This window comes from Paramisgurnus dabryanus, chromosome 13 (assembly GCF_030506205.2).
Source record: "Paramisgurnus dabryanus chromosome 13, PD_genome_1.1, whole genome shotgun sequence".
Taxonomy (NCBI): Eukaryota; Metazoa; Chordata; class Actinopteri; order Cypriniformes; family Cobitidae; genus Paramisgurnus; species Paramisgurnus dabryanus.
Genome location: NC_133349.1, coordinates 32,409,715 through 32,679,171, shown reverse-complemented (window position 1 = coordinate 32,679,171; position 269,457 = coordinate 32,409,715). Strand labels below are relative to the sequence as shown.

The 269,457-nt window shown below is 43.0% G+C and overlaps 3 protein-coding genes, 1 long non-coding RNA gene and 189 other non-coding genes across 194 annotated transcripts; 90 read left to right on the top strand and 103 right to left on the bottom strand.

Annotated features, from left to right (window-relative positions):
- The first annotated feature begins 17,768 nt into the window (after positions 1–17,768).
- On the top strand, positions 17,769–21,134 carry LOC135734390 (uncharacterized). The gene is made up of 3 exons (XM_065253262.2): positions 17,769–18,537; positions 18,780–18,989; positions 20,805–21,134. Exons 1-3 carry the CDS (start codon positions 18,109–18,111, stop codon positions 21,132–21,134), a joined length of 969 nt encoding a protein of 322 aa, XP_065109334.2. The 5' UTR covers positions 17,769–18,108.
- Positions 21,135–29,350: 8,216 nt separating this feature from the next.
- Positions 29,351–31,153, bottom strand: LOC135718005 (uncharacterized). Of its 2 annotated transcripts, XM_065240316.2 has the most exons (4): positions 30,964–31,153; positions 30,554–30,647; positions 30,347–30,434; positions 29,351–30,217 (listed from the first exon to the last, which is right to left on the bottom strand). In XM_065240316.2, the coding sequence occupies exons 1-4, from the start codon at positions 31,022–31,024 to the stop codon at positions 29,567–29,569; spliced, it is 894 nt and encodes a 297-aa protein (XP_065096388.2). In that variant the 5' UTR covers positions 31,025–31,153; the 3' UTR covers positions 29,351–29,566. The 2 variants fall into 2 exon arrangements, with proteins under 2 accessions (XP_065096388.2, XP_073667595.1); XM_073811494.1 differs by lacking the exon at positions 30,554–30,647.
- A 14,133-nt stretch (positions 31,154–45,286) lies between these two features.
- Positions 45,287–49,160, top strand: LOC135736192 (histone-lysine N-methyltransferase set-1-like). Its single transcript, XM_073811701.1, has 4 exons — positions 45,287–45,531; positions 48,176–48,332; positions 48,416–48,605; positions 49,035–49,160. The coding sequence occupies exons 1-4, from the start codon at positions 45,417–45,419 to the stop codon at positions 49,158–49,160; spliced, it is 588 nt and encodes a 195-aa protein (XP_073667802.1). The 5' UTR covers positions 45,287–45,416.
- Positions 49,161–49,284: 124 nt separating this feature from the next.
- Positions 49,285–50,122, top strand: LOC141280011 (uncharacterized). Its single transcript, XR_012334819.1, has 4 exons — positions 49,285–49,370; positions 49,530–49,613; positions 49,786–49,869; positions 50,043–50,122. It is a non-coding gene; the product is annotated as an uncharacterized lncRNA (long non-coding RNA).
- Positions 50,123–71,843: 21,721 nt separating this feature from the next.
- Positions 71,844–71,916, top strand: trnar-acg (transfer RNA arginine (anticodon ACG)). Its single transcript has one exon. It is a non-coding gene; the product is annotated as a tRNA-Arg (tRNA).
- A 363-nt stretch (positions 71,917–72,279) lies between these two features.
- Positions 72,280–72,353, bottom strand: trnam-cau (transfer RNA methionine (anticodon CAU)). Its single transcript has one exon. It is a non-coding gene; the product is annotated as a tRNA-Met (tRNA).
- An 857-nt stretch (positions 72,354–73,210) lies between these two features.
- Positions 73,211–73,283, top strand: trnar-acg (transfer RNA arginine (anticodon ACG)). The gene has a single exon. It is a non-coding gene; the product is annotated as a tRNA-Arg (tRNA).
- Positions 73,284–73,531: 248 nt separating this feature from the next.
- Positions 73,532–73,603, bottom strand: trnae-cuc (transfer RNA glutamic acid (anticodon CUC)). Its single transcript has one exon. It is a non-coding gene; the product is annotated as a tRNA-Glu (tRNA).
- A 92-nt stretch (positions 73,604–73,695) lies between these two features.
- trnam-cau (transfer RNA methionine (anticodon CAU)) lies at positions 73,696–73,769 on the bottom strand. Its single transcript has one exon. It is a non-coding gene; the product is annotated as a tRNA-Met (tRNA).
- A 1,111-nt stretch (positions 73,770–74,880) lies between these two features.
- trnal-cag (transfer RNA leucine (anticodon CAG)) lies at positions 74,881–74,963 on the top strand. The gene has a single exon. It is a non-coding gene; the product is annotated as a tRNA-Leu (tRNA).
- A 128-nt stretch (positions 74,964–75,091) lies between these two features.
- On the top strand, positions 75,092–75,164 carry trnar-acg (transfer RNA arginine (anticodon ACG)). Its single transcript has one exon. It is a non-coding gene; the product is annotated as a tRNA-Arg (tRNA).
- Positions 75,165–75,412: 248 nt separating this feature from the next.
- trnae-cuc (transfer RNA glutamic acid (anticodon CUC)) lies at positions 75,413–75,484 on the bottom strand. Its single transcript has one exon. It is a non-coding gene; the product is annotated as a tRNA-Glu (tRNA).
- Positions 75,485–75,576: 92 nt separating this feature from the next.
- trnam-cau (transfer RNA methionine (anticodon CAU)) lies at positions 75,577–75,650 on the bottom strand. The gene has a single exon. It is a non-coding gene; the product is annotated as a tRNA-Met (tRNA).
- An 857-nt stretch (positions 75,651–76,507) lies between these two features.
- On the top strand, positions 76,508–76,580 carry trnar-acg (transfer RNA arginine (anticodon ACG)). Its single transcript has one exon. It is a non-coding gene; the product is annotated as a tRNA-Arg (tRNA).
- Positions 76,581–76,828: 248 nt separating this feature from the next.
- On the bottom strand, positions 76,829–76,900 carry trnae-cuc (transfer RNA glutamic acid (anticodon CUC)). The gene has a single exon. It is a non-coding gene; the product is annotated as a tRNA-Glu (tRNA).
- A 91-nt stretch (positions 76,901–76,991) lies between these two features.
- trnam-cau (transfer RNA methionine (anticodon CAU)) lies at positions 76,992–77,066 on the bottom strand. The gene has a single exon. It is a non-coding gene; the product is annotated as a tRNA-Met (tRNA).
- Positions 77,067–78,176: 1,110 nt separating this feature from the next.
- trnal-cag (transfer RNA leucine (anticodon CAG)) lies at positions 78,177–78,259 on the top strand. The gene has a single exon. It is a non-coding gene; the product is annotated as a tRNA-Leu (tRNA).
- Positions 78,260–78,387: 128 nt separating this feature from the next.
- Positions 78,388–78,460, top strand: trnar-acg (transfer RNA arginine (anticodon ACG)). The gene has a single exon. It is a non-coding gene; the product is annotated as a tRNA-Arg (tRNA).
- Positions 78,461–78,708: 248 nt separating this feature from the next.
- Positions 78,709–78,780, bottom strand: trnae-cuc (transfer RNA glutamic acid (anticodon CUC)). The gene has a single exon. It is a non-coding gene; the product is annotated as a tRNA-Glu (tRNA).
- Positions 78,781–78,872: 92 nt separating this feature from the next.
- trnam-cau (transfer RNA methionine (anticodon CAU)) lies at positions 78,873–78,946 on the bottom strand. The gene has a single exon. It is a non-coding gene; the product is annotated as a tRNA-Met (tRNA).
- Positions 78,947–79,803: 857 nt separating this feature from the next.
- trnar-acg (transfer RNA arginine (anticodon ACG)) lies at positions 79,804–79,876 on the top strand. The gene has a single exon. It is a non-coding gene; the product is annotated as a tRNA-Arg (tRNA).
- A 412-nt stretch (positions 79,877–80,288) lies between these two features.
- On the bottom strand, positions 80,289–80,362 carry trnam-cau (transfer RNA methionine (anticodon CAU)). The gene has a single exon. It is a non-coding gene; the product is annotated as a tRNA-Met (tRNA).
- Positions 80,363–81,219: 857 nt separating this feature from the next.
- Positions 81,220–81,292, top strand: trnar-acg (transfer RNA arginine (anticodon ACG)). The gene has a single exon. It is a non-coding gene; the product is annotated as a tRNA-Arg (tRNA).
- A 248-nt stretch (positions 81,293–81,540) lies between these two features.
- On the bottom strand, positions 81,541–81,612 carry trnae-cuc (transfer RNA glutamic acid (anticodon CUC)). The gene has a single exon. It is a non-coding gene; the product is annotated as a tRNA-Glu (tRNA).
- Positions 81,613–81,704: 92 nt separating this feature from the next.
- On the bottom strand, positions 81,705–81,778 carry trnam-cau (transfer RNA methionine (anticodon CAU)). The gene has a single exon. It is a non-coding gene; the product is annotated as a tRNA-Met (tRNA).
- An 857-nt stretch (positions 81,779–82,635) lies between these two features.
- Positions 82,636–82,708, top strand: trnar-acg (transfer RNA arginine (anticodon ACG)). The gene has a single exon. It is a non-coding gene; the product is annotated as a tRNA-Arg (tRNA).
- A 248-nt stretch (positions 82,709–82,956) lies between these two features.
- On the bottom strand, positions 82,957–83,028 carry trnae-cuc (transfer RNA glutamic acid (anticodon CUC)). The gene has a single exon. It is a non-coding gene; the product is annotated as a tRNA-Glu (tRNA).
- Positions 83,029–83,120: 92 nt separating this feature from the next.
- Positions 83,121–83,194, bottom strand: trnam-cau (transfer RNA methionine (anticodon CAU)). Its single transcript has one exon. It is a non-coding gene; the product is annotated as a tRNA-Met (tRNA).
- An 857-nt stretch (positions 83,195–84,051) lies between these two features.
- On the top strand, positions 84,052–84,124 carry trnar-acg (transfer RNA arginine (anticodon ACG)). The gene has a single exon. It is a non-coding gene; the product is annotated as a tRNA-Arg (tRNA).
- A 248-nt stretch (positions 84,125–84,372) lies between these two features.
- trnae-cuc (transfer RNA glutamic acid (anticodon CUC)) lies at positions 84,373–84,444 on the bottom strand. The gene has a single exon. It is a non-coding gene; the product is annotated as a tRNA-Glu (tRNA).
- A 92-nt stretch (positions 84,445–84,536) lies between these two features.
- trnam-cau (transfer RNA methionine (anticodon CAU)) lies at positions 84,537–84,610 on the bottom strand. Its single transcript has one exon. It is a non-coding gene; the product is annotated as a tRNA-Met (tRNA).
- Positions 84,611–85,721: 1,111 nt separating this feature from the next.
- On the top strand, positions 85,722–85,804 carry trnal-cag (transfer RNA leucine (anticodon CAG)). Its single transcript has one exon. It is a non-coding gene; the product is annotated as a tRNA-Leu (tRNA).
- Positions 85,805–85,932: 128 nt separating this feature from the next.
- trnar-acg (transfer RNA arginine (anticodon ACG)) lies at positions 85,933–86,005 on the top strand. The gene has a single exon. It is a non-coding gene; the product is annotated as a tRNA-Arg (tRNA).
- A 246-nt stretch (positions 86,006–86,251) lies between these two features.
- Positions 86,252–86,323, bottom strand: trnae-cuc (transfer RNA glutamic acid (anticodon CUC)). The gene has a single exon. It is a non-coding gene; the product is annotated as a tRNA-Glu (tRNA).
- Positions 86,324–86,415: 92 nt separating this feature from the next.
- Positions 86,416–86,489, bottom strand: trnam-cau (transfer RNA methionine (anticodon CAU)). Its single transcript has one exon. It is a non-coding gene; the product is annotated as a tRNA-Met (tRNA).
- Positions 86,490–87,600: 1,111 nt separating this feature from the next.
- On the top strand, positions 87,601–87,683 carry trnal-cag (transfer RNA leucine (anticodon CAG)). The gene has a single exon. It is a non-coding gene; the product is annotated as a tRNA-Leu (tRNA).
- Positions 87,684–87,811: 128 nt separating this feature from the next.
- On the top strand, positions 87,812–87,884 carry trnar-acg (transfer RNA arginine (anticodon ACG)). The gene has a single exon. It is a non-coding gene; the product is annotated as a tRNA-Arg (tRNA).
- Positions 87,885–88,130: 246 nt separating this feature from the next.
- On the bottom strand, positions 88,131–88,202 carry trnae-cuc (transfer RNA glutamic acid (anticodon CUC)). The gene has a single exon. It is a non-coding gene; the product is annotated as a tRNA-Glu (tRNA).
- A 92-nt stretch (positions 88,203–88,294) lies between these two features.
- trnam-cau (transfer RNA methionine (anticodon CAU)) lies at positions 88,295–88,368 on the bottom strand. The gene has a single exon. It is a non-coding gene; the product is annotated as a tRNA-Met (tRNA).
- Positions 88,369–89,225: 857 nt separating this feature from the next.
- Positions 89,226–89,298, top strand: trnar-acg (transfer RNA arginine (anticodon ACG)). Its single transcript has one exon. It is a non-coding gene; the product is annotated as a tRNA-Arg (tRNA).
- A 248-nt stretch (positions 89,299–89,546) lies between these two features.
- Positions 89,547–89,618, bottom strand: trnae-cuc (transfer RNA glutamic acid (anticodon CUC)). Its single transcript has one exon. It is a non-coding gene; the product is annotated as a tRNA-Glu (tRNA).
- A 92-nt stretch (positions 89,619–89,710) lies between these two features.
- On the bottom strand, positions 89,711–89,784 carry trnam-cau (transfer RNA methionine (anticodon CAU)). The gene has a single exon. It is a non-coding gene; the product is annotated as a tRNA-Met (tRNA).
- An 857-nt stretch (positions 89,785–90,641) lies between these two features.
- trnar-acg (transfer RNA arginine (anticodon ACG)) lies at positions 90,642–90,714 on the top strand. The gene has a single exon. It is a non-coding gene; the product is annotated as a tRNA-Arg (tRNA).
- A 248-nt stretch (positions 90,715–90,962) lies between these two features.
- On the bottom strand, positions 90,963–91,034 carry trnae-cuc (transfer RNA glutamic acid (anticodon CUC)). The gene has a single exon. It is a non-coding gene; the product is annotated as a tRNA-Glu (tRNA).
- A 92-nt stretch (positions 91,035–91,126) lies between these two features.
- Positions 91,127–91,200, bottom strand: trnam-cau (transfer RNA methionine (anticodon CAU)). The gene has a single exon. It is a non-coding gene; the product is annotated as a tRNA-Met (tRNA).
- An 857-nt stretch (positions 91,201–92,057) lies between these two features.
- Positions 92,058–92,130, top strand: trnar-acg (transfer RNA arginine (anticodon ACG)). The gene has a single exon. It is a non-coding gene; the product is annotated as a tRNA-Arg (tRNA).
- Positions 92,131–92,378: 248 nt separating this feature from the next.
- trnae-cuc (transfer RNA glutamic acid (anticodon CUC)) lies at positions 92,379–92,450 on the bottom strand. The gene has a single exon. It is a non-coding gene; the product is annotated as a tRNA-Glu (tRNA).
- An 11,159-nt stretch (positions 92,451–103,609) lies between these two features.
- Positions 103,610–103,683, bottom strand: trnam-cau (transfer RNA methionine (anticodon CAU)). Its single transcript has one exon. It is a non-coding gene; the product is annotated as a tRNA-Met (tRNA).
- A 1,109-nt stretch (positions 103,684–104,792) lies between these two features.
- trnal-cag (transfer RNA leucine (anticodon CAG)) lies at positions 104,793–104,875 on the top strand. The gene has a single exon. It is a non-coding gene; the product is annotated as a tRNA-Leu (tRNA).
- Positions 104,876–105,003: 128 nt separating this feature from the next.
- On the top strand, positions 105,004–105,076 carry trnar-acg (transfer RNA arginine (anticodon ACG)). Its single transcript has one exon. It is a non-coding gene; the product is annotated as a tRNA-Arg (tRNA).
- Positions 105,077–105,322: 246 nt separating this feature from the next.
- trnae-cuc (transfer RNA glutamic acid (anticodon CUC)) lies at positions 105,323–105,394 on the bottom strand. Its single transcript has one exon. It is a non-coding gene; the product is annotated as a tRNA-Glu (tRNA).
- Positions 105,395–105,486: 92 nt separating this feature from the next.
- trnam-cau (transfer RNA methionine (anticodon CAU)) lies at positions 105,487–105,560 on the bottom strand. Its single transcript has one exon. It is a non-coding gene; the product is annotated as a tRNA-Met (tRNA).
- Positions 105,561–106,672: 1,112 nt separating this feature from the next.
- Positions 106,673–106,755, top strand: trnal-cag (transfer RNA leucine (anticodon CAG)). The gene has a single exon. It is a non-coding gene; the product is annotated as a tRNA-Leu (tRNA).
- A 128-nt stretch (positions 106,756–106,883) lies between these two features.
- trnar-acg (transfer RNA arginine (anticodon ACG)) lies at positions 106,884–106,956 on the top strand. The gene has a single exon. It is a non-coding gene; the product is annotated as a tRNA-Arg (tRNA).
- A 246-nt stretch (positions 106,957–107,202) lies between these two features.
- On the bottom strand, positions 107,203–107,274 carry trnae-cuc (transfer RNA glutamic acid (anticodon CUC)). Its single transcript has one exon. It is a non-coding gene; the product is annotated as a tRNA-Glu (tRNA).
- A 92-nt stretch (positions 107,275–107,366) lies between these two features.
- Positions 107,367–107,440, bottom strand: trnam-cau (transfer RNA methionine (anticodon CAU)). Its single transcript has one exon. It is a non-coding gene; the product is annotated as a tRNA-Met (tRNA).
- Positions 107,441–108,552: 1,112 nt separating this feature from the next.
- Positions 108,553–108,635, top strand: trnal-cag (transfer RNA leucine (anticodon CAG)). The gene has a single exon. It is a non-coding gene; the product is annotated as a tRNA-Leu (tRNA).
- Positions 108,636–108,763: 128 nt separating this feature from the next.
- On the top strand, positions 108,764–108,836 carry trnar-acg (transfer RNA arginine (anticodon ACG)). Its single transcript has one exon. It is a non-coding gene; the product is annotated as a tRNA-Arg (tRNA).
- Positions 108,837–109,082: 246 nt separating this feature from the next.
- trnae-cuc (transfer RNA glutamic acid (anticodon CUC)) lies at positions 109,083–109,154 on the bottom strand. The gene has a single exon. It is a non-coding gene; the product is annotated as a tRNA-Glu (tRNA).
- A 92-nt stretch (positions 109,155–109,246) lies between these two features.
- trnam-cau (transfer RNA methionine (anticodon CAU)) lies at positions 109,247–109,320 on the bottom strand. The gene has a single exon. It is a non-coding gene; the product is annotated as a tRNA-Met (tRNA).
- A 1,112-nt stretch (positions 109,321–110,432) lies between these two features.
- On the top strand, positions 110,433–110,515 carry trnal-cag (transfer RNA leucine (anticodon CAG)). The gene has a single exon. It is a non-coding gene; the product is annotated as a tRNA-Leu (tRNA).
- A 128-nt stretch (positions 110,516–110,643) lies between these two features.
- trnar-acg (transfer RNA arginine (anticodon ACG)) lies at positions 110,644–110,716 on the top strand. Its single transcript has one exon. It is a non-coding gene; the product is annotated as a tRNA-Arg (tRNA).
- Positions 110,717–110,962: 246 nt separating this feature from the next.
- Positions 110,963–111,034, bottom strand: trnae-cuc (transfer RNA glutamic acid (anticodon CUC)). The gene has a single exon. It is a non-coding gene; the product is annotated as a tRNA-Glu (tRNA).
- A 92-nt stretch (positions 111,035–111,126) lies between these two features.
- Positions 111,127–111,200, bottom strand: trnam-cau (transfer RNA methionine (anticodon CAU)). Its single transcript has one exon. It is a non-coding gene; the product is annotated as a tRNA-Met (tRNA).
- An 857-nt stretch (positions 111,201–112,057) lies between these two features.
- On the top strand, positions 112,058–112,130 carry trnar-acg (transfer RNA arginine (anticodon ACG)). The gene has a single exon. It is a non-coding gene; the product is annotated as a tRNA-Arg (tRNA).
- A 248-nt stretch (positions 112,131–112,378) lies between these two features.
- Positions 112,379–112,450, bottom strand: trnae-cuc (transfer RNA glutamic acid (anticodon CUC)). The gene has a single exon. It is a non-coding gene; the product is annotated as a tRNA-Glu (tRNA).
- A 92-nt stretch (positions 112,451–112,542) lies between these two features.
- trnam-cau (transfer RNA methionine (anticodon CAU)) lies at positions 112,543–112,616 on the bottom strand. The gene has a single exon. It is a non-coding gene; the product is annotated as a tRNA-Met (tRNA).
- An 857-nt stretch (positions 112,617–113,473) lies between these two features.
- Positions 113,474–113,546, top strand: trnar-acg (transfer RNA arginine (anticodon ACG)). The gene has a single exon. It is a non-coding gene; the product is annotated as a tRNA-Arg (tRNA).
- A 412-nt stretch (positions 113,547–113,958) lies between these two features.
- trnat-cgu (transfer RNA threonine (anticodon CGU)) lies at positions 113,959–114,032 on the bottom strand. Its single transcript has one exon. It is a non-coding gene; the product is annotated as a tRNA-Thr (tRNA).
- An 857-nt stretch (positions 114,033–114,889) lies between these two features.
- On the top strand, positions 114,890–114,962 carry trnar-acg (transfer RNA arginine (anticodon ACG)). Its single transcript has one exon. It is a non-coding gene; the product is annotated as a tRNA-Arg (tRNA).
- A 248-nt stretch (positions 114,963–115,210) lies between these two features.
- trnae-cuc (transfer RNA glutamic acid (anticodon CUC)) lies at positions 115,211–115,282 on the bottom strand. Its single transcript has one exon. It is a non-coding gene; the product is annotated as a tRNA-Glu (tRNA).
- Positions 115,283–115,374: 92 nt separating this feature from the next.
- Positions 115,375–115,448, bottom strand: trnam-cau (transfer RNA methionine (anticodon CAU)). Its single transcript has one exon. It is a non-coding gene; the product is annotated as a tRNA-Met (tRNA).
- Positions 115,449–116,544: 1,096 nt separating this feature from the next.
- On the top strand, positions 116,545–116,627 carry trnal-cag (transfer RNA leucine (anticodon CAG)). Its single transcript has one exon. It is a non-coding gene; the product is annotated as a tRNA-Leu (tRNA).
- A 203-nt stretch (positions 116,628–116,830) lies between these two features.
- Positions 116,831–116,903, top strand: trnac-aca (transfer RNA cysteine (anticodon ACA)). The gene has a single exon. It is a non-coding gene; the product is annotated as a tRNA-Cys (tRNA).
- A 246-nt stretch (positions 116,904–117,149) lies between these two features.
- Positions 117,150–117,221, bottom strand: trnae-cuc (transfer RNA glutamic acid (anticodon CUC)). The gene has a single exon. It is a non-coding gene; the product is annotated as a tRNA-Glu (tRNA).
- A 91-nt stretch (positions 117,222–117,312) lies between these two features.
- Positions 117,313–117,387, bottom strand: trnam-cau (transfer RNA methionine (anticodon CAU)). Its single transcript has one exon. It is a non-coding gene; the product is annotated as a tRNA-Met (tRNA).
- A 1,110-nt stretch (positions 117,388–118,497) lies between these two features.
- On the top strand, positions 118,498–118,580 carry trnal-cag (transfer RNA leucine (anticodon CAG)). The gene has a single exon. It is a non-coding gene; the product is annotated as a tRNA-Leu (tRNA).
- A 128-nt stretch (positions 118,581–118,708) lies between these two features.
- On the top strand, positions 118,709–118,781 carry trnar-acg (transfer RNA arginine (anticodon ACG)). The gene has a single exon. It is a non-coding gene; the product is annotated as a tRNA-Arg (tRNA).
- Positions 118,782–119,027: 246 nt separating this feature from the next.
- Positions 119,028–119,099, bottom strand: trnae-cuc (transfer RNA glutamic acid (anticodon CUC)). Its single transcript has one exon. It is a non-coding gene; the product is annotated as a tRNA-Glu (tRNA).
- A 92-nt stretch (positions 119,100–119,191) lies between these two features.
- Positions 119,192–119,265, bottom strand: trnam-cau (transfer RNA methionine (anticodon CAU)). Its single transcript has one exon. It is a non-coding gene; the product is annotated as a tRNA-Met (tRNA).
- Positions 119,266–120,122: 857 nt separating this feature from the next.
- On the top strand, positions 120,123–120,195 carry trnar-acg (transfer RNA arginine (anticodon ACG)). The gene has a single exon. It is a non-coding gene; the product is annotated as a tRNA-Arg (tRNA).
- Positions 120,196–120,607: 412 nt separating this feature from the next.
- trnam-cau (transfer RNA methionine (anticodon CAU)) lies at positions 120,608–120,681 on the bottom strand. Its single transcript has one exon. It is a non-coding gene; the product is annotated as a tRNA-Met (tRNA).
- A 1,111-nt stretch (positions 120,682–121,792) lies between these two features.
- trnal-cag (transfer RNA leucine (anticodon CAG)) lies at positions 121,793–121,875 on the top strand. Its single transcript has one exon. It is a non-coding gene; the product is annotated as a tRNA-Leu (tRNA).
- Positions 121,876–122,003: 128 nt separating this feature from the next.
- Positions 122,004–122,076, top strand: trnar-acg (transfer RNA arginine (anticodon ACG)). The gene has a single exon. It is a non-coding gene; the product is annotated as a tRNA-Arg (tRNA).
- A 246-nt stretch (positions 122,077–122,322) lies between these two features.
- Positions 122,323–122,394, bottom strand: trnae-cuc (transfer RNA glutamic acid (anticodon CUC)). The gene has a single exon. It is a non-coding gene; the product is annotated as a tRNA-Glu (tRNA).
- Positions 122,395–122,486: 92 nt separating this feature from the next.
- Positions 122,487–122,560, bottom strand: trnam-cau (transfer RNA methionine (anticodon CAU)). The gene has a single exon. It is a non-coding gene; the product is annotated as a tRNA-Met (tRNA).
- Positions 122,561–123,671: 1,111 nt separating this feature from the next.
- trnal-cag (transfer RNA leucine (anticodon CAG)) lies at positions 123,672–123,754 on the top strand. The gene has a single exon. It is a non-coding gene; the product is annotated as a tRNA-Leu (tRNA).
- A 128-nt stretch (positions 123,755–123,882) lies between these two features.
- trnar-acg (transfer RNA arginine (anticodon ACG)) lies at positions 123,883–123,955 on the top strand. Its single transcript has one exon. It is a non-coding gene; the product is annotated as a tRNA-Arg (tRNA).
- Positions 123,956–124,201: 246 nt separating this feature from the next.
- On the bottom strand, positions 124,202–124,273 carry trnae-cuc (transfer RNA glutamic acid (anticodon CUC)). Its single transcript has one exon. It is a non-coding gene; the product is annotated as a tRNA-Glu (tRNA).
- A 92-nt stretch (positions 124,274–124,365) lies between these two features.
- trnam-cau (transfer RNA methionine (anticodon CAU)) lies at positions 124,366–124,439 on the bottom strand. Its single transcript has one exon. It is a non-coding gene; the product is annotated as a tRNA-Met (tRNA).
- Positions 124,440–125,296: 857 nt separating this feature from the next.
- On the top strand, positions 125,297–125,369 carry trnar-acg (transfer RNA arginine (anticodon ACG)). Its single transcript has one exon. It is a non-coding gene; the product is annotated as a tRNA-Arg (tRNA).
- A 248-nt stretch (positions 125,370–125,617) lies between these two features.
- trnae-cuc (transfer RNA glutamic acid (anticodon CUC)) lies at positions 125,618–125,689 on the bottom strand. The gene has a single exon. It is a non-coding gene; the product is annotated as a tRNA-Glu (tRNA).
- Positions 125,690–125,781: 92 nt separating this feature from the next.
- Positions 125,782–125,855, bottom strand: trnam-cau (transfer RNA methionine (anticodon CAU)). The gene has a single exon. It is a non-coding gene; the product is annotated as a tRNA-Met (tRNA).
- An 857-nt stretch (positions 125,856–126,712) lies between these two features.
- trnar-acg (transfer RNA arginine (anticodon ACG)) lies at positions 126,713–126,785 on the top strand. Its single transcript has one exon. It is a non-coding gene; the product is annotated as a tRNA-Arg (tRNA).
- Positions 126,786–127,033: 248 nt separating this feature from the next.
- Positions 127,034–127,105, bottom strand: trnae-cuc (transfer RNA glutamic acid (anticodon CUC)). Its single transcript has one exon. It is a non-coding gene; the product is annotated as a tRNA-Glu (tRNA).
- A 92-nt stretch (positions 127,106–127,197) lies between these two features.
- trnam-cau (transfer RNA methionine (anticodon CAU)) lies at positions 127,198–127,271 on the bottom strand. Its single transcript has one exon. It is a non-coding gene; the product is annotated as a tRNA-Met (tRNA).
- Positions 127,272–128,128: 857 nt separating this feature from the next.
- trnar-acg (transfer RNA arginine (anticodon ACG)) lies at positions 128,129–128,201 on the top strand. Its single transcript has one exon. It is a non-coding gene; the product is annotated as a tRNA-Arg (tRNA).
- Positions 128,202–128,449: 248 nt separating this feature from the next.
- On the bottom strand, positions 128,450–128,521 carry trnae-cuc (transfer RNA glutamic acid (anticodon CUC)). The gene has a single exon. It is a non-coding gene; the product is annotated as a tRNA-Glu (tRNA).
- Positions 128,522–139,680: 11,159 nt separating this feature from the next.
- Positions 139,681–139,754, bottom strand: trnam-cau (transfer RNA methionine (anticodon CAU)). The gene has a single exon. It is a non-coding gene; the product is annotated as a tRNA-Met (tRNA).
- Positions 139,755–140,863: 1,109 nt separating this feature from the next.
- Positions 140,864–140,946, top strand: trnal-cag (transfer RNA leucine (anticodon CAG)). The gene has a single exon. It is a non-coding gene; the product is annotated as a tRNA-Leu (tRNA).
- Positions 140,947–141,074: 128 nt separating this feature from the next.
- On the top strand, positions 141,075–141,147 carry trnar-acg (transfer RNA arginine (anticodon ACG)). The gene has a single exon. It is a non-coding gene; the product is annotated as a tRNA-Arg (tRNA).
- Positions 141,148–141,393: 246 nt separating this feature from the next.
- On the bottom strand, positions 141,394–141,465 carry trnae-cuc (transfer RNA glutamic acid (anticodon CUC)). Its single transcript has one exon. It is a non-coding gene; the product is annotated as a tRNA-Glu (tRNA).
- A 92-nt stretch (positions 141,466–141,557) lies between these two features.
- Positions 141,558–141,631, bottom strand: trnam-cau (transfer RNA methionine (anticodon CAU)). The gene has a single exon. It is a non-coding gene; the product is annotated as a tRNA-Met (tRNA).
- A 1,112-nt stretch (positions 141,632–142,743) lies between these two features.
- trnal-cag (transfer RNA leucine (anticodon CAG)) lies at positions 142,744–142,826 on the top strand. Its single transcript has one exon. It is a non-coding gene; the product is annotated as a tRNA-Leu (tRNA).
- Positions 142,827–142,954: 128 nt separating this feature from the next.
- Positions 142,955–143,027, top strand: trnar-acg (transfer RNA arginine (anticodon ACG)). The gene has a single exon. It is a non-coding gene; the product is annotated as a tRNA-Arg (tRNA).
- Positions 143,028–143,273: 246 nt separating this feature from the next.
- trnae-cuc (transfer RNA glutamic acid (anticodon CUC)) lies at positions 143,274–143,345 on the bottom strand. The gene has a single exon. It is a non-coding gene; the product is annotated as a tRNA-Glu (tRNA).
- A 92-nt stretch (positions 143,346–143,437) lies between these two features.
- On the bottom strand, positions 143,438–143,511 carry trnam-cau (transfer RNA methionine (anticodon CAU)). Its single transcript has one exon. It is a non-coding gene; the product is annotated as a tRNA-Met (tRNA).
- Positions 143,512–144,623: 1,112 nt separating this feature from the next.
- On the top strand, positions 144,624–144,706 carry trnal-cag (transfer RNA leucine (anticodon CAG)). The gene has a single exon. It is a non-coding gene; the product is annotated as a tRNA-Leu (tRNA).
- A 128-nt stretch (positions 144,707–144,834) lies between these two features.
- On the top strand, positions 144,835–144,907 carry trnar-acg (transfer RNA arginine (anticodon ACG)). The gene has a single exon. It is a non-coding gene; the product is annotated as a tRNA-Arg (tRNA).
- Positions 144,908–145,153: 246 nt separating this feature from the next.
- Positions 145,154–145,225, bottom strand: trnae-cuc (transfer RNA glutamic acid (anticodon CUC)). Its single transcript has one exon. It is a non-coding gene; the product is annotated as a tRNA-Glu (tRNA).
- Positions 145,226–145,317: 92 nt separating this feature from the next.
- On the bottom strand, positions 145,318–145,391 carry trnam-cau (transfer RNA methionine (anticodon CAU)). Its single transcript has one exon. It is a non-coding gene; the product is annotated as a tRNA-Met (tRNA).
- Positions 145,392–146,503: 1,112 nt separating this feature from the next.
- trnal-cag (transfer RNA leucine (anticodon CAG)) lies at positions 146,504–146,586 on the top strand. Its single transcript has one exon. It is a non-coding gene; the product is annotated as a tRNA-Leu (tRNA).
- A 128-nt stretch (positions 146,587–146,714) lies between these two features.
- On the top strand, positions 146,715–146,787 carry trnar-acg (transfer RNA arginine (anticodon ACG)). The gene has a single exon. It is a non-coding gene; the product is annotated as a tRNA-Arg (tRNA).
- Positions 146,788–147,033: 246 nt separating this feature from the next.
- trnae-cuc (transfer RNA glutamic acid (anticodon CUC)) lies at positions 147,034–147,105 on the bottom strand. The gene has a single exon. It is a non-coding gene; the product is annotated as a tRNA-Glu (tRNA).
- Positions 147,106–147,197: 92 nt separating this feature from the next.
- trnam-cau (transfer RNA methionine (anticodon CAU)) lies at positions 147,198–147,271 on the bottom strand. The gene has a single exon. It is a non-coding gene; the product is annotated as a tRNA-Met (tRNA).
- An 857-nt stretch (positions 147,272–148,128) lies between these two features.
- Positions 148,129–148,201, top strand: trnar-acg (transfer RNA arginine (anticodon ACG)). Its single transcript has one exon. It is a non-coding gene; the product is annotated as a tRNA-Arg (tRNA).
- Positions 148,202–148,449: 248 nt separating this feature from the next.
- On the bottom strand, positions 148,450–148,521 carry trnae-cuc (transfer RNA glutamic acid (anticodon CUC)). The gene has a single exon. It is a non-coding gene; the product is annotated as a tRNA-Glu (tRNA).
- A 92-nt stretch (positions 148,522–148,613) lies between these two features.
- Positions 148,614–148,687, bottom strand: trnam-cau (transfer RNA methionine (anticodon CAU)). The gene has a single exon. It is a non-coding gene; the product is annotated as a tRNA-Met (tRNA).
- Positions 148,688–149,544: 857 nt separating this feature from the next.
- On the top strand, positions 149,545–149,617 carry trnar-acg (transfer RNA arginine (anticodon ACG)). The gene has a single exon. It is a non-coding gene; the product is annotated as a tRNA-Arg (tRNA).
- Positions 149,618–150,029: 412 nt separating this feature from the next.
- trnat-cgu (transfer RNA threonine (anticodon CGU)) lies at positions 150,030–150,103 on the bottom strand. The gene has a single exon. It is a non-coding gene; the product is annotated as a tRNA-Thr (tRNA).
- An 857-nt stretch (positions 150,104–150,960) lies between these two features.
- trnar-acg (transfer RNA arginine (anticodon ACG)) lies at positions 150,961–151,033 on the top strand. The gene has a single exon. It is a non-coding gene; the product is annotated as a tRNA-Arg (tRNA).
- A 248-nt stretch (positions 151,034–151,281) lies between these two features.
- On the bottom strand, positions 151,282–151,353 carry trnae-cuc (transfer RNA glutamic acid (anticodon CUC)). The gene has a single exon. It is a non-coding gene; the product is annotated as a tRNA-Glu (tRNA).
- A 92-nt stretch (positions 151,354–151,445) lies between these two features.
- On the bottom strand, positions 151,446–151,519 carry trnam-cau (transfer RNA methionine (anticodon CAU)). Its single transcript has one exon. It is a non-coding gene; the product is annotated as a tRNA-Met (tRNA).
- A 1,096-nt stretch (positions 151,520–152,615) lies between these two features.
- On the top strand, positions 152,616–152,698 carry trnal-cag (transfer RNA leucine (anticodon CAG)). Its single transcript has one exon. It is a non-coding gene; the product is annotated as a tRNA-Leu (tRNA).
- Positions 152,699–152,901: 203 nt separating this feature from the next.
- On the top strand, positions 152,902–152,974 carry trnac-aca (transfer RNA cysteine (anticodon ACA)). The gene has a single exon. It is a non-coding gene; the product is annotated as a tRNA-Cys (tRNA).
- A 246-nt stretch (positions 152,975–153,220) lies between these two features.
- Positions 153,221–153,292, bottom strand: trnae-cuc (transfer RNA glutamic acid (anticodon CUC)). Its single transcript has one exon. It is a non-coding gene; the product is annotated as a tRNA-Glu (tRNA).
- Positions 153,293–153,383: 91 nt separating this feature from the next.
- trnam-cau (transfer RNA methionine (anticodon CAU)) lies at positions 153,384–153,458 on the bottom strand. Its single transcript has one exon. It is a non-coding gene; the product is annotated as a tRNA-Met (tRNA).
- Positions 153,459–154,568: 1,110 nt separating this feature from the next.
- Positions 154,569–154,651, top strand: trnal-cag (transfer RNA leucine (anticodon CAG)). Its single transcript has one exon. It is a non-coding gene; the product is annotated as a tRNA-Leu (tRNA).
- A 128-nt stretch (positions 154,652–154,779) lies between these two features.
- trnar-acg (transfer RNA arginine (anticodon ACG)) lies at positions 154,780–154,852 on the top strand. The gene has a single exon. It is a non-coding gene; the product is annotated as a tRNA-Arg (tRNA).
- Positions 154,853–155,098: 246 nt separating this feature from the next.
- On the bottom strand, positions 155,099–155,170 carry trnae-cuc (transfer RNA glutamic acid (anticodon CUC)). The gene has a single exon. It is a non-coding gene; the product is annotated as a tRNA-Glu (tRNA).
- Positions 155,171–155,262: 92 nt separating this feature from the next.
- trnam-cau (transfer RNA methionine (anticodon CAU)) lies at positions 155,263–155,336 on the bottom strand. The gene has a single exon. It is a non-coding gene; the product is annotated as a tRNA-Met (tRNA).
- An 857-nt stretch (positions 155,337–156,193) lies between these two features.
- Positions 156,194–156,266, top strand: trnar-acg (transfer RNA arginine (anticodon ACG)). Its single transcript has one exon. It is a non-coding gene; the product is annotated as a tRNA-Arg (tRNA).
- A 412-nt stretch (positions 156,267–156,678) lies between these two features.
- On the bottom strand, positions 156,679–156,752 carry trnam-cau (transfer RNA methionine (anticodon CAU)). The gene has a single exon. It is a non-coding gene; the product is annotated as a tRNA-Met (tRNA).
- A 1,111-nt stretch (positions 156,753–157,863) lies between these two features.
- Positions 157,864–157,946, top strand: trnal-cag (transfer RNA leucine (anticodon CAG)). Its single transcript has one exon. It is a non-coding gene; the product is annotated as a tRNA-Leu (tRNA).
- A 128-nt stretch (positions 157,947–158,074) lies between these two features.
- Positions 158,075–158,147, top strand: trnar-acg (transfer RNA arginine (anticodon ACG)). Its single transcript has one exon. It is a non-coding gene; the product is annotated as a tRNA-Arg (tRNA).
- Positions 158,148–158,393: 246 nt separating this feature from the next.
- Positions 158,394–158,465, bottom strand: trnae-cuc (transfer RNA glutamic acid (anticodon CUC)). Its single transcript has one exon. It is a non-coding gene; the product is annotated as a tRNA-Glu (tRNA).
- A 92-nt stretch (positions 158,466–158,557) lies between these two features.
- trnam-cau (transfer RNA methionine (anticodon CAU)) lies at positions 158,558–158,631 on the bottom strand. Its single transcript has one exon. It is a non-coding gene; the product is annotated as a tRNA-Met (tRNA).
- A 1,096-nt stretch (positions 158,632–159,727) lies between these two features.
- Positions 159,728–159,810, top strand: trnal-cag (transfer RNA leucine (anticodon CAG)). Its single transcript has one exon. It is a non-coding gene; the product is annotated as a tRNA-Leu (tRNA).
- Positions 159,811–160,013: 203 nt separating this feature from the next.
- On the top strand, positions 160,014–160,086 carry trnar-acg (transfer RNA arginine (anticodon ACG)). The gene has a single exon. It is a non-coding gene; the product is annotated as a tRNA-Arg (tRNA).
- A 246-nt stretch (positions 160,087–160,332) lies between these two features.
- Positions 160,333–160,404, bottom strand: trnae-cuc (transfer RNA glutamic acid (anticodon CUC)). Its single transcript has one exon. It is a non-coding gene; the product is annotated as a tRNA-Glu (tRNA).
- A 92-nt stretch (positions 160,405–160,496) lies between these two features.
- trnam-cau (transfer RNA methionine (anticodon CAU)) lies at positions 160,497–160,570 on the bottom strand. Its single transcript has one exon. It is a non-coding gene; the product is annotated as a tRNA-Met (tRNA).
- Positions 160,571–161,427: 857 nt separating this feature from the next.
- Positions 161,428–161,500, top strand: trnar-acg (transfer RNA arginine (anticodon ACG)). Its single transcript has one exon. It is a non-coding gene; the product is annotated as a tRNA-Arg (tRNA).
- A 412-nt stretch (positions 161,501–161,912) lies between these two features.
- On the bottom strand, positions 161,913–161,986 carry trnam-cau (transfer RNA methionine (anticodon CAU)). The gene has a single exon. It is a non-coding gene; the product is annotated as a tRNA-Met (tRNA).
- Positions 161,987–163,097: 1,111 nt separating this feature from the next.
- trnal-cag (transfer RNA leucine (anticodon CAG)) lies at positions 163,098–163,180 on the top strand. The gene has a single exon. It is a non-coding gene; the product is annotated as a tRNA-Leu (tRNA).
- Positions 163,181–163,308: 128 nt separating this feature from the next.
- trnar-acg (transfer RNA arginine (anticodon ACG)) lies at positions 163,309–163,381 on the top strand. The gene has a single exon. It is a non-coding gene; the product is annotated as a tRNA-Arg (tRNA).
- Positions 163,382–163,630: 249 nt separating this feature from the next.
- trnae-cuc (transfer RNA glutamic acid (anticodon CUC)) lies at positions 163,631–163,702 on the bottom strand. Its single transcript has one exon. It is a non-coding gene; the product is annotated as a tRNA-Glu (tRNA).
- A 92-nt stretch (positions 163,703–163,794) lies between these two features.
- Positions 163,795–163,868, bottom strand: trnam-cau (transfer RNA methionine (anticodon CAU)). Its single transcript has one exon. It is a non-coding gene; the product is annotated as a tRNA-Met (tRNA).
- Positions 163,869–164,979: 1,111 nt separating this feature from the next.
- On the top strand, positions 164,980–165,062 carry trnal-cag (transfer RNA leucine (anticodon CAG)). The gene has a single exon. It is a non-coding gene; the product is annotated as a tRNA-Leu (tRNA).
- A 128-nt stretch (positions 165,063–165,190) lies between these two features.
- On the top strand, positions 165,191–165,263 carry trnar-acg (transfer RNA arginine (anticodon ACG)). The gene has a single exon. It is a non-coding gene; the product is annotated as a tRNA-Arg (tRNA).
- A 246-nt stretch (positions 165,264–165,509) lies between these two features.
- Positions 165,510–165,581, bottom strand: trnae-cuc (transfer RNA glutamic acid (anticodon CUC)). Its single transcript has one exon. It is a non-coding gene; the product is annotated as a tRNA-Glu (tRNA).
- Positions 165,582–165,673: 92 nt separating this feature from the next.
- On the bottom strand, positions 165,674–165,747 carry trnam-cau (transfer RNA methionine (anticodon CAU)). Its single transcript has one exon. It is a non-coding gene; the product is annotated as a tRNA-Met (tRNA).
- An 857-nt stretch (positions 165,748–166,604) lies between these two features.
- Positions 166,605–166,677, top strand: trnar-acg (transfer RNA arginine (anticodon ACG)). Its single transcript has one exon. It is a non-coding gene; the product is annotated as a tRNA-Arg (tRNA).
- Positions 166,678–167,089: 412 nt separating this feature from the next.
- On the bottom strand, positions 167,090–167,163 carry trnam-cau (transfer RNA methionine (anticodon CAU)). The gene has a single exon. It is a non-coding gene; the product is annotated as a tRNA-Met (tRNA).
- An 857-nt stretch (positions 167,164–168,020) lies between these two features.
- On the top strand, positions 168,021–168,093 carry trnar-acg (transfer RNA arginine (anticodon ACG)). The gene has a single exon. It is a non-coding gene; the product is annotated as a tRNA-Arg (tRNA).
- A 248-nt stretch (positions 168,094–168,341) lies between these two features.
- trnae-cuc (transfer RNA glutamic acid (anticodon CUC)) lies at positions 168,342–168,413 on the bottom strand. The gene has a single exon. It is a non-coding gene; the product is annotated as a tRNA-Glu (tRNA).
- A 92-nt stretch (positions 168,414–168,505) lies between these two features.
- On the bottom strand, positions 168,506–168,579 carry trnam-cau (transfer RNA methionine (anticodon CAU)). The gene has a single exon. It is a non-coding gene; the product is annotated as a tRNA-Met (tRNA).
- A 1,111-nt stretch (positions 168,580–169,690) lies between these two features.
- On the top strand, positions 169,691–169,773 carry trnal-cag (transfer RNA leucine (anticodon CAG)). The gene has a single exon. It is a non-coding gene; the product is annotated as a tRNA-Leu (tRNA).
- Positions 169,774–169,901: 128 nt separating this feature from the next.
- trnar-acg (transfer RNA arginine (anticodon ACG)) lies at positions 169,902–169,974 on the top strand. The gene has a single exon. It is a non-coding gene; the product is annotated as a tRNA-Arg (tRNA).
- Positions 169,975–170,220: 246 nt separating this feature from the next.
- trnae-cuc (transfer RNA glutamic acid (anticodon CUC)) lies at positions 170,221–170,292 on the bottom strand. Its single transcript has one exon. It is a non-coding gene; the product is annotated as a tRNA-Glu (tRNA).
- Positions 170,293–170,384: 92 nt separating this feature from the next.
- Positions 170,385–170,458, bottom strand: trnam-cau (transfer RNA methionine (anticodon CAU)). The gene has a single exon. It is a non-coding gene; the product is annotated as a tRNA-Met (tRNA).
- Positions 170,459–171,315: 857 nt separating this feature from the next.
- trnar-acg (transfer RNA arginine (anticodon ACG)) lies at positions 171,316–171,388 on the top strand. The gene has a single exon. It is a non-coding gene; the product is annotated as a tRNA-Arg (tRNA).
- A 248-nt stretch (positions 171,389–171,636) lies between these two features.
- Positions 171,637–171,708, bottom strand: trnae-cuc (transfer RNA glutamic acid (anticodon CUC)). Its single transcript has one exon. It is a non-coding gene; the product is annotated as a tRNA-Glu (tRNA).
- A 92-nt stretch (positions 171,709–171,800) lies between these two features.
- On the bottom strand, positions 171,801–171,874 carry trnam-cau (transfer RNA methionine (anticodon CAU)). Its single transcript has one exon. It is a non-coding gene; the product is annotated as a tRNA-Met (tRNA).
- A 1,111-nt stretch (positions 171,875–172,985) lies between these two features.
- Positions 172,986–173,068, top strand: trnal-cag (transfer RNA leucine (anticodon CAG)). Its single transcript has one exon. It is a non-coding gene; the product is annotated as a tRNA-Leu (tRNA).
- A 203-nt stretch (positions 173,069–173,271) lies between these two features.
- trnar-acg (transfer RNA arginine (anticodon ACG)) lies at positions 173,272–173,344 on the top strand. Its single transcript has one exon. It is a non-coding gene; the product is annotated as a tRNA-Arg (tRNA).
- Positions 173,345–173,754: 410 nt separating this feature from the next.
- trnam-cau (transfer RNA methionine (anticodon CAU)) lies at positions 173,755–173,828 on the bottom strand. Its single transcript has one exon. It is a non-coding gene; the product is annotated as a tRNA-Met (tRNA).
- Positions 173,829–175,170: 1,342 nt separating this feature from the next.
- trnam-cau (transfer RNA methionine (anticodon CAU)) lies at positions 175,171–175,244 on the bottom strand. The gene has a single exon. It is a non-coding gene; the product is annotated as a tRNA-Met (tRNA).
- Positions 175,245–176,355: 1,111 nt separating this feature from the next.
- trnal-cag (transfer RNA leucine (anticodon CAG)) lies at positions 176,356–176,438 on the top strand. Its single transcript has one exon. It is a non-coding gene; the product is annotated as a tRNA-Leu (tRNA).
- Positions 176,439–176,958: 520 nt separating this feature from the next.
- trnae-cuc (transfer RNA glutamic acid (anticodon CUC)) lies at positions 176,959–177,030 on the bottom strand. Its single transcript has one exon. It is a non-coding gene; the product is annotated as a tRNA-Glu (tRNA).
- Positions 177,031–177,122: 92 nt separating this feature from the next.
- On the bottom strand, positions 177,123–177,196 carry trnam-cau (transfer RNA methionine (anticodon CAU)). Its single transcript has one exon. It is a non-coding gene; the product is annotated as a tRNA-Met (tRNA).
- A 1,111-nt stretch (positions 177,197–178,307) lies between these two features.
- Positions 178,308–178,390, top strand: trnal-cag (transfer RNA leucine (anticodon CAG)). Its single transcript has one exon. It is a non-coding gene; the product is annotated as a tRNA-Leu (tRNA).
- Positions 178,391–178,593: 203 nt separating this feature from the next.
- Positions 178,594–178,666, top strand: trnah-aug (transfer RNA histidin (anticodon AUG)). Its single transcript has one exon. It is a non-coding gene; the product is annotated as a tRNA-His (tRNA).
- Positions 178,667–179,055: 389 nt separating this feature from the next.
- On the bottom strand, positions 179,056–179,129 carry trnam-cau (transfer RNA methionine (anticodon CAU)). The gene has a single exon. It is a non-coding gene; the product is annotated as a tRNA-Met (tRNA).
- A 1,110-nt stretch (positions 179,130–180,239) lies between these two features.
- On the top strand, positions 180,240–180,322 carry trnal-cag (transfer RNA leucine (anticodon CAG)). The gene has a single exon. It is a non-coding gene; the product is annotated as a tRNA-Leu (tRNA).
- Positions 180,323–180,450: 128 nt separating this feature from the next.
- Positions 180,451–180,523, top strand: trnar-acg (transfer RNA arginine (anticodon ACG)). Its single transcript has one exon. It is a non-coding gene; the product is annotated as a tRNA-Arg (tRNA).
- A 410-nt stretch (positions 180,524–180,933) lies between these two features.
- trnam-cau (transfer RNA methionine (anticodon CAU)) lies at positions 180,934–181,007 on the bottom strand. The gene has a single exon. It is a non-coding gene; the product is annotated as a tRNA-Met (tRNA).
- A 1,080-nt stretch (positions 181,008–182,087) lies between these two features.
- On the top strand, positions 182,088–182,170 carry trnal-cag (transfer RNA leucine (anticodon CAG)). Its single transcript has one exon. It is a non-coding gene; the product is annotated as a tRNA-Leu (tRNA).
- Positions 182,171–182,372: 202 nt separating this feature from the next.
- On the top strand, positions 182,373–182,445 carry trnar-acg (transfer RNA arginine (anticodon ACG)). Its single transcript has one exon. It is a non-coding gene; the product is annotated as a tRNA-Arg (tRNA).
- A 237-nt stretch (positions 182,446–182,682) lies between these two features.
- trnae-cuc (transfer RNA glutamic acid (anticodon CUC)) lies at positions 182,683–182,754 on the bottom strand. The gene has a single exon. It is a non-coding gene; the product is annotated as a tRNA-Glu (tRNA).
- A 92-nt stretch (positions 182,755–182,846) lies between these two features.
- trnam-cau (transfer RNA methionine (anticodon CAU)) lies at positions 182,847–182,920 on the bottom strand. The gene has a single exon. It is a non-coding gene; the product is annotated as a tRNA-Met (tRNA).
- A 1,111-nt stretch (positions 182,921–184,031) lies between these two features.
- trnal-cag (transfer RNA leucine (anticodon CAG)) lies at positions 184,032–184,114 on the top strand. Its single transcript has one exon. It is a non-coding gene; the product is annotated as a tRNA-Leu (tRNA).
- Positions 184,115–184,588: 474 nt separating this feature from the next.
- On the bottom strand, positions 184,589–184,660 carry trnae-cuc (transfer RNA glutamic acid (anticodon CUC)). Its single transcript has one exon. It is a non-coding gene; the product is annotated as a tRNA-Glu (tRNA).
- Positions 184,661–184,752: 92 nt separating this feature from the next.
- Positions 184,753–184,826, bottom strand: trnam-cau (transfer RNA methionine (anticodon CAU)). The gene has a single exon. It is a non-coding gene; the product is annotated as a tRNA-Met (tRNA).
- Positions 184,827–186,214: 1,388 nt separating this feature from the next.
- On the top strand, positions 186,215–186,287 carry trnar-acg (transfer RNA arginine (anticodon ACG)). The gene has a single exon. It is a non-coding gene; the product is annotated as a tRNA-Arg (tRNA).
- Positions 186,288–186,697: 410 nt separating this feature from the next.
- On the bottom strand, positions 186,698–186,771 carry trnam-cau (transfer RNA methionine (anticodon CAU)). Its single transcript has one exon. It is a non-coding gene; the product is annotated as a tRNA-Met (tRNA).
- Positions 186,772–187,851: 1,080 nt separating this feature from the next.
- trnal-cag (transfer RNA leucine (anticodon CAG)) lies at positions 187,852–187,934 on the top strand. Its single transcript has one exon. It is a non-coding gene; the product is annotated as a tRNA-Leu (tRNA).
- A 202-nt stretch (positions 187,935–188,136) lies between these two features.
- trnar-acg (transfer RNA arginine (anticodon ACG)) lies at positions 188,137–188,209 on the top strand. The gene has a single exon. It is a non-coding gene; the product is annotated as a tRNA-Arg (tRNA).
- Positions 188,210–188,610: 401 nt separating this feature from the next.
- trnam-cau (transfer RNA methionine (anticodon CAU)) lies at positions 188,611–188,684 on the bottom strand. Its single transcript has one exon. It is a non-coding gene; the product is annotated as a tRNA-Met (tRNA).
- Positions 188,685–189,795: 1,111 nt separating this feature from the next.
- trnal-cag (transfer RNA leucine (anticodon CAG)) lies at positions 189,796–189,878 on the top strand. The gene has a single exon. It is a non-coding gene; the product is annotated as a tRNA-Leu (tRNA).
- Positions 189,879–190,081: 203 nt separating this feature from the next.
- On the top strand, positions 190,082–190,154 carry trnar-acg (transfer RNA arginine (anticodon ACG)). Its single transcript has one exon. It is a non-coding gene; the product is annotated as a tRNA-Arg (tRNA).
- A 246-nt stretch (positions 190,155–190,400) lies between these two features.
- trnae-cuc (transfer RNA glutamic acid (anticodon CUC)) lies at positions 190,401–190,472 on the bottom strand. Its single transcript has one exon. It is a non-coding gene; the product is annotated as a tRNA-Glu (tRNA).
- Positions 190,473–190,564: 92 nt separating this feature from the next.
- trnam-cau (transfer RNA methionine (anticodon CAU)) lies at positions 190,565–190,638 on the bottom strand. The gene has a single exon. It is a non-coding gene; the product is annotated as a tRNA-Met (tRNA).
- Positions 190,639–191,749: 1,111 nt separating this feature from the next.
- On the top strand, positions 191,750–191,832 carry trnal-cag (transfer RNA leucine (anticodon CAG)). The gene has a single exon. It is a non-coding gene; the product is annotated as a tRNA-Leu (tRNA).
- Positions 191,833–269,457: the final 77,625 nt, after the last annotated feature.

Below are 269,457 nucleotides of genomic sequence, written 5' to 3'. Positions count from 1 at the left end.
AAGAAGAGTGTTGTTTTCTGTAGTCCCTGTGCTGATTAGTTGTGTGTATCCTTTTTCTTGAAACAAATGTTGAATAGGTTTGTTGCCATGGTACAGCTGATCTTCATTAAAGTCTCCACATACTATAACTGGCTTGAAATCTATGATCTCCAAAGATGTCAGAAGAGCATTTAGGTTAGTCAAAAATTCTGTTACATGATAACTCGGTGGTCTGTAGATTACTGCAAGAAGTGCTTGTTTGGGGGCTTCTATCTTCAAAACCAAATATTCCAGGTCTGTAACATTCTGTATGTACATTAGTGGATGTGCTTTAACACTACTCTTTACATACATGGCAACACCACCACCATTTTTGTTAGACAACTGTATGTGGTTTGAATAGGATGCATGCCTGTTGCGCTTGTGCATTCTATATCCATTCAACTGAAGATCCTCAGAAACAGCTGAGCCAGACAGGTGTGTTTCAGTGAGACACAAAACATCAGCCAGCAAGAGCTCATGGTGGCACTTTATATCATCCATATGACATTGCAGTCCCTCTGTGTTATGATGAATGATTTTAAGACCTGATTCCAATGGTAAATTCTGTACAATGTGTAGAAGTGGTTGGACATTGTGAAAATCAGCTTTTGCCATGTTCTCCAAGGAAGCACTTATTTGTGGATCACAAAAAAATTTCTTTTCATCAAAGTCAATGATGTGCAATCCACTGAGCGATGTGGTTCTGCTGAGTGCAACATATGCCATGCCTGGTTCAAAAATATGCTTCAGAGATACAACAGCACGGTCAGTTGTCATTCCTTGAACTTTATGAATAGTGCATGCAAAAGCAAGCTTAATAGGAAATTGCCTTCGAATTGTTCCTTTTCTTTTTAATGATTCCTCAGACCTCTCGATATACACAATGTTGTCATCACCATCTGGTGCTTTGTTGCGATGTTTCTGTCCAGCATTCACATTATCTAAATGGAGACCAATCAGTTGCACAAATATAAAACCATCTCTGGTCTGAGTTGATATTTTTGCGACTCTACCAAAAGTGCCATTAACCAATCCATCTTCCACGTCTATATTTCTGGTAATCATCACTCGTGCACCAACAGCTATCTGTAGCATGTAGAGGTCTACACGGGTCCAAAAATTCGTACCCGAACCCGAAGAGACCCGTAAACGTGCTACACTGAACCGACCCGGACCCGTCTATTATTTTGAAAGTTGGACCCGGAACCGACCCGGACCCGTCTTTTATTTTGAAAGTTGGGCCCGGAACCGATGCAGACCCGTATATTATTCAAAAGCTAGACCCGAACCCGTACGGGAAGACACAGACCCGACAGGCAAATATTCTTCATGCTATTAATAAGTCAAGTTAGCGAAAATTAAACTTTTTGTCTTACCCATTGAAGTCAGCATTCTCCCTCCTTGTACCTGACTGTGATGCATATTGCACAATCCTATTGCCAAGAAAGTTCCATCCATGTTATTTCTCTCTTGCCGATTGAAATGCTTAATCAACTCATTAGTCCAGCGTAAAAAGTCCACTTGCAGTCACGGTAATGGATGACGCAGTTTTGCATTTTTTGATTCTCGAGTCAACTTGCATGATAATTTATACTGTTTGCCCATTTAAATTATACTGACGATTGCTCGACTGCTCGTTCAGTGCCATGGCTGCTGGCGTTAGATGTACTTCTTTGCTGTCATCTCTGTGCTCTTTAAACAGAGTCTCCACGAAAACTTTAAATATAACAACAAGACTGTTAATTTATAATATTATTATAAAACTTGGAAAAAGTGCAACAACAGTGCCAAATGCGCGGTATGGCGGAATAAGTCCCGCCTTCTAAAGAAAATAGCCAATTGTAAAGTCATTGCGTCACTGCAGAAACTACTGTGACTGGTAGCCATAGAAACATTACAAGAGCACATGCGCATTAGCTGCCTGGCTGGAGCAACCAAATATAAACTTTTTAACGCAATTTGACCGTCATAGAAAAAATGTATGCGACAGTTCATCTAAAGTTTTGATGCTGTTTTTGGAATATTTTATTTAAATGTGAATGTGCAAGTCTGCAAGCAGTTTTTGAGATTTAAAGTTTGTTTGCATTAATTGTTGCACACAGTAAGAACACGAACTCAAAATTATACTTGCATAAATCAATTACTGCAAAGAACAGAGTCCAAGATAAATGAAAATAAAATATAGAAATACCATATATAGATACTAATTATCTGATTCCCTGCTGTACACAAAACCATTCATGTCAACAAAGCAGCATTTAATGATGGCTATCTTAACTTAATTAAACAAACAAACACAAAATACCATCTTTAAGTAAACAGAGTGCTGCGCTTCGGTATAATATAGGCTATAAAACCTTGCCTGCAAAAAAAACTTAGCAACCCAGATCTTTTTAGCTAGTAAACATTCAATTGCCCTTCTTTTGATTTTTGAAGCCTTTTCCTAGGTAGATGCTTGTGAAAACTGAACTAATGAATAGGAAAAGTAGAAAGAAAAAAAAACTTAAGCTCTCTCTCATGTAAAAACATGGTGCTTAGAGGTGTAGTAGTAGGGAGCTTTCATTGTCATGTTCACATGTTGCTGTTCAGAAACAGCAAAGCATTTACACTAGCAGTGCTGAGGCAGGTCCGACGATTCTCCAGTGTGCGACCAGAGATGCTGAAGGCTGACTCACAACTCACACTGGATGCAGGCACACAAAGTATTTTTCTTGCCAGTTGTGCCATTGATGGAAACATATTTTGGTTGTGTTTCCAAAACCCAAGGATGTCTCTATCATTTTCCATTGTGGGTTTGTGCTTCAAATATTGTTCTAGTTCATCAAGCCCTGTGTTCAATTCAGCATCCACAATATCAGCCCACTGACTAAAGAGCGGCACTGGTCCTGGTGGTGGTACTGGCCCAGCAATCTCCTTATCTTTCTCTTGTGTCTGCTGGGCATTCACCTCAGTTGTAGCATTTTTAGGAAAGCTGGCCAGCTCTCTTCGTGCCGCTTGATATATTTCCTCCCTCTCTTCTGTGGTGAACATCCGAAGCTGCTTGAATTTTGGCCAGAGCAGAACGGCAAGCTTTTCGTGGTGTCCCAAAACTATCCGTTCAGCCAAAAGTATCATGCACCTATAAATACAATACAATATAACAGAATCAACTGAATGATGCATTTAACAACACTTAATAGGTCTAACTCTACTCTTAAAATGAATGTGTTAAAAAATAACACATGTTGTGTCTAGTTAAGGACAACAAGTTTAATGTATAATTGAAACAACACACTTTGTGCTGTTTTAACACATCTTGTGTTGTCCCTTTCATTTATTTTAACACAAAACGACACATGATGTGTTAAAATAACACATGATGTGTTAAAATAACACATGATGTGTTAAATTAACACATGTTTTAAATTAACACATGATGTGTTAAATAGGATAACACAAAACAATGTGCAAAAAATAACACATCTTTTTTAAAGTGTATAGCATACAGTGAATAAATTAAATTAATAATAATAACAACTTTTTCATAGCACATTTACAATTACAGATAATGTGTTAGAAATTAGAAGATTAATTAGACTACATCTCACCTCTGTTTTAGTATCCTGAGTGGCACTGGATCAGCTTGGGAGAATTGGCAGTGGGTCATCAGCGTGGTTTTCCAGAGGGCCACTAAGTTAATCGTACAATACTTTGACCCACTGAGCTCTTCAGTTGCCTGCTTAAAAGGCTGCAGGAAGTGAACGAGCATCTGAAGAATGTCTTTGGATATGTGACTCATGCGATGCATCTCTCCTCGTTCAAGCAGAATGGACTGAATGTCTTCAAATGCATTAAGCACAGATTTGACCATCTCCAGTTTAGTATTCCACCTTGTCTCACATTCTTGTTTTAAAGACTGACTGAGTCGAAGTTGTAATCCAGAATGTTTAAAAAATGTGGTCAGTGTCTTGCATTGCTCAATGCAACTTCTTACATTTTGCAATTCTTCCTCATCTCCTTCATCCTCTTCATCACCTTCCTTAGACTTTTTGAAGGTGTGCTTTAGCACTGTATTCAGTACGTGTGCTACACAGCTTTTGTGCACCCATCGGGCGAGCGCTGCCTGCACATTTGCAGCTTGGTCACTGACAAACACCAGTCTGTCGATCTCATCTGAGGTCAGACCAAATTCACCCAGTTGTTTGAGGAGTTCTGTCTTCAAGTTTAAGGCAGTTTTCTTTGCCCCGATTGGAAATGCACATGTACATATGACTCTAGTGTTAAACTCCCAGTCATCATCAATATAATGCAGTGTAATACAGGTGTAACTGACCTTCCGATGGTCATCTGTCCACATGTCTGTGGATGCTCCACATGCCAGTGCCTCAGCTATGGCTTTCCTAACTGTTGGCAGGAGCTCTGCTCTCAGAGATTCAAATTTTTTCTGAGTGAACCGAGATACCATCACACCAGACGGAAGTAAGTCCTTCACATTACACCGGCCATGTGTTGCTCCCGTGTCTAATATCGCCTGTGCCAACTCAGTAAACGCGGGTGTTTCAAACATGCTAAAAGCCCTTAAATCCTTTGCGCAGACTTTTGTGCATTTTTCCAAAATAGCATCCTTTGCTTTTTTTGGAATTACGCCCAACCTAAGAAATGATGTCACTGAAGATTGAGTCAAGACATTTTTTCCGCACGACCTGGAATGCTTTAAAAGATGCGACGTGCCTGTTTTTGTCGAATCAAACTTTAACAGTGCATCACAGCCAGTACACTTAACGGCGCTTACTTTTTTCTCGTCTTTGTCCACAATTTGCACAAAGGAGGCCCAGACAGAAGAAGTGCCAGTTGGTTTAACCTCTTTATATTCATTTTCCTTTAGCTTTTTCCTCACATCACTCATGAAGGTATCCATTATCACCGTGTGCGTTCATTAACTCCGCCCACCCAAGGTCTCACGTTTTTTTCCTCAAAACAACACACGCACAGCGCTGACAGACTATTATAAGTATGAGGCTGATAATGGCGCGGTGTGTGTGTTCGTTCTCCGAGTCCAATCGACTCGGGTATTACCCATAATGCTAAACAGACCCGGGACCCGAAGTAAACGATTGGGACCCGACCCGGACCCGGCTGATCATGTAAAATATAGACCCGAACCCGTACGGGTCCCGGGTCGGGTCCCGGGTCCTCGGGTCTCGGGTCTTCCGTGTAGACCTCTAGTAGCATGTCACCAAGATCACATTTGTCTCCTTTAAATGGTACAGCTTGTCTTTTCATTTCACCTGTTCGAGGATCTTTTTTGTAATCATGTGCATCAATAGTAATAATATTTGTGAAGCAAGATGATATGGCATCATTGTTGTGATTGTCTACCTCTTTATTAGTTGCATAGATGTGTAATGCATCTGAGGGACACTCTTCAAAAGAAGATCTTATGGCAGCTTTTAATATGCACTCATCAGCATTAGTAAGTCTCTCATGCTTTTGTTTCACTCTCAGCCTGTTGAGCAGGTCAGCATATGTAAGATCATCTCTCTGTCTCATGATCTGTGTCAGTGTTATTATTTGAAATTGATCTTTCCAGAAATCAAGCACATGGTCCTCATATACACAAAGTGGTCTTGCCCTACCCAGGGGGGGCAACTGTTGAAAATCTCCCACAGCAAGAACAGACAATCCACCAAATGGTTTATGGTTACCTTTAATCTGTTGTAGTCTCCAGTTCACATAAGCAAACAACTGTTTTGACACCATAGATATTTCATCAATTATTAAAATGTGTGCGTTAGAAAGATCTGCCCTTATTTCATCTAAGCTGTTTCCAAGTCCTTGGTATGGAGGCTTTAAACTTCTTGGGAGTTTTAAAAGACAGTGCAGTGTTTTACCAGAGATGTTAAAGGCAGCAGTACCTGTGAAGGCTGTTAAAAGTACAGTTGGCTTAGAGATGTCGGTTTGCTCTCTTATGCATGGAAGCTTACGCAGTAATTTGGATGCCTCTGCATGAATAGATTTAATAACATGTGATTTACCAACTCCAGCTCCTCCATTTAAGAAATATAAAAACTGTTGTGGATTTTCACCAGAAACACATCTTTTGCACCAGTCTCGCACAGCATAAAATACAGAAGCTTGTGTTTGATTCAGACTTTGATACATTTTGCGAATCTGTGCAGAACTGAGCTGATCAGCTTCCTTGATTGGCATTGCTGTATTATTGACAGAAGAAGATGCTGTATATTCAGGAATATCATCTTGTTCATTTACATTATTAGCATCAGCTGGTTCACGTTCCAATATGCTTTCCAGTCGGATCTGTTCATTGGCTGGTGCCAGTGTTGTCCATGCATCTTCGAGTGGGCCATTCTGTTCAAAATCTTCAATTGCCTGTTCTATAGCCTCATTATGCTTCTCATATTTCTCACGGTTTGCATTTACAATCATGCATACGCGTTGGAGTTCATCAGTGCCTGGCAATTTTACAGAGGCAAATGTATAAAACGATTCATAAGTCGGAAATCTTCTAGACTTAAGCTGTTCATCTATGCGATGTGGCAAGTACAGTTTTAGTAGAGTGCCATAATATTTTTCTGGGTTTTTCTGTTGTGAAAAACGGGCAAATCTGATGACTGCAGGTTTTCCCTTTGTTCTTTTCTGTATGTGTCCCATTTTTTTTTTGAAGTGGCAAAACATTTTTACCCTTTGTCTGTCTACCATAAACAATGCGATATTCACTTACAAATTCAGCCATGCACATGTTCTCTAATTCAGGTCTGTTTGGTCTGGCCTTGTATTTGTCAGGCAATCCAGTCATCCATACATTCTCTAAGTCAGGGTCCATTGTTTGCAAGTACTTCATTGGTAAACTCATCTTCAATGCATTATCATCTGTAGGTATGAATATGACATTTCGTGAAGATGATTTCAGTTTTAGACTGCATGTGCGAGCGACTGCTTCCTGTGAGCTTACTTCTCTGGTCTTTGCATATGCATTCATGACCTGCTTCATGCTTTCACGGTCAGACAGATTATCATGAGTTGAGTCTTTTATTACTTTCTTTAGATACTCACTCATCTCATGTTCAGCTTTTGAAATGTATGAAAGAATATACATGATACAGCTGTAGGGGTTTAGAATAAACTGTATGTCTATGTTTGCATTCCAAGCTCTTAGCAGCTGTGGATTATAGCCATTAACCCAGCAATCCTGTGGTCGTCTCTCCATAGAAATTACATTTGATGTTGACAATGACTCAAAATAATTCCTATACTCTTCATAAGTCATGTTAACCTTTTGAAGCAGCTGTGCAGTAGTTTTAAAGATCTGAGTTGAATCATTCAGTAGATCCCACACTTTCTGAAGCTGTGCTTTTGCTTTCGTAACATTTATATCATCTCTGCCCTCTGTTGATTTATTTTCTTCATCAGACTCATCTACAGGAGGAGGTCTAGGACGGGTTATTGTGGTCGTATTAATGGGTGGTTTTGGAAATCCAAATCTGCAGTGCTTTTTGTTTTTCCTACAAGATCTGGAATGGTTACGACTATGCATTTGTACTTCAGTTACAATTCTATGCAGTTCTGGGTCTTTGTTTGGGTCTGGTAATTTGCATGAGATGTATTTATCAACAAAATTGCATACATCTTGATCTTGATCTTTTTCAAATTCTGGAGCATCTTTCACCCAGAATAAGCAATGAATGTGTGGAGAGCCACGTTGTTGAAACTCTACTCTGTAAAAAAAGTCAACTACCTGACCAATAGGTTGAGCAGGTGACATGATTAGATCTCTCATTAAGGCTTCAACTCTTTTTTCAAACATACGCATGGCTGTGACTGGATTACTTCTTAGGATTTCACATTTTTCTGTCCAGTCTAATTCTGAGAAGTTTATGGTTTTTCCTTGTTGTGCTTTAATAGCTGTTATCACTTCAGGCCATCTCATCTCAGCAGCACTAAATGTACAGAAAAATGTAGGAGTGCCCAACTGTCTTAGCATAGCAAACAAATCACGCAGAGTTTTCTCCCAGTATGCTGGAGTCCCACGCAGAGGTTGCATAAACCTTGTAGCATCTTTATTTTGAACAAGCTTTTGTAATTCATGATTGTCCTGCAGCATTGAACAATTTATTCTGCGACCATCACGTGTCATGGGTTTGGCTTTTCTAAGTTGGATGGACATGCTAGATGTGGCCATGTGCATTTCTGTCACAAATTGGGCAAAAAAAATGTAGTTTGTATCCTTGGCACAACGATTATCAACAGAGAATAGTCGTGTGTTAAAGTATCTGCTGGGGGAGACACGTTTCACTCTGTCAGGCTCATCTAACGTGTTCTTACCATCAGGAAATTGCACCGGAAATGCCATAGACTCAAGCTTGGGAATTTTAAAGATGCTTACAGGACTGTTTCTCTCTGCAGGGGCAATGCAAAAAATTCCATCATCATAAGACAAGAACTGTTGGCCAAGATCAGGGGGCTGTAGACATGTATCCAAAGCAAGTCCTTCTGAGTTCTGTTCTGCAGTACTGTCTTCACTTAAATCGTTGTGTTCATTATTATTGCTCTGTTCTTCAGTGATCTCAGTATCCATTTCCTCATCTGGCACAGTGGTGTCATTTGTAGACTGCTCATGTTCATTAAACAATTCATCAGCTGAGAGTGCTGAATTAATGACAACTGCTTTGTATTCAGAATGGATTTCTTTTAGTCTTCTTAAAGCAGATAAAACTTTGTGCATATTCATTGTTTGGAACTGATAGTGACCTTGGTAACAGAGACGTCTTTTCAGTTTCACTGTAAGCAGTTGTGATTCACTTCTTGGTCTAGGCAAACAATTTACAGTTGTTTCAACTTCAGATGCCACAGAAATTACAGCTCCTTTTATAGCTCTTTGTTGGCCTATAGGAAGTGTTAAAATTTTAGCAAACGGAATGTACTTTGCAATAACATGTCTTTCAAGAATATTTAAATCACATAGTTCTGGAGGAATAGGACTAAACTGAAGCTGATTGGCTACAGCAATGTCTGGCATCGCACCTCTCAAAAGCGTTGTGTGGCAGCAATGACAGATCCATTCTGTGTTCCTTTCTTCAAAAACACACTGGTTAGTACAATCAGAGCAAATGTGAATATAGTTGCCGGTCAAGCAAAGTAAAACAACTGTCGGATTTTTTTGATAGCGTTCACGAACACATTTACGCACTTGATTTGAGAAGAGCGCTCTTGCACAGCATGTGCAGACATATGTTGGTCCTTGTTTTATAATATCTCTAAAAATATTTAATGCCTTTAAAACCTCTGGTTTCTGTTTTTCACCAGGCTGCCTATTTTGCCACATTTCTACCTGCTGGCGCATATGATTATATTTTTTATATTTGTTTTGAATGCCTTGAGCACAATGTATCTTGTGAAGAACCTTAAGTGCAAATATTCTGTTTTGAGATTTAAATAAACAATACTCTTTCTGACGAGCATTAAACTGTTGATCATGATGATAAAGTTCTCTAAATATTTTCTTCTTTTGTTCATAAAAGGACACATCATTTTTGCACCTGTTTGAATAATAGTCCTTTTGCCTTCGCCTGAATTGATCATCCTTGTATTTTTCAATAATATAACCCTTTTGCCTTTGCCTGAATTTTTTATCATCCTTGTATTTTTCAATGATATAACCCTTTTGCCTTTGCCTGAATTTTTTATCATCCTTGTATTTTTCAATGATATAATCCTTTTGCCTTTGCCGGAATTGTTCATCATCCTTGTATTTTTCAATGATATAATCCTTTTGCCTTTGCCGGAATTGTTCATCATCCTTGTATTTTTCAATGATATAATCCTTTTGCCTTTGCCGGATTTGTTCATCATCCTTGTATTTTTCAATGATATAATCCTTTTGCCTTTGCCGGAATTGTTCATCATCCTTGTATTTTCTAATATTATACACCTTTTTTTTCTGTCTGAATTGTTCATCATTGTTGTATTTTCTAATTTCATAAATCTTTTGCCTCTGCCTAAGTTGTTCATCACTCCTGTAATTTTTCAGTTTTTTCCTTCTGCATTCTTCATTGCTTCTGTAATAGCTCTTTTTTCTCTCTCTATAAATCTCATCATTCCAATACCTGTTCTTCATGGCTTGTTTATGTCTTTGCCTGTATTCAATACTTTTTTTATAAGCATAGATTTTACGTAGAGACTCTTTTTTGTCATGAACATGTTGCTTTGAAGTCATTTCTTCCTGCCTTGTTTTACAGTAAGCTTTTCGCTTTCGAAACTTGTTCAGTTTTTTTGACTGCTGATTAGTTGAGTGGTGATTTGGAGATAACAATGTAATTTTATCCTGTGACTGTATAAGTGATAAAATTTTATATCCTTCATCATTCTGAGTGACGGTAGCTACAACTTCCATTTTATCTTTTTCATTCGAGCTGTTAATATTAGTCTCAGGTGGCTGTTGAAATTCCACATATTGTTCTAACATATCAGCAGACCTACATTGTTCAACATCTGACAGAGTTGTATTTTTACAAGAGACATCTGGTTCTACTTGAGTGTTTACACAACTTGCAGCTGTTGGGTTTATGAATGATACAGGCAGCAGATCAAATTGTTCCTGGTCACTTATTTGAAGACACCCTTGGAACAAAAGCAGCAGCCTCTCTATCAAGTCTTCTAAATGAAAAAAGGTCAACATCACTGCTGTACCTGTGCTGTCATCAGCAGTCATGCCTTCTGGTGTTCGGCAGTGAGAATCAAAATAACCAAACCTTCCTGAACGATCTCTGAACAGAGCAACACAGTATTCTCCACATAGGAACAGCATATCTCTAACACCACTTCTAAGACATTGCAGAGTATTCTCAAGATTTTCATACCCACTTAAAGCAGGTCTATCATTCAGAAATCCAAACCTCTGGGGATGTTTAATGATGTTATACCAGCACAAGTTTGTTTCAATTTGGTTTGGTAGCTCATCAAAATTTAAAAAACTATCCATAAAATGTCCTTTGCTCTGAAGTGATTGTTTGACACTAGTGTAGACTGCATCACCTTTCTGTAAAATACAATCTAGATCGAAACTGTGTAGATCATTACGCTCATTATGTGCTGCTAGGAACATTAAAGAGTTGCATGTACACTGGCGGCCTCTGGAGTAAATGTTGTACCTTGGATCGCTTTGACAATGAGATGCTACAACAGACAGAACATATGGGTTGACATCAATCATACCTGATACAGAGTTGGTACGGTTGTTGGTGCCAAATGAAACTTCTAGCTTTCTGCGCTGTTTCTGAGATTCACTTCTCTTTCCCTTCCTTGGCATGGTGAAGTTTCAATACTGGCAATTAAGCAAATATGTAGTTTAGTAATAGATACAACTATTATTATATTATATTTATTGATCCTTTATATATAGAACACACAGATTATGCGTATAAAATCAGATATATGGAAAACAATGTTAAATTAATTAATGTTACGTTAATCAAGAAGATGATTTAAAACAGTTGATATTCCAACCTGGTGAAATCCAGAAATTTTCCTTTCAGTCTATCTGAATCTGAAATCTGTGGAATCTGAAACTTTTCTTACCTGGGTCTGATGTTTAAGCTTTTTACAGTCAAGCTTTTTACAGTCAAGCTTTTTACAGTCAAGCTTTTTACAGTCAAGCTTTTCAGAATCAACTTTTTTCGAGTTTTTCAAATAGCTTTTGGGGTTTTAAGTATGTTTGGTGGTTCTGGCTCTTTAGTTTTAAGATGCGATAGCAAAGCAGTAAGTAGTGCAGCAAGCAGTGCAGCAAGCAGTGCAGCAGTGTTTGAGGATAGCAGCCAGTTTCTTTTTGGTTTAGGAAGAGAAAGAATAAAATAGGTGAGAGGTAGAGCAAAATTAAATGTTGAGCTAAAATGAATAGATAGGACAGGACAGTAAAAGACACTACAGAATGCACACACTCTCACACAGAGAGAGAGAGAGAGAGAGAGAGAGACAGACAGAGAGAGAGAGACAGAGAGAGAGAGAGAGAGAGAGAGAGAGAGAACACAAGTTAATTACATAAACTTTACTAATCAGTCAATTACACTAATATTACAAAAATACTAACACTATTAAAGATAATAATAGAAAAATATAGATATTTTTTAAAATGGTTACTTACTGTATAAAGGACAGTAGTGTAATAACAAATACAAAATACAGTTATTAACATATGAAGACTTCAGATGCAAAACCTGCTAATCCCAACATTAAAATCTGATTATAATATTGATGAAATGCTATCTGCACGCATGTTCATAAAACAAGTTTTTTGTCTGCTTAATTACAGCCTCAACCCATTTTAGAAATACCTGTTCTATGCAGTGCAATTATTCACATTTTCTCCAAAATAGCTATTACTGACAAATACTTTAATAATAAATTCACTCTAAGAAATAACTAAGAAATTAACTAAGAACTTAAAATGTGTAGTTTTGATTTCATTTTACAGGTACAATTGTCTGAATTCTGAATTTGCATTAAACTACAGTATATGAGTCTGTTGCACATGTCACTATATGCACAATTGATCAAACTTTCAGAATAGGAAGTAATGACATATATAATTACACAACCTTATTGACTAATTGTAGGCATAAAATACCCCAAAAGACTTAATTTACAACAAGAGGTACAACATATCAGCAAAATATAGATTTTTTTGTGTTGATTTAGAAGTTTTCTTGCAAGCTCTCTCTTTAATAAAAAACCTAAACAGTGTAAGTGTAAGAGCCTAATAAAAATCCTAATTTAAAAAAACGATGTCACACAGACTTAGGGGCCAGTCACACCAAAAGCGTTTATGGCAGTTGCAGGCGCCTTTTTTGAATGATATTCTATGGGCAGGGCGTGTTTGCGCGCTGTTTATGCGCGCCGAGCGCCTTGCGGTTTTTGCCGCCTGCCGCGCACGCGTTTTTGAAGGAGCGCTGAGAGCGGAGAAGCGCCCGATGTCATTTGCGTCTTTACATTGTCCATTCGAATGAGGGGAGAGGCGGGCCTTATGTTGTGGTGAGGGAAGTTTACAGTTGCTTTGAAGAACCAGACTCCACTCGCTCACTCTCTCCTGTGTGTTTGTGCACCTCTCACCCTCAAACAAGGTCAGAGCAAGTGTACTCTTTTTAAAGTTTCTGCTAATATGACAGTTAACAGCAAAAGAGCGCTCACGCTTCAATATTTGATTGACAAGACAGCTGACTCGGGGGTTGCTTAGCAATATGAAAAGCCGTGTCGCACTGCTCTTTTTTTTTTTTAAAGGCAGTGCGTCGCGCCTTGCGTTTGGAAGCGTTTAAAGCGCTTTTGGTGTGACTGGCCCCTTAAAGGTTTTTGCATCTGAAGACATGATATTTTCTGCATATAGCTATATAACATTGGTTTGAACTGCATTTTTGGGTGAAACACTATTGAATGTAAAAACAATTCTTACATAGATGGAGATAAAGATGTCCTCTACTGTAGGAAAAAGGCACATTTTGTTTTCTTGCACATTCCAGCTGTTAATTTAAGCTATGAAACTTTGTTTTCACAATGTAGTTATGTGTGAAAATCAAGAGAACGTGGATTTGATGATTTAAAACTACAACAATGTTGCAAAGATTTTACAATGTTTATGTACATAGGTCAAAATATATAACATTGTTCTAGTGTTTTTCTATATTTTATTCCATAAAGTTTACAAATTGTGCCTTTAATGAAGCGGAACACATACATTTACCTTGAACTGAAGATGCCAATGGCTACACGTTGCCCCACTGTAGGACAGGGTCAGTGGAGGATGAGGTGAAATCTGAAAGGCAAATGAAAAAAACAATCTTGATCTAACACTTAAAAACGTTATGGTAAGCAATTACCAAACGAGATTATTGTATGTTGTAAAAAGCTGCTATAGATTACTATTTTATATGTGCAAATACTGAGAATGTCAAAGACAGTTAAAAGAATATACTGCAAAGGATGCAGTCACCTGGCAAGTCCCTGGCAAGATTTTATACATAATTGCATGGGGGGGGGTAGTACATGAATCAAATATTACACTGGTCTGTATAATGAATGGGCATTTTACAATTTAACCCCTTTTGATGCTGTGTCCACTGCAATAGACATTACATGTTTTGTGGTTCAAACCAATAAAGATGCTGATCAACCAATCAAAATCAGGCACACTGATTAAATACTGGAAAAAGCTGGTCTGAAGGGGTTAAGTAAAGTGAATGACAAAAAACTACAATACAATATATTTGCATGTTCTTCATCTCATCTTTATGTGTTTTGGACTGAGGGTTTTTAGCATTATAACAATGCAAATACTAAAAATCTGTCAGGCTGTCAATCAAATACTTACAGAAGCAGCAGCAACAACCTGTTCACAAAGAAGCCTAAGGAAGAAAAGATTACATAATTAACAGGCATGTATAACATTCATTTGTTTCTATTATTAACTATTAAAAATGTTTTAAAAAATGTTTTAAAAAGTAACTACGTGGTATTAGTTTGTCTGCTGAGTAATTGGTTAATTTTGCAGTAAAAGCCATGAGCATCAACATATGACAATTGTTTTTTATTATAAGTGTTTGAAATAACTTTTGTTTGCAACCTGATGACACTTCTTATCACAGAACAAGGCAGATTAAAATAATTTAAAATTTTACCCTGTGGACAAAAGCAAAATATCTGAAGGCAAGCGGCCACTCAGGAAACAGCAGTAGCGACAGAAAAAAGTCACCTCTGCATCATAAAAGCATGTTTAATAAATCAATAAATAAACATGTTTTTCTTTTTTCCAGAACAAAAGTTTTGAATCATTGCAACTCTGTGTTCTCATCTATTTCTGAACTTGGGTGGCTATTTAAAGCTGTTCCGATTTGTTCATTTTGTTAAAGGAGCTAACTTTTGCAGAAAAGCTGAAGGTAAGAGCTGGGTCCAGATCAACCTGAACGTTACCAATGCTTATGGTTCTCTCCAAGGCCTGGTGGCCCATGGTCAGCGTGAGATGCTGAGGCCAGTAAACAGTATTGTCACTAAAATATATTTTCTACCTGTGGCTGTTTATCTGTATGTATTCTTATGAAATTTCAGAATTAGAGTATACATTTAAAATTGCCAATTGTCTTAACTAATGATAAATAAAATGTGTATACAATTAAATTTGACTTTTAAATTATTATTTTGAATATGTGACACTGAAATCTTTTTTTTTTTTGTGGGGCCAGTGAAAATGTTGGCAGGACACTTCGACACTTGGTCAGGTGGAACTGGGGATAAGATCACCAACCTTCTGATTTGTGGACAACCAAATAAAGACAAATATGAAAAATACTTGAATATTAATAATATTGTGTTTTATATACCGGTTCCGCATACACATTGTTCTGATAATTTATATAACTTTGTTTGCCTGCCTCTCTTGAATTTTCAGCAACTCATAACGTTTTAAATGAATTTCAAATACAAAATGACTACACTCTACTATTAGAGCCGGTCAACCTACCTCAGAGCGACACCCTCAGGCTAATTTGTGTAATGACACTAAACATCTGGCAAAATATTCAGATATGAACGTAAAACGTATACTTTATTGCCTCCCAGGAGAACACATGAATATTTTTCTTAATGTGCAAAGCTAGGGATTCCGATAGACATTGTATAGTCACATCCATACAGCCGAGACTCATACGGCATATTAAATTGTGCTTTTTGCTCCTGTTTATGCCAAAACAACGAATCATGTTTTCATCGAAAGAACCACCGTTACACACGTCTCCTGTACTTACAGATACAAATTGTGATACTGCTTAAACTGTTAATATTTTATTCATGTTTTGCCGTTTTTTAAAATTATAATCAAATAAATGAATTAACTGCATCTTATTTGTCAACTAACATGCATTTTAATTACTTAACTTAATAATTAACGTCAGACAGCTTAGACTACGCACCTGAAGCAATGAAGCGCGTCGGACCGGATGAATCCAGAATATTCCGGTCTGTCATTGGCCTCCTGTTTAAGCACTTTGGGTTCCAGTTTTTAATTTTTCTTACATATACTTTCATCTCTAATATATTTATTTGAAATGTTATTAATGTTTTGTTGCTTGTTTTTGTTCAAAAGTAGTGTTAAAAACTGAAAAAGGTGTTTGTTGTACTTCAAACTGGGCTGGGCATGCTTAACGTTGAAGGAATATTAAATATATATTATACATGTTATATAAAAATTATAAAAATAAAAAATACTGGTAACCTCTAACAGCGCGCGCACATCTAGAACAGCGCGCTCACATCTGGAGCCTGGAACAGCGCGTTCACAACTGTCAGTCAGAGCGCACGCACATCTCCAGTCTGCTGCCACCTACCGGACTTTTCAGAGGTAACGTTAACTTAAAACAATGAATAAATTACAATTAATTAAATAAATTATTCTGGGAAGTTAGTATAGCCACAAAACGAACTTTTCACCATTGTGTAATATGTTTTCTAATCATATTTAAGACATATAATGTCGTGTGTTTGACACGATAGTCCCTGACAGGAAAGTCTCTGACAGGAAAGTCTCTGACAGGAAACTTTTTAACGGTTATAAAGACTGTATGACAGTTGACAAGATACTGACGGGTTAAATTTTCATGAGATACTTTACAAATAACTGTTGAAGTAGTTATTAGTGACAATATATTTTATTATAGTCATTCAACCAGATTCACGTTAGTGCTTGGAGGCACCAATATGTCAATACTTAGGGACCCAGGGGCCCCCAGGAGCACATTAAATGAAAGCTTGACTTTTATTAAATATTTTATATATATCAGGGTTGCCAACTTTCAGGCATTTGGTGCAAGACTTGTTTAGTTGACTCTAAAATGTTTTGACAATCACTATCTACTTCTAATGCAAGGTTTTAGTGTGTTCTCAAGAAACCCTTAACACTGCTACAACTAAAATGCTTATAATGGGCCCGTTAGTGTAATTTAGTGTAAATAATCAAGCATGGACAATATTCAATTGTATTGGGGGAACCAAGGGTCTCTCAAATTAACTATACATTGGGGAGTGCCTCATAAAGCAGTTTTGTCCTATCATGGAGTGTCTTGTCATCTGTCATTACTACCATGACATCCTCAAATCCTTTTAACTCTTTCCCCACCAGTATTTTTTGATTTTCACAAAGTTTAATGGCTTCCAGAAAATTTTCTTCTATAAATATACAATATTAGCAAATGTAAGAATAGACCCTCTGCTTTTAAACAAACAAAAAAAACCACAATTCATCCTATTTTCATTTCATTCTCTTTTTAATCACCTCGAAATGTTTCTTTCTTTTGGGAAAAGAGATCAGATTCAGAAGAAATATCTCATTTTTAACACAAAGTTTTTAGTCTTTCTAAATGCATAAACACTTCATGTGTTTTATAAGTTTAAGAGCGCCACCTAGCGGATAATATCGGAAATATGGCTTGCCATTAAAGGGATAGTTCACCCAAAAATGAAAATTCTGTCATCATTTACTCTTTTGTCGTTACAAACCCATTTACATTTCTTTGTTCTGATGAACACGAAGGAAGATATTTTGAAGAATGTTTGTAACCAAACTTTTGGTTGACCCTATTTACTTCCATAGTGAGGAAAAAGAATACTATGCAAGTAAATGGGGTCCACAAACGGTTTGGTTTCTTCCTTTGTGTTCATCAGAACAAATTTATACAGGTTTGTAACAACACGACAGTGAGTAAATGATGACAGAATTTTCATTTTTGGGTGAACTATTCCTTTAAAGCTTGTCATTGACAGGGAAGCGCTTTCTCTTAATGATATAAATTGTAAATGGTATGGAAAGAGTTAACACTTATTGATACAAATTTAAATAAACCAGTTGGTCCATTTATAACTCCTGAAAACGCAATGTAGCTGTAAGTCTTTGCCATGTGCATTACCCTGTCAGAAATTAAAAACTATATCACTAGTGTCACACAAAAACCTTTTGAAAATCAGAGTTTTATTATTACAAACATTAAACGTTGAAACTATTTACAATTTATTTAAACAATAACTTTGTCTTTTTTTTCTTTTTAGATTTATCTAAGGATGGCTCCCTACAGTCGCCAAGCACCACTTCAAATTAAGTGTGTTGCAACACGCAGAAGTCAAAAAGCTTTGACTTTTGTTATAGAAGACAACAAAATTCATGTGGGAGCATATAAGATTAGTACAATGTGTGCACTAACTGATGGACTGACAGTTTATCTGTCAGTGAAAATCGGGAGTGACCCAGAGTTTAAAGAGGGTGTGTCCTATGTAGTGAAGGACTACGTCCTCTCTACCAAATTTGGGCGGGCATGCTTGTTTGTCAATCAAAAAACAACAATAAGCAGACGAATACCACTGGTCTTTCCGGAGGAGGTAGAAAACATGGCAAATCAGGCACTCCTTCCTCCTTCGGCGTGTATGACTGGTGAAGAGGAGGACATTTTCAAATGCACCAGCTATATGAGTCTGCTGGGAATAGTTGAAAAAGTAAGTCATTTCAAAAGCTTAATTGAATGTTAAGTACAATATCCTAATGTACCCAACCAAGACAACCAAGCCATTGTACTTGTGTTTCTCAATTACATTCCTAGTGTTCCCTAAAACACATTTTAGAGATCAAAATGCCCCTATAAGTAATACTTCAAAGATCAATGTTGGGAATTGTTGTACCAGTCTAAAAAGTACTTTAGCTTTGTCCTAATTTGTGACACTGGGCTGCCGTTTTTCAGGTGCAAGTAGTCAGGATGACTCGGGGCCAGATTCCCATTCTTGACCTCAGTCTAAGATGTGGCTCCAAACTCCATGAGGTCTCACTGTGGAGAGAAAACGCTTTGGAAGAGTTGTATGCAGGAGACAAGGTGGAGATCAGTCACCTAAGAGGAAATATAAGGCCAAATGGCACAGGAAAATTTGACTCCTCTAATTACACAACGGTCAAGGTACACAATATGATTCACAACTTCTTGTTGCTTTTTAGACACAGGCATCAAGCTCATTTAAAGATTTTTAAATCAAATGTTACCCAAACAGAGCAAAAACATACATCCTACATAATGTAAAGAACATCCTGTGAAAACATAACCTTGATTTGTTTGATAAATACAGCCATGCCAAAGATTGAAATCATCGAAAAATAACTGACTAAAATTAAACTGATGTTTATCTCAAAATAACCATGGCTAGCAGGATTTTTTTCAGTCGCTTCATACTGCAGTTGCATGTGGACAAATGGCCAAACTGCATAAAAAAAGTTATGGTTTTTAACATACCTGTGTAGGTGTGAACAGGGCCTTGGTTATTTAAATATAGCAACAGTTACACAAAAACTAATCAATTTAAATCTATATAAATTTACTCATCCTAGCCATTCACTGGGGTGTGGGCTCTGCTATTGTAGTAATCCAGAGAACCTTTAAGAGAAAAATTATACAAGAACATATAAATGTCCAGTTTCATTAATGTATATAGAATGTTATGTAAAAGTTCCTGCAGCACTCTTTTAAACATTCTAAGTCCTGCTCTTAACAAGCACTGTAAAAAGATAACACAAATTACTGACTTCCAGTCATAAATGATATTAACTAAAGATAAAAAACATTAAATCTCTCAGAATCTCAGTAAAAGAGGATTAAACCACAATTTAATGAGAGAAAGTCAATTTGGTTATTAATAAGTAAAGCTAGCGATGCTGTTTGTAAAGTTGTTGTAACCTTTAAGTTACATTCTATACTTAAGGAAACTGTAATGTTACAAATCAGTGTTAATAGAATGTTCAATTGTTTATTATTGTAATAAAAAAAATATTTTTAAGAACTTCATTATCTTTTGAAATATTTTCCTCTGTTATCTGGGCTAGTGCCCCTAAAAAAATACCAAGTATGAGACTCTCCATCTGATGTGTTATTTTAGTTATTTGGAGAACTATTATAAGAACTGTTGAGCCATGTCTAATTATTTGTCAAATCTGACAAATGGTACTGTAGTAAAACCATGGTCACCACAAAAGAACCATGGCTTTGCTAATAGTAATCACTATAAATTAGTATTAACGCTGGCAAAAAAAAAAAAAATTGCCTGCGAATTTCATGCGTGTCTCATCAGTAAAGCCAGTTCGGTGATTAGTAGTAGATCACCATCACCTGCTTTCAGATGGAGCAGCATATATTACACAGAGTTGTATTTCACCAAGAAGCTAGGCAAAATCGCGTTCATAATCAAAGAAAATCTTCCATGATTTTGAACGCGATTTTGAATAGCTTTCGGTGAAATACGGCTCTGTGCAGTAAATGCAGCTCCATCTGAAAGCAGATGATAGTGGTTTACTACTAACAGGCTTTACTGATGACACAAGCATGAGAATCGGAGAAGCCAGATTTTTTTTTGCCAGCTCTTATATATATTATGTCTGTCTGTGTCTGTCTGTCTGTCTGTCTGTCTGTCTGTGTGCGTGCGTGCGTGCCTGTCTGTGTGCGTGTCTGTCTGTGTGTGTGTCTGTCTGTCTGTCTGTGTGTGTGTCTGTCTGTGTGTGTCTGTGTCTGTCTGTGTCTGTCTGTGTCTGTCTGTGTGTCTGTCTGTGTGTCTGTCTGTCTGTCTGTGTGTACATACATATATACACACATACACACTACACTTTTACCACAAAAAAAACATGGTTAATATCCGTTAGGGTTTCTAACATGGCTTACAGAACATTTAAATATTTTTTTATGTTTGCAAGAATCTTACCTTAACATGAAGTGTAAATCTTTTTCCAGATTGTTGAGCGGCAGATCCTCAAGGCAGATCTGGAGATCATTGCCGTGTCAGAGGATAGCGGCAATATGATCACTCTGGTAGACAGTGAATTAGAGCATTACATTGTGCCAAGCCAATTTTACTCAGGCAACACCGATGACCTCTTCCAACAACTGCCAATAAAAATAAGAGTCACACATATTAACAACCGTGTGCTAAGTGTTGAGCCCCTAGGTCCAACTGTGTCAGCAGAAACGATGGATCCAATCGAGACCACTAAATCTGTGGATCCAGGCGATACAGCCGAATTCGTGGATCCATCCAAAAACAGTGAATCCCTAGAAAAGTAAAAATAAATAAGGCATTAATACAATTAACATGTTAAGTTTGTGTTATGTTATGTTTTTGACAATCATTTTGACTGTATTTTGTTTTGTGTTCTTGATGGTTCTTTTGGTTACATAGTATTTGCTGTTATATGCAGTCCCTTATAAGTTATTATTATCAACACACTATTTGTTCTCCTCAATTATTAATGATTTTTTTTTTTTTTTATTATTTAAAGCTATTTTTAGACTATGCATTTTTTATCAATAAGTAAATGAATTGTAATTGTTGCCTTTGATATTAAAATACATGATAAATGGTAATTATTAAAGTGAAATAAAACAGTAAAAGTGTGACATGTTTTTTCAGGTATGGTAACCCATACTCCAAATGTGAACACTCTCACTGCAAGTCATGAAAACAACATACCAGAGCAGAAAAACAATAAATAAAATGTAATCAATAAAAACTCAAAAATTACATGTAAATAAGCACTTAAACCATAGGTATAGAATAACTTGTATTCTGATGTACAAATGTAAATTTGTCTCCTGCACTTTTTTGAGGCAAGTGTGTTTACATAGAAGCACTAGCAGTGTCATGTAATTTCTGTTTCGTTTATAGTCAAAGCTGAAAAAAAAATACACATTTATGCCAATTAAAGGCATAAACGTGAAAAACACAGAATCATGCCAGTATTTGTATATAAATAATAATGCATTGGAACAGCCATTTTAATGTTTTGATTAAGTGTATTGTGCTTACTAAGGATGCATTTCATCAAAAACAATGCAGAAAAAAATTCTGTTTTTATGCGAATAATATTTTAAAATTTACAGCATTTATTCCAGTAATCATAGCTTAAGTTGCAGCATTAGTCTTCAGTGTCACAATACCCTTCCAAAATTCTAATATGCTAAAGCCATCAGGCTGCCTATATCCAGGCTTTGCATGGTAATGTTTGATTTTGGTTCATCATTTCACACCAAGGATTTTAAAAATGCACTACAACTATTAAAACACTTTGTACACGTCTTAAATCAGCTTAATCTTCAACACCAGTATTGTAATATGTATTGGTACTAGAGTGGTACCATAGGTTACAAATAAACTAATAAAAAAATATTAAGACAAACAAACTCTGTATCTAAAAAGTTTTTTGCACTTGACCTCATATCTTCTGTCCAGCTGTTCCACAACATTTCTGAATTCTGTTTTATCACAGTATAAATATGGATTTTAAGGATGAGCAAGTGAAGAATTTGATGTGTTGCCAGATGACTTGTAACATCGCAAACAGACTGGTGCCATTAGTTCTACTTTTACACAGGGATGCATCGAATTTTCGGCAACCGAAATTAATCCTCCAAAAAAAAATCGGCATCCGGCCAAAACAGTGAAAAGGCCGAATACATTTTACCGAATAATGAGGTATTTGATGACGTGATCAAATATCAACCAGCGGAGCATGAGAGATGCGCAAATGCAGCAATCACGTTGGTGAAAGTATTTTAAAACGGGAAAGACGCGAAAACATACAGCTCTACAACTTTCGTTTATAATCGAATTTTAAAACAACCTGACAACATACAGTATATAAGAAATACACTGCGGCAATCCCGGGTATTTGTGTGCTGAATGCACAAGCAAAGAGAAAGAAAGACTTTAACGTTAGGTCTTCATCTCATGTTAGGCGTCAGCAGTGCAAAATAAAAACTTCCTAAAATCAGCAAAGTCCTTCAATGACAAACAAGCTTACATTAACTGAGAAATGAAACATTTATTAATAATAAGCCTTTAGTTAGACTGCTAGACTCTGTCATCTGTCAATCTTACCGCAATCTCTCTTTCTGCTCGTAACAATAACTTAATCGTGCATGTGTGGGCACTGCTCAATATACAGTGCTGAAGTTATTTGCATTTTGCGCGGGAATAGAATTTCGGCTTAATATCTGTTTAACTAAGACTAATTTATGTGGTAGCATGTAATTAAAACAGTTTTTAACAATCTATCGATATTACCTAGTGACCAGGTTTAAATGCCCTACATCTGGAATGTTAACAATGTTAAATAATGTGAAATAAATATAGTAAAAATTACATTCTGAATGTAACTTGTGCAATGGCGAGAAAATGGGCATAATGGAAAAAACATATTCGGCCTTCGATTGAGTTTTTAATTTTATCCAGCTTCGGTCAAGAATTTTCCTTTCGGTGCATCCCTACTTTTACGTCACATAAATAAGAAAAGTAATGCAATATTTAACATCTACATACCTATTTGTTTGGTAGTTGCGGCCGTGCACGTGGTGCATGTGGTTTCATCATCTTCTTCTTCTTCTTCTTTCCGTTTAATGGCCGCTCACTCCTTATGAGTATTACTGCCACCTACTGTATACCTTGCGCATATGAGTAATGGATGGCTTCATCTTCTTCTTCTTTTGGTTTAATGGCGGGTTGCGAACCAACAAGGTGCATACCGTCACCTACTGTATGGAGTGTGAATAGAATGATCTACCTCTTCTATATCCTATTATATAACCCAGTGGTTCTCAAACTTTTTCAGGGTGCGGCCCCCCTTGTGTACAGTGCATTCTTTCGCGGCCCCCCAAAAGAAAATTTATGACAAAAACAGTTCTAAAATGTAATATTTTAATTAAACAAAACATTAAATTATACGTAGTAGTGCTGTTGGTTAGTTGGCTTATTATTTTTTAGGTTTAATTACACAGAATTCATTATAAATGAATGTATTTTATAAAATGTCATAAAACTGGGGTCCTCCTGGCACCATCTCGCGCCCCCCCTGCCCCGGCCCCCAGTTTGAGAACCACTGATATAACCCACTATTCTTTATAAATCTCAAAATTGCATACATTTGACTTCCTGATTTTGGACCGTTGTTTAAAAAGGTACATATATTGAATTCCTTAGATCCTATTGCTTGTAATTCTTCCTTTAGAATCCTTCTTTCTATTTCTTTACATATCTTCAAAACATGTTACAGTTTCTTCTGTTAAACACACATCACAATGGCCGGTATTGTGTTTCCCTATAATGTGTTATGTATGATTTAGTTATTTTTATTTTCTTTATGTTTTTTGATCCTTGTAATAGTGTCGTCCTGTTTGACATGAATCCCAAACCGTTTGCCATTTCTTATTACATGCTTCTAAAATAAAAAAATTCTTCTGATCAAATGAGTGTAGTTGGTTCTGCCATATTATTGATTCTTTGGCAATTTTGTCTGCTTCCTCATTACCCTGATTCCCACATGTGCAGGTACCCACATAAATTGAACTATTATATATTCATCTGTTGTAAACTGTATAACCTAATCATGATTTCAATTAAAATGTCAGTTCTATTTGTTTCCATTGATGGTAAACTCAAAATGACTGCCACTGAATCAGAACATACAAGTACTTTATTAGGTCTAAATTCATACACCCACTCTAGTACCATTATTATTTCATCCTACCTTACTTTTCTCGCGTCAATCTTTCCAGTCTCTGAATTTTTTGATCCATCTGTATAAATTCGAAAAAATTAATAATATGCATTTTTAATATAATCATCGACATATGTAATTAAACTGGTCACGTTATTCATTTCCCTTCTGTTCTCATGTAGTATGTCTATTTCTGGTTGGTCTTCTATCCAGGGTGGAATTGGAAATACTGCCACTACTGGTCCAGACGATATTGATTCTAGACCAAGTTCATTAACTCATTCTTATCTAGCCTTTTCCGGTTCCATTTAGAATTTCCCAACAGTCATTCAGGACTTCCTTAATGGGATGATTATCTTTTTGTCCCTGTAGATTTATCCAGTATGCCATTAAAATTTTCTGCCTTCTTAAATGAAGTGGTATTTCTGATGTTTTATTTGTAATGCCGCAATGGGTGTGGTCATGACTTACTCCTAAAGTGAGTCACAGGGTGCATCCCAATTCAGGGGCTTGATCCATTTAAGACCACGGCCTTTGAAGGCAAGGCTCGATATTTGAAGATGGCAGAAGGCCACAAGGTGAACTGAAATGAGACGTTCAAATCATTTGCTGTTCCCACCCACTATGCTTGTCAGCACGACACAACAGCTAAGACCTATCAGACTTTTAAAAATAAATATGGTGACAGATTTATAATTTTTTTATTTAAGAAAATATAACACATTGATGCAGAATAATCTATCCAACAGTATGTAAAATTCACCAACCTTAATATACAAAGCAAAAATATAAAAGCAAAATGCAACACACACAATATTGCCGCAATAATATTAATTCACATTACTAAAACATAATTTATAATAGTGATGTACACTTTTATTTAACCACAGTTTTGAATGTTTATTTCAAAATACCCAGACTTCATGGGTGCACAACACCAGTCTGTCGGGGTTAAACTGTGGATCATTTATCTTTATCTTTTTCTTATATCTCCTTTGGCACAACATACATATTGACTGCTGCTTTAAAATTTATTTTCTTATTTTGACACAAATGTCAAAATTCAAAAAGTCAGTACATAATTTAGCCTACTGTGTACTGCACTGCTATAGAGGACAATAAAGCTTCTTGACTATAGTGGCTATTGTTCAGCAGTGTATTTTATTTCTGACTGAATAAAAAGCGAGAAAATGTAAAATCATGCTAAATAACGTTAGCTTCATGTAAAATAATGCTAACAGCATCATTTGAGCTTCATGCTAATTCATGCTAGCTTCATGTTAAATAATAATAACTTCATGTTAAATCAACTTCATGCTTAGTTGTCAAACTCTACTCTCAGACTAGGCTTTCTCAAGCCAACATAAAGTTTGTTCCGACGAACTTTTCTATCTAGTTATTATTCTTTTTCTCCCCCCAAAATTATAAACACTAACTCGTCCTAGGGCTTTCAAGCTACATGCACCAAATTTTCCACAGACCTTCAGACTGGTCTGACTTAGTGTGCTATATCTTTTCTAACTGATGGGACCTTCCGAATTCCTAAACGGGGGTCTCGAACACCCCAAAATTTCCATTGACTTAACATTGAGACAAACTTTGACAGGTCATAGCTGTGAGTGAGAAACTTGTAGAAACTTGTGGCTTACCACATTTAAGGTGGCTGACAGGCTCTGTAAGAACATACATCACAATGGGGTGTAAGCTATACCCCTGGGGTGTAAGAGGCCCCCAAAATTTCCCATTGACTTATAATGGGGCAGGAAACATGCCCATATAAGGGAATAAAAGCATCCCAGATGGAATATCTTTACTTTAGAGTGTCCTAGAGACATGGGGGTTGGACCGTTTTACTTGTGGCTTGAAGGTTGATCATTATGGGATGCCATTTTTCTCCCTAGCAACCAAACTTAGTACCCTAGCAACGGAATAAACAAAGCCTTATATCTCCGCTTCAGAACATCATAGAGACACGGGGGTTGGACCGTTTTACTTGTGGCTTGAAGGTTGATCATTATGGGATGCCAATTTTCTCCCTAGCAACCAAACTTAGTACCCTAGCAACGGAATAAACAAAGCCTTATATCTCCGCTTCAGAACATCATAGAGACACGGGGGTTGGACCGTTTTACTTGTGGCTTGAAGGTTGATCATTATGGGATGCCAATTTTCTCCCTAGCAACCAAACTTAGTACCCTAGCAACGGAATAAACAAAGCCTTATATCTCCGCTTCAGAACATCATAGAGACACGGGGGTTGGACCGTTTTACTTGTGGCTTGAAGGTTGATCATTATGGGATGCCAATTTTCTCCCTAGCAACCAAACTTAGTACCCTAGCAACGGAATAAACAAAGCCTTATATCTCCGCTTCAGAACATCATAGAGACACGGGGGTTGGACCGTTTTACTTGTGGCTTGAAGGTTGATCATTATGGGATGCCAATTTTCTCCCTAGCAACCAAACTTAGTACCCTAGCAACGGAATAAACAAAAGGTGCGTTCCATTCGACAGGGTCCCTACGGAGTGTTCCCTGTTCCCTACTCCCTGAGCACGGTATATCAGTTGAAGTGGACTTCACTGACAATAACCGCTCATTTGGAACGCCCTGCAAACGTCATCAAAGAAAGTCAACGACGGGGTCGCGCAGATTGATATAACATAAATAAATATAGGACTACATTCATATTTTAATTTTTATTTACTATCACATTTAAAATATGTACACTATACAATAAAAAAACATTGAGTACTATGTCATGAAAAACGTATGTTTATAATTGTACACTTTAATTAACTATATTGCTGCTATTACTTGACTATTAACAGAAATGAACTGCTGTAACTGTCATGCAAATATGAAAATAAACTTTTATTTGGTTTATATGTATGTATGTGTTTTTATTACAAACTTTTTAATCAATGGTCATATAATTGCATAGTGCTCTCGTGCGCCTTCTTCCCGCGCACAGACAGTCTGTGGTAAATAAAGAAAAATGGCAGAGCCTCATCTGCTTCTCGTCGCTTTTGCTTTATCATACCTATTTATAATCCGTAATGAATATAAAAGAAGACAGCGAAGGCGACGACTACTTCGTAAGAGACTGCTTCTGGCCATAACTTTTGAACGGGTGAGTTAAGCAACTAGCGCGACCTTCTGGACAGATTTGTAACTGCTAGTTTAGCACAGTTAAAAAGGTATATGAATAAATTTGTTTTATTGCCAGAAACAATATAAGAAGTGGCTTTATGTTAAAGTAGTATTATTTAATTATTAATTGATAATAATTTAACAAATTCACTTTTTATATGGTTTCTAATTAATTGAAAATAATTTAACATAAACCCACTTTTTATATGGTTTCTGGCACTATATCTCTAATTTTTTTTTACACAATATAGCCAAGTTAATAAACATAAGCATATAACCATATACATTTATATCAGTAATTCTAAATAGAATGATGTCACAAGTTTATTACAATTGATTAATGTGTGGCCCTGCATCTAATTTTGTAGGATGTAAATCCTGCAGCCTACATTCAAATGAACCCTACTGTGCCAGTGCTTCGTTTGTTTTTTGATGAAGAAAATGACACCAGACCAGATTATCGCCTTAGTCGTGAATCCCTGAATGCACTCTTGAGCATGCTTCACGAGGATCGACACCATGGTTGGGGGCAAACCATAAAGGTGCTGATATTTATATTCTGGTTGGCTAGCGGTACCTCCTACAGAGTTGTCTGCCGGGCGTTCTCTATACCCAAAACCACAGTCTTCCGCTCAGTAAGAGAGGTACTTGGGTCCCTCCTGCACCACAGAGGCAATATAATAAAACTCCCATCCACAGAAGATGCAAGGATGGCAGTAAGTGAAGGGTTTGCCAGGTTGGCAAATCACAATGCTTTCCTGGGGGCTTTGGGTGCAATAGATGGTTGCCATATACGCATAAAAGCCCCGGTGAGAGATGCCAACTGCTATTTCAACAGGAAACTTTTTCATTCTGTTGTATTACAAGCAATCTGTGACCACACTGGCAGGTTTATTGATGTGTTCTGTGGATATCCTGGATCAACACATGATGCCCGAGTCCTGCGGTGCAGCCCCATTTACCAGCTTGCGGCATACCCACCCCGTGGACACTTTTTGTTAGGTGATGGTGGATATCCCTGCATTGACAATCCCATCAGAATCATAACACCTTACAGGGAACCACTCCAGGGACCAGTGCAGGCCCGGTTCAATAGACACCATTCCAGGGCAAGGTGCATTATTGAGACATCTTTTGGCAGGATGAAGTGTCGTTGGAGAGCCATCTTTCTTCAGGCTCTTCCTTTGGATCAGTTGGTTGTCCCAAAAGTGGTAGTTGCCTGTACAATGCTGCATAACATCTGCCTTGGAGTTGGAGATATTGTGGATGAGCTGATGGAGCCTACCAGACCATCACATCATGTGGCAGAAAGTAGAGGATCAGCCACAAGAGATCAGCTTGCAGCCTTGGTTTCAGCTCCTGTGCAAAGACACATTGCCCTGCAACACCATGACTATGACTAAGGGATGAGAATTATATTTACCTGTTTGAATTTACTTGTTTGAATAGCTTAAAAAAAGGTTTGAATATAGTTGGTTAATTTCTAATTCTGATAAATTCTGTTATTTAGTTCTCATAAACATCTTTTAGATAATATTAAATGTTGTTATGTTTTAATATAGAAGATTGGATGAATGAATGAATCTGTGAACCAATACATTTTTTATTTAATGTTAATTATTTGACATACTCTATCTTTATGTGAATTAATGTTATGCAGTTATATTTTAAACATGTCAGTAGATTTTCATAAACAAATATAAATGAACAGCTACATACAGTTCCCCATAAATAAATGAATGAATAAACATTTGTGCGTCTGTTTGTGTAAAAACCTCAATAAAAATCACATACAACGTAAACAAAATGTAAAAACAGATATAGAAAGAGAACAATGCCTTAAAGACAAGGACTTATTTTTTCAAAAAAGACTCAAAGAGAGTTAAAAACCTCTCATTAAAGTCAGTAAATTGTTTCTCTCGTTCCTCCTCCTTGGCAGATTCCTCCCGGAGGAAATCTAAAATTTCAGTTGCCACACGTTTTTTTCGCCTGGTAGGAGGAATGCTGGATCTGATGGATGGGCCAGCGACTGAAGTCATGGGAGAAGGACCAGCGACCGAAGTCATAGGAGAAAGGCTAGCGACCGAGGCCACAGGAGAAGGGCCAGCGACCGAGGCCACAGGAGAAGGGCCAGCGACCGAGGCCACAGGAGAAGGGCCAGCGACCGAGGCCACAGGAGAAGGGCCAGCGACCGAGGCCACAGGAGAAGGGCCAGCGACCGAGGCCACAGGAGAAGGGCCAGCGACCGAGGCCACAGGAGAAGGGCCAGTTAGTGAGGCCATAGGAGAAGGGCCAGTTAGTGAGGCCATAGGAGGTGGGCTGGTGAAAAAAGTGGGTGAACTGATGGTCAGGTCCTCATTTGAAAGTAGGGATGACATTATTATTGGTGGTGTTATGGATGCCTTCTGACCAATCGCCTCATCCATGGCATTATACCATGGCCACGAGGTTGCCGTTTCCTCTCCGTTTTCTCTTCCTGACCCAGTTGGTGGGTACTTCAATTCCTAGAATGAATGCATGTGTTTATAGTTATTTTTAATTAGTGTATATTATATATTAAAACACAGATTAAAAGAACTATTATATTGTACTCCGCATAGTTGGACGCACAAGCTAATATTATAATGTCTTACCTTGTACTTTTTTTTCATGTTCTCCCACTTCCTAGATGCCTGCTGGACAGATACCTTGCCCTCTAGTCCCATCTTTTGAATCACTGTTCTGTAACATATGGAAATGAGTACATTTATATGTAAACATGTCATAGTAGAAATGAAGAAAGGCACACATAAGTAGTTTTATATTCTATAATTATCAATAGCACTTATTATGTAACCTACTCCCATCCATATTTTGCTGCATTTCTCTTCCCTGTAAAGAGATGCTCGTGTCGGCTCCTTAATTGGATAAACTCCACAGTTTGTTCTTTAGACCCTAAGCACACAAACACACAAACACACACACACACACACACACACACACACACACACACACACACACACACACACACACACACACACACACACACGCGCGCACACACACACACACACACACACACACACACACACACACACACGTATCTAAGCACTATTTTACAACTACCTAAAATAAAATCAATTAACTTCACAAACTAGCTTAGCTGGCTGCATTCACTGAGGTAAATTATAATCATAAAAAGTATGTCATATTCATAACAATAACCGTTAAAAAAACCGATTTGTATAACAAAGACGAAATAAATAATACTTACACACATACGTAAACTCCTCCATAGTTCTTCTGACTGACCGTTCTGACTGCGATGACGTCATGCGCGCAAAGACAGTTGGGTGATTATCGCTCTCCACTTCCTGTTAAGTGATGTATCGATGTTCCCTGATTCCCTATGCCGTGCGCAGTGCCCTTCGAACTGAACATGTTCGCTCACTTCGGATTGGAATCTCACTTAAGATGGCGGAATACCCTGCGAAGTCCACTTCTCAGTCCACTTACGGTCGAATGGAACGCACCTAAAGCCTTATATCTCCGCTTCAGAACATCATAGAGACACGGGGGTTTGACCGTTTTACTTGTGGCTTGAAGGTTGATCATTATGGGATGCCAATTTTCTCCCTAGCAACCAAACTTAGTACCCTAGCAACGGAATAAACAAAGCCTTATATCTCCGCTTCAGAACATCATAGAGACACGGGGGTTGGACCGTTTTACTTGTGGCTTGAAGGTTGATCATTATGGGATGCCAATTTTCTCCCTAGCAACCAAACTTAGTACCCTAGCAACGGAATAAACAAAGCCTTATATCTCCGCTTCAGAACATCATAGAGACACGGGGGTTGGACCGTTTTACTTGTGGCTTGAAGGTTGATCATTATGGGATGCCAATTTTCTCCCTAGCAACCAAACTTAGTACCCTAGCAACGGAATAAACAAAGCCTTATATCTCCGCTTCAGAACATCATAGAGACACGGGGGTTGGACCGTTTTACTTGTGGCTTGAAGGTTGATCATTATGGGATGCCAATTTTCTCCCTAGCAACCAAACTTAGTACCCTAGCAACGGAATAAACAAAGCCTTATATCTCCGCTTCAGAACATCATAGAGACACGGGGGTTTGACCGTTTTACTTGTGGCTTGAAGGTTGATCATTATGGGATGCCAATTTTCTCCCTAGCAACCAAACTTAGTACCCTAGCAACGGAATAAACAAAGCCTTATATCTCCGCTTCAGAACATCATAGAGACACGGGGGTTGGACCGTTTTACTTGTGGCTTGAAGGTTGATCTTTATGGGATGCCAATTTTCTCCCTAGCAACCAAACTTAGTACCCTAGCAACGGAATAAACAAAGACTTATATCTCCGCTTCAGAACATCATAGAGACACGGGGGTTGGACCGTTTTACTTGTGGCTTGAAGGTTGATCATTATGGGATGCCAATTTTCTCCCTAGCAACCAAACTTAGTACCCTAGCAACGGAATAAACAAAGCCTTATATCTCCGCTTCAGAACATCATAGAGACATGGGGTTTGGACCGTTTTACTTGTGGCTTGAAGGTTGATCATTATGGGATGCCAATTTTCTCCCTAGCAACCAAACTTAGTACCCTAGCAACGGAATAAACAAAGCCTTTTATCTCCGCTTCAGAACATCTTAGAGACACAGGGGTTTGACCGCTTTACTTGTGGCTTGAAGGTTGATCATTATGGGATGCCAATTTTCTGCCTAGCAACCAAACTTAGTACCCTAGCAACGGAATAAACAAAGCCTTATATCTCCGCTTCAGAACATCATAGAGACACGGGGGTTGGACCGTTTTACTTGTGGCTTGAAGGTTGATCATTATGGGATGCCATTTTTCTCCCTAGCAACCAAACTTAGTACCCTAGCAACGGAATAAACAAAGCCTTATTTCTCCGCTTCAGAACATCTTAGAGACACGGGGGTTGGACCGTTTTACTTGTGGCTTGAAGGTTGATTATTATGGGATGCCAATTTCCTCCCTAGCAACCAAACTTAGTACCCTAGCAACGGAATAAACAAAGCCTTATATCTCAGCATCAGAACATTGTAGAGACACGGGGGTTGGACCGTTTTACTTGTGGCTTGAAGGTTGATCATTATGGGATGCCAATTTTCTCCATAGCAACCGAACTTAGTACCCTAGCAACGGAATAAACAAAGCCTTATATCTCCGCTTCAGAACATCATAGAGACATGGGGGTTGGACTGTTTTACTTGTGGCTTGAAGGTTGATCATTATGGGATGCCAATTTTCTCCCTAGCAACCAAACTTAGTACCCTAGCAACGGAATAAACAAAGCCTTTTATCTCTGCTTCAGAACATCTTAGAGACACGGGGGTTTGACCGTTTTACTTGTGGCTTGAAGGTTGATCATTATGGGATGCCAATTTTCTCCCTAGCAACCAAACTTAGTACCCTAGCAACGGAATAAACAAAGCCTTATATCTCCGCTTCAGAACATCATAGAGACACGGGGGTTGGACCGTTTTACTTGTGGCTTGAAGGTTGATCATTATGGGATGCCAATTGTCTCCCTAGCAACCAAACTTAGTACCCTAGCAACGGAATAAACAAAGCCTTATATCTCCGCTTCAGAACATCATAGAGACATGGGGGTTGGACCGTTTTACTTGTGGCTTGAAGGTTGATCATTATGGGATGCCAATTTTCTCCCTAGCAACCAAACTTAGTACCCTAGCAACGGAATAAACAAAGCCTTATATCTCCGCTTCAGAACATCATAGAGACACGGGGGTTGGACCGTTTTACTTGTGGCTTGAAGGTTGATCATTATGGGATGCCAATTTTCTCCCTAGCAACCAAACTTAGTACCCTAGCAACGGAATAAATGTTAGCTTCATTCTAGCTTCATGCTAATCATGTTAGCTTCATGCTAGCTTCATGCTAATCATGCTAGCATCATGCTAGCTTCATGCTAATCATGTTAGCTTCATGTTAGCTTCATGCTAATCATGTTAGCTTCATGCTAGCTTCATACTGATCATGCTAACATCATGCTACCTTCATGCTAATCATGCTAGCTTCATGCTAATCATGCTAACTTCATGCTAATCATGCTAACAGCCAGATAGCCTACTAAAATAAACTTCTGTCAAACCATTTTAAATGTTCAGGCTACGCTTTTTCAAGCCAACATAAAGTTTGTCCTCAAACTTTAATATCTAGTTATTATTATTCTTTTTCTGAGACTAAAATTTCTAACTCTAACTCGTCCTAGAGCTTTCAAGCTACAGCCATCAAACTTTGGACAGACCTTCGGTCTGATCTGACTCGAGTTGCTATATCTTTTCTAACTGATGGGACCTTCCGAATTCCTAAACGGGGCGCTGAAACACCCCAAAATTTCCATTGACTTAACATTGAGACAAACTTTGACGGGTCATAGCTGCGAGTGAGAAACTTGTAGAAACTTTTGGCTTACCACATTTAAGGAGGCTGACAGGCTGTGTAAGAGCATACCTCACAATGGGGTGTAAGCTGTACTGCTGGGGTGTAAGAGGCCCCCAAAATTTCCAATTGACTTATAATGGGGCAGGAAACATGCCCATAAAAGGGAATAAAAGCGTCCCAGATGGAATATCTTCACTTTAGAGTGTCTTAGAGACATGGGGGTGGGCTCATTTTACTCAAGCATCCAATCAGTCTCTTAGGATCACCCCAGAACTATTAAGCCACGCCCCTAGCAACAATTTTGGGTACCCTAGCAACATCTCCCATAGACTACCATTATAAAAAGCCCAGATGGATATCTTTGCACCAGAGTGTCATAGAGACATAGGGGTGGGCTCATTTTACTCAGGCATCCAATCAGTCTCTTAGGATTCTTATTGAGGTATTAAGCCACGCCCCTAGCAACAAAATATGAAGACCCTAGCAACATAATAAACAAAGCCTTATATCTCTGGATCTGAACATCGTAGAGACACAGGGGTTGGACCGTTTTACTTGTGGCTTGAAGTTTAATCATTATGGGATGGCAATTTTCTCCCTAGCAACCAAACTTAGTACCCTAGCAACGGAATAAACAAAGCCTTATATCTCCGCTTCAGAACATCATAGAGACACGGGGGTTGGACCGTTTTACTTGTGGCTTGAAGTGTGATCATTATGGGATGCCAATTTTCTTCCTAGCAACCAAACTTAGTACCCTAGCAACGGAATAAACAAAGCCTTATATCTCCGCATCAGAACATTGTAGAGACACGGGGGTTGGACCGTTTTACTTGTAGCTTGAAGGGTGATCATTATGGGATGCCAATTTTCTCCCTAGCAACCAAACTTAGTACCCTAGCAACGGAATAAACAAAGCCTTATATCTCCGCATCAGAACATTGTAGAGACACGGGGGTTGGACCGTTTTACTTGTGGCTTGAAGGGTGATCATTATGGGATTCCAATTTTCTCCCTAGCAACCAAACTTAGTACCCTAGCAACGCAATAAATGTTAGCTTCATGCTAGCTTCCTGCTAATCATGCTAGCTTCATGCTAGCTTCCTGCTAATCATGCTAGCTTCATGCTAATCATGCTAGCTTCATGCTAATCATGCTAACATCATGCTAGCTTCATGCTTATCATGCTAGCATCATGCTAGCTTCATGCTAATCATGCTAGCATCATGCTAGCTTCATGCTAATCATGCTAGCATCATGCTAGCTTCATGCTAATCATGCTACCATCATGCTAGCTTCATGCTAACTTCATGCTAATCATGCTAGCTTCATGCTAGCTTCATGCTAATCATGGTAGCATCATGCTAGCTTCATGTTAATCATGCTAACATCATGCTAGCTTCATGCTAATCATGCTAGCATCATGCTAGCTTCATGCTAACTTCATGCTAATCATGCTAGCTTCATGCTAGCTTCATGCTAATCATGCTAGCATCATGCTAGCTTCATGCTAATCATGTTAGCATCATGCTAGCTTCATGCTAATAATGCTAGCATCATGCTAGCTTCATGATAATCATGCTAGCATCATGTTAGCTTCATGCTAATCATGCTAACATCATGCTAGCTTCATGCTAATCATGCTAACATCATGCTAGCTTCATGCTAATCATGCTAGCATCATGCTAGCTTCATGCTAATCATGCTAGCATCATGCTAGCTTCATGCTAATCATGCTAGCATCATGCTAATCATGCTAGCATCATGCTAGCTTCATGCTAATCATGCTAGCTTCATGCTAATCATGCTAGCTTCATGTTAATCATGCTAGCATCAAGCTAGCTTCATGGTAATCATGCTAGCATCATGCTAGCTTCATGCTAATCATGCTAGCATCATGCTAGCTTCATGCAAATCATGCTAGCATCATGCTAGCTTCATGCTAATCATGCTAGCATCATGCTAGCTTCATGTTAATCATGCTAACTTCATGCTAATCATGCTAGCTTCATGCTAATCATGCTAGCTTCATGCTAATCATGCTAACTTCATGCTAGCTTCATGCTAATCATGCTAGCATCATGCTAGCTTCATGGTAAATCATGCTACCTTCATACTTAAACATACTAACAGCCAGATAGCCTACTAAACTAAACTTATGTCAAACCGTTTTAAACGTTCAGGCTACGCTTTCTCAAGCCAACATAAAGTTTGTCTTCAAACTTTACTATCTTTATTATTCTTTTTCTGAGACTAAAATTTCTAACTCTAACTTGTCCTAGAGCTTTCAAGCTACAGCCATCAAACTTTGGACAGACCTTCGGTCTGATCTGACTCGAGTTGCTATATCTTTTCTAACTGATGGGACCTTCCGAATTCCTAAACGGGGCGCTGAAACACCCCAAAATTTCCATTGACTTAACATTGAGACAAACTTTGACGGGTCATAGCTGCGAGTGAGAAACTTGTAGAAACTTTTGGCTTACCACATTTAAGGAGGCTGACAGGCTGTGTAAGAACATACCTCACAATGGGGTGTAAGCTGTACTGCTGGGGTGTAAGAGGCCCCCAAAATTTCCCATTGACTTATAATGGGGCAGGAAACATGCCCATAAAAGGGAATAAAAGCGTCCCAGATGGAATATCTTCACTTTAGAGTGTCTTAGAGACATGGGGGTGGGCTCATTTTACTCAAGCATCCAATCAGTCTCTTAGGATCACCCCAGAGCTATTAAGCCACGCCCCTAGCAACAATTTTGGGTACCCTAGCAACATCTCCCATAGACTACCATTATAAAAAGCCCAGATGGATATCTTTGCACCAGAGTGTCATAGAGACATAGGGGTGGGCTCATTTTACTCAGGCATCCAATCAGTCTCTTAGGATTCTTATTGAGGTATTAAGCCACGCCCCTAGCAACAAAATATGAAGACCCTAGCAACATAATAAACAAAGCCTTATATCTCTGGATCTGAACATCGTAGAGACACAGGGGTTGGACCGTTTTACTTGTGGCTTGAAGTTTAATCATTATGGGATGGCAATTTTCTCCCTAGCAACCAAACTTAGTACCCTAGCAACGGAATAAACAAAGCCTTATATCTCCGCTTCAGAACATCATAGAGACACGGGGGTTGGACCGTTTTACTTGTGGCTTGAAGTGTGATCATTATGGGATGCCAATTTTCTCCCTAGCAACCAAACTTAGTACCCTAGCAACGGAATAAACAAAGCCTTATATCTCCGCATCAGAACATTGTAGAGACACGGGGGTTGGACCGTTTTACTTGTGGCTTGAAGTGTGATCATTATGGGATGCCAATTTTCTCCCTAGCAACCAAACTTAGTACCCTAGCAACGGAATAAACAAAGCCTTATATCTCCGCATCAGAACATTGTAGAGACACGGGGGTTGGACCGTTTTACTTGTGGCTTGAAGTGTGATCATTATGGGATGCCAATTTTCTCCCTAGCAACCAAACTTAGTACCCTAGCAACGGAATAAACAAAGCCTTATATCTCCGCATCAGAACATTGTAGAGACACGGGGGTTGGACCGTTTTACTTGTGGCTTGAAGGGTGATCATTATGGGATTCCAATTTTCTCCCTAGCAACCAAACTTAGTACCCTAGCAACGCAATAAATGTTAGCTTCATGCTAGCTTCCTGCTAATCATGCTAGCTTCATGCTAGCTTCATGCTAATCATGCTAGCTTCATGCTAATCATGCTAGCTTCATGCTAATCATGCTAACTTCATGCTAGCTTCATGCTAATCATGCTAACTTCATGCTAGCTTCATGCTAATCATGCTAACTTCATGCTAGCTTCATGCTAATCATGCTAACATCATGCTAGCTTCATGCTAATCATGCTAGCATCATGCTAGCTTCATGCTAATCATGCTAGCATCATGCTAGCTTCATGCTAACTTCATGCTAATCATGCTAGCTTCATGCTAGCTTCATGGTAGCATCATGCTAGCTTCATGCTAATCATGCTAGCATCATGCTAGCTTCATGCTAATCATGCTAGCATCATGTTAGCTTCATGCTAATCATGCTAACATCATGCTAGCTTCATGCTAATCATGCTAACATCATGCTAGCTTCATGCTAATCATGCTAGCATCATGCTAGCTTCATGCTAATCATGCTAGCATCATGCTAGCTTCATGCTAATCATGCTAGCATCATGCTAGCTTCATGCTAATCATGCTAGCATCATGCTAGCTTCATGCTAATCATGCTAGCTTCATGCTAATCATGCTAGCTTCATGTTAATCATGCTAGCATCAAGCTAGCTTCATGGTAATCATGCTAGCATCATGCTAGCTTCATGCTAATCATGCTAGCATCATGCTAGCTTCATGCAAATCATGCTAGCATCATGCTAGCTTCATGCTAATCATGCTAGCATCATGCTAGCTTCATGTTAATCATGCTAACTTCATGCTAATCATGCTAGCTTCATGCTAATCATGCTAGCTTCATGCTAATCATGCTAACTTCATGCTAGCTTCATGCTAATCATGCTAGCATCATGCTAGCTTCATGGTAAATCATGCTACCTTCATACTTAAACATACTAACAGCCAGATAGCCTACTAAACTAAACTTATGTCAAACCGTTTTAAACGTTCAGGCTACGCTTTCTCAAGCCAACATAAAGTTTGTCTTCAAACTTTACTATCTTTATTATTCTTTTTCTGAGACTAAAATTTCTAACTCTAACTTGTCCTAGAGCTTTCAAGCTACAGCCATCAAACTTTGGACAGACCTTCGGTCTGATCTGACTCGAGTTGCTATATCTTTTCTAACTGATGGGACCTTCCGAATTCCTAAACGGGGCGCTGAAACACCCCAAAATTTCCATTGACTTAACATTGAGACAAACTTTGACGGGTCATAGCTGCGAGTGAGAAACTTGTAGAAACTTTTGGCTTACCACATTTAAGGAGGCTGACAGGCTGTGTAAGAACATACCTCACAATGGGGTGTAAGCTGTACTGCTGGGGTGTAAGAGGCCCCCAAAATTTCCCATTGACTTATAATGGGGCAGGAAACATGCCCATAAAAGGGAATAAAAGCGTCCCAGATGGAATATCTTCACTTTAGAGTGTCTTAGAGACATGGGGGTGGGCTCATTTTACTCAAGCATCCAATCAGTCTCTTAGGATCACCCCAGAGCTATTAAGCCACGCCCCTAGCAACAATTTTGGGTACCCTAGCAACATCTCCCATAGACTACCATTATAAAAAGCCCAGATGGATATCTTTGCACCAGAGTGTCATAGAGACATAGGGGTGGGCTCATTTTACTCAGGCATCCAATCAGTCTCTTAGGATTCTTATTGAGGTATTAAGCCACGCCCCTAGCAACAAAATATGAAGACCCTAGCAACATAATAAACAAAGCCTTATATCTCTGGATCTGAACATCGTAGAGACACAGGGGTTGGACCGTTTTACTTGTGGCTTGAAGTTTAATCATTATGGGATGGCAATTTTCTCCCTAGCAACCAAACTTAGTACCCTAGCAACGGAATAAACAAAGCCTTATATCTCCGCTTCAGAACATCATAGAGACACGGGGGTTGGACCGTTTTACTTGTGGCTTGAAGTGTGATCATTATGGGATGCCAATTTTCTCCCTAGCAACCAAACTTAGTACCCTAGCAACGGAATAAACAAAGCCTTATATCTCCGCATCAGAACATTGTAGAGACACGGGGGTTGGACCGTTTTACTTGTGGCTTGAAGTGTGATCATTATGGGATGCCAATTTTCTCCCTAGCAACCAAACTTAGTACCCTAGCAACGGAATAAACAAAGCCTTATATCTCCGCATCAGAACATTGTAGAGACACGGGGGTTGGACCGTTTTACTTGTGGCTTGAAGTGTGATCATTATGGGATGCCAATTTTCTCCCTAGCAACCAAACTTAGTACCCTAGCAACGGAATAAACAAAGCCTTATATCTCCGCATCAGAACATTGTAGAGACACGGGGGTTGGACCGTTTTACTTGTGGCTTGAAGGGTGATCATTATGGGATTCCAATTTTCTCCCTAGCAACCAAACTTAGTACCCTAGCAACGCAATAAATGTTAGCTTCATGCTAGCTTCCTGCTAATCATGCTAGCTTCATGCTAGCTTCATGCTAATCATGCTAGCTTCATGCTAATCATGCTAGCTTCATGCTAATCATGCTAACTTCATGCTAGCTTCATGCTAATCATGCTAACTTCATGCTAGCTTCATGCTAATCATGCTAACTTCATGCTAGCTTCATGCTAATCATGCTAACATCATGCTAGCTTCATGCTAATCATGCTAGCATCATGCTAGCTTCATGCTAATCATGCTAGCATCATGCTAGCTTCATGCTAACTTCATGCTAATCATGCTAGCTTCATGCTAGCTTCATGGTAGCATCATGCTAGCTTCATGCTAATCATGCTAACATCATGCTAGCTTCATGCTAATCATGCTAGCATCATGCTAGCTTCATGCTAATCATGCTAGCATCATGCTAGCTTCATGATAATCATGCTAGCATCATGCTAGCTTCATGCTAATCATGCTAGCATCATGCTAGCTTCATGCTAATCATGCTAGCTTCATGCTAATCATGCTAGCATCATGCTAGCTTCATGCTAATCATGCTAGCATCATGCTAGCTTCATGCTAATCATGCTAGCATCATGCTAGCTTCATGCTAATCATGCTAGCATCAAGCTAGCTTCATGCTAATCATGCTAGCATCATGCTAGCTTCATGCTAATCATGCTAGCATCATGCTAGCTTCATGCAAATCATGCTAGCATCATGCTAGCTTCATGCTAATCATGCTAGCATCATTCTAGCTTCATGTTAATCATGCTAACTTCATGCTAATCATGCTAGCTTCATGCTAATCATGCTAACTTCATGCTAATCATGCTAGCATCATGCTAGCTTCATGCTAATCATGCTAGCATCATGCTAGCTTCATGCTAATCATGCTAACATCATGCTAGCTTCATGGTAAATCATGCTACCTTCATACTTAAACATACTAACAGCCAGATAGCCTACTAAACTAAACTTATGTCAAACCGTTTTAAACGTTCAGGCTACGCTTTCTCAAGCCAACATAAAGTTTGTCTTCAAACTTTACTATCTAGTTTTAAATTGAAAGGCAATATTTTGCAATGGGTTAAGTTAAACCTTGAAAGGCTGAAAGCTCTCATCCTTTGACATTCAAGAAAGTGAATAAAAGCTGGCAAGAAACAGACAATGAAAAACTGTGTGTGACATCAAAGTGTTGGAGTTGCAAAGAGAGGAGTAACTCATAAACTGGACTGAGAACACATTCTATTTGAATGGGACTATACTTGAACTCAAGCAGTGAAGGGGGCACTGCATATGGTCAGAGACATTTACAAGGATGAAACACCAAAAAGACTGAGTGGAATCCAGAAAGACTCACAAAGACAATACTGTTTTTGGAGGCAAGAGAAACTGGACAATACTTCACTGGACACTGAACTTTTTCATCTTCATACGAGCCTTTGAGTGAAAAAGGGGAAAGAGTAAACAGCCGTTCAATGTTTAGTAAAGACCTTGTTACTATAGGGACACAGACAATCTTTATGAGAAAATCAGCTAGACAAATTTAAAGGCTGATCAAGAACTTTGTTGTTAGGTGTGACTACCTGTTCTGAAATCAAATCAGACTCCTATTAATATGACAGGAAGAAATGCATAATTGAATTTAGTATCTACAGAGGAAGTCAGAATTCCACTGATGGTACTGAGCTAAAAAGTAAATATATATGGCATAGAACAGCTATGGCAGAAAGGAAATTAAAATAGATAAAAGAAATAAATTGAAAATGAAAAAAGAACACCATAGAACACTATAAAAGGTAAACAAGAAAAGCTGTGAGAATAGAAAAATAACTGATTATTGTAACAAACTTTGTATTTAAGGAAATTGCCAGCCCAGACATCATATATGTGCATGAAGGTGTTCACATGGCAGATCTAATCACTGAGGGTGAGCCGCAGGATTGTATACCATTGACTGATATAAAAATTATTATTATTGTAATTAATTATAATTGTTATACCATTGACTGAAAAAGCAAATAAATTGAGAGATGGTTTGTTCGCGGTACCACTGACAACTACCCCACCGTTAATCACACTGTTTACAGATGGTTGTTGGTTCAGAGCAGCAGATGACACATTCAAGGCAGGCTTTGCTGTGGTTGAGCAAGTTGAAGGTGATTTTGTAACACGACTGAGTGGTAGATTGAAAGGTAAACGGTCAGCACAGAGAGCTGAAATGACAGCTGTTATCAAAGCCTTGCACTACACTGGTGAAGAGAGGGTGATTGTTTATAGTGAATCTGCATATGTGATTGGTGCAGTATATATGGAACTGCCATGGCAGATAGGTGGGTTTGAAACCAGGAAAGGCCGGCCTATAGTAAATGCTAGCAAAGCCTGACACATACTACAGGCTGTGAAGGTACCTAATGACGTGGCTGTTGTCAACTACCTAACACACCACTTATATCCCCAACCATGGTTTCCAAAGACAAAGTTAGATCTGACAAAATTGACAAAAACGGACTGGAATTGACATATAATTTCGGGCCTGCTTATCACCCCAATGTTAGAGCAAAGATGAAATAATGAACCTGACTTTGACATTACAACTTGACTTGACAAACTATGTGCACAGACAAAAATAACATGGCTTGACGCATTACCAATTGCATTAATGTCTATTCGCTCTTCTGTTAACAGGATTTCTGGTTTCACACCCTTTGAATTGCTTACAGGTCGACAGTTTCCAGGTCCAAGGCATGACGTGGTGCAGGATCCCATCCTGCCTATAACACATGACGTTTCATCTGACAAACTAACTGCTATGATTGAACATTTTTCCTGACAGGCTACCACACAACGAAATTGTGAGAACGACCCAGCTGTTAAAAATGATGATTGGGTTTCTAACAGACACAGGTGTGGACCTGAGGACTCAGGTCCAAGAGAGGGAAAGTGTTGAAAGTGAAAGTGAATCAGCTGGAATACAAAGAGGACAAACAGGAAGTGGTAACACATCAGGGGTAACACTCACACAACACCAACAACAAAGTCAACAAACACTCTGTAAAATTGTGCATAAAAAAGGTGACATTTTTTCTAGCCCAGCAACAGAACCCCTAGCACACTGTGTGAGTGCAGATTGTGCCTATGGAGCAGGTATAGCCGTACAATTCAAAGCGAAGTACGGTACACAAAAGGTTGTAAGACAGAACAAACACACAGGTGAATGTGCAGTTACCCACGAGGACGACGGCAGATTGATTTTTCATTTAATAACAAAACAAAATTGTACTGATTTACCAACATATGATAATTTTACCTACAGCCTCAGATGTATGAGAGAGTGGTGTGAGAAAGAAAACATAACAAGTGTATCCACTCCCCGGCTGGGGTGTGGCCTGGATAAATTGGATTTCCACAAAGTGCTGGAAATCCTGAAAGAAGTGTTTAGAGACCTGAATATCACAATTGCCATATATTCATTATAACCTAATTGACATTTTAATGCTTAAGAGTTTTAAGTTTTCTATAATTATTACATTTTACATTACTGTTGATTTTCTTAAAGTTTCGTATAATATTATAGTTTACGTTTCCTGTGTGGATTTGAGTCCACAAGAATGAAGTTGTACAGAACCTCGAGGAGCATGGAGAAGAAAATGTGTGACCTCTTTCAGAGGTCAAGAGAGGGAATTGTGGGATTTTTATGTTGTTTTATTAATCAGTATGTCATGTTATAATTGATATGTGCTATTATGCTTTCTGTGCTGAGATATGTGAGAGATTGTTTGTGTGAGTGGAAAAGCTGTTTCAGTTGGGGGTAGGAACAAACCCCTGAAGAGAAAACACACAGAACAGATGGTTTCAATAAACAAGTTGTTTGCTTTATAACTATGTTATATTTAGAGAAAGTGAAAATTAGTATGTTTAACTAATGAATGCATTTAACCAATTCATGAACAATGGAGTACTGTTGTGTTGTTGAATAATTATGTTTTACATATTTACTGCCTAGATTTCATGCTGAGTGCTAAAAGTGTTAAAGTTACAAAGATGTCCAAATAAGGACTGTGGAAATTGATTTTGTTCCATGTTATATTTCTTTAATTAATCATTTTATTCTATAAACATTGTGTGTTTCATATATGCACCGAGCTATAATGTAGAAATGAGGTGTTTATGTTTGAGAGTGGAGAGTTACCAGTTTTTGTGTGTGTGCTGTAAGGAGGATTAGCGAGGAATTTACGCCTGGTATAGATCAAGATAAGAGAGAGGCCTGAGGGGGAAAGCAAACAGGCAAATATGTCATTAACTAATGCTTTAATGTTCACAGGATAAAATATGCAATGTATTTCTTACTTAATCAGTATTAATCATTGAATAATTGATGTAATAAATATAAGATGTTGTCTTTGATAAATTTGTATTAACCAATGAAATGAAGGTTGTATATAGAATAACCTAATTGGGGCAGGGCAGCTCAACCTTGAAGAAACAGAATCTCCTGTGTGTATGTGTGTGTGTGTGTGTGTGTGTGTGTGTGTGTGTGTGTGTGTGTGTTTGTTTATATTACATGGTGGGGTCCTCAACCTGTAAACACACTCACAAAGTGGGGACCGAAAACAAAGTGGGGACCAAATCCTCGGTCCCCACAATGTTTAGCTTTAAATAGGCTCTAGAGGCGCTGCTGATATGCCTCGTGCAGTTTTTTTTTGAAGCCCCACCATGAGCAAATACCTGACTTAAGTGTGTGAGTGTGTGTTCAAGCGGTGCTCTTCAGCGCCCCTGCAGTTCAGTCTCAGAACTGCACCTGTAAGCACACCTATGACGTCACACGCAAAGATACACACTTTTGCAGCAGCAGCACATGCGGTTGGTCTTGCAGGTAAGTTAATTAATTTGTTTATAGTAAATCATAATCGAGTTATTCTTAAAATGCAGTGATCACGCAATGTAATGACATGTGGTCTCGATGTGATGTAATTGAAGCTGTTTTGTAAAGGAAAATGTGGAAAAAAGTTTTTAACTCCGTGTTGATATGTAAGAAAGCATTGCTGACTGCGGAGAAAAACACCATTAATAAACTTTTAGTTCGCGTCGATATTTAAGTTAAAGTTGAACAATAGTACTATTTTTTTCCAATTTCGTCACGGCGTAGCGGGTCATGGCCAAAATGAGACGGAGGAGGATAAACCCTATTAAAAATGCGGAGGAGCACGTGTTAAACGCCGTGGACAAAACTTATGCTCTGGAAACCAAGTTCATCAGTAATCATAAAGGTGAGTTTGAAGAAAATATTTAACTTACAAGTTTTTGGGAGTGTATGATACAGAAAATAAATCGTGGTTTTATTACTAACCGTAGTTTAACTCATTAGACAGTTTACCTCTAATTTACATTCGTTTTACAATACCAACCAATGTATAATGATACAGTATATGTGATTTTAATACAATTAAAATATAACCATGACTAAGACCAAGTCATAATCTGTCTGAAATAAACATACAGTATTGACCCATGCACGCTTACAGTATGTATGCAGGCAGGTTCCATAAACATAGAATTAACTCTCATCAGTAGCACTTAAATAGCAAAATTTAGTTATGTTTCTGTTGCTGTCTTTTTTATAATTTTCCTTCAGTGATTCAGCTTGTTAATAGAGACAGAAGTGTGTGATGTACCAGGATGCCTGTGTAACACCACTCGTTCAGCTATCAAAACACAGTAAATACATAATTTCCCAAATTTTCACAGGACAAAACTCTTTAATAACTTGGATTATTAAAATTGTCAGTGATGATTGCATTGTTTCAGTTTTGGATAATAACCTGTTGGTTAATCACTAACGTCTAATGTTGTAAACAAATGTACCTTTTTAAAAAACAAAACATGAATATAGTGCTACAGTATGATATTTTATGAAACAATATAGATTTGTATATATTACAAGGAACAAAAAAGTTACCAATACAAAGATGGTTATACATTACAAGCTTGTGTTACTCTGTGGATTTAGCTATATTTATAATTGTTGTTGTAAAATATATTGTAAAATCATGTCATATATACTTTTTACAACATTAGAAGTTAGCAGGGCCAGATTAACACTTTGTTATACCCTGGGCAACAATATTTAAGGGCCCCATCATCACGACCCCAGGATCACCATAATATGGTCATATACAGAATATATTACTGTAATATACAGTAAATATACTCAATACTTCAAATTCTAACTGTCATCAGGTGTATTTTTGATTTACAAATATTTAAATGCTCATACAAATGCACTACCATTGTCTAAAAATAAAAATAGGCTTTTACTTAATTATTATTACAAGACCATCATATAGCCTAATATTAGACACCCAAAACAAAGTGAAGAAAATGATCTTTAATTTGCAAGTCTGAACTGAACATCATCAACGCAGACATTCATTTCCTCACAGAAGTTTAAGATCATATCGGCTTCATCTTGAACGTAGATATATAAATGAACACAGAGAAAGGAAGTTTAACACTGTGAAGCACAAGCAAACATGCTGGAAGGCAGCTAAAAACCATCAGGACATAAACGCTGGCTTATTTTATTTTATAGGAACCTTACCTCCAGATAAAGTATTAAACTGGACTGATGATTTAAATGTTGTTTACTCACATGTGTGTTGTGAACTCTCCGGATTTTATGTTGTTCACTTCTCCACATGGTCGGTTTGTTTACAGTGTCGCGTGAGCAGCTACACTGCAGGTTCGACTTCATTTGGCGCTAAGCAGACCTCTTGGTGATATCAAAGTACCGCGAGAGCGATTCAAAGCAGATTTCTCCATGTGATAACGGCAATCGCTCTCGCCGTACTTTGCTGTCACTTGTCTGTGGGTTCTTGTGGGGCCACACCAGTCTGCTCCCCGGTCACTTTCGCACCGCTATAGTAATTTGATTTCATACGCCGATCGGATCGCGCAGATGCCTGCGTATCACGTAGACTACACCACTGTTTATACTTTACATTTTCTGCGTTTCTCATGTCATTTTCCTTTTTTAATTTCCGCTTCGCGCTCCCACTTAGCTTCTATATGTCTCGTTTTTTTCTGTTGTAGCAGTAGTAAGAACCTTTGACCCACCTCATGCGGACTGACCAATGAGGAGAGGGTCTTAACTTGAGGCCCTCTCTTCATTGGTCAGTCCGCATGAGACTGACTCTCAACCGCTCTCAACTCAGTTCAAAATCATAGGCAGCGCAGTGTCTCTCTTTGCAGCGCAAAAGTCGTGTTGACAGTTTGTTTAATATAAAGCGGCAAGTGGGAGATTACCAGATACAGTATTTTGCTCGTGCCCTTGCTGCCCTGGGCCCTTTGGAGATCTTGGGCCCCTGGGCAATTGCCCAGTTGCCCGTATGGTTAATCCGGCCCTGGAAGTTAGTGATTAGCTAACAGGTTATTATTCAGAACTGAAACAATGCAATATTCTTACATGATAATTACCCATTAAACTTATCATTTTAATAATCCATGTTTATCAAAATACTTTGGCCTGTTGAAGTTTATGAAATGGTGTGTACTTTGTGTTTTGGTGACTGAACGACCAACATCCTTAAACATCATAATAATGCACTATATCTATACTATATCTGTTAATCCCTTAAAGTCTTATTTTGAAATCAACATGTCAGCAAGCTGATTAAAGTCAGTATAATGCAACAATGTTTTAATGTCAATTTCTAGACTTTAGTGTACACTTATATAGCATGAACATTGTTAAATGTGAGTTTTTCTTGTCTAAAAGTCATGAGGCAATTAAAGTAATCTAGATACACCCAGATTTACACAGCAGAATTATAAATTGTTTATCGTGGGCTAAACATTACTGTAATTATTACATTAGATTGCAATGACAACTGTTTAATCTTTACTTTTTGTCAGGTCGTGGAGTGTTTGCCTTGTCCCCTTTTAATAAAGGAGATTTTGTTGTGGAATACCGAGGCGAATTGATTGACTTTAATGAAGCAGAAAAGAGAAGAGAGGTCACTCAAAGTCCTGTCTTTTTTTTTGACTTCATTTGGGAAAACAAGAAGTGGTGGTAGGCTTCAAATATACATGTTAAAATGTTAGTGTTTGTGACAAACATAAAAAATGTCATGTACTTTTTTCCTTAATTTGAAGCATTGATGCAACCGAGGAGAACGCCACCTTTGGAAGGCTAGTGAATGACGACCACTTGCACCCAAACTGTACAGTAAAAAAGATTGTTGTCCAAGGAAACCCCCATTTGTGCCTTTTTGCAGCGAGAGATATTATTCCTGGAGAGGAAATAACATATGATTATGGACCAAGTGACTGGCCTTGGAGAAAGGTTTGACTATTTTTGTCTTTTTGTCTTGTGTACCAGATACTTTTTTTTTAGTACCACTTTGGTCGTAGTTCCAAGCTACCTGAGCTGATACCAAATCGTGAAGTGAAAACACATAAGATCACCGAATTTTTTTAAGAGAATCATCACTACCAGCGTCATCGCTATAATTTAAAAGATTACCTTTACCTTTATGCTATCTTGCGCTGTCTCAATTGAACTTGTTGTCATTTGTGCTTTGGTGTAAGTTCCCAAACTCCCTTTTAACACATTTTTAACAATCTTAAATTTGTTCTTTACTTACTGGTTACAAGCATAAATGAATATATTTGCATAAAATGTCATTGTAGTGTTTTAAAAAGCTCATGTCAACTATTTGTACTGTATATACACACTTTAGGTTCATTTTTATTCATTTTTTTTTTATTCCAGTTTTCCTGTCGTGATAATGATGGCATAAGAGCTTCACAGGACCATACTAAGAGACCTATAGCTACTTCACAGCTTTCACAGCATACATCAGAGGTATTAAACAGCTTAAACTTGTTCTTAACTTAGTGGTTACAAGCATAAATAAATATATTTGCATAAAATGTCATTGTAGTGTTTTAAAAAGCTCATGTCAACTATTTGTACTGTATATACACACTTTAGGTTCATTTTTATTCATTTTTTTAATTCCAGTTTTCCTGCCGTGATAATGATGGCATAAGAGCTTCACAGGACCATACTAAGAGACCTATAGCTACTTCACAGCATACATCAGAGGTATTAAACAGCTTAAACTTGTTCTTTACTTACTGGTTACAAGCATAAATGAATATATTTGCATAAAATGTCATTGTAGTGTTTTAAAAAGCTCATGTCAACTATTTGTACTGTATATACACACTTTAGGTTCATTTTTATTCATTTTTTTAATTCCAGTTTTCCTGCCGTGATAATGATGGCATAAGAGCTTCACAGGACCATACTAAGAGACCTATAGCTACTTCACAGCATACATCAGAGGTATTAAACAGCTTAAACTTGTTCTTAACTTAGTGGTTACAAGCATAAATAAATATATTTGCTATTAATAATTGCATAAAATGTAATTGTAGTGTTTTAAAAAGTCATGTCAACTATTTGTACTGTATATACACACTTTAGGTTCATTTTTATTCATTTTTTTTAATTCCAGTTTTCCTGCCGTGATAATGATGGCATAAGAGCTTCACAGGACCATACTAAGAGACCTATAGCTACTTCACAGCATACATCAGAGGTATTAAACAGCTTAAACTTGTTCTTAACTTAGTGGTTACAAGCATAAATAAATATATTTGCTATTAATAATTGCATAAAATGTCATTGTAGTGTTTTAAAAAGCTCATGTCAACTATTTGTACTGTATATACAGACTTTAGGTTCATTTTTATTCATTTTTTTTAATTCCAGTTTTCCTGCCGTGATAATGATGGCATAAGAGCTTCACAGGACCATACTAAGAGACCTATAGCTACTTCACAGCATACATCAGAGGTATTAAACAGCTTAAACTTGTTCTTAACTTAGTGGTTACAAGCATAAATAAATATATTTGCTATTAATAATTGCATAAAATGTCATTGTAGTGTTTTAAAAAGCTCATGTCAACTATTTGTACTGTATATACAGACTTTAGGTTCATTTTTATTCATTTTTTTTAATTCCAGTTTTCCTGCCGTGATAATGATGGCATAAGAGCTTCACAGGACCATACTAAGAGACCTATAGCTACTTCACAGCATACATCAGAGGTATTAAACAGCTTAAACTTGTTCTTAACTTAGTGGTTACAAGCATAAATAAATATATTTGCTATTAATAATTGCATAAAATGTAATTGTAGTGTTTTAAAAAGTCATGTCAACTATTTGTACTGTATATACACACTTTAGGTTCATTTTTATTCATTTTTTTTAATTCCAGTTTTCCTGCCGTGATAATGATGGCATAAGAGCTTCACAGGACCATACTAAGAGACCTATAGCTACTTCACAGCATACATCAGAGGTATTAAACAGCTTAAACTTGTTCTTAACTTAGTGGTTACAAGCATAAATAAATATATTTGCTATTAATAATTGCATAAAATGTCATTGTAGTGTTTTAAAAAGCTCATGTCAACTATTTGTACTGTATATACAGACTTTAGGTTCATTTTTATTCATTTTTTTTAATTCCAGTTTTCCTGCCGTGATAATGATGGCATAAGAGCTTCACAGGACCATACTAAGAGACCTATAGCTACTTCACAGCATACATCAGAGGTATTAAACAGCTTAAACTTGTTCTTAACTTAGTGGTTACAAGCATAAATAAATATATTTGCTATTAATAATTGCATAAAATGTCATTGTAGTGTTTTAAAAAGCTCATGTCAACTATTTGTACTGTATATACAGACTTTAGGTTCATTTTTATTCATTTTTTTTAATTCCAGTTTTCCTGCCGTGATAATGATGGCATAAGAGCTTCACAGGACCATACTAAGAGACCTATAGCTACTTCACAGCATACATCAGAGGTATTAAACAGCTTAAACTTGTTCTTAACTTAGTGGTTACAAGCATAAATAAATATATTTGCTATTAATAATTGCATAAAATGTCATTGTAGTGTTTTAAAAAGCTCATGTCAACTATTTGTACTGTATATACAGACTTTAGGTTCATTTTTATTCATTTTTTTTAATTCCAGTTTTCCTGCCGTGATAATGATGGCATAAGAGCTTCACAGGACCATACTAAGAGACCTATAGCTACTTCACAGCATACATCAGAGGTATTAAACAGCTTAAACTTGTTCTTAACTTAGTGGTTACAAGCATAGATAAATATATTTGCTATTAATAATTGCATAAAATGTCATTGTAGTGTTTTAAAAAGCTCATGTCAACTATTTGTACTGTATATACACACTTTAGGTTCATTTTTATTCATTTTTTTTAATTCCAGTTTTCCTGCCGTGATAATGATGGCATAAGAGCTTCACAGGACCATACTAAGAGACCTATAGCTACTTCACAGCTTTCACAGCATACAGCAGAGGTATTAAACAGCTTAAACTTGTTCTTAACTTACTGGTTACAAGCATAAATCATTAAACTGAGCGTATTATTGTTTCTACGCAAGACTTGGCATTTATTAATATGGATGTAAGCGGTGGCTATGAATTTAGTTTTAGGTTTCAACTTGTGTAAGCAAGTTTTAAATTAGCGTTATGTATGATTAAAACGTTTTATATCATATCTAAAAAAATTATGAGAAAAAGTTAGAACTAGTGTTTTCGTTTAGTTTAACAAATGTAAAGTGAGATTACTGCTCAGTTTTTCCTTACAGAAAAAAATACATTGCTTTTAACTGTAACTTTTTACTGTAGTAAATACTTATTACAGTAGTTAGAGCTTTAAAGCTTAAACAACTTTCAACAGCCTTAAACAGCTATTTAACTGCTGCTCAGAAATAAGACTGCATTTGATTTACATGCAGCTGCCTGTGTGAGCGGGAGTTTGTTTTACAGTCCTTCTTAAGAGAAAGATAAGCGTATTTTATATAATTCGTGATTACTTTACCAATTCTACCTACAGTGTTATGTGCAAACCTGTAATGAAATTCACATATACAGCATCATATTGACATTTACTTATATTTTTCTGCATCAATGCAGAATATTTCTTCGTTAAAATTAATATAGCTACTATACGCAGTAGTGTTGTGCCGATAGACGATAGTATCTGCCACTATAGCATCGTCAACTTTCATGACGATAGTTGCCATTTTTTATTATTATTATCATCATCATAGTCTCACATTAACATGCGCATTGTGTGCTTTTCCTCGCATGATTGGGTTTGTGGGCTTCATTTCGCGTGAGAGAGCTTGTAATGTGCACGGATTTGTTCTCGCATGCACATGGACTCTTGCTCAGACCTGAATGCGCGTGGCATGGACTCATTCTAGCACCTTAACTTGTAATACGTGCAGATTTGACATTTCCTTGTAGGTTGTTAGGCATGCAGAGGGTTAAAACCAGGAAGTTTGTTTTTCTCACTCCCCGGCACGCAGGAAATTTTAGAACGCCTGGACATTTGATTCAGAGCTAATGTTACTGTATTAAATGTAAATTAATTAGTTAAATGTAAACTATACAAGCTATAAAATGTAATGCATACAATGGTAATTATGGATCAGCAGCCAACCTCCCTTCACCCCTTACGAAAATTAACCATGGTTTTACTACAGTTAAACAAAAAAACATGGTTACCCAAAATAACCATGGTTTTAACAACCATGGTTTTTAAAAAACCATAGTTACACCATGGTTACTGTAGTAAAACCATTAAACAAACAGAGACCGGAAGTTAAGTTCTACCCAGACGCGTAACCGTGACAATGCACCGGTGTCCGATGAAACAATTGATATATTTTCTTACATCAACATTTGATGTAAGAAAATATATAAATTGTTTCATCGGACACCGGTGTTGAGTGTTTGTCATTAGCTAATGTTTTGGCTCTGATGTACGGTGGTTTTTACGTTCGTTTGATAAATGAGGGCCAATGAGCTGACATGGGAGAAAATAAATGTACTTGGAAAATGTTACTTTGATTCATTTTATATGAATATTATATTATATTATGAATATATATTTTATAATTTTAAATATTACCTTGGTTAAAAAGCACAACATTTAGTTGTTATTAAGAGCATACACAATTAAAAGGAGCTTTAATAATAGCTTCAAGTCAATTGATTTCAAGTTGTTTTGTTAAATTTCAGAAAATTATTTCTTAAATTTGAAAATCAGATATTGAGAATAATTTGCAATAAACTTTTAAGACTTTTATTATTTTTATTTTTTGTTTTCTTAATACAGGCTTTGGTTGACTACATGGACAGTGAAGACGAGGTTTTCCCTTCAAAGGCTATGATGTCTAAGAAAAAGGTATGATGATATTGATTATTTTTTTTTGCCATTTTCAGTAATTGTCTTGTACTTAAAATGGTCTTATATCTAAAAAGCTGCATAGCTTAGAAACAGATTTGCATTATACAATAAAACATACAGTTGTATAAGCATACCTATTTCTGCATTTGTTGAACACTTATCATTCTGACATGAGTGTCCAAATTGTTTTTCTTAGATGAGGCCTGCAATTCATGATGACTCGGATGATCTTTTTAACTCTGAAAATTCCAGTGCAAGCAGTGAAGATGAAAATACAGACATCACCGAAAAACATCATAGACCTTGTGTCAGGGTAAGCATTTATTTTATTACGTCTTCATTATCTTTAAAGAATAACCTGTAAATAAGGACTAACTGAAATGAATGGTCATTGTCTTTAAGGCAAGAAGAAAGATTACCAAGCAGTCAGATGTTGTTTCAAGTGAAGATGAGTTATCTGATGTCAGTGTCAGTGAGGAAGAGTACATTCCTGACACATCCGGAGAGACTTCAGATAGCATAAGTAGCATAAGTCTAAGTGGTTCACCAAAACATAAAAGAAAGTTCCAGACTGTAATCCAGTGCAGTTCAGTTGACAAGAAAGGCAAACACTGTGATCCTCAGAGTAGTGGTGACCTAGGGAGTTTACAAAACCAAGATGCATCCTCACCTCCTGACAGAAAAAGATCAGTACTTATTCCAGCTATTATTAAAAAGAGGGATGGAGCAAGAATGTATAACAAGAAGCAACACTGCTTGTTTTGTGGCAGTGATTTTACAAAAATTTCTAGACACCTGGAACGCAAGCACAGCAACGAGGTAGAAGTAGCAAGGGCACTAAGTCATCAAAAGGGCTCCAGAGAAAGGCGAATGCAGCTCGAGTTTTTACGTAACAAAGGTAACTTTGCTCACAATGCAACTGTTATTAATGCAGGAGAAGGAGAGATGATTCCACGAAAACTGCCGAAAAAAAACCTGGATGGGGAACGTTTTATGCACTGTATATACTGCCAAGGGCTCTTCTTAAAGAAGACTTTGTGGAGACATTTGAAGATTTGCAAATTCAAGCGTTCCGATGTGAAGCCTAAACCTGGAAGAACTCGTGTGCAGACTCTTTGTGGCTTTGCACAGCCTCCACCACCAGGCGTAACTCATGGTGTTTGGAAGCTGTTAAATGCTATGAACCAAGATGAAGTGGCCCTGGCAGCTAGAAATGACTGGTCCATTTTAGAGCTGGGGAAACATCTTTATAACAAGTGTGGCTCAAGAATTAAAATGCATGAATACATTCGTCAAAAAATGAGAGAGCTTGGAAGACTTCTGATATGTGCAAGAAAGGTTTCACCCCTTACATCTATTAAAGAGCTCACCAACCCCGAGAACTTTCTGCATACTGTTGATGCAGTTAAAGAAACAGCTGGATATAATGAGAAGACAGGTCTCTATGAAAACCCCAGTATTGCAGTAAAACTCGGACAAAGTCTTAACAAAATTGCAATGCTTATTGAAAGTCAGTCTATCATTTCTGGAGACAAAGCAACAGCAAAAGCTGCGAACAGCTTCCAACAGTTGTATCAATCCAGATGGTCTGAGTACATTTCTGCTTCAGCCAGGCGAACACTGGAGGAAGCCAAATGGAACAAACCAACATTACTCCCATTCACCGAAGATGTTAAACTTCTCCATTTGTATCTAGATGAGCAAGAGAAAATTTACTACAAACTCTTGTCAGCACAGCCTTTGTCTCACCACTGGTCAAAGTTGGCCAAGGTTACATTAACTCAAGTTATGCTTTTTAATCGAAGACGAGAGGGGGAAGTTTCACAAATGCCTTTGTCTGCCTACACCTCCAGCATCCAATCAGATGCCCATCCAGATATTAGCATGGCCCTCTCAGAGTTGGAAAATAAACTGTGTCAGTACTTCAAGCGAATAGAGATCAGAGGCAAAAGAGGAAGAAAGGTTCCAGTACTTGTCACTCCTTCAATGCAAGAGTCAATTAACCTGCTGATTAAAAACCGGGATAGGTGTGGAGTACCGAATGAGAACTCTTTCCTCTTTGCACGTCCTTTTGCAATGACCTATTACAGAGGCTCTGACTGTATTCGTGAATTTGCACGCGAATGCAATATTGAAAAACCTGAAACTCTCACTACCACAAAGTTGAGGAAACAGATTGGTACCCTCTCTGAAGTTCTTAATCTGAGCAACACAGAACTGGATCTGCTGGCTGACTTTCTTGGCCACGATATTCGTGTACATCGTCAGTTTTACAGGTTACCTGAGGGCACTCTCCAGTTGGCCAAAATGAGCAAAATTTTTCTGGCTCTTGAAAAAGGACGCTTGGCTGATTTTAAAGGGAAAAGTCTTGATGAAATCAGCATAGATCCTGAAGGTACTCTCTCTCTCTCTATCTCTATCTCTATCTCTCTCTCTATCTCTCTATGTTTGTGTCTTTGCATAAACAAGGTGCTTCTGCGATTTCTGTGTTTAGAGAAAGTTACAGTGGACAGCGATTTAGAGGATACTCAATTAAAAGGTAACTTTTACTTACTTTTTGATTTTACAGTTGATTGACCAAAGCATAATTTTACTCGTGCATGTTTTTTTTTTTTTTTTTGCTTTATACTATTCTAAAAATTTACTATAAAGATGGATTTGTTAATAATCAGAACTGGCTAATATGTTTTACTTTCAGAGTGCACTCAGGTATCAGCACCACACACTGCATTTGAAGATTGTAATGACTCCTTGCTTCAAGCAGACAGAGGGCTCAAAAACAAAGGTATTATATATCTCCATATCATTCTTGCAATTACAACTGTGTGTAAAGCTTTAGAAATAAAAAAAACATGTTTTATCATGTTTGTATTAACGTTTTTTTTAAGCATCAGCACCACAAACTGCAAGTGAACATTGTGATGACTCCTTGGTTCCAGCAGACAAAGGGCTCAAAAAAAAGGTATTATATATCTCTATATCATTCTTGCAATTACAACTGAGTGTTTGTAATAACGTGTTTTTTAAAGCAGTTAGCCCAAGTATTGTCATGTCATACGTGTCTGTTGTGCAGTGAAATGGTAATGTTACAAAAAAATTATTATGCCAATTATTAGTACAATTGCATTTATGGCTATCGCTGTGTACTAACTTAGGGGTGTGTGATGGATCACAAAACTCATGGCTCGGATCACATTACAGTTTTTGAGGCACAGATCGGATTATTTTTCAGATCAGCAAAAAGGGGGTAGGAAAAATCTAATAACAAATAAAGTGCAAACATTTATAAAAAGAACAAAGTCCTACATAAGGTCTGAAATTAGCATTAGGTACAGAAATCAAATTAAATGAACCATAACACTCATAACCTTATTGTATAAATTAAATATATAATTAATTTAAGAGCTACAGAAGTGATTTTCTCTTTGTCTTAGGTTGTTTGATTAACATTAATGACACAGATTTAAGTAGGTTTATTGAGGTTACTGTCTCTTTAAGACCAAATAAGCACAGAATGGTTTCTGACTGTAATCTATACATATACTTAAGACATAAACAAATGTTTTTATTAGAAAAAGAATACTGTGGAGATAATTTTGTTTGTATGTGCCCTGTCAATAACAGAAAGATTTTATGTTCGCTTGTTTTTTTTAAACGCACTATTGAGGGCACTTAAACACTTTTTCCCCGCACACAGAGACCGAGGGCGAATCCCAAACAGCGCAGCATAAACAGTTGCTCCACATATAAATGTTACGTTGTTTTTCATTGCTTTATTTGCCAAATGTATGTTAATGGATTACAGTATGAGACACAGTAGCGCAACTCTCTCTAAAGTTTACACATCAAGAGTTCTGATCTTTGAAGGGCGTACTCACTGTAATGATCACGTCTGGACCAAACACATTCACAACCGCATGTGCCTCTGTGCGTACAGAAAACTGCTCCCTTTAGCACCTTTTTGTGGTTAAATACATCCACAACGCAGAAATGTTGCTTCAGACAAGCACGTGCAGGTCGCGGTTTCTGTTTGGGTCATCACAACATTTCGGCCGTATTGTTGCGGTGATAAAAGTCTTTCGGCTGAAAACCGAAAATGCTCTTTTGGGTTTTTTCCTTTGGTCTCTGATTTAAAGGTCAAGTATGTAATTTCTGTCACAAAATTGCAAATTAATTATTTTTAACCAACCTTATGAAGGCATGTCTCAACAGCTATAAGTAGGCTACTTTAAATAGAAGGTCCAACAGATAAGAAACACGGTTATCTTCATTCGCGGCAACCGGAATACTGTACGGTCATCTTCATTTGCTGCAACTAACCCTAGCCTTAAAGGGATAGTTCTGCCAAAAATGATATTAAACCCATGAGTTATTCACTCCCAAGCCGTCTGAGATGCATATGTCTATAATTTTTCAGATGAACACATTTTCAGTTATTTTTGAAAATGTCTTGGATCTTTTAGTTAATCAAATGTAAAGTTACCCGGTCCACTCCTTCAAGTCCAAAAAATGTGTGTTTATTCTTCCCTAAACAAATTCAAAAGGCTCCAGGATGATAAACAAAGGCCTTCTGGGGGTAATCCGCATGGTTTTGTTAAAGAAATATCCATAATTAAAACTATAAAAACGAAAATAACTAGCTTCCGGTAACGCCCGCATCTTAGACTCCTCTGTATTTAGTAGAGAGTGTCAGCATAGTGTGGGGGCCAGGGCCTGAAATTAACACCCGACCATGCGCCAAATGCAGGTGGATTTTGCAATTGGCGGGTAACACTGTCAATCTACCGGCCACATTGGCGGGTAGCCAATGCGAATCAGTGATGTGCGACCCAATGCGAATCAGTGATGCGCGGGTCAATGTATAAACAAACAACCCGCTCCTGACTGATGTTTTCAATTAACCCGCCCGCAATTGTTTAAAATAGTTAAAAGAACACACCCACATTTTGGGAATTTAGCTTATTCACCGTATCCCCTATAGTTAGATAAGTCCATACATACCTTTCTCATCTCTGTGCGTGCTGTAACTCTGTCTGACGCAGCCCCTGCTAGCTTAGCATAGCACAAAGACTAAGACCTATATTCTCAGAAGGCGAAGCACTGCTACATGGGAGGAGTGATTTGCAAAACTCTGACCGAACTCTCTGCTCCTCACCAGGGGCTTCACGGGTGCTGCGAGCAAATCACTCCGCCCAGTAGCAGTGCTTCACCTTCTGAGAATATAGTTCCCAGTATGTATACTGTTAAAAGATTGCTGTGTCTCATATGACCTTGTTATTTGTACACGGTGTGACTATACAAACCACAACACATAAATAGGAAAATGTTCACATTATTTTGTCAATTATTGGGAGCAGTTTGCTAGCTGGAGCCATTCACTTGCTGTCTTTGTGCTAAGCTAAGCTAGGCTCTGTCAGACTGAGTTACCTTATCTAACTCTGGGGGATATGGTGACTTGTGATTGTCATAACCATGGTTATTTTGTGGTTACCATGGTTTTACGACAGTAACCATGTTTTTTTGGTTTTAACTGTAGTAAAACCATGGTTAATTTTCATAAGGAAGGATGCGACTGCTGACTAGGTTGCAAACCTTTCTTTATGTCTTAAGTGTATGTATAGAGAGTCAAAAACCAGTCTGTGCTTATTTGGTCTTAAAGAGACAGTAACCTCAATTAACCTCCTTAAGTCTTTGTCATTAACCCTCTGGGGTCCGACCATTTTGGGACACTGTCAGAGGTTCTGACATGCTCTTACATTTGGTCTTTTTTCAGTTGCTTTAAACATATTAATGACAAGTGTCTCATAACACTGCGTTCACCACAAACTGGGCAAAAATATTATATGAGAAAAATGTTTATGGGTGGTTTTTGAAAAAGCTACATTTTTTAGTCACTGATTTAAGTCCACCAAACCCATACTAAACATGTTTTAACAAGACTTTTCTAAACAGGATCTAGTAGTCTAGAGTTTTTTTCTTTAAAATGATGTGAAAATCATCCTGCCTACTCATTCACATAAACCAATATATTGATTTAGAAATTGTAAGACACTTTTTGTTTAGAGGGGCTGTATGCGAGAAGGATTGATTGACAGCTAGCAAACAAAGGCTCGCATAATGAGCTGCATAATGAGGCAGGAGGGAACTACAGTAAAGAATGTGAGGACAAATAAATGTATACATGTTTGTTTGAGGTTTATTAAGAAGTTAACAATATAATCAAAATAGAAATAAAGGTCAGTAGGACATTTTCAGTTTATTTGGAAACAAATCCTATTCAAAAACTTTTATAAACTAAGAAACTGATAAACAACAGAGCTGTAAACTTCATGTGGCTCATGTTACCATATAACTTTATGTCCTAAAGTGTGATTGTTTTTCCACTTCATAGTTTTGTACTGATGAGAGGGATTCAAACCTGTAAGAGAGTTATGAACAGCTGTTAGCATAAATTGTCCACAGAAATACCACATACATACATAACTTATGGGTAAATTTCACTGATAGCACTACATTCAGATAAACTATCATGTACATAAACTAAATTCAGAACATCTTAGATAAACATCTGCAGTGATTAGTTTTATAAAGAGCTGTTTTCAGATGACTGTTTTCAGATGCCCATCCCCTTATCATCTAGCTTCTGTTGTAAACGCGTTTCTGTAAGCACGTATGAACTTTAAAAACATAGCATATGGCGTCCATGTGCGTGAGCTTGCGTCTCCGTGTAAACAACGCGTTGCTCATAAAAAACGGTGTCGCATGTAAAGCGCAATGTATGGATTTGCGTTGCATGTAAACAATATATTGAATCATATTACAGCAGATCCCGCAGTGCAGCATTACTTAAAGTTGCCATGAAGGATACGAAAGTGAATAACTGTGTCTAACACTGTACAACATGTAACAGATATCCGCCATTACGGGAGGTCACGTGTACTCGTTTCTAAATAAGCATGTAAACATGGAATCATATTACAGTACACACTTAAAAGATACAGCAGTGCAGCCTTACTCAAAGTTGCCATGAAGGATATAAGTGAATAACTGTGTTTAACACTGTACAGCATGTAACAGTTAAATCCGCCATTACGTGAGATCACACGTCCTCATTTGTAAACAATGCGAAAGTTTTTCAATCCAAAGCGTGCAGTCTGCTGAGGTCGCTTATGTAGGCTGAACTGCACAAGCCATAACATATTACATGATAGCAAATATAAATGAGGATAAATGACTTACAGTTTCTTCAGGAATTTATCCTCCTCCAGTGCGTCCTCCATTGTTCTTTTTCTTAGGTAACGTAAGAGATAAACGCTTCTCTTCCTCAATGTCCAGACATAAATGAAGATATTCCTCACGTGTGTTTATAAAGTTTATCATCCAAACATCCGGTAAAGTCTTTAAATCTGATAAAACTTTACACTTTGTTTGTTATTGTTTGAACTGCTCGTCTGTTCACTACCATGTCAACAGCGGGTACCGCCTGTGGGCATGACCGCATTAAAGAAAATGAAGTTAGCCAGGAAAAACGGTACTCTCTTTACTTCAATGCAGATTATATAAACAGGAAATATGTGTTTTTGATTATAATTAGCTTGTTTAAAAGCAGATATTTCAGGCTTTCTTTGGATATGTGTATCATGTTTGTGTGGCGAGTATTTGCAGAGTTTCAACTGATTGTTGTAACGTGTTTTGAGAGGCAGCTGGCGGAGACAGAAATGTCTGGAAGGCACCCTGTTTATTTTCTTTATTTGACAAAAACACAAAGATCTGTTGTTATTGTGAATGTACACATATTAAAGACCCTTTACAGTTTCAAATGATGTAAATCACGCAAGTGTATGATTATTAATGATGGAGTATTTTAAGTTGATTATGTCATGATAAGGACTCTGAGAAAATGCGTCAAAACGCGGCTCCGCGTTTTTGGACCCCAGGGGGTTACTGTTAATCAAACAAGACAAAGACAAAATCACTTTGTAGCTCTAAAATTTAATTATTTAATTCATACAATAAAGACAGTGTTATCATTCACTATTCGTGCAAAAAAGCTGGCTGGTAAAAAGTCACTGTGGCAGGTGGTCAAAAAAGTTAACTTCAGGCCCTGATGGGAGCATAGAGCAGCAGCAGAGAACCCTCTGCAAACTGAATACACACTCATCTTGAATGCGGAAGTGACTAAAGGCAAATTCTCACTGAGTCTGTTGGGTCAGTGTGAAACCTCTGTTGGCAGTTGTTGGATCAAAGTAAATGAGACTTTGGAATGTGTGTTTCTTTTGAAGTCTGTTGGTATCTGTTGGGGTTGGTAGTTGTTGGTCCAGTGTGAATTGGCCTTAATATGGCGGCATTACCGGAAGCTAGTTATTTTCGTTTTTAAAGTTAAAATATGGAAGCTTTTCGTTTCTTGGACCACTTCTGATAGGTAATGACCACTGCACACCAGTCAGTACCTATCAAAAATGGTCCAAGGAAGGAAAAGCAGTAAACCGGCAACAGGGTCATGGGTGGCCAAGGTGCGTTGATGCACGTGGAGAGCAAAGGCTGGCTCATGCGGTCCGATCCAACAGATGAGCTACTGTAGCTGAAATTGCTGAAAAGGTAAATGCTGGTTCTGATAGAAAGGTCTAGTGGAGTTCATGCCTTCACGGGTCAGGGCTGTTTTGGTGGCAAAAGGGTTCCTTCACAATATTAGGCAGGTGGTGTTATGGCTGATCATATGTGTATAAATATGTTTGTGTGTGTATGTATATATGAAGAGTTTAGTTGCAAAACGAGATAACTCAGTTTTAACATTTTTGTCAAACATGTTTATTATTATGCTATCATGTTATTTTGTTTTATGGTGCTACAATTTTTTTAAGTGATGAAGGTTTAAATAAAAAAAAACAACTGCAGTTAAATTGATATTAATAGGCTTTATGCCCAGCTGCACTACTTCCTGAACTTCAGCCAGCTCCTTGTTTCTTGTCTGCCATTATTGGACAAACTGATTAATCCAGGTGTGTCTGATTATTGTTGTTGTGACTACTGAGGTCAGGCACACCTGGATTAATCAGTTTGGCCAATAATGGCAGACAGGAAACAAGGAGCTGGCTAAAGTTCAGGAAGTAGTGCAGATGGGCATAAATCCAATTGAAATGCACAACCAAAAAAACGAGATTTCTGAAAAATTAAAAAAACGGAGTTATCTTGTTTTGCAACAAAACTTTTCATATGTATGTGTATATAATGTTTTTATTTTTGCCTCTCACAGGTGAGGTTAAGAGGACACCCTGGAACCAGCAGGAAGTTCATGCTGTGGAAAAGCATTTGATGAAATTTATTAAGAACCGGAATGTTCCAAGAAAGACGGACTGTGTAAGGTGCATAGAGGCTGAACCACAGGCTCTTAAAAACAGAGAGTGGTCAGCTCTGAAGTTTTACATCAAAAACCGCATCTCTGCTCTGCAAAGAAAAGATTTAGCGCATAAATTTAGCTGAATCTACCCACCATGTCCTCGGGTTTTGGTCAATTTAAATCGATTTAATTCTGTTTAATCGATTTAATTCCGTTCTTTTAAAGAATGTTTTAAAATGTTTCAGATATTTAATGGAATTAATTATTTTGTTTTACTGATTTGCTGTTTTGTTTTCCTGTTAGGAAGACACTGTTCTTTCTTTTAGAGCAGTTATTAGTATGCCATCCTCGGTTTACAAACTTGGTTATTTCTTTCTTGAAGGAAAACACCAGCGTTTTTCAATATTTTACTATGTTTTTGCCTTAACTTAGACAAATTAATACATACCTATATTTTTACAATGCGTGCAGATAATCTTTGTACAGCCCGTTGTGAATGTATTGGCATTTAGCTTAGCCCCATTCATTCATTAAGATCCAAACAGGGATGAATTTAGAAGCCACCAAACACTTCCATGTTTTTCCTATTTAAAGACTTTTACATGAGTAGTTACACGAGTAAGAATGGTGGCACAAAATAAATCATGGCGAACGAAAGAGCACTAAGATTGCAGCACCTGGACCTCAGGCGCAGTAATATTGATGGAAGTTTGAGTGAGAGGGAGAGTAGTCAGGAGTGATGATGATGTTACTGCGCGCAGAGGTCAAAGTGCTGCAAACTAAGTGCTCTTCTGCCATATAATATAGTTCTTATTTTTTATCCGCTTAAAAAAATCACAATTTTATTTTGTGCCACCATACTTACTCGTGTAACTACTCATGTAACTTTTAATAGAGAAAACAATGAAGTGTTTGGTGGCTTCTAAATTCATCCCTGTTTGGATCCTAAGGAATGAATGGGGCTAGACACATGCACATCCTAACACATGCACGACACGCTGTACAAAGATTAAGTTTACACATTGAAAAAAGATAGGTATGTATTAATTTCTCTAAGTTGAGGTAAGAACATGGTAAAATATTGAAAAACGCTGGAGTTTTTCTTAACATGTTAACTGTGAACACAGGCATGAACGAGTTTTATGCTGAAGTTATTTGTTTTACGATTTACTTAAAAGTTTCAAGCAGCCTTTTAGAATAGAAACAGTTTGTCATGAAGTGTTTTATAAGTGATTTACACTGAGCTCAGGTTTTAAACATGGGTTTTGGAATTTTGTCCACGAGCTGTTTTTTTAACTAAAGTAATGAGTTCGATTAATTTAGGTGACACATGACGTTTATGTCACAAGTTTTAATTATAAATGTGTTTTTGCTAAATGTGTTTTTTACTAAAGATTTAGCAGTCAAAGCACTTAATGATGTTCCTTTGTCATGAATTGAACATTTGTTGAACGTTTTAATAATAAAGCCTGAACCATTTTCAGTATGGAGCTCCAAATTTGTTAAAAGTAGGTTCTCTTGATAAACAGCTTCAAAAAAATGCACTTGTGATTTTGAAAATGGTGTTAAAGGGCACATATGCAAAATCCACTTTTACAAGGTGTTTGGACATAATTGTGTATTGGCAGTGTCTGAACAGAACCACCCTATAATAAAAAACCTCCTCTTTTAATCCCCATTAAACCAAAGCAGTCTCAATAGACGTGCTGCTTTGATTCTCTTGTTAGTGTGACAAGCTTTGCCTACAGCCACCGACTGACTGGTTAATTTTCCCAAAAAGTTTTTCTAAATATGTTTTTAGCACATTGTAACCCTAATGCAGCTAAAGATACTATTGTCTCAGACTGTATTCACAGGAATCAGATCTATTTTTAAATGAATGCTTTCACTTTCTGTTGGTAATGGAGTGAGGAGCTGTAGCTCATTTGCTTTTAAAGGTACAGACGAAAACTGCACTTTTTTTGCTCCTGCCCATATAAGGGCATTTTGGACATGTTATAAATTATCTGTGGAGTATTTTGAGCTGAAATTTCAGACACATACTAGGCACACCTGAGACTCCACATTTTGTAATAATAGGCATAATATTGGCCCATTAGGTTAAGCTGATCCACATGGGTAAATTGCTACCCGTATTTGTGGATTCTGGTCCCAAAACGCCTGTAAACCACTGCCCATCTGTGTTCTCCCGGGCCCCAGAATGCCTGCAAACCGCTGCCCGTGTGTGTTCATTCGAGCCCCAGAATGCCTATAAACCGTTGCCCGTGTGTGTTCTCCCGGACCCCAGAATGCCTGTAAACCGTTGCCCATGTGTTTTAATTCAGTCCCCAGAACGCCTGTAAACCGTTACCCGTGTATATTCTCCTGGGCCTCAGAACACCTGTAAACCGTAACCCGTGTGTGTTAATTCAGTCCCCAGAACGCCTGTAAATCGCTGCCCATGTGTGTTCTCCCGGGCCCCAGAATGCCTGTAAACCGTTGCCCGTGTGTGTTCATTCGGGCCCCAGAATGCCTGTAAACCGTTGCCCGCGTGTGTTCTCCCGGGCTCCAGAATGCCTGTAAACCGTTGCCTGTGTGTGTTCATTCGGGCCCCAGAATGCCTGTAAACCGTTGCCCGTGTGTGTTCATTCGGGCCCCAGAATGCCTGTGAACCGTTGCCCGTGTGTGTTCTCCCGGGCTCCAGAATGCCTGTAAACCGTTGCCTGTGTGTGTTCATTCGGGCCCCAGAATGCCTGTAAACCGTTGCCCGTGTGTGTTCATTCGGGCCCCAGAATGCCTGTGAACCGTTGCCCGTGTGTGTTCTCCCGGGCTCCAGAATGCCTGTAAACCGTTGCCTGTGTGTGTTCATTCGGGCCCCAGAATGCCTGTAAACCGTTGCCCGTGTGTGTTCATTCGGGCCCCAGAATGCCTGTGAACCGTTGCCCGTGTGTGTTCTCCCGGGCTCCAGAATGCCTGTAAACCGTTGCCTGTGTGTGTTCATTCGGGCCCCAGAATGCCTGTGAACCGTTGCCCGTGTGTGTTCTCCCAGGCCCCAGAACGCCTGTAAACCGTTGCCCGTGTGTGTTCTCCCGGGCCCCAGAATGCCTGTAAACCGCTGCCCGTGTGTTCATTCGGGCCCCAGAATGCCTGTAAACCGCTGCCCGTGTGTGTTCATTCGGGCCCCAGAATGCCTGTAAACCGTTGCCCGTGTGTGTTCTCCCGGGCCCCAGAATGCCTGTAAACCGCTGCCCGTGTGTGTTCATTCGGGCCCCAGAATGCCTGTAAACCGTTGCCCGTGTGTGTTCTCCCGGGCCCCAGAATGCCTGTAAACCGCTGCCCGTGTGTGTTCATTCGGGCCCCAGAATGCCTGTAAACCGCTGCCCGTGTGTGTTCTCCCGGGCCCCAGAATGCCTGTAAACCGCTGCCCGTGTGTGTTCATTCGGGCCCCAGAATGCCTGTAAACCGTTGCCCGTGTGTGTTCTCCCGGGCCCCAGAATGCCTGTAAACCACTGCCCGTGTGTGTTCTCCCGGGCCCCAGAATGCCTGTAAACCGTTGCCCGTGTGTGTTCATTCAGGCCCCAGAATGCCTGTAAATCGTTGCCCGTGTGTGTTCATTCGGGCCCCAGAATGCCTGTAAACCGTTGCCCGTGTGTGTTCATTCGGGCCCCAGAATGCCTGTGAATCGTTGCCCGTGTGTGTTCTCCCGGGCTCCAGAATGCCTGTAAACCGTTGCCTGTGTGTGTTCATTCGGGCCCCAGAATGCCTGTAAACCGTTGCCCGTGTGTGTTCATTCGGGCCCCAGAATGCCTGTGAACCGTTGCCCTTGTGTGTTCTCCCGGGCTCCAGAATGCCTGTAAACCGTTGCCTGTGTGTGTTCATTCGGGCCCCAGAATGCCTGTAAACCGTTGCCCGTGTGTGTTCTCCCGGGCCCCAGAATGCCTGTAAACCGCTGCCCGTGTGTGTTCATTCGGGCCCCAGAATGCCTGTAAACCGTTGCCCGTGTGTGTTCTCCCGGGCCCCAGAATGCCTGTAAACCGTTGCCCGTGTGTGTTCATTCGGGCCCCAGAATGCCTGTAAACCGTTGCCCGTGTGTGTTCATTCAGGCCCCAGAATGCCTGTAAACTGTTGCCCGTGTGTGTTCATTCGGGCCCCAGAATGCCTGTAAACTGTTGCCCGTGTGTGTTCTCCCGGGCCCCAGAATGCCTGTAAACCGTTGCCCGTGTGTGTTTATTCGGGCCCCAAAACACCTGTAAACCGGTTGTGTGTATTTTTGGTCCTCAGATTTACCTTAAACCTGAAGTGTCCCCACAAGTGATCTCTGTGTCAGGTTTGAAACTTTTATAGTGAAATACTTGTATTTTGAAGTGATATTCTTAAAAAGATATATTTTTTATTACTCAAAATATTTTTTTTAGTTCTTTAGGACCATGAGAAAGGGTGGTCCTCACAATGTAGCATATGGACAGGTGGCCCCCACAATGCAGAAAAACAAGTATGTGTGTGTGTGTGTGTGTGTGTGTGTGTGTGTATGTGTGTGTGTGTGTGTGTGTGTGTGTGTGTGTGTGTGTGTGTGTGTGTTTTCTTTCCTAACAGATGGTTTTTAATAATGATTAAAGTGTTTGCTTAGAAGTAGTATTGCAGTAAAAGATTTAATATGTGTTTATCTATCTAAAGAAGTTAATGTGTGCCTTATTCATATAACCAATTTTACAAATAATGAAATGATGTCATGATATTGAAATATGTTTTACATAATAATCACTTTCATCTTACAGCTTATGTTTTTTATAAATGAATGTTTTATTAATGATTTGTTTTTAAGAAAGCATTATAACATGCTATTCAAAGTGGAGGAGTACTGGAGAGGAACTGCAGGGCTCCCAGGGATGAGAGGAGAACAGTTTGTTTTTCTTTGTCTATGTGTGTCCATCTTTGCCTACAGGCTAAAATTGGGTGTGGTGATGGAGTCAGATGGACGAGGGGAACGGCCTTTGTGGGTGGAGATTTTCTGAAGAAAGATCGACGTCACATATTTTATAAATAAGCATGTTACTTCCTGAGCTGGTTGTTCGCTACTTGAGAGGACCCAGCGCTGTTAAACTTTTTCAATCTGATCAATAAATATTTGAACTTTGAAAGATATTTGTATCTTTTGCCTTTCCTCTAAATTATGAACACGCAATGGACGCCTTAGCCTCTTATGGAACGGCTGAAAATCCACAAGGGGGCGCATTTGTTCCTCAGACGTTGCACAATAAACATGACATCCGAATATATTCATTATAAATCGTGAATGAAAAGTGAGATTCGAACGAATGTCTGTTAGTGAACTTATTGTATACACTATTTATATCGTAATTCGGTCAGAAACGTCAAGATTGTGAGATGAACAAATCGTTTTGCATTAAAAGGCTTGGATATTCCATTTCCTTGGACTTTTGGGGATTTATGAACAATTTGTTTTGGACAATTTTACCGAAGCGGATAAAGGAAAGATTTTGAAGGTAAGTAAATATCCTAAATCGGCGCCGCCCGGTTCAGGTAACTAACAACTAGATTACAGCTTTATGACTGCTAAAAATCATATTATGCTTTCTGTGTGCGCTTATTGGAATCCCGAAAGTCTAAGCTTTACAACGATGTGCCGCATGACCGTATATTTTGAAGATTTAATGCTTCAAAGTTACAATGACGTAATGCAGCCTCACGTGCAAGGGAGGGGGTGTGCCGTGTACGGCACAGTGTTCCTTATCAGGTTAAAGTCCAACAGCTTCAACATGAAACACTTTTAAATCTAGATTAAAAACACATCTGTTTAACTCTGCATTTACTGAATGAGCACTGTGCTGCTTCACACTGACTGCACTTTTAACTCAAGTCACTTTTACTCCTGTTTTATTCTTTTTAACATTTTAAACTGTTTTTATTAAAATCACATTTATTTTCTTTAATTGATTTTAAATTCTCATGTATCTTTGTTTTTATTGTGATTTTATCGTGTGTTAAAATGCGTGCATTTTTTTTCTCTTTTATATATTGTTTTCTCATTTCTATGTTAAGCACTTTGAATGACCTCTGTGTATGAAATGTGCTATACAAATAAATTTGCCTTGCCTTGCCTACACTTTCATGGCTCACTTTAAACCAAAGAATAACAGTTACTTTAAGCACCATGATCTATAACACATTGACAATGAAAATGCCTATTTCTCTGTTTAATCAAAAACTGTAACGCTGTTCATAATCATAACACCAAAAAAGCAAATAATGGTCATATAGTGACCCCCCCACCCAAAAACTAATTTTTTGAAGAAAACTGTCCTGTATAGAGCTATTCTCATCTGGAATACCATTCCCATTGAAGTTTGTCACCTAAGCTGTCATTTAAACACATACGGTGTTATGTGTTGATGTAGGTTTTTATATGTCTTGATTAATGTAATCATAAATCATATCTTATTAATTGTCTAGTCCTGTTTTAAATTGAAACTAGATTTTAGGTATGAGTATGTGTATGTATGTATGTATATATGTGTAATGTTTATATGTGTATATTTATCAACTGGGATTATTGAAATGTTGGGATCCATATAAATAAACAAATAAAAACAACCCAGCATTAGGTAACTTTTAACTCAGCGGTATGTTCTATACAATATTTACACAGCGATGGGTTAAAAAAGCCCTGCCTTTTTTAGAGGGCAGGAACGATAGGGCATATAGGTTGCAAAGCAAGGGAACAATCATACCTTGACACAAGATATTTAAGCTGACCAATCAGCAGACGCCACAGTGTGTGTCAGTTGGCAGGCAAATGTGAAAACATCTCAGCCTTTACTTTCTATACTTTACCAAATTTCCAATCAATACAGACTTTGATACTTAAATGTATAGTTAGCATTGCAAGTCCTGTAAAAAATGTAATTAATCTACCTGTGACAAACTTGGCGAAATCCTTGATGGAGTACGCTGGGGTGGAGGCTGAGGGTGGACCTGAGGTTGAGGCTGGACCTGAGGTTTATGCTGGACCTGAAGTTGATGCTGGACCTGAAGTTGATGCTGGACCTGAGGTTGAGGCTGGACCTGCACCTGAGGTTGATGCTGGACCTGAGGTTGAGGCTGGACCTGGGGTTGATGCTGACTCTCCTCCTGTGGTGATTCAATAGCAGCAGCAGACTGTTGTTGCATGACCCTTGGTGTCTGTCCAGTAGACATAGGTGGCTGATAAAGACAACCAAAAATTACATACAATCATATTTGAAAGAAAAACATTGTTCTTTTTTACTTGCAACATATTGAAATGTATTTTACCTTTTGAGTGTGAAAACCACATGTGCACTTTAGGACACCTACAAACAATGTTGTCTGGCCACGAGAGTGCATCGGGCATTTTTCAATCTATAAACATTGTGGCAAATTCAATACACAGTACATGCATTTGTAATTTAAGAATAAAACTAAGGGAGTGACTTTTAAGGGAGTTATTCCCTTAAAAGATCATGTAAAGGAAAAACACAAGTCACACCTTGACTGAAACCCCCAACCATCCCTACCCCCCACTTTCTCAAATCTTTGTTTCAGGTAGCTTTTCTTTTACAGTAAAACTGTAGTCAGTAGTACATTAAATCATAAATAAATAAATAAATAAATAAATGCATATAAACAATTACACCATGTAAATCTCAAGTCACGTTACAATGTTGTAATGAATGAGACTAATGAATGAGATTACTAATCTCTTGCTTTATTATGTAAATACAGTAAACAAACAGTTCTACTTTTACTGTTTAATTATGCATGTCAACAAACACTAATGTACTTTCATTAGTTACTATAATGGAAATACAGTAAATGGACAGTTCTAATGTAAATGCTTAATTATGCAAGTCAACAAACACTTAGGTTCGTTAATTGTTTTCTTACACAAAAATAACAAAAAACACACACTTACCCTTTGATAAAGCTCGTGCCACTTTTTTTGCCTAGGAGCTGGTCTATTATCTTCTTCTGAAGGCCAAACACCTGTACTGGCAAACTTTCTTAGACGTGAAATCCATTCAGCGTCCGACATGCCTTTGTGCGATTTTTTTGCAGACATTTTCTTTTCCTAAACAGTTGTTAAAAACTATACTAATTAAAAATTAAACTCTAATTATCTCTCAGATTTAATTATGCTATTAAGTTATGCATTCTTACCGGTTATAGTCCGTAATAAAAGATACAAAATTTGTCCTCCGTTTAAAAATGTTGATGTCCGTGGCAATGATGCTCGTCGTAGGGCATGAACCTTCTACTGAACTTTTTTGACCCCTGACACTCCCAGTTAGGTCATCTTATCCCTCTCGTCAAAGACCGTAAACTTTCGGCCAATTTCGGCAACTTTATTGACATTTTTAGCCGACTCCCCCTACTGGCGAAGAGCGGCAACTCAAAAAAAAAAAATAGAAGAGCAGTAACACGTCATCGAGCATAACTCTTACTCCACCTACAGGTGAGGAGGGGAATCGTACCCGAAGACTTTCTCTTTCACTCTGATTGGTCAAATGTTGAAAATGTTGAAACTTCCGCTCTGTGATTGGCTGCAAATGTTGAAGCGCTTTGACTCGATTGGCTCTAAATATTGAAGTGCTTCGATTTGATTGGCTGTGCTTCAACATTTTTCAACATTATGTTGGACTATCCTTCGGCAGCTGGCGCCGAGGTCGCAGTCTCCTCTGGAGGCGTGGGTTCGAATCCCACTTCTGACATTCTATTGCCCTTGTTGGAGCCCCCCGTGCTGTGTATTGTGGTTTCTTTCGAGGGAGCGTACTTTTCAAAGAAGGCAAGAGACAGGCACGCGGGGGACCACCCGGTTTCCCATTTTGGTAGAGATGAGGTTTAGCAGCTGTGCATGCCGGCCTCCAGAATCCAGCTGTCTTCTGCAAGCATGACTGCCCATGACCCTGGCGTTGGGCCAGTGGCGCAATGGATAACGCGTCTGACTACGGATCAGAAGATTCTAGGTTCGACTCCTGGCTGGCTCGATGGTGCTTTTACTCCTTCCTCCCACACGTTGGGTGTCTGCTCTGATTGCTCAGATGGGGGAGCGCAGGACTGCAGGCAGGCAAATTAGCCCGGAGGCAGTGGAACTTTGCCTCTTGGAGGTGCTGCGAACCTTGCCTTCGAAGCCAGCTTTGCGCATAACCCGGCCGGTGAAAAAGGCAAGCGCACGTCAAAAGAGCGTTCCCTGACCGGGAATCGAACCCGGGCCGCAGCGGTGAGAGCGCCGAATCCTAGCCACTAGACCACCAGGGAGGGCACGCTGACTCTCAGACCGTGGATGCCTGGCACACTGTGCGGATGGGAAATGGGTCTTAAGTCTCAAAGTAGGCGACAAAAAGTCACCCTGCCCCGTGTGAGGCTCAAACTCACGACCTTCAGATTATGAGACTGACGCGCTGCCTAACTGCGCCAACGAGGCACGCCCAAACCGATGGTGCCTGGGTGGCCCCTTGCGTCTGGTTGCGTGGCATTTTGTGCGCCACCAGCGAGGAAACTCCTGCGAGGAGAGCACGACTGGGCTTCTTGCACTCTGGCTACCCACACTGAGGACCTTCTCATTCTTAATTGGTTACAAATACAGAAATAACTTCAATGAGACACAGAGGGGCTATGTCATGCCCAGGGTTCCTATCGTCTTTTAAATGGTGTCGAGAATGGCACGCCTGCCGTTGCTGGACGATCTTGGCGCACGTGCTCTCAGTCTAGATAAAACCCATGATAAATAAACACTTACATTAGACACATTTGACACAGCTGACAGATTAATGGAATAACGTTACATATCCACAATGCAAAGTCCCAGTTACTCAGTGATCACGTGTTTGGCTCGTCTTTAGCCACATTATCAAAGGGAAAACTTTAATTGTGCTACAGTTGAAAGACTGTCCAATGTAAGCTGGTGACGTGTTCCACGTATTAGAATCTGTTAAAGAACAAGCTCTGCTGCCATTGCCTGTGGCAGTAAACTGTACTTCGCACTCACCTCTTGAAGAATCCCTTGTTTGCCTTGTGTGCTCGAGACACAATACCACCGGTTCTTTTAAGGATGTCACCGCCGTATGGTTAAGAGTTGTCTACATTAGAAGGCAACTGTGAACCATAAAGCGGCAGTGAAACGTACAGAGATGGCGCTTTTTCGTTATATTGCAATGATGGCATCCATCCGCATTTGAGCAAGTATTTTCATTGCGGGTTCATGTAGAACGGGAATGGCTATTCCTTTTTGTGACCCAGTTCTAATACAGTATGAGAAAGGGGGAACGGATCGTTGGCGTTGGGCCAGTGGCGCAATGGATAACGCGTCTGACTACGGATCAGAAGATTCTAGGTTCGACTCCTGGCTGGCTCGATGGTGCTTTTACTCCTTCCTCCCACACGTTGGGTGTGCCTGCTGTCCTGCGTCAACATGCCTCAGTAGAGCAGAGGACGCACGCCAGGCTCTGATTGCTCAGATGGCGGAGCGCAGGACTGCAGGCAGACAAATTAGCCCGGAGGCAGTGGAGCTTTGCCTCTTGGAGGTGCTGCGAACCTTGCCTTCGAAGCCAGCTTTGCGCATAACCCGTCAAGTAAAAAAGGCAAGCGCACGTCAAAAGAGCATTCCCTGACCGGGAATCGAACCCGGGCCGCGGCGGTGAGAGCGCCGAATCCTAGCCACTAGACCACCAGGGAGGGCACGCTGACTCTCAGACCGTGGATGCCCGGCACACTGTGCGGATGGGAAATGGGTCTTAAGTCTCAAAGTAGGCGACAAAAAGTCACCCTGCCCCATGTGAGGCTCGAACTCACGACCTTCAGATTATGAGACTGACGCGCTGCCTAACTGCGCCAACGAGGCACGCCCAGACCGATGGTGCCTGGGTGGCCCCTTGCGTCTGGTTGCGTGGCATTTTGTGCGCCACCAGCGAGGAAACTCCTGCGAGGAGAGCACGACTGGGCTTCTTGCACTCTGGCTACCCACACTGAGGACCTTCTCATTCTTAATTGGTTACAAATACAGAAATAACTTCAATGAGACACAGAGGGGCTATGTCATGCCCAGGGTTCCTATCGTCTTTTAAATGGTGTCGAGAATGGCACGCCTGCCGTTGCTGGACGATCTTGGCGCACGTGCTCTCAGTCTAGATAAAACCCATGATAAATAAACACTTACATTAGACACATTTGACACAGCTGACAGATTAATGGAATAACGTTACATATCCACAATGCAAAGTCCCAGTTACTCAGTGATCACGTGTTTGGCTCGTCTTTAGCCACATTATCAAAGGGAAAACTTTAATTGTGCTACAGTTGAAAGACTGTCCAATGTAAGCTGGTGACGTGTTCCACGTATTAGAATCTGTTAAAGAACAAGCTCTGCTGCCATTGCCTGTGGCAGTAAACTGTACTTCGCACTCACCTCTTGAAGAATCCCTTGTTTGCCTTGTGTGCTCGAGACACAATACCACCGGTTCTTTTAAGGATGTCACCGCCGTATGGTTAAGAGTTGTCTACATTAGAAGGCAACTGTGAACCATAAAGCGGCAGTGAAACGTACAGAGATGGCGCTTTTTCGTTATATTGCAATGATGGCATCCATCCGCATTTGAGCAAGTATTTTCATTGCGGGTTCATGTAGAACGGGAATGGCTATTCCTTTTTGTGACCCAGTTCTAATACAGTATGAGAAAGGGGGAACGGATAGTTGTATGCAAAACCACTTTGACAGGCATCCGTTACAGGGCAAATGGAGACGGGCTGTGTGCTTTTGGCAAATGAAAGGATTCGGGCACATTGTTCCTCATTTTGAGAAATCCACATTCATCACCATTTCAAGGCGGTTGTGAAGAAATAAATAAGAATTAAAGATGAGCTACATGAAGGAAATAAAACCGTGAGTCGTTCCAAAAGTTATACCGACACATTCGCCGAGGAGCAAAAACGACTCGCTCGTGACCCCTGCGGTCGTCAGGATGGCCGAGCGGTCTAAGGCGCTGCGTTCAGGTCGCAGTCTCCTCTGGAGGCGTGGGTTCGAATCCCACTTCTGACATTCTATTGCCCTTGTTGGAGCCCCACCCGGTTTCCCATTTTGGTAGAGATGAGGTCTGGCAGCTGTGCATGCCGGCCTCCAGAATCCAGCTGTCTTCTGCAAGCATGACTGCCCAAGGCCCTGGCGTTGGGCCAGTGGCGCAATGGATAACGCGTCTGACTACGGATCAGAAGATTCTTGGTTCGACTCCTGGCTGGCTCGATGGTGCTTTTACTCCTTCCTCCCACACGTTGGGTGTGCCTGCTGTCCTGCGTCAACATGCCTCAGTAGAGCAGAGGACGCACGCCAGGCTCTGATTGCTCAGATGGCGGAGCGCAGGACTGCAGGCAGACAAATTAGCCCGGAGGCAGTGGAGCTTTGCCTCTTGGAGGTGCTGCGAACCTTGCCTTCGAAGCCAGCTTTGCGCATAACCCGGCTAGTGAAAAAGGCATGCGCACGTCAAAAGAGCATTCCCTGACCGGGAATCGAACCCGGGCCGCGGCGGTGAGAGCGCCGAATCCTAGCCACTAGACCACCAGGGAGGGCACGCTGACTCTCAGACCGTGGATGCCCGGCACACTGTGCGGATGGGAAATGGGTCTTAAGTCTCAAAGTAGGCGACAAAAAGTCACCCTGCCCCGTGTGAGGCTCGAACTCACGACCTTCAGATTATGAGACTGACGCGCTGCCTAACTGCGCCAACGAGGCACGCCCAGACCGATGGTGCCTGGGTGGCCCCTTGCGTCTGGTTGCGTGGCATTTTGTGCGCCACCAGCGAGGAAACTCCTGCGAGGAGAGCACGACTGGGCTTCTTGCACTCTGGCTACCCACACTGAGGACCTTCTCATTCTTAATTGGTTACAAATACAGAAATAACTTCAATGAGACACAGAGGGGCTATGTCATGCCCAGGGTTCCTATCGTCTTTTAAATGGTGTCGAGAATGGCACGCCTGCCGTTGCTGGACGATCTTGGCGCACGTGCTCTCAGTCTAGATAAAACCCATGATAAATAAACACTTACATTAGACACATTTGACACAGCTGACAGATTAATGGAATAACGTTACATATCCACAATGCAAAGTCCCAGTTACTCAGTGATCACGTGTTTGGCTCGTCTTTAGCCACATTATCAAAGGGAAAACTTTAATTGTGCTACAGTTGAAAGACTGTCCAATGTAAGCTGGTGACGTGTTCCACGTATTAGAATCTGTTAAAGAACAAGCTCTGCTGCCATTGCCTGTGGCAGTAAACTGTACTTCGCACTCACCTCTTGAAGAATCCCTTGTTTGCCTTGTGTGCTCGAGACACAATACCACCGGTTCTTTTAAGGATGTCACCGCCGTATGGTTAAGAGTTGTCTACATTAGAAGGCAACTGTGAACCATAAAGCGGCAGTGAAACGTACAGAGATGGCGCTTTTTCGTTATATTGCAATGATGGCATCCATCCGCATTTGAGCAAGTATTTTCATTGCGGGTTCATGTAGAACGGGAATGGCTATTCCTTTTTGTGACCCAGTTCTAATACAGTATGAGAAAGGGGGAACGGATCGTTGGCGTTGGGCCAGTGGCGCAATGGATAACGCGTCTGACTACGGATCAGAAGATTCTAGGTTCGACTCCTGGCTGGCTCGATGGTGCTTTTACTCCTTCCTCCCACACGTTGGGTGTGCCTGCTGTCCTGCGTCAACATGCCTCAGTAGAGCAGAGGACGCACGCCAGGCTCTGATTGCTCAGATGGCGGAGCGCAGGACTGCAGGCAGACAAATTAGCCCGGAGGCAGTGGAGCTTTGCCTCTTGGAGGTGCTGCGAACCTTGCCTTCGAAGCCAGCTTTGCGCATAACCCGGCTAGTGAAAAAGGCAAGCGCACGTCAAAAGAGCATTCCCTGACCGGGAATCGAACCCGGGCCGCGGCGGTGAGAGCGCCGAATCCTAGCCACTAGACCACCAGGGAGGGCACGCTGACTCTCAGACCGTGGATGCCCGGCACACTGTGCGGATGGGAAATGGGTCTTAAGTCTCAAAGTAGGCGACAAAAAGTCACCCTGCCCGTGTGAGACTCGAACTCACGACCTTCAGATTATGAGACTGACGCGCTGCCTAACTGCGCCAACGAGGCACGCCCAGACCGATGGTGCCTGGGTGGCCCCTTGCGTCTGGTTGCGTGGCATTTTGTGCGCCACCAGCGAGGAAACTCCTGCGAGGAGAGCACGACTGGGCTTCTTGCACTCTGGCTACCCACACTGAGGACCTTCTCATTCTTAATTGGTTACAAATACAGAAATAACTTCAATGAGACACAGAGGGGCTATGTCATGCCCAGGGTTCCTATCGTCTTTTAAATGGTGTCGAGAATGGCACGCCTGCCGTTGCTGGACGATCTTGGCGCACGTGCTCTCAGTCTAGATAAAACCCATGATAAATAAACACTTACATTAGACACATTTGACACAGCTGACAGATTAATGGAATAACGTTACATATCCACAATGCAAAGTCCCAGTTACTCAGTGATCACGTGTTTGGCTCGTCTTTAGCCACATTATCAAAGGGAAAACTTTAATTGTGCTACAGTTGAAAGACTGTCCAATGTAAGCTGGTGACGTGTTCCACGTATTAGAATCTGTTAAAGAACAAGCTCTGCTGCCATTGCCTGTGGCAGTAAACTGTACTTCGCACTCACCTCTTGAAGAATCCCTTGTTTGCCTTGTGTGCTCGAGACACAATACCACCGGTTCTTTTAAGGATGTCACCGCCGTATGGTTAAGAGTTGTCTACATTAGAAGGCAACTGTGAACCATAAAGCGGCAGTGAAACGTACAGAGATGGCGCTTTTTCGTTATATTGCAATGATGGCATCCATCCGCATTTGAGCAAGTATTTTCATTGCGGGTTCATGTAGAACGGGAATGGCTATTCCTTTTTGTGACCCAGTTCTAATACAGTATGAGAAAGGGGGAACGGATAGTTGTATGCAAAACCACTTTGACAGGCATCCGTTACAGGGCAAATGGAGACGGGCTGTGTGCTTTTGGCAAATGAAAGGATTCGGGCACATTGTTCCTCATTTTGAGAAATCCACATTCATCACCATTTCAAGGCGGTTGTGAAGAAATAAATAAGAATTAAAGATGAGCTACATGAAGGAAATAAAACCGTGAGTCGTTCCAAAAGTTATACCGACACATTCGCCGAGGAGCAAAAACGACTCGCTCGTGACCCCTGCGGTCGTCAGGATGGCCGAGCGGTCTAAGGCGCTGCGTTCAGGTCGCAGTCTCCTCTGGAGGCGTGGGTTCGAATCCCACTTCTGTCATTCTATTGCCCTTGTTGGAGCCCCACCCGGTTTCCCATTTTGGTAGAGATGAGGTCTGGCAGCTGTGCATGCCGGCCTCCAGAATCCAGCTGTCTTCTGCAAGCATGACTGCCCAAGGCCCTGGCGTTGGGCCAGTGGCGCAATGGATAACGCGTCTGACTACGGATCAGAAGATTCTAGGTTCGACTCCTGGCTGGCTCGATGGTGCTTTTACTCCTTCCTCCCACACGTTGGGTGTGCCTGCTGTCCTGCGTCAACATGCCTCAGTAGAGCAGAGGACGCACGCCAGGCTCTGATTGCTCAGATGGCGGAGCGCAGGACTGCAGGCAGACAAATTAGCCCGGAGGCAGTGGAGCTTTGCCTCTTGGAGGTGCTGCGAACCTTGCCTTCGAAGCCAGCTTTGCGCATAACCCGGCTAGTGAAAAAGGCAAGCGCACGTCAAAAGAGCATTCCCTGACCGGGAATCGAACCCGGGCCGCGGCGGTGAGAGCGCCGAATCCTAGCCACTAGACCACCAGGGAGGGCACGCTGACTCTCAGACCGTGGATGCCCGGCACACTGTGCGGATGGGAAATGGGTCTTAAGTCTCAAAGTAGGCGACAAAAAGTCACCCTGCCCCGTGTGAGGCTCGAACTCACGACCTTCAGATTATGAGACTGACGCGCTGCCTAACTGCGCCAACGAGGCACGCCCAGACCGATGGTGCCTGGGTGGCCCCTTGCGTCTGGTTGCGTGGCATTTTGTGCGCCACCAGCGAGGAAACTCCTGCGAGGAGAGCACGACTGGGCTTCTTGCACTCTGGCTACCCACACTGAGGACCTTCTCATTCTTAATTGGTTACAAATACAGAAATAACTTCAATGAGACACAGAGGGGCTATGTCATGCCCAGGGTTTCTATCGTCTTTTAATTGGTGTCGAGAATGGCACGCCTGCCGTTGCTGGACGATCTTGGCGCACGTGCTCTCAGTCTAGATAAAACCCATGATAAATAAACACTTACATTAGACACATTTGACACAGCTGACAGATTAATGGAATAACGTTACATATCCACAATGCAAAGTCCCAGTTACTCAGTGATCACGTGTTTGGCTCGTCTTTAGCCACATTATCAAAGGGAAAACTTTAATTGTGCTACAGTTGAAAGACTGTCCAATGTAAGCTGGTGACGTGTTCCACGTATTAGAATCTGTTAAAGAACAAGCTCTGCTGCCATTGCCTGTGGCAGTAAACTGTACTTCGCACTCACCTCTTGAAGAATCCCTTGTTTGCCTTGTGTGCTCGAGACACAATACCACCGGGTCTTTTAAGGATGTCACCGCCGTATGGTTAAGAGTTGTCTACATTAGAAGGCAACTGTGAACCATAAAGCGGCAGTGAAACGTACAGAGATGGCGCTTTTTCGTTATATTGCAATGATGGCATCCATCCGCATTTGAGCAAGTATTTTCATTGCGGGTTCATGTAGAACGGGAATGGCTATTCCTTTTTGTGACCCAGTTCTAATACAGTATGAGAAAGGGGGAACGGATCGTTGGCGTTGGGCCAGTGGCGCAATGGATAATGCGTCTGACTACGGATCAGAAGATTCTAGGTTCGACTCCTGGCTGGCTCGATGGTGCTTTTACTCCTTCCTCCCACACGTTGGGTGTGCCTGCTGTCCTGCGTCAACATGCCTCAGTAGAGCAGAGGACGCACGCCAGGCTCTGATTGCTCAGATGGCGGAGCGCAGGACTGCAGGCAGACAAATTAGCCCGGAGGCAGTGGAGCTTTGCCTCTTGGAGGTGCTGCGAACCTTGCCTTCGAAGCCAGCTTTGCGCATAACCCGGCAAGTGAAAAAGGCAAGCGCACGTCAAAAGAGCATTCCCTGACCGGGAATCCAACCCGTGCCGCGGCGGTGAGAGCGCCGAATCCTAGCCACTAGACCACCAGGGAGGGCACGCTGACTCTCAGACCGTGGATGCCCGGCACACTGTGCGGATGGGAAATGGGTCTTAAGTCTCAAAGTAGGCGACAAAAAGTCACCCTGCCCCGTGTGAGGCTCGAACTCACGACCTTCAGATTATGAGACTGACGCGCTGCCTAACTGCGCCAACGAGGCACGCCCAGACTGATGGTGCCTGGGTGGCCCCTTGCGTCTGGTTGCGTGGCATTTTGTGCGCCACCAGCGAGAAAACTCCTGCGAGGAGAGCACGACTCGGCTTCTTGCACTCTGGCTACCCACACTGAGGACCTTCTCATTCTTAATTGGTTACAAATACAGAAATAACTTCAATGAGACACAGAGGGGCTATGTCATGCCCAGGGTTTCTATCGTCTTTTAATTGGTGTCGAGAATGGCACGCCTGCCGTTGCTGGACGATCTTGGCGCACGTGCTCTCAGTCTAGATAAAACCCATGATAAATAAACACTTACATTAGACACATTTGACACAGCTGACAGATTAATGGAATAACGTTACATATCCACAATGCAAAGTCCCAGTTACTCAGTGATCACGTGTTTGGCTCGTCTTTAGCCACATTATCAAAGGGAAAACTTTAATTGTGCTACAGTTGAAAGACTGTCCAATGTAAGCTGGTGACGTGTTCCACGTATTAGAATCTGTTAAAGAACAAGCTCTGCTGCCATTGCCTGTGGCAGTAAACTGTACTTCGCACTCACCTCTTGAAGAATCCCTTGTTTGCCTTGTGTGCTCGAGACACAATACCACCGGGTCTTTTAAGGATGTCACCGCCGTATGGTTAAGAGTTGTCTACATTAGAAGGCAACTGTGAACCATAAAGCGGCAGTGAAACGTACAGAGATGGCGCTTTTTCGTTATATTGCAATGATGGCATCCATCCGCATTTGAGCAAGTATTTTCATTGCGGGTTCATGTAGAACGGGAATGGCTATTCCTTTTTGTGACCCAGTTCTAATACAGTATGAGAAAGGGGGAACGGATCGTTGGCGTTGGGCCAGTGGCGCAATGGATAACGCGTCTGACTACGGATCAGAAGATTCTAGGTTCGACTCCTGGCTGGCTCGATGGTGCTTTTACTCCTTCCTCCCACACGTTGGGTGTGCCTGCTGTCCTGCGTCAACATGCCTCAGTAGAGCAGAGGACGCACGCCAGGCTCTGATTGCTCAGATGGCGTAGCGCAGGACTGCAGGCAGACAAATTAGCCCGGAGGCAGTGGAGCTTTGCCTCTTGGAGGTGCTGCGAACCTTGCCTTCGAAGCCAGCTTTGCGCATAACCCGGCAAGTGAAAAAGGCAAGCGCACGTCAAAAGAGCATTCCCTGACCGGGAATCGAACCCGGGCCGCGGCGGTGAGAGCGCCGAATCCTAGCCACTAGACCACCAGGGAGGGCACGCTGACTCTCAGACCGTGGATGCCCGGCACACTGTGCGGATGGGAAATGGGTCTTAAGTCTCAAAGTAGGCGACAAAAAGTCACCCTGCCCCGTGTGAGGCTCGAACTCACGACCTTCAGATTATGAGACTGGCGCGCTGCCTAACTGCGCCAACGAGGCACGCCCAGACTGATGGTGCCTGGGTGGCCCCTTGCGTCTGGTTGCGTGGCATTTTGTGCGCCACCAGCGAGGAAACTCCTGCGAGGAGAGCACGACTGGGCTTGTTGCACTCTGGCTACCCACACTGAGGACCTTCTCATTCTTAATTGGTTACAAATACAGAAATAACTTCAATGAGACACAGAGGGGCTATGTCATGCCCAGGGTTCCTATCGTCTTTTAAATGGTGTCGAGAATGGCACGCCTGCCGTTGCTGGACGATCTTGGCGCACGTGCTCTCAGTCTAGATAAAACCCATGATAAATAAACACTTACATTAGACACATTTGACACAGCTGACAGATTAATGGAATAACGTTACATATCCACAATGCAAAGTCCCAGTTACTCAGTGATCACGTGTTTGGCTCGTCTTTAGCCACATTATCAAAGGGAAAACTTTAATTGTGCTACAGTTGAAAGACTGTCCAATGTAAGCTGGTGACGTGTTCCACGTATTAGAATCTGTTAAAGAACAAGCTCTGCTGCCATTGCCTGTGGCAGTAAACTGTACTTCGCACTCACCTCTTGAAGAATCCCTTGTTTGCCTTGTGTGCTCGAGACACAATACCACCGGTTCTTTTAAGGATGTCACCGCCGTATGGTTAAGAGTTGTCTACATTAGAAGGCAACTGTGAACCATAAAGCGGCAGTGAAACGTACAGAGATGGCGCTTTTTCGTTATATTGCAATGATGGCATCCATCCGCATTTGAGCAAGTATTTTCATTGCGGGTTCATGTAGAACGGGAATGGCTATTCCTTTTTGTGACCCAGTTCTAATACAGTATGAGAAAGGGGGAACGGATCGTTGGCGTTGGGCCAGTGGCGCAATGGATAACGCGTCTGACTACGGATCAGAAGATTCTAGGTTCGACTCCTGGCTGGCTCGATGGTGCTTTTACTCCTTACTCCCACACGTTGGGTGTGCCTGCTGTCCTGCGTCAACATGCCTCAGTAGAGCAGAGGACGCACGCCAGGCTCTGATTGCTCAGATGGCGGAGCGCAGGACTGCAGGCAGACAAATTAGCCCGGAGGCAGTGGAGCTTTGCCTCTTGGAGGTGCTGCGAACCTTGCCTTCGAAGCCAGCTTTGGGCATAACCCGGCAAGTGAAAAAGGCAAGCGCACGTCAAAAGAGCATTCCCTGACCGGGAATCGAACCCGGGCCGCGGCGGTGAGAGCGCCGAATCCTAGCCACTAGACCACCAGGGAGGGCACGCTGACTCTCAGACCGTGGATGCCCGGCACACTGTGCGGATGGGAAATGGGTCTTAAGTCTCAAAGTAGGCGACAAAAAGTCACCCTGCCCCGTGTTAGGCTCGAACTCACGACCTTCAGATTATGAGACTGACGCGCTGCCTAACTGCGCCAACGAGGCACGCCCAGACCGATGGTGCCTGGGTGGCCCCTTGCGTCTGGTTGCGTGGCATTTTGTGCGCCACCAGCGAGGAAACTCCTGCGAGGAGAGCACGACTCGGCTTCTTGCACTCTGGCTACCCACACTGAGGACCTTCTCATTCTTAATTGGTTACAAATACAGAAATAACTTCAATGAGACACAGAGGGGCTATGTCATGCCCAGGGTTCCTATCGTCTTTTAAATGGTGTCGAGAATGGCACGCCTGCCGTTGCTGGACGATCTTGGCGCACGTGCTCTCAGTCTAGATAAAACCCATGATAAATAAACACTTACATTAGACACATTTGACACAGCTGACAGATTAATGGAATAACGTTACATATCCACAATGCAAAGTCCCAGTTACTCAGTGATCACGTGTTTGGCTCGTCTTTAGCCACATTATCAAAGGGAAAACTTTAATTGTGCTACAGTTGAAAGACTGTCCAATGTAAGCTGGTGACGTGTTCCACGTATTAGAATCTGTTAAAGAACAAGCTCTGCTGCCATTGCCTGTGGCAGTAAACTGTACTTCGCACTCACCTCTTGAAGAATCCCTTGTTTGCCTTGTGTGCTCGAGACACAATACCACCGGGTCTTTTAAGGATGTCACCGCCGTATGGTTAAGAGTTGTCTACATTAGAAGGCAACTGTGAACCATAAAGCGGCAGTGAAACGTACAGAGATGGCGCTTTTTCGTTATATTGCAATGATGGCATCCATCCGCATTTGAGCAAGTATTTTCATTGCGGGTTCATGTAGAACGGGAATGGCTATTCCTTTTTGTGACCCAGTTCTAATACAGTATGAGAAAGGGGGAACGGATCGTTGGCGTTGGGCCAGTGGCGCAATGGATAACGCGTCTGACTACGGATCAGAAGATTCTAGGTTCGACTCCTGGCTGGCTCGATGGTGCTTTTACTCCTTCCTCCCACACGTTGGGTGTGCCTGCTGTCCTGCGTCAACATGCCTCAGTAGAGCAGAGGACGCACGCCAGGCTCTGATTGCTCAGATGGCGTAGCGCAGGACTGCAGGCAGACAAATTAGCCCGGAGGCAGTGGAGCTTTGCCTCTTGGAGGTGCTGCGAACCTTGCCTTCGAAGCCAGCTTTGCGCATAACCCGGCAAGTGAAAAAGGCAAGCGCACGTCAAAAGAGCATTCCCTGACCGGGAATCGAACCCGGGCCGCGGCGGTGAGAGCGCCGAATCCTAGCCACTAGACCACCAGGGAGGGCACGCTGACTCTCAGACCGTGGATGCCCGGCACACTGTGCGGATGGGAAATGGGTCTTAAGTCTCAAAGTAGGCGACAAAAAGTCACCCTGCCCCGTGTGAGGCTCGAACTCACGACCTTCAGATTATGAGACTGGCGCGCTGCCTAACTGCGCCAACGAGGCACGCCCAGACTGATGGTGCCTGGGTGGCCCCTTGCGTCTGGTTGCGTGGCATTTTGTGCGCCACCAGCGAGGAAACTCCTGCGAGGAGAGCACGACTCGGCTTCTTGCACTCTGGCTACCCACACTGAGGACCTTCTCATTCTTAATTGGTTACAAATACAGAAATAACTTCAATGAGACACAGAGGGGCTATGTCATGCCCAGGGTTCCTATCGTCTTTTAAATGGTGTCGAGAATGGCACGCCTGCTGTTGCTGGACGATCTTGGCGCACGTGCTCTCAGTCTAGATAAAACCCATGATAAATAAACACTTACATTAGACACATTTGACACAGCTGACAGATTAATGGAATAACGTTACATATCCACAATGCAAAGTCCCAGTTACTCAGTGATCACGTGTTTGGCTCGTCTTTTGCCACATTATCAAAGGGAAAACTTTAATTGTGCTACAGTTGAAAGACTGTCCAATGTAAGCTGGTGACGTGTTCCACGTATTAGAATCTGTTAAAGAACAAGCTCTGCTGCCATTGCCTGTGGCAGTAAACTGTACTTCGCACTCACCTCTTGAAGAATCCCTTGTTTGCCTTGTGTGCTCGAGACACAATACCACCGGTTCTTTTAAGGATGTCACCGCCGTATGGTTAAGAGTTGTCTACATTAGAAGGCAACTGTGAACCATAAAGCGGCAGTGAAACGTACAGAGATGGCGCTTTTTCGTTATATTGCAATGATGGCATCCATCCGCATTTGAGCAAGTATTTTCATTGCGGGTTCATGTAGAACGGGAATGGCTATTCCTTTTTGTGACCCAGTTCTAATACAGTATGAGAAAGGGGGAACGGATCGTTGTATGCAAAACCACTTTGACAGGCATCCGTTACAGGGCAAATGGAGACGGGCTGTGTGCTTTTGGCAAATGAAAGGCTTCGGGCACATTGTTCCTCATTTCGAGAAATCCACATTCATCACCATTTCAAGGCGGTTGTGAAGAAATAAATAAGAATTAAAGATGAGCTACATGAAGGAAATAAAACCGTGAGTCGTTCCAAAAGTTATACCGACACATTCCCCGAGGATCAAAAACGACTTGCTCGTGACCGCTGCGGTTGTCAGGATGGCCGAGCGGTCTAAGGCGCTGCGTTCAGGTCGCAGTCTCCTCTGGAGGCGTGGGTTCGAATCCCACTTCTGACATTCTATTGCCCTTGTTGGAGCCCCACCCGGTTTCCCATTTTGGTAGAGATGAGGTCTGGCAGCTGTGCATGCCGGCCTCCAGAATCCAGCTGTCTTCTGCAAGCATGACTGCCCAAGGCCCTGGCGTTGGGCCAGTGGCGCAATGGATAACGCGTCTGACTACGGATCAGAAGATTCTAGGTTCGACTCCTGGCTGGCTCGATGGTGCTTTTACTCCTTCCTCCCACACGTTGGGTGTCTGCTGTCCTGCGTCAACATGCCTCAGTAGAGCAGAGGACGCACGCCAGGCTCTGATTGCTCAGATGGCGGAGCGCAGGACTGCAGGCAGACAAATTAGCCCGGAGGCAGTGGAGCTTTGCCTCTTGGAGGTGCTGCGAACCTTGCCTTCGAAGCCAGCTTTGGGCATAACCCGGCAAGTGAAAAAGGCAAGCGCACGTCAAAAGAGCATTCCCTGACCGGGAATCGAACCCGGGCCGCGGCGGTGAGAGCGCCGAATCCTAGCCACTAGACCACCAGGGAGGGCACGCTGACTCTCAGACCGTGGATGCCCGGCACACTGTGCGGATGGGAAATGGGTCTTAAGTCTCAAAGTAGGCGACAAAAAGTCACCCTGCCCCGTGTGAGGCTCGAACTCACGACCTTCAGATTATGAGACTGACGCGCTGCCTAACTGCGCCAACGAGGCACGCCCAGACCGATGGTGCCTGGGTGGCCCCTTGAGTCTGGTTGCGTGGCATTTTGTGCGCCACCAGCGAGGAAACTCCTGCGAGGAGAGCACGACTGGGCTTGTTGCACTCTGGCTACCCACACTGAGGACCTTCTCATTCTTAATTGGTTACAAATACAGAAATAACTTCAATGAGACACAGAGGGGCTATGTCATGCCCAGGGTTCCTATCGTCTTTTAAATGGTGTCGAGAATGGCACGCCTGCCGTTGCTGGACGATCTTGGCGCACGTGCTCTCAGTCTAGATAAAACCCATGATAAATAAACACTTACATTAGACACATTTGACACAGCTGACAGATTAATGGAATAACGTTACATATCCACAATGCAAAGTCCCAGTTACTCAGTGATCACGTGTTTGGCTCGTCTTTAGCCACATTATCAAAGGGAAAACTTTAATTGTGCTACAGTTGAAAGACTGTCCAATGTAAGCTGGTGACGTGTTCCACGTATTAGAATCTGTTAAAGAACAAGCTCTGCTGCCATTGCCTGTGGCAGTAAACTGTACTTCGCACTCACCTCTTGAAGAATCCCTTGTTTGCCTTGTGTGCTCGAGACACAATACCACCGGTTCTTTTAAGGATGTCACCGCCGTATGGTTAAGAGTTGTCTACATTAGAAGGCAACTGTGAACCATAAAGCGGCAGTGAAACGTACAGAGATGGCGCTTTTTCGTTATATTGCAATGATGGCATCCATCCGCATTTGAGCAAGTATTTTCATTGCGGGTTCATGTAGAACGGGAATGGCTATTCCTTTTTGTGACCCAGTTCTAATACAGTATGAGAAAGGGGGAACGGATCGTTGTATGCAAAACCACTTTGACAGGCATCCGTTACAGGGCAAATGGAGACGGGCTGTGTGCTTTTGGCAAATGAAAGGCTTCGGGCACATTGTTCCTCATTTCGAGAAATCCACATTCATCACCATTTCAAGGCGGTTGTGAAGAAATAAATAAGAATTAAAGATGAGCTACATGAAGGAAATAAAACCGTGAGTCGTTCCAAAAGTTATACCGACACATTCCCCGAGGATCAAAAACGACTTGCTCGTGACCGCTGCGGTTGTCAGGATGGCCGAGCGGTCTAAGGCGCTGCGTTCAGGTCGCAGTCTCCTCTGGAGGCGTGGGTTCGAATCCCACTTCTGACATTCTATTGCCCTTGTTGGAGCCCCACCCGGTTTCCCATTTTGGTAGAGATGAGGTCTGGCAGCTGTGCATGCCGGCCTCCAGAATCCAGCTGTCTTCTGCAAGCATGACTGCCCAAGGCCCTGGCGTTGGGCCAGTGGCGCAATGGATAACGCGTCTGACTACGGATCAGAAGATTCTAGGTTCGACTCCTGGCTGGCTCGATGGTGCTTTTACTCCTTCCTCCCACACGTTGGGTGTCTGCTGTCCTGCGTCAACATGCCTCAGTAGAGCAGAGGACGCACGCCAGGCTCTGATTGCTCAGATGGCGGAGCGCAGGACTGCAGGCAGACAAATTAGCCCGGAGGCAGTGGAGCTTTGCCTCTTGGAGGTGCTGCGAACCTTGCCTTCGAAGCCAGCTTTGGGCATAACCCAGCAAGTGAAAAAGGCAAGCGCACGTCAAAAGAGCATTCCCTGACCGGGAATCGAACCCGGGCCGCGGCGGTGAGAGCGCCGAATCCTAGCCACTAGACCACCAGGGAGGGCACGCTGACTCTCAGACCGTGGATGCCCGGCACACTGTGCGGATGGGAAATGGGTCTTAAGTCTCAAAGTAGGCGACAAAAAGTCACCCTGCCCCGTGTGAGGCTCGAACTCACGACCTTCAGATTATGAGACTGACGCGCTGCCTAACTGCGCCAACGAGGCACGCCCAGACCGATGGTGCCTGGGTGGCCCCTTGAGTCTGGTTGCGTGGCATTTTGTGCGCCACCAGCGAGGAAACTCCTGCGAGGAGAGCACGACTGGGCTTGTTGCACTCTGGCTACCCACACTGAGGACCTTCTCATTCTTAATTGGTTACAAATACAGAAATAACTTCAATGAGACACAGAGGGGCTATGTCATGCCCAGGGTTCCTATCGTCTTTTAAATGGTGTCGAGAATGGCACGCCTGCCGTTGCTGGACGATCTTGGCGCAAGTGCTCTCAGTCTAGATAAAACCCATGATAAATAAACACTTACATTAGACACATTTGACACAGCTGAGAGATTAATGGAATAACGTTACATATCCACAATGCAAAGTCCCAGTTACTCAGTGATCACGTGTTTGGCTCGTCTTTAGCCACATTATCAAAGGGAAAACTTTAATTGTGCTACAGTTGAAAGACTGTCCAATGTAAGCTGGTGACGTGTTCCACGTATTAGAATCTGTTAAAGAACAAGCTCTGCTGCCATTGCCTGTGGCAGTAAACTGTACTTCGCACTCACCTCTTGAAGAATCCCTTGTTTGCCTTGTGTGCTCGAGACACAATACCACCGGTTCTTTTAAGGATGTCACCGCCGTATGGTTAAGAGTTGTCTACATTAGAAGGCAACTGTGAACCATAAAGCGGCAGTGAAACGTACAGAGATGGCGCTTTTTCGTTATATTGCAATGATGGCATCCATCCGCATTTGAGCAAGTATTTTCATTGCGGGTTCATGTAGAACGGGAATGGCTATTCCTTTTTGTGACCCAGTTCTAATACAGTATGAGAAAGGGGGAACAGATCGTTGGCGTTGGGCCAGTGGCGCAATGGATAACGCGTCTGACTACGGATCAGAAGATTCTAGGTTCGACTCCTGGCTGGCTCGATGGTGCTTTTACTCCTTCCTCCCACACGTTGGGTGTGCCTGCTGTCCTGCGTCAACATGCCTCAGTAGAGCAGAGGACGCACGCCAGGCTCTGATTGCTCAGATGGCGGAGCGCAGGACTGCAGGCAGACAAATTAGCCCGGAGGCAGTGGAGCTTTGCCTCTTGGAGGTGCTGCGAACCTTGCCTTCGAAGCCAGCTTTGGGCATAACCCGGCAAGTGAAAAAGGCAAGCGCACGTCAAAAGAGCATTCCCTGACCGGGAATCGAACCCGGGCCGCGGCGGTGAGAGCGCCGAATCCTAGCCACTAGACCACCAGGGAGGGCACGCTGACTCTCAGACCGTGGATGCCCGGCACACTGTGCGGATGGGAAATGGGTCTTAAGTCTCAAAGTAGGCGACAAAAAGTCACCCTGCCCCGTGTGAGGCTCGAACTCACGACCTTCAGATTATGAGACTGACGCGCTGCCTAACTGCGCCAACGAGGCACGCCCAGACCGATGGTGCCTGGGTGGCCCCTTGAGTCTGGTTGCGTGGCATTTTGTGCGCCACCAGCGAGGAAACTCCTGCGAGGAGAGCACGACTGGGCTTGTTGCACTCTGGCTACCCACACTGAGGACCTTCTCATTCTTAATTGGTTACAAATACAGAAATAACTTCAATGAGACACAGAGGGGCTATGTCATGCCCAGGGTTCCTATCGTCTTTTAAATGGTGTCGAGAATGGCACGCCTGCCGTTGCTGGACGATCTTGGCGCACGTGCTCTCAGTCTAGATAAAACCCATGATAAATAAACACTTACATTAGACACATTTGACACAGCTGACAGATTAATGGAATAACGTTACATATCCACAATGCAAAGTCCCAGTTACTCAGTGATCACGTGTTTGGCTCGTCTTTAGCCACATTATCAAAGGGAAAACTTTAATTGTGCTACAGTTGAAAGACTGTCCAATGTAAGCTGGTGACGTGTTCCACGTATTAGAATCTGTTAAAGAACAAGCTCTGCTGCCATTGCCTGTGGCAGTAAACTGTACTTCGCACTCACCTCTTGAAGAATCCCTTGTTTGCCTTGTGTGCTCGAGACACAATACCACCGGTTCTTTTAAGGATGTCACCGCCGTATGGTTAAGAGTTGTCTACATTAGAAGGCAACTGTGAACCATAAAGCGGCAGTGAAACGTACAGAGATGGCGCTTTTTCGTTATATTGCAATGATGGCATCCATCCGCATTTGAGCAAGTATTTTCATTGCGGGTTCATGTAGAACGGGAATGGCTATTCCTTTTTGTGACCCAGTTCTAATACAGTATGAGAAAGGGGGAACGGATCGTTGGCGTTGGGCCAGTGGCGCAATGGATAACGCGTCTGACTACGGATCAGAAGATTCTAGGTTCGACTCCTGGCTGGCTCGATGGTGCTTTTACTCCTTCCTCCCACACGTTGGGTGTGCCTGCTGTCCTGCGTCAACATGCCTCAGTAGAGCAGAGGACGCACGCCAGGCTCTGATTGCTCAGATGGCGGAGCGCAGGACTGCAGGCAGACAAATTAGCCCGGAGGCAGTGGAGCTTTGCCTCTTGGAGGTGCTGCGAACCTTGTCTTCGAAGCCAGCTTTGCGCATAACCCGGCAAGTGAAAAAGGCAAGCGCACGTCAAAAGAGCATTCCCTGACCGGGAATCGAACCCGGGCCGCGGCGGTGAGAGCGCCGAATCCTAGCCACTAGACCACCAGGGAGGGCACGCTGACTCTCAGACCGTGGATGCCCGGCACACTGTGCGGATGGGAAATGGGTCTTAAGTCTCAAAGTAGGCGACAAAAAGTCACCCTGCCCCGTGTGAGGCTCGAACTCACGACCTTCAGATTATGAGACTGACGCGCTGCCTAACTGCGCCAACGAGGCACGCCCAGACCGATGGTGCCTGGGTGGCCCCTTGCGTCTGGTTGCGTGGCATTTTGTGCGCCACCAGCGAGGAAACTCCTGCGAGAAGAGCACGACTCGGCTTCTTGCACTCTGGCTACCCACACTGAGGACCTTCTCATTCTTAATTGGTTACAAATACAGAAATAACTTCAATGAGACACAGAGGGGCTATGTCATGCCCAGGGTTCCTATCGTCTTTTAAATGGTGTCGAGAATGGCACGCCTGCCGTTGCTGGACGATCTTGGCGCACGTGCTCTCAGTCTAGATAAAACCCATGATAAATAAACACTTACATTAGACACATTTGACACAGCTGACAGATTAATGGAATAACGTTACATATCCACAATGCAAAGTCCCAGTTACTCAGTGATCACGTGTTTGGCTCGTCTTTAGCCACATTATCAAAGGGAAAACTTTAATTGTGCTACAGTTGAAAGACTGTCCAATGTAAGCTGGTGACGTGTTCCACGTATTAGAATCTGTTAAAGAACAAGCTCTGCTGCCATTGCCTGTGGCAGTAAACTGTACTTCGCACTCACCTCTTGAAGAATCCCTTGTTTGCCTTGTGTGCTCGAGACACAATACCACCGGTTCTTTTAAGGATGTCACCGCCGTATGGTTAAGAGTTGTCTACAGTAGAAGGCAACTGTGAACCATAAAGCGGCAGTGAAACGTACAGAGATGGCGCTTTTTCGTTATATTGCAATGATGGCATCCATCCGCATTTGAGCAAGTATTTTCATTGCGGGTTCATGTAGAACGGGAATGGCTATTCCTTTTTGTGACCCAGTTCTAATACAGTATGAGAAAGGGGGAACGGATCGTTGGCGTTGGGCCAGTGGCGCAATGGATAACGCGTCTGACTACGGATCAGAAGATTCTAGGTTCGACTCCTGGCTGGCTCGATGGTGCTTTTACTCCTTCCTCCCACACGTTGGGTGTGCCTGCTGTCCTGCGTCAACATGCCTCAGTAGAGCAGAGGACGCACGCCAGGCTCTGATTGCTCAGATGGCGGAGCGCAGGACTGCAGGCAGACAAATTAGCCCGGAGGCAGTGGAGCTTTGCCTCTTGGAGGTGCTGCGAACCTTGCCTTCGAAGCCAGCTTTGCGCATAACCCGGCAAGTGAAAAAGGCAAGCGCACGTCAAAAGAGCATTCCCTGACCGGGAATCGAACCCGGGCCGCGGCGGTGAGAGCGCCGAATCCTAGCCACTAGACCACCAGGGAGGGCACGCTGACTCTCAGACCGTGGATGCCCGGCACACTGTGCGGATGGTGAAGAAGTTTTATTTTAATCCCAATCTACATGAATATGATGAATATGAGTTTACCATTTTAACCCTCATGTGTTGTTGGGGATGTTTTCATCCACTACAGAGTTTTTTTTACTCTTAATTTGGCCGTAACTTTCTCTCTGTTTTAGCAAATTGAATGATTTTTGGTGACAAATCTTATATTTACATATATTTTAAGAAAATGCTTTGAAATTTTTTAAAAACTCAACGATATACCGTGGGCAAATTTACTACCCTTTCGTGTTGTTAGTGGATGAAAACATCCACTAAATTCAACGGCTGTAAAAATTTATCAGATGAATATTTTTTCCAAATTTTTTTTCATAAATCTGTTAATCAACCTCAGTACTGATCAAAACTACCAAATCTTTACAAAAATTCCATGATTTTAACCCTTTAATTGCCAAGTTTATAAGGTGTGTCACTGATTTGGGGAAAAAACACACACAAAATGACCGATTTTCAATATAAAAAGTGATTGTAAACTGGATTTTTGTTTACCTTTTTCAGAGTCTTGAACATGTATAAGATTGGTAAAAACATTGGCTTTGAAACATTTTTAGTTTTTGTGTAGCATCAGTTTTAATTTTTTTCTCCCTCATTTATTGTTAGTGGCTGTTTTTGCCCCATTGACTTCCATTATAACCACATTTTTTGATTGCAGAGCTATGACACCTTTTTATCATGCATTTTTGAATGTTGGATTTTTTTCCTTTTGCTAAGAGGTCAAATTTGTAATTTTTACTGTTGATCACCATGTGGCACTATTAACCCTTTAGTAGCCCTGTGCAAAAACAAAGCTTAATTTCTGACTTGTACATTGAGTTATATGGAGTATAACTCCATAATAAAAGCATATTATTGTGTGTGTGAATGTGCGCGCGTGTGTGTGTGTGTGTGTGTGTGTGTGTGTGTGTGTACCTGGTAATTATCACGTTGTGGGGACCAATTGTCCCCACCAAGATATGAATACCAGTGTCTTTGTGACCTTGTGGGGACATTTTGAGGTCCCCATGAGGAAACAAGTTTATAAATCAAACAAAATGATGTTTCCTGAAAATGTGAAGTTAGGAGAAGGGTTTTTGTGATGGTTGGGGTTAGGGAAATTTTCTGTAAAAATCTTCTCTGCATCGGATTTATGAACATCATTTATTATGAACACAAAAACAACTTCAAATAAATTGAACAATGAAGCAAGAGTAGAGGATGGATGGAGAACTAAACAATCAAACTAACTTTTAGTGTGTATGTGTGCAGGGGGTGTGTTCAGTATTTCCAGCAGGACTTGCAGCATATCACTTGGTGCTCTCTGCAAGTTTGTCCACCACAACAGATGCAAGGGCTGACATGTTTGTTCTTTGCACCAATTGCATGTTCCCCTCTTCACTCCTGAGCTGCTGGTGCCTGTGGATTTGTGTCTGGAGAGACAGCTGCAGGAGACTGAATCTCTCTCACCAGTGCAGTAGCAAGTGGAGTGCGAGGGTGATGCTCTCTCCTCAATATTGCTGCAGAGATTTTCCCAGGTCTTCTAGGAAAGCCTTCTCCTAAACAGCTTTTCACCTCCCTCGTGCATGAGTTGCTGTCCCTCCAGACAAACTTGCAGAGAGCACCAAGTGATATGCTGCAAGTCCTGTTGGAATGACTAAACACTTATGTGTTTATAATAATGATGTTCATAAATCTAATGTCTAATGCAGAGAAGATTTTTACAGAATATCTTTTTTTCATGCACACACACGCACACGCACACGCACACACACACACAAATATGCTTTTATTATGGAGTTATACTCCTTAAAACACAATGTACAAGCCAGAAATTAAGCTTTGTTTTTGCACAGGGCTACTAAAGGGTTAATAGTGCCACATGGTAATCAACAGTAAAAATGACTAATTTGACCTCTTAGCAAAAGGAAAAAACACCAACATTCAAAAATGCATGATAAAAAGGTGTCATAGCTCTGCAATCAAAAAATGTGGTTATAATGGAAGTCAATGGGGCAAAAACAGCCACTAACAATAAATGAGGGAGAAAAAAATGTAAACTGATGCTGCACAAAAACTAAAAATGCTTCAAAGCCAATGTTTTTACCAATCTTTGGCATGCCCAAGACTGTGAAAAAGGTTTAAAAAAATCCAGTTTACAATCACATTTTATATTGAAAATCGGTCATTTTGTGTGTGTTTTTTCCCCAAATCAGTGACACCACTTATAAACTTGGCAATTAAAGAGTTAAAATCATTGAATTTTTGTGAAGATTTGGTAGTTTTGATCAGTACTGAGGTTGATTAACAGATTTATGTAAAAAAATTTGGAAAAAATATTCATCCGATACATTTTTATAGCCGTTGAATTTAGTGGATGTTTTCATCCACTAACAACACGAAAGGGTAGTACATTTGAACAATGCACAAGGGATAATCACACGCAATTTGTTTACTATGAAGTTATGCAGGTCATGTGTTATGTTGTGTGGGTCAGATAAGCCATCTGTGTGGATTTAAGAACAGCTGTGTGTAGTCATGTTTCAGGGCACAAAGGATTTTAGTATTAGCAAATAGCCAAGGGTCAAATAGGTCAAGGAAAGGAGACACTGGTCTGGTCTGGGGACTGTCATGTGATTCTTCAAGTTACAAGCCTGAACAGAAACATATTGTTAAAGCATATGGAGGGGAGGGACAAAGACCATATATATTTACCAAGCCTGGCTTGGAGGGTCAGACTGATTTGGGGAATCCTCCCAGGACGCTGGTTCTGGGGGGGTTAACCAGGGGAGTCTCGGCTTTTTATTTGTCCGGATAATAAAAGTCTATCTCTTGAAATCAAAACCTAAGACTGAAGATTGTTTCATTGGAGGAAAATGAAAACCACAACATTTGGTGCCGAAACCCGGGATAGACAGGAGCTGGACAGTCACACCACATGGGCGAACCTGACGAGCAACACAAACAGTGTATGGCCATATACAAGGTAAGCACTTTTTGCTTATTTATTAGGTTTGTGTTGTTGGCCAGATTTTGCTCAACGTGGTGAGAAAGTTAAGCTCTTCTAAATTTAAGAACCATACATGTGAACTGGGTTTTGATTTCAAGGGTACAATCTAATTAAGGCATGCATGCATGAATCTGTGTTAATTACTTTGGCTTTGATGATCATGGTGAATTGATAGAGGTTTAAGTTAAGAAAACGCGTAAGTTTTGTATGCAAGGTTGCATATGCTGCGTCTATCGGGGAAAAGGATGACGTAGAGGTTTAAGTAAAAGAGAACGCGTAAGAGTTTTGTATGCAAGGTTGCATATGCTGCGTCTATCGGGGAAAAGGATGACGTAGAGGTTTAAGTAAAAGAGAACGCGTAAGAGTTTTGTATGCAAGGTTGCATATGCTGCGTCTATCGGGGAAAAGGATGACGTAGAGGTTTAAGTAAAAGAGAACGCGTAAGAGTTTTGTATGCAAGGTTGCATATGCTGCGTCTATCGGGGAAAAGGATGACGTAGAGGTTTAAGTAAACGAGAACGCGTAAGAGTTTTGTATGCAAGGTTGCATATGCTGCGTCTATCGGGGAAAAGGATGACGTAGAGGTTTAAGTAAACGAGAACGCGTAAGAGTTTTGTATGCAAGGTTGCATATGCTGCGTCTATCGGGGAAAAGGATGACGTAGAGGTTTAAGTAAACGAGAACGCGTAAGAGTTTTGTATGCAAGGTTGCATATGCTGCGTCTATCGGGGAAAAGGATGACGTAGAGGTTTAAGTAAACGAGAACGCGTAAGAGTTTTGTATGCAAGGTTGCATATGCTGCGTCTATCGGGGAAAAGGATGACGTAGAGGTTTAAGTAAAAGAGAACGCGTAAGAGTTTTGTATGCAAGGTTGCATATGCTGCGTCTATCGGGGAAAAGGATGACGTAGAGGTTTAAGTAAAAGAGAACGCGTAAGAGTTTTGTATGCAAGGTTGCATATGCTGCGTCTATCGGGGAAAAGGATGACGTAGAGGTTTAAGTAAAAGAGAACGCGTAAGAGTTTTGTATGCAAGGTTGCATATGCTGCGTCTATCGGGGAAAAGGATGACGTAGAGGTTTAAGTAAAAGAGAACGCGTAAGAGTTTTGTATGCAAGGTTGCATATGCTGCGTCTATCTGGGAAAAGGATGACGTAGAGGTTTAAGTAAAAGAGAACGCGTAAGAGTTTTGTATGCAAGGTTGCATATGCTGCGTCTATCGGGGAAAAGGATGACGTAGAGGTTTAAGTAAAAAAGAACGCGTAAGAGTTTTGTATGCAAGGTTGCATATGCTGCGTCTATCGGGGAAAAGGATGACGTAGAGGTTTAAGTAAAAGAGAACGCGTAAGAGTTTTGTATGCAAGGTTGCATATGCTGCGTCTATCGGGGAAAAGGATGACGTAGAGGTTTAAGTAAACGAGAACGCGTAAGAGTTTTGTATGCAAGGTTGCATATGCTGCGTCTATCGGGGAAAAGGATGACGTAGAGGTTTAAGTAAAAGAGAATGCGTAAGAGTTTTGTATGCAAGGTTGCATATGCTGCGTCTATCAGGGAAAAGGATGACGTAGAGGTTTAAGTTAAGAGAACGGATAAAAGTTTAAATCGTTATGTGAATTAACGATTGGTTATTTGTTTATTGATTTGTGTTTGAGTGTGTATGTATGCAGCTGCAGAGTTTTGTTTGTTAGTGAGAGAAATGTGAACGTGCATCTGGTAAAGCAGGGGAAGGGTTTCCCTTAGGCAGTCTCTGCGGGCTGTTAAGGGGGGTATATCCTGTGAGTATAGGGTAAATTACTGTGTTAGAGTGTGGAAGAATGAGCCCTAAAAAAAAAAAAATAAATAAATAAATAAATAAATAAATAAATGCTAATGGGTTATTACTGAAAAATGGTTGGGTTAACAATTTGGTTTATAGGTTATCAAATATACACTTGAAATTTAAGGTTTGGTAAAAACAATTGACACCAGATGGGACATCAAAAGGAGCACAGAACCTGAGACCACAGCTGGCTTTCTCAATGGACAATGCAATCAGGTGGCCACCTACAGAGATGAGCAATTTTGCTTGTTTAAAGATTGTATTGTTCACCTGAGATGGCTCGGGGTGGTCAAATCACAAATGCTCTTCCAAATTTAAGAAAAAAAGGGGAAATTAAAGATTACTAGATTAAATGATAAGAATAAAGGGTTTCATTTTCAAAAGGAATGTGTGCTAGGACAGAAGATGGTTTGTTGTGTGAATGAGTTTTATTGTTTTATTTTTGTCGTTGAGTGGCTTGGATAAAGAGTTAATGTTAAGTTGAGAAAATGCCTAAGAAGTTTCGCGAACCTGAGTGTTACCGTGTCGGGGCAGACACGTTGGGGTTCGGAGAGAAGAGTTATTAAGTCCTGCAGGTCAGGTACGGTCTATGTGTTATTTGTCTTGTTGTTTGGAAACGCCCGGGCTGATGAGAGATATTGTTTTGTTTTATTTGTCATGTCGGATTGGTAAATTGTGTAAGTGAATCTTTTCCACGTTGGTGGAAGTGTAGTGGAAAGATGAACTTGGCCAGGTAGTCTAGATAGAGTTGTTTTATTTTATTTGTGTGAGAATGCAATGTGTCTGTAATGTATAGAGTCTGTGTGAGAGCAAGTCTGAGATGGAAAGAGTGGGGGCTGAGTGAGCAGTGGGTGTGTCTTTCTTCTGTGGCTCTGCAAAGAGCGCAGAGAGGTGTTGTGTTACACTAAAGTGGAGGGAAGGATTGTTTTAAAACTGTGGAGAGGTAATACAGTTTGTGAAAGATGTGAATATGAGTAAGATATAAGTATGAATATAAATACGATAAGAATAAGAGACAGTTATAAATGCTGGGTAATAAATATGATATTAGAAGGTATTGTGGAGTTATTGTAGCCACAAATATAAATTTTTATAGTAAAGTAAGCAGGTACTTCTAATATCTGAATAACACATTTAAATGATTGATTCAAATAAATGAGTGTGCTCGATAGGAAAAGTATAGCTTGCCCAGAAAAGCACAAAAGTGTGTGATAGAGTTTAACATTATTTGAAAGAATCTTGTTTTAAGGACACATTGGGAATCTGAGTAATTATTTGGAGAGTAGATAAATTGGACAAATAAAAACAATAAGTTTGTGAAGTGGTTAAATGAGAAATAATTATAAAATATAAGGTGTGTTATATTGCAAAGAAAAGATTATGGCAGTCACATTAATGGAAAAATAAGGATTAAACAATTGTTGTGTGGAGAAATAGAAAATAGAATAATTGGATGTTCAAATGAGGAAACATTTGATGTGGCATTGTGTGAGGAGAAATACAACTAAATAAAAATACAAACTAATGAAAGGTAAGAGGAGATAATTAACAGACAAAGAAACGGTCAAAGAGAGAGAGAGAGAGAAAGAGAAAGAGAGAGAGAGAGAAAGAAAGGGAGGGGGTTCTAAATGGTCACCAGATTTGACCTGTAAAGATCAACTCTCATTGCTCGAGGGGAATTGTGGGATTTAAGCAAAATCTAGCAGAAAAACAGAGGTGAAGCATCAAAGAGAAATAACAAATTAGAGAAAAAAAGATTAGAGACCAAGTTATTAAAGGTGGAAATAAAGATGAAAAATTAAAAAGGACAGAAAAATTATTAAAAGGTGAATGACACAGATAAATTATATAAAGGAAAAAGATTTAACAAAATGAAGAGGAGTCTTCATCTGATGATTGAAGGTGGTCACAAAATAAATTTTATTTTAAATTGAAAGGCAATATTTTGCAATGGGTTAAGTTAAACCTTGAAAGGCTGAAAGCTCTCATCCTTTGACATTCAAGAAAGTGAATAAAAGCTGGCGATGCAAAGACAATGAAAAACTGTGTGTGACATCAAAGTGTTGGAGTTGCAAAAAGAGGAGAACTCATAAACTAAGCTGTGGACACATCCTACTGTATATGAATGGGACTATAACTGATCTCAAGCAGTGAAGGGGGCACTGCGCATATGTTCAAGAGACAATTACAAACAAACAACAAAAAGACTAAGTGGAATCCAGAAGGAGACCAACAAAGACAATATTGTTCTTGGAGACAAGAGAAAAACTGGACTATACTTTTGCTTCTTCATACAAGCCTTTGAGTGAAAAAGGGGAAAGAGTAAACAGCCGTTCAATGTTTAGTAAAGACCTTGATACTATAGGGACACAGACAATCTTTATGAGGAAATCAGCTAGACAAAATTAAAGGCTGATCAAGAACTTATGTTGTTAGGTGTGACTACCTTTTCTGAAATCAAATCAGACACCTATTAATCTTACAGGAAGAAATGCATAATGAAAATTTGGGGTTTTTAAATTTGGTATTCTACAGAGGAAGTTAGAACTCCAATGATGGTACTAAGCTAAAAAGCAAATATAAATGGCATAGACAGCTATGGCAGAAAGGAAAATAAAATAGATAAAATAAATAAATTCAAATAACACCATAGGTAAAGAAAAGAAAAAGCTGTGAGAATAGAGAAAAGAAATAACAAATGATTGTAACAAACTTAGCATTTCAAGCAAATAAATCTAAATTGTATCTAGTCTACGATTTAAGAGCAATTAATGACAAGAAAAGATTGATGTTCCAAAAACTACATACTTTGCTGACAAGTGTTTCTCCATTTGATAAACATTTTTACTGTGAATTCAGATTTGGATAAGAAATGGATACTTGCAGTTAGGTATTTACTTATGAGGAAAAAACATTATACAGGTATAGAATGGATGAACCGCCATTCCAACATGCTGAAAAGTTAGTCTGGTTGATTAACGCTAAAAAGTTGATAAAATGATTGGTTGTCATTAAGTTATAGGCACACAGGAAAACAGTTGATGTTGAAGATAAAAAGGGCCTCAGAGTGTCAGTAGATCTTTTTAGATAGTATAGAAGTGAAAAATCTCAGTCATAAATATTATTATCATAGATGTACATGGGGTGAATAAGTGGAATGAAAATTTAGTATTTGATTTGTGATAAGAATGAAGATTTTGAGTTGTGATAAGAACTAAAAAACTGATTTGATGGGTAAGAGCGAAGAAAAATTTGACTATCATCTATAATTGCAAGGGATGGTAGATAAAAAAGTATAGAAAAGGAATTATCATCAAAGCCATACTTAACAAAAGTGAAAATACTAATCGTAACAGAACTTAGTTTTACCTAAACTAACAACCGTACACCTTTAACACTGCATGAAATATTCGCCGATAGACCTATGCGTATTGTAAAAACATCTGGAATTAAGTGTTATATGAACAAACTAATTGTTTATGTATTGAGTTATTTGTGTACAGAAAAAGCTGAAAGGAGTTGAGGAGGACATGAGACAACAGGACTTGATGAGTGCGAGATGATCTAGCTTATCTGAGGTTCGAGAGGTCGGAGGAGGCCAAACACGGCCACAGGTGGCCTAACTGGGGGAGACAGGATGAGACCAGTCCCAGAATGTCCAAGTGGGAGGAGCAGCCAATGTAGCAGAGCTCATAAGAAGGAGAGAAGGAGAAAGAATGCCAATGATATGAAAGAAGAAACATCAAAACCAAATCAAAGTAAAAGCAATTCAAGTATACCGATGGATGGAGAGCAAAGTTTTGAGCACCGAGAGGAAAAAGTGAAAAAGAGAAATTGTCAAAAGAAATTGAATTGAAAAAAAAAAAAAAAAAAAAAAAAAACGAAACTGATTACTACAGAAGATTTGCATTGCTACAGTCAATTAAAGAACGAAGCCGATTACTACAGAAGATTTGCATTGCTACAGTCAATTAAAGAACGAAACCGATTACTACAGAAGATTTGCATTGCTACAGTCAATTAAAACTTCCTGGCGATGGACTATTGCTGAAAGATCTGCAACAATATCAAAGGAACAGAATCTGAAAGAAAGACTGAAAACAGAGACATTGAACTGAGAACATAAGGTGGACATTTTATGGGAAACATTCCAAAGATAACAAATGATACAAATGGGGAATATTTACAGTTAAGGAAATATGTTTACAAAGTTGCTTTTTAGGCTTTAAACTAAACTAGATTTCAATAATGCAATAACATTTTCAAGTCCACATAAATAGGGTGATAAATTCAACAAGAATTCTTATGGATAAGAGAAAAAGTTAAGGTCAACTTATCTTGATAATATTTAGGTCATTTGGGAAAATCTGAGTTTAAAAATACATTTTGCAGGCCACACTTTGGATATTTGTGTCAATGGTATAGTAACAAAACATTAAAAATAGGAACAGGAAGGATAGAAATTTCAGAATGATACATACAAGAAAATGTAAACCTTATGGAATTATAGAATTAGGAAAAGTCAATATGAAATGCTTTATAACAGGAATCTTGAACGAATCAACTATAAAACTCTAGACATATTATGAAGACATCAAAGAGTCTAGCTTAAGGTGTAAAAGTGAGAAGAGAGATGCTATAAGAAGAATAGTATAATCAAATCAGAGCAATATTTGAAGATCAAATATATCGATTGGAAAATTATTTTGGAGTTGTAGAAAAAGAAAATGTTTAACCTCGTTATCATTAGGATGGAGAGAAAAGGTACTTAAATATAATGGTAACATGGAAATCAGTACAATAGAAGGGAATTCGGAATCCTCATTAAAGGATGACAAAAACAATTAATCTAAATTATATGTAGATTCTGTCAATCAACCAAATGGGTACCAAATTAGATTAAGGTATGGGATTAAGCGAAATACGGAATTTAGTAAAGTTTTGTCAGAATAAAAATACAGAATAAATGAATTATGTACGGTACTACAATCAAAAGTAGATTATTAAGTTTACCAATAAGGCATTCATTTATCTTAGGAAAACAACTAGATGAAGCCAGTAGAAATACAAGACATATTCTGAATACATTTTAATCAGAAGTTAATGAAATCCAACAAAGGTTAAAATATTAGGAGGATGGAAAAATTAATTTTAAATCAACAAGAATGGTATCAGAACTTACGTTACAAAATAGTATTGAATTCACAACGGGTAGATAATATTCAAGAACCTTTGATGATGATGATGATGATGATGATGACGAAGAAGAGGAATAAGCTGTATTTGTATTGAAACAAATATTTCGTATTATGAATGATTTACTTTTTGTTTTTATTTTCAGTAATTTTGTTTTATTTGCTTTTTGGTTTTCTTTGCTTTTATTTTTGTTTCCTTTTAACTATTACAATATATTCTACATAACTGTGACAACCAACAGCAGGTGCAGAACCAATTGCACACATTTTTAAACTGTTTATAAAGAGGGGCTTTAAGTTCTTTTACTTTTACATTCAAAGACAAAACAAGAATGGAAAGAGGTTTGCTCTTATTGTCCATAGTTCGAAGTGCAGTGGCATAATTTAGTAATTGGTAAGGTATAGTGGCTTTCTTTAGCCACAAGATATTAATAATTGAAAACGCTGAATTATGAAACTGCACTCCGGATTAAAATAAACAGGAAAGGTGAGGCTAAATTAAGCCTCAGAGCGGGGATTATGAAGAAGTTTTATTTTAATCCCAATCTACATGAATATGATGAATATGAGTTTACCATTATAATCACACGCAATTTGTTTACTATGAAGTTATGCAGGTCATGTGTTATGTTGTGTGGGTCAGATAAGCCATCTGTGTGGATTTAAGAACAGCTGTGTGTAGTCATGTTTCAGGGCACAAAGGATTTTAGTATTAGCAAATAGCCAAGGGTCAAATAGGTCAAGGAAAGGAGACACTGGTCTGGTCTGGGGACTGTCATGTGATTCTTCAAGTTACAAGCCTGAACAGAAACATATTGTTAAAGCATATGGAGGGGAGGGACAAAGACCATATATATTTACCAAGCCTGGCTTGGAGGGTCAGACTGATTTGGGGAATCCTCCCAGGACGCTGGTTCTGGGGGGGTTAACCAGGGGAGTCTCGGCTTTTTATTTGTCCGGATAATAAAAGTCTATCTCTTGAAATCAAAACCTAAGACTGAAGATTGTTTCATTGGAGGAAAATGAAAACCACAACAATGGGAAATGGGTCTTAAGTCTCAAAGTAGGCGACAAAAAGTCACCCTGCCCCGTGTGAGGCTCGAACTCACGACCTTCAGATTATGAGACTGACGCGCTGCCTAACTGCGCCAACGAGGCACGCCCAGACTGATGGTGCCTGGGTGGCCCCTTGCGTCTGGTTGCGTGGCATTTTGTGCGCCACCAGCGAGGAAACTCCTGCGAGGAGAGCACGACTCGGCTTCTTGCACTCTGGCTACCCACACTGAGGACCTTCTCATTCTTAATTGGTTACAAATACAGAAATAACTTCAATGAGACACAGAGGGGCTATGTCATGCCCAGGGTTCCTATCGTCTTTTAAATGGTGTCGAGAATGGCACGCCTGCTGTTGCTGGACGATCTTGGCGCACGTGCTCTCAGTCTAGATAAAACCCATGATAAATAAACACTTACATTAGACACATTTGACACAGCTGACAGATTAATGGAATAACGTTACATATCCACAATGCAAAGTCCCAGTTACTCAGTGATCACGTGTTTTACGTCTTTAGCCACATTAGCAAAGGGAAAACTTTAATTGTGCTACAGTTGAAAGACTGTCCAATGTAAGCTGGTGACGTGTTCCACGTATTAGAATCTGTTAAAGAACAAGCTCTGCTGCCATTGCCTGTGGCAGTAAACTGTACTTCGCACTCACCTCTTGAAGAATCCCTTGTTTGCCTTGTGTGCTCGAGACACAATACCACCGGTTCTTTTAAGGATGTCACCGCCGTATGGTTAAGAGTTGTCTACATTAGAAGGCAACTGTGAACCATAAAGCGGCAGTGAAACGTACAGAGATGGCGCTTTTTCGTTATATTGCAATGATGGCATCCATCCGCATTTGAGCAAGTATTTTCATTGCGGGTTCATGTAGAACGGGAATGGCTATTCCTTTTTGTGACCCAGTTCTAATACAGTATGAGAAAGGGGGAACGGATCGTTGTATGCAAAACCACTTTGACAGGCATCCGTTACAGGGCAAATGGAGACGGGCTGTGTGCTTTTGGCAAATGAAAGGCTTCGGGCACATTGTTCCTCATTTCGAGAAATCCACATTCATCACCATTTCAAGGCGGTTGTGAAGAAATAAATAAGAATTAAAGATGAGCTACATGAAGGAAATAAAACCGTGAGTCGTTCCAAAAGTTATACCGACACATTCGCCGAGGAGCAAAAACGACTCGCTCGTAACCGCTGCGGTCGTCAGGATGGCCGAGCGGTCTAAGGCGCTGCGTTCAGGTCGCAGTCTCCTCTGGAGGCGTGGGTTCGAATCCCACTTCTGACATTCTATTGCCCTTTTTGGAGCCCCACCCGGTTTCCCATTTTGGTAGAGATGAGGTCTGGCAGCTGTGCATGCCGGCCTCCAGAATCCAGCTGTCTTCTGCAAGCATGACTGCCCAAGGCCCTGGCGTTGGGCCAGTGGCGCAATGGATAACGCGTCTGACTACGGATCAGAAGATTCTAGGTTCGACTCCTGGCTGGCTCGATGGTGCTTTTACTCCTTCCTCCCACACGTTGGGTGTCTGCTGTCCTGCGTCAACATGCCTCAGTAGAGCAGAGGACGCACGCCAGGCTCTGATTGCTCAGATGGCGGAGCGCAGGACTGCAGGCAGACAAATTAGCCCGGAGGCAGTGGAGCTTTGCCTCTTGGAGGTGCTGCGAACCTTGCCTTCGAAGCCAGCTTTGCGCATAACCCGGCAAGTGAAAAAGGCAAGCGCACGTCAAAAGAGCATTCCCTGACCGGGAATCGAACCCGGGCCGCGGCGGTGAGAGCGCCGAATCCTAGCCACTAGACCACCAGGGAGGGCACGCTGACTCTCAGACCGTGGATGCCCGGCACACTGTGCGGATGGGAAATGGGTCTTAAGTCTCAAAGTAGGCGACAAAAAGTCACCCTGCCCCGTGTGAGGCTCGAACTCACGACCTTCAGATTATGAGACTGACGCGCTGCCTAACTGCGCCAACGAGGCACGCCCAGACCGATGGTGCCTGGGTGGCCCCTTGCGTCTGGTTGCGTGGCATTTTGTGCGCCACCAGCGAGGAAACTCCTGCGAGGAGAGCACGACTGGGCTTCTTGCACTCTGGCTACCCACACTGAGGACCTTCTCATTCTTAATTGGTTACAAATACAGAAATAACTTCAATGAGACACAGAGGGGCTATGTCATGCCCAGGGTTCCTATCGTCTTTTAAATGGTGTCGAGAATGGCACGCCTGCCGTTGCTGGACGATCTTGGCGCACGTGCTCTCAGTCTAGATAAAACCCATGATAAATAAACACTTACATTAGACACATTTGACACAGCTGACAGATTAATGGAATAACGTTACATATCCACAATGCAAAGTCCCAGTTACTCAGTGATCACGTGTTTGGCTCGTCTTTAGCCACATTATCAAAGGGAAAACTTTAATTGTGCTACAGTTGAAAGACTGTCCAATGTAAGCTGGTGACGTGTTCCACGTATTAGAATCTGTTAAAGAACAAGCTCTGCTGCCATTGCCTGTGGCAGTAAACTGTACTTCGCACTCACCTCTTGAAGAATCCCTTGTTTGCCTTGTGTGCTCGAGACACAATACCACCGGTTCTTTTAAGGATGTCACCGCCGTATGGTTAAGAGTTGTCTACATTAGAAGGCAACTGTGAACCATAAAGTGGCAGTGAAACGTACAGAGATGGCGCTTTTTCGTTATATTGCAATGATGGCATCCATCCGCATTTGAGCAAGTATTTTCATTGCGGGTTCATGTAGAACGGGAATGGCTATTCCTTTTTGTGACCCAGTTCTAATACAGTATGAGAAAGGGGGAACGGATCGTTGTATGCAAAACCACTTTGACAGGCATCCGTTACAGGGCAAATGGAGACGGGCTGTGTGCTTTTGGCAAATGAAAGGCTTCGGGCACATTGTTCCTCATTTCGAGAAATCCACATTCATCACCATTTCAAGGCGGTTGTGAAAAAAATAAATAAGAATTAAAGATGAGCTACATGAAGGAAATAAAACCGTGAGTCGTTCCAAAAGTTATACCGACACATTCGCCGAGGAGCAAAAACGACTCGCTCGTAACCGCTGCGGTCGTCAGGATGGCCGAGCGGTCTAAGGCGCTGCGTTCAGGTCGCAGTCTCCTCTGGAGGCGTGGGTTCGAATCCCACTTCTGACATTCTATTGCCCTTTTTGGAGCCCCACCCGGTTTCCCATTTTGGTAGAGATGAGGTCTGGCAGCTGTGCATGCCGGCCTCCAGAATCTAGCTGTCTTCTGCAAGCATGACTGCCCAAGGCCCTGGCGTTGGGCCAGTGGCGCAATGGATAACGCGTCTGACTACGGATCAGAAGATTCTAGGTTCGACTCCTGGCTGGCTCGATGGTGCTTTTACTCCTTCCTCCCACACGTTGGGTGTCTGCTGTCCTGCGTCAACATGCCTCAGTAGAGCAGAGGACGCACGCCAGGCTCTGATTGCTCAGATGGCGGAGCGCAGGACTGCAGGCAGACAAATTAGCCCGGAGGCAGTGGAGCTTTGCCTCTTGGAGGTGCTGCGAACCTTGCCTTCGAAGCCAGCTTTGCGCATAACCCGGCAAGTGAAAAAGGCAAGCGCACGTCAAAAGAGCATTCCCTGACCGGGAATCGAACCCGGGCCGCGGCGGTGAGAGCGCCGAATCCTAGCCACTAGACCACCAGGGAGGGCACGCTGACTCTCAGACCGTGGATGCCCGGCACACTGTGCGGATGGGAAATGGGTCTTAAGTCTCAAAGTAGGCGACAAAAAGTCACCCTGCCCCGTGTGAGGCTCGAACTCACGACCTTCAGATTATGAGACTGACGCGCTGCCTAACTGCGCCAACGAGGCACGCCCAGACCGATGGTGCCTGGGTGGCCCCTTGCGTCTGGTTGCGTGGCATTTTGTGCGCCACCAGCGAGGAAACTCCTGCGAGGAGAGCACGACTGGGCTTCTTGCACTCTGGCTACCCACACTGAGGACCTTCTCATTCTTAATTGGTTACAAATACAGAAATAACTTCAATGAGACACAGAGGGGCTATGTCATGCCCAGGGTTCCTATCGTCTTTTAAATGGTGTCGAGAATGGCACGCCTGCCGTTGCTGGACGATCTTGGCGCACGTGCTCTCAGTCTAGATAAAACCCATGATAAATAAACACTTACATTAGACACATTTGACACAGCTGACAGATTAATGGAATAACGTTACATATCCACAATGCAAAGTCCCAGTTACTCAGTGATCACGTGTTTGGCTCGTCTTTAGCCACATTATCAAAGGGAAAACTTTAATTGTGCTACAGTTGAAAGACTGTCCAATGTAAGCTGGTGACGTGTTCCACGTATTAGAATCTGTTAAAGAACAAGCTCTGCTGCCATTGCCTGTGGCAGTAAACTGTACTTCGCACTCACCTCTTGAAGAATCCCTTGTTTGCCTTGTGTGCTCGAGACACAATACCACCGGTTCTTTTAAGGATGTCACCGCCGTATGGTTAAGAGTTGTCTACATTAGAAGGCAACTGTGAACCATAAAGTGGCAGTGAAACGTACAGAGATGGCGCTTTTTCGTTATATTGCAATGATGGCATCCATCCGCATTTGAGCAAGTATTTTCATTGCGGGTTCATGTAGAACGGGAATGGCTATTCCTTTTTGTGACCCAGTTCTAATACAGTATGAGAAAGGGGGAACGGATCGTTGTATGCAAAACCACTTTGACAGGCATCCGTTACAGGGCAAATGGAGACGGGCTGTGTGCTTTTGGCAAATGAAAGGCTTCGGGCACATTGTTCCTCATTTCGAGAAATCCACATTCATCACCATTTCAAGGCGGTTGTGAAAAAAATAAATAAGAATTAAAGATGAGCTACATGAAGGAAATAAAACCGTGAGTCGTTCCAAAAGTTATACCGACACATTCGCCGAGGAGCAAAAACGACTCGCTCGTAACCGCTGCGGTCGTCAGGATGGCCGAGCGGTCTAAGGCGCTGCGTTCAGGTCGCAGTCTCCTCTGGAGGCGTGGGTTCGAATCCCACTTCTGACATTCTATTGCCCTTTTTGGAGCCCCACCCGGTTTCCCATTTTGGTAGAGATGAGGTCTGGCAGCTGTGCATGCCGGCCTCCAGAATCTAGCTGTCTTCTGCAAGCATGACTGCCCAAGGCCCTGGCGTTGGGCCAGTGGCGCAATGGATAACGCGTCTGACTACGGATCAGAAGATTCTAGGTTCGACTCCTGGCTGGCTCGATGGTGCTTTTACTCCTTCCTCCCACACGTTGGGTGTCTGCTGTCCTGCGTCAACATGCCTCAGTAGAGCAGAGGACGCACGCCAGGCTCTGATTGCTCAGATGGCGGAGCGCAGGACTGCAGGCAGACAAATTAGCCCGGAGGCAGTGGAGCTTTGCCTCTTGGAGGTGCTGCGAACCTTGCCTTCGAAGCCAGCTTTGCGCATAACCCGGCAAGTGAAAAAGGCAAGCGCACGTCAAAAGAGCATTCCCTGACCGGGAATCGAACCCGGGCCGCGGCGGTGAGAGCGCCGAATCCTAGCCACTAGACCACCAGGGAGGGCACGCTGACTCTCAGACCGTGGATGCCCGGCACACTGTGCGGATGGGAAATGGGTCTTAAGTCTCAAAGTAGGCGACAAAAAGTCACCCTGCCCCGTGTGAGGCTCGAACTCACGACCTTCAGATTATGAGACTGACGCGCTGCCTAACTGCGCCAACGAGGCACGCCCAGACCGATGGTGCCTGGGTGGCCCCTTGCGTCTGGTTGCGTGGCATTTTGTGCGCCACCAGCGAGGAAACTCCTGCGAGGAGAGCACGACTGGGCTTCTTGCACTCTGGCTACCCACACTGAGGACCTTCTCATTCTTAATTGGTTACAAATACAGAAATAACTTCAATGAGACACAGAGGGGCTATGTCATGCCCAGGGTTCCTATCGTCTTTTAAATGGTGTCGAGAATGGCACGCCTGCCGTTGCTGGACGATCTTGGCACACGTGCTCTCAGTCTAGATAAAACCCATGATAAATAAACACTTACATTAGACACATTTGACACAGCTGACAGATTAATGGAATAACGTTACATATCCACAATGCAAAGTCCCAGTTACTCAGTGATCACGTGTTTGGCTCGTCTTTAGCCACATTATCAAAGGGAAAACTTTAATTGTGCTACAGTTGAAAGACTGTCCAATGTAAGCTGGTGACGTGTTCCACGTATTAGAATCTGTTAAAGAACAAGCTCTGCTGCCATTGCCTGTGGCAGTAAACTGTACTTCGCACTCACCTCTTGAAGAATCCCTTGTTTGCCTTGTGTGCTCGAGACACAATACCACCGGTTCTTTTAAGGATGTCACCGCCGTATGGTTAAGAGTTGTCTACATTAGAAGGCAACTGTGAACCATAAAGTGGCAGTGAAACGTACAGAGATGGCGCTTTTTCGTTATATTGCAATGATGGCATCCATCCGCATTTGAGCAAGTATTTTCATTGCGGGTTCATGTAGAACGGGAATGGCTATTCCTTTTTGTGACCCAGTTCTAATACAGTATGAGAAAGGGGCACCGGATCGTTGTATGCAAAACCACTTTGACAGGCATCCGTTACAGGGCAAATGGAGACGGGCTGTGTGCTTTTGGCAAATGAAAGGCTTCGGGCACATTGTTCCTCATTTCGAGAAATCCACATTCATCACCATTTCAAGGCGGTTGTGAAAAAAATAAATAAGAATTAAAGATGAGCTACATGAAGGAAATAAAACCGTGAGTCGTTCCAAAAGTTATACCGACACATTCGCCGAGGAGCAAAAACGACTCGCTCGTAACCGCTGCGGTCGTCAGGATGGCCGAGCGGTCTAAGGCGCTGCGTTCAGGTCGCAGTCTCCTCTGGAGGCGTGGGTTCGAATCCCACTTCTGACATTCTATTGCCCTTTTTGGAGCCCCACCCGGTTTCCCATTTTGGTAGAGATGAGGTCTGGCAGCTGTGCATGCCGGCCTCCAGAATCTAGCTGTCTTCTGCAAGCATGACTGCCCAAGGCCCTGGCGTTGGGCCAGTGGCGCAATGGATAACGCGTCTGACTACGGATCAGAAGATTCTAGGTTCGACTCCTGGCTGGCTCGATGGTGCTTTTACTCCTTCCTCCCACACGTTGGGTGTCTGCTGTCCTGCGTCAACATGCCTCAGTAGAGCAGAGGACGCACGCCAGGCTCTGATTGCTCAGATGGCGGAGCGCAGGACTGCAGGCAGACAAATTAGCCCGGAGGCAGTGGAGCTTTGCCTCTTGGAGGTGCTGCGAACCTTGCCTTCGAAGCCAGCTTTGCGCATAACCCGGCAAGTGAAAAAGGCAAGCGCACGTCAAAAGAGCATTCCCTGACCGGGAATCGAACCCGGGCCGCGGCGGTGAGAGCGCCGAATCCTAGCCACTAGACCACCAGGGAGGGCACGCTGACTCTCAGACCGTGGATGCCCGGCACACTGTGCGGATGGGAAATGGGTCTTAAGTCTCAAAGTAGGCGACAAAAAGTCACCCTGCCCCGTGTGAGGCTCGAACTCACGACCTTCAGATTATGAGACTGACGCGCTGCCTAACTGCGCCAACGAGGCACGCCCAGACCGATGGTGCCTGGGTGGCCCCTTGCGTCTGGTTGCGTGGCATTTTGTGCGCCACCAGCGAGGAAACTCCTGCGAGGAGAGCACGACTGGGCTTCTTGCACTCTGGCTACCCACACTGAGGACCTTCTCATTCTTAATTGGTTACAAATACAGAAATAACTTCAATGAGACACAGAGGGGCTATGTCATGCCCAGGGTTCCTATCGTCTTTTAAATGGTGTCGAGAATGGCACGCCTGCCGTTGCTGGACGATCTTGGCGCACGTGCTCTCAGTCTAGATAAAACCCATGATAAATAAACACTTACATTAGACACATTTGACACAGCTGACAGATTAATGGAATAACGTTACATATCCACAATGCAAAGTCCCAGTTACTCAGTGATCACGTGTTTGGCTCGTCTTTAGCCACATTATCAAAGGGAAAACTTTAATTGTGCTACAGTTGAAAGACTGTCCAATGTAAGCTGGTGACGTGTTCCACGTATTAGAATCTGTTAAAGAACAAGCTCTGCTGCCATTGCCTGTGGCAGTAAACTGTACTTCGCACTCACCTCTTGAAGAATCCCTTGTTTGCCTTGTGTGCTCGAGACACAATACCACCGGTTCTTTTAAGGATGTCACCGCCGTATGGTTAAGAGTTGTCTACATTAGAAGGCAACTGTGAACCATAAAGCGGCAGTGAAACGTACAGAGATGGCGCTTTTTCGTTATATTGCAATGATGGCATCCATCCGCATTTGAGCAAGCATTTTCATTGCGGGTTCATGTAGAACGGGAATGGCTATTCCTTTTTGTGACCCAGTTCTAATACAGTATGAGAAAGGGGGAACGGATCGTTGGCGTTGGGCCAGTGGCGCAATGGATAACGCGTCTGACTACGGATCAGAAGATTCTAGGTTCGACTCCTGGCTGGCTCGATGGTGCTTTTACTCCTTCCTCCCACACGTTGGGTGTGCCTGCTGTCCTGCGTCAACATGCCTCAGTAGAGCAGAGGACGCACGCCAGGCTCTGATTGCTCAGATGGCGGAGCGCAGGACTGCAGGCAGACAAATTAGCCCGGAGGCAGTGGAGCTTTGCCTCTTGGAGGTGCTGCGAACCTTGCCTTCGAAGCCAGCTTTGCGCATAACCCGGCAAGTGAAAAAGGCAAGCGCACGTCAAAAGAGCATTCCCTGACCGGGAATCGAACCCGGGCCGCGGCGGTGAGAGCGCCGAATCCTAGCCACTAGACCACCAGGGAGGGCCCGCTGACTCTCAGACCGTGGATGCCCGGCACACTGTGCGGATGGGAAATGGGTCTTAAGTCTCAAAGTAGGCGACAAAAAGTCACCCTGCCCCGTGTGAGGCTCGAACTCACGACCTTCAGATTATGAGACTGACGCGCTGCCTAACTGCGCCAACGAGGCACGCCCAGACTGATGGTGCCTGGGTGGCCCCTTGCGTCTGGTTGCGTGGCATTTTGTGCGCCACCAGCGAGGAAACTCCTGCGAGGAGAGCACGACTCGGCTTCTTGCACTCTGGCTACCCACACTGAGGACCTTCTCATTCTTAATTGGTTACAAATACAGAAATAACTTCAATGAGACACAGAGGGGCTATGTCATGCCCAGGGTTCCTATCGTCTTTTAAATGGTGTCGAGAATGGCACGCCTGCTGTTGCTGGACGATCTTGGCGCACGTGCTCTCAGTCTAGATAAAACCCATGATAAATAAACACTTACATTAGACACATTTGACACAGCTGACAGATTAATGGAATAACGTTACATATCCACAATGCAAAGTCCCACTTACTTAGTGATCACGTGTTTGGCTCGTCTTTAGCCACATTATCAAAGGGAAAACTTTAATTGTGCTACAGTTGAAAGACTGTCCAATGTAAGCTGGCGACGTGTTCCACGTATTAGAATCTGTTAAAGAACAAGCTCTGCTGCCATTGCCTGTGGCAGTAAACTGTACTTCGCACTCACCTCTTGAAGAATCCCTTGTTTGCCTTGTGTGCTCGAGACACAATACCACCGGTTCTTTTAAGGATGTCACCGCCGTATGGTTAAGAGTTGTCTACATTAGAAGGCAACTGTGAACCATAAAGCGGCAGTGAAACGTACAGAGATGGCGCTTTTTCGTTATATTGCAATGATGGCATCCATCCGCATTTGAGCAAGTATTTTCATTGCGGGTTCATGTAGAACGGGAATGGCTATTCCTTTTTGTGACCCAGTTCTAATACAGTATGAGAAAGGGGGAACGGATCGTTGGCGTTGGGCCAGTGGCGCAATGGATAACGCGTCTGACTACGGATCAGAAGATTCTAGGTTCGACTCCTGGCTGGCTCGATGGTGCTTTTACTCCTTCCTCGCACACGTTGGGTGTGCCTGCTGTCCTGCGTCAACATGCCTCAGTAGAGCAGAGGACGCACGCCAGGCTCTGATTGCTCAGATGGCGGAGCGCAGGACTGCAGGCAGACAAATTAGCCCGGAGGCAGTGGAGCTTTGCCTCTTGGAGGTGCTGCGAACCTTGCCTTCGAAGCCAGCTTTGCGCATAACCCGGCAAGTGAAAAAGGCAAGCGCACGTCAAAAGAGCATTCCCTGAACGAGAATCGAACCCGGGCCGCGGCGGTGAGAGCGCCGAATCCTAGCCACTAGACCACCAGGGAGGGCACGCTGACTCTCAGACCGTGGATGCCCGGCACACTGTGCGGATGGGAAATGGGTCTTAAGTCTCAAAGTAGGCGACAAAAAGTCACCCTGCCCCGTGTGAGGCTCGAACTCACGACCTTCAGATTACGAGACTGACGCGCTGTCTAACTGCGCCAACGAGGCACGCCCAGATTGATGGTGCCTGGGTGGCCCCTTGCGTCTGGTTGCGTGGCATTTTGTGCGCCACCAGCGAGGAAACTCCTGCGAGGAGAGCACGACTGGGCTTCTTGCACTCTGGCTACCCACACTGAGGACCTTCTCATTCTTAATTGGTTACAAATACAGAAATAACTTCAATGAGACACAGAGGGGCTATGTCATGCCCAGGGTTCCTATCGTCTTTTAAATGGTGTCGAGAATGGCACGCCTGCTGTTGCTGGACGATCTTGGCGCACGTGCTCTCAGTCTAGATAAAACCCATGATAAATAAACACTTACATTAGACACATTTGACACAGCTGACAGATTAATGGAATAACGTTACATATCCACAATGCAAAGTCCCAGTTACTCAGTGATCACGTGTTTGGCTCGTCTTTAGCCACATTATCAAAGGGAAAACTTTAATTGTGCTACAGTTAAAAGACTGTCCAATGTAAGCTGGCGACGTGTTCCACGTATTAGAATCTGTTAAAGAACAAGCTCTGCTGCCATTGCCTGTGGCAGTAAACTGTACTTCGCACTCACCTCTTGAAGAATCCCTTGTTTGCCTTGTGTGCTCGAGACACAATACCACCGGTTCTTTTAAGGATGTCACCGCCGTATGGTTAAGAGTTGTCTACATTAGAAGGCAACTGTGAACCATAAAGCGGCAGTGAAACGTACAGAGATGGCGCTTTTTCGTTATATTGCAATGATGGCATCCATCCGCATTTGAGCAAGTATTTTCATTGCGGGTTCATGTAGAACGGGAATGGCTATTCCTTTTTGTGACCCAGTTCTAATACAGTATGAGAAAGGGGGAACGGATCGTTGGCGTTGGGCCAGTGGCGCAATGGATAACGCGTCTGACTACGGATCAGAAGACTCTAGGTTCGACTCCTGGCTGGCTCGATGGTGCTTTTACTCCTTCCTCCCACACGTTGGGTGTGCCTGCTGTCCTGCGTCAACATGCCTCAGTAGAGCAGAGGACGCACGCCAGGCTCTGATTGCTCAGATGGCGGAGCGCAGGACTGCAGGCAGACAAATTAGCCCGGAGGCAGTGGAGCTTTGCCTCTTGGAGGTGCTGCGAACCTTGCCTTCGAAGCCAGCTTTGTGCATAACCCGGCAAGTGAAAAAGGCAAGCGCACGTCAAAAGAGCATTCCCTGACCGGGAATCGAACCCGGGCCGCGGCGGTGAGAGCGCCGAATCCTAGCCACTAGACCACCAGGGAGGGCACGCTGACTCTCAGACCGTGGATGCCCGGCACACTGTGCGGATGGGAAATGGGTCTTAAGTCTCAAAGTAGGCGACAAAAAGTCACCCTGCCCCGTGTGAGGCTCGAACTCACGACCTTCAGATTATGAGACTGACGCGCTGCCTAACTGCGCCAACGAGGCACGCCCAGACTGATGGTGCCTGGGTGGCCCCTTGCGTCTGGTTGCGTGGCATTTTGTGCGCCACCAGCGAGGAAACTCCTGCGAGGAGAGCACGACTCGGCTTCTTGCACTCTGGCTACCCACACTGAGGACCTTCTCATTCTTAATTGGTTACAAATACAGAAATAACTTCAATGAGACACAGAGGGGCTATGTCATGCCCAGGGTTCCTATCGTCTTTTAAATGGTGTCGAGAATGGCACGCCTGCTGTTGCTGGACGATCTTGGCGCACGTGCTCTCAGTCTAGATAAAACCCATGATAAATAAACACTTACATTAGACACATTTGACACAGCTGACAGATTAATGGAATAACGTTACATATCCACAATGCAAAGTCCCAGTTACTCAGTGATCACGTGTTTGGCTCGTCTTTAGCCACATTATCAAAGGGAAAACTTTAGATGTGCTACAGTTGAAAGACTGTCCAATGTAAGCTGGTGACGTGTTCCACGTATTAGAATCTGTTAAAGAACAAGCTCTGCTGCCATTGCCTGTGGCAGTAAACTGTACTTCGCACTCACCTCTTGAAGAATCCCTTGTTTGCCTTGTGTGCTCGAGACACAATACCACCGGTTCTTTTAAGGATGTCACCGCCGTATGGTTAAGAGTTGTCTACATTAGAAGGCAACTGTAAACCATAAAGCGGCAGTGAAACGTACAGAGATGATGGCAATGATGGCATCCATCCGCATTTGTGCAAGTATTTTCATTGCGGGTTCATGTAGAACGGGAATGGCTATTCCTTTTTGTGACCCAGTTCTAATACAGTATGAGAAAGGGGGAACGGATCGTTGTATGCAAAACCACTTTGACAGGCATCCGTTACAGGGCAAATGGAGACGGGCTGTGTGCTTTTGGCAAATGAAAGGCTTCGGGCACATTGTTCCTCATTTCGAGAAATCCACATTCATCACCATTTCAAGGCGGTTGTGAAGAAATAAATAAGAATTAAAGATGAGCTACATGAAGGAAATAAAACCGTGAGTCGTTCCAAAAGTTATACCGACACATTCGCCGAGGAGCAAAAACGACTCGCTCGTGACAGCTGCAATCGTCAGGATGGCCGAGCGGTCTAAGGCGCTGCGTTCAGGTCGCAGTCTCCTCTGGAGGCGTGGGTTCGAATCCCGCTTCTGACATTCTGTTGCCCTTGTTGGAGCCCCCCGTGCTGTGTATTGTGGTTTCTTTCGAGGGAGTGTACTTTTCAAAGAAGGCAGGAGACAGGCACGCGGGGGACCACCCGGTTTCCCATTTTGGTAGAGATGAGGTTTGGCAGCTGTGCATGCCGGCCTCCAGAATCCAGCTGTCTTCTGCAAGCATGACTGCCCAAGGCCCTGGCGTTGGGCCAGTGGCGCAATGGATAACGCGTCTGACTACAGATCAGAAGATTCTAGGTTCGACTCCTGGCTGGCTCGATGGTGCTTTTACTCCTTCCTCCCACACGTTGGGTGTCTGCTGTCCTGCGTCAACATGCCTCAGTAGAGCAGAGGAAGCACGCCAGGCTCTGATTGCTCAGATGGCGGAGCGCAGGACTGCAGGCAGGCAAATTAGCCCGGACGCAGTGGAGCTTTGCCTCTTGGAGGTGCTGCGATCCTTGCCTTCGAAGCCAGCTTTGCGCATAACCGGGCCGGTGAAAAAGGCAAGCGCACGTCAAAAGAGCGTTCCCTGACCGGGAATCGAACCCGGGCCGCGGCGGTGAGAGCGCCGAATCCTAGCCACTAGACCACCAGGGAGGGCACGCTGACTCTCAGACCGTGGATGCCCGGCACACTGTGCGGATGGGAAATGGGTCTTAAGTCTCAAAGTAGGCGACAAAAAGTCACCCTGCCCGTGTGAGGCTCGAACTCACGACCTTCAGATTATGAGACCGACGCGCTGCCTAACTGCGCCAACGAGGCACGCCCAGACCGATGGTGCCTGGGTGGCCCCTTGCGTCTGGTTGCGTGGCATTTTGTGCGCCACCAGCGAGGAAACTCCTGCGAGGAGAGCACGACTGGGCTTCTTGCACTCTGGCTACCCACACTGAGGACCTTCTCATTCTTAATTGGTTACAAATACAGAAATAACTTCAATGAGACACAGAGGGGCTATGTCATGCCCAGGGTTTTTATCGTCTTTTAAATGGTGTCGAGAATGGCACGCCTGCCGTTGCTGGACGATCTTGGCGCACGTGCTCTCAGTCTAGATAAAACCCATGATAAATAAACACTTACATTAGACACATTTGACACAGCTGACAGATTAATGGAATAACGTTACATATCCACAATGCAAAGTCCCAGTTACTCAGTGATCACGTGTTTGGCTCGTCTTTAGCCACATTATCAAAGGGAAAACTTTAATTGTGCTACAGTTGAAAGACTGTCCAATGTAAGCTGGTGACGTGTTCCACGTATTAGAATCTGTTAAAGAACAAGCTCTGCTGCCATTGCCTGTGGCAGTAAACTGTACTTCGCACTCACCTCTTGAAGAATCCCTTGTTTGCCTTGTGTGCTCGAGACACAATACCACCGGTTCTTTTAAGGATGTCACCGCCGTATGGTTAAGAGTTGTCTACATTAGAAGGCAACTGTGAACCATAAAGCGGCAGTGAAACGTACAGAGATGGCGCTTTTTCGTTATATTGCAATGATGGCATCCATCCGCATTTGAGCAAGTATTTTCATTGCGGGTTCATGTAGAACGGGAATGGCTATTCCTTTTTGTGACCCAGTTCTAATACAGTATGAGAAAGGGGGAACGGATCGTTGTATGCAAAACCACTTTGACAGGCATCCGTTACAGGGCAAATGGAGACGGGCTGTGTGCTTTTGGCAAATGAAAGGCTTCGGGCACATTGTTCCTCATTTCGAGAAATCCACATTCATCACCATTTCAAGGCGGTTGTGAAGAAATAAATAAGAATTAAAGATGAGCTACATGAAGGAAATAAAACCGTGAGTCGTTCTAAAAGTTATACCGACACATTCGCCGAGGAGCAAAAACGACTCGCTTGTGACCGCTGCGGTCGTCAGGATGGCCGAGCGGTCTAAGGCGCTGCGTTCAGGTCGCAGTCTCCTCTGGAGGCGTGGGTTCGAATCCCACTTCTGACATTCTATTGCCCTTGTTGGAGCCCCACCCGGTTTCCCATTTTGGTAGAGATGAGGTCTGGCAGCTGTGCATGCCGGCCTCCAGAATCCAGCTGTCTTCTGCAAGCATGACTGCCCAAGGCCCTGGCGTTGGGCCAGTGGCGCAATGGATAACGCGTCTGACTACGGATCAGAAGATTCTAGGTTCGACTCCTGGCTGGCTCGATGGTGCTTTTACTCCTTCCTCCCACACGTTGGGTGTCTGCTGTCCTGCGTCAACATGCCTCAGTAGAGCAGAGGACGCACGCCAGGCTCTGATTGCTCAGATGGCGGAGCGCAGGACTGCAGGCAGACAAATTAGCCCGGAGGCAGTGGAGCTTTGCCTCTTGGAGGTACTGCGAACCTTGCCTTCGAAGCCAGCTTTGCGCATAACCCGGCAAGTGAAAAAGGCAAGCGCACGTCAAAAGAGAATTCCCTGACCGGGAATCGAACCCGGGCCGCGGCGGTGAGAGCGCCGAATCCTAGCCACTAGACCACCAGGGAGGGCACGCTGACTCTCAGACCGTGGATGCCCGGCACACTGTGCGGATGGGAAATGGGTCTTAAGTCTCAAAGTAGGCGACAAAAAGTCACCCTGCCCCGTGTGAGGCTCGAACTCACGACCTTCAGATTATGAGACTGACGCGCTGCCTAACTGCGCCAACGAGGCACGCCCAGACCGATGGTGCCTGGGTGGCCCCTTGCGTCTGGTTGCGTGGCATTTTGTGCGCCACCAGCGAGGAAACTCCTGCGAGGAGAGCACGACTGGGCTTCTTGCACTCTGGCTACCCACACTGAGGACCTTCTCATTCTTAATTGGTTACAAATACAGAAATAACTTCAATGAGACACAGAGGGGCTATGTCATGCCCAGGGTTCCTATCGTCTTTTAAATGGTGTCGAGAATGGCACGCCTGCCGTTGCTGGACGATCTTGGCGCACGTGCTCTCAGTCTAGATAAAACCCATGATAAATAAACACTTACATTAGACACATTTGACACAGCTGACAGATTAATGGAATAACGTTACATATCCACAATGCAAAGTCCCAGTTACTCAGTGATCACGTGTTTGGCTCGTCTTTAGCCACATTATCAAAGGGAAAACTTTAATTGTGCTACAGTTGAAAGACTGTCCAATGTAAGCTGGTGACGTGTTCCACGTATTAGAATCTGTTAAAGAACAAGCTCTGCTGCCATTGCCTGTGGCAGTAAACTGTACTTCGCACTCACCTCTTGAAGAATCCCTTGTTTGCCTTGTGTGCTCGAGACACAATACCACCGGTTCTTTTAAGGATGTCACCGCCGTATGGTTAAGAGTTGTCTACATTAGAAGGCAACTGTGAACCATAAAGCGGCAGTGAAACGTACAGAGATGGCGCTTTTTCGTTATATTGCAATGATGGCATCCATCCGCATTTGAGCAAGTATTTTCATTGCGGGTTCATGTAGAACGAGAATGGCTATTCCTTTTTGTGACCCAGTTCTAATACAGTATGAGAAAGGGGGAACGGATCGTTGGCGTTGGGCCAGTGGCGCAATGGATAACGCGTCTGACTACGGATCAGAAGATTCTAGGTTCGACTCCTGGCTGGCTCGATGGTGCTTTTACTCCTTCCTCCCACACGTTGGGTGTGCCTGCTGTCCTGCGTCAACATGCCTCAGTAGAGCAGAGGACGCACGCCAGGCTCTGATTGCTCAGATGGCGGAGCGCAGGACTGCAGGCAGACAAATTAGCCCGGAGGCAGTGGAGCTTTGCCTCTTGGAGGTGCTGCGAACCTTGCCTTCGAAGCCAGCTTTGCGCATAACCCGGCAAGTGAAAAAGGCAAGCGCACGTCAAAAGAGCATTCCCTGACCGGGAATCGAACCCGGGCCGCGGCGGTGAGAGCGCCGAATCCTAGCCACTAGAACACCAGGGAGGGCACGCTGACTCTCAGACCGTGGATGCCCGGCACACTGTGCGGATGGGAAATGGGTCTTAAGTCTCAAAGTAGGCGACAAAAAGTCACCCTGCCCCGTGTGAGGCTCGAACTCACGACCTTCAGATTATGAGACTGACGCGCTGCCTAACTGCGCCAACGAGGCACGCCCAGACTGATGGTGCCTGGGTGGCCCCTTGTGTCTGGTTGCGTGGCATTTTGTGCGCCACCAGCGAGGAAACTCCTGCGAGGAGAGCACGACTCGGCTTCTTGCACTCTGGCTACCCACACTGAGGACCTTCTCATTCTTAATTGGTTACAAATACAGAAATAACTTCAATGAGACACAGAGGGGCTATGTCATGCCCAGGGTTCCTATCGTCTTTTAAATGGTGTCGAGAATGGCACGCCTGCTGTTGCTGGACGATCTTGGCGCACGTGCTCTCAGTCTAGATAAAACCCATGATAAATAAACACTTACATTAGACACATTTGACACAGCTGACAGATTAATGGAATAACGTTACATATCCACAATGCAAAGTCCCAGTTACTCAGTGATCACGTGTTTGGCTCGTCTTTAGCCACATTATCAAAGGGAAAACTTTAATTGTGCTACAGTTGAAAGACTGTCCAATGTAAGCTGGTGACGTGTTCCACGTATTAGAATCTGTTAAAGAACAAGCTCTGCTGCCATTGCCTGTGGCAGTAAACTGTACTTCGCACTCACCTCTTGAAGAATCCCTTGTTTGCCTTGTGTGCTCGAGACACAATACCACCGGTTCTTTTAAGGATGTCACCGCCGTATGGTTAAGAGTTGTCTACATTAGAAGGCAACTGTGAACCATAAAGCGGCAGTGAAACGTACAGAGATGGCGCTTTTTCGTTATATTGCAATGATGGCATCCATCCGCATTTGAGCAAGTATTTTCATTGCGGGTTCATGTAGAACGGGAATGGCTATTCCTTTTTGTGACCCAGTTCTAATACAGTATGAGAAAGGGGGAACGGATCGTTGTATGCAAAACCACTTTGACAGGCATCCGTTACAGGGCAAATGGAGACGGGCTGTGTGCTTTTGGCAAATGAAAGGCTTCGGGCACATTGTTCCTCATTTTGAGAAATCCACATTCATCACCATTTCAAGGCGGTTGTGAAGAAATAAATAAGAATTAAAGATGAGCTACATGAAGGAAATAAAACCGTGAGTCGTTCCAAAAGTTATACCGACACATTCGCCGAGGAGCAAAAACGACTCGCTCGTGACCGTTGCGGTCGTCAGGATGGCCGAGCGGTCTAAGGCGCTGCGTTCAGGTCGCAGTCTCCTCTGGAGGCGTGGGTTTGAATCCCACTTCTGACATTCTATTGGCCTTGTTGGAGCCCCACCCGGTTTCCCATTTTGGTAGAGATGAGGTCTGGCAGCTGTGCATGCCGGCCTCCAGAATCCAGCTGTCTTCTGCAAGCATGACTGCCCAAGGCCCTGGCGTTGGGCCAGTGGCGCAATGGATAACGCGTCTGACTACGGATCAGAAGATTCTAGGTTCGACTCCTGGCTGGCTCGATGGTGCTTTTACTCCTTCCTCCCACATGTTGGGTGTCTGCTGTCCTGCGTCAACATGCCTCAGTAGAGCAGAGGACGCACGCCAGGCTCTGATTGCTCAGATGGCGGAGCGCAGGACTGCAGGCAGACAAATTAGCCCGGAGGCAGTGGAGCTTTGCCTCTTGGAGGTGCTGCGAACCTTGCCTTCGAAGCCAGCTTTGCGCATAACCCGGCAAGTGAAAAAGGCAAGCGCACGTCAAAAGAGCATTCCCTGACCGGGAATCGAACCCGGGCCGCGGCGGTGAGAGCGCCGAATCCTAGCCACTAGACCACCAGGGAGGGCACGCTGACTCTCAGACCGTGGATGCCCGGCACACTGTGCGGATGGGAAATGGGTCTTAAGTCTCAAAGTAGGCGACAAAAAGTCACCCTGCCCCGTGTGAGGTTCGAACTCACGACCTTCAGATTATGAGACTGACGCGCTGCCTAACTGCGCCAACGAGGCACGCCCAGACCGATGGTGCCTGGGTGGCCCCTTGCGTCTGGTTGCGTGGCATTTTGTGCGCCACCAGCGAGGAAACTCCTGCGAGGAGAGCACGACTGGGCTTCTTGCACTCTGGCTACCCACACTGAGGACCTTCTCATTCTTAATTGGTTACAAATACAGAAATAACTTCAATGAGACACAGAGGGGCTATGTCATGCCCAGGGTTCCTATCGTCTTTTAAATGGTGTCGAGAATGGCACGCCTGCCGTTGCTGGACGATCTTGGCGCACGTGCTCTCAGTCTAGATAAAACCCATGATAAATAAACACTTACATTAGACACATTTGACACAGCTGACAGATTAATGGAATAACGTTACATATCCACAATGCAAAGTCCCAGTTACTCAGTGATCACGTGTTTGGCTCGTCTTTAGCCACATTATCAAAGGGAAAACTTTAATTGTGCTACAGTTGAAAGACTGTCCAATGTAAGCTGGTGACGTGTTCCACGTATTAGAATCTGTTAAAGAACAAGCTCTGCTGCCATTGCCTGTGGCAGTAAACTGTACTTCGCACTCACCTCTTGAAGAATCCCTTGTTTGCCTTGTGTGCTCGAGACACAATACCACCGGTTCTTTTAAGGATGTCACCGCCGTATGGTTAAGAGTTGTCTACATTAGAAGGCAACTGTGAACCATAAAGCGGCAGTGAAACGTACAGAGATGGCGCTTTTTCGTTATATTGCAATGATGGCATCCATCCGCATTTGAGCAAGTATTTTCATTGCGGGTTCATGTAGAACGGGAATGGCTATTCCTTTTTGTGACCCAGTTCTAATACAGTATGAGAAAGGGGGAACGGATCGTTGTATGCAAAACCACTTTGACAGGCATCCGTTACAGGGCAAATGGAGACGGGCTGTGTGCTTTTGGCAAATGAAAGGCTTCGGGCACATTGTTCCTCATTTCGAGAAATCCACATTCATCACCATTTCAAGGCGGTTGTGAAGAAATAAATAAGAATTAAAGATGAGCTACATGAAGGAAATAAAACCGTGAGTCGTTCCAAAAGTTATACCGACACATTCCCCGAGGATCAAAAACGACTTGCTCGTGACCGCTGCGGTTGTCAGGATGGCCGAGCGGTCTAAGGCGCTGCGTTCAGGTCGCAGTCTCCTCTGGAGGCGTGGGTTCGAATCCCACTTCTGACATTCTATTGCCCTTGTTGGAGCCCCACCCGGTTTCCCATTTTGGTAGAGATGAGGTCTGGCAGCTGTGCATGCCGGCCTCCAGAATCCAGCTGTCTTCTGCAAGCATGACTGCCCAAGGCCCTGGCGTTGGGCCAGTGGCGCAATGGATAACGCGTCTGACTACGGATCAGAAGATTCTAGGTTCGACTCCTGGCTGGCTCGATGGTGCTTTTACTCCTTCCTCCCACACGTTGGGTGTCTGCTGTCCTGCGTCAACATGCCTCAGTAGAGCAGAGGACGCACGCCAGGCTCTGATTGCTCAGATGGCGGAGCGCAGGACTGCAGGCAGACAAATTAGCCCGGAGGCAGTGGAGCTTTGCCTCTTGGAGGTGCTGCGAACCTTGCCTTCGAAGCCAGCTTTGGGCATAACCCAGCAAGTGAAAAAGGCAAGCGCACGTCAAAAGAGCATTCCCTGACCGGGAATCGAACCCGGGCCGCGGCGGTGAGAGCGCCGAATCCTAGCCACTAGACCACCAGGGAGGGCACGCTGACTCTCAGACCGTGGATGCCCGGCACACTGTGCGGATGGGAAATGGGTCTTAAGTCTCAAAGTAGGCGACAAAAAGTCACCCTGCCCCGTGTGAGGCTCGAACTCACGACCTTCAGATTATGAGACTGACGCGCTGCCTAACTGCGCCAACGAGGCACGCCCAGACCGATGGTGCCTGGGTGGCCCCTTGAGTCTGGTTGCGTGGCATTTTGTGCGCCACCAGCGAGGAAACTCCTGCGAGGAGAGCACGACTGGGCTTGTTGCACTCTGGCTACCCACACTGAGGACCTTCTCATTCTTAATTGGTTACAAATACAGAAATAACTTCAATGAGACACAGAGGGGCTATGTCATGCCCAGGGTTCCTATCGTCTTTTAAATGGTGTCGAGAATGGCACGCCTGCCGTTGCTGGACGATCTTGGCGCAAGTGCTCTCAGTCTAGATAAAACCCATGATAAATAAACACTTACATTAGACACATTTGACACAGCTGAGAGATTAATGGAATAACGTTACATATCCACAATGCAAAGTCCCAGTTACTCAGTGATCACGTGTTTGGCTCGTCTTTAGCCACATTATCAAAGGGAAAACTTTAATTGTGCTACAGTTGAAAGACTGTCCAATGTAAGCTGGTGACGTGTTCCACGTATTAGAATCTGTTAAAGAACAAGCTCTGCTGCCATTGCCTGTGGCAGTAAACTGTACTTCGCACTCACCTCTTGAAGAATCCCTTGTTTGCCTTGTGTGCTCGAGACACAATACCACCGGTTCTTTTAAGGATGTCACCGCCGTATGGTTAAGAGTTGTCTACATTAGAAGGCAACTGTGAACCATAAAGCGGCAGTGAAACGTACAGAGATGGCGCTTTTTCGTTATATTGCAATGATGGCATCCATCCGCATTTGAGCAAGTATTTTCATTGCGGGTTCATGTAGAACGGGAATGGCTATTCCTTTTTGTGACCCAGTTCTAATACAGTATGAGAAAGGGGGAACAGATCGTTGGCGTTGGGCCAGTGGCGCAATGGATAACGCGTCTGACTACGGATCAGAAGATTCTAGGTTCGACTCCTGGCTGGCTCGATGGTGCTTTTACTCCTTCCTCCCACACGTTGGGTGTGCCTGCTGTCCTGCGTCAACATGCCTCAGTAGAGCAGAGGACGCACGCCAGGCTCTGATTGCTCAGATGGCGGAGCGCAGGACTGCAGGCAGACAAATTAGCCCGGAGGCAGTGGAGCTTTGCCTCTTGGAGGTGCTGCGAACCTTGCCTTCGAAGCCAGCTTTGGGCATAACCCGGCAAGTGAAAAAGGCAAGCGCACGTCAAAAGAGCATTCCCTGACCGGGAATCGAACCCGGGCCGCGGCGGTGAGAGCGCCGAATCCTAGCCACTAGACCACCAGGGAGGGCACGCTGACTCTCAGACCGTGGATGCCCGGCACACTGTGCGGATGGGAAATGGGTCTTAAGTCTCAAAGTAGGCGACAAAAAGTCACCCTGCCCCGTGTGAGGCTCGAACTCACGACCTTCAGATTATGAGACTGACGCGCTGCCTAACTGCGCCAACGAGGCACGCCCAGACCGATGGTGCCTGGGTGGCCCCTTGAGTCTGGTTGCGTGGCATTTTGTGCGCCACCAGCGAGGAAACTCCTGCGAGGAGAGCACGACTGGGCTTGTTGCACTCTGGCTACCCACACTGAGGACCTTCTCATTCTTAATTGGTTACAAATACAGAAATAACTTCAATGAGACACAGAGGGGCTATGTCATGCCCAGGGTTCCTATCGTCTTTTAAATGGTGTCGAGAATGGCACGCCTGCCGTTGCTGGACGATCTTGGCGCACGTGCTCTCAGTCTAGATAAAACCCATGATAAATAAACACTTACATTAGACACATTTGACACAGCTGACAGATTAATGGAATAACGTTACATATCCACAATGCAAAGTCCCAGTTACTCAGTGATCACGTGTTTGGCTCGTCTTTAGCCACATTATCAAAGGGAAAACTTTAATTGTGCTACAGTTGAAAGACTGTCCAATGTAAGCTGGTGACGTGTTCCACGTATTAGAATCTGTTAAAGAACAAGCTCTGCTGCCATTGCCTGTGGCAGTAAACTGTACTTCGCACTCACCTCTTGAAGAATCCCTTGTTTGCCTTGTGTGCTCGAGACACAATACCACCGGTTCTTTTAAGGATGTCACCGCCGTATGGTTAAGAGTTGTCTACATTAGAAGGCAACTGTGAACCATAAAGCGGCAGTGAAACGTACAGAGATGGCGCTTTTTCGTTATATTGCAATGATGGCATCCATCCGCATTTGAGCAAGTATTTTCATTGCGGGTTCATGTAGAACGGGAATGGCTATTCCTTTTTGTGACCCAGTTCTAATACAGTATGAGAAAGGGGGAACGGATCGTTGGCGTTGGGCCAGTGGCGCAATGGATAACGCGTCTGACTACGGATCAGAAGATTCTAGGTTCGACTCCTGGCTGGCTCGATGGTGCTTTTACTCCTTCCTCCCACACGTTGGGTGTGCCTGCTGTCCTGCGTCAACATGCCTCAGTAGAGCAGAGGACGCACGCCAGGCTCTGATTGCTCAGATGGCGGAGCGCAGGACTGCAGGCAGACAAATTAGCCCGGAGGCAGTGGAGCTTTGCCTCTTGGAGGTGCTGCGAACCTTGTCTTCGAAGCCAGCTTTGCGCATAACCCGGCAAGTGAAAAAGGCAAGCGCACGTCAAAAGAGCATTCCCTGACCGGGAATCGAACCCGGGCCGCGGCGGTGAGAGCGCCGAATCCTAGCCACTAGACCACCAGGGAGGGCACGCTGACTCTCAGACCGTGGATGCCCGGCACACTGTGCGGATGGGAAATGGGTCTTAAGTCTCAAAGTAGGCGACAAAAAGTCACCCTGCCCCGTGTGAGGCTCGAACTCACGACCTTCAGATTATGAGACTGACGCGCTGCCTAACTGCGCCAACGAGGCACGCCCAGACCGATGGTGCCTGGGTGGCCCCTTGCGTCTGGTTGCGTGGCATTTTGTGCGCCACCAGCGAGGAAACTCCTGCGAGAAGAGCACGACTCGGCTTCTTGCACTCTGGCTACCCACACTGAGGACCTTCTCATTCTTAATTGGTTACAAATACAGAAATAACTTCAATGAGACACAGAGGGGCTATGTCATGCCCAGGGTTCCTATCGTCTTTTAAATGGTGTCGAGAATGGCACGCCTGCCGTTGCTGGACGATCTTGGCGCACGTGCTCTCAGTCTAGATAAAACCCATGATAAATAAACACTTACATTAGACACATTTGACACAGCTGACAGATTAATGGAATAACGTTACATATCCACAATGCAAAGTCCCAGTTACTCAGTGATCACGTGTTTGGCTCGTCTTTAGCCACATTATCAAAGGGAAAACTTTAATTGTGCTACAGTTGAAAGACTGTCCAATGTAAGCTGGTGACGTGTTCCACGTATTAGAATCTGTTAAAGAACAAGCTCTGCTGCCATTGCCTGTGGCAGTAAACTGTACTTCGCACTCACCTCTTGAAGAATCCCTTGTTTGCCTTGTGTGCTCGAGACACAATACCACCGGTTCTTTTAAGGATGTCACCGCCGTATGGTTAAGAGTTGTCTACAGTAGAAGGCAACTGTGAACCATAAAGCGGCAGTGAAACGTACAGAGATGGCGCTTTTTCGTTATATTGCAATGATGGCATCCATCCGCATTTGAGCAAGTATTTTCATTGCGGGTTCATGTAGAACGGGAATGGCTATTCCTTTTTGTGACCCAGTTCTAATACAGTATGAGAAAGGGGGAACGGATCGTTGGCGTTGGGCCAGTGGCGCAATGGATAACGCGTCTGACTACGGATCAGAAGATTCTAGGTTCGACTCCTGGCTGGCTCGATGGTGCTTTTACTCCTTCCTCCCACACGTTGGGTGTGCCTGCTGTCCTGCGTCAACATGCCTCAGTAGAGCAGAGGACGCACGCCAGGCTCTGATTGCTCAGATGGCGGAGCGCAGGACTGCAGGCAGACAAATTAGCCCGGAGGCAGTGGAGCTTTGCCTCTTGGAGGTGCTGCGAACCTTGCCTTCGAAGCCAGCTTTGCGCATAACCCGGCAAGTGAAAAAGGCAAGCGCACGTCAAAAGAGCATTCCCTGACCGGGAATCGAACCCGGGCCGCGGCGGTGAGAGCGCCGAATCCTAGCCACTAGACCACCAGGGAGGGCACGCTGACTCTCAGACCGTGGATGCCCGGCACACTGTGCGGATGGTGAAGAAGTTTTATTTTAATCCCAATCTACATGAATATGATGAATATGAGTTTACCATTTTAACCCTCATGTGTTGTTGGGGATGTTTTCATCCACTACAGAGTTTTTTTTACTCTTAATTTGGCCGTAACTTTCTCTCTGTTTTAGCAAATTGAATGATTTTTGGTGACAAATCTTATATTTACATATATTTTAAGAAAATGCTTTGAAATTTTTTAAAAACTCAACGATATACCGTGGGCAAATTTACTACCCTTTCGTGTTGTTAGTGGATGAAAACATCCACTAAATTCAACGGCTGTAAAAATTTATCAGATGAATATTTTTTCCAAATTTTTTTTCATAAATCTGTTAATCAACCTCAGTACTGATCAAAACTACCAAATCTTTACAAAAATTCCATGATTTTAACCCTTTAATTGCCAAGTTTATAAGGTGTGTCACTGATTTGGGGAAAAAACACACACAAAATGACCGATTTTCAATATAAAAAGTGATTGTAAACTGGATTTTTGTTTACCTTTTTCAGAGTCTTGAACATGTATAAGATTGGTAAAAACATTGGCTTTGAAACATTTTTAGTTTTTGTGTAGCATCAGTTTTAATTTTTTTCTCCCTCATTTATTGTTAGTGGCTGTTTTTGCCCCATTGACTTCCATTATAACCACATTTTTTGATTGCAGAGCTATGACACCTTTTTATCATGCATTTTTGAATGTTGGATTTTTTTCCTTTTGCTAAGAGGTCAAATTTGTAATTTTTACTGTTGATCACCATGTGGCACTATTAACCCTTTAGTAGCCCTGTGCAAAAACAAAGCTTAATTTCTGACTTGTACATTGAGTTATATGGAGTATAACTCCATAATAAAAGCATATTATTGTGTGTGTGAATGTGCGCGCGTGTGTGTGTGTGTGTGTGTGTGTGTGTGTGTGTGTACCTGGTAATTATCACGTTGTGGGGACCAATTGTCCCCACCAAGATATGAATACCAGTGTCTTTGTGACCTTGTGGGGACATTTTGAGGTCCCCATGAGGAAACAAGTTTATAAATCAAACAAAATGATGTTTCCTGAAAATGTGAAGTTAGGAGAAGGGTTTTTGTGATGGTTGGGGTTAGGGAAATTTTCTGTAAAAATCTTCTCTGCATCGGATTTATGAACATCATTTATTATGAACACAAAAACAACTTCAAATAAATTGAACAATGAAGCAAGAGTAGAGGATGGATGGAGAACTAAACAATCAAACTAACTTTTAGTGTGTATGTGTGCAGGGGGTGTGTTCAGTATTTCCAGCAGGACTTGCAGCATATCACTTGGTGCTCTCTGCAAGTTTGTCCACCACAACAGATGCAAGGGCTGACATGTTTGTTCTTTGCACCAATTGCATGTTCCCCTCTTCACTCCTGAGCTGCTGGTGCCTGTGGATTTGTGTCTGGAGAGACAGCTGCAGGAGACTGAATCTCTCTCACCAGTGCAGTAGCAAGTGGAGTGCGAGGGTGATGCTCTCTCCTCAATATTGCTGCAGAGATTTTCCCAGGTCTTCTAGGAAAGCCTTCTCCTAAACAGCTTTTCACCTCCCTCGTGCATGAGTTGCTGTCCCTCCAGACAAACTTGCAGAGAGCACCAAGTGATATGCTGCAAGTCCTGTTGGAATGACTAAACACTTATGTGTTTATAATAATGATGTTCATAAATCTAATGTCTAATGCAGAGAAGATTTTTACAGAATATCTTTTTTTCATGCACACACACGCACACGCACACGCACACACACACACAAATATGCTTTTATTATGGAGTTATACTCCTTAAAACACAATGTACAAGCCAGAAATTAAGCTTTGTTTTTGCACAGGGCTACTAAAGGGTTAATAGTGCCACATGGTAATCAACAGTAAAAATGACTAATTTGACCTCTTAGCAAAAGGAAAAAACACCAACATTCAAAAATGCATGATAAAAAGGTGTCATAGCTCTGCAATCAAAAAATGTGGTTATAATGGAAGTCAATGGGGCAAAAACAGCCACTAACAATAAATGAGGGAGAAAAAAATGTAAACTGATGCTGCACAAAAACTAAAAATGCTTCAAAGCCAATGTTTTTACCAATCTTTGGCATGCCCAAGACTGTGAAAAAGGTTTAAAAAAATCCAGTTTACAATCACATTTTATATTGAAAATCGGTCATTTTGTGTGTGTTTTTTCCCCAAATCAGTGACACCACTTATAAACTTGGCAATTAAAGAGTTAAAATCATTGAATTTTTGTGAAGATTTGGTAGTTTTGATCAGTACTGAGGTTGATTAACAGATTTATGTAAAAAAATTTGGAAAAAATATTCATCCGATACATTTTTATAGCCGTTGAATTTAGTGGATGTTTTCATCCACTAACAACACGAAAGGGTAGTACATTTGAACAATGCACAAGGGATAATCACACGCAATTTGTTTACTATGAAGTTATGCAGGTCATGTGTTATGTTGTGTGGGTCAGATAAGCCATCTGTGTGGATTTAAGAACAGCTGTGTGTAGTCATGTTTCAGGGCACAAAGGATTTTAGTATTAGCAAATAGCCAAGGGTCAAATAGGTCAAGGAAAGGAGACACTGGTCTGGTCTGGGGACTGTCATGTGATTCTTCAAGTTACAAGCCTGAACAGAAACATATTGTTAAAGCATATGGAGGGGAGGGACAAAGACCATATATATTTACCAAGCCTGGCTTGGAGGGTCAGACTGATTTGGGGAATCCTCCCAGGACGCTGGTTCTGGGGGGGTTAACCAGGGGAGTCTCGGCTTTTTATTTGTCCGGATAATAAAAGTCTATCTCTTGAAATCAAAACCTAAGACTGAAGATTGTTTCATTGGAGGAAAATGAAAACCACAACATTTGGTGCCGAAACCCGGGATAGACAGGAGCTGGACAGTCACACCACATGGGCGAACCTGACGAGCAACACAAACAGTGTATGGCCATATACAAGGTAAGCACTTTTTGCTTATTTATTAGGTTTGTGTTGTTGGCCAGATTTTGCTCAACGTGGTGAGAAAGTTAAGCTCTTCTAAATTTAAGAACCATACATGTGAACTGGGTTTTGATTTCAAGGGTACAATCTAATTAAGGCATGCATGCATGAATCTGTGTTAATTACTTTGGCTTTGATGATCATGGTGAATTGATAGAGGTTTAAGTTAAGAAAACGCGTAAGTTTTGTATGCAAGGTTGCATATGCTGCGTCTATCGGGGAAAAGGATGACGTAGAGGTTTAAGTAAAAGAGAACGCGTAAGAGTTTTGTATGCAAGGTTGCATATGCTGCGTCTATCGGGGAAAAGGATGACGTAGAGGTTTAAGTAAAAGAGAACGCGTAAGAGTTTTGTATGCAAGGTTGCATATGCTGCGTCTATCGGGGAAAAGGATGACGTAGAGGTTTAAGTAAAAGAGAACGCGTAAGAGTTTTGTATGCAAGGTTGCATATGCTGCGTCTATCGGGGAAAAGGATGACGTAGAGGTTTAAGTAAACGAGAACGCGTAAGAGTTTTGTATGCAAGGTTGCATATGCTGCGTCTATCGGGGAAAAGGATGACGTAGAGGTTTAAGTAAACGAGAACGCGTAAGAGTTTTGTATGCAAGGTTGCATATGCTGCGTCTATCGGGGAAAAGGATGACGTAGAGGTTTAAGTAAACGAGAACGCGTAAGAGTTTTGTATGCAAGGTTGCATATGCTGCGTCTATCGGGGAAAAGGATGACGTAGAGGTTTAAGTAAACGAGAACGCGTAAGAGTTTTGTATGCAAGGTTGCATATGCTGCGTCTATCGGGGAAAAGGATGACGTAGAGGTTTAAGTAAAAGAGAACGCGTAAGAGTTTTGTATGCAAGGTTGCATATGCTGCGTCTATCGGGGAAAAGGATGACGTAGAGGTTTAAGTAAAAGAGAACGCGTAAGAGTTTTGTATGCAAGGTTGCATATGCTGCGTCTATCGGGGAAAAGGATGACGTAGAGGTTTAAGTAAAAGAGAACGCGTAAGAGTTTTGTATGCAAGGTTGCATATGCTGCGTCTATCGGGGAAAAGGATGACGTAGAGGTTTAAGTAAAAGAGAACGCGTAAGAGTTTTGTATGCAAGGTTGCATATGCTGCGTCTATCTGGGAAAAGGATGACGTAGAGGTTTAAGTAAAAGAGAACGCGTAAGAGTTTTGTATGCAAGGTTGCATATGCTGCGTCTATCGGGGAAAAGGATGACGTAGAGGTTTAAGTAAAAAAGAACGCGTAAGAGTTTTGTATGCAAGGTTGCATATGCTGCGTCTATCGGGGAAAAGGATGACGTAGAGGTTTAAGTAAAAGAGAACGCGTAAGAGTTTTGTATGCAAGGTTGCATATGCTGCGTCTATCGGGGAAAAGGATGACGTAGAGGTTTAAGTAAACGAGAACGCGTAAGAGTTTTGTATGCAAGGTTGCATATGCTGCGTCTATCGGGGAAAAGGATGACGTAGAGGTTTAAGTAAAAGAGAATGCGTAAGAGTTTTGTATGCAAGGTTGCATATGCTGCGTCTATCAGGGAAAAGGATGACGTAGAGGTTTAAGTTAAGAGAACGGATAAAAGTTTAAATCGTTATGTGAATTAACGATTGGTTATTTGTTTATTGATTTGTGTTTGAGTGTGTATGTATGCAGCTGCAGAGTTTTGTTTGTTAGTGAGAGAAATGTGAACGTGCATCTGGTAAAGCAGGGGAAGGGTTTCCCTTAGGCAGTCTCTGCGGGCTGTTAAGGGGGGTATATCCTGTGAGTATAGGGTAAATTACTGTGTTAGAGTGTGGAAGAATGAGCCCTAAAAAAAAATAAATAAATAAATAAATAAATAAATAAATAAATGCTAATGGGTTATTACTGAAAAATGGTTGGGTTAACAATTTGGTTTATAGGTTATCAAATATACACTTGAAATTTAAGGTTTGGTAAAAACAATTGACACCAGATGGGACATCAAAAGGAGCACAGAACCTGAGACCACAGCTGGCTTTCTCAATGGACAATGCAATCAGGTGGCCACCTACAGAGATGAGCAATTTTGCTTGTTTAAAGATTGTATTGTTCACCTGAGATGGCTCGGGGTGGTCAAATCACAAATGCTCTTCCAAATTTAAGAAAAAAAGGGGAAATTAAAGATTACTAGATTAAATGATAAGAATAAAGGGTTTCATTTTCAAAAGGAATGTGTGCTAGGACAGAAGATGGTTTGTTGTGTGAATGAGTTTTATTGTTTTATTTTTGTCGTTGAGTGGCTTGGATAAAGAGTTAATGTTAAGTTGAGAAAATGCCTAAGAAGTTTCGCGAACCTGAGTGTTACCGTGTCGGGGCAGACACGTTGGGGTTCGGAGAGAAGAGTTATTAAGTCCTGCAGGTCAGGTACGGTCTATGTGTTATTTGTCTTGTTGTTTGGAAACGCCCGGGCTGATGAGAGATATTGTTTTGTTTTATTTGTCATGTCGGATTGGTAAATTGTGTAAGTGAATCTTTTCCACGTTGGTGGAAGTGTAGTGGAAAGATGAACTTGGCCAGGTAGTCTAGATAGAGTTGTTTTATTTTATTTGTGTGAGAATGCAATGTGTCTGTAATGTATAGAGTCTGTGTGAGAGCAAGTCTGAGATGGAAAGAGTGGGGGCTGAGTGAGCAGTGGGTGTGTCTTTCTTCTGTGGCTCTGCAAAGAGCGCAGAGAGGTGTTGTGTTACACTAAAGTGGAGGGAAGGATTGTTTTAAAACTGTGGAGAGGTAATACAGTTTGTGAAAGATGTGAATATGAGTAAGATATAAGTATGAATATAAATACGATAAGAATAAGAGACAGTTATAAATGCTGGGTAATAAATATGATATTAGAAGGTATTGTGGAGTTATTGTAGCCACAAATATAAATTTTTATAGTAAAGTAAGCAGGTACTTCTAATATCTGAATAACACATTTAAATGATTGATTCAAATAAATGAGTGTGCTCGATAGGAAAAGTATAGCTTGCCCAGAAAAGCACAAAAGTGTGTGATAGAGTTTAACATTATTTGAAAGAATCTTGTTTTAAGGACACATTGGGAATCTGAGTAATTATTTGGAGAGTAGATAAATTGGACAAATAAAAACAATAAGTTTGTGAAGTGGTTAAATGAGAAATAATTATAAAATATAAGGTGTGTTATATTGCAAAGAAAAGATTATGGCAGTCACATTAATGGAAAAATAAGGATTAAACAATTGTTGTGTGGAGAAATAGAAAATAGAATAATTGGATGTTCAAATGAGGAAACATTTGATGTGGCATTGTGTGAGGAGAAATACAACTAAATAAAAATACAAACTAATGAAAGGTAAGAGGAGATAATTAACAGACAAAGAAACGGTCAAAGAGAGAGAGAGAGAGAAAGAGAAAGAGAGAGAGAGAGAAAGAAAGGGAGGGGGTTCTAAATGGTCACCAGATTTGACCTGTAAAGATCAACTCTCATTGCTCGAGGGGAATTGTGGGATTTAAGCAAAATCTAGCAGAAAAACAGAGGTGAAGCATCAAAGAGAAATAACAAATTAGAGAAAAAAAGATTAGAGACCAAGTTATTAAAGGTGGAAATAAAGATGAAAAATTAAAAAGGACAGAAAAATTATTAAAAGGTGAATGACACAGATAAATTATATAAAGGAAAAAGATTTAACAAAATGAAGAGGAGTCTTCATCTGATGATTGAAGGTGGTCACAAAATAAATTTTATTTTAAATTGAAAGGCAATATTTTGCAATGGGTTAAGTTAAACCTTGAAAGGCTGAAAGCTCTCATCCTTTGACATTCAAGAAAGTGAATAAAAGCTGGCGATGCAAAGACAATGAAAAACTGTGTGTGACATCAAAGTGTTGGAGTTGCAAAAAGAGGAGAACTCATAAACTAAGCTGTGGACACATCCTACTGTATATGAATGGGACTATAACTGATCTCAAGCAGTGAAGGGGGCACTGCGCATATGTTCAAGAGACAATTACAAACAAACAACAAAAAGACTAAGTGGAATCCAGAAGGAGACCAACAAAGACAATATTGTTCTTGGAGACAAGAGAAAAACTGGACTATACTTTTGCTTCTTCATACAAGCCTTTGAGTGAAAAAGGGGAAAGAGTAAACAGCCGTTCAATGTTTAGTAAAGACCTTGATACTATAGGGACACAGACAATCTTTATGAGGAAATCAGCTAGACAAAATTAAAGGCTGATCAAGAACTTATGTTGTTAGGTGTGACTACCTTTTCTGAAATCAAATCAGACACCTATTAATCTTACAGGAAGAAATGCATAATGAAAATTTGGGGTTTTTAAATTTGGTATTCTACAGAGGAAGTTAGAACTCCAATGATGGTACTAAGCTAAAAAGCAAATATAAATGGCATAGACAGCTATGGCAGAAAGGAAAATAAAATAGATAAAATAAATAAATTCAAATAACACCATAGGTAAAGAAAAGAAAAAGCTGTGAGAATAGAGAAAAGAAATAACAAATGATTGTAACAAACTTAGCATTTCAAGCAAATAAATCTAAATTGTATCTAGTCTACGATTTAAGAGCAATTAATGACAAGAAAAGATTGATGTTCCAAAAACTACATACTTTGCTGACAAGTGTTTCTCCATTTGATAAACATTTTTACTGTGAATTCAGATTTGGATAAGAAATGGATACTTGCAGTTAGGTATTTACTTATGAGGAAAAAACATTATACAGGTATAGAATGGATGAACCGCCATTCCAACATGCTGAAAAGTTAGTCTGGTTGATTAACGCTAAAAAGTTGATAAAATGATTGGTTGTCATTAAGTTATAGGCACACAGGAAAACAGTTGATGTTGAAGATAAAAAGGGCCTCAGAGTGTCAGTAGATCTTTTTAGATAGTATAGAAGTGAAAAATCTCAGTCATAAATATTATTATCATAGATGTACATGGGGTGAATAAGTGGAATGAAAATTTAGTATTTGATTTGTGATAAGAATGAAGATTTTGAGTTGTGATAAGAACTAAAAAACTGATTTGATGGGTAAGAGCGAAGAAAAATTTGACTATCATCTATAATTGCAAGGGATGGTAGATAAAAAAGTATAGAAAAGGAATTATCATCAAAGCCATACTTAACAAAAGTGAAAATACTAATCGTAACAGAACTTAGTTTTACCTAAACTAACAACCGTACACCTTTAACACTGCATGAAATATTCGCCGATAGACCTATGCGTATTGTAAAAACATCTGGAATTAAGTGTTATATGAACAAACTAATTGTTTATGTATTGAGTTATTTGTGTACAGAAAAAGCTGAAAGGAGTTGAGGAGGACATGAGACAACAGGACTTGATGAGTGCGAGATGATCTAGCTTATCTGAGGTTCGAGAGGTCGGAGGAGGCCAAACACGGCCACAGGTGGCCTAACTGGGGGAGACAGGATGAGACCAGTCCCAGAATGTCCAAGTGGGAGGAGCAGCCAATGTAGCAGAGCTCATAAGAAGGAGAGAAGGAGAAAGAATGCCAATGATATGAAAGAAGAAACATCAAAACCAAATCAAAGTAAAAGCAATTCAAGTATACCGATGGATGGAGAGCAAAGTTTTGAGCACCGAGAGGAAAAAGTGAAAAAGAGAAATTGTCAAAAGAAATTGAATTGAAAAAAAAAAAAAAAAAAAAAAAAAACGAAACTGATTACTACAGAAGATTTGCATTGCTACAGTCAATTAAAGAACGAAGCCGATTACTACAGAAGATTTGCATTGCTACAGTCAATTAAAGAACGAAACCGATTACTACAGAAGATTTGCATTGCTACAGTCAATTAAAACTTCCTGGCGATGGACTATTGCTGAAAGATCTGCAACAATATCAAAGGAACAGAATCTGAAAGAAAGACTGAAAACAGAGACATTGAACTGAGAACATAAGGTGGACATTTTATGGGAAACATTCCAAAGATAACAAATGATACAAATGGGGAATATTTACAGTTAAGGAAATATGTTTACAAAGTTGCTTTTTAGGCTTTAAACTAAACTAGATTTCAATAATGCAATAACATTTTCAAGTCCACATAAATAGGGTGATAAATTCAACAAGAATTCTTATGGATAAGAGAAAAAGTTAAGGTCAACTTATCTTGATAATATTTAGGTCATTTGGGAAAATCTGAGTTTAAAAATACATTTTGCAGGCCACACTTTGGATATTTGTGTCAATGGTATAGTAACAAAACATTAAAAATAGGAACAGGAAGGATAGAAATTTCAGAATGATACATACAAGAAAATGTAAACCTTATGGAATTATAGAATTAGGAAAAGTCAATATGAAATGCTTTATAACAGGAATCTTGAACGAATCAACTATAAAACTCTAGACATATTATGAAGACATCAAAGAGTCTAGCTTAAGGTGTAAAAGTGAGAAGAGAGATGCTATAAGAAGAATAGTATAATCAAATCAGAGCAATATTTGAAGATCAAATATATCGATTGGAAAATTATTTTGGAGTTGTAGAAAAAGAAAATGTTTAACCTCGTTATCATTAGGATGGAGAGAAAAGGTACTTAAATATAATGGTAACATGGAAATCAGTACAATAGAAGGGAATTCGGAATCCTCATTAAAGGATGACAAAAACAATTAATCTAAATTATATGTAGATTCTGTCAATCAACCAAATGGGTACCAAATTAGATTAAGGTATGGGATTAAGCGAAATACGGAATTTAGTAAAGTTTTGTCAGAATAAAAATACAGAATAAATGAATTATGTACGGTACTACAATCAAAAGTAGATTATTAAGTTTACCAATAAGGCATTCATTTATCTTAGGAAAACAACTAGATGAAGCCAGTAGAAATACAAGACATATTCTGAATACATTTTAATCAGAAGTTAATGAAATCCAACAAAGGTTAAAATATTAGGAGGATGGAAAAATTAATTTTAAATCAACAAGAATGGTATCAGAACTTACGTTACAAAATAGTATTGAATTCACAACGGGTAGATAATATTCAAGAACCTTTGATGATGATGATGATGATGATGATGACGAAGAAGAGGAATAAGCTGTATTTGTATTGAAACAAATATTTCGTATTATGAATGATTTACTTTTTGTTTTTATTTTCAGTAATTTTGTTTTATTTGCTTTTTGGTTTTCTTTGCTTTTATTTTTGTTTCCTTTTAACTATTACAATATATTCTACATAACTGTGACAACCAACAGCAGGTGCAGAACCAATTGCACACATTTTTAAACTGTTTATAAAGAGGGGCTTTAAGTTCTTTTACTTTTACATTCAAAGACAAAACAAGAATGGAAAGAGGTTTGCTCTTATTGTCCATAGTTCGAAGTGCAGTGGCATAATTTAGTAATTGGTAAGGTATAGTGGCTTTCTTTAGCCACAAGATATTAATAATTGAAAACGCTGAATTATGAAACTGCACTCCGGATTAAAATAAACAGGAAAGGTGAGGCTAAATTAAGCCTCAGAGCGGGGATTATGAAGAAGTTTTATTTTAATCCCAATCTACATGAATATGATGAATATGAGTTTACCATTATAATCACACGCAATTTGTTTACTATGAAGTTATGCAGGTCATGTGTTATGTTGTGTGGGTCAGATAAGCCATCTGTGTGGATTTAAGAACAGCTGTGTGTAGTCATGTTTCAGGGCACAAAGGATTTTAGTATTAGCAAATAGCCAAGGGTCAAATAGGTCAAGGAAAGGAGACACTGGTCTGGTCTGGGGACTGTCATGTGATTCTTCAAGTTACAAGCCTGAACAGAAACATATTGTTAAAGCATATGGAGGGGAGGGACAAAGACCATATATATTTACCAAGCCTGGCTTGGAGGGTCAGACTGATTTGGGGAATCCTCCCAGGACGCTGGTTCTGGGGGGGTTAACCAGGGGAGTCTCGGCTTTTTATTTGTCCGGATAATAAAAGTCTATCTCTTGAAATCAAAACCTAAGACTGAAGATTGTTTCATTGGAGGAAAATGAAAACCACAACAATGGGAAATGGGTCTTAAGTCTCAAAGTAGGCGACAAAAAGTCACCCTGCCCCGTGTGAGGCTCGAACTCACGACCTTCAGATTATGAGACTGACGCGCTGCCTAACTGCGCCAACGAGGCACGCCCAGACTGATGGTGCCTGGGTGGCCCCTTGCGTCTGGTTGCGTGGCATTTTGTGCGCCACCAGCGAGGAAACTCCTGCGAGGAGAGCACGACTCGGCTTCTTGCACTCTGGCTACCCACACTGAGGACCTTCTCATTCTTAATTGGTTACAAATACAGAAATAACTTCAATGAGACACAGAGGGGCTATGTCATGCCCAGGGTTCCTATCGTCTTTTAAATGGTGTCGAGAATGGCACGCCTGCTGTTGCTGGACGATCTTGGCGCACGTGCTCTCAGTCTAGATAAAACCCATGATAAATAAACACTTACATTAGACACATTTGACACAGCTGACAGATTAATGGAATAACGTTACATATCCACAATGCAAAGTCCCAGTTACTCAGTGATCACGTGTTTTACGTCTTTAGCCACATTAGCAAAGGGAAAACTTTAATTGTGCTACAGTTGAAAGACTGTCCAATGTAAGCTGGTGACGTGTTCCACGTATTAGAATCTGTTAAAGAACAAGCTCTGCTGCCATTGCCTGTGGCAGTAAACTGTACTTCGCACTCACCTCTTGAAGAATCCCTTGTTTGCCTTGTGTGCTCGAGACACAATACCACCGGTTCTTTTAAGGATGTCACCGCCGTATGGTTAAGAGTTGTCTACATTAGAAGGCAACTGTGAACCATAAAGCGGCAGTGAAACGTACAGAGATGGCGCTTTTTCGTTATATTGCAATGATGGCATCCATCCGCATTTGAGCAAGTATTTTCATTGCGGGTTCATGTAGAACGGGAATGGCTATTCCTTTTTGTGACCCAGTTCTAATACAGTATGAGAAAGGGGGAACGGATCGTTGTATGCAAAACCACTTTGACAGGCATCCGTTACAGGGCAAATGGAGACGGGCTGTGTGCTTTTGGCAAATGAAAGGCTTCGGGCACATTGTTCCTCATTTCGAGAAATCCACATTCATCACCATTTCAAGGCGGTTGTGAAGAAATAAATAAGAATTAAAGATGAGCTACATGAAGGAAATAAAACCGTGAGTCGTTCCAAAAGTTATACCGACACATTCGCCGAGGAGCAAAAACGACTCGCTCGTAACCGCTGCGGTCGTCAGGATGGCCGAGCGGTCTAAGGCGCTGCGTTCAGGTCGCAGTCTCCTCTGGAGGCGTGGGTTCGAATCCCACTTCTGACATTCTATTGCCCTTTTTGGAGCCCCACCCGGTTTCCCATTTTGGTAGAGATGAGGTCTGGCAGCTGTGCATGCCGGCCTCCAGAATCCAGCTGTCTTCTGCAAGCATGACTGCCCAAGGCCCTGGCGTTGGGCCAGTGGCGCAATGGATAACGCGTCTGACTACGGATCAGAAGATTCTAGGTTCGACTCCTGGCTGGCTCGATGGTGCTTTTACTCCTTCCTCCCACACGTTGGGTGTCTGCTGTCCTGCGTCAACATGCCTCAGTAGAGCAGAGGACGCACGCCAGGCTCTGATTGCTCAGATGGCGGAGCGCAGGACTGCAGGCAGACAAATTAGCCCGGAGGCAGTGGAGCTTTGCCTCTTGGAGGTGCTGCGAACCTTGCCTTCGAAGCCAGCTTTGCGCATAACCCGGCAAGTGAAAAAGGCAAGCGCACGTCAAAAGAGCATTCCCTGACCGGGAATCGAACCCGGGCCGCGGCGGTGAGAGCGCCGAATCCTAGCCACTAGACCACCAGGGAGGGCACGCTGACTCTCAGACCGTGGATGCCCGGCACACTGTGCGGATGGGAAATGGGTCTTAAGTCTCAAAGTAGGCGACAAAAAGTCACCCTGCCCCGTGTGAGGCTCGAACTCACGACCTTCAGATTATGAGACTGACGCGCTGCCTAACTGCGCCAACGAGGCACGCCCAGACCGATGGTGCCTGGGTGGCCCCTTGCGTCTGGTTGCGTGGCATTTTGTGCGCCACCAGCGAGGAAACTCCTGCGAGGAGAGCACGACTGGGCTTCTTGCACTCTGGCTACCCACACTGAGGACCTTCTCATTCTTAATTGGTTACAAATACAGAAATAACTTCAATGAGACACAGAGGGGCTATGTCATGCCCAGGGTTCCTATCGTCTTTTAAATGGTGTCGAGAATGGCACGCCTGCCGTTGCTGGACGATCTTGGCGCACGTGCTCTCAGTCTAGATAAAACCCATGATAAATAAACACTTACATTAGACACATTTGACACAGCTGACAGATTAATGGAATAACGTTACATATCCACAATGCAAAGTCCCAGTTACTCAGTGATCACGTGTTTGGCTCGTCTTTAGCCACATTATCAAAGGGAAAACTTTAATTGTGCTACAGTTGAAAGACTGTCCAATGTAAGCTGGTGACGTGTTCCACGTATTAGAATCTGTTAAAGAACAAGCTCTGCTGCCATTGCCTGTGGCAGTAAACTGTACTTCGCACTCACCTCTTGAAGAATCCCTTGTTTGCCTTGTGTGCTCGAGACACAATACCACCGGTTCTTTTAAGGATGTCACCGCCGTATGGTTAAGAGTTGTCTACATTAGAAGGCAACTGTGAACCATAAAGTGGCAGTGAAACGTACAGAGATGGCGCTTTTTCGTTATATTGCAATGATGGCATCCATCCGCATTTGAGCAAGTATTTTCATTGCGGGTTCATGTAGAACGGGAATGGCTATTCCTTTTTGTGACCCAGTTCTAATACAGTATGAGAAAGGGGGAACGGATCGTTGTATGCAAAACCACTTTGACAGGCATCCGTTACAGGGCAAATGGAGACGGGCTGTGTGCTTTTGGCAAATGAAAGGCTTCGGGCACATTGTTCCTCATTTCGAGAAATCCACATTCATCACCATTTCAAGGCGGTTGTGAAAAAAATAAATAAGAATTAAAGATGAGCTACATGAAGGAAATAAAACCGTGAGTCGTTCCAAAAGTTATACCGACACATTCGCCGAGGAGCAAAAACGACTCGCTCGTAACCGCTGCGGTCGTCAGGATGGCCGAGCGGTCTAAGGCGCTGCGTTCAGGTCGCAGTCTCCTCTGGAGGCGTGGGTTCGAATCCCACTTCTGACATTCTATTGCCCTTTTTGGAGCCCCACCCGGTTTCCCATTTTGGTAGAGATGAGGTCTGGCAGCTGTGCATGCCGGCCTCCAGAATCTAGCTGTCTTCTGCAAGCATGACTGCCCAAGGCCCTGGCGTTGGGCCAGTGGCGCAATGGATAACGCGTCTGACTACGGATCAGAAGATTCTAGGTTCGACTCCTGGCTGGCTCGATGGTGCTTTTACTCCTTCCTCCCACACGTTGGGTGTCTGCTGTCCTGCGTCAACATGCCTCAGTAGAGCAGAGGACGCACGCCAGGCTCTGATTGCTCAGATGGCGGAGCGCAGGACTGCAGGCAGACAAATTAGCCCGGAGGCAGTGGAGCTTTGCCTCTTGGAGGTGCTGCGAACCTTGCCTTCGAAGCCAGCTTTGCGCATAACCCGGCAAGTGAAAAAGGCAAGCGCACGTCAAAAGAGCATTCCCTGACCGGGAATCGAACCCGGGCCGCGGCGGTGAGAGCGCCGAATCCTAGCCACTAGACCACCAGGGAGGGCACGCTGACTCTCAGACCGTGGATGCCCGGCACACTGTGCGGATGGGAAATGGGTCTTAAGTCTCAAAGTAGGCGACAAAAAGTCACCCTGCCCCGTGTGAGGCTCGAACTCACGACCTTCAGATTATGAGACTGACGCGCTGCCTAACTGCGCCAACGAGGCACGCCCAGACCGATGGTGCCTGGGTGGCCCCTTGCGTCTGGTTGCGTGGCATTTTGTGCGCCACCAGCGAGGAAACTCCTGCGAGGAGAGCACGACTGGGCTTCTTGCACTCTGGCTACCCACACTGAGGACCTTCTCATTCTTAATTGGTTACAAATACAGAAATAACTTCAATGAGACACAGAGGGGCTATGTCATGCCCAGGGTTCCTATCGTCTTTTAAATGGTGTCGAGAATGGCACGCCTGCCGTTGCTGGACGATCTTGGCGCACGTGCTCTCAGTCTAGATAAAACCCATGATAAATAAACACTTACATTAGACACATTTGACACAGCTGACAGATTAATGGAATAACGTTACATATCCACAATGCAAAGTCCCAGTTACTCAGTGATCACGTGTTTGGCTCGTCTTTAGCCACATTATCAAAGGGAAAACTTTAATTGTGCTACAGTTGAAAGACTGTCCAATGTAAGCTGGTGACGTGTTCCACGTATTAGAATCTGTTAAAGAACAAGCTCTGCTGCCATTGCCTGTGGCAGTAAACTGTACTTCGCACTCACCTCTTGAAGAATCCCTTGTTTGCCTTGTGTGCTCGAGACACAATACCACCGGTTCTTTTAAGGATGTCACCGCCGTATGGTTAAGAGTTGTCTACATTAGAAGGCAACTGTGAACCATAAAGTGGCAGTGAAACGTACAGAGATGGCGCTTTTTCGTTATATTGCAATGATGGCATCCATCCGCATTTGAGCAAGTATTTTCATTGCGGGTTCATGTAGAACGGGAATGGCTATTCCTTTTTGTGACCCAGTTCTAATACAGTATGAGAAAGGGGGAACGGATCGTTGTATGCAAAACCACTTTGACAGGCATCCGTTACAGGGCAAATGGAGACGGGCTGTGTGCTTTTGGCAAATGAAAGGCTTCGGGCACATTGTTCCTCATTTCGAGAAATCCACATTCATCACCATTTCAAGGCGGTTGTGAAAAAAATAAATAAGAATTAAAGATGAGCTACATGAAGGAAATAAAACCGTGAGTCGTTCCAAAAGTTATACCGACACATTCGCCGAGGAGCAAAAACGACTCGCTCGTAACCGCTGCGGTCGTCAGGATGGCCGAGCGGTCTAAGGCGCTGCGTTCAGGTCGCAGTCTCCTCTGGAGGCGTGGGTTCGAATCCCACTTCTGACATTCTATTGCCCTTTTTGGAGCCCCACCCGGTTTCCCATTTTGGTAGAGATGAGGTCTGGCAGCTGTGCATGCCGGCCTCCAGAATCTAGCTGTCTTCTGCAAGCATGACTGCCCAAGGCCCTGGCGTTGGGCCAGTGGCGCAATGGATAACGCGTCTGACTACGGATCAGAAGATTCTAGGTTCGACTCCTGGCTGGCTCGATGGTGCTTTTACTCCTTCCTCCCACACGTTGGGTGTCTGCTGTCCTGCGTCAACATGCCTCAGTAGAGCAGAGGACGCACGCCAGGCTCTGATTGCTCAGATGGCGGAGCGCAGGACTGCAGGCAGACAAATTAGCCCGGAGGCAGTGGAGCTTTGCCTCTTGGAGGTGCTGCGAACCTTGCCTTCGAAGCCAGCTTTGCGCATAACCCGGCAAGTGAAAAAGGCAAGCGCACGTCAAAAGAGCATTCCCTGACCGGGAATCGAACCCGGGCCGCGGCGGTGAGAGCGCCGAATCCTAGCCACTAGACCACCAGGGAGGGCACGCTGACTCTCAGACCGTGGATGCCCGGCACACTGTGCGGATGGGAAATGGGTCTTAAGTCTCAAAGTAGGCGACAAAAAGTCACCCTGCCCCGTGTGAGGCTCGAACTCACGACCTTCAGATTATGAGACTGACGCGCTGCCTAACTGCGCCAACGAGGCACGCCCAGACCGATGGTGCCTGGGTGGCCCCTTGCGTCTGGTTGCGTGGCATTTTGTGCGCCACCAGCGAGGAAACTCCTGCGAGGAGAGCACGACTGGGCTTCTTGCACTCTGGCTACCCACACTGAGGACCTTCTCATTCTTAATTGGTTACAAATACAGAAATAACTTCAATGAGACACAGAGGGGCTATGTCATGCCCAGGGTTCCTATCGTCTTTTAAATGGTGTCGAGAATGGCACGCCTGCCGTTGCTGGACGATCTTGGCACACGTGCTCTCAGTCTAGATAAAACCCATGATAAATAAACACTTACATTAGACACATTTGACACAGCTGACAGATTAATGGAATAACGTTACATATCCACAATGCAAAGTCCCAGTTACTCAGTGATCACGTGTTTGGCTCGTCTTTAGCCACATTATCAAAGGGAAAACTTTAATTGTGCTACAGTTGAAAGACTGTCCAATGTAAGCTGGTGACGTGTTCCACGTATTAGAATCTGTTAAAGAACAAGCTCTGCTGCCATTGCCTGTGGCAGTAAACTGTACTTCGCACTCACCTCTTGAAGAATCCCTTGTTTGCCTTGTGTGCTCGAGACACAATACCACCGGTTCTTTTAAGGATGTCACCGCCGTATGGTTAAGAGTTGTCTACATTAGAAGGCAACTGTGAACCATAAAGTGGCAGTGAAACGTACAGAGATGGCGCTTTTTCGTTATATTGCAATGATGGCATCCATCCGCATTTGAGCAAGTATTTTCATTGCGGGTTCATGTAGAACGGGAATGGCTATTCCTTTTTGTGACCCAGTTCTAATACAGTATGAGAAAGGGGCACCGGATCGTTGTATGCAAAACCACTTTGACAGGCATCCGTTACAGGGCAAATGGAGACGGGCTGTGTGCTTTTGGCAAATGAAAGGCTTCGGGCACATTGTTCCTCATTTCGAGAAATCCACATTCATCACCATTTCAAGGCGGTTGTGAAAAAAATAAATAAGAATTAAAGATGAGCTACATGAAGGAAATAAAACCGTGAGTCGTTCCAAAAGTTATACCGACACATTCGCCGAGGAGCAAAAACGACTCGCTCGTAACCGCTGCGGTCGTCAGGATGGCCGAGCGGTCTAAGGCGCTGCGTTCAGGTCGCAGTCTCCTCTGGAGGCGTGGGTTCGAATCCCACTTCTGACATTCTATTGCCCTTTTTGGAGCCCCACCCGGTTTCCCATTTTGGTAGAGATGAGGTCTGGCAGCTGTGCATGCCGGCCTCCAGAATCTAGCTGTCTTCTGCAAGCATGACTGCCCAAGGCCCTGGCGTTGGGCCAGTGGCGCAATGGATAACGCGTCTGACTACGGATCAGAAGATTCTAGGTTCGACTCCTGGCTGGCTCGATGGTGCTTTTACTCCTTCCTCCCACACGTTGGGTGTCTGCTGTCCTGCGTCAACATGCCTCAGTAGAGCAGAGGACGCACGCCAGGCTCTGATTGCTCAGATGGCGGAGCGCAGGACTGCAGGCAGACAAATTAGCCCGGAGGCAGTGGAGCTTTGCCTCTTGGAGGTGCTGCGAACCTTGCCTTCGAAGCCAGCTTTGCGCATAACCCGGCAAGTGAAAAAGGCAAGCGCACGTCAAAAGAGCATTCCCTGACCGGGAATCGAACCCGGGCCGCGGCGGTGAGAGCGCCGAATCCTAGCCACTAGACCACCAGGGAGGGCACGCTGACTCTCAGACCGTGGATGCCCGGCACACTGTGCGGATGGGAAATGGGTCTTAAGTCTCAAAGTAGGCGACAAAAAGTCACCCTGCCCCGTGTGAGGCTCGAACTCACGACCTTCAGATTATGAGACTGACGCGCTGCCTAACTGCGCCAACGAGGCACGCCCAGACCGATGGTGCCTGGGTGGCCCCTTGCGTCTGGTTGCGTGGCATTTTGTGCGCCACCAGCGAGGAAACTCCTGCGAGGAGAGCACGACTGGGCTTCTTGCACTCTGGCTACCCACACTGAGGACCTTCTCATTCTTAATTGGTTACAAATACAGAAATAACTTCAATGAGACACAGAGGGGCTATGTCATGCCCAGGGTTCCTATCGTCTTTTAAATGGTGTCGAGAATGGCACGCCTGCCGTTGCTGGACGATCTTGGCGCACGTGCTCTCAGTCTAGATAAAACCCATGATAAATAAACACTTACATTAGACACATTTGACACAGCTGACAGATTAATGGAATAACGTTACATATCCACAATGCAAAGTCCCAGTTACTCAGTGATCACGTGTTTGGCTCGTCTTTAGCCACATTATCAAAGGGAAAACTTTAATTGTGCTACAGTTGAAAGACTGTCCAATGTAAGCTGGTGACGTGTTCCACGTATTAGAATCTGTTAAAGAACAAGCTCTGCTGCCATTGCCTGTGGCAGTAAACTGTACTTCGCACTCACCTCTTGAAGAATCCCTTGTTTGCCTTGTGTGCTCGAGACACAATACCACCGGTTCTTTTAAGGATGTCACCGCCGTATGGTTAAGAGTTGTCTACATTAGAAGGCAACTGTGAACCATAAAGCGGCAGTGAAACGTACAGAGATGGCGCTTTTTCGTTATATTGCAATGATGGCATCCATCCGCATTTGAGCAAGCATTTTCATTGCGGGTTCATGTAGAACGGGAATGGCTATTCCTTTTTGTGACCCAGTTCTAATACAGTATGAGAAAGGGGGAACGGATCGTTGGCGTTGGGCCAGTGGCGCAATGGATAACGCGTCTGACTACGGATCAGAAGATTCTAGGTTCGACTCCTGGCTGGCTCGATGGTGCTTTTACTCCTTCCTCCCACACGTTGGGTGTGCCTGCTGTCCTGCGTCAACATGCCTCAGTAGAGCAGAGGACGCACGCCAGGCTCTGATTGCTCAGATGGCGGAGCGCAGGACTGCAGGCAGACAAATTAGCCCGGAGGCAGTGGAGCTTTGCCTCTTGGAGGTGCTGCGAACCTTGCCTTCGAAGCCAGCTTTGCGCATAACCCGGCAAGTGAAAAAGGCAAGCGCACGTCAAAAGAGCATTCCCTGACCGGGAATCGAACCCGGGCCGCGGCGGTGAGAGCGCCGAATCCTAGCCACTAGACCACCAGGGAGGGCCCGCTGACTCTCAGACCGTGGATGCCCGGCACACTGTGCGGATGGGAAATGGGTCTTAAGTCTCAAAGTAGGCGACAAAAAGTCACCCTGCCCCGTGTGAGGCTCGAACTCACGACCTTCAGATTATGAGACTGACGCGCTGCCTAACTGCGCCAACGAGGCACGCCCAGACTGATGGTGCCTGGGTGGCCCCTTGCGTCTGGTTGCGTGGCATTTTGTGCGCCACCAGCGAGGAAACTCCTGCGAGGAGAGCACGACTCGGCTTCTTGCACTCTGGCTACCCACACTGAGGACCTTCTCATTCTTAATTGGTTACAAATACAGAAATAACTTCAATGAGACACAGAGGGGCTATGTCATGCCCAGGGTTCCTATCGTCTTTTAAATGGTGTCGAGAATGGCACGCCTGCTGTTGCTGGACGATCTTGGCGCACGTGCTCTCAGTCTAGATAAAACCCATGATAAATAAACACTTACATTAGACACATTTGACACAGCTGACAGATTAATGGAATAACGTTACATATCCACAATGCAAAGTCCCACTTACTTAGTGATCACGTGTTTGGCTCGTCTTTAGCCACATTATCAAAGGGAAAACTTTAATTGTGCTACAGTTGAAAGACTGTCCAATGTAAGCTGGCGACGTGTTCCACGTATTAGAATCTGTTAAAGAACAAGCTCTGCTGCCATTGCCTGTGGCAGTAAACTGTACTTCGCACTCACCTCTTGAAGAATCCCTTGTTTGCCTTGTGTGCTCGAGACACAATACCACCGGTTCTTTTAAGGATGTCACCGCCGTATGGTTAAGAGTTGTCTACATTAGAAGGCAACTGTGAACCATAAAGCGGCAGTGAAACGTACAGAGATGGCGCTTTTTCGTTATATTGCAATGATGGCATCCATCCGCATTTGAGCAAGTATTTTCATTGCGGGTTCATGTAGAACGGGAATGGCTATTCCTTTTTGTGACCCAGTTCTAATACAGTATGAGAAAGGGGGAACGGATCGTTGGCGTTGGGCCAGTGGCGCAATGGATAACGCGTCTGACTACGGATCAGAAGATTCTAGGTTCGACTCCTGGCTGGCTCGATGGTGCTTTTACTCCTTCCTCGCACACGTTGGGTGTGCCTGCTGTCCTGCGTCAACATGCCTCAGTAGAGCAGAGGACGCACGCCAGGCTCTGATTGCTCAGATGGCGGAGCGCAGGACTGCAGGCAGACAAATTAGCCCGGAGGCAGTGGAGCTTTGCCTCTTGGAGGTGCTGCGAACCTTGCCTTCGAAGCCAGCTTTGCGCATAACCCGGCAAGTGAAAAAGGCAAGCGCACGTCAAAAGAGCATTCCCTGAACGAGAATCGAACCCGGGCCGCGGCGGTGAGAGCGCCGAATCCTAGCCACTAGACCACCAGGGAGGGCACGCTGACTCTCAGACCGTGGATGCCCGGCACACTGTGCGGATGGGAAATGGGTCTTAAGTCTCAAAGTAGGCGACAAAAAGTCACCCTGCCCCGTGTGAGGCTCGAACTCACGACCTTCAGATTACGAGACTGACGCGCTGTCTAACTGCGCCAACGAGGCACGCCCAGATTGATGGTGCCTGGGTGGCCCCTTGCGTCTGGTTGCGTGGCATTTTGTGCGCCACCAGCGAGGAAACTCCTGCGAGGAGAGCACGACTGGGCTTCTTGCACTCTGGCTACCCACACTGAGGACCTTCTCATTCTTAATTGGTTACAAATACAGAAATAACTTCAATGAGACACAGAGGGGCTATGTCATGCCCAGGGTTCCTATCGTCTTTTAAATGGTGTCGAGAATGGCACGCCTGCTGTTGCTGGACGATCTTGGCGCACGTGCTCTCAGTCTAGATAAAACCCATGATAAATAAACACTTACATTAGACACATTTGACACAGCTGACAGATTAATGGAATAACGTTACATATCCACAATGCAAAGTCCCAGTTACTCAGTGATCACGTGTTTGGCTCGTCTTTAGCCACATTATCAAAGGGAAAACTTTAATTGTGCTACAGTTAAAAGACTGTCCAATGTAAGCTGGCGACGTGTTCCACGTATTAGAATCTGTTAAAGAACAAGCTCTGCTGCCATTGCCTGTGGCAGTAAACTGTACTTCGCACTCACCTCTTGAAGAATCCCTTGTTTGCCTTGTGTGCTCGAGACACAATACCACCGGTTCTTTTAAGGATGTCACCGCCGTATGGTTAAGAGTTGTCTACATTAGAAGGCAACTGTGAACCATAAAGCGGCAGTGAAACGTACAGAGATGGCGCTTTTTCGTTATATTGCAATGATGGCATCCATCCGCATTTGAGCAAGTATTTTCATTGCGGGTTCATGTAGAACGGGAATGGCTATTCCTTTTTGTGACCCAGTTCTAATACAGTATGAGAAAGGGGGAACGGATCGTTGGCGTTGGGCCAGTGGCGCAATGGATAACGCGTCTGACTACGGATCAGAAGACTCTAGGTTCGACTCCTGGCTGGCTCGATGGTGCTTTTACTCCTTCCTCCCACACGTTGGGTGTGCCTGCTGTCCTGCGTCAACATGCCTCAGTAGAGCAGAGGACGCACGCCAGGCTCTGATTGCTCAGATGGCGGAGCGCAGGACTGCAGGCAGACAAATTAGCCCGGAGGCAGTGGAGCTTTGCCTCTTGGAGGTGCTGCGAACCTTGCCTTCGAAGCCAGCTTTGTGCATAACCCGGCAAGTGAAAAAGGCAAGCGCACGTCAAAAGAGCATTCCCTGACCGGGAATCGAACCCGGGCCGCGGCGGTGAGAGCGCCGAATCCTAGCCACTAGACCACCAGGGAGGGCACGCTGACTCTCAGACCGTGGATGCCCGGCACACTGTGCGGATGGGAAATGGGTCTTAAGTCTCAAAGTAGGCGACAAAAAGTCACCCTGCCCCGTGTGAGGCTCGAACTCACGACCTTCAGATTATGAGACTGACGCGCTGCCTAACTGCGCCAACGAGGCACGCCCAGACTGATGGTGCCTGGGTGGCCCCTTGCGTCTGGTTGCGTGGCATTTTGTGCGCCACCAGCGAGGAAACTCCTGCGAGGAGAGCACGACTCGGCTTCTTGCACTCTGGCTACCCACACTGAGGACCTTCTCATTCTTAATTGGTTACAAATACAGAAATAACTTCAATGAGACACAGAGGGGCTATGTCATGCCCAGGGTTCCTATCGTCTTTTAAATGGTGTCGAGAATGGCACGCCTGCTGTTGCTGGACGATCTTGGCGCACGTGCTCTCAGTCTAGATAAAACCCATGATAAATAAACACTTACATTAGACACATTTGACACAGCTGACAGATTAATGGAATAACGTTACATATCCACAATGCAAAGTCCCAGTTACTCAGTGATCACGTGTTTGGCTCGTCTTTAGCCACATTATCAAAGGGAAAACTTTAGATGTGCTACAGTTGAAAGACTGTCCAATGTAAGCTGGTGACGTGTTCCACGTATTAGAATCTGTTAAAGAACAAGCTCTGCTGCCATTGCCTGTGGCAGTAAACTGTACTTCGCACTCACCTCTTGAAGAATCCCTTGTTTGCCTTGTGTGCTCGAGACACAATACCACCGGTTCTTTTAAGGATGTCACCGCCGTATGGTTAAGAGTTGTCTACATTAGAAGGCAACTGTAAACCATAAAGCGGCAGTGAAACGTACAGAGATGATGGCAATGATGGCATCCATCCGCATTTGTGCAAGTATTTTCATTGCGGGTTCATGTAGAACGGGAATGGCTATTCCTTTTTGTGACCCAGTTCTAATACAGTATGAGAAAGGGGGAACGGATCGTTGTATGCAAAACCACTTTGACAGGCATCCGTTACAGGGCAAATGGAGACGGGCTGTGTGCTTTTGGCAAATGAAAGGCTTCGGGCACATTGTTCCTCATTTCGAGAAATCCACATTCATCACCATTTCAAGGCGGTTGTGAAGAAATAAATAAGAATTAAAGATGAGCTACATGAAGGAAATAAAACCGTGAGTCGTTCCAAAAGTTATACCGACACATTCGCCGAGGAGCAAAAACGACTCGCTCGTGACAGCTGCAATCGTCAGGATGGCCGAGCGGTCTAAGGCGCTGCGTTCAGGTCGCAGTCTCCTCTGGAGGCGTGGGTTCGAATCCCGCTTCTGACATTCTGTTGCCCTTGTTGGAGCCCCCCGTGCTGTGTATTGTGGTTTCTTTCGAGGGAGTGTACTTTTCAAAGAAGGCAGGAGACAGGCACGCGGGGGACCACCCGGTTTCCCATTTTGGTAGAGATGAGGTTTGGCAGCTGTGCATGCCGGCCTCCAGAATCCAGCTGTCTTCTGCAAGCATGACTGCCCAAGGCCCTGGCGTTGGGCCAGTGGCGCAATGGATAACGCGTCTGACTACAGATCAGAAGATTCTAGGTTCGACTCCTGGCTGGCTCGATGGTGCTTTTACTCCTTCCTCCCACACGTTGGGTGTCTGCTGTCCTGCGTCAACATGCCTCAGTAGAGCAGAGGAAGCACGCCAGGCTCTGATTGCTCAGATGGCGGAGCGCAGGACTGCAGGCAGGCAAATTAGCCCGGACGCAGTGGAGCTTTGCCTCTTGGAGGTGCTGCGATCCTTGCCTTCGAAGCCAGCTTTGCGCATAACCGGGCCGGTGAAAAAGGCAAGCGCACGTCAAAAGAGCGTTCCCTGACCGGGAATCGAACCCGGGCCGCGGCGGTGAGAGCGCCGAATCCTAGCCACTAGACCACCAGGGAGGGCACGCTGACTCTCAGACCGTGGATGCCCGGCACACTGTGCGGATGGGAAATGGGTCTTAAGTCTCAAAGTAGGCGACAAAAAGTCACCCTGCCCGTGTGAGGCTCGAACTCACGACCTTCAGATTATGAGACCGACGCGCTGCCTAACTGCGCCAACGAGGCACGCCCAGACCGATGGTGCCTGGGTGGCCCCTTGCGTCTGGTTGCGTGGCATTTTGTGCGCCACCAGCGAGGAAACTCCTGCGAGGAGAGCACGACTGGGCTTCTTGCACTCTGGCTACCCACACTGAGGACCTTCTCATTCTTAATTGGTTACAAATACAGAAATAACTTCAATGAGACACAGAGGGGCTATGTCATGCCCAGGGTTTTTATCGTCTTTTAAATGGTGTCGAGAATGGCACGCCTGCCGTTGCTGGACGATCTTGGCGCACGTGCTCTCAGTCTAGATAAAACCCATGATAAATAAACACTTACATTAGACACATTTGACACAGCTGACAGATTAATGGAATAACGTTACATATCCACAATGCAAAGTCCCAGTTACTCAGTGATCACGTGTTTGGCTCGTCTTTAGCCACATTATCAAAGGGAAAACTTTAATTGTGCTACAGTTGAAAGACTGTCCAATGTAAGCTGGTGACGTGTTCCACGTATTAGAATCTGTTAAAGAACAAGCTCTGCTGCCATTGCCTGTGGCAGTAAACTGTACTTCGCACTCACCTCTTGAAGAATCCCTTGTTTGCCTTGTGTGCTCGAGACACAATACCACCGGTTCTTTTAAGGATGTCACCGCCGTATGGTTAAGAGTTGTCTACATTAGAAGGCAACTGTGAACCATAAAGCGGCAGTGAAACGTACAGAGATGGCGCTTTTTCGTTATATTGCAATGATGGCATCCATCCGCATTTGAGCAAGTATTTTCATTGCGGGTTCATGTAGAACGGGAATGGCTATTCCTTTTTGTGACCCAGTTCTAATACAGTATGAGAAAGGGGGAACGGATCGTTGTATGCAAAACCACTTTGACAGGCATCCGTTACAGGGCAAATGGAGACGGGCTGTGTGCTTTTGGCAAATGAAAGGCTTCGGGCACATTGTTCCTCATTTCGAGAAATCCACATTCATCACCATTTCAAGGCGGTTGTGAAGAAATAAATAAGAATTAAAGATGAGCTACATGAAGGAAATAAAACCGTGAGTCGTTCTAAAAGTTATACCGACACATTCGCCGAGGAGCAAAAACGACTCGCTTGTGACCGCTGCGGTCGTCAGGATGGCCGAGCGGTCTAAGGCGCTGCGTTCAGGTCGCAGTCTCCTCTGGAGGCGTGGGTTCGAATCCCACTTCTGACATTCTATTGCCCTTGTTGGAGCCCCACCCGGTTTCCCATTTTGGTAGAGATGAGGTCTGGCAGCTGTGCATGCCGGCCTCCAGAATCCAGCTGTCTTCTGCAAGCATGACTGCCCAAGGCCCTGGCGTTGGGCCAGTGGCGCAATGGATAACGCGTCTGACTACGGATCAGAAGATTCTAGGTTCGACTCCTGGCTGGCTCGATGGTGCTTTTACTCCTTCCTCCCACACGTTGGGTGTCTGCTGTCCTGCGTCAACATGCCTCAGTAGAGCAGAGGACGCACGCCAGGCTCTGATTGCTCAGATGGCGGAGCGCAGGACTGCAGGCAGACAAATTAGCCCGGAGGCAGTGGAGCTTTGCCTCTTGGAGGTACTGCGAACCTTGCCTTCGAAGCCAGCTTTGCGCATAACCCGGCAAGTGAAAAAGGCAAGCGCACGTCAAAAGAGAATTCCCTGACCGGGAATCGAACCCGGGCCGCGGCGGTGAGAGCGCCGAATCCTAGCCACTAGACCACCAGGGAGGGCACGCTGACTCTCAGACCGTGGATGCCCGGCACACTGTGCGGATGGGAAATGGGTCTTAAGTCTCAAAGTAGGCGACAAAAAGTCACCCTGCCCCGTGTGAGGCTCGAACTCACGACCTTCAGATTATGAGACTGACGCGCTGCCTAACTGCGCCAACGAGGCACGCCCAGACCGATGGTGCCTGGGTGGCCCCTTGCGTCTGGTTGCGTGGCATTTTGTGCGCCACCAGCGAGGAAACTCCTGCGAGGAGAGCACGACTGGGCTTCTTGCACTCTGGCTACCCACACTGAGGACCTTCTCATTCTTAATTGGTTACAAATACAGAAATAACTTCAATGAGACACAGAGGGGCTATGTCATGCCCAGGGTTCCTATCGTCTTTTAAATGGTGTCGAGAATGGCACGCCTGCCGTTGCTGGACGATCTTGGCGCACGTGCTCTCAGTCTAGATAAAACCCATGATAAATAAACACTTACATTAGACACATTTGACACAGCTGACAGATTAATGGAATAACGTTACATATCCACAATGCAAAGTCCCAGTTACTCAGTGATCACGTGTTTGGCTCGTCTTTAGCCACATTATCAAAGGGAAAACTTTAATTGTGCTACAGTTGAAAGACTGTCCAATGTAAGCTGGTGACGTGTTCCACGTATTAGAATCTGTTAAAGAACAAGCTCTGCTGCCATTGCCTGTGGCAGTAAACTGTACTTCGCACTCACCTCTTGAAGAATCCCTTGTTTGCCTTGTGTGCTCGAGACACAATACCACCGGTTCTTTTAAGGATGTCACCGCCGTATGGTTAAGAGTTGTCTACATTAGAAGGCAACTGTGAACCATAAAGCGGCAGTGAAACGTACAGAGATGGCGCTTTTTCGTTATATTGCAATGATGGCATCCATCCGCATTTGAGCAAGTATTTTCATTGCGGGTTCATGTAGAACGAGAATGGCTATTCCTTTTTGTGACCCAGTTCTAATACAGTATGAGAAAGGGGGAACGGATCGTTGGCGTTGGGCCAGTGGCGCAATGGATAACGCGTCTGACTACGGATCAGAAGATTCTAGGTTCGACTCCTGGCTGGCTCGATGGTGCTTTTACTCCTTCCTCCCACACGTTGGGTGTGCCTGCTGTCCTGCGTCAACATGCCTCAGTAGAGCAGAGGACGCACGCCAGGCTCTGATTGCTCAGATGGCGGAGCGCAGGACTGCAGGCAGACAAATTAGCCCGGAGGCAGTGGAGCTTTGCCTCTTGGAGGTGCTGCGAACCTTGCCTTCGAAGCCAGCTTTGCGCATAACCCGGCAAGTGAAAAAGGCAAGCGCACGTCAAAAGAGCATTCCCTGACCGGGAATCGAACCCGGGCCGCGGCGGTGAGAGCGCCGAATCCTAGCCACTAGAACACCAGGGAGGGCACGCTGACTCTCAGACCGTGGATGCCCGGCACACTGTGCGGATGGGAAATGGGTCTTAAGTCTCAAAGTAGGCGACAAAAAGTCACCCTGCCCCGTGTGAGGCTCGAACTCACGACCTTCAGATTATGAGACTGACGCGCTGCCTAACTGCGCCAACGAGGCACGCCCAGACTGATGGTGCCTGGGTGGCCCCTTGTGTCTGGTTGCGTGGCATTTTGTGCGCCACCAGCGAGGAAACTCCTGCGAGGAGAGCACGACTCGGCTTCTTGCACTCTGGCTACCCACACTGAGGACCTTCTCATTCTTAATTGGTTACAAATACAGAAATAACTTCAATGAGACACAGAGGGGCTATGTCATGCCCAGGGTTCCTATCGTCTTTTAAATGGTGTCGAGAATGGCACGCCTGCTGTTGCTGGACGATCTTGGCGCACGTGCTCTCAGTCTAGATAAAACCCATGATAAATAAACACTTACATTAGACACATTTGACACAGCTGACAGATTAATGGAATAACGTTACATATCCACAATGCAAAGTCCCAGTTACTCAGTGATCACGTGTTTGGCTCGTCTTTAGCCACATTATCAAAGGGAAAACTTTAATTGTGCTACAGTTGAAAGACTGTCCAATGTAAGCTGGTGACGTGTTCCACGTATTAGAATCTGTTAAAGAACAAGCTCTGCTGCCATTGCCTGTGGCAGTAAACTGTACTTCGCACTCACCTCTTGAAGAATCCCTTGTTTGCCTTGTGTGCTCGAGACACAATACCACCGGTTCTTTTAAGGATGTCACCGCCGTATGGTTAAGAGTTGTCTACATTAGAAGGCAACTGTGAACCATAAAGCGGCAGTGAAACGTACAGAGATGGCGCTTTTTCGTTATATTGCAATGATGGCATCCATCCGCATTTGAGCAAGTATTTTCATTGCGGGTTCATGTAGAACGGGAATGGCTATTCCTTTTTGTGACCCAGTTCTAATACAGTATGAGAAAGGGGGAACGGATCGTTGTATGCAAAACCACTTTGACAGGCATCCGTTACAGGGCAAATGGAGACGGGCTGTGTGCTTTTGGCAAATGAAAGGCTTCGGGCACATTGTTCCTCATTTTGAGAAATCCACATTCATCACCATTTCAAGGCGGTTGTGAAGAAATAAATAAGAATTAAAGATGAGCTACATGAAGGAAATAAAACCGTGAGTCGTTCCAAAAGTTATACCGACACATTCGCCGAGGAGCAAAAACGACTCGCTCGTGACCGTTGCGGTCGTCAGGATGGCCGAGCGGTCTAAGGCGCTGCGTTCAGGTCGCAGTCTCCTCTGGAGGCGTGGGTTTGAATCCCACTTCTGACATTCTATTGGCCTTGTTGGAGCCCCACCCGGTTTCCCATTTTGGTAGAGATGAGGTCTGGCAGCTGTGCATGCCGGCCTCCAGAATCCAGCTGTCTTCTGCAAGCATGACTGCCCAAGGCCCTGGCGTTGGGCCAGTGGCGCAATGGATAACGCGTCTGACTACGGATCAGAAGATTCTAGGTTCGACTCCTGGCTGGCTCGATGGTGCTTTTACTCCTTCCTCCCACATGTTGGGTGTCTGCTGTCCTGCGTCAACATGCCTCAGTAGAGCAGAGGACGCACGCCAGGCTCTGATTGCTCAGATGGCGGAGCGCAGGACTGCAGGCAGACAAATTAGCCCGGAGGCAGTGGAGCTTTGCCTCTTGGAGGTGCTGCGAACCTTGCCTTCGAAGCCAGCTTTGCGCATAACCCGGCAAGTGAAAAAGGCAAGCGCACGTCAAAAGAGCATTCCCTGACCGGGAATCGAACCCGGGCCGCGGCGGTGAGAGCGCCGAATCCTAGCCACTAGACCACCAGGGAGGGCACGCTGACTCTCAGACCGTGGATGCCCGGCACACTGTGCGGATGGGAAATGGGTCTTAAGTCTCAAAGTAGGCGACAAAAAGTCACCCTGCCCCGTGTGAGGTTCGAACTCACGACCTTCAGATTATGAGACTGACGCGCTGCCTAACTGCGCCAACGAGGCACGCCCAGACCGATGGTGCCTGGGTGGCCCCTTGCGTCTGGTTGCGTGGCATTTTGTGCGCCACCAGCGAGGAAACTCCTGCGAGGAGAGCACGACTGGGCTTCTTGCACTCTGGCTACCCACACTGAGGACCTTCTCATTCTTAATTGGTTACAAATACAGAAATAACTTCAATGAGACACAGAGGGGCTATGTCATGCCCAGGGTTCCTATCGTCTTTTAAATGGTGTCGAGAATGGCACGCCTGCCGTTGCTGGACGATCTTGGCGCACGTGCTCTCAGTCTAGATAAAACCCATGATAAATAAACACTTACATTAGACACATTTGACACAGCTGACAGATTAATGGAATAACGTTACATATCCACAATGCAAAGTCCCAGTTACTCAGTGATCACGTGTTTGGCTCGTCTTTAGCCACATTATCAAAGGGAAAACTTTAATTGTGCTACAGTTGAAAGACTGTCCAATGTAAGCTGGTGACGTGTTCCACGTATTAGAATCTGTTAAAGAACAAGCTCTGCTGCCATTGCCTGTGGCAGTAAACTGTACTTCGCACTCACCTCTTGAAGAATCCCTTGTTTGCCTTGTGTGCTCGAGACACAATACCACCGGTTCTTTTAAGGATGTCACCGCCGTATGGTTAAGAGTTGTCTACATTAGAAGGCAACTGTGAACCATAAAGCGGCAGTGAAACGTACAGAGATGATGGCAATGATGGCATCCATCCGCATTTGTGCAAGTATTTTCATTGCGGGTTCATGTAGAACGGGAATGGCTATTCCTTTTTGTGACCCAGTTCTAATACAGTATGAGAAAGGGGGAACGGATCGTTGTATGCAAAACCACTTTGACAGGCATCCGTTACAGGGCAAATGGAGACGGGCTGTGTGCTTTTGGCAAATGAAAGGCTTCGGGCACATTGTTCCTCATTTCGAGAAATCCACATTCATCACCATTTCAAGGCGTTTGTGAAGAAATAAATAAGAATTAAAGATGAGCTACATGAAGGAAATAAAACCGTGAGTCGTTCCAAAAGTTATACCGACACATTCGCCGAGGAGCAAAAACGACTCGCTCGTGACAGCTGCAATCGTCAGGATGGCCGAGCGGTCTAAGGCGCTGCGTTCAGGTCGCAGTCTCCTCTGGAGGCGTGGGTTTGAACCCCACTTCTGACATTCGGTTGCCCTTGTTGGAGCCCCCCGTGCTGTGTATTGTGGTTTCTTTCGAGGGAGCGTACTTTTTAAAGAAGGCAGGAGACAGGCACGCGGGGGACCACCCGGTTTCCCATTTTGGTAGAGATGAGGTTTGGCAGCTGTGCATGCCGGCCTCCAGAATCCAGCTGTCTTCTGCAAGCATGACTGCCCAAGGCCCTGGCGTTGGGCCAGTGGCGCAATGGATAACGCGTCTGACTACGGATCAGAAGATTCTAGGTTCGACTCCTGGCTGGCTCGATGGTGCTTTTACTCCTTCCTCCCACACGTTGGGTGTCTGCTGTCCTGCGTCAACATGCCTCAGTAGAGCAGAGGACGCACGCCAGGCTCTGATTGCTCAGATGGCGGAGCGCAGGACTGCAGGCAGGCAAATTAGCCCGGACGCAGTGGAGCTTTGCCTCTTGGAGGTGCTGCGATCCTTGCCTTCGAAGCCAGCTTTGCGCATAACCGGGCCGGTGAAAAAGGCAAGCGCACGTCAAAAGAGCGTTCCCTGACCGGGAATCGAACCCGGGCCGCGGCGGTGAGAGCGCCGAATCCTAGCCACTAGACCACCAGGGAGGGCACGCTGACTCTCAGACCGTGGATGCCCGGCACACTGTGCGGATGGGAAATGGGTCTTAAGTCTCAAAGTAGGCGACAAAAAGTCACCCTGCCCCGTGTGAGGCTCGAACTCACGACCTTCAGATTATGAGACCGACGCGCTGCCTAACTGCGCCAACGAGGCACGCCCAGACCGATGGTGCCTGGGTGGCCCCTTGGGTCTGGTTGCGTGGCATTTTGTGCGCCACCAGCGAGGAAACTCCTGCGAGGAGAGCACGACTGGGCTTCTTGCACTCTGGCTACCCACACTGAGGACCTTCTCATTCTTAATTGGTTACAAATACAGAAATAACTTCAATGAGACACAGAGGGGCTATGTCATGCCCAGGGTTTCTATCGTCTTTTAAATGGTGTCGAGAATGGCACGCCTGCCGTTGCTGGACGATCTTGGCGCACGTGCTCTCAGTCTAGATAAAACCCATGATAAATAAACACTTACATTAGACACATTTGACACAGCTGACAGATTAATGGAATAACGTTACATATCCACAATGCAAAGTCCCAGTTACTCAGTGATCACGTGTTTGGCTCGTCTTTAGCCACATTATCAAAGGGAAAACTTTAATTGTGCTACAGTTGAAAGACTGTCCAATGTAAGCTGGTGACGTGTTCCACGTATTAGAATCTGTTAAAGAACAAGCTCTGCTGCCATTGCCTGTGGCAGTAAACTGTACTTCGCACTCACCTCTTGAAGAATCCCTTGTTTGCCTTGTGTGCTCGAGACACAATACCACCGGTTCTTTTAAGGATGTCACCGCCGTATGGTTAAGAGTTGTCTACATTAGAAGGCAACTGTGAACCATAAAGCGGCAGTGAAACGTACAGAGATGGCGCTTTTTCGTTATATTGCAATGATGGCATCCATCCGCATTTGAGCAAGTATTTTCATTGCGGGTTCATGTAGAACGGGAATGGCTATTCCTTTTTGTGACCCAGTTCTAATACAGTATGAGAAAGGGGGAACGGATCGTTGGCGTTGGGCCAGTGGCGCAATGGATAACGCGTCTGACTACGGATCAGAAGATTCTAGGTTCGACTCCTGGCTGGCTCGATGGTGCTTTTACTCCTTCCTCCCACACGTTGGGTGTGCCTGCTGTCCTGCGTCAACATGCCTCAGTAGAGCAGAGGACGCACGCCAGGCTCTGATTGCTCAGATGGCGGAGCGCAGGACTGCAGGCAGACAAATTAGCCCGGAGGCAGTGGAGCTTTGCCTCTTGGAGGTGCTGCGAACCTTGCCTTCGAAGCCAGCTTTGCGCATAACCCGGCAAGTGAAAAAGGCAAGCGCACGTCAAAAGAGCATTCCCTGACCTGGAATCGAACCCGGGCCGCGGCGGTGAGAGCGCCGAATCCTAGCCACTAGACCACCAGGGAGGGCACGCTGACTCTCAGACCGTGGATGCCCGGCACACTGTGCGGATGGGAAATGGGTCTTAAGTCTCAAAGTAGGCGACAAAAAGTCACCCTGCCCCGTGTGAGGCTCGAACTCACGACCTTCAGATTATGAGACTGACGCGCTGCCTAACTGCGCCAACGAGGCACGCCCAGACTGATGGTGCCTGGGTGGCCCCTTGCGTCTGGTTGCGTGGCATTTTGTGCGCCACCAGCGAGGAAACTCCTGCGAGGAGAGCACGACTCGGCTTCTTGCACTCTGGCTACCCACACTGAGGACCTTCTCATTCTTAATTGGTTACAAATACAGAAATAACTTCAATGAGACACAGAGGGGCTATGTCATGCCCAGGGTTCCTATCGTCTTTTAAATGGTGTCGAGAATGGCACGCCTGCTGTTGCTGGACGATCTTGGCGCACGTGCTCTCAGTCTAGATAAAACCCATGATAAATAAACACTTACATTAGACACATTTGACACAGCTGACAGATTAATGGAATAACGTTACATATCCACAATGCAAAGTCCCAGTTACTCAGTGATCACGTGTTTGGCTCGTCTTTAGCCACATTATCAAAGGGAAAACTTTAATTGTGCTACAGTTGAAAGACTGTCCAATGTAAGCTGGTGACGTGTTCCACGTATTAGAATCTGTTAAAGAACAAGCTCTGCTGCCATTGCCTGTGGCAGTAAACTGTACTTCGCACTCACCTCTTGAAGAATCCCTTGTTTGCCTTGTGTGCTCGAGACACAATACCACCGGTTCTTTTAAGGATGTCACCGCCGTATGGTTAAGAGTTGTCTACATTAGAAGGCAACTGTGAACCATAAAGCGGCAGTGAAACGTACAGAGATGGCGCTTTTTCGTTATATTGCAATGATGGCATCCATCCGCATTTGAGCAAGTATTTTCATTGCGGGTTCATGTAGAACGGGAATGGCTATTCCTTTTTGTGACCCAGTTCTAATACAGTATGAGAAAGGGGGAACGGATCGTTGTATGCAAAACCACTTTGACAGGCATCCGTTACAGGGCAAATGGAGACGGGCTGTGTGCTTTTGGCAAATGAAAGGCTTCGGGCACATTGTTCCTCATTTCGAGAAATCCACATTCATCACCATTTCAAGGCGGTTGTGAAGAAATAAATAAGAATTAAAGATGAGCTACATGAAGGAAATAAAACCGCGAGTCGTTCCAAAAGTTATACCGACACATTTGCCGAGGAGCAAAAACGACTCGCTCGTAACCGCTGCGGTCGTCAGGATGGCCGAGCGGTCTAAGGCGCTGCGTTCAGGTCGCAGTCTCCTCTGGAGGCGTGGGTTCGAATCCCACTTCTGACATTCTATTGCCCTTTTTGGAGCCCCACCCGGTTTCCCATTTTGGTAGAGATGAGGTCTGGCAGCTGTGCATGCCGGCCTCCAGAATCCAGCTGTCTTCTGCAAGCATGACTGCCCAAGGCCCTGGCGTTGGGCCAGTGGCGCAATGGATAACGCGTCTGACTACGGATCAGAAGATTCTAGGTTCGACTCCTGGCTGGCTCGATGGTGCTTTTACTCCTTCCTCCCACACGTTGGGTGTGCCTGCTGTCCTGCGTCAACATGCCTCAGTAGAGCAGAGGACGCACGCCAGGCTCTGATTGCTCAGATGGCGGAGCGCAGGACTGCAGGCAGACAAATTAGCCCGGAGGCAGTGGAGCTTTGCCTCTTGGAGGTGCTGCGAACCTTGCCTTTCGAAGCCAGCTTTGCGCATAACCCGGCAAGTGAAAAAGGCAAGCGCACGTCAAAAGAGCATTCCCTGACCGGGAATCGAACCCGGGCCGCGGCGGTGAGAGCGCCGAATCCTAGCCACTAGACCACCAGGGAGGGCACGCTGACTCTCAGACCGTGGATGCCCGGCACACTGTGCGGATGGGAAATGGGTCTTAAGTCTCAAAGTAGGCGACAAAAAGTCACCCTGCCCCGTGTGAGGCTCGAACTCACGACCTTCAGATTATGAGACTGACGCGCTGCCTAACTGCGCCAACGAGGCACGCACAGACTGATGGTGCCTGGGTGGCCCCTTGCGTCTGGTTGCGTGGCATTTTGTGCGCCACCAGCGAGGAAACTCCTGCGAGGAGAGCACGACTCGGCTTCTTGCACTCTGGCTACCCACACTGAGGACCTTCTCATTCTTAATTGGTTACAAATACAGAAATAACTTCAATGAGACACAGAGGGGCTATGTCATGCCCAGGGTTCCTATCGTCTTTTAAATGGTGTCGAGAATGGCACGCCTGCTGTTGCTGGACGATCTTGGCGCACGTGCTCTCAGTCTAGATAAAACCCATGATAAATAAACACTTACATTAGACACATTTGACACAGCTGACAGATTAATGGAATAACGTTACATATCCACAATGCAAAGTCCCAGTTACTCAGTGATCACGTGTTTGGCTCGTCTTTAGCCACATTATCAAAGGGAAAACTTTAATTGTGCTACAGTTGAAAGACTGTCCAATGTAAGCTGGTGACGTGTTCCACGTATTAGAATCTGTTAAAGAACAAGCTCTGCTGCCATTGCCTGTGGCAGTAAACTGTACTTCGCACTCACCTCTTGAAGAATCCCTTGTTTGCCTTGTGTGCTCGAGACACAATACCACCGGTTCTTTTAGGGATGTCACCGCCGTATGGTTAAGAGTTGTCTACATTAGAAGGCAACTGTGAACCATAAAGCGGCAGTGAAACGTACAGAGATGGCGCTTTTTCGTTATATTGCAATGATGGCATCCATCCGCATTTGAGCAAGTATTTTCATTGCGGGTTCATGTAGAACGGGAATGGCTATTCCTTTTTGTGACCCAGTTCTAATACAGTATGAGAAAGGGGGAACGGATCGTTGTATGCAAAACCACTTTGACAGGCATCCGTTACAGGGCAAATGGAGACGGGCTGTGTGCTTTTGGCAAATGAAAGGCTTCGGGCACATTGTTCCTCATTTCGAGAAATCCACATTCATCACCATTTCAAGGCGGTTGTGAAGAAATAAATAAGAATTAAAGATGAGCTACATGAAGGAAATAAAACCGCGAGTCGTTCCAAAAGTTATACCGACACATTTGCCGAGGAGCAAAAACGACTCGCTCGTAACCGCTGCGGTCGTCAGGATGGCCGAGCGGTCTAAGGCGCTGCGTTCAGGTCGCAGTCTCCTCTGGAGGCGTGGGTTCGAATCCCACTTCTGACATTCTATTGCCCTTTTTGGAGCCCCACCCGGTTTCCCATTTTGGTAGAGATGAGGTCTGGCAGCTGTGCATGCCGGCCTCCAGAATCCAGCTGTCTTCTGCAAGCATGACTGCCCAAGGCCCTGGCGTTGGGCCAGTGGCGCAATGGATAACGCGTCTGACTACGGATCAGAAGATTCTAGGTTCGACTCCTGGCTGGCTCGATGGTGCTTTTACTCCTTCCTCCCACACGTTGGGTGTCTGCTGTCCTGCGTCAACATGCCTCAGTAGAGCAGAGGACGCACGCCAGGCTCTGATTGCTCAGATGGCGGAGCGCAGGACTGCAGGCAGACAAATTAGCCCGGAGGCAGTGGAGCTTTGCCTCTTGGAGGTGCTGCGAACCTTGCCTTCGAAGCCAGCTTTGCGCATAACCCGGCAAGTGAAAAAGGCAAGCGCACGTCAAAAAAGCATTCCCTGACCGGGAATCGAACCCGGGCCGCGGCGGTGAGAGCGCCGAATCCTAGCCACTAGACCACCAGGGAGGGCACGCTGACTCTCAGACCGTGGATGCCCGGCACACTGTGCGGATGGGAAATGGGTCTTAAGTCTCAAAGTAGGCGACAAAAAGTCACCCTGCCCCGTGTGAGGCTCGAACTCACGACCTTCAGATTATGAGACTGACGCGCTGCCTAACTGCGCCAACGAGGCACGCCCAGACCGATGGTGCCTGGGTGGCCCCTTGAGTCTGGTTGCGTGGCATTTTGTGCGCCACCAGCGAGGAAACTCCTGCGAGGAGAGCACGACTGGGCTTCTTGCACTCTGGCTACCCACACTGAGGACCTTCTCATTCTTAATTGGTTACAAATACAGAAATAACTTCAATGAGACACAGAGGGGCTATGTCATGCCCAGGGTTCCTATCGTCTTTTAAATGGTGTCGAGAATGGCACGCCTGCCGTTGCTGGACGATCTTGGCGCACGTGCTCTCAGTCTAGATAAAACCCATGATAAATAAACACTTACATTAGACACATTTGACACAGCTGACAGATTAATGGAATAACGTTACATATCCACAATGCAAAGTCCCAGTTACTCAGTGATCACGTGTTTGGCTCGTCTTTAGCCACATTATCAAAGGGAAAACTTTAATTGTGCTACAGTTGAAAGACTGTCCAATGTAAGCTGGTGACGTGTTCCACGTATTAGAATCTGTTAAAGAACAAGCTCTGCTGCCATTGCCTGTGGCAGTAAACTGTACTTCGCACTCACCTCTTGAAGAATCCCTTGTTTGCCTTGTGTGCTCGAGACACAATACCACCGGTTCTTTTAAGGATGTCACCGCCGTATGGTTAAGAGTTGTCTACATTAGAAGGCAACTGTGAACCATAAAGCGGCAGTGAAACGTACAGAGATGGCGCTTTTTCGTTATATTGCAATGATGGCATCCATCCGCATTTGAGCAAGTATTTTCATTGCGGGTTCATGTAGAACGGGAATGGCTATTCCTTTTTGTGACCCAGTTCTAATACAGTATGAGAAAGGGGGAACGGATCGTTGGCGTTGGGCCAGTGGCGCAATGGATAACGCGTCTGACTACGGATCAGAAGATTCTAGGTTCGACTCCTGGCTGGCTCGATGGTGCTTTTACTCCTTCCTCCCACACGTTGGGTGTGCCTGCTGTCCTGCGTCAACATGCCTCAGTAGAGCAGAGGACGCACGCCAGGCTCTGATTGCTCAGATGGCGGAGCGCAGGACTGCAGGCAGACAAATTAGCCCGGAGGCAGTGGAGCTTTGCCTCTTGGAGGTGCTGCGAACCTTGCCTTCGAAGCCAGCTTTGCGCATAACCCGGCAAGTGAAAAAGGCAAGCGCACGTCAAAAAAGCATTCCCTGACCGGGAATCGAACCGGGGCCGCGGCGGTGAGAGCGCCGAATCCTAGCCACTAGACCACCAGGGAGGGCACGCTGACTCTCAGACCGTGGATGCCCGGCACACTGTGCGGATGGGAAATGGGTCTTAAGTCTCAAAGTAGGCGACAAAAAGTCACCCTGCCCCGTGTGAGGCTCGAACTCACGACCTTCAGATTATGAGACTGACGCGCTGCCTAACTGCGCCAACGAGGCACGCCCAGACTGATGGTGCCTGGGTGGCCCCTTGCATCTGGTTGCGTGGCATTTTGTGCGCCACCAGCGAGGAAACTCCTGCGAGGAGAGCACGACTCGGCTTCTTGCACTCTGGCTACCCACACTGAGGACCTTCTCATTCTTAATTGGTTACAAATACAGAAATAACTTCAATGAGACACAGAGGGGCTATGTCATGCCCAGGGTTCCTATCGTCTTTTAAATGGTGTCGAGAATGGCACGCCTGCTGTTGCTGGACGATCTTGGCGCACGTGCTCTCAGTCTAGATAAAACCCATGATAAATAAACACTTACATTAGACACATTTGACACAGCTGACAGATTAATGGAATAACGTTACATATCCACAATGCAAAGTCCCAGTTACTCAGTGATCACGTGTTTGGCTCGTCTTTAGCCACATTATCAAAGGGAAAACTTTAATTGTGCTACAGTTGAAAGACTGTCCAATGTAAGCTGGTGACGTGTTCCACGTATTAGAATCTGTTAAAGAACAAGCTCTGCTGCCATTGCCTGTGGCAGTAAACTGTACTTCGCACTCACCTCTTGAAGAATCCCTTGTTTGCCTTGTGTGCTCGAGACACAATACCACCGGTTCTTTTAAGGATGTCACCGCCGTATGGTTAAGAGTTGTCTACATTAGAAGGCAACTGTGAACCATAAAGCGGCAGTGAAACGTACAGAGATGGCGCTTTTTCGTTATATTGCAATGATGGCATCCATCCGCATTTGAGCAAGTATTTTCATTGCAGGTTCATGTAGAACGGGAATGGCTATTCCTTTTTGTGACCCAGTTCTAATACAGTATGAGAAAGGGGGAACGGATCGTTGGCGTTGGGCCAGTGGCACAATGGATAACGCGTCTGACTACGGATCAGAAGATTCTAGGTTCGACTCCTGGCTGGCTCGATGGTGCTTTTACTCCTTCCTCCCACACGTTGGGTGTGCCTGCTGTCCTGCGTCAACATGCCTCAGTAGAGCAGTGGATGCACGCCAGGCTCTGATTGCTCAGATGGCGGAGCGCAGGACTGCAGGCAGACAAATTAGCCCGGAGGCAGTGGAGCTTTGCCTCTTGGAGGTGCTGCGAACCTTGCCTTCGAAGCCAGCTTTGCGCATAACCCGGCAAGTGAAAAAGGCAAGCGCACGTCAAAAGAGCATTCCCTGACCGGGAATCGAACCCGGGCCGCGGCGGTGAGAGCGCCGAATCCTAGCCACTAGACCACCAGGGAGGGCACGCTGACTCTCAGACCGTGGATGCCCGGCACACTGTGCGGATGGGAAATGGGTCTTAAGTCTCAAAGTAGGCGACAAAAAGTCACCCTGCCCCGTGTGAGGCTCGAACTCACGACTTTCAGATTATGAAACTGACGCGCTGCCTAACTGCGCCAACGAGGCACGCCCAGACTGATGGTGCCTGGGTGGCCCCTTGTGTCTGGTTGCGTGGCATTTTGTGCGCCACCAGCGAGGAAACTCCTGCGAGGAGAGCACGACTCGGCTTCTTGCACTCTGGCTACCCACACTGAGGACCTTCTCATTCTTAATTGGTTACAAATACAGAAATAACTTCAATGAGACACAGAGGGGCTATGTCATGCCCAGGGTTCCTATCGTCTTTTAAATGGTGTCGAGAATGGCACGCCTGCTGTTGCTGGACGATCTTGGCACACGTGCTCTCAGTCTAGATAAAACCCATGATAAATAAACACTTACATTAGACACATTTGACACAGCTGACAGATTAATGGAATAACGTTACATATCCACAATGCAAAGTCCCAGTTACTCAGTGATCACGTGTTTGGCTCGTCTTTAGCCACATTATCAAAGGGAAAACTTTAATTGTGCTACAGTTGAAAGACTGTCCAATGTAAGCTGGTGACGTGTTCCACGTATTAGAATCTGTTAAAGAACAAGCTCTGCTGCCATTGCCTGTGGCAGTAAACTGTACTTCGCACTCACCTCTTGAAGAATCCCTTGTTTGCCTTGTGTGCTCGAGACACAATACCACCGGTTCTTTTAAGGATGTCACCGCCGTATGGTTAAGAGTTGTCTACATTAGAAGGCAACTGTGAACCATAAAGCGGCAGTGAAACGTACAGAGATGGCGCTTTTTCGTTATATTGCAATGATGGCATCCATCCGCATTTGAGCAAGTATTTTCATTGCGGGTTCATGTAGAACGGGAATGGCTATTCCTTTTTGTGACCCAGTTCTAATACAGTATGAGAAAGGGGGAACGGATCGTTGTATGCAAAACCACTTTGACAGGCATCCGTTACAGGGCAAATGGAGACGGGCTGTGTGCTTTTGGCAAATGAAAGGCTTCGGGCACATTGTTCCTCATTTTGAGAAATCCACATTCATCACCATTTCAAGGCGGTTGTGAAGAAATAAATAAGAATTAAAGATGAGCTACATGAAGGAAATAAAACCGTGAGTCGTTCCAAAAGTTATACCGACACATTCGCCGAGGAGCAAAAACGACTCGCTCGTGACCGCTGCGGTCGTCAGGATGGCCGAGCGGTCTAAGGCGCTGCGTTCAGGTCGCAGTCTCCTCTGGAGGCGTGGGTTTGAATCCCACTTCTGACATTCTATTGGCCTTGTTGGAGCCCCACCCGGTTTCCCATTTTGGTAGAGATGAGGTCTGGCAGCTGTGCATGCCGGCCTCCAGAATCCAGCTGTCTTCTGCAAGCATGACTGCCCAAGGCCCTGGCGTTGGGCCAGTGGCGCAATGGATAACGCGTCTGACTACGGATCAGAAGATTCTAGGTTCGACTCCTGGCTGGCTCGATGGTGCTTTTACTCCTTCCTCCCACATGTTGGGTGTCTGCTGTCCTGCGTCAACATGCCTCAGTAGAGCAGAGGACGCACGCCAGGCTCTGATTGCTCAGATGGCGGAGCGCAGGACTGCAGGCAGACAAATTAGCCCGGAGGCAGTGGAGCTTTGCCTCTTGGAGGTGCTGCGAACCTTGCCTTCGAAGCCAGCTTTGCGCATAACCCGGCAAGTGAAAAAGGCAAGCGCACGTCAAAAGAGCATTCCCTGACCGGGAATCGAACCCGGGCCGCGGCGGTGAGAGCGCCGAATCCTAGCCACTAGACCACCAGGGAGGGCACGCTGACTCTCAGACCGTGGATGCCCGGCACACTGTGCGGATGGGAAATGGGTCTTAAGTCTCAAAGTAGGCGACAAAAAGTCACCCTGCCCCGTGTGAGGCTCGAACTCACGACCTTCAGATTATGATACTGACGCGCTGCCTAACTGCGCCAACGAGGCACGCCCAGACCGATGGTGCCTGGGTGGCCCCTTGCGTCTGGTTGCGTGGCATTTTGTGCGCCACCAGCGAGGAAACTCCTGCGAGGAGAGCACGACTGGGCTTCTTGCACTCTGGCTACCCACACTGAGGACCTTCTCATTCTTAATTGGTTACAAATACAGAAATAACTTCAATGAGACACAGAGGGGCTATGTCATGCCCAGGGTTCCTATCGTCTTTTAAATGGTGTCGAGAATGGCACGCCTGCCGTTGCTGGACGATCTTGGCGCACGTGCTCTCAGTCTAGATAAAACCCATGATAAATAAACACTTACATTAGACACATTTGACACAGCTGACAGATTAATGGAATAACGTTACATATCCACAATGCAAAGTCCCAGTTACTCAGTGATCACGTGTTTGGCTCGTCTTTAGCCACATTATCAAAGGGAAAACTTTAATTGTGCTACAGTTGAAAGACTGTCCAATGTAAGCTGGTGACGTGTTCCACGTATTAGAATCTGTTAAAGAACAAGCTCTGCTGCCATTGCCTGTGGCAGTAAACTGTACTTCGCACTCACCTCTTGAAGAATCCCTTGTTTGCCTTGTGTGCTCGAGACACAATACCACCGGTTCTTTTAAGGATGTCACCGCCGTATGGTTAAGAGTTGTCTACATTAGAAGGCAACTGTGAACCATAAAGCGGCAGTGAAACGTACAGAGATGGCGCTTTTTCGTTATATTGCAATGATGGCATCCATCCGCATTTGAGCAAGTATTTTCATTGCGGGTTCATGTAGAACGGGAATGGCTATTCCTTTTTGTGACCCAGTTCTAATACAGTATGAGAAAGGGGGAACGGATCGTTGGCGTTGGGCCAGTGGCGCAATGGATAACGCGTCTGACTACGGATCAGAAGATTCTAGGTTCGACTCCTGGCTGGCTCGATGGTGCTTTTACTCCTTCCTCCCACACGTTGGGTGTGCCTGCTGTCCTGCGTCAACATGCCTCAGTAGAGCAGAGGACGCACGCCAGGCTCTGATTGCTCAGATGGCGGAGCGCAGGACTGCAGGCAGACAAATTAGCCCGGAGGCAGTGGAGCTTTGCCTCTTGGAGGTGCTGCGAACCTTGCCTTCGAAGCCAGCTTTGCGCATAACCCGGCAAGTGAAAAAGGCAAGCGCACGTCAAAAAAGCATTCCCTGACCGGGAATCGAACCCGGGCCGCGGCGGTGAGAGCGCCGAATCCTAGCCACTAGACCACCAGGGAGGGCACGCTGACTCTCAGACCGTGGATGCCCGGCACACTGTGCGGATGGGAAATGGGTCTTAAGTCTCAAAGTAGGCGACAAAAAGTCACCCTGCCCCGTGTGAGGCTCGAACTCACGACCTTCAGATTATGAGACTGACGCGCTGCCTAACTGCGCCAACGAGGCACGCCCAGACCGATGGTGCCTGGGTGGCCCCTTGAGTCTGGTTGCGTGGCATTTTGTGCGCCACCAGCGAGGAAACTCCTGCGAGGAGAGCACGACTGGGCTTCTTGCACTCTGGCTACCCACACTGAGGACCTTCTCATTCTTAATTGGTTACAAATACAGAAATAACTTCAATGAGACACAGAGGGGCTATGTCATGCCCAGGGTTCCTATCGTCTTTTAAATGGTGTCGAGAATGGCACGCCTGCTGTTGCTGGACGATCTTGGCGCACGTGCTCTCAGTCTAGATAAAACCCATGATAAATAAACACTTACATTAGACACATTTGACACAGCTGACAGATTAATGGAATAACGTTACATATCCACAATGCAAAGTCCCAGTTACTCAGTGATCACGTGTTTGGCTCGTCTTTAGCCACATTATCAAAGGGAAAACTTTAATTGTGCTACAGTTGAAAGACTGTCCAATGTAAGCTGGTGACGTGTTCCACGTATTAGAATCTGTTAAAGAACAAGCTCTGCTGCCATTGCCTGTGGCAGTAAACTGTACTTCGCACTCACCTCTTGAAGAATCCCTTGTTTGCCTTGTGTGCTCGAGACACAATACCACCGGTTCTTTTAAGGATGTCACCGCCGTATGGTTAAGAGTTGTCTACATTAGAAGGCAACTGTGAACCATAAAGCGGCAGTGAAACGTACAGAGATGGCGCTTTTTCGTTATATTGCAATGATGGCATCCATCCGCATTTGAGCAAGTATTTTCATTGCGGGTTCATGTAGAACGGGAATGGCTATTCCTTTTTGTGACCCAGTTCTAATACAGTATGAGAAAGGGGGAACGGATCGTTGTATGCAAAACCACTTTGACAGGCATCCGTTACAGGGCAAATGGAGACGGGCTGTGTGCTTTTGGCAAATGAAAGGCTTCGGGCACATTGTTCCTCATTTCGAGAAATCCACATTCATCACCATTTCAAGGCGGTTGTGAAGAAATAAATAAGAATTAAAGATGAGCTACATGAAGGAAATAAAACCGTGAGTCGTTCCAAAAGTTATACCGACACATTCGCCGAGGAGCAAAAACGACTCGCTCGTGACCGCTGCGGTCGTCAGGATGGCCGAGCGGTCTAAGGCGCTGCGTTCAGGTCGAAGTCTCCTCTGGAGGCGTGGGTTCGAATCCCACTTCTGACATTCTATTGCCCTTGTTGGAGCCCCCCGTGCTGTGTATTGTGGTTTCTTTCGAGGGAGCGTACTTTTCAAAGAAGGCAGGAGACAGGCACGCGGGGGACCACCCGGTTTCCCATTTTGGTAGAGATGAGGTCTGGTAGCTGTGCATGCCGGCCTCCAGAATCCAGCTGTCTTCTGCAAGCATGACTGCCCAAGGCCCTGGCGTTGGGCCAGTGGCGCAATGGATAACGCGTTTGACTACGGATCAGAAGATTCTAGGTTCGACTCCTGGCTGGCTCGATGGTGCTTTTACTCCTTCCTCCCACACGTTGGGTGTCTGCTGTCCTGCGTCAACATGCCTCAGTAGAGCAGAGGAGGCACGCCAGGCTCTGATTGCTCAGATGGCGGAGCGCAGGACTGCAGGCAGGCAAATTAGCCCGGAGGCAGTGGAGCTTTGCCTCTTGGAGGTGCTGCGAACCTTGCCTTTGAAGCCAGCTTTGCGCATAACCCGGCCGGTGAAAAAGGCAAGCGCACGTCAAAAGAGCGTTCCCTGACCGGGAATCGAACCCGGGCCGCGGCAGTGAGAGCGCCGAATCCTAGCCACTAGACCACCAGGGAGGGCACGCTGACACTCAGACCGTGGATGCCCGGCACACTGTGCGGATGGGAAATGGATCTTAAGTCTCAAAGTAGACGACAAAAAGTCACCCTGCCCCGTGTGAGGCTCGAACTCACGACCTTCAGATTATGAGACTTACGCGCTGCCTAACTGCGCCAACGAGGCACGCCCAGACCGATGGTGCCTGGGTGGCCCCTTGCGTCTGGTTGCGTGGCATTTTGTGCGCCACCAGCGGGGAAACTCCTGCGAGGAGAGCACGACTGGGCTTCTTGCACTCTGGCTACCCACACTGAGGACCTTCTCATTCTTAACTGGTTACAAATACAGAAATAACTTCAATGAGACACAGAGGGGCTATGTCATGCCCAGGGTTCCTATCGTCTTTTAAATGGTGTCGAGAATGGCACGCCTGCCGTTGCTGGACGATCTTGGCGCACGTGCTCTCAGTCTAGATAAAACCCATGATAAATAAACACTTACATTAGACACATTTGACACAGCTGACAGATTAATGGAATAACGTTACATATCCACAATGCAAAGTCCCAGTTACTCAGTGATCACGTGTTTGGCTCGTCTTTAGCCACATTATCAAAGGGAAAACTTTAATTGTGCTACAGTTGAAAGACTGTCCAATGTAAGCTGGTGACGTGTTCCACGTATTAGAATCTGTTAAAGAACAAGCTCTGCTGCCATTGCCTGTGGCAGTAAACTGTACTTCGCACTCACCTCTTGAAGAATCCCTTGTTTGCCTTGTGTGCTCGAGACACAATACCACCGGTTCTTTTAAGGATGTCACCGCCGTATGGTTAAGAGTTGTCTACATTAGAAGGCAACTGTGAACCATAAAGCGGCAGTGAAACGTACAGAGATGGCGCTTTTTCGTTATATTGCAATGATGGCATACATCCGCATTTGAGCAAGTATTTTCATTGCGGGTTCATGTAGAACGGGAATGGCTATTCCTTTTTGTGACCCAGTTCTAATACAGTATGAGAAAGGGGGAACGGATCGTTGGCGTTTGGCCAGTGGCGCAATGGATAACGCGTCTGACTACGGATCAGAAGATTCTAGGTTCGACTCCTGGCTGGCTCGATGGTGCTTTTACTCCTTCCTCCCACACGTTGGGTGTGCCTGCTGTCCTGCGTCAACATGCCTCAGTAGAGCAGAGGACGCACGCCAGGCTCTGATTGCTCAGATGGCGGAGCGCAGGACTGCAGGCAGACAAATTAGCCCGGAGGCAGTGGAGCTTTGCCTCTTGGAGGTGCTGCGAACCTTGCCTTCGAAGCCAGCTTTGCGCATAACCCGGCAAGTGAAAAAGGCAAGCGCACGTCAAAAGAGCATTCCCTGACCGGGAATCTAACCCGGGCCGCGGCGGTGAGAGCGCCGAATCCTAGCCACTAGACCACCAGGGAGGGCACGCTGACTCTCAGACCGTGGATGCCGGGCACACTGTGCGGATGGGAAATGGGTCTTAAGTCTCAAAGTAGGCGACAAAAAGTCACCCTGCCCCGTGTGAGGCTCGAACTCACGACCTTCAGATTATGAGACTGACGCGCTGCCTAACTGCGCCAACGAGGCACGCCCAGACCGATGGTGCCTGGGTGGCCCCTTGCGTCTGGTTGCGTGGCATTTTGTGCGCCACCAGCGAGGAAACTCCTGCGAGGAGAGCACGACTGGGCTTCTTGCACTCTGGCTACCCACACTGAGGACCTTCTCATTCTTAATTGGTTACAAATACAGAAATAACTTCAATGAGACACAGAGGGGCTATGTCATGCCCAGGGTTCCTATCGTCTTTTAAATGGTGTCGAGAATGGCACGCCTGCCGTTGCTGGACGATCTTGGCGCACGTGCTCTCAGTCTAGATAAAACCCATGATAAATAAACACTTACATTAGACACATTTGACACAGCTGACAGATTAATGGAATAACGTTACATATCCACAATGCAAAGTCCCAGTTACTCAGTGATCACGTGTTTGGCTCGTCTTTAGCCACATTATCAAAGGGAAAACTTTAATTGTGCTACAGTTGAAAGACTGTCCAATGTAAGCTGGTGACGTGTTCCACGTATTAGAATCTGTTAAAGAACAAGCTCTGCTGCCATTGCCTGTGGCAGTAAACTGTACTTCGCACTCACCTCTTGAAGAATCCCTTGTTTGCCTTGTGTGCTCGAGACACAATACCACCGGTTCTTTTAAGGATGTCACCGCCGTAGGGTTAAGAGTTGTCTACATTAGAAGGCAACTGTGAACCATAAAGCGGCAGTGAAACGTACAGAGATGGCGCTTTTTCGTTATATTGCAATGATGGCATCCATCCGCATTTGAGCAAGTATTTTCATTGCTGGTTCATGTAGAACGGGAATGGCTATTCCTTTTTGTGACCCAGTTCTAATACAGTATGAGAAAGGGGGAACGGATTGTTGTATGCAAAACCACTTTGACAGGCATCCGTTACAGGGCAAATGGAGACGGGCTGTGTGCTTTTGGCAAATGAAAGGCTTCGGGCACATTGTTCCTCATTTCGAGAAATCCACATTCATCACCATTTCAAGGCGGTTGTGAAGAAATAAATAAGAATTAAAGATGAGCTACATGAAGGAAATAAAACCGTGAGTCGTTCCAAAAGTTATACCGACACATTCGCAGAGGAGCAAAAACGACTCGCTCGTGACCGCTGCGGTCGTCAGGATGGCCGAGCGGTCTAAGGCGCTGCGTTCAGGTCGCAGTCTCCTCTGGAGGCGTGGGTTCGAATCCCACTTCTGACATTCTATTGCCCTTGTTGGAGCCCCCCGTGCTGTGTATTGTGGTTTCTTTCGAGGGAGCGTACTTTTCAAAAAAGGCAGGAGACAGGCACGCGGGGGACCACCCGGTTTCCCATTTTGGTAGAGATGAGGTCTGGCAGCTGTGCATGCCGGCCTCCAGAATCCAGCTGTCTTCTGCAAGCATGACTGCCCAAGGCCCTGGCGTTGGGCCAGTGGCGCAATGGATAACGGATGACTACGGATCAGAAGATTCTAGGTTCGACTCCTGGCTGGCTCGATGGTGCTTTTACTCCTTCCTCCCACACGTTGGGTGTCTGCTGTCCTGCGTCAACATGCCTCAGTAGAGCAGAGGACGCACGCCAGGCTCTGATTGCTCAGATGGCGGAGCGCAGGACTGCAGGCAGGCAAATTAGCCCGGAGGCAGTGGAGCTTTGCCTCTTGGAGGTGCTGCGAACCTTGCCTTCGAAGCCAGCTTTGCGCATAACCCGGCCGGTGAAAAAGGCAAGCGCACGTCAAAAGAGCGTTCCCTGACCGGGAATCGAACCCGGGCCGCGGCGGTGAGAGCGCCGAATCCTAGCCACTAGACCACCAGGGAGGGCACGCTGACTCTCAGACCGTGGATGCCCGGCACACTGTGCGGATGGGAAATGGGTCTCAAGTCTCAAAGTAGGCGACAAAAAGTCACCCTGCCCCGTGTGAGGCTCAAACTCACGACCTTCAGATTATGAGACTGACGCGCTGCCTAACTGTGCCAACGAGGCACGCCCAGACCGATGGTGCCTGGGTGGCCCCTTGCGTCTGGTTGCGTGGCATTTTGTGCGCCACCAGCGAGGAAACTCCTGCGAGGAGAGCACGACTGGGCTTCTTGCACTCTGGCTACCCACACTGAGGACCTTCTCATTCTTAATTGGTTACAAATACAGAAATAACTTCAATGAGACACAGAGGTGCTATGTCATGCCCAGGGTTCCTATCGTCTTTTAAATGGTGTCGAGAATGGCACGCCTGCCGTTGCTGGACGATCTTGGCGCACATGCTCTCAGTCTAGATAAAACCCATGATAAATAAACACTTACATTAGACACATTTGACACAGCTGACAGATTAATGGAATAACGTTACATATCCACAATGCAAAGTCCCAGTTACTCAGTGATCACGTGTTTGGCTCGTCTTTAGCCACATTATCAAAGGGAAAACTTTAATTGTTCTACAGTTGAAAGACTGTCCAATGTAAGCTGGTGACGTGTTCCACGTATTAGAATCTGTTAAAGAACAAGCTCTGCTGCCATTGCCTGTGGCAGTAAACTGTACTTCGCACTCACCTCTTGAAGAATCCCTTGTTTGCCTTGTGTGCTCGAGACACAATACCACCGGTTCTTTTAAGGATGTCACCGCCGTATGGTTAAGAGTTGTCTACATTAGAAGGCAACTGTGAACCATAAAGCGGCAGTGAAACGTACAGAGATGGCGCTTTTTCGTTATATTGCAATGATGGCATCCATCCGCATTTGAGCAAGTATTTTCATTGCGGGTTCATGTAGAACGGGAATGGCTATTCCTTTTTGTGACCCAGTTCTAATACAGTATGAGAAAGGGGGAACGGATCGTTGTATGCAAAACCACTTTGACAGGCATCCGTTACAGGGCAAATGGAGACGGGCTGTGTGCTTTTGGCAAATGAAAGGCTTCGGGCACATTGTTCCTCATTTCGAGAAATCCACATTCATCACCATTTCAAGGCGGTTGTGAAGAAATAAATAAGAATTAAAGATGAGCTACATGAAGGAAATAAAACCGTGAGTCGTTCCAAAAGTTATACCGACACATTCGCCTAGGACCAAAAACGACTCGCTCGTGACCGCTGCAGTCGTCAGGATGGCCGAGCGGTCTAAGGCGCTGCGTTTAGGTCGCAGTCTCCTCTGGAGGCGTTGGTTCGAATCCCACTTCTGACATTCTATTGCCCTTGTTGGAGCCCCCCGTGCTGTGTATTGTGGTTTCTTTCGAGGGAGCGTACTTTTCAAAGAAGGCAGGAGACAGGCACGCGGGGGACCACCCGGTTTCCCATTTTGGTAGAGATGAGGTCTGGCAGCTGTGCATGCCGGCCTCCAGAATCCAACTGTCTTCTGCAAGCATGACTGCCCAAGGCCCTGGCGTTGGGCCAGTGGCGCAATGGATAACGCGTCTGACTATGGATCAGAAGATTCTAGGTTCGACTCCTGGCTGGCTCGATGGTGCTTTTACTCCTTCCTCCCACACGTTGGGTGTCTGCTGTCCTGCGTCAACATGCCTCAGTAGAGCAGAGGACGCACGCCAGGCTCTGATTACTGCAGGCAGGCAAATTAGCCCGGAGGCAGTTGAGCTTTGCCTCTTGGAGGTGCTGCGATCCTTGCCTTCGAAGCCAGCTTTGCGCATAACCCGGCCGGTGAAAAAGGCAAGCGCACGTCAAAAGAGCGTTCCCAGACCGGGAATCGAACCCGGGCCGCGGCGGTGAGAGCGCCGAATCCTAGCCACTAGACCACCAGGGAGGGCACGCTGACTCTCAGACCGTGGATGCCCAGCACACTGTGCGGATGGGAAATGGGTCTTAAGTCTCAAAGTAGGCGACAAAAAGTCACCCTGCCCCGTGTGAGGCTCGAACTCACGAACTTCAGATTATGAGACTGACGCGCTGCCTAACTGCGCCAACGAGGCATGCCCAGACCGATGGTGCCTGGGTGGCCCCTTGCGTCTGGTTGCGTGGCATTTTGTGCGCCACCAGCGAGGAAACTCCTGCGAGGAGAGCACGACTGGGCTTCTTGCACTCTGGCTACCCACACTGAGGACCTTCTCATTCTTAATTGGTTACAAATACAGAAATAACTTCAATGAGACACAGAGGGGCTATGTCATGCCCAGGGTTCCTATCGTCTTTTAAATGGTGTCGAGAATGGCACGCCTGCCGTTGCTGGACGATCTTGGCGCACGTGCTCTCAGTCTAGATAAAACCCATGATAAATAAACACTTACATTAGACACATTTGACACAGCTGACAGATTAATGGAATAACGTTACATATCCACAATGCAAAGTCCCAGTTACTCAGTGATCACGTGTTTGGCTCATCTTTAGCCACATTATCAAAGGGAAACTTTAATTGTGCTACAGTTGAAAGACTGTCCAATGTAAGCTGGTGACGTGTTCCACGTATTAGAATCTGTTAAAGAACAAGCTCTGCTGCCATTGCCTGTGGCAGTAAACTGTACTTCGCACTCACCTCTTGAAGAATCCCTTGTTTGCCTTGTGTGCTCGAGACACAATACCACCGGTTCTTTTAAGGATGTCACCGCCGTATGGTTAAGAGTTGTCTACATTAGAAGGCAACTGTGAACCATGAAGCGGCAGTGAAACGTACAGAGATGGCGCTTTTTCGTTATATTGCAATGATGGCATCCATCCGCATTTGAGCAAGTATTTTCATTGCGGGTTCATGTAGAACGGGAATGGCTATTCCTTTTTGTGACCCAGTTCTAATACAGTATGAGAAAGGGGGAACGGATCGTTGTATGCAAAACCACTTTGACAGGCATCCATTACAGGGCAAATGGAGACGGGCTGTGTGCTTTTGGCAAATGAAAGGCTTCGGGCACATTGTTCCTCATTTCGAGAAATCCACATTCATCACCATTTCAAGGCGGTTGTGAAGAAATAAATAAGAATTAAAGATGAGCTACATGAAGGAAATAAAACCGTGAGTCGTTCCAAAAGTTATACCGACACATTCGCCGAGGACCAAAAACGACTCGCTCGTGACCGCTGCGGTCGTCAGGATGGCCGAGCGGTCTAAGGCGCTGCGTTCAGGTCGCAGTCTCCTCTGGAGACGTGGGTTCGATTCCCACTTCTGACATTCTATTGCCCTTGTTGGAGCCCCACCCGGTTTCCCATTTTGGTAGAGATGAGGTCTGGCAGCTGTGCATGCCGGCCTCCAGAATCCAGCTGTCTTCTGCAAGCATGACTGCCCAAGGCCCTGGCATTGGGCCAGTGGCGCAATGGATAACGCGTCTGACTACGGATCAGAAGATTCTAGGTTCGACTCCTGGCTGGCTCGATGGTGCTTTTACTCCTTCCTCCGAAACGTTGGGTGTCTGCTGTCCTGCGTCAACATGCCTCAGTAGAGCAGAGGACGCACGCCAGGCTCTGATTGCTCAGATGGCGGAGCGCAAGACTGCAGGCAGGCAAATTAGCCCGGAGGCAGTGGAGCTTTGCCTCTTGGAGGTGCTGCGATCCTTGCCTTCGAAGCCAGCTTTGCGCATAACCCGGCCGGTGAAAAAGGCAAGCGCACGTCAAAAGAGCGTTCCTTGACCGGGAATCGAACCTGGGCCGCGGCGGTGAGAGCGCCGAATCCTAGCCACTAGACCACCAGGGAGGGCACGCTGACTCTCAGACCGTGGATGCCCGGCACACTGTGCGGATGGGAAATGGGTCTTAAGTCTCAAAGTAGGCGACAAAAAGTCACCCTGCCCCGTGTGAGGCTCGAACTCAAGACCTTCAGATTATGAGACTGACGCGCTGCCTAACTGCGCCAACGAGGCACGCCCAGACCGATGCTGCCTGGGTGGCCCCTTGCGTCTGGTTGCGTGGCATTTTGTGCGCCACCAGCGAGGAAACTCCTGCGAGGAGCACGACTGGGCTTCTTGCACTCTGGCTACCCACACTGAGGACCTTCTCATTCTTAATTGGTTACAAATACAGAAATAACTTCAATGAGACACAGAGGGGCTATGTCATGCCCAGGGTTCCTATCGTCTTTTAAATGGTGTCGAGAATGGCACGCCTGCCGTTGCTGGACAATCTTGGCGCACGTGCTCTCAGTCTAGATAAAACCCATGATAAATAAACACTTACATTAGACACATTTGACACAGCTGACAGATTAATGGAATAACGTTACATATCCACAATGCAAAGTCCCAGTTACTCAGTGATCACGTGTTTGGCTCGTCTTTAGCCACATTATCAAAGGGAAAACTTTAATTGTGCTACAGTTGAAAGACTGTCCAATGTAAGCTGGTGACGTGTTCCACGTATTAGAATCTGTTAAAGAACAAGCTCTGCTGCCATTGCCTGTGGCAGTAAACTGTACTTCGCACTCACCTCTTGAAGAATCCCTTGTTTGCCTTGTGTGCTCGAGACACAATACCACCGGTTCTTTTAAGTATGTCACCGCCGTATGGTTAAGAGTTGTCTACATTAGAAGGCAACTGTGAACCATAAAGCGGCAGTGAAACGTACAGAGATGGCGCTTTTTTGTTATATTGCAATGATGGCATCCATCCGCATTTGAGCAAGTATTTTCATTGCGGGTTCATGTAGAACGGGAATGGCTATTCCTTTTTGTGACCCAGTTCTAATACAGTATGAGAAAGGGGGAACGGATCGTTGTATGCAAAACCACTTTGACAGGCATCCGTTACAGGGCAAATGGAGACGGGCTGTGTGCTTTTGGCAAATGAAAGAAATCCACATTCATCACCATTTCAAGGCGGTTGTGAAGAAATAAATAAGAATTAAAGATGAGCTACATGAAGGAAATAAAACCGTGAGTCGTTCCAAAAGTTATACCGACACATTCGCCGAGGAGCAAAAACGACTCGCTCGTGACAGCTGCAGTCGTCAGGATGGCCGAGCGGTCTAAGGCGCTGCGTTCAGGTCGCAGTCTCCTCTGGAGGCGTGGGTTCGAATCCCACTTCTGACATTCTATTGCCCTTGTTGGAGCCCCCCGTGCTGTGTATTGTGGTTTCTTTCGAGGGAGCGTACTTTTCAAAAAAGGCAGGAGACAGGCACGCGGGGGACCACCCGGTTTCCCATTTTGGTAGAGATGAGGTCTGGCAGCTGTGCATGCCGGCCTCCAGAATCCAGCTGTCTTCTGCAAGCATGACTGCCCGAGCCCTGGCATTGGGCCAGTGGCGCAATGGATAACGCGTCTGACTACGGATCAGAAGATTCTAGGTTCGACTCCTGGCTGGCTCGATGGTGCTTTTACTCCTTCCTCCCACACGTTGGGTGTCTGCTGTCCTGCGTCAACATGCCTCAGTAGAGCAGAGGACGCACGCCAGGCTCAGATGGCGGAGCGCAGGACTGCAGGCAGGCAAATTAGCCCGGAGGCAGTGGAGCTTTGCCTCTTGGAGGTGCTGCGAACCTTGCCTTCGAAGCCAGCTTTGCACATAACCCGGCCGGTGAAAAAGGCAAGCGCACGTCAAAAGAGCGTTCCCTGACCGGGAATCGAACCCGGGCCGCGGCGGTGAGAGCGCCGAATCCTAGCCACTAGACCACCAGGGAGGGCACGCTGACTCTCAGACCGTGGATGCCCGGCACACTGTGCGGATGGGAAATGGGTCTTAAGTCTCAAAGTAGGCGACAAAAAGTCACCCTGCCCCGTGTGAGGCTCGAACTCACGACCTTCAGATTATGAGACTGACGCGCTGCCTAACTGCGCCAACGAGGCACGCCCAGAACGATGGTGCCTGGGTGGCCCCTTGCGTCTGGTTGCGTGGCATTTTGTGCGCCACCAGCGAGGAAACTCCTGCGAGGAGAGCACGACTGGGCTTCTTGCACTCTGGCTACCCACACTGAGGACCTTCTCATTCTTAATTGGTTACAAATACAGAAATAACTTCAATGAGACACAGAGGGGCTATGTCATGCCCAGGGTTTCTATCGTCTTTTAAATGGTGTCGAGAATGGCACGCCTGCCGTTGCTGGACGATCTTGGCGCACGTGCTCTCAGTCTAGATAAAACCCATGATAAATAAACACTTACATTAGACACATTTGACACAGCTGACAGATTAATGGAATAACGTTACATATCCACAATGCAAAGTCCCAGTTACTCAGTGATCACGTGTTTGGCTCGTCTTTAGCCACATTATCAAAGGGAAAACTTTAATTGTGCTACAGTTGAAAGACTGTCCAATGTAAGCTGGTGACGTGTTCCACGTATTAGAATCTGTTAAAGAACAAGCTCTGCTGCCATTGCCTGTGGCAGTAAACTGTACTTCGCACTCACCTCTTGAAGAATCCCTTGTTTGCCTTGTGTGCTCGAGACACAATACCACCGGTTCTTTTAAGGATGTCACCGCCGTATGGTTAAGAGTTGTCTACATTAGAAGGCAACTGTGAACCATAAAGCGGCAGTGAAACGTACAGAGATGGCGCTTTTTCGTTATATTGCAATGATGGCATCCATCCGCATTTGAGCAAGTATTTTCATTGCGGGTTCATGTAGAACGGGAATGGCTATTCCTTTTTGTGACCCAGTTCTAATACAGTATGAGAAAGGGGGAACGGATCGTTGTATGCAAAACCACTTTGACAGGCATCCGTTACAGGGCAAATGGAGACGGGCTGTGTGCTTTTGGCAAATGAAAGGCTTCGGGCACATTGTTCCTCATTTCGAGAAATCCACATTCATCACCATTTCAAGGCGGTTGTGAAGAAATAAATAAGAATTAAAGATGAGCTACATGAAGGAAATAAAACCGTGAGTCGTTCCAAAAGTTATACCGACACATTCGCCTAGGACCAAAAACGACTCGCTCGTGACCGCTGCAGTCGTCAGGATGGCCGAGCGGTCAAAGGCGCTGCGTTTAGGTCGCAGTCTCCTCTGGAGGCGTGGGATCGAATCCCACTTCTGACATTCTATTGCCCTTGTTGGAGCCCCCCGTGCTGTGTATTGTGGTTTCTTTCGAGGGAGCGTACTTTTCAAAGAAGGCAGGAGACAGGCACGCGGGGGACCACCCGGTTTCCCATTTTGGTAGAGATGAGGTCTGGCAGCTGTGCATGCCGGCCTCCAGGCAAGTGGCGCAATGGATAATGCGTCTGATTACGGATCAGAAGATTCTAGGTTCGACTCCTGGCTGGCTCGATGGTGCTTTTACTCCTTCCTCCCACACGTTGGGTGTCTGCTGTCCTGCGTCAACATGCCTCAGTAGAGCAGAGGACGCACGCCAGGCTCTGATTGCTCAGATGGCGGAGCGCAGGACTGCAGGCAGGCAAATTAGCCCGGAGGCAGTGGAGCTTTGCCTCTTGGAGGTGCTGCGAACCTTGCCTTCGAAGCCAGCTTTGCGCATAACCCGGCCGGTGAAAAAGGCAAGCGCACGTCAAAAGAGCGTTCCCTGACCGGGAATCGAACCCGGGCCGCGGCGGTGAGAGCGCCGAATCCTAGCCACTAGACCACCAGGGAGGGCACGCTGACTCTCAGACCGTGGATGCCCAGCACACTGTGCGGATGGGAAATGGGTCTTAAGTCTCAAAGTAGGCGACAAAAAGTCACCCTGCCCCGTGTGAGGCTCGAACTCACGAACTTCAGATTATGAGACTGACGCGCTGCCTAACTGCGCCAACGAGGCATGCCCAGACCGATGGTGCCTGGGTGGCCCCTTGCGTCTGGTTGCGTGGCATTTTGTGCACCACCAGCGAGGAAACTCCTGCGAGGAGAGCACGACTGGGCTTCTTGCACTCTGGCTACCCACACTGAGGACCTTCTCATTCTTAATTGGTTACAAATACAGAAATAACTTCAATGAGACACAGAGGGGCTATGTCATGCCCAGGGTTCCTATCGTCTTTTAAATGGTGTCGAGAATGGCACGCCTGCCGTTGCTGGACGATCTTGGCGCACGTGCTCTCAGTCTAGATAAAACCCATGATAAATAAACACTTACATTAGACACATTTGACACAGCTGACAGATTAATGGAATAACGTTACATATCCACAATGCAAAGTCCCAGTTACTCAGTGATCACGTGTTTGGCTCGTCTTTAGCCACATTATCAAAGGGAAAACTTTAATTGTTCTACAGTTGAAAGACTGTCCAATGTAAGCTGGTGACGTGTTCCACGTATTAGAATCTGTTAAAGAACAAGCTCTGCTGCCATTGCCTGTGGCAGTAAACTGTACTTCGCACTCACCTCTTGAAGAATCCCTTGTTTGCCTTGTGTGCTCGAGACACAATACCACCGGTTCTTTTAAGGATGTCACCGCCGTATGGTTAAGAGTTGTCTACATTAGAAGGCAACTGTGAACCATAAAGCGGCAGTGAAACTTACAGAGATGGCGCTTTTTCGTTATATTGCAATGATGGCATCCATCCGCATTTGAGCAAGTATTTTCATTGCGGGTTCATGTAGAACGGGAATGGCTATTCCTTTTTGTGACCCAGTTCTAATACAGTATGAGAAAGGGGGAACGGATCGTTGTATGCAAAACCACTTTGACAGGCATCCGTTACAGGGCAAATGGAGACGGGCTGTGTGCTTTTGGCAAATGAAAGGCTTCGGGCACATTGTTCCTCATTTCGAGAAATCCACATTCATCACCATTTCAAGGCGGTTGTGAAGAAATAAATAAGAATTAAAGATGAGCTACATGAAGGAAATAAAACCGTGAGTCGTTCCAAAAGTTATACCGACACATTCGCCGAGGAGCAAAAACGACTCGCTCGTGGCAGATGCGGTCGTCAGGATGGCCGAGCGGTCTAAGGCGCTGCGTTCAGGTCGCAGTCTCCTCTGGAGGCGTGGGTTCGAGGAGCCCCCCTTGTTGGAGCCCCCCGTGCTGTGTATTGTGGTTTCTTTCGAGGGAGCGTACTTTTCAAAAAAGGCAGGAGACAGGCGCGCGGGGGACCACCCGGTATCCCATTTTGGATTTTGGTAGAGAAGAAGTCTGGCAGCTGTGCATGCCGGCCTCCAGAATCCAGCTGTCTTCTGCAAGCATGACTGCCCAAGGCCCTGGCATTGGGCCAGTGGCGCAATGGATAACGCGTCTGACTACGGATCAGAAGATTCTAGGTTCGACTCCTGGCTGGCTCGATGGTGCTTTTACTCCTTCCTCCGAAACGTTGGGTGTCTGCTGTCCTGCGTCAACATGCCTCAGTAGAGCAGAGGACGCACGCCAGGCTCTGATTGCTCAGATGGCGGAGCGCAAGACTGCAGGCAGGCAAATTAGCCCGGAGGCAGTGGAGCTTTGCCTCTTGGAGGTGCTGCGATCCTTGCCTTCGAAGCCAGCTTTGCGCATAACCCGGCCGGTGAAAAAGGCAAGCGCACGTCAAAAGAGCGTTCCCTGACCGGGAATCGAACCTGGGCCGCGGCGGTGAGAGCGCCGAATCCTAGCCACTAGACCACCAGGGAGGGCACGCTGACTCTCAGACCGTGGATGCCCGGCACACTGTGCGGATGGGAAATGGGTCTTAAGTCTCAAAGTAGGCGACAAAAAGTCACCCTGCCCCGTGTGAGGCTCGAACTCAAGACCTTCAGATTATGAGACTGACGCGCTGCCTAACTGCGCCAACGAGGCACGCCCAGACCGATGCTGCCTGGGTGGCCCCTTGCGTCTGGTTGCGTGGCATTTTGTGCGCCACCAGCGAGGAAACTCCTGCGAGGAGCACGACTGGGCTTCTTGCACTCTGGCTACCCACACTGAGGACCTTCTCATTCTTAATTGGTTACAAATACAGAAATAACTTCAATGAGACACAGAGGGGCTATGTCATGCCCAGGGTTCCTATCGTCTTTTAAATGGTGTCGAGAATGGCACGCCTGCCGTTGCTGGACAATCTTGGCGCACGTGCTCTCAGTCTAGATAAAACCCATGATAAATAAACACTTACATTAGACACATTTGACACAGCTGACAGATTAATGGAATAACGTTACATATCCACAATGCAAAGTCCCAGTTACTCAGTGATCACGTGTTTGGCTCGTCTTTAGCCACATTATCAAAGGGAAAACTTTAATTGTGCTACAGTTGAAAGACTGTCCAATGTAAGCTGGTGACGTGTTCCACGTATTAGAATCTGTTAAAGAACAAGCTCTGCTGCCATTGCCTGTGGCAGTAAACTGTACTTCGCACTCACCTCTTGAAGAATCCCTTGTTTGCCTTGTGTGCTCGAGACACAATACCACCGGTTCTTTTAAGTATGTCACCGCCGTATGGTTAAGAGTTGTCTACATTAGAAGGCAACTGTGAACCATAAAGCGGCAGTGAAACGTACAGAGATGGCGCTTTTTCGTTATATTGCAATGATGGCATCCATCCGCATTTGAGCAAGTATTTTCATTGCGGGTTCATGTAGAACGGGAATGGCTATTCCTTTTTGTGACCCAGTTCTAATACAGTATGAGAAAGGGGGAACGGATCGTTGTATGCAAAACCACTTTGACAGGCATCCGTTACAGGGCAAATGGAGACGGGCTGTGTGCTTTTGGCAAATGAAAGAAATCCACATTCATCACCATTTCAAGGCGGTTGTGAAGAAATAAATAAGAATTAAAGATGAGCTACATGAAGGAAATAAAACCGTGAGTCGTTCCAAAAGTTATACCGACACATTCGCCGAGGAGCAAAAACGACTCGCTCGTGACAGCTGCAGTCGTCAGGATGGCCGAGCGGTCTAAGGCGCTGCGTTCAGGTCGCAGTCTCCTCTGGAGGCGTGGGTTCGAATCCCACTTCTGACATTCTATTGCCCTTGTTGGAGCCCCCCGTGCTGTGTATTGTGGTTTCTTTCGAGGGAGCGTACTTTTCAAAAAAGGCAGGAGACAGGCACGCGGGGGACCACCCGGTTTCCCATTTTGGTAGAGATGAGGTCTGGCAGCTGTGCATGCCGGCCTCCAGAATCCAGCTGTCTTCTGCAAGCATGACTGCCCGAGCCCTGGCATTGGGCCAGTGGCGCAATGGATAACGCGTCTGACTACGGATCAGAAGATTCTAGGTTCGACTCCTGGCTGGCTCGATGGTGCTTTTACTCCTTCCTCCCACACGTTGGGTGTCTGCTGTCCTGCGTCAACATGCCTCAGTAGAGCAGAGGAGGCACGCCAGGCTCAGATGGCGGAGCGCAGGACTGCAGGCAGGCAAATTAGCCCGGAGGCAGTGGAGCTTTGCCTCTTGGAGGTGCTGCGAACCTTGCCTTCGAAGCCAGCTTTGCACATAACCCGGCCGGTGAAAAAGGCAAGCGTACGTCAAAAGAGCGTTCCCTGACCGGGAATCGAACCCGGGCCGCGGCGGTGAGAGCGCCGAATGCTAGCCACTAGACCACCAGGGAGGGCACGCTGACTCTCAGACCGTGGATGCCCGGCACACTGTGCGGATGGGAAATGGGTCTTAAGTCTCAAAGTAGGCGACAAAAAGTCACCCTGCCCCGTGTGAGGCTCGAACTCACGACCTTCAGATTATGAGACTGACGCGCTGCCTAACTGCGCCAACGAGGCACGCCCAGAACGATGGTGCCTGGGTGGCCCCTTGCGTCTGGTTGCGTGGCATTTTGTGCGCCACCAGCGAGGAAACTCCTGCGAGGAGAGCACGACTGGGCTTCTTGCACTCTGGCTACCCACACTGAGGACCTTCTCATTCTTAATTGGTTACAAATACAGAAATAACTTCAATGAGACACAGAGGGGCTATGTCATGCCCAGGGTTTCTATCGTCTTTTAAATGGTGTCGAGAATGGCACGCCTGCCGTTGCTGGAGGATCTTGGCGCACGTGCTCTCAGTCTAGATAAAACCCATGATAAATAAACACTTACATTAGACACATTTGACACAGCTGACAGATTAATGGAATAACGTTACATATCCACAATGCAAAGTCCCAGTTACTCAGTGATCACGTGTTTGGCTCGTCTTTAGCCACATTATCAAAGGGAAAACTTTAATTGTGCTACAGTTGAAAGACTGTCCAATGTAAGCTGGTGACGTGTTCCACGTATTAGAATCTGTTAAAGAACAAGCTCTGCTGCCATTGCCTGTGGCAGTAAACTGTACTTCGCACTCACCTCTTGAAGAATCCCTTGTTTGCCTTGTGTGCTCGAGACACAATACCACCGGTTCTTTTAAGGATGTCACCGCCGTATGGTTAAGAGTTGTCTACATTAGAAGGCAACTGTGAACCATAAAGCGGCAGTGAAACGTACAGAGATGGGGCTTTTTCGTTATATTGCAATGATGGCATCCATCCGCATTTGAGCAAGTATTTTCATTGCGGGTTCATGTAGAACGGGAATGGCTATTCCTTTTTGTGACCCAGTTCTAATACAGTATGAGAAAGGGGGAACGGATTGTTGTATGCAAAACCACTTTGACAGGCATCCGTTACAGGGCAAATGGAGACGGGCTGTGTGCTTTTGGCAAATGAAAGGCTTCGGGCACATTGTTCCTCATTTCGAGAAATCCACATTCATCACCATTTCAAGGTGGTTGTGAAGAAATAAATAAGAATTAAAGATGAGCTACATGAAGGAAATAAAACCGTGAGTCGTTCCAAAAGTTATACCGACACATTCGCCGAGGAGCAAAAACGACTCGCTTGTGACAGCTGCGGTCGTCAGGATGGCCGAGCGGTCTAAGGCGCTGCGTTCAGGTCGCAGTTTCCTCTGGAGGCGTGGGTTCAAATCCCACTTCTGACATTCTATTGCCCTTGTTGGAGCCCCCCGTGCTGTGTATTGTGGTTTCTTTCGAGGGAGCGTACTTTTCAAAAGAGGCAGGAGACAGGCACGCGGGGGACCACCCGGTTTCCCATTTTGGTAGAGATGAGGTCTGGCAGCTGTGCATGCCGGCCTCCAGAATCCAGCTGTCTTCTGCAAGCATGACTGCCCAAGGCCCTGGCGTTGGGCCAGTGGCGCAATGGATAACGCGTCTGACTACGGATCAGAAGATTCTAGGTTCGACTCCTGGCTGGCTCGATGGTGCTTTTACTCCTTCCTCCCACACGTTGGGTGTCTGCTGTCCTGCGTCAACATGCCTCAGTAGAGCAGAGGACGCACGCCAGGCACTGATTGCTAGGATGGCGGAGCGCAGGACTGCAGGCAGGCAAATTAGCCCGGAGGCAGTGTAGCTTTGCCTCTTGGAGGTGCTGCGAACCTTGCCTTCGAAGCCAGCTTTGCGCATAACCCGGCCAGTGAAAAAGGCAAGCGCACGTCAAAAGAGCGTTCCCTGACCGGGAATCGAACCCGGGCCGCGGCGGTGAGAGCGCCGAATCCTAGCCACTAGACCACCAGGGAGGGCACGCTGACTCTCAGACCGTGGATGCCCGGCACACTGTGCGGATGGGAAATGGGTCTTAATTCTCAAAGTAGGCGACAAAAAGTCACCCTGCCCCGTGTGAGGCTCGAACTCACGACCTTCAGATTATGAGACTGACGCGCTGCCTAACTGCGCCAACGAGGCACGCCCAGACCGATGGTGCCTGGGTGGCCCCTTGCGTCTGGTTGCGTGGCATTTTGTGCGCCACCAGCGAGGAAACTCCTGCGAGGAGAGCACGACTGGGCTTCTTGCACTCTGGCTACCCACACTGAGGACCTTCTCATTCTTAATTGGTTACAAATACAGAAATAACTTCAATGAGACACAGAGGGGCTATGTCATGCCCAGGGTTTCTATCGTCTTTTAAATGGTGTCGAGAATGGCACGCCTGCCGTTGCTGGACGATCTTGGCACACGTGCTCTCAGTCTAGATAAAACCCATGATAAATAAACACTTACATTAGACACATTTGACACAGCTGACAGATTAATGGAATAACGTTACATATCCACAATGCAAAGTCCCAGTTACTCAGTGATCACGTGTTTGGCTCGTCTTTAGCCACATTATCAAAGGGAAAACTTTAATTGTGCTACAGTTGAAAGACTGTCCAATGTAAGCTGGTGACGTGTTCCACGTATTATAATCTGTTAAAGAACAAGCTCTGCTGCCATTGCCTGTGGCAGTAAACTGTACTTCGCACTCACCTCTTGAAGAATCCCTTGTTTGCCTTGTGTGCTCGAGACACAATACCACCGGTTCTTTTAAGGATGTCACCGCCGTATGGTTAAGAGTTGTCTACATTAGAAGGCAACTGTGAACCATAAAGCGGCAGTGAAACGTACAGAGATGGGGCTTTTTCGTTATATTGCAATGATGGCATCCATCCGCATTTGAGCAAGTATTTTCATTGCGGGTTCATGTAGAACGGGAATGGCTATTCCTTTTTGTGACCCAGTTCTAATACAGTATGAGAAAGGGGGAACGGATTGTTGTATGCAAAACCACTTTGACAGGCATCCGTTACAGGGCAAATGGAGACGGGCTGTGTGCTTTTGGCAAATGAAAGGCTTCGGGCACATTGTTCCTCATTTCGAGAAATCCACATTCATCACCATTTCAAGGCGGTTGTGAAGAAATAAATAAGAATTAAAGATGAGCTACATGAAGGAAATAAAACCGTGAGTCGTTCCAAAAGTTATACCGACACATTCGCCGAGGAGCAAAAACGACTCGCTCGTGGCAGATGCGGTCGTCAGGATGGCCGAGCGGTCTAAGGCGCTGCGTTCAGGTCGCAGTCTCCTCTGGAGTCGTGGGTTCGAATCCCACTTCTGACATTCTATTGCCCTTGTTGGAGCCCCCCATGCTGTGTATTGTGGTTTCTTTCGAGGGAGCGTACTTTTCAAAGAAGGCAGGAGGCAGGCACGCGGGGGACCACCCGGTTTCCCATTTTGGTAGAGATGAGGTTTGGCAGCTGTGCATGCCGGCCTCCAGAATCCAGCTGTCTTCTGCAAGCATGACTGCCCAAGCCAGCGTTGCGCATAACTCAGCCGGTGAAAAAGGCAAGCGTACGTCAGAAGAGCGTTCCCTGACCGGGAATCGAACCTGGGCCGCGACGGTGAGAGTATACCACCACTATACCACCATGGAGGGCACGCTGGACCTCAGACCATGGATGACTGGCACACTGTGCGGAAGGGAAATGGGTCTCAAGATAGTCGACAAAAAGTCGCCCTTCTCTGTGTGAGGCTCAAAATCATGACCTTCAGATTATGAGACTGACGCGCTGCTTACCTGCGCCAACAAGGCATGCCCAGACTGATGGCGCCTGGGTGGCCCCTTCCGTCTGGTTGCGTGGCATTTTGTGTGCCACCAGCAAGGAAACTCCTGCGAGGAGAGCACGACTGGGCTTCTTGCACTCTGGCTACCCACACTGAGGACCTTCTCGTTCTTAATTTGTTACACGTACAGAAATAACTTCAAGGAGACACAGAGGGTCTATGTCATGCCCAGGATTCCTATCGTCTTTAAATGGTGCCGAGAATGGCACGCCTGCCGTCACTGGATGATCTTGGCGCACATGCTCTCAGACTAGATAAAACCCACTTCTAACATTCTATTGCCCTTGTTGGACCAGCAACGCTGCTGCGTGCATCAAAACTCCGTAGAGTTCATCGTCAAAATCCTATTTTCTTACTATCTTGTTCGCTTCTATATAATATAACTTACTAGTATATCTTAGGAATACTTTACTGTGACGATTATTGAACAGTATTAATAAGGATATTATTAAGTGATAATCACTAGCAAACACCCACTATTAGCATATAGCCCACTAGCATCAACAAACGGTGCCGGCTGAAGTAAGCATTTGCTTGCTGTCTGCTTACTGTAAATTTCCCTTTCTTGCCGATCTAATGGTGGATTCATCCGATGTATACTTATTAGACCTGTCCTTACCAGAGTGGGAAGCTGTGGAGGAGCTGATGCCCGGCCTTCGCAGATCCAATGCGAGGTTCAGCGCCCACTTCACCCTGGCACCAGAAGTCCGCAGGCGACCGAGGCGTGCGGCAAGCAAGCACCCCACGCGATGCAGCTTCACGAACCACGTTCTGTTGAACAGAGATGCCATTGCCCAGCATGAAAACGGTAAGACTCTGGATGTTATTGTAACCTGCACTACTTGCCACATGTACAGTTTAGTTTCTTCCGTCAGCATAGAGGGGTTTACTTGTGCTAAGTGTATTGAAGTATTAAGGCTGACGGAGAAGGTTGCAGAACTAGAAGCGCGCATCCAAAAACTAGTTGAGAACAGTAAGACCGCTAATGTTAATTTTACAAACACTGTAGTAATTTCTAACAGATTTCTAACAGACACACAGTAATACACCGGCTGAGACGTCTGTTAAAAGTGCCCTGGTTATTGGAGACTCTATTCTCAGGAACGTTAACACTGAGACACCAGCCACCATAGTCCAATGTATACTGGGAGCCAGAGCGTCTGACATTAGATCCAAACTTAAAGTTCTGGCTAATGCTAAACGTAAGTTTTCTAAGATTGTTATTCACGCCGGCAGGAATGACACCAGACTCCGCCAGTCGGAGATCACTAAAGATACTTTGAGGTGTGTGAAATTGCAAAAACAATGTCAGACAATGTAATATGCTCTGCTCCCCTCCCCGCCTACCGGGGGGATGAAACTTACAGTAGATTAGTGTCTCTTCATGGCTGGATGTCAAAGTGCTGCCCTCAGCATAACGTAGGGTTTATAGACAATTGGAAGCATTTCTGGGGGAGACCGGAGCTGCTAAAGAGAGATGGCATCAATCCGTCCCCGGAAGGAAGTCCTATACTCTCTAGAAATCTATCCAGGGCCCAGGTCAGGAAACAGACAGATCGGCTTACCCGTCCGTCTGTTAGCTGCCTTGACATTTCAAGATCACATATATCCCAGCACATAGAGTCTATTTTACCAGAGTATCAAACACATTTCAACTGTGTCTGTTCCTCGAACACCATTTACCTCATCTCGTACAAATCTTATAAACATAAAATTAGAAAACAATACATTACCAGATGAAACTCAAATGTTAAAATTCAGCCTTCTTAACATTAGATTGGTTACCAACAGGGCTTTGAACCAGAATTTTTTCCCAATTGGTTTGTTCCGAACAGAAACAGTAGTTTAACGTTTTCGGTTCAACTCTAAAATTGACGTTCCTTAAACAGTTAGAACAAAAAAATAAAGTTCCCGAACCGGTTAATAATGTTCCATGTCAGCTGTGGGACATACAAATAAATAGGCTGATCATTAGGAACATAAACTTAAATTATTAGTCTACGTAATTCTCCTTAAGTCTCTATCTTGTCATCAAACATTAAAAAAGGCTACATTATGTAAGCGGCATAACTGTAAGACATGCCTACATTTGTTGAGTCACTTAAACACACGCACACACACAGACGGAGGAGTGTCCCAAAAGTGCTATTCCGCCATAAAATATAGTTCCTCTTTTAAATCTGCTTAGAAAAGCGCTATGTTTTATTTTGTACCACCATACTTGCTCGTGTAACTACTTGTCTTAAATAGGAAAAACGTTGATGTGTTTGGTCACTTCTAACTTTATCTCTGTTTGGTACCATTGAATGAATGGGGCTAAGCTAAATTCTATCGAAGTGTCGCAGGGCGCCACAGCGCTTACGTGCACACACACAGATGATAGAGGTATGTATCAACTCTTCTTAGTTAAGGTAATAACATAGTTTAATATGGAAAATGGATAGACTATTCCTTTAACACCAACCTCGATCAAAGGGGAGAGGGGGTGGTGTAGCCACAGTATACAAAAATATTTAAAGTCAACCATAAATCTGTACTAAAATGTAATTCATTTGAAATAATATTGTTAAATATGGAAATAACTGATCGTAACAATTAACAGCTCTCTTTCGTCTTAGCTACAATCTACAGACCACCAGGCCACCACAAAGATTTTCTTAAAGAAATTACAGATTTCCTGTCTGAGCTTGTAGTCACTGTAGATAAAGCTCTTATCGTTGGTGACTTTAATATCCACGTTGATATAGTGTTGTCACGGTACCAAAAATATTGTTTCGGTGCCGATACCAAGTCAAGAATCGCTGTTCCGATACTTTTCGGTACTTTTTATGAAAAGGGAGAAACACTCTCAAATATCATTGCTGTGCTTTATTTTAAAACCAGGACAACATTCTAATAATAGATATATTAAACATTTGAACAAAATATGAAAAACATCTCTATATGCAGTGGTTATAGTGATAACTGCTAACATTCACTTAACCATAACATTACCATAATTAATAGGAAATAATGAGCCTAAATAATAACCATATGTTATTTAAGCTGTGATATATGGATTAATATAGGCTAATGTTTCCTGTACTTCAATGTCTGATTTATCTGTGGTTAACTTTATATTTGAGTCCATAATTTCTTACAATGCTTTTCACAAATAAAAAACACCTCCTTTGTGTAGGTCTGTGCTTTTTAAATGCTTTAATATAATAACCTAATATAAATAAATCACTGACAAACATGCACATGCTCTGATTATAATTATATAGCCAATACTGAAGATCATTTTAGCTGATGTTTTGTATGCTTTATTTTAGCAGCTTGCAAATTATTAATGTTATTTATGAAAGTTGCGTTTTTAGAGATGTTGAATAAGCCGTTTACTAATTACTCCATTCTTTTTGAGGAGTTTAAAAAAAAATCATTGAGTGCATGTCGAGTAGTCATTAATATAGCGGAGATACGGTTAAGTGAAACAAACTGAAAGAAAATGACAACAGTATATCAGAAGCATATACAAGCTCCGCTGCCTATCGCTCGCGGACCATGCACATGGATCATCTCTTTATGATGCACGCGCGATCACCGGAAGCTCGCACTGCGGACCAAAGCGCGAAAATAAACAAAGCTTGAAGGCAAAAGAACGCATCCTGTTGAATTTCAGAAGTCAGACTGAGTTGCAGCGGGCAGTATCACTTAGTGCTCGCACATGCAGCCATCTCGCTGTTGTGTTTGTCACATGACAGCTGCAGTTTTGGCTGCGTGTGTGAGGAGTAAAAACACAGACGTCCACAGGGAGGCAATGGAAACGTGTGTTGCACGCACAAACATGAAATGTGTCACTTACAAATCTGGGTGACATCGATACTAATACATTTAGGAACCATGGCGTTATTTATTTTCGAGAATCGCGGTTCTTTTAAAGTATCGATGCATCGTGCAACACTACGTTGATATCCCAAAAGATGCATTAGAACTAGTATTTATCGAAGTTCTAAATTCTCTCGGTATTAAACAAAATGTGTCAGAGCCCACGCATACCCCTAAACACACATTAGACTTAATTCTGTCACTCTGGCTCAATATTAATGACATAAAAATATCTCCTCAGAGCGATGCAGTTTTTAGACCATTGCCTTGTCTCATACACGGTACTCCTAGATATGATCACTCGATCCTCAACATGCTACAGACTAGCCAGAACATAATTTCCACCACTAAAGAAAGCTTTATTAGCAGTCTTCCAGACCTGTCCCAAATGAAACATGTAGCAGATAACCGTGAAGATCTTTATATTGTAATAGAAAACCTGAACAACGTTTGTTCTAGCACGCTGGATGACATTGCTCTGTTTCGAAAAATGAGAATCAAAGAGAAAACGCCAACTCCATGGTATGACCATCATACCACAGCCCTTAAAAAGGGCAGTATGGAAAGAGAGTGTTCAACAGTACAGACAGGCAATAAAAACCGCCAGATCTACCTAGCTCAGCAAGCTTATTAAAGAAAATTACAATAACCCTCGTTTCCTCTTTAGCCCAGTTGCAAAACTGACTAGAAACAAAGAACAAACAGAAACCAATAGCAAACTTCAACACAATAGTAAAGACTTCATGAACTTCTTTACTAACAAAATTACGGCTATTAGGGAAAACATTGAAGCTACGCAAGCAGCCACCACTCTACCCAATAGTACATTTACCACTAGATTACCATATGAACATCTTGAGTCATTTAAACCTACTACAATAAAAGAGCTCTCTAAATTAGTAACATCAAATCATCGACCTGTATATTAGACCTCGTTCCCACAAAACTACTTAAAGAGGTATTCCCTGTAGTGTCAGACCCAGTACTAAATATTGCTGCAAGCAGCAATTGCGGGGCCAAGCACCTTCAGCGCAATGAGCACCCAAAGCACAGCAAACACCACACGACGCAGCAAATGCGCAAAGCGCAGAAAGCGCGCAATACAGAGCCCGAACCCGAAGCAAAGCAAATGCAGAGCAGAACCACTGAAATGCGGAGCAACAACAGTAAAGATGGCAAAAATATAACACGTGTGGGAAACCAGACAGGTCGAGAAGAACGTGTTAAAGGGAACACAAAAGGAAATCTCGATAAATGAAAGTAAGAGCTGGGATTTGAACCCATGACCTCAGGTTCCCAAAGCACAGCACTTACCGCATGCGCCACTGAGTAAACAATAAACCACTGAATTGGTGTGTCCAAGCTACAAAATAGAGATTTAGAGCTGTAAACATTGATATCCAGCAATTACCAAAAGTGCAGAAATGACAAGAGAGAGCACAAATAACTGAAATACAATGTATAGTATGAAAATCACAAAACTTAAGTGAGAAAAAAAGTTAAGACAAAAAACCACTGCACATGGGATTCGAACCCATGAACTCAGGTTTTCAAAGCATGGCACTAATCACATGCACCACTGAGCAAACGATTAAACCACTGAGCAAACGATTAAACCACTGAGTTGGTGTGTTCAAGCTATAGAATAGAGATTTAGAGCTGTAAACATTGATATCCAGCAATTACCAAAACTGCAGAAATGACAAAAGAGAGCACAAATAACTGAAATACAAAAGTGAGAAAAAAGTCAAGACAAAATATCACTGCACATGGGATTCCAGCCCATGACCTCAGAATCTCATGGCATGTGGTTAACTAGATGCGCAACACAGTTAACACAGCTCAAGGGGCAGCAAAAAAACAGCTTGGGTGCTGCAAGGATTGACATATGCCAATCAACACAGATGCAGAACTGACAGTGCAGAGCAGAACTAAAAGAAATACAATGTATATGAGAATCAAAAAGCTCAAGTGAGATTGAAGACAAGAAGATCATTCTGTATAGTAATGCTATACAATGTAATATACAGTCACATTAATTTACTATGACAAATAGACAACGTCACAGGCACGGTCAACTTTGGAGTGGTATTTCTAAGAAAGAGAACAGAAAATCAAAAATCTGTTCGGTCATTTCTGTGCGGATTGCTCCAAACATTATACGAGCAGCACCTGGCATAAAATAAACAAAATTTGTAAAAGGAGTAGCGAAAAAATCATCTACCATATGCTTTACAATAACACATGAACAGAATGTTGGAAAATGACAAACGAGGTATCGTTGCAATCGGCATAAACCAGTGAATACAATTTCACAAAGAAATTAATATCAGACAAAGTATTCAGAAGTTATAAGCAGTTTCATAAGAACTGTTATAGTTTATAACCCCTAGGTGGCGCTGTACTCTGACTTCCCAGGTACCTTCAAAACATCATGTCGAAGCTCCTTACTAATTTTTGCGCGGATATGTCCAATAGTTCAAAAAATATAACAAATTATGTGAAATTTCAAAATGGCGGACAGGCGGTTCGGTCAAACCCGGCATAATACACATCGACAGATGCGGCATGAGGTAAGCAATCCATAGACATCAAGATCATAATTTTCTGACAAAAAGTTCAGAAGTTATGGGCAAAAATAGCCTATTTTCATATCTCATGACCCATAGGTGGCGCTGTCACCAAATTTGGCATGAACCCCAAGTTCATGGTCCACATGAAGTGTACCAAATTTCATTTCAATTGATCAAAGAATGACCGAGCTACAGCTTCAGAACCATTTTTGAGTCAACCTCGTTAAGTTTGCGCATTTATTACTTTTGAACAAAGATAAATATCAAAATTCTGTTCAGTCATTTCTGTGCGGCTCACTCCAAAGATCATCTGTGCCAAATTTCATAACGATTGAACCAAATTTGAAGGAGGAGTAGCGAATAAACGGAATACAGTACATTTCAAAATGGCCACTACTGTAATGGGTGGAGTTTTACTGTAAGGTATTAAAAACAACAAGCATGAGGAGAGCAATCACGTGTACTAAGTAGAATTTTCATAGATCAAGCGGATCAGCAGTTATAACCATTTGAACATTGAATTTTCGCACTGCTGGTGGCGCTATAGAGTTAGTGCTAGAGACCCCATTTTTGGTCACTTGACTTTTCAGGACCACCTCTACAACTGTGCCAAATTTCATCATTTTCCTATGTACGGTTCATACGGCTGCCATAGACACCAATGGCTAAGAAGAGGAAGCAGAATAATAATAAATATAGCTGCAAGCAGCGATTTGGGGCCAAGCAGATTTAGCGAAATGAGCACCCAAAGCACAGCAAACAACATAGAAGGTATCAATCACCCAATGCGCATTGAGCACCCAATCAAAAACACAAGGCGCAGCAAGTACCCAAAACGTAGCAATCACAGATCAGAACCACTGCAGTGCAGAGCAGCAACAGAAAACATGACAAAAATAGAACATATGTGAACTACAGACAGGTCAGGAAGAATAGGTGGGAAAGAACAAAACTTTAATAGAAGAAATTAACACCGGCCTCAGGCTGGATTCGAACCCATGAACTCGGGATCTCTATGCATACGACTTAACAGATGCGCCACTCAGTAGACACAGCTCAAGGGTCAGCAGAAAAGATCTTACATGCCAAAGAATTCAGAAGTTATAAGCAATTCGATAAGAACTGTTATAGTTTATAACCCCTAGGTGGCGCTGTACTCTGATTTCCTCAGGACATCATGCCGAAGCTCCCTACCGATGTTTGCGCCGATATATCCGATACTTCAAAAGTTATAGCAAATTATCACAAATTTCAAAATGGCGGACAGACGGTTCGTCAATCCCGGCATAATACACATCGACAGATGCGGCATGAGCCAAGGAATCCGTAGACACCAAGATCATAATTTTCTGACAAACGATTCAGAAGTTATGCGCAAAAATAGCCTTTTTTCCTATCTCATGACCCATAGGTGGCGCTGTCACCAAATTTGGCATGGACCCCCAGTTCATGGTCGACATGATACGTACCAAATTTCATCTCGATTGATCAAAGAATGACTGAGATACAGCTTCAGAACCAATTTTGCGTCAATCTCGTTAAGTTCACGCATTAATTACTTTTAAATAAAGAAAAATATCAAAATTCTGTTCAGTCATTTCTATGCGGCTCACTCCAAAGATCACATGTGCCATATCTCATAAGAATTGAACCAAATTTGAAGGAGGAGTAGCGAAAAAACGAAATACTGTACATTTCAAAATGGCCGCTACTGTAATGGGTGGAGTCTTACTGTAAGGTATTAAAAACAATAAGCATGAGGAGAGCAATCACGTGTACTAAGTAGAATTTTCATAGAGCAAATGGATCATGAGTTATAACCATTTGAACATTGAATTTTTGAGATGATGGTGGCGCTATAGAGTTACTGCTAGAGACCCCATTTTTGGCCAAATGACTATTTATGACCACCACTACAACTGTGCCAAATTTCATCATTTTCCTATATACGGTTCATAGGGCTGCCATAGACTCCCATTGGGGAAGATTAAGAAGAATAATAATACTAACAGAAGCAATAGGTGCCACAGCACCATAGGTGCTTGGCCCCTAAATATAGCTGCAAAGCAGCGATGCCGGGGTCAAGCCAAAAAGAGCACAGAATGATTCTAAATCTAAGTTTTCAGTAGATTAAGGCAAAAATTGCAATTTTTCAAATCTTCTTTTTCTTGGTGGCGCTGCACCGAATAAAATAGATGGTGCCGCGGGTCATGATTGTGATGACACCCACCAAATTTTATATACAAATGATTAAGCAATGTTGAGATATAGCCTCAAATGACTTGACCACTGGGGGCACTGCACCAAAACAATAGATGGTGCCTCAGGTCATAATTGTGATGACACCCACCAAATATGGTGTACACACAATAAAGCGATCTGGAGATAAAGCCTCAAAACTCTTAACCACTAGGGGGCACTGAAAAGTTTACAAGGGCTTTTTAGATGAAATAGGTGGCTCTGTGACAAAACATTCCATGCACCCTCAGTTCATGACATTTACAAGTTGTGAAACATTCACCTATTCATACACTGTCAACCATGCGAGAGCCATCCAGCTCATCAGGAGCAGTTGGGGTTCTCAATGATACCTCAACACTTGGTCAGGTGGAGCTTGAACCACCAACCTTCCGATTTGTAGACAACCTACACTAACCACTGAACCACTGGAAATACGCACATTAATATGCAAAACTTTTGCAAAGATATAGCCTCAAATCCATTCCGGCGTGCTCGCCATAATATTTGTTGATGCGCTATACAATAACTGATTGGTCTATCAAAATCTTTTTATGACTTTTTGTCTAGAGTCTAGATTGTGTGTACCAAATCCAAGCCAATCAAATGAACGCTGTAGGAGGAGTTTGAAAAAGTTGGTATGCTTTGTAATTGAAAATGGCCATCCGAAAACATTTTGGTATCGTTTGACTCGGCATGCCTCAAGGAATCTAACAATAGCAATTTCATGATTTTAGACTCAATTTTGCAGTATAAAAACAAAAACAGTCACTTTTCAAATCTCGTGACCACTAGGTGGCCTTGTGACAAACCGTTCCATGCACCCTCTGTTCATGATTTTGATGACATATAACAGTTGGGGTTAGATGTCTCACTCATGGACACCTCAACACTTGGTCAGGTGGAGCAGGGGTTTGAACTACCAACCTTCCGATTTGTAGACAACCTACACTAACTACTGAACCACTGGCAATACACACATTAATGTGCAAAACTTTTGCGAAGATATAGCCACAAATCCATAATTTTAATATCAAGCTAGCATTAGATATAAGCAAAAATAGCAATTTTTCAAATCTCGTTGCACTGTGACGAAACTGTGCACGCACCCTCATGTCATGACTGCCATCAAAACTACTTTGGCAAAGATACAGCCTCAAATCCGTTTGTTCGCGCTCTACATAAAATGTTATGACGCGGTATATGGAAACGGATCGGCGAATAGACACGAATTCCATAACTTTTTGCCATGATTGTCTCTAGATGCTAAACACCCATTCTTTACGCAAATTGGACAAAAGCTCTAGGACGAGTTCGAAAAAGTAGGTTTTACAAACAATTCAAAATATCAAAATAATTAGCATAACGGAAATGACGTCATATGGTGCAATCCAATTGGCATGAGCCAAGGAATCAGATGAAACAAGATTTGCGTTTCTATGACGTATGGGTCAGCAGTTATAACCAAAAATGCAAGTGAAAATTTGGACTGTTGGTGGCGCTATAGGGTTTGACAAAGACACTCCAAATTTGGTGTGGGGACTATTTGGAATGTCCTCTTTGAGTGTGCCAAAATTCATAACTTTCCGACAAAAAAAGTAAAAAATCAAAATGGCCGACCCCAAAATGGCCGACTGAAAACCATTTGGTATCGTTTGACTCGGCATGCCTCAAGGAATCTAACAATAGCATTTGTATAATTTTAGACTCAAGTTTGCAGTAGTTATAAGCAAAAATAGCCATTTTTCAAATCTCGTGAACACTAGATGGCGCTGTGACGAAACTGGGCACGAACCCTCAGGTCATGACTGCCATCAAAACTACCAAGTGTCGTGTGAATACGTTTAACTTTGGCGAAGATACAGCCTCAAATCCGTTTTTACGCACTCTACGTAAAATTCGTTGACACGGTATACGGAAACGGATTGGCGAATCGACACGAATTCCATAACTTTTTGCCATGAGTGTCTCTAGATGCTACACACCCATTCTTTACGCAAATTGGACAAAAGCTCTAGGACGAGTTCAAAAAAGCAGGTTTTACAAACAATTCAAAATATCAAAATAAATAGCATAACCGAAATGACGTCATATGGTGCAATCGAATCGGCATGAGCCAAGGAATCAGAAGAAACAAGAATTGCGTTTCTATGACGTACGTGTCAGCAGTTATAACCAAAAATGTAAGTGAAAATTTGGACTGTTGGTGGCGCTATTGGGTTTGACATAGACACTCCAAATTTGGTGTGTTGACTATTTGGAATGTCCTCTTTGAGTGTGCCAAATTTCATAACTTTCCTACGTACGGTTCTATGGGCTGCCATAGACGCAATGGCGGAAGAAGAAGAAGAATAGATAATAAATATAGCTGCAAGCAGCAATGCCGGGGTCAAGCCAAAAAGGGCACAGAAGAAAGTAAAGTTGAATTCGGATGAGCAGTTTAAAGAACCTAGGAAAATCTCTTGATTTCAGACTAAATAATATAACAGTTATCAGCAAAAAAGCTGTGTTTTCATTCAGTGTAATCTCTCCCTCTCTTCTCGAGGAGCATTGACAACCAGAACACTGAAAAAAACGTGTGTGGTGCTTGCAGTGGCAATTCTCAGCTCACAAAATGTTACATTGGTGTTAATGAGTCAAAAGAGACCACCCCAATGTCTCTACGATGTTCTGATGCAGAATTATAGCTCTTGTAAAAAGGGTTGATAAGGTATCCTAATTGGTTGCTAAGGAGTTAATTGGCATGCACCAATGATCTCCAAGCCATGAAAGGAATAATACATGATGACCCAAGGTTTTAGATGTACTGTTGGAGTAGTTTTAGGCAAAAATACCATATTTCTATCTCAAAACCACTAGGTGGCGCAATGACAAAGTTGTGCATGCAACCTCAGGTCATAATTGTGTTACATCTAGCTAGTTTTATGACTATACACTTTAGTTTAGTGAAGAAACAGTTGTATGACCATAGGGTGGCATGATTTCAAAGGTTTTGTTCAATTATAAGGCCATCTAGTGGTGCAAGCATACAATTTTTTTTGTGTGGCCTCAGAATATGCTCATACATCAGGGTATCAAATATGGTGAAAAAAATCTATTTTCGTTGCGAAGTTATAACCATTTATGTGTAAAAAGCACAAAATGTAAAGGTAATTTTTCGTTTTTTGCAATTTTCGGCCATTTCTGATGAAAATTTTAATATAACGCCAATAGAGTTTTTTGTTCAGAAGGTAATGCAATGTTCTTCCTATGGCATTTTCGAGTCGATCGGAATAACGCTCGCGGAGATATTCGAGTGTGTTTTTTAAGTGCTATTTTGCCGCGCAGGGTTAACCGTAAGGCGAATTCTGGCATGTTTGGTATCGTTGGACTCGGCAACTATTCAGAACTCCAAAGAAACAAGTCCTGTGAAAATATGTCAATCGGAGCCAAAGTTATAGGCGTTTAAAGCATAAGTCTGACCACTAGGTGGCGCTGTGACGAAACTCTGCATGCACCCTAAGTTCCTGACTCGCATCACAAGTACCAAGTATCGTGTCAATAAGCTTAAGTTTGGCAAAGATACAGCCTCAAATCCGTTTTTTTGCGCTCTACGTAAAATTCGTTGACGCGGTTTACGGAAACGGATGGACGAATTGACATGAATTCCATAACTTTTTGCCGTGAAGGTCTCTAGATGCTACATACCAATTTTCGTGGCAATCAGGTAAAAGCTCTAGGACGAGTTCGCAAAAGTAGGTTTTACGAATAATTCAAAATGGCGGAAAAATTTTCATGACGGAAAATAACGTCATATGGTCCAGTCGAATCGTCTTGAGCCAAGGAATCAGAGGAAACAAGAATTTCATTTCTAGGACGTACGGGTCAGAAGTTATAAGCAAAAACGTAAGTGCAAATTTGGACTGTTGGTGGCGCTAGAGGGTTGGAGTTAGAGACTCCAAATTTGCTGTGGGGACACATTGGACTGTCCTTTATCAGTGTGCCAAATTTCATAACTTTCCTACGTACGGCTCTATGGGCTGCCATAGACCGCAATGGCGGAAGAAGAAGAAGAAGAAGAAGAAGAAATATAGCTGCAAGCAGCAATACCGGGGTCAAGCCGAAAAGGGCCCAAAAGGATGTAAAATTGAGATTGGATAAGCAGACTGAAGAACCTAGTTAAACCAAGTTTAATTAGTGAAAAGAGCCCACCCCTGTGTCTCTACGGTGTTCCGATGCAGAGATATAGCTTTTGCAAAAACGGTTGATAAGGTATTCTCATTGGTTGCTAGGGAGTGAATTGGCAACCATCAGTGATTATAGTCAAAGCCATGAAAGGAATAATCCATGATGACTCATGGTTTTAGAAGTGTTGTTGCAGTAGTTTTAGGCAAAAAATGCGTTATTCTATCTCAAAACCAGTAGGTGGCGCAATGACAAAATTGTGCATGCAACCTCAGGTCATAACTGTGTTACATCTAGCTAGTTTTATGACTATACACTTTAGTTTAGTGAAGAAACAGTTGTATGACCATAGGGCTGGCTTGATATCAAAGGTTTTGTTCAATTATAGGGCCACCTAGTGGTGCAAGCATACAATTTTTTTTGTGTGGCCTCAAAATATGCTCATACATCAGGGTATCAAATATGGTAAAAAAATCTCTTTGCGTTACGAAGTTATAGCCATTTATGTGTAAAAACACAAAATTTAAAGGTAATTTTTCGTTTTTTGCAATTTTCAGCCATTTCTGATGAAAATTTTAATACAATGCCAATAGAACTTTTTGTTCAGAAGGTAATGCAATATTCTTCCTATGATGTTTTCGAGTCGATCAGAATTACGCTCGCGGAGATATTCGCGCGTGTTTTTTAAGTGCTATTTTGCCGCGCAGGGTTAACCGTAAGGCCAATTCTGGCATGTTTGGTATCGTTGGACTCGGCAACAATTCAGGACTCCAAGGAAACAAGTCCCATGAAAATACGTCGATCACAGCCAAAGTTATAGGTGTGTAAAACATTCGTCTTACCACTAGGTGGCGCTGCGACGAAACTGGGCATGCGCTCTCAGTTCCTGACTGGCATCACAAGTACCAAGTGTCGTTTCAATAGGCTTAAGTTTGGCGAAGATACAGCCTCAAATCCATTTTTTTGCACTCTACGTAAAATTTGTTGACGCGGTTTACGCAAACAGATTGGCGAATCGACATGAATTCCATAACTTTTTGCCGTGAGGGTCTGTAGATGCTACATACCGATTTTCGTGGAAATCGGGCAAAAGCTCTAGGACGAGTTCGCAAAAGTAGGTTTTACGAATAATTCAAAATGGCGGAAAAATTTTCATGACGGAAAATGACGTCATAGGGTCCAGTCGAATCGTCTTGAGCCAAGGAATCAGAGGAAACAAGAATTTCGTTTCTAGGACGTACGGGTCAGAAGTTATAAACAAAAACGTAAGTGCAACTTTAGACTGTTGGTGGCGCTAGAGGGTTGGAGTTAGAGACTCCAAATTTGCTGTGGGGACACATTGGACTGTCCTTTATCAGTGTGCCAAATTTCATAACTTTCCTACGTACGGTTCTATGGGCTGCCATAGACCGCAATGGCGGAAGAAGAAGAAGAATAATAATAATAATAAGAAAACTAACAAATACAATAGGGGTCTTCGCCCCTTCGGGGCTTGACCCCTAATAAGAATAAAAAAACTAACAAATACAATAGGGGTCTTCGCCCCTTCGGGGCTTGACCCCTAATAATAATAAGAAAACTAACAATCCCAATAGGGGTCTCGCCCATTCTGGGCTTGACCCCTAATAATACTAACAATTCCAATAGGTGTCACAGCACCTTCGGTGCTTGACCCCTAAATATCTTTAACTCATCACTAGAATAAGGCTACATTCCAATAGCTTTCAAACTAGCAGTTATTAGACCACTCATTAAAAAACCACACCTTGACCAGGGAGATCTTAGTAACTTTAGACCAATCTCAAATCTACCTTTTCTTTCTAAGATATTAGAAAAGGTAGTGACAGGCCAGCTATGCACATTCTTAGTGAATAATAGTACATATGAAAAGTTCCAATCAGGATTCAGGCCCCACCATAGCACAGAGACAGCACTGCTTAGAGTTACAAATAACCTCATTTTAATATCCGATCGTGGTGATCTCAATCCTTATATTACTAGACCTTAGTGCTACCTTTGACACAATAGTTCACACAAACTTACTCAATAGACTAGAAAACTATGTTGGTATCAGTGGTCAGGCGTCAATCGTATCTAACCAATCACTACCACTTTGTTTATGTAAATGAGGAAGAGTCATATCACTCCCAGGTAAATACGGCGTACCACAGGATTCAGTTTTAGGTCCTATCCTATTCTCGTTATATATGTTACCTCTAGGAGACATTATCAGGAAACATAACATTAATTTTCACTGCTATGCAGACGATACCCAGCTTTACATCTCATCACATCCTAGTGAAACCCACCAGTTTTCTAAGCTAATAGACTGCATTAGTGATATTAGGGACTGGATGGCACATAACTTCCTTATGCTAAACTCCAATAAGACAGAGATACTTATCATCGAACCAAATCGCTCCAAACATAATATGTCAGATAACAAATTGCCCATAGATGGCTGCACTGTGGTGCCATCTTTCATGGTTAAGAACTTAGGCGTGATGTTCGACGGTAATCTATCTTTCGATAGTCATATCTCCAACATCTGCCCCACAGCATTCTTCCATCTTAGAAATATCTCAAAAATACGCCATATGCTGTCTACATCTGACGCAGAGAAGCTTATCCACGCTTTTATGACCTCTAGAATAGACTATTGTAACTCGTTACTCGGGGGATGTCACGCAAATCAGGTAAACAAGCTTCAGCTAGTTCAAAATGCCGCTGCAAGAGTGCTTACTCGATCTAAAAAATATGACCACATTAGTCCAATTTTGGCATCTTTACACTGGCTACTAGTTAAATATCGCATACAATTTAAAATATTATTAATCACCTACAAAGCCTTAAATGGCCTAGCACCCTCGTATCTTAAAGAATTACTATCAGAATACAATCCATCACGTACACTGCGATCACAAAATTCTGGCCAATTAATTATCCCTAGAATATCAAAAGTGTCTAAAGGTGGTAGATCCTTTTCATATCAAGCCCCTTTGCTCTGGAATGATTTACCAAATAATGTTCGAGAATCAGACACAGTCGATCACTCAAAGTCTAAGCTTAAGACATTCTTCTTTAACAAAGCATTCACATAAAATGTCAAGTAAATGTACCTAACTTGTCCAGAACAAAGCATTCACAGAACTCATCTGGGTAATATACTTAATATAGGTAGCCTGTCTGGAACCGAGCGGATTTTAAACCACAATACTGTATGACACTTGCATTACATGCAAACGGCCCCTACACCAATAGGATTCTGTTTTTCTCTCCCTGTCTCATCATCGACCCCGAGGACAATGAGACAAACAGACCCAGTTCTTGCTGCTGTGAAGGTCATCACACCACTGATCTACTGGCTGTCCTTCAACGTGATGCCCAGCTGATACGCAACCAACGACCACCGGCTGAAGCAGTTTAATCCGCTTACCAGTTTCCTATACCTATTGTGCTTATATATATAAATATATATTAATCTCTCTCAAGGTTTATTTGTCCTTCTATTAGTTTTCCCACAGGGTTTTTCTCCTAGGGGTTTTTTCATCCCCGGAAGAGTCAGCCAACATTGGCTTAACTTAGCACTTTACTGTATATGCTACATTATTACTACGCTTGGTTGTACGGTACAAAGTTCAGTGCAAACCTTCAAAAAGCATACTATTTAACAGGTAAACAGATGAGACCAGAATATAAAAACCAATGAGTTTAAATATTTTAAAGTGTTTTTCTCATATAAACCCACATTGTAAGAAGGTCTCTTTATATTAGGCTAAACTTTAAATTGGCTACGTTATTATATGTCCTAGTACATCACATTATTTTTCATCATCTTACAGGTTATAAAGTCTTTTGTAACGATGTAAGCACTCAAGTTTGTTTCTGTCATTTGGCCTAACTTATTTAAGCTATTAAATTTTTTTACAGTTTTGTCTATGGTGGGTTCCTTTCCAACTCCCAACATAGGTACCATCAACAGAAAGGAGAAGCGCTGCCAGGTCCAGGAGGAGGTGAGAGCAGCGATTGAGGATGAGAGAACCAGCAGGACAGTAGGAATGAGGCAAAAGGGTGCCTGGATACGATGGGAGAATGCGATCGAGAGGAAGGTGACATGGGCAGAGCTGTGGAAGGCAGAGCCACAGCAGATCAAATTTCTCATCCAGGCGGTATATGATGTGCTTCCCAGCCCATCAAACCTTCACATATGGGGCAAGGTGGAGTCACCAGCATGCCCACTGTGTTCCAAGTGTGGAACCCTAGAGCACATTCTGAGTTGCTGCTCAAAGGCACTGGGAGAGGGAAGGTACCGGTGAATGCATGACCAGGTGTTAAAGCCCATCGCTGAAGCCATTGCTACAGGAGTTGAGGGGGCCAAGCGCTCCCTCCCCTCCAGGCCAGCCATTGCCTTTGTCAGAGCGGGAGAGCAGCCAAAACCAGCTGTGAAAACAACTGCAGGCATCCTGACCACGGCGCGGGATTGGGAGCTGTTGGTGGACTTGGAGCGGCAACTCAAGTTCCCTGGCCACGTTGTGACTACCACCTTAAGACCAGATGTTGTTCTCTTGTCTAATTCCACCAAACAAATAGTTCTGCTGGAGCTTACAGTCCCTTGGGAAGACCGATTGGAAGAGGCCTTTGAGAGGAAGCTCACCAAGTATGAGGGTCTGGTCAGAGAGTGTCGACAAGCTGGGTGGAGAGCACAGTGTCTCCCAATAGAGGTAGGATGCAGGGGCTTTGTAGCACGATCCTTGTACAGAGCCTTCAGTCTTTTAGGCATTAATGGAGTGAAGAGAAGAAGAGCCATCCGTAACACCACTGAAGCAGCAGAGAAAGCCTCGAGATGGATATGGCTCAAGAGAGGAGATCCATGGGGGTCAATGTAGCTCGATTCGCCAACTGGACACAAGCTGGGGTCTGATCAGCCACAGCTGGGTCACCTGGATGAGGGTGTCTGATGTTGAAAGACCCGAAACACCCAATGATTCCAGGAACATCACTGAAGATGTGTCCAGTAGCATCAGTGGATGTATTTGCACAACATATGATGACTAATAAACTTTTCATCATTCCTCAAATACATGAAACATTAGCCTTTAGTTAAGAAAAGACTTTAGAATATTTCTTTATAGCCTTGCGTTTCAAACACGCAGACGCGCTCATGACAGATGTGTGCGGCACTTTGTTTACTGTAGATGCTTTGTCTTTTCAATACTTTTCATCTGTTAAATATTCGCTACTCATAGGCAGATGCAACTCCTAAGCAAAGTGCTGATCTTCATGAATGAAACCAGAATATTAAAACTAAATGTGTATAAATCATCAACTATATGTAATACACTTAACCAGCAATAGTTAGCCTGCCCGGAACCGAGCTGACTAAAATCCACATTACTGTGTGACACTTGCTTTTTATGTGAACGGCCCCTACGCTAATAAGATTTTGTTTCTCTCTCCCTGTCTCGTCCTCGATCACGAGGACAATAAGACAAACAGATCCAGTTCCGGTAAATGTGAAAGTCGGCACACCTCTGATCTACTGGCTGTTCTTCAACGTGATGTCCAGCTGAAGCCTGACCAAAGACCACCGGCAGAACCCGCTTAATCTCCGCTTAATCTCCTTCCGTTTCAATGTGTATATATATATACAGGGTGCGATTTGTGAAAAAAAAACAGAGGGGGGGATGTTTTCATAGGCGTCGATTTCGGCGACGGTGGGCACCCACCATATTTCGTCATGAGTTATTTTGTACCCACCACTAGTTTTAACTTTTTTTACTGTTTTCAGTGGTTATGAAGAGCAATATGAGAGAGAAATGTGGTAATCATTGTCTGACCTAACAAAAATCCATTATAATATTATTATTATTTTTTTATATATTTCTAATTTAAATATTTCTAATATTCAGAAATGCGCTCTCCGCTCACGAGCTCTGATCAGAACAAACCCGAACCTCACTGTCTGCTGAACTTGCGCAGAAACATCAAAATATAACCAGCTTTTTAAAATGGTTTTAAAACTTAACATTTAGACTATTTTAGCGCAAATTATGAGCTTATTGACGATTTTTTATAATTCTTGACATAATGCGTCTCTGTCCACAGCACATTTCAAAACATTTTAATTCATAAAAATAAATAATGAGAACATGAACTCATCACTGCATTTGCAGGAATTGTAAAATCTTTTTTCTTATTAACTCATGAAGCAGCCTAACGCAATATTTTTATTCTAATAGCTTATCTTTCCCCACACATATGAACTGTGATCATGCACAACGAAAAACGCGTAAGAATTAAATCTTGAATGGCAAAACTGTATGGCACAATGTAGTGTCAACTTAAACATAAATATGAACAATGTCTTGATTGCAAAGTTAAACCATTACAGTAGAAACAGTTTTACTGCTGCTTTTAAAGTAATAATATTAACTTTACACCGCAATGCGGAGCTACAGTGAAATGATAGAAAAGACAGATGCATTATGTGTTAGTCACTTAGCCTCATTTGCGCAAACTGGACGCGCCCTCGCCTCGCTAAACGCCTCATCTGCGTGTAACTTCGGCCATTCTCAGTGGTGTGACTGGGACACTAACTCTGCTTGTCATCATAAACAGATAATCAGATTGTGATGTTTATTCCCGCTTTATTAATATGCGGATGAATATGCTGCCTTCCACCGTTTCGACACACAGCTCCATAACCATCTCGCATGTGTTGATAGGCTACTCGTGAGGTGTAACCTGGTCTGTAACCAATCAGATAGCGCCGTGGGCGGGACATTGAGCAAGTCTGCAGAGTGGTGAATAATAATACAGAGAGGCTGCGCGCGGCAGCTGTATCAGAGCCAGCCAAAGCAGCGCATTTAAAAACAAAATTGACTTTAATCAAACCACGGATCAGTCATAAGTTTTGTGATCCGTCTCGCCACAAGTGTAGTAGCACTGATCACTTTGAGGGGGGGATAAATTTATCCCCACCAGGGATAAAAATAATTAAGCAGAGGCAGGGATACATTGACCAGAAAGGGGGAAATCCCACGCATCCCCCCGGCAAATCGCACCCTGTATATATATATATATCTCCCAAGGGTTTTTTCCTCCTAGGACTTTTTTTTACTTCCCCGGAAAAATTCTGGGGTTTTTTTCTCCTAGGGGGTTTTTCAACCCGGGGAGGCAGCCTTTTTGGGCTTAACTTCTATACGTTACATTAGTAATACGTTTGCTTATAATGTTGATTTATAGCCGCAGCAAATTTAGCTGCTTGTGCTATCGTGTATTATGTTATGCTATCTGTCGATTTTCTGTGCTTTTCACTACATCTATTATGTAAAGCTGCTTTGATACAATTACCAAATTGTGAAAAGCGCTATATAAATAAAATTGAATTGAATTGAATTAAAATCAAGAACAGAATTTGTGTTCTTTCACTCCGCTCAAAAAGAGTGCATATGCACGGTTGTGCTGTTTGTTCTAAACTTTGTTTGCATGATGGATCAGCTACTTTTGTTCATCTGTACTGAATTTATGAATGTCCTGTAATGGCGCGAATCAGTGCTGCCCTGAAACTCCGGTTATCACTAAAGAAGAAATTATTTATAGTGCGAACATTTCAAACTGCCATGTAGAGAAGCTATGGAAGCCGCCACAGGACAAACACAGTGATAAAGCACGATCTATAGAACAATTTGCCTGTTTAGGGCAGGGGTGTCAAACTCAAGGCCTGCAGGCCAAATCCGGCACACCCCCACATTTTATCTGGCGCATGAGAGCCTACAAATTATGCTGTTGTTATTATACTTTTTTGCAGGGTATTTTTTTTTTGCGGCTGCCAAAACTACTTTTTGTTGCTTTAAAGTCTTTTTTTTATTATTTTAAGTAATTAAGGAGTGATAATGTTGATGATTGCAGGTGATAAAACACGCGCGCACTCTCCAAACTAAGCACAGTGGCCGTTTCTCAATCCAAAGGCTGCAGCCTTCAAAGTTTGCATTTCTAGGCTGCATACGTCATCAAGAGTGTCTTATTTCAGGACATTAAAGCTATGGTCTACGATTTCAAAGATTGTTCATTATTAATAAACTCGTTTAGATGCTGGTTATGGTTCTACAGTAAAATCCTAACAATATGAAGAGAAAAAATAATTTAAAAAATCCATTCAGTCTATTGGGTGTACGGCAGCAGATAAATTGACCAATGTAAACTGTCCGGCCGGACAGCTTACATTGGTTAACTGCTCTCATCAAATCCCCGTACACTTGAAAATCCACCTCGCGATTGCGTCTCCACCCCATCGCACACCACCCCGCCCCTCTCGTGCCTGCGACATGAAATTTGTGTCAGTGTATGTTAGCTAGCGAAGCAGCAACATCTCACTAATGGAAAAAAACTAACCGACAGCAGCAAGCTTCTTGTCCCTACAGTAAAGGTTAGAAGAAAAGGGAAGTCTGTAGAGGAAAGAGCAGAGGTAAAAAAAGTGTGAAAAACGCCGGACTCTAAGTAGAATCAATAAAGGGTCCGCAATTGACCGTTGGAGGAAGCTTCAGGGAGATTTGGGGCTGAAAACCAACGCCGACACGGCGGACTTTTTGTTGAACAGGTACGCATCTATTTATACTTTTATTGTGTGAGGTTACATAAATATATTTGTATCAGTCTGACAACATGCTGCCGGTCGGCATTGGAATGTTAGCCGTTTAGCATCGCGTATCACGGGTCAAAGAAATTATATTTACAAAGATTGTGTGTGGTGTTACATAAATCTTTTTATCAGTCTGGTAACAACATGCTTTATGCTGCCGGTCGGCATTGGAATGTTAGCCGTTTAGCATCGCGTATCACGGGTCAAAGTAATTATATTTACAAAGATTGTGTGTGGTGTTACATAAATCTTTTTATCAGTCTGGTAACAACATGCTCATGCTGCCGGTCGGCATTGAAGCCGTTTAGCATCGCGTATCACGGGTCAAAGTAATTATATTTACAAAGATTGTGTGTGGTGTTACATAAATCTTTTAATCAGTCTGGCAACAACATGCTCATGCTGCCGGTCGGCATTGGAATGTTAGCCGTTTAGCATCGCGTATCACGGGTCAAAGTAATTATATTTACAAAGATTGTGTGTGGTGTTACATAAATCTTTTAATCAGTCTGGCAACAACATGCTCATGCTGCCGGTCGGCATTGGAATGTTAGCCGTTTAGCATCGCGTATCACGGGTCAAAGTAATTATATTTACAAAGTCATTTCTTGAAGCTCAGGAGGGGAAACGTTTGCCAAACGTTGTTGTGAATGTAAATAACGTCAATTGCAATCATAATTGTAATTGTTCATTCCTTCAAGGCTTTATGTGTTTACTGCTCGGTAAATCTCTGTTCTGATGTTTACTACCAGTGATCAAAGCTTGAATGAGTGACGTTGTTCAGTTCGTTTCCCGGTGGGAGGGATCAGGTAGCACAGAGGGGCGGGATGAGTTTTTTAAAACTTACTAACCGTCTCAGGCTTTCTCAACTGATTTTCAACATCGTAGACTACAGCTTTAACAAATATAAAGTTTACTATTATTTTTAGTTAATATTAAACTAGTGTAATAATAACTTGCAAATGTAATGCTCAGTTAACTAAAATAAACTAATGCTCAGTTAACTAAAATAAACTAGGCTTGATGACATCTTTTTTGCAAAGAGGATAAGAAATGATGAAAGCAAAGCGAGAGTGGTAGGTTTGTCTCATAAATGAATTGCCTGTTTATAACGTGAAGGAGGTTGTAAAACTCTTTATTGGTATCTGAAAATGCCTCTCATTTTATAACCTGCACAATTAAGGATAACAGAGAAATCAGAGAGTGTGTCCACATACAACATGTGTTTTTGTTGCCAAACTTTTTAAATAATCTGTAGTTGTACACTTGAAACATTATTTAAAGTAATCAAATACTTGATTACTTACTTCCAATCAATTTTTTTGTATTTTACATCGACTAAATAAATTGAGTATGTTTCCCAGCTTTTGTGATCACGTTACGTGGACAACGCTCAACAACGGGAAACCAGTTTGCTGGTCACAGGAAGAATAAAAACGGACTAAATCCACCGTAAGACTCCGTAAAAACTGGTAAGTAGTCAGTTGTCTAAATTTAATTACATATTTGCCGTGTTTTGGGTACACAACGTTTGGTGTCTTTTTTACATTTTGTTGCAGTGCTGTTCTGTGGTAACTTTCTGAAAGCATGACTGTATTTTTTCAAACCATCGAATGTTCAGCTAAAATTCGGTTGTTACAGCATGATAACTTGAAAATGTATTTAAAAATGGACCGAATATCAGCGTAATGTTAGTGTGCCCGACCGTATATGAAGAGGGAGTTGAGGCTGTATTACCACTGAGTTGGCTTCGTCGTTGTTATTTACTTGGGTGGTGGGCATATGTGAGAAAGTTAAATGCAGAAAATAATGACTAAGTTTGTCCAGCAATTGTAAGTTAACTAGACTGATGTAACATAACATTAATGGGACAAATCCCGGTGAGCTGTAGCGTCATGGTCTGTTAAAAGAACGCTGTCTCTCAGGGTGAGTTCCCATCATGTCGTAGTTGTCCAAACTACAATATTACTGCGTGTAAAAAGTCTACATTATTGTTAATCTGAAGTAATGTTACAAAGTTACCAATCTCATGTCAAAAACGTTGCATTTTTTTTTACAGCATTGACACTACTGATCAATACTGAACAACAAAAAGCAGACGGTAAGTGTTGTTTACCTCTCATATATATATAGGAAGTGCTGAAGATCTACCTGCTTCAGAAAAATGGGTCAGTCACCGATGTAGGCATTGTGATTTAGTGTATTGTTGTCCTCAACAAACTCTGTGATCTTAGCAGAGCCTGCTGCTATTTTATGGGATTGACATATGCCTTGGACCTGCGATACCCCAAGAACATTAAATATACTTTAGAGGTCTTCCAAAAACTTTTCCTGGAGCTGAATCCACTTAAACTTTCAACCAAGGTTGAGACACAAAAAAATTTATTGATTACATAGATTGTTGTCCATCATCCATGTGTTGTATAATTTAGGGTTGTGCCGATAGACAATAGTATCGTGAATCGACGATCTTCAAACATATCGCCAATGGCAGGCTTTCATGGCAATAATCATGACGATAGTTGGCGAATATTATTATCATCATAGTTTTACATTAACATGCACATTGCATGCTTTCTCCGCATGAGGGTTTGTGGATGTGACGCAATGAATGTTAAAGAGTAACTAAACCCCTGGTCAGAGCCTGACTCCGCCCACTGGCAATATTTGAAAAATGCAAGAAAAGTGGGAAGATCCCAACGGAGAATTAGGGGACGAACTAAGCTCATACCAAGTGTGTGGTGAGATCGTAACAAGGGCGTGGTGAGCTTGAACCTGCTTACGTCACGAGTCATTTTTTGGACCCAACATCCAATAGGAAAATTCAACTGCAGTAGCCACCGTTCAACCTGAAGAGGGCAGCACTCAGACGTTTTTACACCATATATTGCAGTATTGAAACACTTTATATCCAAATGTCAAAAAACTTACTAAAATCAATGAACAGCACTTATAAAGCATCATTCTTACAGATCATTAACTAAAAAAAGATGGTTTAGGGTTTAGTTACTCTTTAAAGAGAGATTCCTTCTTGAAACCACATGGACTTAATGCGTGCTTCTTGGACTCCTTCTAGCACCGAAATAATGGCAGCCGCGCTTCTCTCTGTGCATGCTATCTCGCATCTGTCCGAAGTCCAAACATAAACTAAAGTAGTAATCCTTATGTATTTGTTCAGTTTAATGCGTTTCATGCGAGCTGAGGCAAACTATCCCTTTCTAACCCGCTGCATCTTGGCGCCTCTCTCACTCTCGCGTACGTGAATAGATTTGCGCTCTGTCACTAGGTAGTAATTCTGCTTATGATATGCATTTCAAGGAGTTGTAGCAATACATCCCTTGTGTGTAAAATATGAGCGCGTTCCGCTGGACCAATGTGTTTAAAAAGGCACCTCTGAGAGCACCACTGCTTGACACGTGTAGCCTTCAGCAACAGCACTAAACAAATGCATTAAATTGTTTGAATGTGCGCAGGCTCATGTTTTTACAGTCATTAAGTAATCATGTTAAATAATCAGGATTATGATTTTTCCCATAATATAGCAGCTCTAGCTTTGACATTTCCTTGCACTAGAGAAGTTGTTAGCGCGCAGAGGGTTAAAACCAGCTCGTGTCTTGTTCTCGCTCCCTGGCACACAAGAAAGAGCGCCTGGGCTTTAATGATGCGCTCGGATTAATGGCATCTGTTTTAAAAAGGTTGCAGTCATGACGTTGTTGCTCTTGTTCTTTTTTGTCCACCAATCAAGTGACTTGTCATAATAAGTAATAAATGAACAAATAAATAAATGAGTAAACTACTGCCCCGCCCCCCCGATACTATCGTGTATCGCTGATCTCAGAGGCTGACGATAGGATGATCTCAAAATGGGGCATATCGCCCAACACTAGTATAATTGTTAAAATGCTTTTTGGATGTGTGTTATCTAATGTTAGGTTTAAATTGCACTACGCTTTTGGCCAGTTAAGTTTTGTAAGGCCAAAAGGTTGATGAATTTTGTATTTTTTTTGTCCCCATATGAGTCCAGTAGCTAAAATTTACATTTGTTCAGTGTTGTCTTCTTTAAAGTATGCCAGGTTGGTTAATGACATGTCTCTGGTATAAATTTGTATTTTTTACAGATTTTCAGTTCAGTGGCTGAAATTTGTATTTGTTTTTAGTTTTTTTTTTTATTGTAGTCATAATCAAATTTGACAAATAAATGTTTAAAATGATGTGGTGTTTTTCATTTTGGTTTTTGTACTCGTGGACTGAATGGTAAATATAGGACATTTGTATATACAGCATGTAAATTAAATCTACCCTTAAATTAAAATTATTTTTTGTGATTTTGATTTACTATCAAATTACTATTGTTTTGGGATTTTAATTATATTACTCAATTTTATTTATGATATCAGTTCATTTAATTATTTAAATCTACTTAATTTTTTGTGTCACATTTATTTAACTTTAAGGGCCCTATTTTAACGATCTAAGCGCATTGTCTAAAGCGCACAGCGCAATGTCTAAATGGGCATGTTGGAATCCACTTTTGCTAATTTAACGACGGGAAAAATGGTTTGTGCGCCAAGCGCATGGTCGAAAAGGGTTGGTCCTATTTTTTTTAAAGAGTAATGGGAGTATTTTGTAACGTGCAATAAACCAATGAGAGTCTCAGCTCTCATCCCCTTTAAAAGCCAGTTGCCCTGGTGCTATGTCTAATCCCTATTTAGATGACAGACTTAAGCGGAGGAAAAAGATCCCCAGTTTAAGATTAAGGTTAAATAATTGTGTTGTTTTTCACTTAAAATTGTTATTTTTATTATTAAAACCTTTAAAACCGTTTTCTTTGAGTCATGGAAGTAAAAAAGCAGGCTTTTAATTGCTTTAAATGTATGGCTATCCAATATCATCAAAAAATGTACAAGTATGTAAGAAAAGGTTTGTACTCTAAAAATACTTTATTTGTAACAAACAGGAGATAAATAATTTACAAACGGCTCTCCGCATGTTTCAGCACTTGGACAGCATCATACTTTTTTTTTCAAGCATTACTTAAAAATGTTTCTCATCTCACCATATTCACAGGTACAAAGTCATCATATACAATAAAACCGTGAGATAGGATTTAAAAAAAAAAATTTTAAAAACAGATGCATTTGTTTAAAGCAAAGCATTAATTTACTTACCAGGCTGCAGGTGAAGCAGCTCTTTGCGTCTTCTAACATCTCATAATTAGTCCTCATTTATGTTAGAGACTCAATAATAATCTTTTACATTCAAAGATATCTCGTCAATTAAGAGAAAACGCTTCCCTGCCAATGACGAGTATTTCTGGCTTTCCGCAATACCGCTATTATCCACCAGGTGGCGCCCCTCCGCAACTTTTTAAACCCGGAAGTATTGCCCTATGGCAAGCGGGTGCATGTCCGTGTCTGTTTTAAAGATCGCTCTGAATGGGATCTCTATGAAAAGTCCGTCACAAAAATGGAATAATCTCTGCTTTTTGCATAAAATGTGGTGTTTTTGCAGAAACCTACCCATATTCAAAAGCTGATTACAAAAGAACTACTGAAGGTAGGATGAAACATTTTTTTTATTTATTTTTTGTTTGAAAGCAGAGGGTCTGTTCTTCCATTTGGTATATTGTATGTTTATATATTTAAAGAAGAACATTTTCTGGAAGGCATTCAACTTTTGTGAAAATCATGAAAAATGCTGGCGCTGGCTGGCAAAATAGTTTTTTCAACGCTGGGGGGGGAAGAGTTAAATAACAAAAAACATATTGTGCCTCAAAATAGCAACGCGCCAACAATGCGCCTGAACACACCTCGTTTTCAGACCAGAACGCCCATGGGGGCAAAAGGGGGCGCAAATGCATTCGCTATTTAAACAACGTGGCGCTAAACGTGAAAATGATAATTGCGCAGGGTGGAAACTAGCAAAAGACAGTTGCGTCGCGCATTGCGCTGCATTGCGCCAGGTGTAAGATAGAGCCCATAAAGTGTATTTCAATGATCTCACAACTTTCAAATTTACTATATTTGTTTAAGTGTAAAAATGCATTCAACAATTTTCTAAACTTATTAATATAAAATCTAATTTATAAATTAAAAAACAAAGTTTTAAGTTAAGACAATAATAAATGTTTATCTTTATTGAAAGAAAAACGTAGAAATTTTATTATGGGTATAGTTGATGCAAATAAAGTGTAAATGTGCAGTATACAAACAATGCAAATAAATTATTTCTAAACGTAGCAATAATTTAAAGAGATTAATGTGGTATAAGGAAAGACATGAAAAAATTAGAAGTATGCAAAAGAGCACAGTTCAGATATTGTTAATTAAAGCGGTTTTATACACCTTTCTGCTTTGTTTAAATTGACAAGCATTTAATTCGACACTGTCAACACGTTTTGTGATTGATGTAATGATTTATTACAGAAACGTGTATGAAGCAAAGCTATTGTACTAAGCATCTTTATATACACTTTCAAAAATATTTGGTTGTTTATAACCCCGGGCTGGGTAACTATAGGACAGAAAACATTTCTGGGTTAAAGTGACCCAAATAATGGGTTGTTTTAACCCAACTGCTGGGTTATTTTAACATGGTTGATTAATAATAACCCAGCAGTTGGGTTAAAACAACCCATTATTTGGATCATTTTAACCCAGAAATGTGTTCTGTCCAATAGTTACCCAGCCCTGGGTTAAATATTCTTTAGAGTGTATACATGTTATAAATGTTGTAAAAAATATATAAGTATTCTTATGTATTAAGAATTGTCACGGTGGATCTGTGTCATGTTTTGTGTCTGTTCCATTTGTCATCACCTGGACAGCACGTAGGAGTTTTCCTTACTCAAACATGTTCTGAGGGCAGAAAGAATGTGATTGGTTCACAAAACGACCAATCAAAATGCTCGTTACTGGTTTAAGCCCTCGGCGGAGCCTCCAAGGCAGCTTCTTCAGTGAAGCAGTTCAAGCTCACCGTCGGTCAGATGAGTAGCGCAGATATGGTAAGATAGGAACGAGACTGTTATTGAATTCAGCTCGAAACGTTTCGAGCATTTAAGTGACGCGTTTTCACGTGTCCGTGGCACGACTTTCTTTTTCGTGCCAGTTTCACATATTAGTTATTCAATTTTTTTTTCTTTTTTCAAACCATTGTCCCTTGAGCTCGAACTGCTTCACTGCAGAAGCTGCCTTGGAGGCTCCACCAAGAGCTGAAACAAGTAACGTGCATTTTGATTGGTCGTTTTTGTGAACCAATCACATTCTTTCTGCCCTCAGAACATGTTTGAGTAAGGAAAACTCCTATCTACACCTGGCCATTGTTAATTATCACCTGATTCATTCCACCTGTGTGTCATTAGTCTGTGTGTATTTATACCTGTGTCTGTGTCACACTCATCGCCATCATTGTCGTTTCTCTCATGTTTATTTCTGTGCCGTGTTTATCTGTTCCTGTGTCTTACTTACCTGCTGTTATTTTGATTCTCGTGTTTTGTTTCCTGTTTATTTATTAAATGTTATTTATTCAAGTCAAACTCTGCAATTGCTTCCTCACTCACATATCCAGTCATGACAGAATGATCTGGCCAGTAAAGGACGCAGGGAATTTGCGAAGTGGAGCTCCCCCAAGTTTTTTTGAGGGGGAGTAGTGGAGGTCCATCCTGAGCACACTGTTGTGTCAGTAAAGTAAACATAGGCTAACTGCATGTTTACTGCAGTAACTTCAGTAAAAGTTGATCAGGAAATCAAAATTCCATGAGAAACCTTAAAGGCTAGTGACAGAGCTCAGATTGGGAATATATTTTTATCTCCGCCCGGGGATTATTATTTTTTAATAACGCAGGTTAAAATACAGGAGATTTATGGGAAAATACTAATATGGGAGGACGGCGGGAAAGAAGGGTAAAATACGGGACTTTCCCAGCCAGAACGGGATACTAGACAGGTATGCTTTGGGGGTCAAATGTACTCCACCAACTACTCAGCAGCATTTCCCCACTGCACAGGATTTGGTCTCCCAAAAAACAAGCAAAAATATCTACCAATGGGGTGAGGAATGTTTTTAAAAATAAGTTCTATAAAAAATTAAATATTACCTATTATGAGATACACGTTTTTAAACATCCTTTTGTGTGTAGGTGTGTATTAGTACATGCTAACGATATTCAAAAAGTACATACCTCGAAGAAAACGATGATGCGAGTTATCGTCTCAAACGTTCTAGGACTACAAAAAACACTCGGATTGTAGGCAACAGTTTACTTCCTGGGATTGGTGACCAGTGTTGGGAGCAGTGCCGGCGCCAGCCGAGCGCTGATGAGGGGGCGTCTAAAATACCAGAGTGGGCGATCACATGAATGCATATAATTCCCCCAGCTAGAAAATACATAGGTACATTAAGTTTTAAAGTGTTATAAACAAACATCTCTGTAATACAACCACAAAAACTACAGCTATAGTGAGCAACGTACACTGAACAATACAACAACAACAACAAAAAACGCATACCTAACCTAACGTTACATATTAGCACAACACTACTCATTTGAAGTTCAGACCCAGAGGTAGAAATAAATTTTACGTAATGGTGGGGGGCAGTGTTGGCAAATAGAGTTGATGGTTTTCAGCCCAAAAACGGTCCAAACGCAAGATTTTATCAACATTTTGGTTCAATTTGATCATATAACGTAGTTATTTTAACTGCCACAAGTAATGCACCATAAGCTATGCTGTAGGATAGGCTAATTCAAATTCGTTAATTATAAATTTAACAATGTCTGTTTTTTATCTATTTACTCCTGATAAAATGGTGTGTGAGAGAGAGAGATCGTACAGGCTTACCTTTAACGTTAAATGCAGAACAATAATAGGCTGTTGGTTGTACGTTAACTTGCAAGGATGCTGAAGAACATGAACATCTGAACTTTTCAAAACTATGTACAGTCTGGCTGAAGTTCATGGTGCCCGAATTAACTTAATGACAGCCGAACATTTGGATCTTTTCACCTGAAATGCTCCGATAATTCATCCACGCCACGGCAATCCGGAGTCCGGTTTGTAGAACTTCCAATGCTATTTTCATATATCCATTGCTACAGGGCAGGCCCAGGTCCCTCTCACACTCCTGTCTGTAAATTTTTATATAATTTCCCACTTCGACATCTTGATTTCCCTCAGAACGCGGGCTCATTGTCGGCGTGCCTCAAGCCGTCAACACAAACTTGTTCAACTTCAGGCGCGGCTGCAAGAACCAACAACCACATGACGTCAAAGTACCGCGAGAACGATTCGAGAAATCATACTATGTGTCGTTTTGTCTCGCTCTCGCGGCATTTTGACGTCTTCGCCTGATGAATTCGAACAAGTCTATAGGCTACACTTGAGTGGGCGTGTGTCATGGTAGAATACATGCACACTTGTTTTTTTGTTTTGTTAAATAATTAGACTTTAAAATTCACTTTAGGAAGACAATACACAAGGCAAACGTGATTTTTAAATAGCGCATTTTATCATTAAAATCCCATTCAACATTAATGGTGATCTGAGGGGGCGGGATAGTGCCAGTGAGGGGGCGACGCCCCCTCACGCCCCCTCGTGGCGCCGGCCCTGGTTGGGAGTAATGCATTACAAAATATAATATATTACAGTAATATATTCGTTTTTGCTGTAACGCAGTAATATAAGGCATTACTAATAAAATTTTGGTAATATTTTACTTGTTACAGTCTTAGTAACGAGCGCGTTACAACAATGCATTTCAAAAATAGACGTGTTATTTTAATTTTTTTATTTTTGACCAATGCGAGCGACCAGCATCCACACAGGAAAAATCTGCGGGTAAAATAGTAATGGCTGCGTCCCAAACAGCATACTTCCATACTATATAGTAGGCGAAAAGCACTATTTCTCGTACTCTTTGCCTACTATATGGAAGTAGGCGGTTTGGGACGCAGCGTATGTCTGTTTCCAGGTGCTGTATGCAGCATGTTCATTTTTACTTTAATTTTGTATTTGAAGCGTTTCTTAAAGAGCCCAATCTGCGAAGTCCGCGGCTGTATAAGCATTGACTAAAGTGGTCGCAATCAGGTCTGGTAGCGCCGCACACGCAAAATTCTGCGAATGAGAGCACTAAGAAAGAGCAACAGAAAGTTTCTATCGGTCTCCTGTGCTGTTTGAACCTCAGAAGTAAAGAGACTTTTAATAATCTTGCCAGTAAAATCCATTTCACCACACCAGCAATGACAAGGTAAGCTAACGTTGCTATGGTTACAGTCCATATACATAATAGATTGCTAGGCTATTCCTATGCTTTCTACAGTTTTATTACAAACAGCAACCTAAACTACAACATATCATTAATGTAGACTTAAACATGGTTATTTAAATACATTTAAACATCACTGTTTAAAGTTTTTACCAGCCTTTGTATGGGAGCCTATATTCATTGTTTGGCAAAAAGCAGTGTTCCTCTGTTTGTCTGTGTTTTATTAATTAATGATATGTTAGCCTACATGTAATCCTTGGCTTATATTGTACTGAACTGAGCTGTATTCCTTGAGGCCTGATCCTCCAAAAGCACTTTTTGATATGTTGTGTCAACCCTGTGCATGCCAGGTTTGGGCTGTGAATCTGAATTAAAAGTTAATTAAAGAATAGAAATGAAAATAGGTTGCGTGTCTTGCCATCTTATTAGTCTATAGGTTGCATTATAGTGGGCTCTAGCTTTATTGTGTTTGGTATGTGTACCATCATTAACCAGACTTTTACCAGATCATTTGTCCATGTTTATAACTCTGACAGTCATTGCTCGAGGGCCAACACATAACTTCTAGATTTATAAGCATCAATAAACTACATTTTATAATGCCTAGTCATACTTCTGTTATTTTGATGAAAGTAACTCAAAAGTAACGCAAAAGTAGTGTAACTCATTACAGTTCAGAGTCAGTAATATTGTAATGTAACTAATTACTTTCAAATGACAGTAATTTGTAATATATAATGTATTACACTTTGGAAGTAACTTGCCCAACACTGTTGGTGACGTAGACAAGACCAAGATTATCATAATTCAGCCCTCTCTGCTTTGCTTGGGTACACCCTCAAAGACGAAGAGAGCTGAAATGGCGGCGGTTGGGAGTCCATCTGTTTCGAGTGTGCTTGTAAACTCTTGTTTCATCGTTTAAGCGATTAAATCTCTTGAGTAGACACTGTCTCTTTAGATGCGTGGGCGAAATAGCACTTTATGGCCTTCCACAGAGGACATCAGGAAACATTGGTTAGAATTTATGTTTAATACGGTTCCGGCACAATCCAGTCAGAAGTTGTTTATGTTCACGGAGTTTTCACAATGACTGCTTCATGAACTGAAGCTGAATTTGTGCGACGTCTCCTCCTGAAAGTTGGATTACCGTGCACTTCTGGATCATAGGCTGTAAGTATCCATGTTTATTATTTATATTTTACTTTACCAGAGCTTATCGTTATGTGCGTGTAAAGCGAGCTTGCAAGCTAATGTTTTTGTGTTGTAATACTGTATTTCATAAAAAACGTACCATATTTACGTACGTGTATGTTGAATTATGCAGACTATCGGTTGTTTTTATTGTTAGATGTAGATTTAGACGTGTTTACAAACTTGCTAAGTTACCAGCTTAACTGTTACGGTAAAGTTTGTTCTCATGATCAAAGTCAAGAAACTCTAAGTGCAGAGGATTTGTTTATATGTATTTTAAATGTTTTATATGTTGTGTTTACTTGAAGCTTTCTTAGATTTTGAAATTAAATAAACACGTAATGTGTGTTGCTCATGTTGTGGCATGTAATATGTAATACATGAACATGTGATACACGTGATTTTCCCATTTATTGGAATGCTGTGCAGGTATTTAAGTATTTTAGTAACTGTGTTAAATAAAGTAGTGTTTACTTTTACAATAAATATATTGCTTGTTTATATTTTTACAGGTTGTACCTTGCAGCCATCCATTACAATGTCACACCGTAACAAAAGCAGGATAGGGAAAGTACGGTTATGTTCCCAAAAAACACAAGCGACATACTGTAAGCAGTAATGTTTTTATTTTAAATATATTAATAAATAAAAACTTAATGTATGATACAGGGGAAAAAAACGATAAAAAAATGATAAAAAAACATTTATTGATTGCAATATTTTTAAAGTTATGTGGATGATGTGATCAGGCTTGTGTTTGATGAGGTATTTAAACATAAGCTGAAGGAAACCCCGATTCCAATGGACCTGGCATCACAGTTTGAGAGACCTTCAAAGGAGGACTTGATTGCATGCCCTCTTCAGTGTAGGGGTCGTCTGAGGCCAACATACTGACCAGTCTGATCAGGAAGCTCCAAGCGTATCTGGAGAACAGCACACGACAGGATGATAATCCTATAGTGTCGTCTTAGATACCACCAGCTGACAAAGCTTTGATATGCCATTTATCTGTATAGATAGCTGTAAGAAGTGAATTGAAAATTTTTTGAAAGAAGAGCACAAAATGGTTACTAAATGAATCCTTTCTATGTGCTACATTCAGTGTTTCCATATACTTTGCACAGTAATATAGTATGTAAGCAGTCTTTTATAGTAAAGTTTACTATAGTAAAATAATGTTAACAAATAGAATAACAAATGAAACAGTTTTATAATCATTTCAACAAATACTTTCTATGTTGTAACAGATGGCTCGGAGTCAGATCAAGGCCATTGGGCATCTGGACTGTAACAGCCCTAAAATTGTGATAATTAGATAACCCTGTCTCCTTTGTTGACAATCGTCGAGATCTCTATCACCTATCAAGTGGGCGACAATTAAAACAAATGCCGTCGTAAAAGGAGGTTCAAAGGAATTCCACCAGAGAAACCTGAGAGCCGATCGAACGACAATCGCCAGAGACACAGCAGTGGGCACAGACGATATGTCTCTGATAAAACCACGTTTAAAGATCACAATGAGCTGTTTAAATGTATATATCCCTTTACTGCATGATGGTGTATATGTGATGTAACTGGGTGTTAACACTTTAGTTAGATTTTGTTCACTGTATCATGGTTCATATCTTAGGTATGAAATTATTATTCAACGTGATCTTAAACCCATGTCTTGTCTAGTATCAAATTAATCTACTTTCTATTTCCTAATCATTGCTATGTATCATATTACCATAAGCCGCATCAATGTCATTTAATATCGATGAAGAGTTATGGAAACAAACTTTTATCATTAAGCATTTACGCAAATGTGATGTCTGAAAGAACAAAGGCTTGTTTCCCGCGCGATCGAACCTTTTGCACATTGGTCATTCACCTAAAATGGGCTGGGCGCGTGAAAGTTCAAAACGGCCTATCGCCCAAGCCATCATCGTTCAGTAGCTAAAAGCTCAGTTCACGCAAGTTCACTCAGGAGCGCTCAGTCGCTCGGTTACTCAGGTAACCCGTCAGCGCAGTTTCGAAACTCGCTGAGACTCACCAAGAGTCTCTCGGATTGATCATCTTTTCTCTGAGCCCTGTCCTACTCTTCGGGACAGTAATTTCCTGGCTTGCACTTTGCACTTCGAGTTCGGACAATTTACGCGGAACAATCCGCCATACGGAACAACCTAACGGACTTACGAACACATCTGGATTCTCTCTCTCTCTCTCCCTGCTCGCACCCGCGCGCATCAGAAACTACGCACAGCATCACAAAGAGCCAAATGCAAGTATAAACTCGTTTACTCGCTGATGTTTAAGCTTTACCCCTTATGAGAATTAAGGCGATCCTTAGAGATTTTCCGATGGTTTGTGCAGATGTTAAGCAATAGTGCTATTGCCAATCTTTTACTCTCTCTCTAGTTTTTCAGTCTTTTCTTTCTCATCTATGTTTTATGTTATCGTATATGTGTATGTTTAGTTAGTCGTTGTGTGTATTTTGTTTTGTAGTTAATAAACCGGTTTTGCATTTTCACAATTGAATTGTTTCTGTGTTCAATGCTCACGAAATTAAAGTCACTATTTCTGCCTTTTGATCCAGCTACAAGCTGCGAGTAGCACTGTATATCAGTGAGAAGGTTAATTTTAAAGGCCATGAAATTAACATTTCTTAGACGTTAATATACGATTATGGATATATGTCTTCGGTGGACGAACATATTAATTAATTGTTATTATTAATTCTGCTACGCCAGGTAAAACCTGATAAACTTGTATAGTTAATTACAGTTAATTATACATAATATTCCCTTTTGAGCTAAAATCTAAGATTCCCTTGGGAATCCCCGTAGTATTTCAGTCGGAGATTCATAGTGTTTCAAATAACGTTATTCCCCTCCTCCCGCTGAATCGCTACAATGTTCTACATTTGGTGTTTCCATATAGTTTGCACAGTAATGTAGTACATTATAATTACCTTTTGGATGTCTTTGTAACACATTTTCGTCTTCGTTTAGCATTCTGGCAGAGCTAAAGACACCTAAAAAAGTTAAATCCAATAGCGTTCATTGACAGACCTAGTTTATATCGTAACGGCCGTCTGAACTCTCTGGATCGAGCTCGAAGTGGTAAGGCAGTACAGACACCATCATTTAAAGAGAAATATTACTGCTTGTTTACATTTGTAGCGGAGCGGTGCGATTCCAAATGCTGTAAAAACTCCACTGCGGCCGGCATAAACCCAAAGGGGTAATAGAGTGGTCGGGTGGACCGTGAATACGTCTATCAAAGGTCAAAGATGTGAATAACCAGACCCTGAAGGGCCAAATTGCGACTACGCCACCCCTGACTGTCAGGGTATCAATCCAAAAGGACACAGGTTCGTTACCAGGAGGGGAGCAAGGAACAGAGGCACCAGAATAATAGAAAAATATATATACTTTTATTTATACTTAAAATCTTTAGCAAATGGTCACTCTTAAAATAACACAAATTATACAAGACACCCCACTGGAAATGGATCGTTACTCAAATTGGAAAGGAGCTAACCCCTTGCTGCACACACATACAGTTTGTAACCCCAAAATTATGCAAACGGCACACAGCTGGAAATCATCAGGTAAGCACAGCACACAGTGTAAGAAACCCACACAAAATGAAATAAGAGGTTACCTCCCTCCAGAAGGATGACCCACCCCAAGCAGATAACCCAAAAACAAAATAACAATAAAACAGAAAACACTCAACCTTTAAAGAAAATACAATTAAATGCCAGACATCAAATAAATGAAAACAAAAATAACAAAAACTACACATTAACCAAAACAACTCAAAGAAATCAAAAAGTCCCGTTACAACAGGGATGGAAACCCACAGCTCAAATCGGAAGTACATGCATCTGCCTCCTCGTAAAGGGACAATACGTTCACTAATGCTCTTGAACACAATACCTCATTAATAAGGATCTTACAAGGCCAACACCCTGCCTCAGTACCCTCGTAGCAGTGTTAATTTGTAGCAGAAAATAAATAACTACACAGAAGTTCCTATTCACAGGGTCATTCAGCCCACCATCATATACGAACATACAATGGTGGTTCACAATAAACCAGAGCTATACGAGAGGTACGGTTCAGATCGTAAGTGAACTCCAAATGAGGCACACAATTGGAAAAAAGATGGCTATACGAGAGGTACGGTTCAAACAATGGTTAAACCCAACCTGAGGCATATACAACTGGTGATGTACTGGATGCAAAATGACCTAATACTAGTCATATGACCGTAAGGATTACCAGTAGTTAAGGGAATAAATCAAAAACAAAGAAATAAATCAAAAACAAAAATACATAACACAAGTAAAACCCATTATTATGCAACTCAGTGTCATACACAAAATCAGGGAGAATTCACGTAGACAGTATTACCCTAGCTGATACAAATACCGGCAGATAAAGTGAAACCCAATACCTTGAGTCGAAGTCACGGTGGCCCAAAAGGGCTTCCCCTGAGACGGGTAACGGTAACTTTGTCCATAAACGAGGGACACGTAAAGTCTTCCTGGGTAAACACACACACACTGACCAGGAGTCGTACACAACCGCTAACCTGCCGTAGGCAAAGCGGTAATTAGATCGCCATTGGCAACGCAGTAAAACAGCTCGCCATCGGCAAACAAACTGGCAAGTTGTGGTGAGCAAAACATTCGTAAAGTTTCCCCCCAGGCAAAACAGCAGCGCCGTCACACACTCGGGCCAAAACCCTCTCTGTTCTCAGACGGTAATCGGAAAGGCCAGATCAACCTGTCGAGCATATAGCAGCGTATTAATAAAATAAATAATTAAGAAACTGGCGCATAACGCGACCAAAACAATACGTACCGAAAGTTTGCGGAAATGACCCACTAACAGAATGTCCTCGCTTAAGTGGCTCGTTCACAGTTCACAAACGAACGCCAAACCACACTAAAATGGTGCAGCACGTATATTTCAGTACACCAGCTCATATGAAACAACAATTAAAGCGCACGTACCTGAGGTAGCAGACAGCCCACCACAAACAACCAAGTAGCCAAATGGTCCTATTGTCAAACAGAGTAACATGAGCAAGCGCACTCATAAAGTTACCAAATGGTCAACACACCATGCGAACGCACATACCTAAACAGAAACCATGAGTCGGGTCCCACGAGAGGGCGGAGCCAAAGATGACGCATCACCAGGTAGCCCAAAAACCTGCCTTTATACAATCTTCACCCCATCACGTGACTTAACAAACCAATGCCCTTCCTGGCTCTGCTACACATTCATGCCTGTGAATCTCAGTCAGGACCTGAAAACCCACGCGTAGTCAGGGGCGTAACCTTCCAAACACATGCTAAACCCAGTTGACTGATAACATTTGAGTAGGTCATCTGACCAATCCGAGTACACTAGACATTTTGGGAGGCGGAGACAGGAACAAATCCGAGCGTTTCACAGACAGGAAAAAATCGGTGAGGTATGTAAGAAATTTATAAGACTCATTAGTTCAAGTTTTAATAACATGTATGTACTATGGGATATTACAATAATGTGCTAACATGCTAATTAATTAGCATAATAGGTGCTCTTTAAGAAAATACATCTTGATATAAGAATTTTTAGATATTTCTACTGAAAACAAGACAAAATACTAAGTAAGATAGTCATTTTTTTTGCAGTGCTGCTTATTCATAATCATTATCACTCATAAACCACATTAAATTATTAAAAAGCTTTTGTTTTAGCAGCCCCCAAAAACTTTTTAATGCAGGCAGAACCCTGCAAAAAATTTTGCGGGCCACATAAAATTAAGATGCGGCCTGGATTTGGCCCTGATCGACATGATTTCTTTAGGTCACATTATCTGTTGTCAAGCATCAACTTTTGTTTTTATTCTAATGACACTCAGCTCTACATTCATTCCCATTCTTACCAACTCCATATCTGCTTGTATTGATGAAATAAATCTATGTATGACCAATAACATTCTCAATTTTACCACAGATGAAACAAATCTAAATTTGATTGATGATTCTCACTTTACACCCCATCTGTGTGTTGACAGTATTGCTGGCTTTCCTAATCAACTGTAAAAAAAAAAGTGAAAATAGTTTTTTACTCTTCCCTTTCTTTTTCTTCTCATATCTCCTTAATTACCAAATCTGCCCTTTTCACCTCTGGAATATTTTATTCAATATTGTACAAATAAAATATTCCAGAGGTGAAAGAGCACAGATTTAATACTATGGTTGGTATCTTATCTGTCACTGTCCCCTCACTATGGAACTCTATTCCCCAACATATCTGCAACATCACTCCCTTACACTATTTCAATACTCAACTTAAACCATATCTTTTCTCCTAATGTTTTCATATTTCCTAATATAATGTATGCCATGCTGTTCATGTTTATTTATCTTTCACCTATATCTTCTGATCCAAAGGGCTGTGTGTTTCTATTGTAAAGTGACCTTGAGTTCGTAAAAAGGTGTTATATAAAATAAGCTTCTTATTATTTATTATAACAACTCCCCATAGCAAAGAAAGCCCAGCAGTATCTGTGTTTGAGCAAAACCCATATCTTACCCACCCTCATCACATTCTTCAACGGGACTATTAAGGGCGCACTCACACTATCCAAACCAAACCGCACTCGGGGTTTTTTTGACTAGTGTGATCGTTCTGTTCCGCGCCCGATCGCGGATTGGTTATTCGCGCCGCGGCCGGGTTGCAGAGGTGGGCCGGAGCGCAGTTCACTTGGGCTCAGGCGCGGAAGGCTGTGGTGTGAGCGCATTCGCGCCTGAGCGCGATTCAAAAGGTGAAGACGTCAGTTGCGCAACCACTCACCTTCATCTGCCTCCGTAAAACCTTTTGATGCGCGCCGCGGGGTTACGTGAATGTCCTTGCTGTGCACCTGACAGATGAACTAAGCAATATGATGACATGTGAGAGGGCTGTCTGTAATCGCGCACCAAACGACTCCGAATAAAAAACACAGACTTATCATTACGGTGGGTTCCAGTGTTAAGAGAGAGCTTTACTTCCTGCTTTTTTCAAAACAATCGCATCTTAATGACGAAAGCGCGACCGTACTAGGATTGATACAAGTACAGTGTGAGTGCATGCATCTGGGGGAGTAGGGAGGGGTGACAATCGCGCCGGGCTTGGTTTGGTTTGGATAATGTGAGTGCGCCCTAAGACCATTCTGACCAACTCCCCTCACTGTCTGGTTCAAGAATTGCATCACAAGACCCTGCTGTGTATATTGAGGACAGCTGAGAAGATCATCAGGGTCCCTATGTACCATAACAGACATTTAAACCACATGCTGCCTTCCCAAAGCCACCAGTATTGCGGCCGGCCCCACATACCCCTCACATAAACTCTTCACCCTCCTGCTGTCTGGCAGATGGTACAGGCCATCATAGTCAGACTGCATGACAGAACCCATCAGACTCTTCAATACAATGTGAATGGACCAACAACTACAAAAACACACATAATCACAAGCACTAAATTAACATAAATATAAAAAGATATAAGATATATTTTACATGTTCAAATTTTTTTGTTTTTTAACATTGCATACACACATAAAGCGATACTTGAGCCCGCACTCAGGGAAACCATTTACTCATATACCAAGTATATATAAAGTATATATCACCCTTATGAAAATCAACCATGGTTTTACTACAGTTAAAACAAAAAAACCATGGTTACTGTAGTAAAACCTTGGTTTTGCTGATAGTAATCATTACACTAAAAAAACATGGTTACTACACTTTTACCACAATAAACCATGGTTTATTTTTGGTAGGGCAGGCACACCAACACTACACCTTTTCCAAGTCTTTTCTTTCCAAACACACCTGAATCCAGGCACACACACAGATTCCAAGACATGACTGCATTTTTGTGCCCTAAGCATGGGTACGCTGTCGCGAGGATGCTTGGATCTTTCGCTCGCACAGGGTTTTAAAGTGCACAAATCTAAGTTTTCATCTCTGGGACTTAGTGCCACCAACTACTGTCATAGTAGTTGAAAATAAAATATGTTTTGAGCGGTCTGCAGCAGCGCGTTCTGTCCGCTTCCGTCACATGCAGTAAAAACTCATGCCAGGGGCTCAATTATGAGAGTTATGAAAGCATCTGAATAAATTAAAACAGTTATAACACTGTGATTGCCTACATGAACAAGAGTCAAGCTATTATTAGAGCAATAAGCTGTTTTATACTTGTACGCCCATCAGTGGTGGACAGTAACGAAGTAAATGTAATTCGTTACTGTACTTAAGTAGTTTTTTCGCATATCTGTACTTTACTCAAGTACTTTTATTTTGGGAAACTTTTACTTTTACTTTACTACATTTTAAAGTCAAATATCTTACTTTTTACTCCACTACATAAAAAAAATCATTCGTTCCTTTTTATTTATCAGTGGATAAAAAACGTAACTGGGCAAACTAAAGCTGCACAAAAAAAAAAAGATGCGCACGTGATGCGTCAAACCACCAATCAGGGTACAGCATGCGCTTCGTTTTGAACTTGTTTTGGTTGCCGCGCTGTTTCACGTAAGCGACGCGAGTGCAGCAGCCAGCCAATGTATCGTTTGGAGAATGAAACTGCATTCAAAAACAATGGAGGAGATAACTGACCCACCACAACAACAATGGCCTTATTTACGCAATTCTTTTTAAGTACTGAATAAAAGAACGAGTCCTTCGTGTCTTCTCTGCCTACCTTGGAACTGTGCTATTTCGTTTCCTGCAAATCTAAGGTAAGCCATTTTTATTCTGGTTATATTTTTAAATGAGCAATCTTAACAGTAGCTTGCAAAAAACTGTTTCATTGTGGTGTTAAAATATATACGACGTTATCATGAATTAACTTTAAGCTATGCAGGCTGGAGCTATTTTTAGCTGTATAGTTAGCGGTTTCACTTAAAAATTCATTGTATTTGAAGCTCAGTGCTCTGTTATTGTGAAATGACAATGAATCACTATAAACACTGTTGTAAAATATAAATGACATTTTGACTAGCCATGCAGTGTATGATGCTTAAACATGCAGGTGGATTTGAGTGCTCCCTATTAACTGAGATTGTTATTTTCAAAAGTTTTGCTTCCAAAATATAATAATGCATTTATTTATGTATTACAATATACATATGACATGCTAATGCACATGAAACGTTTCTGAAATTATATTCTGTAAGGCTTGTTTTATTTGTCAAAGAAAGGGAGACTGATTTCTAGATATTTATTTAATGTTTTGAATCTTTTCTTTTGCAGAGAAAGCATGGTAGCCAACATTAAAAGGTATGTTACTGTAACATCATCAAGGAAAAGAAACCTGGAAAGTGAGGAGGCTCCATTAAACTCCAGATAGTAAAAGAAAACTCAAGAAAAAAAGTTTTTACTACACTTAAACTGTTAAATTATTTAACAAATAAATCTTGAAATTAGACTTACTGCTCTCAAATCCTGTTATTTCATTTGGTGCTAAAGGAAATTTTTAGGTTTAGGCTTATGATAATTTTAATAGACATCACTGTCTGATTTATTAATGTCCTTCTATTAATTGATTGGTTAGCCAAGAGAGTTATTTTTACTTAATTTGAGTTTTGTGACAAAAATGATACGGCCATAATAAATCACAGTACTTTTGTACTTAAGTACATTTTGAGGCAGATACTTTTGTACTTTTACTCAAGTAAAAATTTTAAGCAAGTACTTCTACTTTTACTTGAGTAATATTTTACCCTGGGTATCTTTACTTTTACTCAAGTACATGATTTGTGTAATTCGTCCACCACTGATTGGTTGTTGTAATGAATTGAAGGCTAATATGACGGTACAAATGGAGTGACATAATTTTCGAGTTCAAATTAAGTTTTGTTAAGTTTTGTCAAATTAAGACCCGAGTTCGATTCCCATTCCTCCATTGGTTATCCCTGCTCTCACCCACATGACCAACTCATCTCTTTCCACTGGTACATTCCCCACAGCTTTTAAAGAGGCCCGGATAACACCACTGCTGAAGAAACCCAAAATAAATCCTGTAATGTTAGAAAACTACAGACCAGTATCTCTCCTTGCCTTTATTGCCAAGACTCTTGAGCGTGTGGTTTAATGCTGCGTTTATACCACCCGCGGTAGAGATGGCAAAAACGTGCTATTCACGCGAAGTTGGACTCTTTAACATTTGTGTTTACTCGCTTCATTCGCGCATGAAATTCTAGTCATTCGAGACATTCACTCGAAAATTTGCGTCATGGGAGGGGCTTCTGCGACCATTCGTGCCACGCTGCAGGATGCCTAATCGCGTCTTTGCATTGACTTAACATGTAAATCACCCGCGCTTGCCGCCTCTACCGCGGCTGGTGTAAACGCAGCATTAAATCAGCTCTCCTCCTTCTTCACACAAAATAACCTCCGAGACAGCAACCAGTCTGGTTACAAGAGCGGTCACTACACTGAAACTCTGCTGCTCTCAGTCATGGAAGCTCTAAGGCAGACAAGGGCAAATAATCTGTACTGATCCTACTGGATCTATCTGCCACTGTTGACATTGTCAATCCCCACATCCTCCTGACAATCCTCAAGGCTTTGGTTGTCTCTGAGACGGCGCTACTATGGTTCAGGTCTTACCTCTCAGGGAGGTCATTTAGAGTATCCTGGAGAGGTGAGGTCTCTGAACCCCAACGTCTCAATACCGGGGTACCTCAAGGTTCAGTGCCTGGACCACTGCTCTTTTCTAAAAGAAGAGAAATGAAGAGTTTCTAATGAAAATCCAGCTCATCAAACACACACGCAAAACTCCGCTGCTACCCTGGATAATAAACTATCCATTGTTTTCATAAGGCTGGCTTTCTTCTCCTTACATCCAAAAACACACTTCTTCTTTCGTGCCATTGTTGAGTTTTGAAATTAAACAAAGCTGTGTCGCGTGATAAGATGTTTGCAAGTTGTAGCGTCTCCCGCTTATTGACGGGTGGGCGGGGTTTTCCGGGGGAAGTGCCCATGTAAAGAAGTGATATGTATAGAAAACCCCTGAAACATCAGTTGGACCTGTAATTGAATAAACTTTCCGAAACTTGTACGAACCCTGGTTAAGTGCATTCGGCACAGAAATACTCTGTAACATGCCCAACTGCCTTTTTGACACTTTGCCTACGTTGAGGAAACAACTCTATAACTGTTTTATTAAGTCAGAATGCTTGAAATACCATTGACCCCCCCCCTTAATGATCTGTAAGAATTGGGATTTACTAGTGTTGTTCCTTAATTTGGGTATAAAGTGTTTCAATGCTACAATATATGGTGTAAAAACGTCTGAGTGCTGACCTTTTCAGGTTGAACGGTGGCTACTGCAGTTGAATTTTCCTGTTGGACGTTGCAGTACCGCGCGATGAAAGCGGTACAATCCTACGTAAGCAGGTTCAAGCTCACCACGCCCTTGTTACCATCTCACCACACACATGGTAAAAGCTCAGTTCATCCCCTCTATCTCCTTTAGAGTCTGCTCACTTTTCTTGCATTTTTCAAATATCGCCAGTGGGTGGAGTCAGGCTCTGACCAGGGTTTTAGTTACTCTTTAAATTAGATTTGTGTTAGACAACTATTCAGGTCTGATTTGTGTGTCCTATATCACTTTTCAGTTTTGCACTCAGTCTCATGGTACTTTGATGTCATATAACTCTGTCTTGGTAGTGCCACATGAATTCAAAGTAGGGCTGTCAAAATAACAGAGTTTAGAGTTTGTCCACTCTAAAGTACCACATCAATGCAAAGCATCCAGGAGTTAACGTTCATCCGGAGGTACGACCTAGAACATCCCATAAGACCAAAGGAATACCAATCAGATATGTAGAAAAACAGATTTGGACTGACAGTGTGAACAAGTTCTTAGAGTATATACACTGGATCAGTGGCTTTCCACAGTGGCAATTAGCATGAAGGGCTGGAATAATGCTGAAGTCCTAGAGCACCAAAAGGCTCTGAAACATGAAGATCTTAAAGGGACACTTCACCCATTTGCATTTAGCTTTGTATATTTAGAACCCCAGTCATGTTTTTGAATGGTCATGCAACATTTCCTCAGTTGTCACTGAAACAGGAGAAATACAGAATTCATTGTTGCACTTCCTTTTTTCAATGATGTAAAAATCATCATTTTGCATCATTGAAAGAAGGAAGTGCAATATCTTTGTTGAGGGGGTGAGACTACAAACACCCCTTCTCTCGGTCAAAAAGGCACCAAATTCTAAATGTATGTTACATTTTGACTACAAATATGACACACTTTCAATAAAGATTAATGTTTCTACAGGTGAAAAGCTCCTTTAAAGGTCTGGACCTGAAGTCAGTATTGAAGATCTTTTACAAATTATTACATGCAGATGGAACAACTTGGAGCAATTGTGCTGACATGAGATTGATCTTGTTGATGTCAGTTAATGACGGTCTGGGCTCAACTGATATATTAAATATTTCTATTATTGCTACTTGCTTTTTGAGGCAAAATCGGAACCACAGTTATTACCATCACCAGACACACAGTTGACCATGGCAGGACAGCAAGTCTAAGAACAAGATTAATGTTTCTTTGAAGGGTATGGGAGATTGCAATCTGGTGCCTTTCCTTTTAAATACCATGATTAGTTGTTGAATTTGGGGCCCACACATGACAGGCTGTAGGTCAGTTAAGATTGTCACTTCTAAGCTCCATGGACTCTCTGCCATTGCAGAAATGACTGTGTATGACTCAGAACTCTTTGCCCTGCCTTAGATGGCCAATCACACACTCTCTGCCTGGCTCTATATTGACATTATTGAACTCTTTAAAAACTCTGCTCTTGGCGATGTCAGCCTCTCTCTCAGCTATCTCTGTCTGCAGGTCTAGAGCGCCTCCAGCGTCACCCTGGTGTCCGATGTCACCTGTACTCTGGTTGGCAGAAGCTCTCCCAAGTATTTTTTTTTTGGGGGGGTAGTACCTGGATGCATGGATGTGGCATAGGACACCGAGGACGAAGCCGAGGTGTCCAATCTTCCACGTCTGCCTCACGACCCAGGTCCACGTCTGCCCAATGACCCTGGACCGTCCTGGCCACACAACCCAGGACAGCCTCTGTCCTTTGGACTAACCCTGCCTTTGCCGCAAGGTCCTGGACCACCCATCCACCCATGGACTATGTATATGATGTTTTTGTCTTGTGTTCTGTTTAATGGGCTCCAGGAGTTGCCCTTTAGAGGGGGGGTTATGTAAGGGTTTTGTCTTGTGGTCTGTTTGTTTTGTTTTCAGGTCTTTTATTTTGACATCATGTTCTGTTTCTGGTGTTTTATTTTTAAATTTGGTCATGTCACACTTCACCTTGTACTTCCTGTTTGTTCAGTATAAATCTGGTTGTGAAGTATAGACCAATTTAGAGTAGATGTCACAGTTATGTCACTGCAAGCTGCGCACGCAATGCGGTTGCAGAAAAACAGTAGAAATGAATTAGACATGAGTGAAAAAAGATAACTCACTAAAAAATGACCTGTTGAGTGTCAGAATAGGAATGCCAAAAAAGATGGCTTTCATTTTTATAGAATACCATCGTCAAAGACACCATTTGAAGATAAACGTAGATGTTTATGTTTGCAATAAGCTCTTAAACGGACAGAATGGAGTGAGGAAATCATCTGGAAATCTTTTAATAATTAGAATGGAAAATAAGTAGAGATGTCCGGTGTTCTGTCGAAGTCTGTTCCCTCCATGTGTTTCTTATAGAGTTTTTATTATGTTACAATTATAATTTATTCAGAATAAATGTTTTTTATACTGAAAAAGTAATAATATCACAATTTTTTTAAATATTTTATAATTTTTCGTTTTTTATTATTTCTTTTTATTTCCTTATATCTTAGCTTATGTCTCCTTCCTGTTTGCTCTAAAACTGTTATGTTTACATACTTAATAAATATATAAATATAGCACACACATGATGTAAAGTGTTATTAATATATAAACAGGCCTTTTTAATGTATGTTTAAACATAATACTTTTATAATAGTTTTAGAACAAACACGTAAGATAAATATAAGGAAGAAATAATAGAAAACAGAAAAATTATGAAATATTTAATAAACGTTATTATATAGAATAGATAATAGTATTGCTTTTATATGTACTTTAGCGATTCAGACTGTACAAATAATTGATTTAGCAAAAAAGAACAATACATATACATTACATACATGCATATCAGTAGCCAAGCCATTTAAACTTTTTATCTATCTAAAGAATAAACATAACGTGATTAAAACGCTATAAGAAACATTGCACTAAAGGGAAACATAGGGGAATCAGACTTCGACAGAACACCGGATCCATAAAAATCACGGTTTAATGCTAAAACACTTTTCACAGCTACTTGCTGAGATATCACTTTCTGCAACCAGTTTGGCTCCGCCCACAAAAAACGTTATCTCTGTTTGCAAACACGAAAGTGGTCTAAATGTGAAGTATGTGCAGATTTATCATTAGTATGTGGCTTTTGGGCAAGAAAGTCTTAAAGAATTTATGATCACTGACACCTAAATCTTACAGAAGGGTTTTAATTCTTAGAAGTCAACCTGTGTTGTTGAAATTTTTTTCTGCAGCTAGTATGCCTGGCTATTGTCCTTTCATTCTCATCAAAAGTCAATGGTTTTGCGCCCCCCCTCCCCCAATAAAAACAGGTTAAGTGAACCTATCTGAGTAGGGACATTTAAAAATTATTTTCCTTATTTCCACTACAGATCAAAATCGGAATACAATTGTCACGGTGTGTTTAACACCGAAAAAGGAAAACTAAAGAAGAACCCAAACGCAGAACAAAAATACAAAAATAAACTATGAATTTATTAAACAAAACAGAAACACCCACGTGGGGGTAAAACAGAGGATAAACTAAATACTGTGATGAAACACAAACTAAACAGGAACAACGGGAACAGATATCCAACACGAAGCACATGAACACTGATTACAACAGCTTCGACAACGAACGCGCACACGACAGAGAACGAGAGGGGATTATAAAGACACCACATCAATGGGGAACAGGTGAACATAATTAATTACGTAAGACACGAGTACATAAGGGAGCAGGGTAAAAGTGACGAGACACTGGGAACACGTGACACAGATACATAATGTGAAAAACACATGTTCCCACACAGACCACAATGCTGCCATGACCTTGCCCTCAAAACACAGACCTGAACCTATACTAAGGTCTGGCAAGATCACGACAGCGACAAGACACTGGGAACATGTGGTAGCCACACACACAATATGACTTCACATGTCCCCCACACAGAACATAATACTGTCATGGTCCTGTCAGATGCACTCAGACCTTAATCTAGCACAGATGTCTGACAAGACCATGACAACAATCCCCAATAGAATATCATTATCTAGTAATTCCAACAATGTGACCAGCAAAATCTGATGGCTAAGCAAATGACTCTTGAGGAAATAAAAACTTTCCAGTTTGATATATGGAGGTCTGTGCTCTTTATAAGGAAGGATACAGTGAGAGATTTGAACTATGGGCTAAATACACCACTGTACAAAAGAGCCACACTCAATGAGACACAAAGAACAATGAGGTTCACAAGTTTAAAATGGGCTTTCTGAAAGAGACTTATTATGCAAGGATTGTGCTAATGAGCAGTAATACAGAATACATTGATCCTCTATGGACTCAGCAGGGTACATTGTACTGAATGTATCCATGTCATGTTTTAGCATCTGGTTCACCTTATACTGCATTTCTTAACCAACGTTTAAAGCCCAAATTAATTTAAGTTTTGTATACAAACTTACTGTGCCAATTGCACCAAATGTACTATGCAATTTATTGTTAGTATTTTGTACAATTCGCTGTGTTAATAAATATACATTCTTTACATGATTAGGGGTCAAGCCCAGAATGGGCGAGACCCCTATTGGGATTGTTAGTTTTCTTATTATTATTATTATTATTATTATTATTATTATTATTATCATCTATTATTCTTCTTCTTCCGCCATTGCGTCTATGGCAGCCCATAGAACCCTACGTAGGAAAGTTATGAAATTTGGCACACTCAAAGAGGACATTCCAAATAGTCCCCACACCAAATTTGGAGTGTCTTTGTCAAACCCTATAGCGCCACCAACAGTCCAAATTTTCACTTGCATTTTTGGTTATAACTGCTGACCCATACGTCATAGAAACGCAATTCTTGTTTCATCTGATTCCTTGGCTCATGCCAATTCGATTGCACCATATGACGTCATTTCCGTTATGCTAATTATTTTGATATTTTGAATTGTTTGTAGAACCTACTTTTTCGAACTCGTCCTAGAGCTTTTGTTCAATTTGCATAAAGAATGGGTGTTTAGCATCTAGAGACACTAATGGCAAAAAGTTATGGAATTCGTGTCGATTCGCCAATCCGTTTCCGTATACCGCGTCATAACATTTTAAGTAGAGCGCGAACAAACAGATTTGAGGCTGTATCTTTGCCAAAATAGTTTTGATGGCAGTCATGACATGAGGGTGCGTGCACAGTTTCGTCACAGTGCCACATAGTTTTCACGAGATTTGAAAAATTGCTATTTTTGCTTATATCTAATTATAACTTGATATTAAATTTATGGATTTGAGGCTATATCTTCGCAAAAGTTTTGCACATTAATGTGTGCATTGCCAGTGGTTCAGTGGTTAGTGTAGGTTGTCTACAAATCGGAAGGTTGGTGGTTCAAACCCCAGCTCCACTTGACCAAGTCTTGAGGTGTCCATGAGTGAGACGTCCATGAGTGAGACATCTAACCCCAACTGTTATATGTCATGAACTGAGGGTGCATGAAACGGGTTGTCACAGGGCCACCTAGTGGTCACGAGATTTGAAAATTGACTGTTTTTGCTTTTATAATGCAAAATTGAGTCTAAAATCATGATATTGCTATTGTTAGATTCCTTGAGGCATGCCGAGTCAAACGATACCAAAACGTTTTCGGATGCCATTTTCAATTACAAAGCATACCAACTTTTCAAACTCTTCCTACAGCGTTTGTTTGATTGGCTTGGATTTGGTACACACAATCTAGACTCTAGACAAAAAGTCATAAAAAGATTTTGATAGACCAATCAGTTATTGTATAGCGCATCAACAAATATTATGGCGAGCATGCCGGAATGGATTTGAGGCTATATCTTTGCAAAAGTTTTGCATATTAATGTGCGTATTTCCAGTGGTTCAGTGGTTAGTGTAGGTTGTCTACAAATCGGAAGGTTGGTGGTTCAAACCCCAGCTCCACCTGACCAAGTGTTGAGGTATCATTGAGAACCCCAACTGCTCCTGATGAGCTGGATGGCTGTCGCATGGTTGACAGTGTATGAATAGGTGAATGTTTCACAACTTGTAAATGTCATGAACTAAGGGTGCATGGAATGTTTTGTCACAGAGCCACCTATTTCATCAGCATTTTTTTGAAAGCCCTTGTAAACTTTTCAGTGCCCCCTAGTGGTTAAGAGTTTTGAGGCTTTATCTCCAGATCGCATTATTGTGTGTACACCATATTTGGTGGGTGTCATCACAATTATGACCTGAGGCACCATCTATTGTTTTGGTGCAGTGCCCCCAGTGTTCAAGTCATTTGAGGCTATATCTCAACATTGCTTTATCATATGTATATAAAATTTGGTGGGTGTCATCACAATCATGACCCGCGGCACCATCTATTGTTTCGGTGCAGCGCAACCAAGATAAAGAAGATTTGAAAAATTGCAATTTTTGCCTAAATCTACTGAAAACTTAGATTTAAAATCAAGACAGTCATTATTGATACTTCATTCTGTGCCCTGTTTGGCTTGACCCCGGCATCGCTGCTTTGCAGCTATATTTTTGTTTATAATGCTGACTTTCTACTTTTGTGCATCTATTGTATAATATGTCATTCTCCTTTATGCAGTACATGATGTGGTATGTTCTGTTGCTTATTTTTTAAACACAAGATCAGAAAATTGCCAAGCACATCAGTATTAATAGGAATGAAAGCTATGTGTCTAGTTTAGGTTTATTTGTAGCTTGCTTTAAATAATTACATAAAAAAGTAAGTCTTTGATAGCTTCCTATCTAATACATATTACTGTTTTTGCCAGAATATTAACTTAACTGAGCTGTGATTCAGTAACTGTTGTTTAAAATATGTAATGTACACTATTCAAAAATAGCTAATATAATGATGAATAACCTCAAAGATGGTGTAAATTATACTAACAAAAAATTCAGAAACTAATCAGTAAACCAGTAAGCAAAAAAAGTAAAGAATCTTCTCCTTTTCTTCTGAATTCTGATAAACCATTTCCTTTCTGTTGTACCAAATTTTAGTCACATTTCCACTCTTTTAAAAGCCGACCAATCCAAACACACTCAAAATCAAACTTTTACTATTAGTAATGCAGTACTGTTAATAGCTATTTATCAGGTGATGAATATCATTAAGCTACTGCTTAGCTAAAATGCTGAAAATGTTACAGTTGAAATCAAACGCACGAAATAAATGTACTATGAATCTGTAATGAACTAATATCAAGGTAATCATTCATACACACAAACACACACACACTCATACATTCTGGTTTCCATGTTTGGTTGGGACATTCCATAGACGTAATGCATTTTATAATGTACAAACTGTATATTCTATTCCCCTTACCTACCCCAGTCCCTAACCCCAACCATCACAGAAACCCTTCTACTACTTCACATTTTCAAGAAACATCATTTTGTTTGATTTATAAGCTTGTTTCCTCATGGGGACATCGAAATTCCTATCTTTGTGGGGACAATTTTTAATTATTTCCATTTTCATTCACATGTCCATTTCTAATCATAAACTCACAAGACGAGCATACAAGTCAAATGTGTTTATTTGTTTGTTTAGAGAACAGATAAACGGAGACCGTGCATCACTTTACATGTTTAACATCACATGAAGCAGATGAATGAATGTTTTTTTTCTCACAGTGACAGCGGAGTCGATAAAACACGTGAGCTGTATGCTGAACAGGCAAATATGAACAAATCCAAAACACTACTGCGATTAAAATATCAATAAACGTGTAAAAATCTGAATTGAACTAAACTCATTTTGGATCCGAAACCAGCCAATTAGAGCTCAGATCACATGTTTTTACCCTTTTTACTGACCTACATAGACACTCATTAGGGGTGCGCCCAGTGTCGGCGCCACGAGCGGGCCCTAGGGGGCATGGCCCGGCCACTTGAGTCACTGTGCCCCCTTACTTCTCAAAATAACAATGAACTTAATAATTAAAAAATGTGATGCAAATACATTTGGTTATACAATGAATACTGATTAAAATTCGGAGTATAATTAATAAAAAATAATAATTAAAATACTAACCCACAATGCAATGCTAACATAGTCAGCCAGTTTACACGCAGCCACTGTCACATTCGGGGGCTCAATCGCCATGCGTGAGAACTCATTTTCTGTCTAAATAGAGTATACTTTCTTGGCATTTGAGCAAGACAAAGAAATTTCGCGACAAATAAAAGGACCTTCTTAAAAAGTTGAAAAAAGTCCTCTCGTCGCCTGCAGCTCTTCTGAAGGTAAAACGCATAGTTCATTCTGGTGTTAGATATGTCAGTAACATTGTTTTCTTTTGCTGTTATTTGGTTATGTACTGGTCTTTATGATTTGCGTGAGTTATCTAGTCTTGCACTTTAACGTCTTTATAAGTTATGGTTTTACTATAGTGAGGGATTTATTTAACAACTTGGCTGGCTGTAACAATCCCGCTAATTTCACGGCTAGTTGCTATATGATTAAATATATAGACATAACATTTTGATTTTATGTCTTTTATTAGCTTATTTTAAAGAAATACAAACCTTCTGGGAAAACGTTTCCAGACGCGTTAAAACAAGTTAAAAGTCAAAAGACGAACATTCGGTTTAATCATTGTAAATACAATCTCATATACGTGATTAATTATGCATATTTATTCTGTATTAATTCGTAACTGTCTCTGTTAACGTGACTCGCTCGCAGTACCCGGGTTAGGCTGTGTTTCAGGCGGTTGTTCAAGGAATAAAATACCTTTGAATGTTGCGACTGGCCAATCAGTACCAAGCATTTTACAGTGGCATGTAGTAATAATAATAATAAAATAATAAGATGAACCAGGTGCCCCCACAGTAAAACAGGAGGCCCGCTCATTCTGTATTCTCTGGCGCCGACACTGGGTGCGCCCCAGACACACAAACATGACACACACACAACAAACTCAGTTTTGATTTTTAATTTTTTTAAATAAATTATAACACGACTAACAGTGAAATAGTACAACTAAACAATTTTATTTTGTATTAATTTGCACTATATATTCAACTATTTGGTAACATGTTAAAGTAGCTTTCCTCTCTGGCCAACTTTAAGGGGGCGGCACCCCAGCTCCCCCTAGTGACCAGCTGCCACTGAGTAAGACTTTTTCTATGTACACAAAATGCCTGTTTCTCTCTAAATCTGTTTAAATCTGTGTTAAGCCTGGGATACACTGCACAATTTTGGTGGTCCCAGACATGCGATTACCATTGGGAAACAATCGTGCAGATTTCTGTGATCATGGATCTTCATCTGTGGTCCTACCTGTATGTCATACAGTGAGAGGGGTTCAAAGACAGCTGTTTTCCAGGTCTTGCGTCCAATGTTGTCTGACAATGTCAGAAATTTAGCATGATTAACACCCCATTGTGTTAGCTGCTACAACCTGCGTACTAGGACTGGCAAACTCCTTTTAAGGATCCGGGTTATTGTGAGTCACTCACTAAAGTGATCCGGGTTGTGTGACTCAGTACAGACCCACTTGTAACCAGCTGATCCACGTGATTCGAGATTCTCAGAGCCGGAAACATTGCAGACTCGCAGACCATGGGACTCATGAGACTTGCTCTACAGATCCACAGAGCCGGATAGTGGACCTATAGAGTGACTAAAGTCTCCTCAAAAGCAAATCCACAACAAAAGCCTTTCACTTCTGAAATAACATGCTTATAGGTTTTAGGTTTGGTGTGAATGGTCGACCATTTAAAAAAAATAGGCCTAATAATAATAGCATAATAATATAGAGAAAATATAGAAAAAACTGTGTCCATCCACCTCACAGGTGTGGCATATCAATATGCTCATTAGACAGCATGATTATTGCACAGGTGTGCCTTATGCTGGCCACAAAAAAGGCCATTCTAAAATGTGCAGTTTGATCACACAGCACAATACCACAGGTAAGAGATCATGTGGAAGTTTCCTGGTCAAAACAGGCAGCAACAGAGTCTCGGAACTGAGTCTCATAACAGAATTTTACAACATCACAAACATCAACACAATACCTATATAGGTTTAAAAACATTTGCAATTTGACCCCATTAGCAGCACGCAAATCAAATATTTTAAAGTACTCATGGACACCAACGTTTGCATCTTTAAAACATTTTGCAAAACATTCCAGTCCTTTGGTACTGCATACCGGAAAGATTGTTTTCCCAGATTGGTAAGTACAAATGGCACTGAAAATGTATACAAATTCTGTGAACATACATTTTTCAATTTTTTCTGCATCAGGGAATTAAGATTTGATGGTAGCAGACTTATGATAGAAGTACCAATGCTTTAATTTGTATATAGATAGTGAATGCCAACCTAGTGTACAGTTCACAATGATGGGTTCTAAAATTACAGTTTGTTATGAACCTTAGAGCAGCATGATAAAGTGTAATTTTAAAGATATGTATCACTATCTTTTAGCAGTAGGAGGGGGCGCTCCAGTGCGTGTGCGACCCAGCAGCTTGTCCATCCATTGTTTGTCCTACTTTTATCTACTTTTTATCGGTTTATTAAGTGTCTACCTGTGGATGTTGATGTCTATGTGTGAATGAACGTGTCAGTGACTCAGAGATGAAGCTTTTAAAGACTTTCGATCAAGCGCTCGCTATATTTATTGTGATACACTACTGGTGGAGCTCTCCACCTGTTATGGTTTGGAGTATGGAGTGCGGGGGAAAGCTATCTACAGCCGAGAGTTTCTTATTTCCCTACAAACAACGTCTGCGGGTATTATACCGGAAATTCCAGCGGAATTGTGCAGATTGCATGCACGGAGTAAACATCGGAAAAGAGGGAGAAGAGGAGGCCTGCATCGAAGACTCAAAAACCTCAGGCTCAATAATCGCCGTAAGCTACCACCACTCCCCACTATCCTGTTGTCTAATGTGCAGTCATTAAGAAATAAAACAGATGAGCTGGAAGCCTGGATCAAGTTTAAAGCCGGTATAAGAGACACTTGTCTTCTCGCCTTTTCGGAAACTTGGCTAAAGGAGTCAGATCGGGACGAGGACTTAATTATGAGCGGGTTCGGTAGCCCGATTCGCCTGGACCGAGACCCGATTACATCTGGTAAAAGGAAGGGAGGAGGAGTGTGCTTCTACGTAAATAAAAGGTACTGTAATACTGTGGTAGTGAGAGAAAGAATATGCACTTCGGATATTGAACTGCTATCAGTGTCCCTCAGGCCATTTTATTTACCGCGAGAATTCCAACAGCTGTTCTATACGCTTGTGTATATCCACCCGCGTGCTAATGCTTCAATTGCAGCGCAAGTGATCGCTGATGTCACTCATAGACTGGACTCTATTTGCCCAGAGGCCCCCAAGTTTTTTATAGGAGATTTTAATCATTGTACTCTAAACAAGACCTTAAGATCATATGACCAGTATATAACTTGTTCCACAACGCAGAGGAACACCATTTTAGATCTATGTTATGGTTCAGTACATGGAGCCTATAGATCAATGGCTATGCCGCCACTTGGTGCTTCCTATCATAACAGTATTTATTTGATGCCTGTGTATAAGCCCGCATTCCGACATCTTGAGCGTGAGGAAAAAATTATAAAACTCTGGACAGAAGACAGTATTTCCTCTCTTCAGGGGTGTCTGGACTGTACTGACTGGTCTTGTTTTTACAATACAGGCAATGACATTAATGAACTAACGGAAACAACGTCCGCCTATGTCAAATACTGTGTTGATATGATTATTCCATCTAAAAAAGTGGTCATTTATCCTAACAATAAGCCTTGGGTAACGAAAGAATTGAAAAGTGTTATCAACAGGAAAAAAAGACATTTTACTCAGGAGACTTGGTTGAGAAAAAAGCTGTTTCAAAAGAAGTCAAAAACGAAATAAAGAAAGCAAAACGTCAGTATAAGAATAAAATTGAAAATCAATATAACAGTGGGGATTTAAAGGCAGCCTGGCAAGGCATTAAAACGATGGCATCTATTAATCAACCGGTATGTAGAACTAGGCAACTCATACAATTTAATGATACAGACGATGGCGAGTTGCCAGATATTTTTAATTCATTTTTTTGTAGGTTTGAGAGACCCTTCTCAGATAGTCTAGTCACACTAAGAGAAAAGCTAAAACCTCATAGAGGAATAAAAATACAACAGGAAGAAGTTTAAAAAAATTATTTAAAAGTACAAAAATAGGTAAGGCTGCTGGTCCTGATGCTATTTGTGGGCGTACACTGTACTACTGTGCTGAGCAGCTTAGTGAGGCTTTTACAGCTATTTTCCAAAAATGTGCTGATAGTGGGGATATACCTAACTTATGGAAACATCAACAATAATACCTATCCCCAAAACAAAATCCCCTAAAGAACTCAATGAATTTAGACCAATTGCACTAACTTCCCTGGTCATGAAATGTTTTGAAAAGATTCTGAAGGACATAATCATCCCCCTAACTGTAGATAAATTAGATCCACTAAAGTTCGCATATCAGACGGGTAAGGGTGTTGATGACGCAAAGCTTTTTATCCTTGACCAGGTGTATAAACATCTTGAGAAACCTGCATCACATGTGAGAATTTTATTTGCTGATTTCAGTTCAGCTTTTAATAAAATGCAGCCACACATTCTCATTGAAATATTAATCTCATATTTTAATTTACCTGAACAGATTCTATTGCTCATTTTAAACTTTCTAACAAATAGAAGGCAGCAGGTCTATGTAAATGGAAAAATGTCATCAGTTATTGTATCAAACACAGGCTCTCCCCAGGGCTGTGTGCTCTCTCCCCTGCTTTTTATACTATATACTAACAACTGCAGGTCATCCTGGGAGAATTGCCACTTAGTAAAGTTTTCAGATGATACGGCACTCTTGTCCCTTTTACAGGGCAATCAATGTGATCAAACTAGTGCCCTTGAAGAGTTTGTTAGATGGTGTGATGACAGCTTCCTTGATTTAAATGTGTCAAAGACTAAAGAACTGATTATAGATTTTAGGAAGTCCAGTGACGAACCAACACAGAGTAAAATACATAATGAAGGTGTTCAAGTCGTACAAACATACAAGTATTTGGGCACAGTGTTCGACTCAGAACTGAAATTCAAAGAGAACACTGATAGTATTTGTGATGTTATGAGTACAATATGTTAAGAACTCCATTACCCAGCATGCCACAGCAGTTGTGAGCATGGGCAGAAGCCTCGGGTAAGGGAGGGGTTTGTTGTGCTTATGGAGTTGTGAAGTAAAGATGTAAAAGAAGCTATCGCGCCTTGTCTGATTATTATAAGATATATAAAACAACACATGGTGTCAGAAGTGGCCGTGAGCAACAACGGAAGGAAGATTTGCCACGGGAGAGCCACGAAAAGAGAAGAAAAATTTCCGATCGCGTGAGTGTGACGGGCTAATAAAGCAACATGCTAAAAAAGTTTGCTACGGCGTGTGATGGCTACAAGTGGCAGTGGAAGTGAAACGGGTGACGAGGGACAGAGCGAACAAATAGAAGAGGATTCTGTGCCCGAATCGGAGGACAACCAGCAACAGGAGAGTGCTGGGGAAGTCCCGGTACCCCGACGTGCAGCAATGGAGAGGCTGAGTCCACCCACTTCCATGCAACTGACTGGTAATCTTGCTGATAATTGGAAGCGGTTTAAGCAACGTTTTAATATATATTTAGCAGCAAGCGGAGCAGGAGGTGAGGATGAAAAACTGAAAGCTCACATCCTTTTGCATGTTATGGGAGAAGATGCTTTAGACATATATAATAGCTTTCAGCTGGATGAAGCTAATCTGACTTTAGAAGAGCTAATGGCAAAGTTTGAAGAGTATTTTGTGCCTAGTCAGAACGTGACATTTGAAAGGTACAAATTTTTCACCCATGACCAAAAGCAAGGAGTACCTTTTGATCAGTACTTAGCAGAGCTTCACACACTAAGCAAAACATGTGAATTTGGCACCCTGAGAGATTCACTAGTGAGAGACAGGATCGTTTGTGGCACAGTGGACAATGCACTCAGAGAAAGACTGCTTAGAGAGACTGGGCTGACATTAGATAAGTGTGTCAGTATGTGTAGAGCAGCAGAAACCACTCGAGCACAAGCAAAAGAGCTGCGGAGAGGTGAAACAACAGTGCATGCAGTAAATAAAGAACAAAGAAAAAAGAAAACATTTACCAAAAAAAAGATCAGAAGGAGAAATCTACAGAGTTTAAGTGTGGTAAATGTGGAGGCAGCCACAAGCCAAAATCATGTCCTGCATTTGGAAAATCCTGTAACAACTGTGGAAAAAGCAACCATTATGCAAGATGTTGCAAATCAGCTTTTAAACAGAAAGTTCACGCAATTGATGAGGAAGAGGATGATGATGAGGAGTTCATTGTGGATGTGTTGCAGGCTCACACAAAGGAAAAAGAGGAATGGATTGTGCCAGTCGAAGTGAATGAGACGATAATACCATTCAAGTTAGATACAGGTGCCCACGTAAACCTGTTATCATTTGAAGATTACAAAACATTGAAGGTGAAAAGCAAAATACATCCTATAAAAACAAAGGTGACAGGATACACTGGAGAACGCGTTCCTGTTAAAGGCGGATGCATGGCAACCTTCAAACACAGAGGCCAACAGATAAGAGCACTGCTACTGATCGTGGATACGATTGCACAACCAATTCTGGGACTAAAGACCTGTACAAAGCTCAATCTGGTCAAAAGAGTGTTTGTAGTGACATCAGCAGATACTGCAAATGATCATGATTCACTCATGGAAGAGTATAAAGACTGTTTCGAAGGACTTGGATGTCTTCCTGGAGAACACAAAATATGTGTGGATAAAAATGTCTCTCCTGTTGTGCATCCTTGTAGGAAAATTCCTTTTGCATTGCGTGAAAAACTGAAAGAGGAACTAGCGCGTATGGAAAAATTAAAGGTCATCCAGAAAATAGATGAGCCAACTGAATGGGTCAGCTCGCTGGTTATCCTGCAAAAGAAAAGTGGTGCTCTGAGAACATGCTTGGACCCAAGGGACTTAAACAAGGCAATCAAAAGAGAACACTTTAAGTTACCGACCAGAGAAGAAATCATGGCACAGTTCGCAGGAGCTAAATGGTTCAGCAAACTAGACGCTTCGTCAGGTTTCTGGCAGCTGAGGCTGGACGAGGAGAGTTCCAAGCTGTGCAAGTTTAACACACCTGAGGGCAGGTACAGGTTTCTTCGTCTGCCGTACGGTATCTTATCCGCGCCTGAAGTCTACCATAAGACTATTCATATGATCTTCGAGCACATACCAGGAGTAGAGACAATGATGGATGACATCATAGTCTGGGGGTCGAATCGAGAAGAACACGACGAAAGACTGAGAAAAGTGCTAGATAAGACAAGGGAAGCGAATCTGAAGCTTAACAAAGACAAATGTGAGTTTGGAGTGAAAACACTTACCTTTGTGGGAGATGTTGTCAGTGAAGAGGGAGTGAAGCCCGACCCGAGAAAAACATCAGCAATCAACAACATGGAAAGACCAAACAACAAAGATGAGGTCAGACGTTTTCTAGGAATGGTCACCTATCTTGCCAAGTTTGTCCCACAGCTCTCAGCGCTGTCAGCACCTTTAAGGAGTCTTCTGGAACAAAAGAATGAATGGATCTGGTCCCATGAGCAGGAACAAAGTTTTGTGAAACTGAAAGAGACCCTGACACAGGAGCCAGTGCTCAAGTTTTACGACCCAGAGAAGAGAACAAGGATCTCAGCAGATGCGTCGCAGTACGGCCTTGGAGCGGTGCTACTGCAGCAACACGACGAGCAGTGGCTACCTGTCGCCTATGCATCCAGGGCCTTGACAAGCGCTGAGTCCAGATACGCTCAAATTGAGAAGGAGCTGTTAGCGAGCATGTATGCATGTGAACGCTTTCACCAATACGTCTATGGTCAAGCTTTTGAAGTAGAAACTGACCACAAACCTCTGGTGTCCATCATGTCCAAACCTCTGAATGACTGTCCCGTACGGATACAGCGCATGCTAATTAGGCTGCAAAAATATGATGTGCACATGATATACACTCAGGGAAAATACATGTACACCGCTGACACCTTGTCTAGGGCAGTGGATAAGGAGGAACGTGCGGACAGCGAAAAAACTGTAGAAATACAGGCATATGTGGACATGATTGTGACGTCTCTGCCAGTAACAGCTGACAGAACAGAACAAATACGGAGAGAGACAAATGCAGACGAAACGATGAAAGAACTCAAGCGCACAGTACAGACAGGGTGGCCCAAAAACAAAAAGGATTGCCCCACGAAAATACAAGACTACTGGAACTGCAGAGCAGAGCTCACTGTGGTGGATGACATAGTGATGAAGGGAAGTAAGTTTGTTATTCCATTATCATTACGTAAACAAATGCTTCAAAAGATACACGAAGGCCACCTCGGAGAAGTCAAGTGTAAACGACGGGCAAGAGAAGTAATGTACTGGCCTAGAATCAACCAAGATATCAGCCAGACAACAGCGTCATGTGAACTTTGTCGCATCCACAGGCCAAAACAGCAAGCTGAGCCGCTGATGACTCATCCGGTGCCCCACAGACCCTACTATAAGGTTGGAACTGACCTATTTGACTGTGATGGAAAGAGTTACATAGTGGTCACCGACTACTTTTCAAACTATCCAGAAGTTGGAGTGCTGCAGTCAACATCAAGTAAGGCAGTCATCAGCTACCTCAAGACCGTCTTCGCCAGACATGGCGTCCCATGTGAACTGTTTTCGGACAATGGGCCCCAGTTTTCCAGCTGTGAGTTTGCTGCCTTTGCCAAAGAATGGGGGTTTCGACATCTGACGTCGAGTCCAACTTATCCAAAGTCCAATGGCTTGGCTGAAAGCTCTGTGAAAACAGTAAAAACAATGATGAAAAAAGCACAGGATAGAGATGACTTTCAGAAAAGTTTATTGATCTATAGGAGTGCACCTCTACAGAACGGACTATCACCAGCTCAAATGCTGATGGGTAGACGCATTCGTTCAAACCTACCAGTAAATGAGGACTTGCTTACGCCCAAAAGTGCATACAAAGTCAGAAAAGTAAAGGAGGAGCAAAAAGCAAAACAAAGAAAGCTGTATCGAACAACAAAACACCTACCAATGTTGAAGCCTGGTGACATGGTGCGTCTCAGGGACATTTCTACAGGCACCTGGAGACAAAAGGGACATGTGGAGGAGGAAGTTGCTCCACGCTCCTACAGGATCCAGATGGAGAATGGACTGTCTCTGAGGAGGAACCGCACGGATCTTCAACTACAGCCGACTGTAAAGGACACTACAGCTCAGGAGATTGTCCAGCAGGACACAGGTGAATCGACAGAGCTACCTGACAGTGGCCTGACAGCAGTGTCGGCATCACCATCTGTTGAGACACCTTCCAAACTGTCAAGGTCGCCAGCTGCTGAAAAACAGGCTAGACCTAAGAGACATGTTCAGCCACCTCAGAGGTTGATTGAGTGTTGCTAATGACTTTCTCGTTTGTTTTGCAGAACAAAGGATCAATATGGACCCTTAAGTTAATATATATATAAAAAAAAAGAAAAAAAAAATGGTTTCAATTGTAATAGTTGTTTACAAGTAAAGTTTCATGCAGTTAAATAAGTAAAATTAAAGTTTATATATCTATAGATGACTAAGAGCACTTTAAGATGGTTTGATTTATAGGGTAAATTTCATTTCTTTATAGGGGGAAAGATGTGATGTTATGAGTACAATATGTTAAGAACTCCATTACCCAGCATGCCACAGCAGTTGTGAGCATGGGCAGAAGCCTCGGGTAAGGGAGGGGTTTGTTGTGCTTATGGAGTTGTGAAGTAAAGATGTAAAAGGAGCTATCGCGCCTTGTCTGATTATTATAAGATATATAAAACAACACAGTATTATTAAGCGAGCAAACCAAAGAATATACCTACTGAGGAAGTTGAATTCTTTTGGGGTATGTAAAAGAATCCTTTGCACATTCTATCAGGTATTTATTGAGAGTCTATTAACTTTTTCTTTTGTTTGTTGGTTTAATGGTCTGGGTGTGAAGGAAAAAAAGAGCCTGAATGACATTGTTAAAGTATGTTCGAAAATTACTGGTACTCAATTATATGATCTCGGTTCTATATGGGCGAAGAGAGTGGTCCAAAAAGCAGATAACATACTGTGTCAACCAGCTCATGTACAAATCTATGTAATAGATTTGTTATTATGCAGTCCGGCAGGAGGTATCATGTGCCAATACGAAAAACGAACCGCTATGCAAACTCATTCATTCCCTCTGCTATAAGACTGTTAAATGAGAAACAATAATTACAATTGGATGTTGTATTACACTGCTCTGTTCTGTCACCGGCATGTGAATGTGTGTTGTGTTGTATGTGTGTATGATTGTTTTTTTTTTTGTTTGTTTTTTTATACTTTTTAACTTACAATTTTTATATTTATTGTGTGCTAATTGACCTATTGGATGGGTTGGCTGTAAAACTGAATTGCCCCTTGGGTATGGAATGTTTTTTTGGTCTTTTTTAAATTAATTAATTAAATTATAAAATAATTAATTAAATTATAAAATAAAAATACAATTGCAAAATATGTCCCAAATTTGAAAATTAAATGCTAAAATAAAAATTAAAACATTATTTCATTTTCATTTTTAACGTGATGAAGCATCATTCCGGCCAAATTAAAAAATTAAATTAAATTGATGATTTGACATTTCATTTTCAATATAATCTTGAGTCAAGACTGACAATATTAAAATAAAAAGGCAAGCTTGAAAAGGAATCTGTAAATAAATTTTTAAAAGGGTTTTTATTCATGCCCAAGCAATAATTGGGACAAAATTAAAATGTAAACTTCAGTTTTAATTTTATGTTCTGTTTAAATTATTTGTTTTCTTTTTCGTTTTCATTTTCATTTTCAACTTGTATGCAAATTCAATTTTAATCAATGGGTGGCGTTTACTTGCTTAAAAAAAAGGGGATTGGCTGAAGCAGCGTTGCCAACTCAGCGACTGTGTTGCTAAAATAGCGATTTTATTGCTACATCTAGCGACTTTTAGGCCCATTTAGACAAACTTAGCGAATGTTTGGATGAATGTTAGCTTCACATCTGTACAGATAGGCTACTGTACGCTTGTATTGGCCCACGAGTGCCGGGTGGCGCTGTCCCGGTGAAATGTGCGTCTGGTGTCTTTGTGCATGGAGCTGGGCAGTGTAGGAGCTGACGCGTGGATGAGATTCGCGTACATTGTTTACATTTCAAAGGAGGAACAAATAATAAAAAGTGGCTGGTCCGCTGTTATATATGTGCGTATTTTCACACATCTGGTCCGGTGAGGCGTCAGTTTAACGAGCTGATACACCGACCAGTCACTTACTTTTAAATGAACATTATCTGTTTATTTAGCCTATGTGTTGTCTGTACAAGTATCAGAACTTGCGTCCTCTGTGAAATGCGAGTCTCTCGGAGTCTTCTGTGTACACTGCACTGGACACAACATACAGTTCTTCTGACCATAGCTGAAGCGTGGAAGACGAGCTACGCACATAAGGGCTGTGACGATATCACGGTAATACTGCATCACTGCTGTAATAAGATGCCAGCTGCGGTGATGTCACGGCCGCAACCTTATAAAGCGCGTCATGCCCAAGTGCTCTGATTTCTTGAACTCACTCCCTGGTTTTAAACCCCTGCGCGAATAACAACATCTCTGCAAGAAAATGTCAGAGCCATGCCCATGAAATTTCATGTGCAAGGAGTCCGAGCCACGCGCATATTAAGCTTTCTCATTCAAGGAGAAGCACTGCGCTGGTGATGATAATGATGACAGCATAATAATAATTTAAAACTATAATGTGCAAACATGACAACTATCGTTATGAAGGCAGGAGCGCGTATACTGACAGCACAACTCGTTATTTGGTTGAATGCTGTGCTTATATCTGGAGCTACTGTAAGCGAATTTCTGAAAGCAATGATTGGAGTATCCATAAGTTTTGCGCAGTTATTTACGTAATGATGCAATTGTCGATTTCGTTTTGTATCCACTTTGAGAAAATCTAATTAAACATACTAACAATAATAACATTAAATAATATTTATTTTCTATATCTTTTGAGTTTAATATCAATTATGGAACAGTTTTTGTCATTGTTTGTAACCCATTTTTTGTACAATAAATTATTAAAAGTTGCAACATGTTTGGAGAAGTGTGTTTCTATTCACGGAGAGTTTACCGAAAATGAATGTCTAAAGAAATAGGAATCAGGTTTTGCACAACTCATCAGAAACAATCTTAAACTCTGCATGTTCTTTCTGCATGTTCAGGTCTATAAATCATTGTATATTCAAAAGATATAAAAAACAAAAGTTAACATATAGAAATACATATTATTTCACATTGTTATTGCTAATATAATTTGTTGTTTTAATAATATGGGGTGGGTTGTTGTGCTAACAGTCTAACCGCGTGATTCTGTTGCTTCTTCACCACGGTAAAATAAAATCCCGTACGGTCACAGCCCTACTCACAAATCAGCGTTACAAATGAGGACCACTTACAAGTATGCCACAAAGGCTGAAGGTCTGCTCTGCCAGTGTGCCCGCTGCAAAAGTAAGTGACTGGTCACTGTATGTCCATTTTCATGAAATGCATACAAATAACACGCAGTGTGATTATAGTGCTATATATACGCCAATTTTGCGAGCATATGATACTCCAGTCCTTAACGGATTTTGGCATAATTATGTATTGCACGATAATCACACTGTGCTATGTGTATGCATTTGATGAGAATGGCTGACGCCTCACCGGATCAGATGTGTGAAAATACGCACATATATAACAGCGGACCAGCCACTTTTTATTGTTTGTTACTCCTTTGAAATGTAAACAATGAACGCGAATCTCATCCACGCGTCAGCTCCTACACTGCCCAGCTTCATGCACAGAGACACCAGACGCACATTTCACCGGGACAGCGCCACCCGGCACTCGTTGGCCAGAACAAGCGACACAGTACCCTATCTGTACAGATGTGAAGCTAAGATTCATCCAAACATTCGCTAAGTTTGTCTAAATGGGCCTAAAAGTCGCTAGATGTAGCAATAAAGTCCCTATTTTAGCAACACAGTCGCTGAGTTGGCAACGCAGCGTTAGCCAATCCCCTTTTTTGAGCAAGTAAATAAACGCCACCGACTGATTAACATTAAATTTGCATACAAGTTGAAAATGAAAATGAAAACGAAAAAGAAAATGAAAACAAATAATTTAAAGAGAACATAAAATTAAAACTGAACTTTACATTTTAATTTTGTCCCAATTATTGCTTGGGTATGAATAAAAACCCTTTTAAAAATGTTTTTACAGATTCCTTTTCAAGCTTGATTTTTTATTTTAATATTGTCAGTCTTGACTCAAGATTATATTGAAAATGAAATGTCAAATCATCAATTTAATTTTCTTTTTTAATTTGGCCGGAATGATGCTTCATCACATTAAAAATGAAAATGAAATAATTTAATATAATGTTAATGGGACATATTTTGGGATTTTTATTTTTATTTTATAATTTAATTAATTATTTTATAATTTAATTAATTAATTTAAAAAAGACCAAAAAAACCTTCCATACTTGGGGACTAATAAAGATATTTGAATCTTGAATCTTGAATCACTATGCTAGTACTTTTTCAAATATTTTTATGCAAAATCTTACATATTTTGCCTTTAATTTTACAGTGAATATTTCATTTAATGTGACATGTTCTTAATGTAGAAATAATTGTGCATTGAGAACATGTGGAGAACGTGAACCGCATAACAGGGCCTACTGATCCTGCCGAGGCTCAAACCAGGGACTTTCTTGTTATGAGGCAACAGTACTACACACTGAGCCACTGTTATTTTCTTCAAAGACAAATAATTAAAAATGGGTTGGTTAAATTGGACTGATATTTGTTATTATATAGAAGAGATTGCTTATGCTGTTTGTAAGCTCTCAGAGGGGTTAGAGACATGCTTGAACAAGTTGACAAAAACTAAAAAAATTAATTTAATTAAGGCTTCTGTGCCCCCAGCTGATATCAGGTTTATAGACCGGCCTTTATTAAAACATTCCGGTTAAAAAAAACTGAAAAATATCCAATAATGCATTATTTTGTCAGTTGTAACAGTGAAATGTAAAGAATATGTTAAGAATATTGACAACACAAGCTATACTGGTTGTTACTACTGATAGTACATGGATTCTTCAGTGCAGGGTGAGTACATCTCATCAACACGTTGGTTAAACAAACAGCAAAAGTCTGAATAAATCTGAATCTGACCTTGTTTATCAGGAACATTAACTAGAGCGGCTTGCTGTTTCCACTGTAGTTTTTGTGTTTTGAATATTTATTTATACGGGTTGCTTGGGGAGGTGACTCGTCTAACTAAGACCTGAATGTCATTGTTGACATCTTACATTAAGACAATATTGTCTCGTTGGTGTCCTTGTTCTGTGTGTCTCGTTCTGATTGGTCCCTTTGGTTGATGTGTGATGCTGTCATAAAAAAAGTCTCTTTGAGGCACGTCAGCCTTTAATACTATTGTGTTAGATCACAAATTACCCCCAGGCCCACACGGTCTCAGCTGGTGAAGTGTGGTTAGACTGCACAGTTATGGTCAGATATAGATGAACATTTACTCACTGACACTCTCTCTATGCTCACGTGTGCAATTACTACAACAAAAACTGCTTTTGTTTGCCATCCACTTACCTGACTTAGTACATCTGATTTCCATTTTGAGCTCACTGTAAGGGTGAGCGGGGCACAAACTAATGCAGGGTTAATTGTAACACAGCTACTTAACATATTTATACAAGGCCGAGCAATCTGTGCTTATAGACAGAATTTTTTTGAATTAATTGTTTTTAAACCAAATTTTCTAGCAGATGTTACAACAAACCCTCTGTTTTTTTACAATTAACCCCACATGGGTAAGTGATGCAGTACGGCAGTTACTTAAAAAAAGAGATTTTGTCTTAAAACTAGATATGACACAGATCTTATGTTATTTAAAGGTTTACGAAATCAAGTAGTAAAAGAATTGCGCAATTTAAAAGCAAACTATTATATGACAATTCTGACTGAAGCTAAAGGAAATTGTAAAGAAATATGGAAACAAATAATTCATATGAACTAATTTATGAAGGAAAAAACAGATCAGACCATGTTCAAGTTGCTAATGTTTTTAATCTTTTTTTTATTTATTAAATCCCTTCAAGATCTTGCTTTAAATTTTTTGGATGATGAGCCCAGTAGTAGCAACTTCTAATTGGCTAAATAAATCCTGTCTGAGGAAAACGAAATCTTTGTGTTTCTCTATAACAAGAACTCGTAAAGTAAATGACCTTAACATTATAAATGGCGAACTCATCGATCAGGTAGAACAAGAAAAATACTTAGGAGTGATTTTAGATTCTCAGTTAAAAAAAATTTAAAAGTCATATCAAAAACATTTCAAGAAAAATGAAGGCCAGTATGAACTATTCAGAATGATTAGGAGCTGCCTAACATTAGAATGTGCACTACGAACCTGTCCCACCTGTCTTACTGCACCACTGTTTGGACCCAGACTAGCCAAACTACCCTAAAGCCTATTGAGAGGCTTTAAAACCGTGCTGTAAAAATTTTTGTTAAAAAGCCGATTCGATTTCATCATTGTTATATTTTAAACGAATATAAAATTTTAAACTTTGCTAATTTTGTTAATCTCAGATTTATAATGTTATTTTTAAAATGTTTGATTGGACTTGCACCTGAGCCACTTCGTAAATTTGTTAACAGGCTGGAACCATCCGGATCAACAAGAGCTGGTACATGTGGAAACTGTAAAGTTCCATTCTGTCAAACATCTTTTGTTCAAAATGTTTTTTCTGTGAAAGGAGCCAGTCTATGGAACTGCCTTCCTACAAATATAAAGACTCTAACTAAACTGTCCACCTTCAAAAAATTAACATTTGGACTGGTGTTGCGAATAAGCCATGGCTATAAACACTGTGATACAGGCATCGGATTGTTCTTTATGTAATAATCTATCTTTTTTGTATCTGTCCCTATTCAAAAAACAAAAATAAAAACATATGGGGTAAGTTGTAGGTTTGCGCTTTCTATGTAATTGTATGATAACGGTAGGTCCCACAAACAAACTTTAAGTGTTCATTTGTAGCAGAGATGTGTGTGTTGATTGTGTAAAAAAATGATTCATGTAACTTAAATATTTTTTGAATGATAGAGCCAAAGTCAAAAAACGTTAGGTTGTGCCCCGCTCTCCCCTACTTGCCAGCGCTCTGTCACCGGTGTGTGCGACTCAGAGGGATTGATGCGGGAGGAACGGGCTGCCTAGCCTGGTCCAAATAGACTCTCGTACATTCATTTCATTTGTACAGAGAGTCCGGCCACGCTCCATTGCAAAGCGTTACTTCCGTTAAGGAGGGTCCATTGTTGAAGTTTAAAACTATTGGATCTGCCCAGAGTCACTCAGGATCTGCCAAAGCCAATCGCTAACGTGTGGTCGTGACGTATATCATGCACCGAAACCATCCGGAAACAACAAGTCAGAATAATCAAACAAACAAAACTTACCAAACCTGGTTCTTGCTCCGGCTTTAACTTCTGTATATTCGGCAGTTTTGCAACAACGGGCCGAATAGCTTTTCTCACATCTTTCTCCGCTGCCATTACTAAACTACAACTCAAACTGACGCACGACCTCAACGTCATCGTTCTTAGCCACCCCCATCTGTTCGCTGATTGGTCCTGCAGATTTTTGCAGGAGAAAACGAAACTCTATAGAGAAATCCCAGACGTACTGCTGAAGCGAAATGAAAATTAAGCGGAAGCACGTAGGAGGGCGGAGCCAGGCTGTGAGTGCATTAAAACGAGGATGGGGCCAACCGTTGAGAAGAGAGAACGATACACGCTACACGTCAGTCTCCAACAATATCCAGCCACGCCAGAAAAGATTGCTAGATTTGTCCTAGTCGCTTTTTTAAAATAAAGTCTCTCTCTCTCTAGAAAGTTGCTAAATCATGCGACAAAGTCACCATGTTGGAAACACTGCTCAGACTTTATTTTCAAACTACGGACTGACTGTGCATTTGCTTATGTGTGAACGATGCCTCTGGTTGGTTAACGATGGAAATTAAGCCAGTTATAAGCCCACCCCCAACATACACACACTAAAGAAAAACATTGTAGGTCTTGTTGAGAGAGCCTACTTGTGTAAAAAATCGCTTCAGTGAGACCAATTATAGTAACGCCCAGCTTTTTGATGTCAGTAACGATGTTATAAGGAGTAAACAGTAATTGATTTGATTACTCGTTAATGAAAAAAAAGCCATTTATTTATAATGCCCGTTTTTCCCATCACTGATGATTTTATATAGACACACTTTTAAAAGCATAAGACATCCTCCAATATACTGTAGGTATGTATATATATATATTTATATCCATGTCTTAAGAGTCACTAACATCAACATATCAACAAATGATTATGATCCACAAAATCTTCTTGAAAAAAAAACAGGTCTGGTAGTGTCAAATGAAAGACATAGTCTGCAGTCTTAAGGTATATATACATAGGATATTTATTGACAATCTCGGCTTTGCTTTGGCTAAGAAAAAGATGCCTGGTTTGATGCCTCTCAGCTGAAAAATGGATCCTTTGCATAAAACGTAGCCTCCTGCAAGTTTGTTCTACATTAGCAACTGAATACGTATGGCCAAATGCCAAACTATGAATATATTAGCATTCAAAAGTGCTGCCCCAGCCCTGCACCACACAGAACATTAGTCAAATTTTTCCCTTACACTTGAAAATGCTGTTTATCACAACATAAAATTGAAGATTTCTGTTTTTCTCATCAATAAACATTTGTTTGAGGGCCCAGAGAAGCCTATTACACATAATTAAACCCAACAAACCATTCACAAGTCACAAGAAATAAATCATTTACAGAGGTAAGGTCACACAGGTCATGAGATAATTGAGCCTTAATGCTCAATTAGTTTGTTAGGGTGTTTGGTCTCTAGCCCCTTTCCGGCAGTCTCTCTGTCAGCAGTGTTTCTGCTCTTTGAGTTAGGACAAAAAGATTATTGTTATTCCAGTTATTAAAATCTTTAACATGAATTTGGTCAAAGGTCAGATTCATGCACATTTAATGTGTTGATTGTAATAATTAAGATGAATCTGAAAAAATATGAATCTAAAAAGTGGGGCCATATACAATCTATAATGTGGTGTTGTCACATTACACTTAAAAAGACAGTTCCACATGTTTCTGGACAGAATATATCAGATTTTCTTGAATTAATTTTGGGCTATTTTGACACTGACCTCTCAGTTGTTCCCTTTCTGTTCCACATAGTCTAACATTGTGACAATACAGGACAACTGCTCTTGCACACGCTGCTGAAGTGTCCGATAATGACATGGTTGGTAGAGAATGAAAACTTGATCTCTTCCGGTAGAGGTTATGCCACTCAGCGCCGATGCAGTGGATTAATCAATGGCAAGGAGGAGAGCAACCAGCCCCCTCTTGCATTGCCATCACAATTACACCACATCTGTCAACCATGAATGGAAAAGATGTTTTCAGTCATTTCCTCTCTTAGTAATACCCTTAATTAAATCTTATTGAATATTTCTCTATTATGCTAACGCTTCACATTGGAATATGATTATTTTTAGCAGTGCTTTGTCTCTGAGGCTTTCTGATTGACATATTCTAATAGTGTTGTTAAAATGAGAGACAGTTGCTTGTTTTATATAAAATCTCAATTTCTTTAAAGGATTTTTGAACGGTTAAACTGACCATTTCATTTATGGGTTTTGAGTGTTCTTTGTTTGCTTTCTAAATACTGTTTATTTCTAATTTGAAGAACCGTTTTGTTGTTCAATCTGCTAAGAGAAGCAATTTGAGGTCTCGATTAACTAATGCATGAAACAGAAACAAACAGTTTAATGACTGAGCGCTGAGGCTTCTTTACTCTTGTGTCATCAGCCTTAAACTTTGTTTCTGTCATTTTCATTGTTCATATTTTAATAATTTTTATAATTTTAATTACATTCATGGCACACTTGAGCAGCAAAAACAGTCTGTGTAAATAAACATACATTTGAGTGTTTTTTTCTTATGTATGCCTTTACTACCTGTCAGAGATTTATTGTTTTTGTTTATGTTTTTAAGACAGATGTCTCACATTTTATAAGATGACCGAATTTAAAATCAGAGCCATGCAGACCTTTTAAGGGGCAACAGTTTAATAACCCATGGGCTAAATGAATAAAGATTTCTGAGCATGAGACATCATCGTGGATGAGGTTGTCAGGTGAAGGTCATCATGTGGGTCATTTTATTGATGACTAAATTACTATACATTAATTTTACTAATAGTTAGGCCCTTTTGTGAAGGCCTTGCCATTAATTACAAAAAGAGCACATTTTGCTTTGACAGAAGGGCACTTTGGGCATCAAGGGACCGTTTCTCAAGCACCTGCACATGCTTGATCACCTTAAAAATTATAAGTAAATAATTACTACTGTATCATTAAATACTTAATATTTTTTTACTTAGAGTATGTTGTAGATATATAAAATATTAACCACATTTTTCAGCTTTTTGTTTTTGGCTGGCAGAATATAAAGTGTGTGTTTGTCTGTGACTCTAGAGTAACTTGACATAGACTTTGCTGTACTCTGCTGACTTTCCTTAATGTACCTGTCACACCCTTGATACATGGCTGCATGTATATTGTAAGGTTCACCTGGCATGCATGTCACTTGCACTCTGTTTGTGGCATAGTGATTGATCAACACATTTCTTTATAGGAAAAAAGACTAGATCATATTTTTTTCTGATGGTGGAAAGCTCATTTTAATTTTATGACAAACAATTATGCATCTTAACTGGAAAGTTAGAGTTAACCCTGGGTATTCATAATATGCATTTCACATCGTGCATTCCTAAACCCTCGGTTAACATTTTTTACATTAAGGCAATAAGACACTTTTATCCAAAGCGACTTTAGGAAACCATAATGCGATATGTCATATGGAGGCAATTAATTCCAGAAGTGTATTTTTTTAATAGAAGATAGAAGAGATGGAGGAGCAGTCAGCATCTTCTTGTCAAGTATTCACAGGAAATAAATGTTTTTCTTTTTTTAATGTTGCAACAGATGTGGTTGACCATACTGCATTTTGCTGATTGTTCCTGCAGCAAGGAGTAGTGAAGAAGAATGAGCTGTAAAGTGATTTGGTGCTCTTTTCTGGTGGTGTCACAAGGTGCTGCTCATTTCCAGAACATAAGGTTCTGAATGGGGTGTAGGGATGTGGGAAGGTTTGAAAGTATGCCAGTGCAGTGCTAGTGATTGTTATCTATGTGAGCACTTATCAGTGTAAAAGAGACTAAGATTACACAGCTGATTTGGACATAAAGATATGATTTATATTTATTGTTTCTACTCTCAATAAAAGCAAAATGTTGTGGATTTCACAAAAAAAAACTTACCGTAATGCACGTTCTGTTCTTTCTCCCTCAGTGACATCCTTTCAGAAACGCTTTACAAAATGAGCAAATACTTGTCAGACAAAAGATAAATGTCTACATAATGCTTGGAATGTCTTTTTAAGTAAGTTAAATCAAAAACAAATATTCTCACTTTCTGTAAACTGCATAAAGAGGAAGAGGAATTCCTCCTGCTTCAGACTTATAGTCTGTAAGTTAATTCCTGTTAGCAACCAAATTTTTAAAACATGGTAAGGAGCGTCACGTTTCCGCTGACATCAGAGGTATTCAGGCCAATCACAACGTACAGATTAGATGGCCAATCAGGGACACAGAGCTTTTCAAATCTGTGCGTTTCAGGAAGAGAGTGAAATCTGGAGCTACAAAAATGTATTGTGTGTGGAAAATAATGTATTCTTTAACCATAAACCACATAAACACATTGTATTATACCAAATACACAAAATAACATTGTTTTTTTAGCAATGAAATAAGTGCTCTTTAAGTCCAATTTATAGTCTTGCATAAGGTCAAAATATCAAAATTAAATCTGCACCCGCCCGAACACGTGAACATTTGGCCCGTTACCCAACCCGTACCCGCACACGTATAAATCACACATGCTAAAATCATTCCAATTAAAGTGCTTTATTTTTTATCTTTACCTCTCTCAACATCACAACGGCGTCATGAATGGGCTAATGAAACAGGCTAAAGCGTGCTTTGTTTTGCGCCATTCAAGTAGCCTACCATCGGCCCAAATGGAGCCTTATAACTATACACAAATAGACATATTAATGAAAAAAAGAACAAGAAAAACAACAACCTACCTACACATCGCCTGCTGTGCTCCTAAATGCTTTTAAGAGAACACGTTCAACTTCCGAATATCAACGGCAAAACTCTATGCAACTCCTGCAACGCTCGCTACAACTAGGCTACGAGAAGAATCAACAAAGGTCGCGCACTGTCACAGTGGGGGTGACGTGATGGGTCAAATGTCGTATGTTGCGCGTGTAATAATGGTAATTAAGGGCTCGCAGTCGGCGCATGTTTTCAATTGATTTCAATGGAAACTCAGCGTTTTTCAAATAAGACGGCGCTCTCGTCGAGAGTTGAAAAGGGATGAAAAGCTTCGCTCGTCAATGCCAGTTCTCATGTCACAGGTAGGGGTGGACCCAGATGTTAATAAGGTCACGCCCCTTTCTCCACCTCGAGGAGGTTCCCAAAGCCACCCCAATGACCAGACACACACAGTCAGCATAATATTAAAATACTCTTTATTTAAATTACTTAAAATAAAATAAATAGGGGAGGGAGGAAAGGGGAACTTAAAATAACGGCCTCTTCAGGCTCTCGTTATCTCCCTGGCAGGGTTTCACACAGTTCCTTTTTCAGGTCGTTCACTCGCTCTCTTTCTTCTCTTTCCACAGGCATCGTCTTGGACACAAAAGCACAGTTACTCTGCTTTGGACGGTTCTCACCTCTTGGCTGGGCTCAGCGTACCGTAAGTACAGGCTTCCTTGATTTCTCCTCAGATCATTCACTCTCTCTCCTCTTCTCTCCACAGGTATCGACTTGGACACAAAGCACAGTTATTTTGCTTTGAATGGCTCTCACCTCTCGGCTGGACACAGCGTACCGTAAGTACAGGTTTCTTTTTTCTCTCTTCAGGTTATTCACTCTCTCTGCTCTTCTCTCCACAGATATCGACTTGGACACAAAAGCACAGTTATTTTGCTTTGAATGGCTCTCACCTCTCGGCTGGACACAGCGTACCGTAAGTACAGGTCTCTTTGCTCTCTCCTCAGGTTATTCACTCTCTCTGCTCTTCTCTCCACAGGTATCGACTTGGACACGGAAACACAGTAGCGGGCTTACAGCAGTCGGCGCGACGTGTACTGGGGTAAGTAGTTCCTAGATGGCGTCGGGGGCGAACCCTCTCCACCAGTAGATGGTAGCAGAGGGGCGGAATATCCCAACGTCTCACCGGGCCGAGCGCTGCCCTTTCCTCGTTACCGTCAGGTGTTCGAACTCTGGACAGGGGCGCCCCTTTGTAGAGGCCACGGGATGAAGGAATTACGTCACCTCTCTCTCTGCAACAACAATGCTTATGTAATTGGAAACATCAACAATAATAGCCCAAAATCGTACTCACACCTCTGCTGTTTCCTCAGCTCTTCACCGTCACTCTTCACATCCGCCCAATGGCTAGACAGGGGAAAAATCGTTTCTGAGCACCGTACTATTTCTGAAGGCCCGAAGCACGCTCACAACGTATGCTGTACTGAACTAACTACGCCAGCAGCCTCTTTGTCTTCCCTTGACGAAGTGTGTGAAGGCGGGGGTCTGTCGGACAGGACACACAGCAATACACAGCAACCCACAGCAATATACAACACCACGTCAAAATTAAAGGTTTTCACAGCACGAAGACTCACCCACCACGCTCAGTGTACAAAAAGGACAGCCGTCTTCCTTCACTTCGCTTTGTTCAGATCTGGCGATGAAATATGCGGCCCAGCTAGTAGTGTCGTCGTTGTGACTGCTTCGGTAAGTATCTGTTCGGCTCGCCCACCACGCTATAATAGGGGTAGGGCCGCCCTCCTTCTCCTGGAGGAATCTAACATACAGCCAGATCAATACACAAGACGCTTTCAACTTGTTCTTGGTACTCACAACACTGCCGTTTCAATCCCCTTTTTCACTTGGTCTCAATTCGCCAAATATTCCGGTTTCTCCTCAATCTTTAAGGTTTGCGATGTCTTCACAATCGTACTATTCCAGCCAAAAAGCTCTTCAAAAAGACTTGTTCTCTTCGGGGTGCTCCTTTAAAGGATCCACAGCTTGCCTTTCTTTCGCCTCCTGTGGCTCTGTCCTCTTTCCGCTCGCTTCTAGCGATCCCCGGATCAACAGAGCCTTCGGGCTCTTCAAAAGGTGCGTGTCCTTACTCTGCCTTTGGCAAAGGAGCTTTCCCCGTGTCAATCGCTCTCGTGCCCGACCTCTCTTTGTGTTCCTGTAGAGCTATTTATTTATCTCCCTCTCACACAGCCTCCAATCACCATCCGCTTCATAATGTCTTTCACCTGTGGCTCGTAAAGCCCTAATTTCCTTGCCCTGGAAACCAGGAAGTGAGAGAGTGCGTCGTTAAATGTAGCCTGGGCGGAAACCATCCGGGCGGAACCAAACTTCCCTAACTTTGGTTCCGCCCCTGAAAAGATCGTCACCTTGTGACACTCACACGGCCATCCAATCACAGTGGAGGAGGGGCGGGACAAGCATCACAACAACCAACCGGCTCACAGCTCAAGTATCACAGCTAAAAAGCGCTCGGCTGAAAAAACAGCTGGCATTCGGTGTCCTCCAGCAGCATTTAAAAGTTTTGGTGTGCACAAATTTTGCACATATTTCCATTTGCGCTACTACCAGCCTGCACAGAGTAAATTATCCGCCTGGAACCCTGCAGTGAATTTAAGGAATGTCACAATCCACCTGTTTCAGACACTTTTATGCAGGTATCCGCTGGTACCCCACCCGTTGCAGGACTCTGCCGTAGGTTATCCTTAGCTTGGCACATAGCTTGGCCTTCCATGGGATTCATGAAGTCCTAACCAATGAATGAGCCAGCTAACCGGGCCTTAATAGAGACAGACGATTCTGATTGGATTAGATGTTTTCTTGACATGAACCTGACAGTAAGCTTAATGTTAGAACATAGATGAGAGAAAATATATTACATGTATTGTATTAAATTGAATTAAATAGAAATTAAAAAATGTAAAAACATATTTTTATTGAATATTATTTATTTGTATTATTATAATAAAAAATCTTTTTATTAATTTTTTTAGGCCTTCTCTGAAGGCGTAGAAGGCCCTGAAGGTTCCCCACTGCTAGGTAGATAAACTGCCATGACAGAAAGCAGTTTGCCCTGGGCCCAGAAGGTGTGCCAATTTGTATGGTGAACACAGACCCCCCCACGATTATTTATATAAGCCAGCACTGATGTGTTGTCTGTGTGGACAAACAAATGCAGGTTCTTTAGGTCTGGAAGAAAGTGCCTCAGTGCCAAAAAAAATGTCAGGATTTATAGAACAATTTATATGCCATGATTGATCCCATACATTTTTGGCTATACAGCCTTCCATAATCGCTCCCCAACCTGTCAGGAATGCATCTGCCATTAGCATGATGCAACAACAC

Coding starts and splice junctions, on each gene's coding strand:
- LOC135734390 (XM_065253262.2), top strand. CDS start 18,109: ATGGCTCCCTACAGTCGCCAAGCACCACTTCAAATTAAGTGTGTTGCA. Junction 18,538..18,779: donor TGCTGGGAATAGTTGAAAAA/GTAAGTCATTTC, acceptor GCCGTTTTTCAG/GTGCAAGTAGTCAGGATGAC. Junction 18,990..20,804: donor CTAATTACACAACGGTCAAG/GTACACAATATG, acceptor ATCTTTTTCCAG/ATTGTTGAGCGGCAGATCCT.
- LOC135736192 (XM_073811701.1), top strand. CDS start 45,417: ATGGCCAAAATGAGACGGAGGAGGATAAACCCTATTAAAAATGCGGAG. Junction 48,333..48,415: donor TGGGAAAACAAGAAGTGGTG/GTAGGCTTCAAA, acceptor CTTAATTTGAAG/CATTGATGCAACCGAGGAGA. Junction 48,606..49,034: donor GTGACTGGCCTTGGAGAAAG/GTTTGACTATTT, acceptor TTTTTATTCCAG/TTTTCCTGTCGTGATAATGA.
- LOC135718005 (XM_065240316.2), bottom strand. CDS start 31,024: ATGACGTCATCGCAGTCAGAACGGTCAGTCAGAAGAACTATGGAGGAG. Junction 30,435..30,553: donor GCAGCAAAATATGGATGGGA/GTAGGTTACATA, acceptor CATATGTTACAG/AACAGTGATTCAAAAGATGG. Junction 30,218..30,346: donor ACATGAAAAAAAAGTACAAG/GTAAGACATTAT, acceptor CATTCATTCTAG/GAATTGAAGTACCCACCAAC.